The 288,358-nt window shown below is 49.5% G+C and overlaps 3 protein-coding genes across 10 annotated transcripts; 1 reads left to right on the top strand and 2 right to left on the bottom strand.

Moving 5' to 3' along the window:
- Positions 1–1,114: 1,114 nt before the first annotated feature.
- Positions 1,115–23,438, bottom strand: KLRG2 (killer cell lectin like receptor G2). The gene is made up of 6 exons (XM_064290363.1): positions 23,363–23,438; positions 19,573–20,304; positions 14,852–14,953; positions 14,351–14,496; positions 1,547–1,650; positions 1,115–1,232 (listed from the first exon to the last, which is right to left on the bottom strand). The coding sequence occupies exons 1-6, from the start codon at positions 23,436–23,438 to the stop codon at positions 1,115–1,117; spliced, it is 1,278 nt and encodes a 425-aa protein (XP_064146433.1).
- Positions 23,439–47,197: 23,759 nt separating this feature from the next.
- CLEC2L (C-type lectin domain family 2 member L) lies at positions 47,198–68,281 on the top strand. Its single transcript, XM_064290362.1, has 6 exons — positions 47,198–47,450; positions 47,692–47,985; positions 58,948–59,022; positions 64,055–64,221; positions 65,275–65,375; positions 68,103–68,281. The coding sequence occupies exons 1-6, from the start codon at positions 47,198–47,200 to the stop codon at positions 68,212–68,214; spliced, it is 1,002 nt and encodes a 333-aa protein (XP_064146432.1). The 3' UTR covers positions 68,215–68,281.
- A 19,904-nt stretch (positions 68,282–88,185) lies between these two features.
- On the bottom strand, positions 88,186–282,878 carry HIPK2 (homeodomain interacting protein kinase 2). Of its 8 annotated transcripts, none has more exons than XM_064289659.1 (17): positions 282,774–282,853; positions 246,516–246,648; positions 245,606–245,739; positions 208,922–210,005; positions 138,744–138,867; positions 138,338–138,457; positions 136,175–136,261; positions 134,658–134,842; positions 131,604–131,766; positions 128,515–128,722; positions 126,647–126,768; positions 121,367–121,509; positions 117,864–118,043; positions 113,963–114,244; positions 103,595–103,842; positions 100,836–100,996; positions 88,186–99,299 (listed from the first exon to the last, which is right to left on the bottom strand). In XM_064289659.1, the coding sequence occupies exons 3-17, from the start codon at positions 245,652–245,654 to the stop codon at positions 98,832–98,834; spliced, it is 3,624 nt and encodes a 1,207-aa protein (XP_064145729.1). In that variant the 5' UTR covers positions 245,655–245,739; positions 246,516–246,648; positions 282,774–282,853; the 3' UTR covers positions 88,186–98,831. The 8 variants fall into 8 exon arrangements, with proteins under 8 accessions (XP_064145729.1, XP_064145730.1, XP_064145731.1 ...); XM_064289660.1 differs by lacking the exon at positions 282,774–282,853 and adding an exon at positions 249,109–272,144; XM_064289661.1 differs by lacking the exon at positions 282,774–282,853 and having other exon boundaries at positions 121,367–121,506; positions 246,516–272,144.
- Positions 282,879–288,358: the final 5,480 nt, after the last annotated feature.

Here is a 288,358-nt window from a genome sequence, read left to right as displayed (position 1 = left end):
TGCTGGAACCGAGAGAGCATGGCCTTTGGAGGCACAGCACGGGCTTTAACTCTAGACATTCCACTTTCTAGCTGAATGATTTTGAGTGGTATTGAAAAGGCCAGGTGAGAGATTTGTGCACACTTGTTCCCTACAGACATACATGCAGTTTCTCAAGGCACAGACACGGGACACACGAAACAGCACACCCAGCTTCCTGCCCACGGGCAGTGGTGGAGGCTGAGACACCCACCTCTTTACATGGGGCCAGAAGTCCCCATCACCCTGTGTAGTGGTGGGCACTGTCTCATCACAGACCCTGCACCCCTTTCCCCAGATCCCTACGCAGTTCGGCACAAGCTGCTGGTCCAGGTGCACAGCCAACGTTCAGCCGGGAGAAAACAGGAAAGGCGCGTTTGTGCCTGAGCACTAAGTCTGCAGGTGTGGGCTCCTGTTGTTTGCTGGGGTCTCTGCAGGCCCTCTGGGCCCACTCTGTCAGTCTTTACTGTGAAGGCCCTTCCCTGAGCCAACCTGCAAGGCCCCTTCGGGCTGGTTGTCCCCACAGCTGTGGGGAGAGCACTGCCTGGAACCCTCTACGTTTCTCACTCAGGCCCTCGCGTCACGGTGACCTCGCCTAGCAAGCTGTGATGTCTCCTCCGGTACCCGCCTCAGGTGCCATGCTCTGGGCCTGGTCCCTTGCAAGCCTCCCTCTGCAGCCCTAGGCCAGCTGTCTGGCAGGAGGGACACCCCCTTTCCTCTGGGCTGGCCACGTCTTTTCTTCTGGGTCTGCGCGTGGGGACTGCTGGAAATGCGGTCACCGCAATGTTGTCCTCATCTCACCATCCCAGTGCACAGCCAGCAGGCCGCCTGCTCCAGGAAGGGGCGTGCGTACCGAGCAGGCGTGGGGTGCGGGGGACAGCCGCTTTGCGGACGGAGAGGCCGAGGCTCAGGAACACAACCAGCCACCCCTACGCCGCTGAGCAAACCGGCTCTGGGGGCTGGGGACCACAGCCTCCATCCTGCACCTGTGGCCTTCTCATTGGAAGTCCAGCTCCCGCCGCGCCCACCCTGCTGCCCGGCTCCCACGCGGCCTCTCCGGGGCCACGGTGCCCAGGGCCAGGGTGAGCCCTCTGAGTCACTGGGGCGCCCGGGCACAGATCCACGGCCGGGGGGCGGTGCAGTCCAAAGCCACCAGCCTGCCTTCCTCCAGGCCACCGCAGCTCAGTTCTGGGTGGTCGTCGTCTTCAGGGAGCCTGGGGGGAGGGGGGAGGAGGGGCGGGGAGGGCAGAGAAAGGGTTTTGAGGAGAAGAGAGGGTGGAAGGTGGGGGGGAGGGGCATGGTGCGAACCCTGCTGGGGACCCAGGGTGAGAGGACCCACTAGCATAGCATGGCTGTGAGGTCCCCCAGTGCCAGAGGGGGTCGGCACAAAGGCCACACACGGAGGCCAGGGCAGGCTCCTGGGACTCAGAGCAGCAGAGGGGGAAGGACCGCGCCGCCCATGCCTGCTGTTACACTCAGTGCCCACAGTTGGACAGAGCCCCCCACCCCCAGACCCGCGGTCACTCACAGCTGCAGCGGCAGGGGTGTGCCATCGGTCCAGTACCAGCCCTGGGGACCACGCAGGGCCCCCACCCAGGAGCGCGGGGCCACGTGGTGGTTGCTCAGGAAGCCCTGAGGGGAGAAGCCATCAGTGCTCATGGGTAGGCCCACCTGGATGCCCCCACCCAGCCACGCCGACCCGGGTCTCCCATCCCGGTTGCTCCTGCTGTCCCGTTTGCCATTGCAGGAAAGTGGACCAGGTCAACTTGGCTGGTCTCCAAGCCCCAGTCACTGTGCCATGGGCTGGGACGCAGAAATGAGAATGTGCCCCTCTTTGGGCCCAAGGAGGGGCAGAGTGGACACCAGGGAACCAGGGAGTTGAGAGGTGGGAACCAGGTGCAAAGCGGGGGCACAGTGGCGTCACTAGGGTTGGTGTCATCCAGTGCAGTAACTCCTGGTGTCACCCTCTCCCCCACCCACTGACCTCAGACCATACAGAACCTGGCCAGTCCCCGGGCACAGCAGCCTCCAGGTGCTCCCGCCGCTAAGGGCGCTAGCAGGTGTGCAGCCTGCCAGCTGCCCCAACCTCTGGCACCCATCAGCCACCTCTGCCTGTACCAGCACCTGGCCCAGCTGTGCCACGGCGCCCGCACCCCACCCGGCCCCCCAGTGACTCCGCATCAGTGCCCTACAGCTCGCGCTCCACAGAAGTTTTACATGCAGTCATTTTGGTGTCACCTCTTCTGACAGCGACACCCAGTGCAGCCGCATCCCATGCCTCCCTAGTGATGCCACGGCTGGGGCACAGCCTGCTCAGCACGGCTGGCTGCAGAGGTCATCAGGAAAGACGAGTGTGAAGGGTGCCATCTGGGAGAAGGGCTGCAGCACATTAAATGAGAAAGCATAATCAAAGCTGTAGTGATTATAATAACGAAAAGAGGGTCACTATGAGTCGGAATCGACTCGACGGCACCAGGATCAATGCATACGTGTATGGACACGCCAGGAACAAAAAAATAAAAGACACTGCTTTAAAAAATGTGAAACACACTGGAAACATTTTGTTTATATATTCCAAGTCCCAGCGGGGACCCACGCAGTGGGAGTGGGGATGCTGGACGTGGCCACAGTCTCTCTGGAATGGACTTTGGTGATTTGTAACAAGGGCAAAAACACCACTCCCACTGCTTCAATGGGTGACTCCACTTTGGGAATAAATCCAGGAACACAAAGAAGAGAAAATGAACTTATCCAAAGATACACAGTGCCCAAATGGTCGAAAATCAACTCCAAAACAAAGACGAGCGGTAAGGGGGCAGGCAAACTAGACTACTGGAAACGGCACTAGCAGAACGGAATGAATGAGAATGATGACGTTGTGGAAATGTGACCAATATCACTGAATAATTTGTGTAGAAATTATTAAATGGGAACCTAATTTACTGTGTAGACTTTCACCTTAACAAAATGTTATAAAAAAATCTAAATGAGTTTAATAAAAAGTTTACCACCTCAAAAAAAAGACGGCACAATGCTATCTGTAAAGAATCAGTAGATGGAAGCAACCAAGGTGCCCATCAATGAATGAATGGATAAATAAGGGTATATTCACACGATGGAATACTACACATCGGTAAAGAACAGTGAGGAATCTGTAAAACGTTTCATGGAATCTGGGAGGCATTATGCTGAGTGAAATCAGTCAGTTGCAAAAGGACAAATATTGTATAAGACCACTATTATAAGAACTCGAGAAATAGTTTAAACGGAGAAGAAAATATTCTTTGATGGTTACAAGAGGGGAAGGATGGAGGGTGGGAGAGGAGTATTCACTAATTAGATAGTAGATAAGAACTACTTTAGGTAACTGGAAAGAGAACACACAATACAGGCGAGGTCAGCACAACTGGACTAAACCAAAAGCAAAGAAGTTTCCTGAATAAACTGAATGCTTCGAAGGCCACTGTAGCAGGGGCTGGGGTTTGGGGACCATGGTTTCAGGGGACATCTAAGTCAATTGGCATAATAAAATCTATTAAGAAAACATTCTGCATCCCACTTGGAGAGTGGCGTCTGGGGTCTTAAATGTTAGCAAGCAGACACCTAAGATGCATCAATTGGTCTCAACCCACCTGGATCAAAGGAGAATGAAGAACACCAAGTACACAAGGTAATTACAAGCCCAAGAGACAGAAAGGGCTGCATAAACCAGAGACAACATCAGCCTGAGACCAGAAGAACTAGATGGTGCCTGGCTACAACTGGTGACTGCCCTGACAGGGAACACAACAGAGAACCCCTGAGGGAGCAGAGGAGCAGTGGGATGCAGACCCCAAATTCTCATAAAAAGACCAGACTTAATGGTCTGACTGAGACTGGAAGGACCCCAGTGGTCATGGCCCCCAGACCTTCTGTTGGCCCAGGACGGGAACCATTCCCAAAGCCAACTCTTCAGACATGGATTGGACTGGACAATGGGTTGGAGAAGGATGCTGGTGAGGAGTGAGCTTCTTGGATCAGGTGGACACTTGAGACTATGTTGGCATCTCCTGCCTGGAGGGGAGATGAGAGGGCAGAGGGGGTTAGAAGCTGGGTGGAATAGACACAAAAATAGTAGAGGGAAGGAGCGGGCTGTCTCATTAGGGGGAGAGCAATTGGGAGTGTGTAGCAAGGTACATAAAAGTTTTTGTGTGAGAGACTGACTTGATTTGTAAACTTTCACTTAAAGCACAATAAAAATTAAAAAAAAAAATCAGTAGAAACCCCTCAGATGCTTAGCAATCAGGAAGTAACTAGGTAAATTATGGGATGTCAGCATGATGGAAAACTACGGTGATATTAAAAATGACAAGCATGTGAAAAATGTGGTTACACAGGACCATGTCAACAGGAAATCGTGCCAGGTGAAAACAGGAGCAGCCTGCACGAGGATGGGCTGCTGCTCACAACCCGTTAAAAACCCATTGCCACTGAGTGGATTCTGACTCTTAGCAACCCTATAGGACGGAGTAGGACTGCCCCATAGTTTCCAATGCTGGAATCCTTATGGAAGCAGACCGCCACATTCTTCTCCACGGAGCAGCTGGTGAGTTTGAACCGTTGACGTTTCTGTTAGTAGCCACTGTGCCACCACGGCTCCTGGTGGGGCTTCATTTAGCCTCACAGTGACCCCAAGAGGATGGCCAGCTGTTCATCCTGGCCTCTAAACCCACCCAACTCTACCACTCCATTCCCTTTTCCTTGCAGTTCGGATTCTACCCATCTGTTCTCATGTTAGCAAAAATGATGGGGTGGGGAAGCTTCGTCCCGAGGGTCATAAACAACTCCCAGGAAGTGCAGACCTCTGAGTAACTGATGGCACCAGGCCTGCTCTGGGTGATGGCCGAGATGGGCCTCCATGGCCCCAACAGCCCCCACCAGCGTGATCCTAAGCAGAACTTCCTTCACATCGGGTAGTTTATGCCTTAAAATAAGGCAACTTATTTTCTTTGCCTTTATACATTTGTTTCAACATTAAAATGTTTCAGATTACTTAGTTTTCCTAATTCTCTGACTTAAATTACTCACATTCTAATCCTTCCAGATATCAAGCTGTTTTACCTTCAGTGTGCACGCTGAATGTAGCTCCTCCCCTCCTCCACCCAAACAAAAGCTGCAGCTGTCACTGAAGCCCTGAGGAGCACGTCCTGTCCTCTGCCCCACAGTCCTAAAGGGGGAAGACAAGGAACACTGGAACTTGCTCCTGTTTTCCACCTTGGAGCAAAGGTGACTCTTGGGGAAGTGTATCCCGTGGCTGGGGATACGCCCTGCACCTCTGGCAGCGCTAGCTCGTGGAGCGGGGCCCTCCTCATCTCCTGCCTGTCCTCCCACAGCCCAGAACTCAGGAGGCACCCAGAGCCCCACAGGGTCATCGTCCACACTGGAACTACCTGTGAGCCAAGCCTCAGCTTCGGTAGTTCTGCAGGGAAGGAGTGTGCGTGGACTCTGCGGTACTTTTCCTGCATATTCACCTGTATTTCAACGAGCGATCCTGTATGCTTGGCTTAAAAAACAAATTCTTCATCTCCAGCTAGGTTTGCAGTTTGGATAGTTAAATCCATCTGCCCCATTAAAGCAGCCCCTGTGTAATGCGAATGGTTAACGTGCTTGGCTGCTAACCCAGAAGCGCCTCAGAAGACAGGCCTGGTGGTCTATTTCTGAAAAAATCAGCCACTGAAAACCCCGTGGGTCACAGTTCTGCTCCGACATACACGGGGTCACCATGAGTTGGAGTCGAACCTTTTGAGGGAGGCTCGCTGCTGAGCTAAGGTCAAGCGCCATCCTGGGTTGGAGCTGTATGACTGGGGGCGGGGGGGTGGCAGTGCAGGGTGGCAGCGCAGGGCTTTTCCTGGTGGCACATGCTGGGTCTTTCCGTCCAGGCTCTGGGATAGTTCCCTGCACAGCCTGGTCCCACAGAGACTCAGGGCCTGGGCAGAAACCATCATACACTGATCTCGTGCCCTCGTGAGCTGCCATCCCCTAACCAGAGCATATTTTTTTTGTAGAACGTTCAGCAAATACAGAAAAAGTCAAAGAAAATAAAACCGCCCATAATCTTGCCGCCCAGCACTAGTCACAATGAAACTATTGAAATATTTCCTTTCATTTTTTTTTTTTTTCTGTGCACATATATTTACCATATTGAGGTCATAAACTATTTTTTCCATTTACATTGTATCTTTTTCCTTGCCCCATGCGTTTGGTCTAGCACCTGGTGTGGCATATAACAGGCACTCAAGAAGAATAAATGAAAAGTTTAAAAATGTAGATACACTTTGATCCTTGGTTTCTCCTTTGAGATATTTATCCTGAGGAAATAAAAAAAAAGATGCATAAAAATATAAGCATAAGGGGTTTTATCACAGCATTATCTATGGCAGTGGCAAAACAAAGCAGGAAGCAACGGAATATCTATGAATACCGTCACTGCTGCTGCTGCTACTGTCCTTAGCCGTGACAGAGTTTTCTGTGTCAAAAATGCTAAGCCGTTTCTGTACATATTTTATTTAACAACCCTGTGAAGTGTGTTCTGTTGCACCTGCTTTAGAGATGAGGAAACAATTAATTAGGGAAATATACGTAACCACAGCTCCAATTAGTAAGCACAGTGTGCTAGGCACCGTGATAAAGGCTTTGAACGCCTTACTTCATTTCATTTTTTCAGAAATCATTGAGACCTGTAACTTCATTACAGACGTATTAACTCAGGCACCATGCCTGAGGCCACATGGCTGGCAGGTGGCAGAGCCAGGACTCCAGTAAGTCCAGCGGGACTCTCCCAGCCCACCTCACCACCAAGGAAGCCAAGCTTCAGTAGGATTTTAAGTTCAAGTACAGTTTAAGTAGGATACTTAATGATCTGGGGGACCTCATCGCGTTTGCTGAGGGGGAAAAATAAAACAGGTTATAAACCGCACATCTGTTTTTGTTTTAAGGAAAAAGTTAAATAGATGTGCCTAGGAAAGAGACTAGAAGCAAGCACTCCAAAAGTCTATGTTAGTGACTATCACTAGGTAGCACATAATGAAGACAATTTATTTTCTTTACAATGTTTTGTTTTCCAAACTTTTTGTAATGAACACATGACTTAGCAACAAGAAAAAATACATAGTACTAAGAAATACTGGTGTGTGTGTGTGCGTGTGCTGTGTGCTGTGTGCGTGTGCTGTGTGTGTGTGATGTGTGAGTGGGAATGCAGTGTGTGTGAAGTGTGCATGTGTGGGGGTGTGTGGTGTGGTGTGGTATGGATGAGTGTGGTATGCCTGTATGGTGTATGTGGGATTGTGTGTGTATATATGTGGTGTGGTATGTATGTGTGGGGTGTGTGGCGTGTGTGTGGTGTGGTGTGGTGTGTGATGTGTATGTGTGGTGTGTGTGTGACATGGTGTGTATGAGTGTGGTATCTATGGTGTATATGGGCTGTTGTGTGTTGCCAGTGTGATGTGCACATGTGGGGTGCGTGGGGTGTATGGTGTGTGTGTGGCATGTGTATGTGTGCTGTGGTGTGTATAAGTGTGGTGTGTAGGTATGGTGTGTGTGGGTGTGGGCTGTGGGGTGGAGTAGGTATGCCTCCCCACTGACAAGCTCACTCCTGCTCTCTTTCCTGCGGGCTCTCAGGAGGCCTTCTCTTTGCCGCTCTAGGGCAGGAACATGTCTGGTGCCCAGTTCCTGGGCGTTCTGTTCCTCCTCTCACTCTCAACGTCTGTCTGTCCCCAGCACGGTGGCATGCACAGAGAGGTGAGTTGAGGTCTCAGGCAGGGTGTGATGGTGAGAGTGGGCAAGAGGCAGGGCAGGAATCTGAACAGAGAGGATTGGGCCACCGGGCCATAGATTGTGTCTGAGCAGGTTCTGCCACCTCAGAGCCGGCATTTCTTGATCCCTGGCCCCAGGACCAAGCCTGGATCCCCGATCCTTCTGTAATGTGTGACAGGCATGTCCAGGGAACTTTCCCAGATTAGAGAGAAACAGTCCTCCACCACTGCATGGGACCGAAAAACTTAGATTTCAGGACTGGACAGGGACAGCACAGAAGGGAAAACTGGCTAATTCTCATGCATGGACAAATCTGAAGGAAAATATTAACAAGTCAAATCCAGAAGTGTTTGGAGGGAAAAATCATGGCTATGTAAGGTTTATGCCCAGAATGAAAAGAAAAGAAAAAAAAAAACAACGTAATTCCCACACTAAGAAATTAAAGGAAGAAACAAAAAGATATCATCTCAATGGATACAAAAAAAGCACTCAATGAAATTAACCCCATTCCTGTTTCAAACTCTTAACAAAGTACGAATAGAAGAGAATACCCTTCAGTGATGAAAAGAGAAAACAAAAAGTAAGAGTGGGAGGAGACCACAGCAGATGAGAAATGTCAACAAAGGATGACTGACTGAAAGTCTATAAAAGAAGCACTTACACCTTTTCCTTCCCCAAGGCCCACTCACCTCCCTGATGCAGCCAGGTCACTAGCAGAACTCTTTGGAGAGGAACCAGAGGAGATTTGGGATCCTGAATACCAGGTTCAACTGAGGGAGAGGGTACTACACTAAAAAGGGAGGGATTAAATGCTACATGCCTACAGGTGTCTGTCAGTTTGTCGTACTGTGCGGGCTTGTGTGTTGCTGTGATGCTGGAAGTTATGCCACTGGTATTCAGATACCAGCAGGGTCACCCATGGAGGAAAGGTTTCAGCTGAGCTTCCAGACTAGGAAGAAGGACCCGGCAGTCTATTTCTGAAAAGCATTAGCCAGTGAAAACCTTATGAATAGCTGACGTAGTGCTGGAAGATGAGCCCCCCAGCTTGGAAGGCACTCAAAAGACAACTGGGGAAGAGCTGCCTCCTCAACGTAGAGTCGGCCTTAATGATGTGGATGGAGTAAAGCTTTCGGGACCTTCATTTGCTGATGTGGTACGACTCAAAATGAGAAGAAACAGCTGCAAACATCTGTTAATAATCGGAATATGGAATGTACGAAGTATGAATCTAGGAAAACTGGAAATCGTCATGGAACGCATAAACATCCATATCCTAGGCATTAGTGAGCTGAAATGGACTGGTATTGGCCATTTTGAATCGGACAATCATATAGTCTACTATGCTGGGAATGACAGCTTGAAGAAGAATGGTGTTGCATTCATCATCAGAGAGAACGTTTCAAGATCTATCCTGAAGAACAACGCTGTCAGTGATAAGATAATATCCATATGCCTACAAGGAAGACCAGTTAATACGACTATCATTCAAATTTACACACCAATCACTAGGGCCAAAGATGAAGAAATAGAAGAATTTTTATCAGCTGCTGCCGTCTGAAATTGACTGAACATGCAATCAAGATGCATTGATAATTACTGGCGATTGGAATGCAAAAGTTGGAAATGAAGAAGGATCAGTAGTTGGAAAATATGGCCTTGGTGACAGAAACAATGCTGGAGATCAAATGATAGAATTTTGCAAGACCAACGACTTCTTCATTGCAAATACCTTCTTTCACCAACATAAACGGAGACTATACACATGGACCTCGCCGGATGGAACACACAGAAATCAAATTGACTACATCTGTGGAAAGAGATGATAGAAAAGCTCAATATCATCAGTCAGAACAAGGCCAGGGGCCGACTGTGGAACAGACCATCAATTGCTCATATGCAAGTTCAAGATGAAACTGAAGAAAATCAGAGCAAGTCCACGAGAGCCAAAATATGACCTTGAGTATATCTCACCTGAATTTAGAGACCATCTGAAGAATAGATTTGACGCATTGAAAACTAGTGACCCAAGACCAGACGAGCTGTGGAATGACATCAAGGACATCATCCATGAAGAAAGCAAGAGGTCATTGAAAAGACAGGAAAGACAGAAAAGACCAAGATGGATGTCAGAGAAGACTCTGAAACTTGCTCTCGAATGTCGAGCAGCTAAAGCAAAAGGAAGAATTGATGAAGTAGAAGAATTGAACAGAAGATTTCAAAGGGTGTCTCGAGAAGACAAAGTATTATAATGACACGTGCAAAGAGCTGGATGTAGATGGAAAAGGGAAGAACATGCTCAGCGTTTCTCAAGCTGAAAGAACTATTGAAAAAATTCAAGCCTCAAGTTGCAACAGTGAAGGATTCCATGGGGAAAATATTAAACGATGCAGGAAGCATCAAAAGAAGATGGAAGGAATACACAGAGTCATTATACCAAAAAGAATTAGTTGATGTTCAACCATTTCAAGAGCTGGCATATGATCAGGAACCGATGGTACTGAAGGAAGAAGTCCAAGCTGCTCTGAAGGCATTGGCTAAAAACAAGGCTTCAGGAATTGATGGAATATCAATTGAGATGTTCCAACAAATGGATGCAGCGCTGGAGGTGCTCACTCATCTATGCCAAGAAATATGGAAGACAGCTTCCTGGCCAACTGACTGGAAGAGATCCATATTTATGCCTATTCCCAAGAGAGGCGATCCAACCGAATGTGGAAATTATAGAACAATATCATTAATATCACATGCAAGCAAAATTTTGCTGAAGATCATTCAAAAACGGCTGCAGCAGTATATCGACAGGGAACTGCCAGAAATTCAGACCGGTTTCAGAAGAGAATGTGGACCCAGGGATATCATTGCTGATGTCAGATGGATCTTGGCTGAAAGCGGAGAATACCAAAAGGATGTTTACCTGTGTTTTACTGACTATGCAAAGGCATTCGACTGTGTGGATCATAACAAATTATGGATAACATTGCGAAGAATGGGAATTCCAGAACACTTAATTGTGCTCATGAGGAACCTTTACATAGATCAAGAGGCAGTTGTTTGGACAGAACAAGGGGATACTGAGCAGTTTAAAATCAGGAAAGGTGTGCATCAGGGTTGTATTCTTTCACCATACCTATTCAATCTGTGTGCTGAGCCAATAATATGAGAAGCTGGACTATATGAAGAAGAACAGGGCATCAGGATTGGAGGGAGACTCATTAACAACCTGCATTATGCAGATGACACAACAATCCTTGCTGACAGTGAAGAGGACTTGAAGCACTTACTAATGAAGATCAAAGACCACAGCCTTCAGTATGGATTACACCTCAACATAAAGAAAACAAAAATCCTCACAACTGGACCAATGGGCAACATTATGATAAACGGAGAAAAGATTGAAGTTGTCAAGGATTTCATTTTACTTGGAGCCACAGTCAACAGCCACGGAAGCAGCAGTCAAGAAATCAAACGATGTGTTGCATTGGGTAAATCTGCTGCAAAGGACCTCTTTAAAGTGTTGAAGAGCAAAGATGTCACCTTGAAGACTAAGGTGCACCTGACCCAAGCCATGGTATTTTCAATTGCATCATATGCATGTGAAAGCTGGACAATGAATAAGGAAGACCGGAGAAGAATTGATGCCTTTGAATTGTGGTGTTGGTGAAGAATATTGAATATACTATGGACTGCCAAAGGAATGAATGAATCTGTCCTGGAAGAAGTACAGCCAGAATGCTCCTTAGAAGCAAGAATGGAGAGACTGCATCTTACATTCTTTGGACATGTTGTCAGGAGGGATCAGTCCCTAGAGAAGGACATCATGCTTGGCAGAGTACAGGGTCAGCGGAAAAGAGGAAGACCCTCAATGAGGTGGATTGACACAGTGGCTGCAACAATGAGCTCAAGCATAACAACGATTGTAAGGATGGCTCAGGACCGGGCAGTGTTTTGTTCTGTTGTGCACAGGGTTGCTATGAGTCAGAACTAACTCGACGGCACCTAACAAAACAACAACAGCCTACAGGTGAAACCTCCTGTCCTCTTTCCCTTTTGCTCCTACGATATGAGTTTAGCATTCACTAAGAAAAGAGATGCCATTACAGAATGGTTTCATAAAAAATTCTATAGTAGAATCCCGGTTAAAAGGGAGAAAATGCAGAACAGAATTGAAAATTCTCATGGAATCCAGACTTTCTGGAGCCATGGAGGCTGGATGAACCCCAGAAACTATTTCCCCAAGATAATCTTTAAGCCTTAAACCAAAAATATCCCCTGAACAATATTTTAACTTAACTAGTAAAGAATGTCTACTTTGAGCATTGTGGTCTCTTAAGATCTCTGTACATGGGATCAAACTGACAACAGCAACCCAAAAGATTAGACAGGAACCTTAGAGGCCAATGAGTTTATATTAATAGAGGAGGAACAACTTGGAAAAGGAAGGTGAGAATGATGGCACAACTCAAAGAATGTAATCAATGTCACTGAATTGTACATGTAGAAATTGTTGAATTGGTGTATGTTCTACTGCGTATATTCTCAACAGCAACATCAACAAAAAAATTAATTAATGAAAAGAAAATGCCTGAGCCCCTGTCTGATCTCCCTATAGCAGTCTATAGCAAAGTCTGCCTCTGAAAAAGCTCAAATATATCCACTCATTCCAACGCACCACCCCGACATAAAGCTTCCAATCTGCTATTTAGTGCCTTAGTCTTAAATACGACTGCTAAGATCATCAGAAATTTAAGGAAAAAAACAATGACCAGAAAAAAAGGTACTCACAGAAAACATACTGCAGAGAGCAGAAGAAAATGTCAAAAGCACAATATGTAATATCCATAGTGGGATATGGGAAGATATTACATCCAGGAAACAGGAACGGGACACAATAAAAAAAGAACATCTAAAGAACTAAAAATAAAAGAGTTCTTAAAATTAAAAATACAGCAGCATAAATAAAAATGAAGGAAAAAAACCCCACAAACTCATATTATTGTTAAATTTCAGAACACTGAGAACAAAGGAGAAGACCCTGAAATTTTCCAGAGAAGAAAAAAAAATAAGAGTCACATACAAGGGATTGAGAATCAGACTTCTCAATGGCAAGACTAAAAGCTAGAAGATAACGGAGCAAAACCTGTGCAATTTTGGGGGGAAACCTTTCCAACCTAGAATTTTATACCCAACCAAGCTATCATGCAAATGAGAGAGCAGAATAAAAGCATCTTCAGTCATGAAAGTTTTCAAGAAATTTGCTTCTCATGGACTTTTTCTCAGGAAGTTTACAGAGGATGTGATCCATCAAGAAAACCAGGAAAAAGAAATACACTGGGTCCCACATAGGAAAGAGGCAAAAGGCATACCTAGGATGCAGGTGAGCAGGAATTCCACACAGTAACTGTGCAGCAGACCTAGGGAGCATCCAGTCCTCCCTGGCCTTTTGTCATGGATTGAATTTTTTCCCCAAGAAATGTGTGTATCAATTCGGCTGGGCCATGATTCCTAGTATTGTGTGATTGTCCGCCATGTTGTCATCTGATGTGATTTCCCTATGTGTCGTAAATACTGCCTCTATGATGTTAACGGGTGGAGCGGGGGAGTTGTGTTGATGAGGCAGGACTCAATTTCCGGGACTGGATCATTTCTTGAGCCAGTTTCTTTTTGGATATAAAAGACAGAAGCGAGCAGAGAGACAGGGGGCTCTCATACCACCAAGAAAGCAGTGCTGGGCCTAGAGCGTGTCCTTTGGACCCAGGGTTCCTGTGCGGAGGAGCTCCTAGTCCAGGGGAAGATTGAAGAGAAAGACTTTCCTCCAGAGCCCACAGAGAGAGAAAGCCTTCCCCTGGAGCTGACGCCCTAAATTTGGACTTTTAGCCTACTTTACTGTGAGGAAATAAATTTCTCTTTGTTGAAACCATCCACTTGTGGTATTTCCGTTACAGTGGCACTAGATAACTAAGACACCTTTGTTCAGTTTTTTTGAAAAGCCCACACTTTCTTGCCCACCAGTGTCTTAGCATATACTATTCCATCTTACCGGGATACTCTTCCCTGCCTAGTTCATTCCCACTTACCTTTCAGATTTCAACTTAAACATCACTTCCCAAGGAAAGCGTTCCCTGCCTTTCAGCCATGTCTTCTTGTCACAGATGCTTACAGCATCCCTGACCTTCAGGCCACATCCCCCTGTCATAGACTCTATGGCATCCAATCTTCAGGCCTCGTTCTCCTGTCATATATGCTCACAGCACCGCACACCTTCCCTTCATAGCCACATCAGCACAGACTGGCCCCTAAGCCCACTGTTCACTGCTCCAGCCTTTCCAGCCCCCGACTTCTTGTAATGAAAGTCAGTCGAAGACATGGAGAACTCACTTCTGTGCCCCTGCACGTTGCTACCTTGGACACGTCACTATTTCTCCATGCCTTGGGGAATTCTCTGACGTATTGCTGACTAGATCTTCAAGGTGTCTTTGGGTGCTAGCAATCTGTCATCTGTAGTGACCCCCACAGGCCTCCACTGGTCCCCTGCCCTTCTCACCTGGGTGTGGCTCAGCAGTGGGAGGGTGGCGTGGTGGGCTGAGCAGAAAGCCTGGCTGGCCTCCCAGGCCTGAGCATCTGCAGAGAGATAGAAGCACTGCTCCTCCACCCACATCCAGCCCTGGGGGCACCGCCGGCAGCCGGCCCCTGCAAGCAAGAGACATAGTGAACCACTTATAGCCACTAAAAAACAAACCCAGGATGCCTTGATGGGGGCAAGTCTGGAGGGATGGAGCTGGCTAGGAAAGGGGCCGGGCCCGGGAAGGTGACACAGTCCGTGTACAAAGTTCCCCGGGGCAGGAGGCTGAGACCCATTGCTCATCAGGCACAGGCTGGCCTAGTGGGAGCAAGGAGCTCTTTTCTCTTGGCATAAAAGCACTCCTTGCTCGACAAGCATCTCCCTGGGGAGATGCCTCCTTCTAATTCTCCAAGGTGAGGTAAGAGCCAGAAACAGCCCTGATAGGGAGGCAAGGGCGAGGGGACTTAGAAGAGGGCACCATACCTGCTCTTGCAGCCAGGGCCACCATGGTGACCGTGGACACCGCCAAGAGAAAGGCCATGATGGCCAGGGCCCAGCGCAGGGACTTCATGTACATGGGCAGTCCTGGGGAAGAGAGAGAGGCAGGTCAGGAGACCACCCACCGCAGCTGCCTCAAAACCACACCGACGTCACACCAGGCCATGTGCCCACCTCAGAACCCTGCCCACCTCAGAGCCATGCTGCTGTCATGCTGGCCATCACTCCTACCTCAGTACTGCCCCCTAGTGCAAGAAACCACAATAAACCATTGGGTTCAGGTTAGGATTTCACATTTGGGAGGAAGATGGAGATGCTCTGCTTCTTAAATAATTACCAAACCCATACACATTGCTGTTGAGTCCTATTCCCACTTCTAGCGAACCAACAGGCCAGAGTACAACTGCTCTATAGGGTTTCCAAGGAGCAGCTGATGGATTCGAACTGCCGACCTTTTGGTTAGCAGCAGAGCTCTTAACCACTGTCACCAGGACTCCTCTTAAATGATTAAAAAAAAAAAAAAAATTAGAAGGCATAACATTTCTAAGGGACTTCACCCCACCATGAGAATAGTAATAATATGGCAAGTATGATGTCTATCTCCTTCCTACTCAGCGTCTGCCCCTCTGCCCCGCCCTCCAGCTTCCACCCAATTTTCTTTTCAATCCACAAGTTATCTCTGATACTACACCCTCTGAAGTCAACACCTTCTGGGGTCTATACCCTCTGAGGACTATACCCCCTGCTTACTTTCTCACACTTTCATTTTCTACATTGTGACTACCCTTTGGTACTAGATTGAATAGTGTTCCCCCCACAAAAAAAATTCATGTTGTAATTTTATTTGGAAATGTACATTTGCATATGTAATTAGTTATACCAGAGCAGGGTGGGCCCTAATCCAGTGCGACGAGTGTCCTTATAAAAGACACAGAGAGATGGAAGACGGCCATGTGCAGACAGGCAGAGACTGGAGTGACACAGGAATGCCTGGGACCACCAGAAGCTGGAAGACACCAGGAGGGATCTTCCCCTAGAGGCCCCAGAGGGAGCACGACCCTGCTGGCACCTGGATTTTGGCCTTTTAGCCTCCGGGCTGTGAGAGAATGAATTTGTGTTGTTTTAAGCAACCAACTTTGTGGTACTCTGTCATGGCACCGTGGGAAATGAATACACCTTCCTATCCTGCCAACAAAACACCATCTACCTCAGCTGTCGATGGACAGCTCTCTCCAAACAAGGGAAGGAAAAGAGAAAGCCACACACCACCATACTCACAATGGCTTCCTCCCTCAGAAGGGGATGTGAAGGAGCTGGGCAGCACGTGACCACGAGGGCAAGTCATGGAGCCTGTGCCTTAGTTTGCCCCTTTGTGCCTTGAGGTCACCAGCACCTAACCATACCCGACCCTAGGTGTTAAGGTCACCATGAGCAGAAACCATGTAGCACATTTCCTCATTCAAGCAGCTTCCTGTGGACCAAGCCTCAGCCACACTCTGGGAAAACCACATATCCCAGAAAGCAAAACCAAAGCTCCAAGGCTATGCACCCACCTTGCAGCATTTCCTCTCTGGTATCTCTCCCTGTCTACCTTCTTCACATCCCACGGTGACCAGCCTCAACTCCAGAACACAATTTCTATGTGGCTTATTGTTGTTGTTAGGTGCATAGTCTGTTCTGACTCATAGCGACCCTACACACAACAGAATGAAACACTGCCCAGTCCTGTGCCATCCTCACAATCGGTGCTATGTCTGAGCCCATTGTAGCAGCCACTGTGTCATTCCATCTTGCTGAGGGTCTTCCTATTTTTGATGACCCTCTACTTTACCAAGCATGATGTCCTTGTCCAGGGACTGGTCCCTCCTGATAACGTGTCCAAAGTACATGAGCATCCTTGCTTCCAAGGAGCATTCTGCCTGTACGTCTTTCAAGACAGATTTGTTTGTTCTTCTGGCAGTCCACGGTATATTCAGTATTCTTCGCCAACACCGTAATTCGAAGGCGTCAATTCATCTTCGGTCTTCGGTATTCATTGTCCAGCTTTCCCAGCATTTCCCAGGCAGTTGAAAACATCATGGTTTGGGTTCTACTCACCTTAGTCCTCAAAGTGACATCTTTGATTTTTAATGCTCTGTAGAGGCTTTGGCAGCAGCTTTGCCCAATGCAATGTGTCCTTTGATTTCTTGACTGCTGCTTCCATGGGTGTTGATTGTAGATTCAAGTAAAATGAAATCCTTGACAACTTCAATCTTTTCTCTGTTTACCATGATGTTGTTTATACGTCCAGTTGTAAGGATTTTTGTTTTCTTTTTTGTTGAGGAGTAATCCATACTGAACGCTGTAGTCTTTGATCTTCATCAGTAAGTGCTTCAAGTCCTTTTCACTTTCGGCAAGCAAGGCTGTGTCATCTGCATATTGCAGGTTGTTAATGAGTCTTCCTTCAGTCCTGACATCGCATTCTTCTTCATATCATCCAGCTTCTCGGATTATTTGCTCAGCATACAGATTGAATAAGTATGGTGAAAGGATGCAACCCTGACGCACACCTCTCCTGATTTTAATCCACGCAGTATCCCCTTGTTCTGTCCGAACAACTGCCTCTTGATCTATGTACAGGTTCCTCATAAGCACAATTAAGTGTTCTGGAATTCCCATTCTTTGCAATGTTATCCATAATTTGTTAAGATCCACACAGTCTTTGTGTAGTCTACATGGTTACACTCCCTCATCACCCAACCTACCCTTTCAAATCAGTTTCTTTATAGACTCTGATTAAAAGCTACAGACCCATTGTGGTAGGCAGAATAGAGTCCCACCAAAAATGTCTCCACCCTAATTCCTGGGACCTGGGACTATGTTGGGTTACATGGCAAAGGGGGATTAAAGTTGCAGATGCAATTAAGAGTGCTTATCAGGGTCCCCATGAGTCAGAATCGACTCGATAGCAGTGGGTTTGGTTTTTTTGTTTTCGATCAGCTAACTACACCTCACATACTCTGGACGTATTATCAGGAGGGCCCAGTCCCTGGAGAAGGACATCATGCTTGGTAAAGTAGAGGGTCGGTGAAAAAGAGGAAGGCCCTCAATGAGATGGACTGACACAGTGGCTGCAACAATGGGCTCAAGCATAACAGTGATTGTGAGGATGGCCCAGGACCGGGCAGTGTTTTGTTCTCTTGTACGTAGGGTCACTATGATAACCTTGAAATGGGGTGATTATCTGGGTTATCTGGTGGGCCCAGTGTCATCACAAGAGTCATTATAAGTGAAAGATGGAGACAAAAGAGAGAAGTCAGAGAGATGGTGGCGTGAGAAGGACTCAGCTCAACCTTGCTGGCTTTGAAGATGGAGGAAGGGGGCTGGCCATGAGCCCAGGAATGCAGTGCCTTCTAGAAGCTGGATAAGGCAAGGAAATGGAATCTCCCCATGAACTTCCAGAAAGGAACATAGCCCTTTTTAACCGAGTCAAACCCCTTCCAAACTTCCGACCCACATAATTGTTTAAGACAATAAATTCGTCATTTTCAGCTACAAACACTTACATGAAATTTGTTACAACAGTGACAGCAAACTAACATACCCATCACGCAGAGAAACATGCCCACGCCAAGCTCTGCCAAAGCCCCCCAGTGACCAGAGTCCCTGACCCCACCATGTCTAAGAACCCCTCTGCACAGTGGCCCCTGGGACTTGCTTCTGCCCTGCTGGCCTGTCCCGCCTTTCCATGGGCTGAACTGTTGGCAGTTTGCCAGTTGGGCAGGACTCTTGGCCTTCCTGTCTCTGTCCCTGCCAGCTCTCCACCTAGAAGAGGCCCAGCACCCCCAACTCCTACTCACCCTTCACACTCAGCTCCGGGAAGCTTTCCCATGCCCCCAAGTTCACTGACCACTCCCTCTCAGTTCCTTGTCCCGGATTGTTTATATCTTTTGTCGGCTCTTTCTTCCTTCCATTCAACTCACTCCACTCACCCTTCCCTTCCGGCCCCCCAAAAAGAAAACCCACACACCCCCCAAGCGTAGTCCTCACTCAATATCTGCTAAAGGATGAGTGTTTGGGGCCAGATGCTCCACAAGAGAGTGGAGAGAAAGGGGAGCCTGAATCCACTGGAATTAAGTGATCAGCTACAAGCCGAAAGGTTGGCTGTTTAAGCCACCCACAGGCATCTCAGAGGAAAGGCCTGGCAATCTGCTTCCAAAAGGTCACAGCCTTGAAAATCCCGTGGAGCAGCTCTACTCTGCACATATGGGGCTGCCATGAATCGGAAGGGACTCCAGGGCCAGTGGTTTCGGCCTGCGGCTGAGGGCAGAGGGCAGCCGGGCTCCTAGGCTCTGCCACCTCCGCCACGTGAGAAAATCTTTACCTCTCCTTTCTGCCCTCTCTGTCTCTTCTTCTCAAAGACGCTGTGGCCACTAAGCGGGCTGTGGGTGGGAGGTTTTATTCTTCTCCTGCAAACTCTTGGAATTACTTAGCTCAAAAAAAAAAAATACTCGGTGTTAACTAATTCCTCAGCCCCGGAGGCCTGGCATGGTGGGGACTGATGTCTGGATCCCGGCCTCGTACGGAGTGGGGACTCTTCCGGGTCCCAGCCCCGAAACCAGGAGGCGTGGGGATGGCCGCCGGGTCCCGGCCCCGTACCAGGACGAGTGGGGACGGAGGTCTGGGTCCCGGTTCCGTGCGGGGCGGGCGGGCGGGCGCCCTCTTACCCATGAGCTCGATGGCGCGCGGCAGCCTCGTCCCCTTGGCGTGGGGCAGCAGCGCGGCGCCCTCCTTCCCGTCCAGGCCCAGCTCGCGGCAGCGGCAGTAGCCCGGGGGCGACTCCGGGGATCCCTCGGCGGGGCCTGCGAGCTCCCCGGCCCAGGGGGCGGCAAGGGGGCTCTGGGTGGCGCTCGGGGACGGCAGTGGGGACTCGGGGACCGGCACGGTGAGGAAGCGCGTGGGCGGCACGGGCGAGGGGGCCCGGCCGCCCGCCGCGCCCACGGGCTCCACGCGCACGTTCACCTGCAGGTCCATGGGCGCCCAGGCCCCGGGCTCGGGCCCCGGCGTGTCGCCGTCGCGGGGCGGCTCGGCGACGGGGCTCGGCGGCTCGGGGCCCCCGGGGTGGTGGAAGGCGCCGTAGCCCATGCCCAGCGACCGCGGGCGCGCGGGCCGCCTCCTCTCATCCCCGGCGGGGCCCGGGCTGCGCGGGGGGCTGTCCGGTCGCCGCGCTTCCTCCGCGGGGCCCGGCTCCGGCTCCGGCCCCGGCTCCCGGCTGCCCAGCGGCTCCATCGGCAGCTCGGGCCCGGCCCGCTCTGCACCCGAGGCAGCCCCGACCCGCTCCATCCGCGCGCCCAGCGGCGGGCACACCTGGGCCAGGTGGGGAGCAGCCGCACCTCCCGCGCTGGGATTAGTCTGGCGGGCGCGGAAGCGGCCAAGCCACGCCCGTCCCTGGCGGGCCACTGTGATTGGCAGTCGTTGGAACAGAACTAGGGGGTCCTGCGTGGTTTGGAATCAGGAAAGGTGTGCGTCAAGGTTCTGTCCTTTCGCTCTACCTATTCAGTCTGTATGCTGAGCAAATAATCCGAGAAGCTGAACTATAGGAAGAAAACATGGCGTCAGGACTGGAGGAAGGCTCATTAAAAACCTGCAGCATGCAGAGGACACAATCTTGCTTCCGGAAAGGGAAGAGGACTTGATGAAGGTCAAAAGCCACAGCCTTCAGTATGGACAGTGTGTCTGACCCAAGACCTCAACATAAAGAAAACAAAACCCCTCACAACTGAACCAATAAGCCACATCATGATAAATGGAGGAAACATGGAAGTTGTCAAGAATTTCATTTTACTTGGATCCACAATCAACGCCCCTGGAAGCTGCAGTTAAGAAATCAAAAGACGCGTTGCATTGTGCAAATCTGCTGCAAAAGTGTTATAGTGTTAAAAAGAAAAGCTGTCGCTTAGAGGGCCGAGGCGTGTCTGACCCAAGCCATGGTGTTTTCAATTGTCTCATATACATGGGAAAGCAGGACAATGAATAAGGAAGAAAAAAGACAAATTGATGCCTTTGAATTATGGTCTTGGCAAAGAATATTGAATGTATCATGGACTACCAGAAGAATGAATAAGTCTGTCTTGGAAGAAGTATAGCCAGAAGTTCCTTAGAAGGGAGGATGGCGAGACTTTGTCTCACCTACTTTGGACATGTTATCAGAAGAAGGACATCATGCTTGGTAAAGTAGAGGGTCAGGGAAAAAGAGGAAGACCCTCAAAGAGATGAACTGACCCAATGGCTGCAACAGTGGGCTCAAGCATAATAATGATTTTGAGGGTGGCACAGGACCGGGCAGTGTTTCATTCTCCTGTAGGGGGTCGCAATGAGTCAGAATGGACTCGATGGCACCTAACAATAACAACAAGCCTGTTGGCCCCCCCACTTCATCTGGTACCAGGAACCATGAGGAGCTGAAGGGCAGGCCAAGCTGGGGTGACCAAGGGCCCCTGCTCTCAGGAAAGAGGCAGAGTGGGAGCAGAGACATTTGGGGGGACCCAGAGCCCAGCCTCGCTCTTCCTCCTCTGTGTCCTCTGATCCCACCCATCTTCCCCTACAGTCCTCTTTTATTTAGTCTGCCTCCTGTATTTTTATTTGCTAAACAGGACAATGCTCTGTACGACAACCACTCTGTTGGTTTTGAGAGTTAGAGTCAGGCTATGCAATTCGCCACGCCTTTTGGGCCTCAGAATATCTAAAGGGGATGGGGCAGCCTGTGGAAAAGTTGGGGAGCTGGTGGTCCCAACAATGTAGTGGGGCAGGGGCATCACATCAGAGAGGACTCCCCCACCCCTGGCAGAAGCCCCAGGGATGGGCAGACTCTGGAGGCCTGACTCCTACTAGCCTAACTCATTAAAGGTAAAGTGTAGGGTTCCTAGCCTTGGCCAGTGATCTGAATACCCTTTAAAAAACACAGATTCCTGGGTAGACTCCACCTGCTCAGAACAAACAAACAAACTTGCCATTAAGTAGATCCTGACTCATGGTGACCCCATGTGTGTCAGAGTAGAACTGTGCTCCATAGCGTTTTCAACGCTGATTTTTCAGTAGTTCTCCAGGCCTTTCTTCAGAGATGCCTCTGGCTGGACTCCAGAGTGTTAACTATTTGCCTCACCCAGGGACTCAGCTCCACCCAGCCCTACTGAATCTCCCAGGGGGAGGGAGGGAGCCTCCTGTGTTTTTAACAAGTGCCCCCAGGGTTTTCCCAGGGTAGGGCTGGCAGATAAATACAGGATGCTCAGTTAAATCTGAATTTCAGATAAACAGCAATCTTTTTTTTTTTTTTTTTTTTAGTGTAAGTATATCCCAAATGTTGCATGGGACATATTTATACTAAAAAGAATCATTCAGTTGTTTATGCGTAATTCAAATTTAACCTGCCTCTTTATCTTTATTTGTTAAATCTGGCAACTCTATCCAGGGACCTCTGCTGGGGTGGTCTTAGAAAGAGCTTTTGGAAAGACCATGGACTTGCCCCCCTCAAACACTCCTAGGGGAGGGAGGAGAGTGGGGAGGAGAAAGTAACGTGAGAGGAAGGTGAAGTTACTGGAAGCGATGCTCCGTGGAGACAAGGAATTGAGAAAGTCCAGCGGAAGGAAACACGCTATATGAAAACGTTTTATGTTTAATCGCTTCAAAAAACCAGACTCTATATTTTACCTGGGGATCTACAGAACGCATGACGAAGCACAGAAGGGTATGGGATGAGACGCAAGTCCATAGCAGGGGATTGCTCTGTGGTTGTGTGTGTGTAAAGGTGAGAGGGGCGCCTAGGAGACTTTAGCCTTACGGGTGTGTCTGCAAAGTGGATCGCCAGGCCTTTCTTCCTAGTCCGTCTTAGTCTGGAAGCGCTGCTCAGGCCTGTTCAGCACCATGCAGGGCTTCACTGACAGATGGGTTGGGGCTATACACGAGGTGCACTGTGGGGGAACAACCCGGGTCTCTTGCATGGATGGTGAGAATTCTACCACTGGAGAATGGCTGCTCCCATCATTGAGGGTTAGTGGACCTTGGATCCTACTTCCTCCTTGATCTGACATTTGCCCCCGTCCCAACCAGCATTCCCTAACAAGAGCATTGTTAGTAGGTCACTGAGAAGTGCCGATGACAGTCTAAGCCTGGGTGGAGGACTGCTGAGATTCCCTCTAAGCCAGTTCCAGGTCACCAGTGCCTTCCAGGAAGTGGCCCTGCACCATGGAGTTGATTGAGCATGGGAGGTCTGGCCTGGCTGAATGGATGGAAGTACTGCTTAAACCTAACCACGGCTGACTGCTGCCGGAAAGGACAACGTGTTCTCCCCAGGCTCCTGGCTGCTGTCATTCCCTGTGGCATCCTAGGTCCTTGCGGGTGAGGGGAGGAGGGGGTTTCCGCACAGCCAGCTCCCTGGCACGGTCTGCTCGGCTCACACTCCACCTGCCCAGAGCCTGGATGATCCCACCCAGTGGGCACCCACCCCCCTGGGCCCCTCACCTTGCACTGTCTTCACCGCTCCAGCACGACCTGAGGTCACCTTGCTCACATATTTGTTCTGCCCTCTAGAAATCATTGCTGTATCCCCAGAACAGGGTTGACATGCCTATGCTGTGCTTGGCGAATGTCACCCCCAATGGCTTAATGAATATTAATTAAATAGATAATGCCCAACAAGGCCTTGTGCCGGTGGTTTGTCTACTTCGTCTTATTTACCATTTTCCCCAAATTTTTATTTGACAACTTTTAAGCCTTAAGACAAGGCTCCACTGCTATTCAGGTTTTTCAAAAGTAGTCTGCCAGTCCTTTCTTCCTAGTCTATCTTAGTCTGGAAGCTCCACTGAAACCTGTCCACTTGGGTGACCCTGCTGGTATTTGAAATACCAGTGGCATAGCTTCCAGCATCACAGCAACACGCAAGCCATCATAGTACAACAAACTGACAACTACAACTGGACCAATAAGCAACATGATGATAAACAGAGAAAAGACTGAAATTGTCAAGGATTTCGTTTTACTTGGATCCACCATCAGGGCCCATTAGGAGCAGCAGTCAAGAAATTAAATGATGTATTGCATCGGGCAAATTTGCTGCTAAAGACCTCTTTAAAATGTTGAAAAACAAAGATGTCACTGGGAGAACTAAGGTGCATCTGAACACAAGCCATGGTATTTTCAATGGCCTTATATGCATGCAAAAGATGGACAATAAATGAGAAAGACGGAAGAAGAATTAGTGCCTTTGAATTATGGTGTTGGCGAAGAATACTGAATATACCATGGACTGCCAGAAGAACAAACAAGTCTGTCTTTGAAGAAGTACAGCCAGAGTGCTCTTGGAAGCGAGGATAGAGAGACTTCATCTCACATACTTTGGACATGTTGTCAGGAGGGATCAGTCCCTGAGAAGGACATCATGCTTGGTAAAGTAGAGGGTCAGTGAAAAAGAGGAAGACCCTCAAGGAGATGGATCAACACAGTGGCTGCAACAATGGGCTCCAGCATAACAACGACTGTGAGGATGGCGCAGGACCAGGCAGTGTTTCGTTCTGTTGTACATAGGGTCGCTATGAGTCCTAACTGGCTTGATGGCGCCTAACAACAACAAGCATTAAGAAAAATGGAAAGAATGAACAATGAATGCTTGAATACCTTCCATCTAGTTCAGTAGTTAACGTTTCACTGTTTTGGCTTTTTCTGTCCCTCCATCTCCACGCAAATGTCCATTTTGTTGTTGAATCATTTGAGAGCGAGCTGCCAATGTCATGAACTCCACCCTAAAGCACTTCATTCCTCAGAAGACATGTGTTCTCTTACGGAAGTACAATACCATTACCACAGCCAAGAAAGTAAAAATAACTCTGTATTCAATGATGCGTTAGTTTCTTAGGGCTGTAGTAACGAAGTACCAGAACATGGATGGCTTGAAACAACAGAGATTTCTTGTCTCACCGTCTGGAGGCTAGAAGTCTAAATCTGGGTGTCGGCCATGTTGATTCCCTGTGAGGGCTCTGAGGAAGGACCTGTAGGGTGCCTCTGTCTTAGCTGCTGATGACGGCAGAGAGCAGTGGCTTCTAAGAGTACCACTCCGGTCTCTGCCTGTTGTCACCTGGCTGTGTCCCTGCTGAGTGAGTCTCTTCTTCTCTTTTATAAAGACATCAGTCAGATGGGATTAGAACCCACCCTACTCCAGTATGACCTCCGGTTAACCTAACTCATACAATCTGCAAAACCTTATTTCCAGACAAGGTCACATTCACAGGTACCAGGGTACTTCAACTTATCTCTTTGGGGAACACAATTCAACCCATAACAGGTAATATTATAAGACCGTATTTAAATTTTCCCAATTTTTCAAACTAGGATCCAATCAACAGTTTGCATTCAGGTGTTACATTCATTTTGTGTTTGTAACAACTGGGAGAGGAGGGTGCTCAGACCCCTGCCCCACAGGTGAGGAGGGTGCTCAGATCCCTGCCCCACAGGTGAGGAGGACGCTCAGACCCCTGCTGTACAATTGAGAACTCAGTGGTTCAGAGAGGGGAAGGGCTTGCCCAGGGTCACCCGACTCCTAAGTGGGAAGCCGAGAAGCCATCATATGTCTCTGACCCCTAAGGCTTCTCTCCCCTTCACTGCATCCTGCTCCCCCGAGTCCCCTGGGTCTCTGCAGGTTCACGCCTGGCCTCTGGCTGGTCTGGTCCCCGGGAGTCCTGGGCTGGGGCTGAAGTGGAGGTGTTGGCCCAGTTACTGAGCAGACCAGCCTAGCTTTGAAGTTCTCCATTCTGACCAGCGGCACCACACAGCCCTAACCTTATCTTCTGTTACTCGGGCAGTGGCCATCGGCTGGGCGTGACGAGGTAGTCCTGTTCCTCCCTCATTCCATGGAGCACCCACGGCTGTTGGCTGTGTAGAGGAGAGACCCCGTGGAGGGGCGGTCAGGTGTGAAGGTCAGGCTGCAGCAGGGGTGGAGAAAGCATTGCTCCTGGACGCACCGGGCTCACCTGTGAACAGTGAGAAAGAGTCTCGCCCCACAGGAAAATAGGTCGTGAGTCATCAGCTGCTTTCTGCGTGTCCAAACAGAGACTGGCTGTGCTCCAGACTATGGGAGCTCCACTCCCAGAATCCTTTACCGTAGGATGCAGCGCATGCGGGATTGTCAGTTACTACTGGGCGAGAGAGATTATTGTAGTGTAGGACCGGCCACATTTCATTCTGTTGTACGTAAGGTCCTCCATGAGTTGGAGCTGACTTGACAACACCTAACAACAACAACAACAATATTGTGTATGTGACTAGACAACCTGACTCACTGGAATGTTGGGGAGGCCCACTTTTTTCATGGGTAAATGCCTGAGCTGATCTCTCTGTGTCTGAGGCTCAACACTTGGGAAGACCTGAAGAGGGGCAGGGAAAGGACTGCGGGGGGAAGTGGAGTGGAGCTGGACAAGAGGGTGTCTTAATCTCCTAGGCTGCTGTAACACAAATACCACAAGTGGGTGGCCTTAAAGAACGGAAATTTATTTTCTCACAGTTCTGAGGCTAAAAGTCCAAAGGAGGGTCTCAGCTGTGTCAGTTCCTTTTGTAGGTCTGTCTCCTAGTTTCTGGTGAGCTCTGGTAATCTTGACGTTCCCTGGCATTTGTCTTCCCTTGTGTGTGTCTCTGTGTCTGTTCTGCTCTTTTTATGACTCAGAAGTGATTAGGCTTAGGACCCACGCTACTCTGGGATGGCCTTATTAACATAACAAAAGAAAACCTTATTTCCAAACAGAGTCACTCCCACAGGTACAAGAGCCAGGAATTCAACACATGTTTTTTGGGGGGACACAGTTCAGTTTATAACATGCCCCAACCCTGGCTTGTCATCCTGGCTCTGAGTCCCATCAGAGCTCTGGCCTTTGAGCCCAGGCACTCAGTCTCCAGAGTCCCCCCTGGATTCCAAGGGACAACCTCCACCTGTTGGAGCTGGGCCAGGTCTCTCCTCTGCCCACCAGCAGCTGTGGGTGCCCCATGGAATGAGACAGACAGCAGGTAGCCCTTCCAAGAGCTGGCTTGGCTGCAGGGGGCAAAAGGACGCTAACCATCTTTCCCCAACAAGACTTGGCCTTGAGTCCAGGCGGCCTCCGCCCCACAACGCTTTCCCACGTGCCCAGACATTCCCAAAGTTGTGGAGTCAAAAGTCTTAGGTTAGAACGGGTAGTACACTGCGTCGCCACTAGAGGGCGACGCTGGTAAAGGCAGAGCAGACGCGTAGGGAAGCCGCCGGCAAGGCCAGGAGCGAGCCGGATCCTCGGGCTGGTGAGACCGCCTCCCGGGGTGGGCAGGGGGCGCGGCATTGCATCCCGGGCCCCAGCCTGTCACCCAGGCGCCCCTGGCTGTGCGCAGATGCGAGGTGGCCCTTCGCCATGGGTTTGTGAACCTGTTTTGCCCTCAGATGCTGCTTGTAGATGAAACACTGTCTCAGCACAAGACCCGCTCTGTATAGTCACCGCTTGAAGTACTACTACTGCTGCTGCTACTACTGCTACTGCTATTACTACTACTGCTGCTGCTACTACTGCTACTGATATTACTACTACTGCTGCTGCTACGATTACTGCTACTGATATTACTACTACTCCTCCTGCTACTACTGCTACTGATATTACTACTACTGCTGCTGCTACTACTGCTACTGATATTACTACTACTACTGCTGCTACTATTACTGCTGCTGCTACTACTACTGTTACTGCTGCTACTTCTATTACTGTGCTGCTACTACTGCTACTGATATTACTACTACTGCTCCTGCTGCTATTACTGCTGCTGCTGCTGCTGCTGCTACTGCTACTGTTACTGTTACTGCTGCTGCTACTACTGCTACTGATATTACTACTGCTACCGCTGCTACTATTACTGTGGCTCCTACTGCTGCTATTACTGCTACTGCTGCTACTTCTATTATTGCTACTGCTGTTACTACTACTGATATTACTGCTGCTACTGCTGCTGCTGTTACTCCTGCTGTTACTGCTTCTGCTGCTTCAACTATAAGTGCTGCTATTACTACTACTGCTACTGATATTACCTCTACTGCTGCTACTGTTATTGCTGCTGCTGCTACTACTACTGCTAGTGCTGCTGCTATTACTACTACTACTGCTTCTGCTGCCACTATCGCTACTGCCGCCGCTACTGCTACTACTGCTGCTGCTGCTACTATTAGTGCTACTGCTGCTACTTCCACTATTACTGCTATTACTGTTGCTATTACTATTATTGCTCCTACTGCTGCTGCTGCTACTATTATTATTGCTGCTACTGCTGCTACTACTACTATTACTGCTACCGCTATTACTGTTACTGCTGCTACTGCTGCCACTATTACTGCTGCTGCTGCTACTAGTACTATTACTGCTACTACTACTGTTATTGCTGCTACTGCTATTACCATAAGTGCCACTACTACTATTACTGCTGTTACTAGTAGCACTACTACTACTACTATTACTGCTACTACTATAAGTGCTACTACTACTATTACTGCTGCTACTAGTAGGACTACTGCTACTACTAGCAGTACTATTACTGCTGTTACTGCTACTACTATGTATAAAGATTGATATCCTAGACATTAGTGAGCCGTAATGGACTGGTATTGGCCATTTTGAATCAGACAACTATGACAGGAATGACAAATTGAAGAGGAATGGCATCACATTCATCGTCAAAAAGAACATTTCAAGATCTATCCTGAAGCACAAGGCTGTCAGTGACAGGATAATGACCTGCAAGGGAGACCAGTTAATATGACTATTTTTCAAATTTATGCACCAACCTCTAATACCAAAGATGAGGAAATTGAAGATTTTTACCAACTTCTGCAGTCTGAAATTTATCAAACATGCAATCAAGATGCATTGTTAATTACTGATGATTGGAATGCGAATGTTGCAAACAAGGAAGAATCAGTATTACATAGAAATGATACTGGAGATGGCGTGATAGATAGATGTTGCAAGACCCACAACCTATTCGTTGCAAATACCTGTTTTCAACAACATAAATGGTGACTGCACTCGTGAGCCTCGCCAGATGGAATACACAGGAAATCAAATTGACTACACCTGTGGAAAGAGATGATGGAAAGCCTCAGTGTCATCAGTCAGAACAAGGCCCGGGGCTGACTGTGGAACAGACCATCAATTGCTCATATGCAAGTTCAAGTTGAAGCTGAAGAAAATTAGAACAAGTCCGTGAGAGCAAAACTGCAACCTTGAGTATATCCCACCTGAATTTAGAGACCATCTCCAGAATAGATGTGATGCATTGAACACTAATGACCAAAGAACCAGGTGAGTTGTGGAGTGACATCGAGGACATCATACAGGAAGAAAACAAGAGGTCATTAAAAAGACAGGGAAGAAAGAAAAGACCAAAATGGATGTCAGAAGAGACTCTGAAACTTGCTCTTAAATGCAGAATAGCTAAAGCAAAAAGAAGAAATGATGAAGTAAAAGAGCTGAATAGAAGATTTCAAAGGGCGGCTTGAAAAAACAAAGCAAAGTATTATAATGAAATGTGTAAAGATCTGGAGTTAGAAAACCAAGCTGAAAGAACTGAAGGAAAAATTTAAGCCTTGAGTTGCAATATTGAAGGACTCTACAGGGAAAATATGAACTCAGAAAGCATCAAAAGACGATGGAAGGAATACACAGAGTCACTATACCAAAAAGAATTGGTCAATGTTCAACCATTTCAGAAGAAGCATACGATCAGGAACCATGGTACAAAGGAAGAAGTCCAAGCTGCATTGAAGACATTGGCAAAAACCAAGGCTCCAGGAATTGACGGAATACCAGTTGAGATGTTTCAACAAACAGATGCAGCACTGGAAGTCCTCACTTGTCTATGCCAAGAAATTTGAAAGACAGCTACCTGGCCAACTGACTGAAAGAGTTTCATATCTGTGCCCATTCCAAAGAAAGGTGATCCAACAGAGTGCAGAAATTATCAAACAGTATCATTAACATCACACACAAGTAACATTTTGCTGAAGATCATTCAAAAGCAGTTGCAGCAGTACATCAACAGAGAACTGCCAGAAATTCAAGCCAGATTCAGAAGAGGACGAGGAGCCAGGGATATCGTTGCTGATGTCAGACCTTGGGTGAAAGCAGAGAATACCAGAAGGATGTTTACCTGTGTTTTATTGGCGATGCAAAGGCATTCGACTGTGTGGATCATAACAAACTATGGATAACACTGCGAAGAATGAGAATTCCGGAACACTTAATTGTGCTCATGAGGAACCTGTACATAGATCAGGAGGCAGTTGTTCACACAGAACAAGGGGATACTGCGTGGTTTAAAATCAGGAAAGGTGTGCATCAGGGTTCTGTCCTTTCACCATATTTATTCAATCTGTACGCTGAGCAAATAATCTGAGGAACTGGACTATATGAAGAAGAATGGAGCATCAGAATTGGAGGAAGAGTCATTAACAACCTGTGTTATGCAGATGACACAACCTTGCTTGCTGAAAGTGAAGAGGACCTGAAGCACTTATTGATGAAGATCAAAGACCACAGCCTTCAGTATGGATTACACCTCAGTGGAAAGAAAACAAAAATCCTCACAACTGGACCAATAAACAACATCATGATAAACAGAAAAAAGATTGAAATTGTCAAGGATTTCATTTTACTTGGATCCACAAACAATGCCCGTGGAAGCAGCAGTCAGGTAATCGAATGTCTCATTGCATTAGGTAAATCTGCTGCAAAGGACCTCTTTAAAGTGTTGAAAAGCAAAGATAATCACTTTAAAGACTAAGGTGTGCTTCACTCCAAGCCATGGTGTTCCCAATTGCCTCATAGGCACCTGCAAGCTGGGCAGTCAACAAGGAAGACCAAAGAAGAATTGATGCCCTTGAATTATGGTGTTGGTAAAGAATAGTGACTATACCATGGACGGCCAGAAGAATGAACAAATCTGTCTCGGAAGAAGTACAGCCGGAATGGTCCTTAGAAGCAAGGATGGCGGGACCTCCTCTCACGTAATTTGGACGTGTTATCAGGAGGGACCAGTCCCTGGAGAAGGACATCATGCTTGGTCAAGTAGACAGCAAAAAATAGGAAGACCCTCAACAAGATGGATTGCCACAGTGGCCGAAACAATGGGCTCAAGCATAGCAACGATTGTGAGGATGGTGCAGGACTCGGCAGCGTTTCGTTCTGTTGTGTATAGGGCCACTCTAAGTAAGAACCTACTCGATGGCGCCTAACAACATAGCAACAACACTGCTGCTGCTATTACTACTACTACTATTACTGCTGCTACTGTTGGTGCTCCTGCTACTGCCACCTCTTCTAGTACTAGCATTGGTACTGCTATTACTACTGCTACTACTGCTATTATTGCTGCTACTGCTGCTAAGACTGCTGTTGTTACTACTGCTAGTACTGCTACTGCTACTACTGGTAGTATTATCACTGGTGCCCATACCCAAAACCAAACCCATTGCTGTCGAGTTGATTCTGACTCATACTGCTACTATACTGTTACTACTACTGCTACCAGCTCTGCGTGTGTCTGGGAGCTTGTGGAATCGCTTCACAGATGTGCGTCACTGTTTGGTGGCACAGCACCAACATCAAACAGTTTGCAAGGTCCCTGGGTGGTGCAGACGGTTTGTGCTCAGCCACTAGCTGAAAGGTTGGCAGTTCGAACTCACCAGTGGCACTGCAGGAAAAAGATCTGGGGATCTGCTTCCGTAAAGATTACAACCAAGGAGACCCTCTGGGGCAGTTCTGCTCTGTCCCATGGGTCTCCTAAGTCACAATCAACAACAAACACACAATCGACAACATCAAACAGTTTGGGTGTCCTAGAGTCCGTTAAGGAGCCCTGGTGGCACAGTGGTTAAAGCAATTGACTGCTAACTGAAAGGTTGGTGGTTTGAAAACAAAAGTGGCTCCGTGGGAGAAAGATGTGGCAGTCTGCTTCCGTGGAGATTTACAGCCTTGGAAACCCTATGGTGCCACTACGAGTTGGAATCGACTCGACGGCAGCGGGTTTCAGTGGTTTTGAGCCCATTACCAAAAAACCAAACCCATTGCTGTCAAGTTGATGCCAACTCATAGCGACCCTATAGGACAGAGTAGAACTGCCTCATACGGTTTCTGAGGAGCGGCTGGAGGATTTGAACTGCTGACCTTTTGGCTAGCAGCCAAATGCTTAACCACTGCACCACCAGGGCTCCACTTTGAGCCCATAAGGGAGAATAAATGCCCTTTGTGAGCCAATTTTCTGCCACCAATTAGACCTCATAGTTGGGCTCGCGGTGCCATCTGTCCCCTGTGTGTTCACCAACAGGGGATGAATGAGGGATGGGGTGGCTTCCGGAGAATCTTTGTCCAGTAGTCCGAAAGCCGAACCTGGGGAAACAGGATGCTGAACAGCTTCATTTTTACCCCAGTCAAAAGGAGAATATTTTTAGTGCTATAAGAAACAATGTTTGCACTTACAGCTTCGAATATCTGCTTACTTTTGAGGAGAGGTCACGCTGCTCTCTAGCCGCTTGATCGTGAATGTCTGGGTGTGTCTGAAAAGCAGCTGCTGGAGGCAGCGTTCTCATCTTTCGTCTCTCACATTTATTCACTGTGTGTATTGTATGACTTTCCTGTGACTTCCGTAACAAAATGCCACAAACAGAATGGGTTGTAATAACAGAAATTTATTCTCTCAGAGTTCTGGAGGCTGGGAGTCAGAAATCAGGGCATCAGCCACGCCACGGTGTCTCTGAAGGCTCTAGGGGAAGACCCTTCCTTGCCTCCTCCAGCTTCCGGTAGCCCCAGGCGTTCTGGGGTGCACAGCTGCGTCTCTGCTTCTGTCCCCTCTGCTATGAGGACTCTCCTCCGATAGGCTGCAGCAGTACATCAACAGGGAACTGCCAGAAAGTCAAGCCAGATCCAGAAGGAGATGTGGAGCCAGGGATATCATTGCTGAAGTCAGATGGATCCTGGCTGAAAGCAAAGAATACCTGTGTTTTATTGACTATGCAAAGGCATTCGACTGTGTGGATCCTAACAAATTATGGATAACATTGCAGAGAATGGGAATTCCGGAATACTTCATTGTGCTCATGAGGAAGCTGTGCATAGACCAAGAAGCAGTCGTTCGGACAGAGCAAGGGGATACTGCAAGGTTTAAAGTCAGGAAAGATGTGTGTCAGGGTTGTATCCTTTCACTATACTTATTCAATCTGTATTCTGAGCAAATAATCCTAGAAGCTGGACTACATGAAGAAGAACGGGTCATCTGGATTGGAGGAAGACTTATTAACAACCTGCCTTATGCAGATGACACAACCTTCCTTGCTGAAAGTGAAGAGGACTTGAAGCACTTACTAATGAAGATCGAAGACCACAGCCTTCGGTATGGATTATACCTCAACATAAAGAAAACAAAAATCCTCACAACTGGACCTATAAGCCACATCATGAAAAACGGAGACAATATTGAAGGTGTCAAGGATTTCATTTTACTTGTGTCCACAATCGATGCCCATGAAGCAGCAAAAAAGGACCTCTTTAAAGTGCTGAAAAGCAAAGATGTCACCTTGAAGACTAAGGTGCACCTGACCCAAGCCAGGATGTTTTCAATCACCATATGCATGTGAAAGGTGGACAATGAACAAGGAAGACCTAAGAAAAACTGATGCCTTTAAATTATGGTGTTGGTGAAGAATATTGAATATACCATGGACTGCCAGAACCATGAACAAATCTGTCTTGAAAAAAGTACAGCCAGAATGCTCCTTAGAAGCAAGCATGGCAAGACTTTGCCTCACATACTTGGATATGTTACCAGAAGGGACCAGTCCCTGGAGAAGGGCATCATGCCTGGTAAAGTAGAGGGTCAGTGAAAAAGAGGAAGACCCTCAACAAGATGGATTGACACAGTGGCTGCAACAATGGGCTCAAACGTAACAATGTTTGTGAAGATGGCTCAGGACTGGGCGGTGTTTCGTTCTTTTGTACGTAGGGTCAGTATGAGTCGGAACCACCTGGACAGCACCTAACTACAACAACAACAACTACTCCAGTATGACTTCATGTTAACTGAGAACATCTTCAAACACCCTATTTCCAACCAAGGTCACTTTCACAGGTGGGGGTGGCTGGGAAGTTAACATATCTTTTCAGAGGACATGATTCAATTCATAACGTATGTTCATAGGCATTATTATATTTCAACCCCAAACAACCCCATGAGGTAGATGGGGAAACTGAGGCTCACGGTGACATGTGGTAAATGAATAGCCTAACTAGGGGTGAAATTAGTTTGTGTCCTTCTGTGAAGCATTTACTGAGACTTCTTGTGTGCCGGGCCTTGTGTCAGATTTAGGGACTTTGACTCTAAATAAAACGCTAGCTCCCTGACTTCCTTCAGGTGGGAGTCACTCTGTTAGAGACTTTATGGTCCTGACCATCAGCCTAAAATAGCGCCCCCCACCCCCACCCCCAGTCACCACTGTCTCCTGACTTGCCTCCTCACAGCCAGCATGTCCACCTGGTGTGTTTCCTGCCTCTTTCCCTCTGTCTTCTACTATGTTGTTGTTGGGTGCCGTTGAGTTGATTCCGGTGCACAGGGACCCCATATGACAGAGTAGAACTGCCCCATAGTGTTTCCTAGGTTATGGGAGCAGATGCCAGGTCTTCCTCCTGCAGAGCAGCTGGTGGGTTTGAACTGCCGACCTTTCACTTAGCAGCTGGGAGTTTAATCACTGCACCACCAGGGCTCCTTGTCTTCCACTGTAGTATAAGTATTTGTGGGGTCAATGAAGATGCCTGGAGTTCTCCAACCTGGCCCCTTCTTCTGTGCTCCCGGGGTCTCTCCCTCAATCTCTCTCTGGGCAGGGCAGCCCTGGAGCTTCTGCTTTCCCAGAAGGGCTGCCAGCCATGACAAGCTGCTGTTCAGGACCTCAGCTATGCTCTTCCTTGGGGCCTCTGGTGCCCAGAGGCCATCTCTCTGCCTGCTGTCTACTCACTCTGCCCCATGGTAGCAGACTCCAGGCGTCCAGGCCGGGTGAGGGGAGAGTCCACAGCACCTGTTTGGAAGCTGTCTGGCCTTCAGAAGAGATACTTCCAGAGATCTTCTTGAATCTTCAAATGTTCAAGTATGGCGGTGGCTCTGAAGATGGTTTCGGCCCTTCCAACCTGGGGGTGGGGAGTGTTACTGACACCTAGTGGTAGAGACTGAGGATGCGGCTGAACATCCTACAGCGCGCAGGGAGGCCCTCACAGTGAAGAATTACCCAGCCCAGAACGTCCATACTGGGGAATATGGGAATGTTTATTTGGCTCCTGAATTGCTCCTTAAAAGATTTCAGACTCGGATTCCTGTGCCCATTCTTATACCGCAAGGTTAAGTGTCTACTGATGTTTTATTTCTTACCTTATGATGAAATTTCAAAAAAGAAACCAGTGCTGCCCCTCTAGAGCGTCCCTGAGCGCTGAGTAGGGAAGTACGGGGAGATGCCACTGGCTGCGCCTTGAGCCTCCAGCCTCCTCGACCGCATTGTCTCTGAGAACCACGCTGACTCCAGGTGGCGGGCCTTCAGCCTTTCACAAAATGAAAACGCTCACAAAATGTGCACAAACACCCAGAGTTTCCTGTATTGTATGGTATTCGTTTAAGAAGAGGTTTATATACCATACCAGTTGCCCTTGCGTCAACTCCAATTCATGGCAACCCCATGTGTATCAGAGTAGGCCTGTGCTCCACAGGGTTTTCAGCTGATTTTTCAGAAGTATATTGCCAGGCCTTTCTTCTGAGGCACTGCTGGGTGGGCTTGAACGTCCAACCTTCCCCTTGGCATCCAAGTATGTCTGGATAGATTGAAGGATAGGTGAAACATTGACCCCAGCTTATTGTCTAGCATTTTGGGCAGCAGACATTGTGTGAAAACAGGTGCTGATGGGCAAACGCCTCTTGGGGGCGCTGTTCTCCCTTCAAAACAACACCAACAAACTGGCTAGTCTGAGCGTTTCCGGACTTGCCTCTCACTGGTCAAGAATGCACAGGTAAGGCACGTAGTTTTCCACACGAGCAAACTTTATTGAAGAGGCTTGCAAGCGGAGATGAGGAGGGCCTAGAGCAATGCATACCCTCATCTCACAGAACAAAAGACAGGCCTGAGTTTTTATAAGTTCTTGGGCGGGGAAAAAATTCATGTTTATTTATAGACATAGGTGTGGATATGTTAACTAAGGTGCACATGCAGCAGCTTTCCAACATGGCTCCTGTCCCGGAGGCCTCTGGGATTCGTAGCAGGACTTATTATGGGGTGTCTCGCCTGCGCAGTCTCACATTCCCTGGGTTCGATTCCCCGGCTGGGGCTGTAGCCTCTCAATGCGCCTGGTGGAAGGTCACACAGCGGTCACAGTGGATGTTCTGCGCATGTCCCTGGGCCTGGTTTTCTCCAGCTGCTTCTGAAAGGCAACTTTAAAGAAGTTTGCTGGCTAGTTTTAGATACCCTGCCCCATTGTTCTGGGGAATGGCTTTGTTTCTGTGCCCTGGCCCATTTCTTGTTATTTTGTTTGCAGATTTGGGGGCCCTTGTGTTCCTTGTCTTATTAAGTTTCTAGGTTCCACACTCAACCCCCTATTACCTCCCTGATAGTATAGGCTATTTCTTTTTTACTGGTTTCTCCTGTGACCACACCAGTCTCTTCGCTATTTCTCAAACAGGCACCCTCCAATCTCAGGGCCTTTGTTCCCTATCTTATGAGGGCTTCTGCATCAGCAAAACAGGGTCCATGCTGGTGTGTGACCACCTGGTGTGTTCAGCCTGTGACTAACCCTCATGCTGCCACCCAAATGCTTCCCACTTTCATACCAGTGGGATCAGGGATTCCTGACCCAGAGTTTCTGCCGTGCAGATTGCCTGCCCTAATTAGGACACAGGAGCCCTGGTGGCATAATGATTAAGAGCTTGGCTGCTGACCGAAAGTTTTGTGGTTCGAATCCACCCAGTGGTGCCACAGGAGAAAACTGTCGATCAGCTCCTGTAAAGATTACCGCCTAGAAAACCCTCTGGGGGCAGTTCTACTCTGTCACACGGGGTCGATATGAGTCAAAAATCAACTCTATGGCACCCAACAAAAACAAAGAGGACCTTTCTGACGAGACTAGCCCAAAGGCAAAAAGCGTACACCTGAGCACACTTTATATTTCGCCGTGAATAATTAATCTTAGGAATTATTTTTGCCTCTCTGGCCTGCAGAACACTCACTCCCTCACACACAATATTCATCTCCAGCTCAAGGTGAATCATTGCAGGGAGCTTTTGACCCAGTAATTTCACTTCTAGAAATATTCCCCACAAAAACATTGCCACGAGGGTACAAAAACATATCTGCTATGGTGTCCGTGGGCGTTTTGTTTGTACTAGTAAAAAAATAGAAGCAACTTAAATGTCCATCATAGGAGAATAGTGAAGTAATAATAGTTACGGGACCTCTATGCCCTGGAATTCTCTGTTACGGTAAAAAAGAACGCACTGGAGCTGTAGGAAGTGACGTAGAAAATGAGCTGCAGGGTGCACTAAATAATTCCACTTTTGTAAAAAAAAAAAATCACAAATGTTTATTTTACATATATTAAAAAGTGCTTAGAAACATATTGCTGTTGTCGTTGTTGTTAGGTGCCATCGAGTAGGTTCAGACCCATAGCGACCCCGTGTACCACAGAACGAAACACTGCCCAGTCCTGCACCATCCTCACAATCGTTGCTTGCTCGAGCCCATTGTTGCGGCCACTGTGTCAATCCGTCTCCTTGAGGGTCTTCCTCTTTTTTGCTGACCCTCCACTTTAGCAAGCATGATGTCCTTCTCCAGGCATTTCTATACAGTATATAAAAACCTGAAGAAATGTGTTTCTCTCCAAGAATAGGATTTTGGGTGACTTATTTTTCTGTTTGCTTTTTTTTTTTTAATTTAGATATTGTCTGCATGAAAACAGCCTATGTATTACTTTTGTAATAAGAAAATCTGTGCTGTTTTGGAAAACTAAGGACAAAATTAGGCTTGTTTGGTTTTTTCCCCGGCCAATGTCAGCTGGGTTTCCCGTTGCCTGCAGGCTCCTGTTACTCCCCAAGGACAGAGTTAATGCGGGAGGTGGCTGTTTTTGGCAAGATTATTACTGCAGGCGCCATTCTCATCCAAAAGGCAATCTTTTGGCCGGAACCAGCTTCTCTTGACTGCAGATTTTGGATCTGTAGGGGGTGCTCCATCACAAAGGGGCTCCTCAGGGCCCTTGCCTGTGTGATGAATGAGACTGGGTGATCTCTCCCTCACGAACTTCCAAAGAGAAAGAGAGCCGACCACGAGGAGACCCGGCCTCTGCCTTGGTGAGCTCCGGGTCATGAAGCTCCAAGGGCTGGGACTAGGTGCGCTGTTCACCTCTGTACCTAGCACAGCGCCTGGTGCGTAGTTGGTGCTCAGTAATTGTTGAATGAATTTGTCAGATGAAGAAGGAGTCCTTGAACCCTGTCAGTGTGATTTTCATGTGTCTTGGGGAAAAGGAGCTTATTACTTTTCTAGGGCTGCCACCGAGCCCTGGTGGCACAGTTGGTATGGGCTTGGCTGCTAAGCAAAAGGTCGGCAGTTTGGATCCACCAGCCACTTCTTGGAAACCCTATGAGGCAGTTCTACTCTGTTCCCTAGGATCACTGTAAGTTAGAATTGACTCAAAGGCAACACGGTTTTGGTGTTGGTTTTTTTTTTTTTGGTTAGGGTTGCCATTACAAAATTACCACAAACTGGGTGGCTTAAAACAGCAGAAATTTGTTCTCTCACAGTTCTGAAGGCCAGAAGTCCAAACTCACCGTGTGGTGTCTGCAGGCTTGGTTCCTTCTGGAGGCTCTGAGGGGAATCTGTTCCATGCCCGTCTCCTAATGAGCCTCCTTCCATCCCACAGCCCCAGTTTCACTCCGGAGTTAAACACTTAACTGTTTCCGTGTGTCCTTCCAGAAATCTCCTGGTGACGGCTGGCGAGCCTTGGCTTGTAGATGCGTCAGTCCAATCCCTGCCTTTGTCTCCACATGGTGTTCTCTGAGTGTGTGTCTGTGTCTCTTTCCCTCTTGTTATAAGGAGCAGCTGAGATTGGCCCACCCTACTCAGTGTGACCTCAAGTCAACTTAACTGATACCAACTTCAAAGACCCTATTTCCAAACAAGGTCACATGCCCAGGTACCGGGGATGAGGACTGGAACATATCTTTCTGGGGGACACAAATCAACCCATAACAAGGAGTATCAGTGAAGGTGGCTCACAGTTCCTGGTTTCTGAGTCCTCTGTTGTCTCCTGGGTGCCTTCTAATTTTGTAAAGTTGTGAGCAGCCGGCTCTGCTACGTGAGAAGTACCTCAGGAAGCCTTAACACTCAGTCTCTGGACTCCAAAACAACACAGCAGAGCCCATCTGGCATGTCTTAGTGATTTGCTGGTATTTCCAGGATTACAAGACACAAACGGTGATCACCTCACTTCAATAATGGTAAGTGGTATTAATACAAAAGCAAAATCAAGCATTTCAGGGGCAACTTTGGGACCAGGGTGGCCAAGAGGGGCCTAGGTGGACTTACAACTGCTCTGGGATCCCTCCAAAGACCCCTTGGACCCCAAATCCAAGCCTGCTCAGATGCTAGGCCTCTTTGTGTTTCTGGGAAGGGGAGAAGTCCCACCTGCGACCTCTCAGAGCTAAGCCACAGCCCCCTTTCCCCCTGAAGTCCCCCAGCCTCGCCCCTGTCCAGGGAAGCATGGTGCTAGCTCGGCTCTGCCCCAGCTCCTGCCCTGGGGCCCCAGGACACCTGCCCCTCCATCACAGTCTCTCCCAGCTCACAGACTGCAGGCACCTGGCTGTCTTTCCCACTCTCTGTGGGTAGAAATTCTAATATAGCTGTTCTGAGTGAGTGGCTGATGTTTAACAAACATGCACACACACCCAGTTAAAAAATCAAAAGGATAGAAAACAAAAAACGAGTCTTCCTTCCACCCGATAGCCCCAGTTCCACTTGGCAGAGTTAAACAACATTAACTGTTTCCTGTGTGTCCTTCCAGAAACGTTCATGCCCTGCAATCACCTATCTACCTACCAACTACCTACCTACCTGTCTGTCTATCATCTATCTGTCTATCTATCCATCTATGTTTTGGTAGACACAAATAGACATACACTGTGCACATTCTTCTCCCCCTTGCTTTTTTCTTTGACCTAATTTATCTTGGAGGTTGTTCCAAATCAGCATACACGGATTTACTTATTCTTCATACACAGCTGCATACTATTCCAGTATTTACATGGTAGACAGTTGTTTTTGTTCTTGCCCAGTAGGCTTTCCCCTTTCTTCTCGTAATGTGGCCAGAATTTTCTGTGGAGAATTGTTTCTTTCTCATTTTTCAGTCTTGTGATTTGGGTGAAGCTGATCCTGACCCCAGCTGCAGGGTTGCATCAGTGACCCACACCTTACCACAGTGATCGGCTGGGGGATGGGCATGTGACCCACACCTTACCACAGTGATCGGCTGGGGGATGGGCATGTGACCCAGACCTTACCACAGTGATCGGCTGGGGGATGGGCCTGTGACCCAGACCTTACCACAGTGATCGGCTGGGGGATGGGCCTGTGACCCAGACCTTACCACAGTGATCGGCTGGGGGATGGGCCTGTGACCCAGACCTTACCACAGTGATCGGCTGGGGGATGGGCCTGTGACCCAGACCTTACCACAGTGATCGGCTGGGGGATGGGCCTGTGACCCAGACCTTACCACAGTGATCGGCTGGGGGATGGGCCTGTGACCCAGACCTTACCACAGTGATCGGCTGGGGGATGGGCCTGTGACCCAGACCTTACCACAGTGATCGGCTGGGGGATGGGCCTGTGACCCACACCTTACCACAGTGATCGGCTGGGGGATGGGCCTGTGACCCAGACCTTAACACAGTGATTGGCTGGGGGATGAGCATGTGACCCAGACCTTACCACAGTGATTGGCTGGGGGATGAGCATGTGACCCAGACCTTACCACAGTGATTGGCTGGGGGATGGGCCTGTGACCCAGACCTTACCACAGTGATTGGCTGGGGGATGGGCCTGTGACCCAGACCTTACCACAGTGGCTGGCTTGGGGATGGGCCTGTGACCCAGGTGGTGCCAATGCCAGTCATTGCCAGGACTTTATCTGTAGTAAGGAGAGAGAAGCTCTCTTTTTTCGACTGGACTTGCACCTGGGAAAATGGAGGGCTAGAGCCCTGGCAGCTAATATTGCCTTATGTGGAGCCTGAGAACGAAGCCAAGGTGGAGAAGAACAGGGCCACACCGTGGAGAGAAACCATGCTTGTCTTGATGACATGGCTTACAGGTCTGGTTTAGGTCCTCCGGGAGCCCTCCCTCTCTGCCCTGCGCTTTCAGAGGGAGGCTGTGCCCCAGAGGAGAGGAGGAGAGGCATTGCTTCAGCAGGGGGTGCAGCCCCTTCCACAGAGAGGAACCCAGGGAGGAAGGACCTTGGAGACCTGATGCTCCAAGCAGAGCAGTGAGTCATGCGGCAATACTCACACTTGGCAACAAGAATTGAATTGCTAACCACCAAGAATAAACTCTGTGAAGGAGAATATGCCAAAATACAACCAGATCATCAAACATGCTCTTGTCCCGATACTTGGTTTTTCTTCTCTTTGTCTTTGTTTCACAATTTTTCTCTTTATTAACTTATGGACAGTGAAGTGATTTAACTTATGTATGTTCTTTATGGATATTTTATTATTTGTATGTTTTTTACGATGCTGGAAGTCTGCAACCAATATTCAAATACCAGCAGGGTCACCCATAGTGGACAGGTTTCAGCGGAGCTTCTAGACTATTTTTTTTTTTTTCTAGACTAAGACAGACTAGGAAGGAAGGCCTGGTAATCGACTTCTGAAAATTGGCCAGTGAAAAACCTATGAAGCACAACAGAATATTGTTCGATAGAGTGCTGGAAGAAGAACCCCCTAGGTTGGAAGGCACTCAGAAACACAGTGGCCATAACAATGGACTCAAGCATACCGATGATTGTGAAGATGGTGCACGACCGGGCAATGTTTCATTCTATTATATATGCTGTAGTAAAGTCAGAGTAAGGTCGTCATGAATTGGAGCCAACTCAATGTCAACTAACAACAATATTTGTTATTATAAATCATCTGTTCCTATCCCTCTTCCTCCCAAGAGCTAAACCCTCCCTGGAGGGCCCCCCGGGTGTGTGGAGAAGGCAGATCTAAGGAGATTCTACTCACTCTCATGCGGGTCAGTACTAGGGGGAGGCAACGTGTTACCTCAAGCCCAGGTCAAAGGAATAAGCTGAGAACCCCTTAACTTATATAGAGGTTAAATCTCATCTGCACGGAAATACCTTTCCTGATACCCTCCTAACTCAGCGCTCCTCGTAGCCATAACAACCCACAACTTATAATCATATGGGCGAAGAAGTTACCTTCCATGTGGGAGAAGCAGGCCAGCAATGGGACCCTTGCCTAACTAGGAGATTTGTCTTCGGAGGTCTCATCCAGGAACCATTTTCCCAAGGTCTGTAACATATTGTGATATGGTGAAACCTGTGAGAGCCAGAACTCGATGGGACAGCCGTGTTTATCCAGCTCTCACAAGTTTTCCGCCTTTGACAGGATGCAGTCTTAGCACCTTTCTATCGCTTGTTTTAGTGGAAAATATCTGCGGTTTCCTTCTCTGACAGGTTTCTGTCTTACACAGGTTCTAGCTTTTGTAGGTTTTACTGTAAATGGGGGCCCTTGCCCCGACATCAAATATATCTCTAGAATCCAGGATTGTCAACTGACAGCCCAGGGACTGAATCGATCCTGCAGATGTGTTTTGTTTGGCCTACACAGGGTTTTACTAACAATCTGAATTATTTGCCAGCATTTCAAATAGGGGGCTTTCACTGAACAACTGGGGTTTCCAATGCCTCTTGGGAAATGGGAAGTGCTGGAGCAGAATTCCTGCTTGGCCGGGTCCCTGGGGGCCTGGGTTTGTGACTCCGCACACACCCTAGTCCAGTAAACACCAACGTGAGGGAAGTGCTCAGAGCTCACGGTGAGGCAGCAAAGGTTTCCGACTAACTGTCAGATGGAGGCAGGGTAATTTATTGAAATGAAAGTTTCGATGGTCTCTTAGCCTACTTCTTAACTATGGGCAAGTCACCAGGCTTTGTACCTCCCCACTGGAAGGTTTTGGTGCAGCAAAGAGCAAAGCAGCCTGAAAGAGAACCTGAGATTTACTGAGAGCCTAAGGCTTTCGGGTTCCTAGCCCTTAAGCTCTGATTACTGGGGAGTCCTGATGAAGCGGTGGGAAGGTAGAGGGCCTTGGAGAAGCAGTGAAGTGAGGAGAGGAGGGGACCTCCGTCCCAGGAAGGGTAGAGATGTCTGGGAGTCCTTAAGACCCCCTGTTGCCCACCACCCCTCAGCGACAGCCTCCTGGAGGTGCCAGATGGTGGGGTGGCCAGGAGAGGCAGCAAGTCCTCCCCACCCACGCAAGCTGGAAGCAGGACTATGGGCTTGGGGGACATGCTGACCTGACCAGGCAGCCGGCGTGACAGTGGTCAGCGCTGCCTCATAGGCCTCAGGGATTCTGATAAAACCTTGAAGGATGAGAGGCCCTCAGAACTGACTGAGGTGAAAAGGGATGAAATCCTGACACATGTTATGACGTGGATGAACCTTGAAAATACCATACTGAGTGAAAGAAGTCAGGCACAAAAGCAGGCATATTATATGATTCCATTTATATGAAATGTCCAGAAGAGGTAAGGAGCTCTAGTGGCACAGTGGTTAAGTGCTCGGCTGCTATCTGAAAATTTAGTGGTTCAAACCCACCCAGCAGTTCTGTGGGAGAAAGACCTGGCAAACTTCTCCCACAAAGATTACACCCCAGAAAACCCTAAGGGCCAGTTCTACTCTGTCACATGGGGTCACTATGAGTCAAAATTAACTCAACGGCACTCAACAACAATAACAAAATAGGTAAATCCAGAGAGACAGAAAGTAGAGTAGTGGTTGCCCAGGGGTAGGGGTAGGGGGAAGTAGGAAGTGACCACTAATGGGTATGGGGTTTCTGTCCGGGGTGACAAAAATGTTCTGGAATTAAATAGTGGTGACTGTTGTAAAACACGGCAAATGTACTGAAAGCCAGTGAACTGTACACTTTAAAGTGGCTAAAATGGTGAGTTTTACATGAATTATTAAAAAAAAAAAATGCTTTTAAACTGACTAAGATGGAATTTTCTACCACCCTAGTGGGATGTGACCTGAATTTACTGTTTAGTTGATTTAAAAGAAAATGTCAGCAGAGAGCAACACAGCCTGACCATGAACCTGGGATTTACCGAGAACCTAAGGCTTTCGGGTTCCTAGCCCTTAGGCTCTGATTACTAGGAAGTCCTGATGCAGCGGTGGGAGGGCAGAAGGCCTTGGAGAAGCAGTGAGGTGAGGAGAGGAGGGGACCCCCGCCCCAGGAAGGGTAGAGATGTCTAAGAGTCCTCAAGGCCCCTGCTCCCCACCACCTGTGTGTGGGGGGGCCAGGAGTTGTCCCATCACATCAGTGTATCCCACCTAAGGGAAGACACTGTGTCCATATCCTGGGACACGGCTAGTGGTAAGGACGTGCACAAACACTGCCCAGGACAGAGGGACGATGATGCTGGCCTGGGGGGTGAACCTGTCGCAGACCTGTGCTTCTTAGGCCGAGGTCACCCGCTGCCGTCGAGTGGACTCGGACTCATGCTGCCCACACGTGTGTCACAGTAGAACTGTGCTCCGTAAGGTTTTCAGTGGCCAATTTTCTGGAATTATATCGCCAGGACTTTCTCCTGACATGCCACCAGGTAGACTTGATCCTCCAACCTTCTGGTTACCAGGTGAGCTCATCAACTGCTTGCACCACCCCAGGGACTCCTAAGCTGGGATGGTTCACCCCAATTCTGACCTAGTTCCCTGTTATCCCTTCTTAGTTTGTGACAATGATGTGGGGTCCCCTAGAAGGAATTCAAGGGGACTTGAAAGCAGAGGGTTTGGTACTTGCCGCACCTTGCCAGACAAAGCTGGGTCCCCGAGGTGAGCAGGACAGAGCCCGCCCCTCCCAGCAGTACTGCTGGTTTGGCTCCAGCCACTCCCTGTCCCCAAGAAAGGCTGTCGTAAAGACTCTGCACTCGCTCAGAGCTGGGAGACGGGGGGTGCCCTCAGTTCTGACACATAGTGACTCCACAGAAAAGAGTAGAACTGCCCCGTACGGTTTCCCAGGCTGTAATCTTTATGGAAGTGGACTGCCACATCTTTCTCCTGCAGAGCGGCTGGTGGCTTCCAACTGCTGACCTTTCAATTAGCAGCTGAGCACTTAACCACTGTGCCACCAGGGCTCTTTTATCTCAGTAGTAGCTCCATTATCCTGAAGATGCAGGTAGCCCCTTTTAAAAGTCTCTGACTTAGACTGCCCAAGGGCCACTGGGGCTCCCCCGAATCCCACCCTGACCCAAGGATTTGAGTGCAAGTAGTGATTGAAGACTAAAATCCTCACAGATGGACCAATAAGTAATATCATGATAAAAGGAGAAAAGATTGAGGTTGTCAAGGATTTCATTTTACTTGGATCCACAATCAACGCCCACGGAAGCAGCAGTCAAGATATCAAATACCATATTCCACTGGGGGAATCTGCTGCAAAAGACCTCTTCAAAGTGTTAAAAATCAAAGATGTCACTTTGAGGACTAAGGTGTGCCTGACCCAAGCCATGGTATTTTTGATAGCCTCATATGCACGCAAAAGCTGGACAATGAATAAGGAAAACTGAAGAACTGACACCTTTGAATTGTGGTGTTGGTGATGAATATTAAATATACCATGGACTGCCAAAAAAGTGAACCAATCCGTCTCGGAAGAAGTAAACCAGAATGCTCCTTAGAAGTAAGAATGGTGAGACTTTGTCTCACGTACTTTGGACATGTTATCAGGAGGGATCAGTCCCTGGAGAAGGACATCATGCTTGTTAAAGTAGAGGGTCAGCGGAAAAGTGGAAGACCTTCCGTAAGATGGATTAACACAGTGGCTGCAACAATGGACTCAAACACACCAACGATTGTGAGGACAGGGCAGGACCCTGCAGTGTTTCATTCTTTTGTTCAGTGGGTTGCTTTGAGTCGGAACTGACTGGATGGCACCTAATTACAACAACAGTGATCCCAGGACGTATTGGGAGGAGGTAGAGACAGACAGGGAGACCAATAAAGGGGGTGCGCTACATCCCGTTGATTGAACCTTGGAAGTCTTCTTAGGGTACCTCCTGGCATTCTCATCGCTGCCAGCCCTTTGGTGTCATGTCCTTGTTAAAACCAGCTGCCACTGAGTTGACTCCAACTCCTGGCAACCCCACGTGTGTCAGAGCAGTAGAACTGTGCTCCACAGAGTTTTCAATAGCTGATTTTTCAGAAGTAGGTCATCAGGCCTTTCTTCCAAGGCACCTCTGGGTGGACTTGAACCTCCAACCTTTCCATTAGTAGCAAGCAGGTTAACAGTTTGCACCACCCAGGGACTCCAGATCTCAACCATTTATTGCAAGAGCCTCCTCGCTGACCTCCCTGCCTGGTGCCCAAGTTGATTTCCCTTAAGCAGGTTGTGATCATGACCTGCTCTAATAGCCTTCGTGGGTGTGCTTTAGGTGAAAGTTCACAGCTCAGGTTAATTTCTCATTCAATAATCTATACACATATCGTTTTGTGACATTGGTTGCAATCCCCACAATATGACAGTAAGCTCCCCCTTTCCACCCGGGGTTCCCTGTGTCCATTCGTCCAGTTCTTGTCCCTTCCTGCCTTCTTGTCCTGCTCCTGGACAGGTGTCACCCTTTTGGTCTGGTATATCTGACTGAACTAAGAAGCATGTTCCTTACTGTTATTCTTTGGTTCACAGGCGGGTCTAATCTCTGTCTGACCTCCTCATTGCCCTCGGCTGGGGCTGCAGGGAGGCCCAGGGCAGGGCCACTCAATCCCTGAGTCTTCTTGCCAGGTCTGCCCAAGCTGCTCCGAGAGGTGTCATCAGGGGGTTAGGGGCCTGGACCAGAGTACCAGGTCCTGGCGCCGAGCCCGCGCTCAGCACCTGCCGGGCCGGTGAGGGGCGGTCCCCGCTCCTCCTCCGCGTCCCCGCCCGCCCGCCTCCCGGGCTCCTCCCGCCCGGGGCGGTGCCAAGGCTGCGGCGGCGGCGGCGGGAGCGGCTCCTCCGGCTGCGCGCGGCCTCCCGGGGCGGGCATGGAGCCGGGCCCCGCGCCCCCCGCGCCCCCTGCGCCCCCCGCGCCCCCCGCGCCCCCTGCGCCCCCCGCGGCCCCCGCGGTCCCCGCGCCCCCCGCGGCCCCAGTGCCCCCCGCGCCCCCCGCGCGCCCCGCACGCCCGGCGCCCCGGCCGCGCTCCCCGGCAGAGGCCGAGGCCCGCGGTGTTGAGGGGCTGCTGCGCCGCTCGGGCTCCGGCTACGAGGGCAGCACCAGCTGGAAGGCCGCCCTGGAGGGTAAGCCGGCGCCCCGCCGCCCTCCCAGACCCGGACCCGGGACCCTGGTCCCTCGCCCGGTCATTCCCCGCCCACCGGCCTGGATCCCCGTGGCCCCGGCGGCCCCCGCCTCCCAGACCACGACCCTCGTCCCTTGTCCCCGTCGCCCCGGACTGCGACCTCGTCCCCGCCGCCCCAGACCGCGACCCTGCTACCCTCTTCAGCCCGGGATCCCTTGTCCCTGCCGCTTCCCGCCCCCCAGATCGCGACCCTCATCCTCTGTCTCTGCGTCCCCGGCCCGTGACCGTGGTCCCTGCTGTCCACCCCGGCCCGGGACCCTCGTCCCCGCCGTCCCTCCGCCTCCCGGGCGTGGAACTCTCGTCCCCGCTGACCAACCCGACCCGGGACCCTTCAACCCCGCCATTCCGCAGCCTCCCGGGCCCAGGACTCTTCTGCCCGCTGACCAACCCGGGCCCGGAACCCTCATCCTCGCCATCCGCCCAACTCTCGGGCCTGGAACCCTCGTTCCCGCTGCCCACTCCGGCCCAGGACCCTCGTCCCGGCCATCCTCTTGACTCCGGAATGGCGACTCTCGTTCCCCGACCCCATCCCCACCGCTCTCCCAAGCCCGGGTCCCCTCAATTCCCCTTCTCCCTTTCTTCCCCTCCCTAGCCCGGGACCCTCCTCCCCTAGGTTCCCCACTCACCCTGTCCAGGTCCGGGGAGGAGGGGCTGCTGTTGGGGGGGGGCAGGTCACAGTCACCTTGGCCCATCTGGTAGGGGGGCACGGGTGGGAGGGTGCAGGAACCTGGAGACTGATTTCTGGGCCATCAGATGCCATGGGAGGGGGGCCAGGGTCTGGGGATCACCTAGAAGGACAACCTGACTCACTCTTTGACCTTGGGGGCAAGCTTGGGGCTGGAGAGATGGAGAGGGACCTGGAGCTGTATCAGTCACCAAAGCTGCAGGACCCAGAGAGGCAGGTACCCTGAGGGAGGGTCTGTGGTGTTGATGGGCCCTGTGGGAACTGGAGAGGAAGAAGCCACATGGGCTCTTCCAGCAAGGTCACGGTCCCACCTACCCTTCCAGTCACACTGGCCCGGGGATGACCCTGGCTGGCCAAGGAGCAGTCACAAAGTGGAAACTACTTTGGTCACGTCCCTGAGTTTCTGTAGGAGGCTGGTGTTGGCCCCCGGGGAGGTGTGCTGTGGGGGGCAGTGAGAGATGCTGGCCTTGGAAGGAGGGGAAGCAAGTTCTCGAATGTGGCTCAGGTGCCCCTTGTACCCGAGTCCAGGGGCCGAGGACTTCCGCAGCGTTACCAGAGGGGCCTGGAGCCTGGATAACCCAGCCTGGGGAGGGGGTGTCAGGAAGAAGGCTTCCCAGGGAAGGCGAGCTCTTAGGAGGTGTGGAGAGGACCTGGCTGACGGAGCAACGTGTTCTTTGACCTTGGAGCCACCATGTCCCTTGTGGGGAACTGACCCTAGAGTACTTTGATGGGGTGGGGTGAGGGGAGATGAGTCTGGGGGCGAGAGGCGGATCAAGAAGGCCACCTAGACCTTGCCAAAGAGTTTGGACTTTGTTCTGAAGGCGCTTCGAGGGCTTTTAAACCTGGGGTGAGAGGTGGGTTTGCCCAGCAGTATGGTCCAGAGAGAGTCTCCAGGTGGCCAAATGGTAAATGATCGACTAGTAACTGTAAGGTTGGTGGTTCGAATCCACCCAGAGGTGCTTCAGGAGAAAGTCCTGGGAATCTACTTCCGAGAGGTCAGAGCCTTGAAAACCCTACGGAGCAGCTCTACTCGGCACACACGGGTTCGCCATGAGTCAGAACCGACTCCACAGCAACTCGTTCGGTTCGGTTCGGTGTGGTGTGGCATGGAGTGGCCAGACCCAGGCCGGGGCAATGTCCAGGGAGGGGCGTGCCAGCGCTGGCATGAAGGCAAGTTGTGAGGCCGCCGAGGACAGGGAGATAGAGACAGTGATGGGACCCAGCCAGCAGCTTGGCCCGAGGCAGGTGGGCCGGGGGTGTGCCTGTGCAGACACGGAGGGGAAGCTGGCCGCCTGGAGGAGACTTGGAACCGAGGGGCAAGGATGCTGAGGGGCAAGGGCGTGAGGAGGAGCTCTGGGCCGAGCAAGCCGGGTGGAGTGACAGTGGAGCAGCCCCTGCTCTGACATGGTCTCCAGCCTCATTGTTGGGTTTGCCCTGTGACTTCCCTCCTACCAGGTATCTCTTGACGCGGCTCGCCACTCTTGCTGCCTTTGTTCTTTGTTCATTGGTTGGCCTTTGTTCTGAAGGGCTGTTGGCCTGGCAGTGGTTAGGGTACAGAAAAAAGAAGGCTACCCTGGGGTGCATGGCTTCTATTTGAGCGCCCGCTGCTGGCTGGTTCCCATCCTGGCTCTGGCCCCTTGCCCTCCTGCGCCCAGTGTGGTGGGCTGAGGACAAGCTCTCGGGGCCCTGGATCTTCCAGCCCCCACGCTTAGTGCCTGTCTGTGGCCCCGCCTGGTCTCACCTGTACTGTCCTTGCTCTGGGCTCATGTCATCTCTGGCCCCCTCACCTCACTCCCTGGCCTTCTTATCAGAGGCTCCACCTTGAGAGCCTGTGGTCCTTGGGGGTGCAGCATCTGGGGCCCAGTGACTTCTTTCCACAGGTGTTTTAGGACCTGGGGTCTGAGGCCCTGGTCCTGCCTTCCGCCAGTTCCTTGTGTGCCTCCTGCAGTTCCCCTCCATCTCCTGTGGGGGGCCCAAGGGAAGCTGGGAACCAGGGCTGGTCCCCTCAGCTAGCTGCTGTTGCCCGGAGCTGGCCTTTGCTCTTGCCCCTCATGTTCTTCCGTTCTTTCCTTCCTCAAACAAATGTTTCTCGAGTGCCGACACGCCAGACCCACGTTTGGTGTGGGGACGCCTTGCCTTCCCAGAGCTCACAGGGCACCTGAGACAGCTCGGACACAGCCACAGCGTGTGGAGTCAGGCCAGCCCAGCCGGGTCCCCCATGGCCTCAGGCTAGCGGGGTGCCCTTTTTACAGCCTCGGCTTCCCTGCCTTTAGGTCCGGGAGTGACTCCTGCCTCTCAGGGCTGTGGCTGCTGTGACTTCTCAGTGCCCTGGTGGGGATGCAGGTGACCAACTGCCCCACGAAGTCCTTTGACTCCCGGTCTGTCTACCTTGAGCCCACCCCTGCCCCAAACTGCTTCTTGTTGTTGGCTGCTGCTGGCTGACTCATGGCGACCCTGTGTCCAGCTGGAAGAAATGCTGGCTGGTCCTGCGCCATCCCCAAGACTGGTTGCGGATCAGACCGTTGTGGTCCGTAGAGTTTTCACTGGCAGATCTTCGTAAGTAGATCCCTAGGTCTTTCTTCCTAGTCCTGGTGATCTACTTGTGAAAATCAGCATCACAGCCACACACAAGCGTCCATGGGCAGATAGCTCGTGGCTACATGTGAGGTGCATTGACTGGAACTCAAACCCGGGTCTCCCACATGGAAGGCGAGGATTCTGCCACTGAACCACCAAGGGCCCCTAATTAGTCCCATAATTGGCCCAGTCCATAGGCCTGAGGAACACTGTTGATGGGGGTGGCCTGTCAGTTCTGGGGACCTGGGGGTTGCAGGGCCTGCTTAGCCAAGCACCTCTCTTGAGAGATGCCCTGCTTGTCCAAGCTGAGGAGCACATGCAGAGGCCGAAGCACCATTATTCCTACACACCAAACATTTATTGAGCACCTACAGTGTGCCTGAACAATCGTTACCTCCTTTAACCCTTACATCTGCCCTCACAGGGGGTTGGTGAGTGTTATACCCATTTTATAGATGAGGAAACTGAGATGCAGAGAGGCTGAGCATCTCGCCCGAGGATGCCTCTTGGTTGCTAACATATGAAGCCCTTTTGTAGGATTTGTCACAAGGGTCCTCTGATGCAAAAGCTCGTACCCTCACCTGTGCCGACCAAGGACGACTGGCTTGGGAAGGGTCACTGGAGATCATCAAATGGTGCTTCAGACATTCATAGCAACTTCCCCTCCCCTTGATCCTCGGACACCCTGCCACCTTCAGGGTAGACTTTCTCCCTCCTCATGATTAAGGGAATTGGAGAGCTTCTTAAATCATAAAGCCGTGACCAGAGCCCAAGTCTTTAACAATTTATAAATAGAAAGCCAGACAGAAGTTCTTGATCAGTTCTTCTCTCTCTGTAGATATTAACCTGCCCTGCCACCTCCAGCCTCAGGTAAAAGCTGGAAAAGGTGACCCAGAGCTCCTGCCTGGGTTCTGGACAGCCTGGGGGTGACTCAGGTTGAGCTATTTCTGGCCTGGGGGTGAGTGTGCATAGCCCAGGCTATAGAGTTTCAGTGAACACTGATTCTGAATTTTTAATGTTGAAAGTTTCTTGATTAGGTATAAACCCACAACTTCCCGAACAAAACCACGCACACACATTTAGCAAAGCCTCTTATACACTTGAAAATTACCAAACTCCCCATTTGATAGTTTTTAATAGTTGGGATTCTGCTCGCCAGGCTGCGTGCCTGACGATTTAGAAACGTCAGCTGTGAGCCTTTTGGGGATACGAGGATGTTGGGAGATTTGTCTGGGCTTGGGAGTCAGATTTAGTTGTTCCTTCTAATGTTAGCTGAAGCCATACATGTATATAAACATAAAAATTTCACATCTAAACTCCCTCTAATAGGGACCACTGCAAAGTAGGAATGCTTGGTGGGTTGGATGTTGGGTTGGATTTTGGATTGGATGTTGGGTTGGATGTGGGGTTGGATTTCGGGTTGGATGTTGGGTTGGATGTGGGTTGGATGTTGGTTTGGATGTTGGGTTGGATGTGGGTTGGATGTTGGTCTGGATGTTGGGTTGGATGATCTAGCCCAGTGGTCTCCTCTTTGAGCACTGGCAGTGAGCAGCGAGTGGGGACCCTCTACCCCTGCCTGTCTCCTCAGTCCACACTGCATCATAGACAGCAGTTATGCCCATGAAACAATGGAGAGGCTCCTTTGCTCTGGCGATGTTGAAGACAAATGGACAGTTGCCCCTCGCCCTAGAGAGCAGGTGCATGCCTACATGGACTTTCCACGTGCTTAGCTGGATTTAGGGCTGAGCAAGGACATTTGTCATTCAGGGTGGCCAAGTTTCCCTCATACTTTTTAAGGACCAGTGAGGGGTTTTTAACTTTCTAGGCAATAACTCTTCAATTATTATAGGGAATCCAGAGGTGAGTGAAGGCCAGTCCTTACCCTAAAAGAGCAAGCCTCTGGGTCAGTAATTATCATGATGTTGGCAAGTAGCTAACATTTGCGGAGTGTGTCCCATACCAGGCATTGTCTTATACATTGAGTCCTCTTCAAATTCTAAGAGGCAGTGGATTTGTGTCCCCCCAAAGATGTATTCAAGTCCTAACCCCTGGTACCTGCGAACCCGACCTCATTTGGAAATAACATCTTTGTGATGTGATTAGTTAGCCTGAGGTCACACTGGAGTAGGGTGGGACCTAATCCGAAATGACTGGTGTCCTTGTAAGAAGAGAAGAGACAGAGACAGACAAACACGGGGGAAGATGGAGACAGAGATTGGAGTGATGCTGCTATGAGCCAAGGATTGCCAGGAACCACCAGAAGCTGGAAGAGACAAGGAAGTCTCTTCTCCTAGAGAGAGAGCGTGGCCCTGTCCACCCCCTGAATTTGGGCTTCAGGCTTCCATGGCTGTGAGACAATAGGTTTCTGTTGTTTTCAGCCATGCAGTTTGTGATAATTTGTTTCAGCAGCCCCAGGAAGTGAATCCAGCAGGTACTAGTATTACCTCATTTGGAAGAAAATGAAGCAGACTGCAGCTGGGAAGTGGCAGAGCCGAGATTTGAACTCCGGGGAAGTGGTTTCAGATTCCATGCTCCTGTCCCCAGTGTACACAGGTCAGAGTGGCAGTGTTCCAGAAGATGGTTGACAGACGAGTGAAGAAGGGGTAGAGGGACAGATGTGGCGCTGGCCACAGACAGTCGTCCTGCAGCTCCGGAGTCAGCCTTCGGTGCAGTTGGCCCTGAGGACAGCAGAGCGGGACAGAACAGCCCAGCCCTGAGGACAGGCAGGAGCCTCTGCTCTTACCATCGGGCCGCTCCACTGCTGGGTCCAACCCATTGCCTGCAGAGACCTTGCTCTTAGACCTTGCTCTTAGAAAGAATGCCAAATTGTGTTGAGTTTCCAGCAAAGATGGCAGACTGGCCATATGGATTTATTCCCTTTGCTTTCTGAGCCCCATAAATACAACAGTAAAGGGCTTTTTAAGAGGCCACAAGGACAGAAAGAACAGAAGAGAAGACAATAGCAACAAAATTTTGGGAGCTAGGAAGAATGGGTGAGTGGTAACCGCCTTTGCCAACCTGAGAAAGTTCAGAGAGCAGAGAAGTAGACAGAGTCACTCAGCAGGACCTCAAAGACACAGGACAGGCGGCATCAGTTATCATGGGCAGGGAGTGAAGACAGGGCCCAAAACAGGAGGACTGGTTGACATTTTATTTCAGATCCCCTTCCCCATTCCATAGGGCCCTGCAAGGAACCTACGGTTAAGTCTCTTAAGAAAAAGGGCCTCTAGACACCTTTGAGACTGACAGCATTAAAGTCAACATTTACACGTCAAATACTGAGGACAGCTCCCCGCCCCCCCCCCCCCCCCAGTCCTCTTCCCCCAGCTCCTTTCCTTCCCCTCCAGGAGGGAGAGTGGTAGATCCTTTTCCAGGGACTCTGATCCGCCCAAGAGGACAGAGCTAAGAAGATTAACATTTGGGACCCGAAGGATCAGTCCAGCCAGGTCACTCTACCATGAACCGCACAGTTAGTTAAGTCCTATCCATGGGCTCAGAGGCTCCAGTGAACTCTTTAATCCCTCACCTTAATCATGAACAAATGCCTAAGGGTCACCAGACATCTGAGGAAAGCCTCAGACATGGAAGCTAGAGTCCAAAACAAATGAACAGAATAAAGGAACTTGGAGAAAATAGAGACTATACAGGGAGGAAAAAACTGTCCACGCTTTGCCCCCTAAAATGCCCTGTGAGTAATATCTTCAGACAGATAAAAGGGGATATTTCCTCATTAAAAAAACAATTGGATGGGATGCTTTAAAACGGGGGTATTCAGAGAACAAAACAAAAACAATAAAAATCCTTCAAAATTAAAAATACAATAGCAGAAGTGAAAAACTTGGAGAAGGTTAGGAAAATAAAGTTGGGAAAATCTTCCAGAAGATAGAACAAAAAGGCAAAGAGATAGTGAATTAAAAAACAGAGAGAATTGGAGGAACAATTCAAGAGGTCCAACATTTGAAGAATGTGCTCTCTAGAGAAGGACAGAGAAAATGGAAAAGAAGAAATCACCAATGATATAATTAAAGAAAAATCCCCTGGAACTGAAGGACATGGATTTACAAATTGAAAGGGCCTATTGATTGCTTAATATAATGAGTGAAAATAAACCCAAACCAAGGTATGGCATCACACTGGGTGAAAAGGAAAACATTCAAGAAGCTTCTAGAGAGAAAAAAAAAATAAAGCGGTCTATGTTAAAAGGATCATACATGAGGATGGCTTTAGACTTTTCAAAAATAAATAAACAAACAAACACTAGGAACTAGAAGAGAATAGAGTTATGCCTTAATGATTCTGAAGGTGAATTATGTCCAATCATGTCCAATTAGGAAACTCTGGTGGCATAGTGGTTAAGTGCCACAGCTGCTAACCAAAAGGTCAACAGTTTGAATCTACCAGGTGCTCACTGGAAACCCCTTGAGGCAGTTCTACTCTGTCGTATAGGGTTGCTTTGAGTTGGAATCAACTCGATGGCAACAGGTATGTCCAATTATGTCCAGGTCTCCAAGTCACACAACTCCAGGGCACACCTCTCACATTGTATTCTTTCTGCTCCAGGAGGTGCCGCTTGCCACAGCATACAATGTGAAACTCTGCCCGCTGGAGCTGTGCAGTGCAGTGGTTTTGCTATACTCTTCCTCAGGCAGCCCATGGAGGATGTGCTGCAGCAGGTCAAGGGAGTAAACCAAGAGAGAGGCAGATATGGGCTAGAAAGAACCGTAGAAAGGCAGAGCAGATCCTCGGGCTGATGGGCAGGGAGGCAACCAGTTCCAACTGGAGCAGGTCAGACGTGTCCAGGGACACCTCTTCAAAGTGAAATAGAATTCCTGATTTAGTCTTATCACCTTGAAGGAGTTTTAGGGTTGCAGTTATGATTGGCACATAGAAGACTGGACAACTAAACAAGACCATGATTAACTACAGGCGAGGAGAAGTCGTATAGGAAAGAAGCATTTACAATATGAAGCGTGGTTCGGTGAGGAGTATCGTTTACGTCGTCATAGAACATAGCACTGAATTACTGCTCTAAGCCACATGGCGCTGTACCTATGTTGGAAGGGCAGGAGGTGGGTCAGTAATTGGGGAAGGATGGAATGTAGAGAGATGGAAATTGCCATACGTGTGGTGAGTCGGCAAATGATACACAAAGTGGAAAAGTCAAGAAGTATTGACACACACATGGCATTTAGAGATTTGGAGATTATCCTTGATGAAGGCACAGTGGCAGAAGAGCTCTGCTGCTAACCTTTAACCAAAAGGTCGTCAGCTTAAATCCACCAGCCACTTCACGGGAGAAAGATGTGGCTGTCTGCTTCCGTAAAGATTTCAGCCTTGGAAACCCTTTGAGGCAGTTCTACTGTGTCCTGTAGAGTTGCTGTGAGTTGCAATTGACTGGATGGTAGCGGGTTTGATTTTTTTTATTTATCCTTGGTGAAAGGAGCGAGGGTGGTACAGTGGTTAAGCACTCGGCTACTAACTGAAAAGTTGGTGATTTGAACCCGCCAGCCATTCCACAGGAGAAAGATGTGGCAGCCTGCTTCCATAAAGATTACAGCCTTGGAAACCCTACGGGGCAGCTCTACTCTGTCCTATAGGTTGACTATGAGTCGGAATTGATGGGTTATCCTTGATGAAAAAGAATAAGCTTTCTTTTCCCAATCCTTTGCAGATGGATATTTTTGTAAAATACAACACCAATAAATTACTAGAACTATGATCATACACTTGGATGTCACAGCAATGTTGATTTACTGTAGAAGTTTCTAGATACTGCCTCCCGATTTCTGTACTTATCTCGTCACGGGCCAGTAGCAAAGAATCTACGGATCAGTGCTGGTCTGTGGGTGCATTGCTGTTAGCTGTGCTCAGACAAAACTTTGATATTGAAAAAAAAAAAAAAAAAGGAAGACTTAAAAATAATAAAAGGGGATCCTAGGTAGTATGAGTTAATTTGTGTCCCCCCAAAAGATATGTTGAAGTCCTAATCCCTGGTACCTGTGAACATGACTTTGTCTGCAAAAAGAGTCTTTGAAGGTGTTAAGTCGTCATGAATTCGGGCTGGGCCCTAATTCAATATGACTGGTGCCCTTATAAGGAGAGATGAGACACAGAGGGAAGATGGCCATGTGAAGATGGAGGCAGAGATCAGAGATATGCTGCTACAAGCCAAGGAATGCTTGGGGCCACCAGAAGTCAGAAGAGACAAGAAATGACCCTCCACTAGAGCCTTCAGAGAAATGGCCCTACTGACACCCTAATTTCAGACTTCTGACCTCCAGAATTGTGAAATAATAAATTTCTCTTTTTTAAGCCACTCCATTTGTGGTACTTTGTTGTGAGAGCCCCAGGGTACGGACATGCTGGGAGTCAGGAACGATTTCTGGGAAAGGATGGATGGCGTGTGAGGTGGACAGGATTTCAAGAGGTGGTGGTGGAGGAGAAGGACGTTGGGAGTAAAGACCCAGCCACACAGACTGTGAGGGCTGGATAATTCTTCAAGGAGCCTGTTGGCTGAACCCTGGGGAGTGAGTAGAGACCAGCAGGAGATTAAAAGTTGCAGACCTCAGAAAGCCACAGAGGGAGGTGATGCATGGCTTGGTGGACATTGGGTAGCCATGGAGGGGGGGTTCCAAGCAGAGGAATCACAGACTCAATACTGTGCTCTACGACATTGTTGTCGGCCCCGACTCGTGGCGACCCCATGCACGACATAACAAAATGCTGCCCAGTCCTGAGCCATACCCATGATCGGTTGCAGATGGGACTGTTGTGCTCCACAGGGTTTTCACTCACTGATTTTTGGAAGTAGATCACTAGGCATTTCTTCCTAGTCTCTCATAGCGTAGGTGCTCCACTGGAACCCGTTCAGCACCATAGCAACTCTCAAGCCTCCACGGACAGATGGGTGGTAGCCAGAATCGAACCTGGTTCTCCTGATTTCGTATAGTCTCAGACTTTTACATGCATCAGAGCCACCAAGAGAGCTTGTTAAAAATCAGATTGTTGGGCTGCGTCATTTGGTCTGGGGTGCGCAGACCGTTTGCATTTCTAACGGGTTCCTGGGTGATGCTGCTGCTATGGACCACCTTGAGAGCCACTGGCCTAGCACCTGGCCCGGCTGTGTGGAATGATCTGGAACAGACAGAGGGAGAAGAGAAAACCAGGAGGCTTTCACAAGTGTCTAGGCATAGGTACCCAGATGGTTGCAATGGGAAGGAGAGAAATTCCTGACGTCGATAACACAAGACTTAACAACGGTGGGGTTTAGGGGAGGGAAGGAGATAGGATAATAATTTATTAAGCGTTTACTTATGGTGTTCTCAGAGCCCTGGTGTGCAGCGGTTAAGAGTTCGACTGCTAACCAAAAAGTCGGCAGTTTGAATCCACCAGCCACTCCTTGGAAACCCTATGGGACAGTTCTACTCTATCCTAATAGGGTTGCTATGAGTCGGAATGACTCGACAGCAGTGAGCTTGGTTTTTGGTTGTGGTGTTCTCAGTCAAGTTCAGACAGCAGTAGAATAAGAATCCCAGAGAAGAAAAAAAACATTTGTATTTAGCACATTATTTGAAGGTAAACAAGTACTCTGAAAGCCTTTGAAAGGCTCCTAAATTAGACAAATATTGCCCATATTGTTTCATTCCTACGATTAATTCTATGGTGAATTCCATTTCATGGGAGTTAAGGTAAACATTGGCCCAGGCTCCAGAGCTCCAGGGATTAGCAAAAGTATATTGGGGAGTTTGAAGAAAAGAAAAGCAAGCTCCCTGTTCTGCTGGGACACGTTGGAGCTTGAGGAAGGTGTCTCTCTGGGATCCAGAAGGCCTTCGTCTAGACTGCTCCCGGGTAGGGTCAGGCCTCCCTGAGTGGGGCTGAGGAGAGGGTGTAACTGAGCATGGAGAAGCTGTGGATGTGGGGGTGAGGGTCACACACACCTCTTCACAGGGCCTGGGGGATGGGGATGGAGAAGGACGGGGAGGATGTGAACTAATAATGGGCCTCACCCTCCCTCAACTGGAGCTCCTCTCCTGAGATACAAAAGAAGGAAGAAAAGAACCTGGACATCTCCACAATGAGGGCCTGGGCTGGCTGAGGGTTGGTGTGGGGGTGGGGGTTGGTGGGGTGGGTTGGCATTGGGGGTGGCTGGCACTGAAGACCTTTCTCTTCTCCTCAGACACTACCACGCGTCTCCTCCTGGGGTCCATTGCAGTGCTGCTGTTCGCCATCCTGGTGGTGATGAGCATCTTGGGTGAGCCTGGGTGTCAGGTTATTTGGGCAGCCCACTGCCTGAGCGCCTCTCAGAAGGCTTGATGATGGAGAAGGAAGGGTCCAGATGTTCTAGGAATTCCGTGGGGGACAGAGTAAATAGAAAACGTAGTGTTGGGCCCAGGTGCGATTTTACCCCAGAAATAATACATGCACATGAGCTAGACAAACCATGCAGGTAAATGTAGGTGAAGTGGAGGGTGTCTCCTATGCACCATTGCAGAGATGCTGCAAGCACTCAGAAAGGGTGGACTGGGCAGGCAGTGCTTATTGGAGGGATGACTTGGGGATAAGAGCCTTTAAAGATCCCATTTATTCATTCAACAAGTTTTTTTTTTTTTCCTAGTGAAAATGTATACAACAAAACACACCAATTCAACAATTTCTAAATGTACAATTCAATGACATTGGTTACATTCTTCAAATTGTGCCACCTTTCTTGGTATGCTTTTCCAAATTATTTCACCATCATTAACACGAACTCACTGCTCCTGAAGCTTCCCATCTAACCTTTCAAGTTGCTGTTCTCAATTTAATTGCATATAGATAATTCTTTAAAGAACACAATGCTCAAGGCAGACCTTCTTTTCTAATTAAGCTAAACTACCATTTGGTTTAAAAATGCCCTAGTGCCGCAGTGGTTAAGAGCTTGGCTGCTAACCAAAAGGTTGGCAGTTAGAATCCACCAGTCGCTCCTTGGAAACCCTGTGGGGAAGTTCTACTCTGTCCTATAGGGTCACTACAATGGCTATGGGTTCAGAGGACAGTTTTGGTTTAAGATATAAAGATTTCCCCAGGAAAATAGGTTTTGGGGGGGTGGCCACCCAGGCTTAATGACTCCAGAATGTCTAGATTCTATGAGAATTTGAAATTCTATTCCACATATCCCCCCTTTTGATCAACAAGTATGTTTTGAGCCCAGCTGCTTGTTGGGCCCTGGGCTAAGTGCTAGGGATAAAGAGATGAATGTGACATCGTCTCCCCTGTCAAGGGTAAGTGCAGTCATCAAGATATTACTACCTGGGGGCTCCCTAGAAGGAGAGCACTGTGCTGAACCCTGAAGGATGAAGAGGAGTCCCAGAGACAAGGAGGTAGAAGCAACAGTGCACTCCAATGGGGGAGACATGAGAGACATGGAGTGGTGTGTGGGACTGAAAGGGTAGAACCATAAAAAAGGAGAAAACTACACTTAAGGATAGGGGGATACTGTGTCTGTGTCTTCCCACATCAACTCTAAATCTCCTCTCTCACCAACTGCAAACACGACTCTTACTCTAACCACCCAGACCTACATCAGCTCTCAAAGGCTAGAGGGTACAGTCCTCCAGAAGCCTAGTCTGCCCAAAACTTAAGACACCAGCTGTGAGATTGGGGGTTCCCAGAGCCCTGTCACTTCTGACCTACTTGCTACAAATTCGAGGCTCGCCACTACTCTCTCGGTTTAAATGATCCACTAGAATGACTCACAGACTTACGATTACAGTTTTATTATAACAAAAAGAATATAAATGAAGAGCTGCATAGAGTGAGGTCCGGGAGGGTCTCCAACGAAGGGCTATGTAACCCTGGTATATCGACATCTTTCACCTACCAGGAAGCTCACCTGAGCCTCAGTGTCCAGAGTTTTTCTTGGAGTTTCATGGAGGCATGATTAGTTGACTCATTGCCCAAGTGATTGAACTTAATCTCCAGCCTCCTTTCCCTCTCCAGAGTTGGTCTGATATCATCACACAGTGGGTCTTTCTGGCCTGGCCAGCCCCCATCCAACATGAGTCACCTCATTAGCATAAACCCACAAGTGTGATCTGAAGCCCTCCATGAATAACAAAGACTCCAGTCACTGGGGAAGGTCTGAAGGTTCAGAGTTTACCTCCCGGGAAGGAGGGACAAAGACCAAATTCTTTGGGTAAAGTCAACTGTACACCCCACAGGGTGCTATATGAACAACAGTAGCTACAGGGCCACTCTTAATGGACTCCATTCAAAGTATGTCGTGGGTCCTAAGGTTTTGCCAGAGATTTCAGTACTTCTGTCTTTTATCTCTGAGAGTGCCAAAAGACCAGAGGTGAGCAACTCAAAATGGGAAAAAGCCCTCTGCCACTGTTAGTCCCACCAGATCCTCACCTGTCAGCGAGGCATGATAAGCAGGTGGTTTGTGAGTGTGTAGAAAATGTTCTGGCGACCACTGGAGCCAGCTTGGAGTCACTAAGAATAACTGCTATAAATTAAATCAGTTTCTTTTTATCCTGTTGTTAGGTTGGGAGGCCAGGCACTGCCATGGACATAGCATATTGTGATTTCAATGAAGTACAGAGTCCCTTAGAAGGGCCTTGTAGAAAATTAGCTGAGGTGTAGCCACACCACAGTCAATACTCCCCAATGGGTTTGCAGCTTCCTGAGCAGATATAGCCCAGCAAGTGTCAATGGATTAACTGGGACCAGCATGGCTCTAGACCTCCAAGGACACGGTGCCATAGGCTGTGCTCATGGCTCTGTCCTTGTGAAAATGGTGTGGTAGGGGTATCTGACTTCCTCTAACTTCAAGAGGGGGAGATTCACCATCAGCATCAGCCCAAGGCTGACTCCTATGAATGACAAAGACTCCTCTCTCCAAGCTTTTTACAAATCCTGACACCAGCGGTCCCTCCCACGGCACTCTCTACTCCTCTGCTGGGTTCAATAATTCGTTGAAAAGGCCACATAAAACTCACAGGAAATACAATTAAGGGTTTATTAGGGAAGTTGTTACAACAACGACAACAATTATGGAAGTAACAATTACAGTTCAGGAACAAGCAGGACTTAAAATAGAGTTTTTCAATCAGGACAGCTTTTTCTTAGCCATGCTGAGTTCTCCTGGCCCTTGGCCCCTCAGCCTTTCAGGCCTCTTGGGCCCTTTGGCCCAGCCTCTGCCCTGCTCGGGCAAGTGTTAGAAAGGTCTTTAGCTCTACCTATAAGTGCCCAAAGGCATTCCACTCTACCAGTAAGGCTTGACCCGAAGGCTCTCAGCTCTTTCATTCCATAGGTCAGTGAGCCTAGCTCCTGCCAAGTGCCCAGAGATACTACACTCTATGAGCAAGCCTCCCGCCCAAAGGTGCTTAGCTCTCTTGCTCCGTGGGATGGAAAGCCCACTGCACCATCTTCTGCTGGTCTCCTGGTTCTGCTGCCTCTGTTGCTGCTGTTTCTCTGCTGCTGCTTTTTCCTGTCTCTCGCTGTCTCCTGGGTCCAGGAGGTTCCCAGTGTGCAGACTCAAGGTCCAAAGGACATACTCTGCTCCTGTCTCTTCTTCTTTTATCTCTGAGAGTGCCAAAAGACCAGAGGTGAGCAACCCAAAATGGGAAACTGTTAGAAAGGTGGTAGTCAGGTCATCCCTTCTCTGCTCATTTCTCTCTCCTTTTATCTCTTGCAAGATAAAAGATGTGACTCATGCAAGGGTATGACCTAAGCAAGGTGGTGACTTGTGTAAGGGTGGTGAGGTGGTGACTGAGGTAAGGGTGGTAACTTGAGTCATACCATCTAGTAAGGCAGTGACTCAAGATACATCCTACCCTAATCCTGCCACATTAACATAATGGACAATTCAGTCCCCAATGGGACCATAATCACAGGCATAGAGGCTAGGATTTACAACACATCACAAAATAGAGGATAATTATATCAGATCACAAGATGGAGGACAATTACATCAGACCACAAAATGGAGAATGACTATATAATTATGTAATTGCCAAACCACTGAAAATCATGGCCCAGCAAAGTTGACACATAACCTTAACTATCATAGGTTCCATACACCTAATTTGCGTAGTAGCACCCAGTCATTGCCTGGGAGTCACAAAGACTGTGGCTAGAAGGGCCATATTAAGTAATTCACCACACCGCAGCACTAATCTACATTTTAATTGAGCACTTGTATGAAAACAAATGAAAAGTACGCTGATGAAATTTGTAGTTGACACAGTCCAAAGAGGGATGCTTAGTAAGACAGATAGAAAAAATCAAAATGAAAATTTATCTTTAAAAATGCAAATGATGAGCCAAACGGAATGAGATAAATGTGGACGAAACAAAGGAAAGCTTCTGCATTTGGAGGTAAAATTGCACCTGTTCTGGGTTGGGGAGCCCTGGCTTGGAAGCAGAGGATAGGAGAACACCCTAAGAGTGTGGCTTCATACCTTGGACAAGAGGCCCTTTGCAGGTCTGTTGGAAGCTCTGGAACTCCTTCCCAGAAGAGTGCACACACCCACAGACTCACAGACACACAGACTTTTGTCATGGAGGCGTCTGCACACTGGTAAAGCCCATAGCAAGTGCTCCCTGTTGCTGATGGCCACCTCAGACGGACTCCAGTGCCATGTGGCCATGGGATCACTTGCAGCAAACTGGGCAGAATGGAAAAGGGTCAGGAAATCCAACCCTGCAGGGAATAGTGGGAGAGCTGGAGAAGGGAGGCTGCTGGCCACCTTCAAGCAGGAGGTGGCCAAAGATGGACCAGGTCTTGGACCAGCAGGTCTAGACCACAGGAGGGGGCAGGTTGGGACCCAGAATTCAAAAAGAACTTTCCAGAAGGTCAGTGGTAGAATGGGCTGCCTTGTTAGCTAATGAGGGCATGATTAATGAGAGTGGCCCCTCAAAGCTTACAGATGGACTGCAGAGAGAGGACCTGAGGCTTCCAAGGTCTCTTTCAGATCTGAGTTTCTGGGGTTCTGTGCCTTGGGGAATTGGGAGAATAGGGAGATTTTAATCTGTCATTTCCTCTCGAGGTGCCACTGACTTAGTACCATCTGTTTGGTGACACACCTACTGGCCTCCCAAATCGCCCCCTCCCACACTCTTCCCCAGTGGTTGCCAGGCACTGGGCAACGCAGTTGCCTTTCCGAGATGCTCCTTCGAGAAGACCCTTCAGACGTGGATGGTTGGAGGAGGCCTGTGGAGGGCGGTGGGCGGTGTGGAGGGCGGGTGCCGACTGTGGGGTGGCGGGCAGAGGCTGGGTGCTGAGCCCCTACCTCCCTCAGCTTCCAAGGGCTGCATCAAGTGTGAGGCGCCCTGCCCTGAGGACTGGCTACTCTATGGGCGGAAATGCTACTTCTTCTCCGAGGAGCCAAGAGACTGGAACACAGGCCGCCAGTCCTGCCATACCCACGAGGCTGTGCTGGCTGTGATCCAGAGCCAGAAGGAGCTGGTGAGTGCATGGGGGGCAGGGGTCACCCTGGGGCCCCATTGCCACTCCAAGGGAAAGCCATGGTTCCAGGGCCACCTGGAGCCCAGGCAGCTGGCTCCTGTGCCCACGTCCATTGTCAAGGCTGCTCACATCAATCCAAGGCCCTGCAACAAGCTCAGATTCCTGTTGTAAAATGTAAGAATTATAATCATTTGTCAAATGTAAAAACATTCTCCCACTTTCTACTAGTCCACATCAAGAGGTGCTTTTTTGCTCAATTTAACATACAGAAATGAGAACAGACCAAACTGATTGCTGTTCAGTCACTCTGACTCATGGCACCCCCATGTGGGTCAGAGCAGAGCTGTACTCCACAGGGTTTTCAGTGGCTGATTTTTCAGAAGTAGATCTCCAGGTCTTTCTTCCGAAGCTCCTCTGGGTGGACTCGAACCTCCAACCTTTCAGTAATCCGCCAAGCACCTGCAGAAGCACTATGAATAAGTCTGTGAGCCACTGTGGACTTTGAGGCTTACAGTGGTAGCCCTTCAGACTCACAGACAATCTAGACATCACTTCTGTTTGTCTGCTACACGGTGTGATCTCCTGAGCACACACATTCATATGAAGAGAAAGCCCTGGAAATCTGTAGGTGGAAGGACAGCCAAATTTGAAGTCTGTCCCTGGCACTCCATCAAACAGGCAGATCGGGACTACTGAGCTCAGGAGCACACTCTGCTCCAAGCAGCCTGGCCCAGTGGGTATGGTGTGAGGGGTCATTGAGCCACTCTGAGCCCAAGGTCCGGCCATGTGGCCACAGGGGGTTCTGGAACCCCAGTGTCTCACTTCTGGGGCACAGTGGGAATTGGTGTGGTGTGAAGGGTCGTGGAGCCACTTTGAGCCCAACCTCTGGCCATGTGGCCACAGTGCCTCACTTCCGGGGTACAGTGGGACCTGACCCGCTGTTAGTCTGTCCCTCTCAGGAGACAGGAGCCTCTCCTGAGCTGAGGTTCCCCCAGGACGTGATTGGCGAGGAGGCTGCGTCTGACCCTGAGTTTTCCCTCCTTCCTCATGCAGGAATTCATGTTCAAGTTCACACGGAGGGAGCCCTGGATTGGCCTGCGCCGAGTGGGGGATGAATTCCACTGGGTCAATGGGGACCCATTTGACCCTGACACGTGAGCTGAGGCTTTTCCTCTGCCACAGAGCTTGGCTGGGGATGGCTGAGCACCCGACCCCTCCCCAGAGGGAGACACGAATCTTTGGGTTCATCATGTGTGACTGAGACCCATAGTGACCTCAGGATGGCTTCTCTGTCTCCCACCCAAGTCCAGCCTGTGGGGTGGCCCTGGCCAACATGTTCAGGGACCAGGCCCCTTCTGTCCTGTCACATTCTTGTCCCTTGTCTACAGGGTCCAGGGTGGTCACATTCACACCCATTCAGCAGGCAGCAGCCTGGGACGTCCCCGTCCCTCAAGCAGGACCCAGCCATGTGGCCACATGGGCTGCAGGGAGGCAGAAGAGGGTGCCTCTGCTCTGGGAGCCATGTGACACCCAGATGCAGTCCCTACAGCAGAAAGGGTCTGAATCCCAGGCCCCCACGAGCTTTCTCACCACCTTTTCCTGGAGAAGACACCCCCAAGGGGCAGGACAGATGTGGTGGTGTGTGTGGTAGTTGGTGTGTTTTCGTGGCCTGAGAAGTATGGACGTGAGCCTGTGCTGGTGCGGGTGGTGGTGGATGGGTGACGGCCCTTTCTGGTGTGTGGGGGTAAGGGGGTGATAGCGTGTGTGGGGGTGAGGGGGTGATAGCGTGTGTGGGGGTATGGGTGTGATAGTGTGTGAGGAGGTGATAGTGTGTGTGGAGGTAATAGTGTGTGTGGAGGTGATAGCGTGTGTGGAGGTGATACCACGTGTGGAGGTGATACCATGTGAGAGGGTGAGGGGGTGATAGCGTGTGTGGGGGTGATCAGTTGATAGTGTGTGTGGAGGTGATAGTGTGTGTGAAAGTGACAGCCTGTGTGGGGGTGATAGCGTGTGTGGAGGTGATAGCATGTGTGGAGGTGATAGCGTGTGTGGAGGTGATAGCACGTGTGGAGGTGATACCATGTGAGGGGGTGATAGAGTGTGTGGGGGTGATCAGTTGATAGTATGTGTGGAGGGGATAGCATGTGTGAAAGTGACAGCCTGTGTGGAGGTGACAGCTGTGTGGAGGTTGTTAACATGTGGAGGTGATAGCATGTGTGGAGGTGATACCACATGTGGGGGTGATAGCACATGAGAGAGTGAGGGGGTGATAGCTTGTGTGGGGTGATCAGTTGATAGTATGTGCGGAGGTGCTAGCGTGTGTGAAAGTGACAGCCTGTGTGGAGGTGATAGCGTGTGTGGGGGTGATAGCTGTGTGGAGGTTGATAATGTGTGAAGGTGATAGCATGTGTGGTGATAGCATGTGTGGAGGTGATAGCTGTGTGGAGGTGATAGCTGTGTGGAGATTGATAACGTGTGAAGATGATAGCATGTGTGGAGGTGATAGCATGTGTGGAGGTGATACCATGTGAGGGGGTGAGGGGGTGATAGCATGTGGTGGGGGTGATCAGTTGATAGTGTGTGTGGAGGTGATAGCATGTGTGGCGGTGATAGCATGTGTGGAGGTGATACCATGTGAGGGGGTGAGGGGGTGATAGCGTGTGTGGAGGTGATAGCGTGTGTGAAAGTGACAGCCTGTGTGGAGGTGTTAGCTGTGTGGAGGTGATAGCGTGTGTGGGGGTGAGGAGTTGATAGTATGTGTGGAGGTGATAGCCTGTGTGGAGGTGATAGCTGTGTGGAGGTGATAGCCTGTGTGGAGGTGATAGCTGTGTGGAGCAGTCTAGGCACAAGTTGAGGCAGGGAGGTGCAGACAGAAACAGAAACCGACTTCCGGCCTGCAGTATGGTGGGGGAACAGGGCCCAAGCGCCTGGAGGAGGAGCACAGCTGCCACCCTCCCTGATGAGGATATGAGTGTCTCTAAGGCAGGGGCTAAAGGGTAGCTAAAGTGGGAGAGCACCGAGACCCCAGACCCCAGCCGCAGCAGAGGAGGGATGGCGCCCTCTGGCCTGGGCAGCCCGTGGGCACCCTTCCTGCCTCCTCCTGCTTCCCTTGGGTCTCCTGTGTCTCCTGCGCTTTGGGTTTGCACCTCTGTCCTCCCCTCCCTCCCCTGTTTGTCCTTCCGTTCCTGCACCCCATCCGTTCTCAGAGTCTCTCCCCTCCCGCCCCAGGCTGGCGCCCACGGGAGGGCCGTGGGGACCCCTTCGCACACTCTGTCGCCCTGTCGGGGTCACATGCGGTCATCTGGCCCTGGCCGGGAACCGGGTTTTGCATAAGTGGGCTCTCAGTGCAGCGGGAACCCGCTAGGGCAGGAGAGGGGTGATTTCAGACAGGAACACAAACCGACAGATGGTCGGAGAATGACTCACTGATGGCTGCCCCACCCCGTGCTGTGAAGCGCCAGGTTACTCGGGCCGTCCTGACCCAACAGGGTGACTGAGTCCGGCGGTCTCCACCCAGCACGTGCTGCGCCTGGGACACTGTGCCCTGCCAGCGACCGTCCATGTGCCGGCGGGCGGCAGACAGATGGACAGACGGGTGGCACAGGCTCCCAGGGTGCTGGCAGGGGGTGTGGGGGTGGCGGGAGGAGACGCAGGGTTGTGCTCTGACGAGGGTTCCAGGGCCCGGGGGGTGCACTGACCCTGGAAGGAGGTAGGGGGTTCGGGGAGCATCCTGGACACCCCTGTGGGGTGGGAGTGATGGCGCAGAGTGGGGTCCCCAGGTGGGCGGCGATGCCAGAACGTCGAGACGGGACGGGCCATGAGGGTGAGCCGACCCCAGGTACGCGGGAGCTGAGTGCCCGGTCTCTTCCTTCCGGCCGCAGATTCCCGGTCTCCGGCCCGGGGGAGTGCGTGTTTGTGGAGCCCACCCGGCTGGTGTCGACGGAGTGTCTGATGACGCGGCCCTGGGTGTGCAGTAAGATGGCCTACACGTGAGGGGTCCACCAGGCGCCCCACCGCTGGCCGGCACCAGGCCTCGCTCCAGGACTGCTCCAGGCTCCACGCGGAGGCCCAGCTGGGCTGCGGTGGGTGGCCCCCGCCGGCCCCTCTTCCAGGCCCTGGTTCCTGGTTCCTTCTGCCCCCAGGCAGGTCCTGGGGGGCACAGCAGCCACATCCCATTGGCTAAGTAGCATAGGAGGCACCCGGGCCCCTACACAGGTGCACACACATGTGCACACATGCATACATGCACACACGCGCACACACCCTGGCGAGCTCAGCATCCACCCTCAGCTGCCGGCCCTGGAGAGTCCCTTCCTCACCATGGTCCTGATGCTTCGGAGGGACAGAGGCTAGACAGAGGGCATTACCGGCAATGCTGATAGGCCCACCCTTCCCTGTCCTGTGATGTCCCCTCACCTTGGCCAGCCCAGCCCAAGGCCGTGGCGATGACCACCCCCGGCACCCCCGGCTGCCTGCCCTGGGGTCTCAGCAGGCCCCGCTGTGTCTGTGGTGCTGTTGTACTGATTCTGACGGAATAAAGACATCACCGTCCAGAGTCTGCTGGCCTTTGTCCAGGGTCCTGGCTGGGGGTGGGTGGTGGGCAGGGAGGGACTGACTTTGGGCTCAGTCTGTGGGGCACCCCAAAGATGCACTTACCTTGTATGGTGGGGGTGGTGTGAAGGGAGCGGGGCAAACACATTTATCACTACTGAGTTCCCTCAGCTGTCCGAGGGGCCCTCCACTCTCTTCAACTGTGCGATCCAGGGCTTCAGACCAGTTCATTCCGGTCCACACCCCTGTGGAGAATTTGTATTCCACCCCAGATATACTGAATCAGAATCTACATTTTAATAAGATCCCCAGTGATTCTTACATCTGGTAAATTTCGAGAACCACTAGTGGTTCTTAGAATTGGTCCCTAACCAGCAGCATTAGCACTGTCTGGGAACTTGTTAGAACACAGGCCACTGGCAGGCGCTATCAGTTATGGCCGGTCCTCCCCCTGAGGAGCACAGGAAACAGCCTAGAAGGCACTAGAACATTCTGGGGAGGCCCCAGGTGAGAATGGGGTAGGATGAGTGGGGATGGGAGGTGGAAAGCCTCAGAGAAGAGGGGGTATCCCAGTGCCTTGGCTGTCCGAGGAGGAGGGGGCTGGCAGTGCCTGGGTTTTGTGGGGGCTCCCAGTGCTGTCACCCACCATCAACATCCCACAGCAGTGGCCGCGGGGCCTCAGCTCCTTGAGGTGGCTGCCTTGGTCTGCACTGGGTTCTGGCCCAGTTCAGAAAATAGCTCTGGAACCAGGCCCTGCCTGCCCTACTTTTACCCTTGGCTTTCAGGCACAGCTGCCAACCCGGGTTTGTCACCTTTCACCTGCTTTCCAGGTACTTAGTAAATGTGGGCTGTTTGTGGTTTCAGGTTTCGTCTTTATTGGGCAGCAGTGGGAGCAGCGAAGTGGCCGAGGGGATTCAGGGCAGTGGGGTGGGAGGCCCACTGAGTCATGGCCCCTGGGGACCTGTGCCGAGTGGTGGCTGCTGCTGCTTGGAGAAGGGGGCCTCTCTCCTCTCAGTCACTACAGGCCCAGGGTCCTCACCTACATTTCCCTCAAAGACCTCAGCGAAGCTCTTCCTACTCTGCAGACTGGGCAGGTGACACTGTCACAGGTGAGGAAACTACACCGGCCAGGGCCCAAGGCTGTGCGAAGGAGAGCCAGCCGGGCAGCCGGGTCTCCTCCCACCCTGAGGGCCTGTGGGAGGATCGCGCAGGAGGGTGGAAAGGGGAAGGGAGGAATGTGAGGGTACAGGGAGTAGTCTTCCCAAAGAAACCAAACCTGCTGCTGTCGAGTTGACTCTGACAGTGACCCCATCTGTGACAGGGTAGAATTGCTCCATTGGGTTTTCTTGGCTGTTATCTTTTTTTTTTTTTAAAGCAAAAAGAAAGTTTTATTTGGCATATATTCAAAAAGACAAAAGTTGAGAAGCGGACAAGCACGTTGCCAGAGCTATGTCTGCCCGAGTCCAAGGAAATATTACAGGGTAAGCAGGAATGGGAAATGGACAAGCATGCTGCCACAGCCATGTCTGTCCGAGTCCACGGATTGGCTGTTATCTTTATGGAAGAAGGTCACCAGGCCTTTCTTCCGAGGTACCTCTGGGTGGGTTTGAACTGCCAACCTTTCAGTTAGTAGTCCAGTGCTTAGCTGTTTGAGCAACCCAGAGACCTCATCTTATTCAGTTGCCCAGAGCCCACTGCTGGAAGTTTCCAGGGCACACTGGCAAACAGGCTGTCCCAGCCTGGGCTGTGTCCTGCACCATGAAACAATTTTAGATCCTTTTTTTTTTATAGAGAGAAGCAGGGGCCTTGCGCCTGGGCTCTGAATGTTTTAAGTTTTCTTATCAAGGGAAGAAACTCAAAAGAAAAACAAAGCAAAACGCAGACACACCAACCTCAGCAATGTTGAGTGTCTTCCCAAGGCCATAACAGCCAAGCCTCTCCATGTGGGGGACCCGGGCTCTGTCTGCTGGACCCCACTCCAAGCCCCCTCACCCTCCTGGGCAGGTTTTTCCTTTCTGAGGCGGCTCCCCTGGAGTTGAGGCATGTTTAGCTCAGAAGCCTCACACTGACCCATGTGTGCTTGGCATGGTCACTGAGGCACTGGGGTGGTACTAGAGGTCCTTGGTGGGGACGGAGAGCATCTCCAGACCTCAGACCTGAGCTCCCGTGTGGTGCTGAGTCTGTGCCGCCTTCTCACAGCGACTGTCCATCCACCACCTGGTTAGAAGCCTCCAGATCACAGGGGCTGTGTGCCATTGGTCTCTGTAGTCACTTAGCAGAGGCTCAGGCAATGGAGTCTGGTAGTAAGAGTGCGCACTAGCGCCACCTCTTGGTGCTGTGACAAGGAGGAGAGAACAGCTTTCTGGCTTTTACTCAGCAACAATGAAATATATCTATTTTTTCCCCTCAATTTTATGTTTGTTTTCAGTTCTATTACCTTCAGCTCTTTAATTATTTCCTCCTTTATACTTTCTTTGGGTTTAATTTGATGTTCTTTTTGTACCAATTGGAGATGATTACCTAACCCAATTTTTTCAGCCTTTCTCTTTGCTAATAAATGTACTTAAAGCTACAAATTTTCCTCTGAATAGAGTTTGTAGCTGCAGTTCACAAGTTTTGATATAGTGCACTCGTTATCATTAAAAAAATGCTTTCATTGTGATTTTATGTTTTTAATGTATTATATTTTTTGTTGTTGTTCAGAATATACCCAGCAGAACATATACCAATTCAACAGTTTCTCCATGTACAAATTAGTGACATTGTTGACATTCTTCGAGTTGTGCAACCATTCCCACCTTCCCTTTCTGAATTGTTCCTCCCCCATTAACAGAAACTCACAGCCCCCTAAGTTTCCTATCTAATCTTTTGAGTTGCTGTTGTCAGTTTGATCCCATATAGATCTTAAAAGCACAATGCTCAAGGCTGACATTCTTTACTAGTTAAGCTAAAGTATTATTTGGTTTTAAGAAGACTTCAGGGGATGTTTTTGGTTTAAGATTTAAAGCTTACCTCAGGGCAATAGTTTTGGAGGTTTGTCTAACCTCTATGGCTCCAGAAAGTCTGGATTCCATGAGAATTTGAAATTCTGTCCTGCATTTTTCCCAGCAATGAACTCGTTAGCCGCCTTTCCCTTGGGTATAGATGAACAGTCACACGGGGAGGGGGTCGGGGGGGTTGGGGGGGTGGGAGGGTGGGTGCAGCCTGAACCGAGAGTGAGTGTCCCAGGGGACTGGCGTGGGTGAGGCAATGCTGTCCTAGACTCCAAAACATTCTTATCTCCTACACGAAGCCTCGTGATGTGGAGACAGCTGCAAGTGGACACAGGACCAGGGAGCATCTCCCTCAGGGACTGGGTTTAGCTCTGGAAGGTTCCATGTTCTTGGGGACAGTCATGCTAACATCGTTGTGGTGTTCTGTCAGAGATGACCTGGTTTCAGAAATGCCCATTGTCTGCTGAGCAGAGGTGGGGTAGCAGCCCATTCCTCTTCTTGGTCCGAAGCCAGCTTCAAACTGTGCACAAAATGGGATCCCCGTTGGGGGCACCAAGAAAACCTCTTCCACACTCCTCCTCCAAGACCCTCCTCATGGCCAAGGCAGCCTGAAGTGGACACACCCTAGATGAGGCTCTGAGAGCCGCCTGAGTTGGGTCTGCTCCTACCAAAAGCTGTGGTCTGAGCCTCAGCCTTCACATCTGTAAAGTAGAAGTAATGCCTGCCTGGCCTACCTCACAGGGTTTTGAGAATCCTAGATGTCAGAATTTCAGGGGTTGGAAATGATCTAGTTCCTTCTCAAATTCAATGTCACATGGCTAGGGGCAGAGTAGCACTAGAATTCGGCTCCACCAGTCCCCGTTGGTACTCTATGGCTACGTGTATCATGCTTTGTCTGTGTGTCTCTCAAATAGGCAGAAGTGGGAGCCCCCTGAGACCAAGGAGCCAGTCTCAAATACCTTTGTATCTCTAACACATACAGAAGGTGCTCAATAAATGTGTGTTGAACTAACTTGACCTTGACTTCTAGTCCAAGTGCTCCTCGCGATATCCTCTCTGTCTTTGGTCTTGGCAACCTGTACTTCCTGCTCGGCTGCCCGCCAAGCGCGAACATCCACTCACAGATGAACAAGCTGCTTGGCCATGTCCGTCACGGTCCTGTAGTCCGGTGCACAGAATTCTTCTGAGCAGATCCATGCACCAAACCAAAACCAAACCCATTGCCCTGGAGCTGATTTTGACTCATTGCGACCTTATAGGACAGAGTAGAACTGCCTCTTAAGGTTTCCCCGGAGCCGCTGGTGGATTTGAACTACCAATCCATACCCATCTAAGATAAAATTGGACTAACTATAAAATTAACATTAGTTAAGAGTGTACTCCTCAAAAAGTTACGCATAGAAAAAATAACCAAACCTGTTGCCGTGGAGTCGATTCCGATTCATAGCGACCCTGTAGGACAAAGTAGAACTGCTCCATAGGGTTTCCAAGGAGCGGCAGGTGGATTCGAACTGCCAACCTGTTTGTTAGCAGCTGAGCTCTTAACTACTGTGCCACCTGGGCTCCAGAATTATCATATGACCACAAAATCCCACTCCTAGTTATATGCCCGAGAGCTGAAAGCAGGGACGCAAACAGATACGGGTACACCAATGTTCACTGCAGCACTGTTCACAATAGCCCAACGGTAGAAACAATCTAAATGTCCATCAATAGACGAACAGATACACAAAATGTGGTTTGTACATACAATGGACTGTTACTCAGCCTTAAGGAGAAATGAAGTTGTGATACATGCTACCACATGGCTGAACCTTGACAACATTACATTGAGGGCAGTTTAAGTCAGACACAAAAGGACAAGTACTGTCTGATGGATCCCATCTGTGTGAAATACCTACAATAGGCAAATCCATCGAGACAAAAGTAGAAGTTACCAGGAGGAAGGGGCCCTGGTGGCAAAATAGTTAAGTGCTTGGCCATTAAGTGAAAGGTTGGTGGTTTGAGTCCACCCAGTGGCTTCACAGGAGGAAGACCTGGTAACCTGCTCCCGTAAAGATTACAGCCTTGGAAACTCTATGGGACGGTTCTACTGTGTCACATGGGATCACTAGCCATCGAGACTGACTCAACAGCATCCAACAATAGGTATACGAAGGAGGAGGAAATACGGAGTCATTGCTTAGGGGGCACGGAGTTTCTGTTAAGGGTGACAGAAAAATTTGGTAACAGATAGTGACGATGGTTGCATAAATATGGTGAAAGTACTTAATGTCATTGAATTGTACAAATAAAAATGTTGAAATGGCAAATTTTTTTTAAAATAATTTTTATTGTGCTTTAAGTGAAAGTTTACAAATCAAGTCAGTCTCTCACACAAAAACTTATATACACCTTGCTACATACTCCCAGTTACTCTTCACCTAATGAGACAGCCCGCTCCCTCCCTCCACTCTCTCTTTTCATGTCCATTTCGCCAGCTTCTAACCCCCTCTACCTTCTCACCTCCCCTCCAGGCAGGAGATGCCAACATAGTCTCAAGTGTCCACCTGATCCAAGAAGCTCACTCCTCACCAGCATCCCTCTCCAACCCATTGTCCAGTCCAATCCATGTCTGAAGAGTTGGTTTTGGGAATGGTTCCCGTCCTGGGCCAACAGAAGGTCTGGGGGCCATGACCACTGGGGTCCTTCCAGTCTCAGTCAGACCATTAAGTCTGGTCTTTTTATGAGAATTTGGGGTCTGCATCCCACTGCTCTCCTGTTCCCTCAGGGGTTCTCTGTTGTGTTCCCTGTCAGGGCAGTCATCAGTTTTAGCAGGGCACCATCTAGTTCTTCTGGTCTCAGGCTGATGTAGTCTCTGGTTTATGTGGCCCTTTCTGTCTCTTGGGCTCATAATTACCTTGTGTCCTTGGTGTTCTTGATTCTCCTTTGATCCAGGTGGGTTGAGACCAATTGATGCATCTTAGATGGCCGCTACCTACCTTTTAAGACCCCAGACGCCACTCTTCCAAGTGGGATGCAGAATGTTTTGTTAATAGATTTTATTATGCCAATTGACTTAGATGTCCCCTGAAACCATGGTCCCCAAACCCCTGCCCCTGCTACGCTGGCCTTCAAAGCATTCAGTTTATTCAGGAAAGTTCTTTGTTTTGGTTTAGTCCAATTGTGCTGAACTCCCTTGTATTGTGTGTTGTCTTCCCCTTCACCTAAAGTAGTTCTTATCTACTATCTAATTAGTGAATACCCCTCTCCCACCCTCCCTCCCTCCCCCCTCTCATAACCACAAAAGAATGTTCTCTTCTCAGTTTAAACTATTTCTCGAGTTCTTATAATAGTGGTCTTATACAATATTTGTCCTTTTGCAACTGACTAATTTCACTCAGCATAATGCCTTCCAGTTTCCTCCATGTTATGAAATGTTTCACAGATTCGTCACTGTTCTTTATCGATGCGTAGTATTCCATTGTGTGAATGTACCATAATTTATTTAACCATTCATCTATTGATGGACACCTTGGTTGCTTCCATCTTTTTGCAATTGTAACCAGTGCTGCAATAAACATGGGTGTGCGCATATCTGTTTGTGTAAAGGCTCTTATTTCTCTAGGGTATATTCCAACGAGTGGGATTGCTGGATCATATGGTAGTTCTATTTCTAGCTTTTTAAGGAAACACCAGATTGATTTCCAAAGTGGTTGTACCATTTTACATTCCCACCAGCAGTGTAGAAGTGTTCCAATCTCTCCACAGCCTCTCCAACATTTATTATTTTGTGTTTTTTGGATTGATGCCAGCCATGTTGGAGTGAGATGGAATCTCATTGTAGTTTTGATTTGCATTTCTCTAATGGCTAATGATAGTGAACATTTCCTCATGTATCTGTTAGCTACCTGAATGTCTTCTTTAGTGAAGTGTCTGTTCATATCTTCTGCCCATTTTTTAATTGGGTTATTTGTCTTTTTGTAGTTGAGTTTTTGCAGTATCATGTAGATTTTAGAGATCAGGCGTTGATCAGAAATGTCATAGCTAAAAACTTTTTCCCAGTCTGTAGGTAGTCTTTTTACTCTTTTGGTGAAGCCTCTGGATGAGCGTAGGTGTTGGATTTTTAGGAGCTCCCAGTTATTTAGTTTTTCTTCTGCATTCTTAATAATGTTTTATATACTGTTTATGCCATGTATTAGGGCTCCTAACGTTGTCCCTATTTTTTCTTCCATGATCTTTATTGTTTTAGATTTTATATTTAGGTCTTTGATCCATTTTGAGCTCGTTTTTGTGCATAGAGTGACGTATGGGTCTTGTTTCTTTTTTTTCCAGGAGCATATCCAGTTATGCCAGCACCATTTTTTAAAAAGACTGTCTTTTCCCTGTTTAACTGTTTTGGGGCCTTTGTCAAATATCAACTGCTCATATGTGGATGGATTTATGTCTGGATTCTCAATTTTGTTCCATTGGTCTATGTATCTGTTGTTGTACCAGTACCAGGGTGTTTTGACTACTGTGGCGGTATAATAGGTTCTAAAATCAGGTAGAGTAAGGCCTCCCACTTTGTTCTTCTTTTCAGTAATGCTTTACTTCTCCAGGGCCTCTTTCCCTTCCATATGAAGTTGGTGATTTGTTTCTCCATCTCATTAAAGAATGTCATCGGATTTGGATCAGAATTGCATTAAATCTATAGATTGCTTTTGGTAGAATAGACATTTTTATAATGTTAAGTCTTCCTATCCATGAGCAAGGTATGTTTTTCCACTTACCTAGGTCTCTTGTGGCTTCTTGCAGAAGTGTGTTGTAGTTTTCTTTGTATAAGTCTTTTACTTCTGTGGTAAGATGTATTCCTAAGTATTTTATCTTCTTGGAGGTTACTGTAAATGGTATTGATTTGATGATTTCCTCTTCGACGTTCTTTTTGTTGGTGTAGAAGAATTCAACTGATTTTTGTATGTTTACCTTGTATCCTGATAATCTGCTGAACTCTTCTATTAGTTTCAGTAGTTTTCTTGAGGATTCCTTAGGGTTTTCTGTGTATAAGATCATATTGTCTGCAAATAGAGATACTTTTACTTCTTCCTTGACAATCTGGATGCCCTTTATTTCTTTGTCTAACATAATTGCTCTGGCTAGGACCTGCAGCACAATGTTGAATAGGAGCGGTGATAAAGGGCATCCTTGTCTGGTTTCCGTACTCATGGGAAAGGCTTTCAGGCTCTCTTCATTTAGGATGATACTGGCTGTTGGCTTTGTATAAATACCCTTTATTATGTTGAGGAATTTTCCTTCTATTCCTATTTTGCTGAGAGTTTTTATCATGAATGGGTGTTGAACTTTGTCAAATGCCTTTTCTGCATCAATTGATAAAATCATGTGATTCTTGTATTTGTTTTATTTATGTGATGGATTACATTAATTGTTTTTCTAATGTTGAACCATCCCTGCATACCTGGTATGAATCCCACTTGGTCATGGTGAATTATTTTTTTGATATGTTGTTGAATTCTATCGGCTAGAATTTTGTTGAAGATTTTTGCATCTAAGTTCATGAGGGATATAGGTCTGTAATTTTCTTCTGTTGTGGTGTCTTTACCTGGTTTTGGTATCAGGGATACGCTGGCTTCATAGAATGAGTTTGGGAGTATTCCATCCTTTTCTATGCTCTGAAATACTGTTAGTAGTAGTGGTGTTAACTCTTCTCCGAAAGTTTGTTAGAACTCTGCAGTGAAGCCATCCGGGCCAGGGCTTTTGCTGGGAGTTTTTTTTAAAATTTTTTTTATTACCTTTCTAATCTCTTCTTTTGTGATGGGTCTATTGAGTTGTTCTACCTCTGTTTGTGTTAGTTTAGGTCGGTAGTGTGTTTCTAGGAAATCATCCATTTCTTCTAGGTTTTCAAATTTGTTAGAGTACAATTTTTCTTAGTAATCTGATATGATTCTTTTAATTTCAGTTGGGTCTGTTGTAATATCACCCATCTCATTTCTTATTTGAGTTATTTGCTTCCTCTCCTGTTTTTCTCTTTTCCGTTTGGCCAATGGTTTATCAATTTCGTTGATTTTTTCAGAGAACCAGCTTTTGGTCTTGTTCTTTCAATTGTTTTTCTGTTTTCTGTTTCATTTAGTTCTGCTCTAATTTTTATTATTTGTTTTCTTCTGGTGCCTGTGGGTTTCTTTTGTTGCTCTCTTTCTATTTGTTCAAGTTGTAGGGATAATTCTTTAATTTTGGCCCTCTCTTCTTTTTGGATGTGTGCATTTATTGATACAAATGGGCCTCTGAGCACCACTTTTGCTGTGTCCCAAAAGTTCTGACAGGATATGTTTTCATTCTCATTGGATTCTATGAATTTCTTTATTCCATCCTAAATGTCTTCTATAATCCAGTCTTTTTTGAGCAGGGTATTGTTCAGTTTCCAAGTGTTTGATTTCTTTTCCCTGTTTTTCCTGTTATTAATTTCCGCTTTTATGGCCTTATGGTCAGAGAAGATGCTTCGTAATATTTCGGTGTTTTGGATTCTGCTAAGGCTTGCTTTATGACCTAATATGTGGCCTATTCTAGAGAATGTTCCATGTGCACTAGAAAAGAAAGTATGCTTGGTTGCTGTTGGGTGGAGTGTTCTGTATATGTCTGTGAGGTCAAGTTGGTTGATTGTGGCATTTAGATCTTCCGTGTCTTTATTGAGCTGCTTTCTGGATGTCCTGTCCTTCACCGAAAGTGGTGTGTTGAAGTCTACTATTATTGTGGAGCTGTCTATCTTGCTTTTCAATGCCGATAGAGTTTGTTTTATGTATCTTGCAGCCCTGTCATTGGGTGCATAAATATTTAATATGGTTATATCTTCTTGGTGTATTGTCCCTTTAATCATTATATAGTGTCCTTCCTTATTCTTTATGATGGATTTAACTTTAAAGTCTATTTTGTCAGAAATTAATATTGCTACTTCTGCTCTTTTTTGATTGTTGTTTGCTTGATATATTTTTTCCATCCTTTGAGTTTTAGTTTGTGTCTCTAAGTCTAAGGTGTGTCTCTTGTAGGCAGCATATAGACAGATTGTGTTTTTTTTTTTAATCCATTCTGCCACTTTCTGTCTCTTTATTGGTGCATTTAGTCCATTTGCATTCAGCATAATTATGAATTTAGTGCTATCATTTTGATGTCTTTTTTTGTGTGTCGTTGACAGTTTCTTTTTCCCACTGAATTTTATGTGCCGAGTAGATTATATATTGTCTTTTGCTCGTATTCGTTGTTGTTGATTTTGTTTCTGCTGAGTCTCTGTTTTTTTCTTGTATTTTATTTTGATGAGTAGGATAGTTTGCCTCCTTTGTGGTTACCTTATTATTTACCCCTATTTTTCTAAATTTAAACCTAACTTTTATTTCTTCATATCGTTGTATCTTCCTCTCCATATGGAAGACCTATGATTACATTTCTTAGTTCCTCTTTATTGTTTTAATGTTGTCTTCTTGTATATAATAACATTGCTGTTATGCTGTTTTGAGCTTTTTTTTTTATAATCTTGCTTTGTTTTTTTGATTTCTCTGTCTGGGTTGACTTCTGATTGCTCTGCCCAGTGTTCTAGTCTTGGGTTGATGCCTGATATTACTGATTTTCTAACCAAAGAATTCCCTTTAGTATTTCTTGTAGTTTTGGTTTGGTTTTTACAAACTCCCTAGACTTCTGTTTATCTGGAAATGTCCTAATTTCACCTTCATTTTTAAGAGACAGTTTTGCTGGATATATGATTCTTGGCTGGCAATTTTTTTCCTTCAATTTTTTAAATATGTCATCCCATTGCCTTCTTGCCTGCATGGTTTCTGCCAAGTAGTCTGAGCTTACTCTTACTGACTCTCCTATGTAGGCAACTTTTTGGTTATCCCTAGCTGCTCTTAAAATTCTCTCTTTATCTTTGGTTTTGGCAAGTTTGATTATAATATGTTTTGGTGACTTTCTTTTAACATCTACCTTATGTGGAGTTCGGTGAGTATCTTGGATAGATATCTTCTCATCTTTCACAATATCAGGGAAGTTTTCTGCCAACAATTCTCCAACAATTCTCTCTGTATTTTCTGTAATCCCTCCCTGTTCTGGTACTCCAATCACTTGTAGGTTATTTCTCTTGATAGAGTCCCACATGATTCTTAAGATGTCTTCATTTTTTAAAATTCTTTTATCTGATTTTACTTCAAATATGCTAGTGCCAAATGATTTATCTTCGAGTTCAGAAATTCTGGCTTCTACTTGCTCAATTCTGCTCCTCTGACTTTTTATTGAGTTGTCTACTTCTCTAATTTTATTGTTAATCTTCTGAATTTCTGATTGCTGTCTGTCTATGGATTTTTCCAGCTTATTAAATTTTTCATTATGTTCCTGAATAATCTTTCTAATTTCTTCAGTAGCTTTATCTGTGTGTTCCTTGGCTTATTCTGTGTATTGCCTCATTTCCTTCCTGATGTCTTGAAGGGTTCTGTATATTAAACTTCTGTATTCTGCATCTGGTAATTCCAGGAATGCACTTTCATCTAGAAGAACCCTGGATTCTTTGTTTTGAGAGCCTGTTGAGGTGATCATGGTCTGTTTCTTTATGTGATTTGATATTGACTGTTGTCTCTGAGCCATCTATAAGTTATTGTATTAGTTTATGCTTGCTTACGGTGTCGTAGCTTCTTGCTTTGTTTTGTTTTGATATGCCTAGGTGGGTTGTTTGAGTGAGCTAGCTTGATTATTTTCGCCTTTGGAGCTCTGAAGTCTTGTCCCCAGATGGCTAGTGCTGTTATCAGGTATATCAGTCTAGGAGTCCATTCACTTTTCTGGTATGAATTCAGCTCAGGTATCCAGGTAGCTGATCATCAAGTGTGTGGTACAGGCTCTGTCCTACAGTCTTAGAGGGGGAGGGGTGATTGGTGTATGTACTGGTATCTGATTGCAGCAGGGGGTCACACTCTGAACAAGGCAAGGGGCTAAGAACCAACCCCAGAGTGTCCCTGAGGGAAGCATGTCTCTGTTCTCTAGAGCGTGTAGGTGGGTGGGTTCTGCAGACAGATCATGGGCACCCAAAGTTTTTGGTTGTAAGGACTGGGCGGTACCAGTTATCCTTGGACTCTTGTTGCAGGTGGCTGGGTGACCTGAGTGGAGCTACCAGTCCTTAGGTCCCTGACGTGGGTAGGTGAGGACCCTGTTTAATAGGCAAAGCAATGTCAAATGTCAAACACCCACCTCTCCACTGCACAGCTGAAATGGTTGGAGTCTGCCAATTAGGGCCTATTCTTCTGAAATAGGCCCACACAGGTCCATGCAGAAGGGAAAGGTGCTCAAAGTCCACGTACTGTTTATGCCTGGACAGGAGCCGCTTCTGTCCTGAGCTTCCCCAGTTAGTGGGGCTGGCAAATTATGTTTCCCCGCAAATGCAATTTTTTTTCCTTCTCCAAGGCCAGGAGGATGGCTGTAGGTGCTCACCAGGGTCTATCTCAGGCCCCGGGATTCAGCCGCTGAAGCCGGCTTGGGGATGGGGGGGTATGGTAATATATACGGAAGTACTTAGCTTTTGCCGAGAGCACCATTCTCCTCAGGTTCCGGAGGTGTGAGCGGGCTGTGTGGCTGGCTGGTTCTCCCTGAGGAAACTGAGGCCAAACGCTAGGACCAGCCTGCCACTACCGCCGCTCCGAGAATGGTGCCTGAGGGCTCCCCGCGATTCAGGTCCAGTAACTCCTCTCCACTTCTGAACGGCCTCTTCCTCCCCCTGCCCCTTGGTTCGTTGTCTGAGCTTGCCTTTGATGCTCAGGCTCCCAGCTTGTCACAAATATACTCGTTTCACTTGTTTTTTCGGGTCTTTTTTGTAAAGAGGGCTTGCGGAAAGCATCTGTCTATTCCACCATCTTGGCTCTGCCTCTGAGTATATTGAAATGGTAAATGTTTTGACATAAATATATTTACTACTATTAAAAAAAAAAGAAGTGTCCACCCAGAGTGCTTAGCACAGTGCTCAGTAAAAAGATATTATTATTATCTCATTTAACTATCATGTAAGCCAAGTCCGGTACTAGCCAGAGTTTGCACAGCATGGGGAATGTAACTAATACCACCAAATTGTACACCTACAGTGGTTCAGAAAAGCCAAACCGGTTGCCGTTGGGTCAATTCCAACTCATAGTGACCCTATAAGAACTGCCCCGTAGGGTTTCCAAGCAGCAGCTAGCGGATTCAAACTGCTAATCTTTTGATTGGAAGCCCTGGTGGTGTAGTGGTTAAGAGCTCAGCTGATAACCAAAAGGTCAGCAGTTGAAATCCACCAGCTGCTCCTTGGAAACCCCAGGGGGCAGTTCTACTCTGTCCTATACGGCCTCTATGGGTCGGAATTGACTCAACGGCAACGTGTAATGGCACCTTTTGTTTAGCAGCCAAATGCTTAACCACTGTGCCACCAGGGCTCTTTTAAAATGGTTACAATGGCAAATTTTGTGTTATATGTTTTACCAAGTGCAAAACTATTTAGATCTTTTTGTGTCCTCGTTTCTAAGATGGGTTTTTTACAACACAATTCTTATAGTTTATCTTGTCACAGTGGGAACAAAGATCTCTCAACACCTCTATGTCCAAACCAGAACCGAAGCCCTTCTGAAGCCTCCACTCAACTCTGTATACAAATGACCTGTCCACCCCGCCTTCCACCTCTCCACTCAGCAGTCAGTGGATCAGGGATTGCAACTGTGACCCACTAGAAGTCCCTGGCTTACAGCGGTTCTGAAACTGTACAGCCAGGTGTTATGAAAGCCCAATTCTAGAGTGGGAAAGCTCCTGGTTCCCCTGAATTTCCTCTCTGGGAGGGAGTCCTTCGCCCGCAGTTCTCTGTGGCCCTTGGCGGCCTCTGGGAGGCCCTGCCTTGTTCAGTATCCTCCTTGGCCACACCAGAAGTGGCTGGTGGGGAACTTGCCCTCTTGGGGGACTGCAGGGTTTTAGCAGTCTACTCCTTACTAACCGCCTGTACACCACCCATCTGTCAGTTTGTCGTACTGTGGTGGCTTGCATGTTGCTGTGATGGTGGAATTTCAAATGCCAACAGGGTCACCCGTGGTGGATAGGTTTCAGTGAAGCTTCCAGACTGAGGTGAGGAAGAAAGGCCTGGTGATCTGCTTCTGACAATGAGCCGCTGAAAACCCTGTGGAGGAGCACAGTTCTAATCGGACACACACGGGGTCACCATGAGTCAGAGTCGGCTTGACAGCAGCTGGTTTATAATAAAGTAGAAAAGAATCAGACTCTCACAAAAACACCCCTGATTGTTTGGAGCAGGCTTACGGAGTGCCCTCCACCAATCAGTTCCAGAGACCTGAGAAGCGGAGCTCTGCGATGGGGAGCAGCTTCCTCTGAAGCCAAAGCCCTAAGGGAAAGTCACAGCTCGCCGTGAAGAGAGGGCATGGTTTGTTCTTTTTCTAGAGGCTTCCAGGCTTGGTTGGTATGTTAGTGTCCTGGGACTGCCATGACAAAATACCACAATTATGACCTTGAGTACATCTCACCTGAATTTAGAGGCCATCTCAAGGATAGATTTGACACGTTGAACACTAAAGACCGACGACCAGACGAGTTGTGGAATAACGTTAAGGACATCATACGTGAAGAAAGCAAGAGGCCATTGAAAAGACAGGAGAGAAAGGAAAGACCCAGATAGATGACAGAGGAGACTCTGAAACTTGGTCTCGAATGTCGAGCAGCTAAAGCAAAAGAAAATGAAAAGTGGTGGCTTCTAAGAACAGAAATGTGTTGTCTCACAGTCTGGAGGCTAGGAGTCTATGTGCCAGCCAGGCCATCCTCCTTCTGAGGTCTCCAGGGGAAGATCCTTCTCTCCCGGTTTCTGGTAACCCAGGCGTTCCTTCGCCTGTAGGTGCATCTTCACATGGCTGTCCCACTTCTGTCTCTGTGTCTCTTCTCTTTTATAAGGACACTGTACAGATGGGATTGGGACCCACTCTACTGTGGTGCAGTGGTCAAGTGCTCAGCTGCTAACCAAATGGTCGGCGGTTGGAGAAAGATGCGGCCGTCTGCTTCTGTAAAGATTACAGCCTTAGAAACCCTATGGGGCAGTTCAACTCTGCAGGGTTGCTATGAGTCAGAATCAGGGCTTCAAACTGATTTGAAACAGTTCCGTCATGGCTGATGGAAACAAGGGCAGCGTACGCATTGCGTAGCAACCAAATCTCTTGCCCTTCGAATTTTGACCCTAGTAAGAAACAGGCAGCAGTGCCCCACTCAAAGATGGTAGCCGACCACTCAGGCTCCTGAAACATTCAGCGTGAAAATTTTAGGAGCCTGATGTGGGAGATTGGATTATTGGCAGGATTGTGGAGAGTGACACATATTCAAAGCAGTGTGGTCGGTGAGGCATCTCTGCCTGTTTCCTACTCAGGTCAAAATACGAAGGCAAGAGATTTGGCTGCTATGCAACATGTATGCTGCCCTTGTTTCTGTCAGCCTGTGACTGAACTGTTTGGAACGGGCTTGAAGAGCTCTGATCAGAATCGACTCAATGGCAACAGGTTTTTTTTTTTCTACTCCAGCATAACTTCATGTTAACTGATTACATCTTCAAAGACCGTATTTCCAAACAAGTTCACGTTCACAGGTTCCTGGTGTTAGGACTTCAGCACGTATTTTGGGGGGACACAATTCAATCTATGACAGTTGGGGATGAGTACTTGTTGTAGAAGAGTCTAGAATAATCCTTCTTGTACATCATTGGTTCATGCCAATGACTTAACATTTTTATTACCCCTTCACTGACTATGGAGCCCTGGTGGTGTTTAAGAGCTTGGCTGCTAACCAAAAGGTTGACAGTTTGGATCCACCAGTGCTCCTTGGAAACCCTATGGAGCAGTTCTACTCTGTCCTATAGGGTTGCTATGAGTCGGAATCGACTCGTCAGAAATGAGTTTGGCTGTTGAATATGCTTGAGGGAAAATATCGACAGCGTAAGTTTGTCTTTTTTTAGAGTCAAATACCTTTCCAGAGACACTGATGGTGAGACCCTCACACATAGACCGACAGCATCCCCAGTGACACACTTGTCGCCTGGTACATAGAATCTGCTTCCATCTCCTCTTCTAGAAGCTGCTGTCCCTGGTGGTGCCCTTCTAATAAAATGTCTGGTAGTAGAGTTCCAAAGTCTGCCAAAATCTTTTGCATGGATTTTGATATCATTTGAATTTTGGCCGAGTTTGACCCAAGTTCAAGTCCTGGCCCCATTTAGGGTTTTGTTGGTATTACTTGAATTTTGGGAGACAGGGAATTTGGGAGAGTGGGAAAGTGGGTAGATTGGGGAACGAAGGTGGGCTGAGTCATTTGGTCTCTCACTCAGATAGTTATTGATCCCCCCTCTCCCTTCTGTGCCTGTCATGGAAATGGGTATCCTAGAAACAGAGATGAGAGATAATCTCTTACCTGCAAGGATTTTATGGTTCCCTGAGGAAGGATTTTTTTTTATACTCAGGAGACTGGGAGCCCAGACCAGGGGCGCCCACCTCTGTCTGGAGCTGTAGAGAGGGCTTCCTGAGCAGGAACGATGAGTGAGAGGCGACGCTCCACCTGGAGCGCAGGCCCTCTCCTGAGGGGGCTGAGGGGAGAGGTGGTGACAAAGATGAAGAGAAGATTGGGCGGGTGGGGGAGGAGGTGTTAGGAGGGAGGCCCACCTGGCTCCCTCTGGTGGTCAGGACCGGCCACAGCAGAAGCTGATGAGCACAGAGGCTGGCCTGGTGGGGGCCTCTGGGCGCCGGGTCAGGGTCTTCCTAGCAGCCACCCCTTGGGTGTGCATGCACAGAGGGTGGATGGTGAATGTGGAGAAGGCAGTGGCAGGGGGCGTGGAGGGCAGGCGAGCAGGTGGGAGCAGTGAGAGCTGTGCAGTTCAGACTGGCTGAGAAGCTCGTGAAGCCAGAAGACCAGGAAAAGAGGCCGGGGGTCCGGGTCTGAGGACGCCGGCGGTGAAGGCTGGGGGTCCAGGCCCGAGGACCCCGGCAGTGGAGCCCGGGCAGTGTGGACAGAGGACAGAGTGAAGCAGGTGTGGAGACCAGGCCCGGTGGGGGGAACAGCTAGGTCCCTGGCGATGAGATCAGTGTGCGACGAGGCCACCGGACACTGAAGTCTGAGAGTCCTGGGTGGGAGGAAGCCCGCGCCCCACACCCGGGTCGGTGAGGAAGGTTGGGGCTCTGAGGATAGAGCGCAGCTTCAGGGGACGCTCAGGGGTCAAAATGGCCGAGGAGCGGCGGCGGGAGCCAGGGGACACCGAGCCCTGCCCAGCTGCCCAGGAATTGGGATTAGATGACTTCTAGGCCCCTCTACACTGTTACACACACTGGACTCTGCAAATTCTAAATACGGGGACCTGGGTGGGGGTGTGTGTGGACGCTACAAAACGCGACCAATTACTATCAGTCCATTCCGACTCATGACAACTCCATGTGTGTCAGAGTAGAACTGTGCTCCATAAGGTTTTTTCTTTTTTTTAATTTTGGTGAGAATACACCCATCGAAATATGCTCCTGTATATATGAGTCGGAATTGACTCGACGGCAGTGGCTTGGCTGGCATAACAGCTTGTACACAAATTGTTCAGTGACATCAGTTGCCTTCTTCACATGATGAACATTCTCCTTATTTCTGCTCTAGTTGTTTGGCTGCCATTGAGACTCACTGCCCCCCTAGCTTCTCATCTATGCTTTGCTTAGATGTCACTGTTGCCCCTTTGGTCTCATATAATATTTTTAAAAATTATTATTGTGTTAGAATTTTTTTTAACTGTGCTTTAGGTGAAGGTTTACAGAACAAATTAGTTTCTCATTGAAAAATTAATACACGTACTGTTTTGTGACATCGGTTGCCAACATGGCAACGTGTCAACACTCTTCCCTTCTCGACCTTGGGTTCCCCATTTCCATTCGTCCAGCTTTCCTGTCCCCTCCTGCCTTCTTGTCCTTGCCCCCTGGGCTGGTGTGCCTATTTATTCTTGTACACATGGTTGAGCTACATGTATTATTGTTTCATGGGCCTGCCTAATCTTTGACTGAAGGGTGAACCTCAGGAGTGACTTCAGTACTGAGTTAAAAGGGTATCCAGGGGCCATACCCTTGGAGTTTCTCTAGTCTCTGTCAGACCAAGGCTTTTCAGCAAAGCTCTTTTTAAAAAAAAAAAAAAAAAAAAGATGACTTCAGGGGATAGCTGTGTTTCAAGGTTTGAAGAGTATCCCAGGGCAATAGTCTCGGGGTGTTCCTTCAGTCTCAATGGGTCCAGTAAGTCTGGATTCTTTGGGAATTTGAAGTTCTGTCCCACGTTTTTTCCCTGTCAAGATCCATCTATCGTGTCCCTGCTGGAAACTTTCGGTAATGGTAGCCCTCAGGACCATCCAGTTCTTCTGGTCTCATGACAAAGGGGGCAGTTGCTCATGGTGGCAATTAATCACACACTCCATCTCCTCCTCCAGTTTCTGACTCTCCTTCCTCTGTCACTCCAGGCAAACAGAGACCAATCGTTTGTGATGTGGATGGCCGCTAGCAAGATTTTAAGACTCTAGGAACTACTCAACAAAGGAGGAGGTAGAACAGAAGCACTAAATGGGTGATTGGGTTAATTAACTGGGATGTCCTAGGAAACCATGACCCACCCTAAACCAAGGATCCAAATCCCATGAGGTGTTTGGTTGTACATAAGCGGCCTCAGCAACTACTCTTTTTTTCTTTTTTTTGTCCTTGTAAATACATCTATCACATAGCTTTTTCCAATTCAACTTTTTACAGGTTCTGCAGACATTTTTAGAGGTATTAAATAATTTTCTGAAGGGTTAACTGATTCCCAAAAGATAACCCATGTCACAATAATCCCTGGAGTCGTATAAGTGGTCTGGTTGCAGGATAAACAGGGGCCAGGCTGAGTGTGCAGTGATTTCAAACAGTTTAATGTAATTCCAAGACAAAGTGTGATTACACATCTACACATATACAATATGCATATGTGAGTTTACAAATTTTAATAAACTCGTTTCACCTCAGAGACCGAAAAAATGATCAAAAAGAAACTGTGAGTAACAAGCTATAACATAGTTCACCACAACGGGACCGCCCTCTCTCACCCTACAGTTAGTAATATTACAGTGAAAATAACTATATTCTTCTATAATTTTTTTCTGTTAAAATCATCTCATAAATTTACAATGCTATTATTAGTTTCCAAGACTAATATAAATTCACTCCATTTTTCTACAACGAAAATGATTATTAATTTAGAAGCACACGACGTCATGATGAAAAACACAAGCATTTTAGTAGCAAGAACTTGATCAGTTAAGAATTAGTTTTCTTGTAAAACATTCTAAAGCCAAGTAAAATATCCATTCTTATAACATACCTATAATGAGACTAAGGGAGAGCTTACGTATAGGTCTACAACACATTGGTTTGTCTTTAAAAAAAAAAAAAGTAGACATTTATAAATAAAAAAGAGGGACAATTCACATAGGAAAAGAGGTACACGAGAAAATACTGTTGCACGCAATAATTTTCACAAAGATTAACGTGGATTAACACTTTTTATTACAGAAACCGCACAGTGAAGGAACACAACAGACCAGGGCTTGCTGTCATGGGGTCATTGAGCTGAGATGACGTGGCGGAGTGAGAGCTGGGTGAGATGGCCTCGGGGAGGGAGCCCTGTTCCTGGGACCCGTGATTGAGGGTCAGCAGATCCCTTCCTCCCTGTCCTTATTCTGGGGAGTGAGGCTTTCTGTCCAGAATGTCCTGAATTCACGGGCAGTTGGAAGGTACACATTCCTACGGATCTGTCCTGTCTCCAGCCTCATGGGTATACCATTTTTGGAAACATGATATAATATCAGAGGCTGCAACTCAGTGCATGTGGTCAAAGCAAACGGGATGGAAAAACCCAGTCCCTCTGCTTGTTGACCTTCTCATCCATCCACGCCCTCAACTGCTGGGGACCCAGAGATTGCAGTGGCACCCTTGGGACCACCCGCCTGGGCAGGTGAGATGGAATGGCCAGGCCGGTGCCATGCAGTGACCCCACGTAGGAAGATGCAGCCTGTGATACGTTCCAGCATGGCGATTCTCCCAGTGCTGGCTCTGTCTCCTAGAACGTCCCTCTTCCTCCTCATCCATAAAGCTATCCTTTTCCTATCAGTAATTTGGCTTGATATATATATATACACAAACATATATATCAACATCTATATCTATACAGTGATTCTACTCAACTAGAAACCCCGCTGCCCCCAGGCCTGACTTCCTTGTCTACTTCATTTGGTTAAAAAACACACACGCAGAGGATGAGGGGACGCTCTGGGGGCCAGAAATGATTGTGCCCTGGAAAATCTGCAGAAGAAAGCTTCAATGGGCAGCCGCACGGAAGTGAAGGAGGCGAAGGGTGGGAAAAATCATTGACCCTGGAGGCAGAGCGAACAGTAGGATTTGCCTTTGAAGGGCTGGTGGGTGGGGGGGAGGATATGTTACCATTCAGAAGTCACAGAAAGCTACAAAGGACGGGCATGGTCAAGTCACTTCATTTCCCAAGTTCTTCCTTATAACCTGAGCCAAACTATTAAAATAGTAATAATAAAAGTAATACGAAGTCCACTGACCCTTCAACCAAGTAGGTGAATGTCTGAGGCAAGACCATCCCTCTCAAGGCCAATGGGTCCTCTCCCAGGCTTTGGAGAGCTTCCCGGGGGTCCTGTGTGCCTGGGCATGGGGCTGCTGTGACGGCAGGGTGGGATGGCGGTGGCCACGGGGCCCATGACCCAACATTAGGTCAGTGGCTGGGGCCCCTGGGAGGGGAGGCAGCATCAGGAGAGGCTCATTCAGAGACCGCTTGAAAGAAAGCTGAGAGGGCCATGGTGCAGCCCTTTCTCAGATACAGCACATTCACTTCTGAAATTTAAAAAAGGAGCCAATTTCTCTGCCTCGAGTTTGTAAAGATAGGGTTAAGCCCAAAAGATGACGATATAAAATTCATTTGGTTCATTAATGCCAAGGAAAAACAAACTGAGGATAGCAGGAAGAGAGTTAGGAGGGGTGAGATGAAAAATACTTCACAATAACGTTTCTCACACAAAACCGTCATGAGAACATCCTGTTGGTGCAGGTCACGGGACAAAGAAAATGCATGAAAAAAAAAAAGTTCCCTGGTCCCAAGAGTTTTCAGTTTTAAAGGTCTTATCTGCTAAAAGGGATGTACACAGAAAACCCAACCCAAACTCTCATGGAAACCAGCGTTTTCCAGTCTGATCCTGTCTGGCAACGGGGCCCATTTTTGTCTCTGAAGATGTGACAAACGTGACCTCCACTGGGCTGGTCTCGAGTGGAAGGTCCTGGGCAGCCCTGACCCTCCCTTCTCCTGCTCAGTAGCATTTACGACCTCAGGAAGGAATCTCAGGTTCCCTCCCACCCACCCAACCAGGTTCCAAATCGAAGCTTGGTGACGAACACGAAGTAAACCCACCCCTTTACACTGATTTTGCTCTAAAGGAGAAAAGAAATCGAGAACAGCAGATCTATGGAAAACCCTGCCAAGCATTTGTCAAAATACTGCTAGGAGCCCAGAAATAGCAGCTGCATCTTCAGGGCCTCCTGGATCCCAGTGTCTTCTATTGCCTGGAGAATGGATGTCAGCGGATCTATGAATAACTTAAATATTCAAAGTCAAGACGGAAACAATGGGCCGGGGACCTGTTCTCTCTAGGCTTCCGGAAGGAGGGGTGCACAGACCAGCGGTAACAGAGCTTCACGTCTGGGTCGGCTTGGGGTGCCCCTTTCCATCCGGTCCCCAGTTGCTTTTGCATCCTTCAGGTTCCCGTGGACCACTAATACGGAGGGATGGTGCACGTGCTGGGCTACGCAACGGTAGGGTTAGGACGTGGCCTCCGACGGAAGAGGTTTGAAGATGTCAGTTACAAACAGAAATTTAAAAAAGTACCAGCTTAAATGTAAACTATAAAACACTCTAGAAACTAGAAAACGTAGCCAGAAAGATGCTTCAGCGTCTGCGGTTAATGACTGAGGGTACTCATTCAGAATGTGACTCTTCTGAGGTCTTAGAAGGCTAACAGCATTTTACAGTAGCTAAAAACATACGTGCTTCACATGTGCATCTATCTAAACACCACGTGTGACTACCACACAGAGCATAATCTATTCCTTGGTTTACGTCTTCTGTAAAGAGAAGCTGTTTTCAGAATTCACTTAAGCAACAATGGCCAGGGTGTGCGTTCATCATTATTTTCAGCCCACATACAGTTCCTAGTCTTTTAAATCCCAAGATCAAGTTGGCTACATTTTTTAAAAAAGGCTAAAACCAGGATGAATGCCCACATTTGAGGTAATTATTGCCATCAGATCACAGTTTGTGTAAGATAATGTATCTAAAACCTTCCTTAAAAACATCTGTAGGTGTTCTGTTAGAATTCCAGAATACCTATTGAAACCAACCAAGATCTCAAATTCTGATTAGCTGGGTTTGCTTCCCATGGAGTTAAGGTTCTAGAAGATTCTAGAATGTGTGTAAACTACCTAAGAATTTAGGCAAACAAGCCTGGAGCCAGTCAAAGATTTTTTAAAAGAAAAAAGAAAACAAAAAACCCACTCAAAACAACTGAGGAGATGTTTCATAGCAAAGGATAATAGTTTTTTAATTAAAAATCTAGTCCCAGAGCATTTCTAAATTTTTGCCACCTTTCAACCAAATCAAAATGTATCTATATTACCTTTAATCTCAATCCAGGGCAAGGGAGACACCTTCCTTATATCCTGAAAGTTGGCTAGTTTTTCTTAGTTCATATGATTGTAACTTTCCATTTCTTTGAAAGAATACTTTGCTCCTGATTTTTAAAGTTATCCTCTCTTTCTCCTTCTGTTCCCCCCGCCTTTTTTTTTACACAAAGGAAAAAAAAAGAAAAGTTCCTGGACACCAGACCCACACTGGAATTTCCAAGTTTGCTGTGAACCCCTCATCTGGTTCTACCCAGAGCTGACGAGCGGATCTTTGATGAGATCTGAGTTAGTTGTCGTGACATTTATCAGTGCAGTAAAAAATAGCATTTTGAAAAAAATATATACCTTTAGTATTGCCTTTCTAGAATTAACTATAAGCAAGGAAAAATTATTTTTTTTAAAAAAGAAAAGACATTTTCTTTTTCTCTCTCCCAAGAGTCTGTTGTAGCAGCACTGCTAAAGCTAGTCCGTACACCAGAAAGAATCTCAAATGAACTCAACTGTGACTTAAAAGAAACTCTCCCAAGATTTTCTCTACCAGTCAAACAAGCTCGGCCCCTTCTGCCTACAGCGAATTCGAGACTCCCTCTCTGCTGAGCTTCAGTGTGGGACGTTCCTTAAAGGCCTTTCTTTGCACAAACTCACAGGAGGCCATGGAGGCTGCTGGTTGGGATCGCGGGTTATCTGGGGCTAAGGCCCCAGCCTGGGGCCACTTACCAGCCTTGTGACCCTGGGCAGGTTACTTGAGCTCTCAAGCCAGTTGCCTCATTGGTGAGAAGACTAATATTGCTGACCCCACAGGGCTGTTGTGAAGAAATCAAACAAGGTAAGGGGCTGAAGCTCTTAGCACAGTGTTTGGCACGCAGTAAATGGGAATACCATTAAATGGTTCAGTGAAGGAGGAGGCCACTCATTGCCGTTAATTACAAAGCAAAACAAAGGCCTGATTAACAAAAAATTTATTAGAAACTCAGGGATTCCGGGCCACTATTGTAGTAACTTTCTAACACATGCCACTTTCTCAGAGGTGAGCTTCTTTGTGAGTGGGTGGGGGAGGCAGCATTATCACTCACCCTGGGGGGGCTGTGAGGACTACTGGAGGCCACATACATGACGGGCTTGGCTCACGGCCCACCATATCGAAGCCTTCAGTAAATGCTGGCTACTACTGGCTTGTACGGAGTCCACGGGGGGTGCAAACGGTTAACACGCTCAGCTATTCACCGAAAGGTTGGTGGTTTCTGTCTACCCAAGGGCCTAGGAAGAAAGGCCTGGTGATTTTACTTCTGAAAAATCAACCACTGAAAACCCTATGGAGCACAGTTCTACTCTGACACACATGGGGTCACCATGAGTCGGAATCGACTCAAAAGCGACTGGTTAAAAAAAAAAAAAAAAAAGATAACATAACGTTCTAATGTGAGGTCTGAGATTAGAGGCTCCCAAAGACTCGGTGGGGAGGGTTTGTACGGGTGACCAGGTAGCTCCCCTGTGGAATTGGGGCTCTGTGAAATCATGTCCTGCAAAAGTCACTTTCGTCAACTCTCAGCAAGTCTGAGGGAGGAGCTGGCTTTGTGGTCTTGAACTTCTAGGCGCGAGAAGCCTCTGGGGGGTTGGATAACTGTGCCCAAAGCCTTTAAGATGGTTTCTTTTGTGTTGAAAGACCACTTCCCCCAGCTCCGATTCCCAGGTAGCCTGACAGATTTTATAGACTCAAGAGTCCTAAGGCATCCAAGTGGAAATACTGCTATCTGGAGCTCCCGGTGTGCTCAGCCCCCACACAGCCAGGTGCCTGGTGGAAGGCCTGCTCCATGCCGCCCGCGGTGATGTGAGATGAACAAGGCCCAGGTGCTTCTGTGGCGTCTCCAGCGTCCTGATGGTAGCAGCATGTGCTGATTCCACTCCTCTTAGAAGGAGAGTGCAGTTTTGAAATTAATGCAATTAAAACAAAACAAAACAAAACCCTAGTCAGGACTGAAAAGAAAGAGAACGACACAAGGAATTCCATTGCTCACGATGTCATTATTGCCCAGAAAGAAGAGAAGGAAAGCCATTTTGTCCTTAGGTGGAGGTGTCTCTGAGAAGGTTTCTTTGGCTAAAAAAAGGAACAGGTTTACTTTCCTTTTCAATTTGGTGAGGACAGCTCTGGCCTGCTCAGTGTTAAGGCTTCCCCATCGGAAGGAAGTCAGAAGTGAGACACGCCAGAAAGACAAGACACAGACAAGGAACGAGGCAGAGGCCCCGGGCTGGAATGTCAGGTGGCAACGTCACGCGGGCTGGGCTGGGAAGGATTTTTGCCTTTCTGAGGAATTGTCTCACCTAGTGATTTTCCTCTTTCTGTTTTCTGTCACAGCAACTACCTCACAGGTCAGCAAGAGCAACGGTCACCCATCCTGCCCGCCTCAGCGCCCAGCAGAGACACCCAGGACGAAAGCTGGGCTGGGGTCGCGGAGGCATCACGTTTTATCAACCATGAACCATCCGAAAGACTTCCTGAAGCCTCCTCATTACCTTCCTCCAGTTTCCAAGAAAGTCTGCTCCACTCACTCACACACACTCACACAACCAAAACCCTCCACCACAAGCTTGTTCAAAAATGAGCGTTTGCAATTCCAAAGGTCTACTCAAGGGAAATAGCCCTGTCGGCAGTTATGCTAATACCACCATCCCTTTCTCATACCCAACAATCTGTTATTTGGTTAGGTCTTCCAGGGGGGAGAGGAGGAAACCCAGGGGGCTCCCACAGCTGCCATCAGGCTAGAAATGCAAGCACAGTCCACCCTGCTGACAGCAATGTGGCCCGGCCCTTCTCTCCCCTCCCAATCAGATCCACCGTGCTCCATGTCAGTGTTGACTGGCATCATGCCTCAGCCTCACCCACCCCTTGGCCTGCTCGCCCTCCCCTTGGAAACAGGCACCACATCGTGAAGGAGGCAGGAAGCCCAAAGAGTCAGATGGTTAGCAGAAACCCGCCACTCAGCCACAAGTGACCCTGTAGGATGCAAGCAAGACAACTCTTGACCTGTCCTTTAAATCTTAACTCACTCGTCATTGTATTTCTTCACTAAAGGGGGATGGGGCCAATTAAAGGGCAGACGGCCCCCAGGTTATTCCTAAGGACTTCCTGGCGTTTCCCCACGGTGACCTGGTCGGGGGACAGGCAGCTTTTGCACCCTGCCTGCCAGTGACTTGGGGTTAGGGTCTGAGTGGGAGTCATCGGTATGTGCTCACTCATAGGGGGCTGGCCTCCCTGCTGGGGTCCTCTCTTGGGGCCTTCAATCCACGGCTCTGTGGCGGGGCGGGGGGAGCTGGAGAGGTCAGGTGAGGGTAGGGAGGGTGTAGGGACGCCTGCAGACACTGCGGGGCTGGCCTCAGACTGATGCCTTGCTTCTTCCAGGGAACGCGGCCATTTAAACCCTCTTCGTTTGGGCCCGGGCTTGGGGGCTTTGCTGAGGAGCCTGGTTGAAGCCAGCAGGGATGGCTGTTGCAGCCCTGCAGTGCCTTCACAGCCAACGACCCCATGGGGGACATGGCCACCATGTGTGGAAGGCTGCGGGACTTTGTCCAGAGGTTTCTCTGCCCTCCTACCTACCCACTCATATTTGGCCCACTGGCTTGTCCCTGGAATTGCGTGCTGGGAGGATGCAGGGGGGAGGGGACTGGAGATGAGGGTAGTGCAGTGACTGAGACCACCATGGGGAACGACCACTTGCCCATCACCCTGACACCATCACCCCCAGCGGCTTTTGGAAGGATAACTGTCTTTGCATTGAAGGATATAAGCCACATTCCTGGTGCTCGGATGGGAAACAAGGCGGCGTTTTGGAGGGGGCTGCATCAGCCCTGGGCAGAGGGGCTGCTTCTGCTTGATGGGTGAAGTATCAAAGGTGGGGAGGCCAAGGCTCCCATCAGCAGGTTCAGAACTACAGGAGAGCTCAGAGACGCGGGAACCCACACCCAAGGATCCAACAAGCAGGGATTCAACATTCTTCAAGCCCATGCCTCCTCAGGTCTCATCCCAGGCCACTGGGACACCAACCCACGCATCTTCAGGTCTCGTCCCAGGCCACTGGGACACCAACCCATGCATCCTCAGGTCTTGTCCCAGGCCATTGGGACACCAAACCAGTGCCTCCTTAGGTCTTGTCCCAAGCCACTGGGAATCCAACCCACGCCTCCTCAGATCTCGTCCCAGGCCGCTGGGACTCCAGAGAAATACAACGCTGATGGTGACAATGTCACCAAGTGCCAGATTTGGCCTGTACAGAGAGAAAGGCCTGGATTCTTCCTCAGACCTGTGTTCTGTGGTGGCTTCACCTGATGGCTCTTTGTGGAAAACAGATGACAGAAGCAATCTTCCTAATTCCTGCGTCTTTCATCTCACAAAATCTGACATCTGGTGTCCCTCCAGCCTACTCATTTACTCACAGATATAATAAATTTAAAGATTAAAGAGAAAACACAAAGACACTTGGAACTAATGTGCGTTTAAAACCCCAGCTAAAATATCAACGTGATGATAACGATAATCATTATAATGGCAACAACAAAAATAATTAGTACAATGATATCTCTACAGCAGCAGGGAACTTTCATTCTTGACCTGGAAGAAGGAGAGAAGATGCCAAATGAAGGAATCAGCAGACAAAAGCATTTTCTTTAGAATGGAAGGCTTTCTTGTCCTTTCCCCTAAAAGATCAGATCTAGAAAGGGCCGGAACTGGCTGTGCAAGGGGTCCAGGAAGCCACTCAATAAGGCAAACTGAGGTTCAGCCACAGCCAACATTAGATGCTTTTGTAACTTGGCATGAGAAGGTCTGATGGGATATCGCTGCCATCCGGCTGCCAGAAAGTACCAGTGACAGAGGGATTTTCCAAGCTGGTGTGGTAGGGGAGGCTCTGGCTCACGTGTCCTCTGAAGGCTTGCCCCGCTCCCTTCCCCGACTGACTATTTTCTTACTGTCTCAGACACTGGCACTTCCCACCTCCAGACAAAGACATATTGATCGAGGCACCAAGAGGACAGTATCCTGCTGGTTGCAAACCTCTCCTGACTCCATCTAGGCAGGGGGGTCATGATGCCCTCCAGCCTGAGGCCTGGGCTAAGTCTCTCCAGTTTGGGGACCCCTTTTTTTGTAAGATAAATAAGAATTCGCAGTTGGGTGGGGGGGTTTCCAGAGTTATTTCACAGCTAAGAGCTAAGGTAATGGCTTCTGAGTGGAATGATGCTGGGATCACTAAACACTCCTTTCACAGTAGGCTGCTAAGGGAGGCTGTGGGCCGGGAGGAAAGGGAGGCAGGACAAGGTCGGGCTGCTGAATTTGAGTTATGGGCATCAGGGCCAGCCATGGACTCGGACTCAAGAATCAGACAACTGGAACCCCTGTCAAGCCCCATCTGTGGATGGAAAGATTCTCCCTACGTTCACATGAAGAGTAATTTGTTATAAATTATGAATAGAGAGAACCTTCCCCACCCCTGGCCCCCAGCAGTGTTCAAAGCCTGAGAAAACGTCCAGAACATATCAAAGGTGGAAGAGGGCAGAGGGCAAACTTCTTTGGAAACATAACTGTCCGTGGGAGTGTTTTCGCAGGTGTGGCATGAGACTCCCTGGAGACCCTCACAAGGGTCCCTCTACAGGCCCCTCAAAAACCAAAATAAATCCGTGTCTCGGGTGATCATGGGTGATGTAGGAGGCGATGGTCTGTCTGCGGAGGAAAGGTGTGGCAAAGCGGCAAGGGCAGAAGACCACCTACGGATCCACCCAAGGCTGGGAATGGGGTGACATCTGAGAACAAATAGCTTCTGGTGGGGAGAGTGGGGGCCATGGCCTGGGGTCCTGTGACATGCACCCGGGCTCCCCTTCCATGGTAGGGGGGCTGGGAGGTTGGGGAAGGAAGCAGGATGTGGCCAATGTTACTACCAGAGATGTGACCTTTGGTTCCACTCCACCGAGCTGGGACAGAGAGGGGCGAGGGTGCAGGATGTGGAGTCTCTTGTTCCCTGTTCCTCAAGTAGAGCTCCATCAAGCCATGCCTATCAGATCCACCTGTTCTCCCTCTCAAGCTATACAGACTCCCTCCGCCCAGCCCGGCCGCACACAACACCCCTCTGTGAGCAGACAGCCTGAGGACATGAATATGAAACTGAAAACAATGACAAAAGGAAAGGCCAGAGTAGAACGTTCCAACGGTGGAAGAGTGGGCTTTCATCCGGCTAGCCTTGGCTGGCTGCTGAGAGTACCCGTGGAGGTGAACCTTTGACGCGGCTGCCCTTCGTAAGGCACTAGGAGGGGAGATGTAAAACCAGGACTGGGAGGGCTGTGATGGTGGCGGTGCCGGGACACACAGGGACACTCGCACGCACACACACGTACACGCTCACGCTCACACGCCAGGGCCACCACGCTGGTCACACGCCTGTGTTAAATCACTTATTTTTGTGCAATCACATTGAAGAGTAGTCTATTGGTATCATTGGAGTTGAACACAAAGTTGAAAATGAGGATGCAGAGTGCTACATTCTACTCAGGGGTCGGCGACGACCGCTAGCCCTACGCTACGCAACTAGGGGTTGAGTCAAAGAGAACAGAAATCCTCAGAAAACAAACTCAACTTTGCCACACACATGATTAATGACGTTTTAGGAATCACATTGCTTAGGGATTTGTCCAGAGTGCTCTGGAAGAGGAGAAGTCCCCCCTCCAGGGCTCTCTACCAGCCCGGCCACCTCCCAGAACCAGGCATCCTCTCCTCCCGCCTCTTGGCCTTGCCAACCCCAGACCAACCCCCAAACATCAGCCTCCTCAGACCTCAGTCTGGCATTCTGGAGGAGTGGGGGCTGACTCTTCAGAGTTCTGGAAAAATCCCTAATTCTTACGTTTAATTCATTAAAAAAATCTATTGGATTTCCGTATCAGGCGTCCCTGGCAGCAAATTCTTAAATATCACTTGCTGCCATAAGAAAATAATCTTTGAGAAGTTCATAGATAAAGTTCTTCAAATACTGGGGCCCCTGCTTCCGGAATCTTCCGTGGTGCTCCTCTTCTCTATTCCAGTTGGATGCAGAATGGGCTCGAGAGCTGTGTTTTCTCTTACTGACGTTTTCTTTTTTTTTCCTTTTTTAAAATAAAAAGCATAGATTTCTCCCCTCCTGAATCCCTTCCTTTCAAAACATTCTCTTCTCTGCTCCAGGCGTCCCACCTCCTAGTTCAAGTTTCATCCATCCCACCCGCCCTCCCCTGCCCCATTCGCATTGTCTGTGTGAGGCAGGGTCTTCAGTATAAAAAGCCCGCCCCTCCGCCATCCGTCCCCCACTCCCCCCAGTGTTTATAGATAAGGGTACTGGTTGACCTTGGCGGGGCTCAGCGGGTATCCAGTGTAGACGGTGGAGGCCGGCGAGGCGCTGATGTAGGTCTGGTGGGCGAACTGGGCAGGGTACTGACTTGGATGGAGGGTGGGCGAGGGCAGCACCCGCGGGCCCATGCTAACGGGCACCTGGTGGACGATGCTGGCTGGGTAGGCGGTGTGCTGCACAGGGTGGCGCGCCGAGCCCTGGGAGGCCACCAGGTGGGCCACGGTGCCGGTGGAGCCCAGGGCCGCGGGTGCGGTGTAGGTGTACAGGTGAGGCTGGGCTGGGAGGTGGGCGGCAGCCGCAGCGGCCAGGTGGGGGTGAACCGCGCCATGGCTGGGGCTGTTGTGTGGGAAGGAGTAGGGGGCCTGGGCCATCGTGGGGGCGATGTAGGCTTGCTGCCGGCGGTGGTTCCCCGCACGGTCCGCGGTGATGTGCTGCTGGGCCTGAAGGAGCCAGAGAGAGGGGGGTCAGGGGCAGGATGGCAGGGGGAAGAGGGAGGGAGGTCCAGGGGACCACGGGGTGGGGGGAAGGGAGAGGAAAAGAGAGGTTGAGCCAGAGAGATGGGGAGGTTAGGGGCCGGAAGAGGGAAGGGAGGAGCTGGTGGGGGAAAGGAGGAGCTGGGGGGGCTGGGGGAGGGGAAGGAGGGGGGAGAGGAGAAGAAGGGAGGGAAAGGAGGGGGGAGGGGTTGGGAAGGGGGGGTGGGAGAAGCAGGGAGGAGGGGGCGGGGAGGGCAGAATTCGGAGGAATGCGGGAAGGCTTGGCCCGTGCGTGCACAGAAAGTGGAAACTAGGCTGGGCCGAGAGAGTAGCACACTGCCTGTCATCCTCAGCTGGGACAACACCTGATCCCGGCAGCTGCCACGCTAACAGACTGGATTTTCCCCAAGGATGCAGGAAGCTCAAGGCATCAAGGCCCCTTCCTTGAGTGCCGGCTACTCTCTCACTCACAGGGAAACCTGTTCTTTAACATCACAGACTCAGACCAGGGCAGATTATCCAACAGGCGAGTTAAGCACAGTGTTTAATCTGCTTACCAGATCATCTGTAGTGAACAATTTCACATTTTTTTTCACCACATCAAAGATTCTGCTTCTAAGTATGTCTGGCACCTGTCTCTCCCAACCCCACAGCACCTTTTTACAGAATCAAAGCCTCTGTTCAAATTTATAATCCCTGACAAGGGGGGGAAGACTCAGTCAGCAAGGTAAGCATGGGTTTACTTGTGTTTACCTCCTAATCTGTAGTGAACAATGTCAATGTGGTGAAAAACAGCTGACACTGCTCACTACAGATCAGTAAGTAGCACAAGAAAGCCCGTGCTTATTGGGGAATCCACCTGACTCAGGCCCTTGGCTGCGTGAACTCTGATCAGCACAAATGACACCTCCCACTCACACCAAGAAGCCTCCATGGACAACCTGAAGGGCAGGCTCCAGAGCACAAATTCCACATTCATCTTAACATAGCTCGCTCGAAACAGGACCTGAGTCCCCTCTGACCTTTCATGTGCGGCCCTGCTTGGCTCTTAGCCTCTGAAACATGCTCCGCCCACCTTCCCTTGAGTCCTAGAATGAGTCTTCTCCTTTACTGGGGTCTCAGGGGTGAGGCCTCCCTTGTTATGATGCATCAGTAAACCTGTCTTTTTCAGACTACAGGCCTCTCCGTGTCCCGGACTGGGACAAACTGCTCCATGATGGGCTGAAAACAGCATCCCACCCCATACATGGGCAGCCCTATTTTTAAGCTCTGGCATCATAGCACTGACGCTTGCCAACATCAGATGGGTCACTTTGCTTTGGTCCCGCTCTCTGTGAACCAGTGATACCGACTCCCCATGGGGAAGGAGCTGCCGAGGTCAACCTGGCTGCTTCCTGCTGCCCTCTGGGAGCTGGGTGAGGGTCCGGCATGGTGACCTCTCTGGGTGGTTGGACAAGTCCAAGGCCTCGAGCCTGGCCAGGTGGGGGCCACCGGGGGGCTTACCTGACTGAGATTCAGAGGCTGTTGCTGCTGGAAGTGCGGCCCTGGCCGCTGCTGCCGGTAGGCAATGGCTCCAGACGAGCTCCCTGAAGAGTGACCGCTGGTGGAGGTCATGTTGCTAGAGGACTTGGACTTGTAGAAGGATGAGTGGTGGCCAGTGCTGACTGTTGGGAGAAGAACAGGCCACTGGTTAGCTATGGCGCCTTGCTGCCCAGAAGATGCTGCCCCGGGAGAGGAGATGGTGGGCTTACAGAATGAACACACCTTGAGGCCAGCCGATCACGGGCCAGCCACCTCCCCAGGAGCCCAGCTGTGATGGTGCCTCACTCTGCTCCACACTAGTGACTAGGCTCTGAGTGTATCTTGGACTGTGAGGGTGGCTGGGCCCCGAGGATGGGGTGGAGCAAAGGAAGGCTGGGGTGGAACAAAGGAAGGCTGGGCCCCCAAGGATGGGGTGGAGCAAAAGAAAATGGCAAAGGACAGGGGAAGCAGTGTGAGCCACAGCCTGAGACCAGGCCTGAGAGACCCTCCTGGGAGGGGTACTGCTGCCATCTGGGACACGGGTGGAGCACTGTTCCCTCCATGAGTGCTCATGAGGTCAGTGTTTGCAATGTGAGTAAGATACCTTCACTCCCTTGGCTTTCGATGGAGGACAAGTTTGTTCTGCAACTTACCTCTTCTGCACCCCTTGCTGGACTTCAGAATTATGACCTGGTGACACTGAAAAACTAACGGGGGTGCACCAGAAAGAAGAAGGAATGTTCTCTATACCTCTTTAGGGTCTCAACAGAGACTCACAGATGCATAGTGATACATAAAGCAGGACGTGGACACCAAGCCTCAGAAAACAAGAACGCGGTACGTCCCAGAAGTACAGAGAACTAGGACAAAACTAACAGGGTAAAGAAGTTTACATTAACCAAATCATCCCTGTCTGCTTCTGCGTCGAGCCATCTGTGGATGCCAACTCCCCACATGGCGGGATTGGGGCTCCACAGGACAGGGTGCAGAGAAGGGCACCATGCAGGGGCAGGTGTGGCTGCAGGCAGGGTGCTATTGCTTGCCTGCCTCTCGGCTCTCTAGAATCGGATTGGTTCTCTCCAGAAGCAATGTCAAGCTCAGATGAATGAACATCAACAAGAAAAAATCTACAGTCAATGTGAAAAAAGGCCACCCGCTGTTCCCTAAGCAGACCCCCAACTCTAGGACTTTGAGGAAGGTGCCCAATGAAGAGGGGGGTAGGAGAAGAGGCACAGGAAGTGTGTACAGCTGATAGAGAGCTGGCCGGGACATGCCAGGATGTCAGAAGACAAGTCTCTCAGCACGTTAAGGGCTTCCCAAGCATTGGCTGTGTTCAGTTGTCCTTACTACTGAACCTCCTCCCTGGCTAAAGCGGATGCTCATGGAACAGGTGTCCGCTCCAAGTGGGGACAATCACACTCTGTCTGCTGGGAACGGGACTCTGGGAGCTGGGGTTCTGGCTCAAGGCCCACAGGTTAAGGCAGTGGGCATCGAGCAGGCGCCTGCACCGGGTGGTTCTGTTCCTGCTTGGGACTCAGTTGTTGAACCCCGGGCCCCCCCACCCCCACATCCTGCTCCCTTCCAGGAACTTCTTTGTCTCAGGCCAATGGAAAGTTCATCTTGTTGCCTTCCAAAGGAACCCAATGCATGCAAGAGACCTAGGAAGGCTCCGTGAGAAGTTCTAAAGGACCCTCCCCGACCCCAAACCACAGGAGGATTAGGGTGTGAGAACAGACGGACAAGCAGCCTTCCTCATGCCTGGAGCTGTCAAGGGAGGGCGTGGGCTCCCTGATACGCTGCGAGCTCCTGCTAGGGCGGCTGCAGCTGGCCCAGGCCAGCTGGGCGCTGAGGTTGAGGGAGGCTCTTTTCCCGATTTTTCCAAGTCTGGGGTGATTTTGCGCTAAGGGCATAGATTAGTTTTGAAAAAGGCCGATAGGGTGGGCAGGCATCGGAATGCGGCCTTCCCTGCTCTGGTCTGTTACTAGGAGGTCGGCAAGCCGCCTGCCCAGGCAGGGGAGAATAAACGTCTCTTTAAGAAGACAGTGGCACCGCCTGCTTTAGAACCACCAGCCTTACTGGCAATAACTTTTTGCAATTTTTTTTCTTAAATCTGAACATTCCTCAGAGTTTCTCAGCCATCTGGGTATTTTTTTTTTCTTTTATTCCAGATATAACGCAGTCCTTGCAGAAATGAGGAGCTCTGGTGGTGCAGGGGTTAAGCTGACTCTGAGAGGTCAACGGCCTTGAAAACCCGGTGGGGCAGCTCTGCTCTGCCTACAGGGTTGCTATGAGTCAGAACTGACTTGACAGCAAAGGCTTTTTTTGTGTGGTCCAAAGGTTAACACGCTTGGCTGCTAACTGGAAGGTTGGAAGTTTGAGTCCACCCAGAGGCACCGTGGAAAAAAGCCCTGGCAATCTACTTCTGAAAAATCAAACACCGAAAACCCTGTGGAGCACGGTTCTACTCGAACACACGAGTTGGAGTCTATAGGATGGCGACTGGTTTTCATTCATCAGCTTCAGGAGATAAAGCGCCATTGTAAAGGTGGTGAAGTACCACAAATTACAGATAAAATGCTGCTCATGGGATGTGCTGTTGAGCAGGACCCCAGCCTGGCTGCCTGGACGAAATGGGGCAGGACCCGCTGCAATACCCAGCACCTGTATCTCATGGCCCCTACAGCCCCGTGTCTGCAGCAGGGCACAGAACCTAGCCCGGAAGAGGCCTGCCCGCCCGTTACCTGGCACGAGGCTGTCACACTCCACCAGCACCTCGCTGGCCTGGGTCTTCAGGGGTGGCACGATGATGGTCCGGGGGTTCCCGGGGCAGTGGACGTCCAGGCCACCCTTGCTGTCGAAGGTGTGGGTGCTGCTGTGGCCAGCCCGCTGCTGCCCAGAGTAGGGGCTGTTGTTGCTGGAGGAGTCGGAGTAGGGGGAGTCGTGGACCGTGACACAGCTGATGACGTTCTTTCTCTGCTTGGAGACGGTGCTGGAAGGACAGGGGAGCAGAGGGTGGTGAGGGGCGCTCAGGGGGAGGCCTGCCAGCCCCCCCACAGCCTGCCTGTGCCCTGGGAAGGCGCTGCCTGTTCTCCCGCCACCGCATGGGGAGGAACAGGGCCTGCAGACGTGGGGAGCTGGTCAACGGCCACCGCCCTGCTGGGAGTGGGCAGGTGGGAAGCTCAGGGTGGGTGGAGGCAGAGCCCCGGAGGAGGCGGCGCCTGGAGCAGAGCCCGCAGTGACCCAGGCGCCACCAGAACGGGTATCCAGTAAATGGAGGAGCCCAGCAAGCGGCAGGGAGCCCGAGACAAGGTGTGGGAGGGCAGCCCCGCCAGGGAGGAAGCACTGTGGGCTCAGGTGGGGCCTGTGACATGCAGAGAGGTATGCAAGAAGGCATGGGATTTCTAAGGGGGCTCAGGACACAGCCTGTAGGGGTGGTGGGCTCTGAGAAGGGAGGGGAGCCCTGGGGAGGGAAGCAGATACCCAAGGGAGAGGCGGTACGAGGGGGGAGGCGGGTCCCGAATGAGGTGGGTCCCGAGGGGGTAGGCGGGTTCCGAGGGAGGAGGGTCCTGAGTGGGGAGGCGGGTTCTGAAGGAGATGAGTTTTGAGGGGGGAGGGGGTCCCCATGGGGGAGGCAGGTCCTGAGGAGGGAGGCGGGTTCTAAAGGAGGTGGGTTCTGAGGAGGGAAGCGAGTCCTGAGGAGGGAGGTGGGTCCTGAGGGTGGAGGCGGGTCCTGAGGAGGGAGGCGGGCTCTGAAGGAGGTGGGTTCCGAGGAGGGAAGCGAGTCCTGAGGAGGGAGGTGGGTCCTGAGGGGGGTGGCGGGTCTCGAGGGGGGAGCTGGGTCCTGAGGGGGGAGGCGGGTTCTGAAGGAGGTGGGCCTCAAGGGGGGAGGTGGGCCCCGAGGGAGGAGGCGGGTCCTGAGGAGGGAGCTGCGTCCTGAGGGGGGAGGCGGGTCCTGAAGGAGGTGGGTCCTGAGGGGGGAAGCGGGTCCTGAAGGAGGTGGGTCTCGAGGAGGGAGGTGAGTTCAGAGGGGGGAAGCGGGTTCTGAGGAGGGAGGTGGGTCCTGAAGGAGGCGGGTTCTGAGGGAGGCGGGTCTCCAGGGGGGAGGCGGGTCCCGAGGAGGGAGGCGGGTTGTGAAGGAGGTGGGTCTCCAGGGGGGAGGCGGGTACCGAGGGGGGAGGCGGGTTCTGAAGGAGGAGGGTCCTGAGGAGAGAGGAAGGCTCTGAAGTAGGCAGGTTCCGAGGGGGGAGGCGGGTTCTGACGAGGAAGGAGGGTTCGGAGGAGAGAGGCGAGGTATGAGGAAAGAGGCGCGGCCTGAGGAGGGAGGCGGGTTCTGAGGTGGGGGGAGGATACTGAGGAAGGAAGCAAGGTCTGAGGAGGGAGGCGGGTTCTGAGGGAGGAAGCAAGGTCTGAGGGAGGCGGGTTCTGAGGAGGGGGAGGATACTGAGAAAGGAAGCAAGGTCTGAGGAGGGAGGTGGGTTCTGAGGGAGGAGGGTTCCGAGGGGGGAGGATACTGAGGAAGGAAGCAAGGTCTGAGGAGGGGGGAGGGTTCTGAGGAAGGACGCAAGGTCTGAGGGAGGCGGGTTCTGAGGAGGGGGAGGATACTGAGAAACTAAGCAAGGTCTGAGGAGGGAGGAGGATACTGAGGAAGGAAGCAAGGTCTGAGGAGGGAGGCGGGTTCTGAGGGAGGAAGCAAGGTCTGAGGAGGGAGGCGGGTCCTGAGGGAGGAAGCAAGGTCTGAAGGAGGCGGGTTCTGAGGAGGGAGGAGGATACTGAGGAAGGAAGGAAGGTCTGAGGAGGGAGGTGCAGTCTGAGGACAAAGGCGGTGCGGCACACCCTCAGGCTGAGGGAGTTATGGGCGATGGGTCGAGCCCTCCGCCATCTCTGCGGGGTCCCTGGGTGACTGGGGGCAGCCGCGCACCCCTGAGCTGGCCCTGGCTTGGGCATCGGTCAGGGCCAGGTGGGCGGCTGCCATGCATGGGGTGACGCTCTGGCTCGCGGCCTCCGTCCTGTACCTGACACTTAGCATGGGGATGGGGAGCAGGCCAGCACGCCCTCCCTGGGACACCCCTGGTAGTGGGGTGATTCTGGGAGCCCGTTCTGCCCGTCTCCAAGTCCAGCGAGGCTGGAGGGAGGATGAAGATGGGATTCACTGCTGTGTGAGGTTTTAAAAATGGACTTTATTCATGTATTTTTGTATATTGATCGTTTATTTTTAAGAGAGATTGACTACCTAGGGCAGATGGTCCGTTTCCGCTTGATAAAATAAGAAGGTATTTATAAAGCGCCTATGGAGGCACAGCCCTGTGGGGGCCTCTTGCCCAAGGTCACGCAGCAGTCACAGGCCCTTGAAGGGGCAAGCCCCAGAACTCCGCAGTCAGGTAGAAGGGCAGCGTCCCACTGAGCAGAGTCACTGACCTGCTAAAGGCTGGCCATTGCCTGGTGACTGAGGGGGCTGGGGAGGGCATCCCACAGGAGGCCCCCTGACGCCACCCCCAATATCTTGTCCGGGTTCCATGTGGCAGGTCACATCTGGGCTGGGTACTCCCTTAGGGGCTGCACACGAGGTCCCTCTGGCTGAGGGTGATATACTTCACCTCTTGGGGATTTGCCTCCTCTTTGAGAAAGTGTGGATGATGATAGGACCCACATCATAGGGCTTTTCTGATGATTGAGTGAAGCCTCCACTCAACATGAGTAAGGTTTTTCTAATAACCCAGAACTATGAGATACACTACTTCATGAACCATGAGCTTCTGGTTCCTAAGAACCTCCTTCTGACAAAAATCTCATCCCAGCTGAATGCTTGGCCTTGCTGACCTATGGGAATTCACGGCCACTCCTGGATGGAAGCCCCCAGGCACGGAGCCTTCCTAAGAGGGGTGAACAACCTGTGTGTGCCCGCATCCTGTTATCCACCAAGGAGTGTGGGCTAAGACCTCTCTTAATTCTTAAGAAGTCCCTACACCTAATGAGCAAAGATGGCCAACACAGTTTAGTATTGATTTTCCTACTTTTTTGGATTTACACAGGACAGGTTTGGAACAGTGAATTCATCTGACAGCTCTTTGAATCTCTTCTATTGTTAGACGTCTCTGTGCTCCACCTGAGTTGACTCTGATTAGAGAACAAATGGGACATGTTCAGTGAGTCACTCTGAGGTTCCCACTGATCATTTCAGAGGCTCACATGTATTGATACTACTGGGAGTCACTCCATATTGTGGATAATTTTTATTGACAGCTCATCAATCCCACTACAAGTTGGCTCGTTGAAATGAGTGTGTGACACAGTAGACTGAGAAATGTTTGCTGAAATGGCCTCGGCAGAACCTCGCTTCTGGGTGCAGAATAAAGCCACCAGGGTTGACGCAGGCATTGTGTCATCATAATGTTTTCCATCATTTTCAAGTGACAGAAATAAGGAGCAAAGAAATCAGCCCCCATGGAAGGAACCACTGCCTGAGGCTCAGAAAACCAAACCAGCTGCCTTTGAGTCAGTTCTGACTCTTGGGGATCCCGTGTGCTCACCAAATATAGGTGCCCCTGATCGGATACACACCAACTACTGTTCAAAGGGCTTTAGATCTGTTATCGCCTCTATCCTCACAGCAAGAGTATGCGACAGAGAATGTTACTGCTGTCATTTCAAAGACGTGGAGAGTGTAAGTAACTTACTTGCCCAAGGTCACACACCTAGTGAGGGCAGAGTCAGGGTTGGAACTGAGACGCTGCACTCTCTCTTACCTCCCCAGAGGCACCTGCAAGCACTGAAGGTGCAAACTAACAGAAACTCTTTGTCCTGCTTCCTCTAGGGCATATTTGGTGACACTCATTCATTCATGTGTGCGTGTATATATACACACACACATATACACACACACACACACCACCATTAGGTGATTTTTGGACTACTTTCTAGAGAATCACAAACAGGTGCCTTGAAGAAACGCTGAGTCGGCACCCCAGCCTCGACCCATGAAGTCACAACAGAAGATTTACCTTCTCCTTCCACCTCCTTCTGTGACTTGATCCTCTCTCCCTAAACCAGCCCACGAGTTTAATAAGCTGTCCTAACCTCAGTAAGCCCACTCCCTGAGCAGTGCTCTGCCCTGCAGCATCCAAACCTCACGTGCACTGTTCTCCGGCTGTCGGAGGAACCCTGGCAGAGGCAGCAAGGGACTCAGGAGGTGGTAACGCATCAGTGGTGGCTCTGTAATGTGCTGGCGTGTCCCCAGGCTTCTGGGGACACTGAGTGGTGCTCTTCTCCCTCTAGACGTGGCCCTAGAAAATGCAGCTCCTTAGCCATCCTCCTCAGCTACCAGGGTGTTCTGAACAAAGGCCTGTGTTACGGACTGAATTGTGTCCCCCAAAATAGGTGTTTTAAATCCTAACCCCTATAGTGGTTATAATCCCATTTGGGAATGGGTTTCCTTTGTTATGCCAGTGAGGCCACATTAGTGTAGGCTGTCTCAAGTCAATCTTTTTTTGATGTATAAGAAATTAAACAAGCAAGCAAGCAGAGACAGGAGAAGATAGGCGCCTTGCCACAGGAAGATCACCAAGGAGCCAAGGAATAGCAGCTGAAGAGACAAGGACCTTCTCCCAGAGTGGACAGAGAGGGAAAGTCTTCCCTTAGAGCTGGCACCTTGATTTTGGACTTGTAACCTCCCAACTGTGAGAAAATAAATTTGTTTGTTAAAGTCACCCAGTTGTGGTACTTCTGTTATAGCAGCGCTAGATAGCTAAGACAGCCTGCAAAGACGCAGTGGAGTGGGCTGAACAAAACAGCCTTCCATGTCCTGACATGATTCCTCTGACTGAATCTCCTTCAAGCAAGGGGAGTGAGCTGCTACTGAAGAACTGAGAAACTGTCCCTTCAAATGACACCATGTGTCTGGCTCGGGTCCTCTGTTCCTTCACTCATGCTTTAATCAGATGACTCCACAAGGACAGCCGGGATGTTCTATGTTGGCTGGCAGTACCTTATTAACCAAGAGCAGGAGAGAAAAGAGCTACCTGGTTGTTGGTGGCAATGGAAACTAACTCCACTGATGTTCACGTGCAACAATGAACGAGTGTGTGGGTCTTTTCCCTCTGCTGAGTGGATGCACATTTTCTAGGCCAAAGTCTTCTAAGCGGCAGTTAATCAGTGTTCTGACTGTGGCCTATCTACCATAATTTCTCTAGATTTTCAATTTAGTGTAAAGAAGGAAGACATTTTTGGGGTCAAATGTTTTAAACATTTCTAAGACTGCCCCAAGCAATTGTTTTTATATCTAAACTAACCCAAACCTGAAAACCAAACTCGTTGCTGTCGAGTCAGTTCTGACTCACAGCAACCCTACCGGAAGGAGTAGAACTGCCCCATAAGGTTTCCGAGGCTATAATCTTTCCAAAAGCAGACTGCCATATCTTGTGCGGAGTGGTTGCAGGGTTCGGATCCCCAACCTTTTGGTAGCAGCTGAGCACTTAACCGCTGTCCCACCAGGGCTCCATATTTAAATTACTGACATTTATGAATCAGTTTTCTTAGTTTACATTTTGGTGACACTGGCTGTGGTACTATCTTTGAGCAGCTGCTGACCCATGCAGAATGAAATTCAGAAGGTAGCAGTGCCCTGATGACCCAAGTAAAACAACCCCCAAAAAACCTGTCTACAGTAGTCCCCCCTTAGCAGGAGATACATTCTAAGACCCCCGGTGGATGCCTGAAACTGTATAGTACCAGACGCTATATATACTATGTTTTGTTCTATACATACACACCTAGGATAAAGTTAAATTTATAAATTAGGCACAATAAGAGATTAACAATAACTAATAAAAAAATAGAACAATTTTAACAATATACTGCAATAAAAGTCATGTGAATGTGGTCCCTGGGGTGGATGGGGCAGGAAGGCGTGAGAGTTCATCACACTACTCATTTAACATTTTCAGACCGTGGTTGACCGTGGGTAACTAAAACCTCAGAAAGGGAAACCGTGGATCAGGCGGACTAGTGTACTAGAAATATCCAAATAATTGAAGGAATAAGTATATGAATGAATAACTGAGACTGGACAAAATCATTTCTAGCTGAAATGAAATCAGCTGAAATGAGCCACTTTGGTTACATACTTTAAAAATTACCCTTCTGCCCGAAGGTTCTAAAATACGGGATGGCAACCTCTAAAAGATCGTTTCCACACAAGGCAGGTTGGCAGAGGGTCTGAACAATCAGACACGCAGCTGTCTAGTTTGTCCAAGCAGATCTCACGTGAGAGGAGAGGGCTTGTTCAGCACATGTGGCCAGTTCAATGCTCCTCAAATCAAAATCTCTTAGACATATTTATATCAGACCAATCGTACTACTTAATTCTGAGGGTCCCAGAAAGGTATCTGTTTGCTGTAACAAAAGTATTGTTTGTTTTCTGTCTTTAGGCCAATTCTCTAGCCATGGCCAGAGTCACCTTAGATGAGGGAATTCGTCGTCTTTCAGGCAGCTTACAGGGCTAGCTCTGGGAGCTAAAATGTTAGAACTGGAGGTAAGTGGCAAATAGAAGATGAGGCCAGGAACACAGAAGATCAGAATCAAAATGCTCACAGCACAGGAAGAGAAATCAGTTTGGGTCAAGGTGGGCAGATTCTCCAGTGTTCAGCTGGAATACAGAAGGTCTAGAGAAGCTCTCCAGCCAGAGAGCCCAAGTGGTGCCCTTCTGTGGCTGTACTTCAGGGGGTACATCCTGGTTTTCCAGGCCAGATGTAGCCACCCCACTTTCCCTCCCAATATAGCTGACCACACCATCTAAGGGAAGCCCTCCACATCTCCCCTTTCCATTTGCAATCCCTTTCTTCCTTGCCTCTTGCTCTCTCTTTGATAAGCACCCCACTGTGCTGCTGACCCCACTGGCCCACCTTTGAGGCTCTGCCCCTCAATCTCCTCGCTTGAACTCACAATCTCTCCTCCCCTGCTGTTTGTCCACAGCTGCCCAGATCTTTGGCCTTAGAAGTTCCCTCTACCCTACTGTTTCCTCAGGCTATTTCCTCCTTGAATCTTCACAGAACTTTGCTCCTTTTTCTGGAGCTGATATTCTGCTTTGTGTTATAAAGATTTGTGTGTCTTATTTTGCTTATTAGCCTGCAAACCTCCCGAGGACAGGGACTGTCTACCTTATTTACGTAACACCTGCAGTTCCTAGCATCCTCCCTTACCCTGGTGGGGCCAAAAAAATCTTTGCTGTGTTAAATTTTATGATAACTCTGATTTCTAAGAACGAGCCGTTGTATTTTCCCCTTTCTCCCCATTCCGCAGCGTGGTCAGGATACTGTGATCACGATTGCACAGTGATTTCTCTGTAAATAAAACAGCTTCTGGTTTGCTTCATCCAACCCAGACTCAAGTACACTTTCCTGCCTTACGGGTGCCTAAAACTTTAAGGAAATGGTCATTTGATCTCTCCAGAAAACATTACCAGGATATCTCATTTTGGGAGCTCCTGTTACACCTGTGGACAGTGGAACCCTCCATGATTCCTCTGAATCTGCGGCGTCCTCCTTGGGCTTCATGTCTCTGGTAAATTTTCATCACCCTGGTCTGGCAGGTTCACTACCACCAGATGTCGTGGAATTGACTCTGACCCGTGGCGGTCCCGTGTGTGTCAGAGTAGAACTGTGCTTCACAGGGTCTTTAGTGGCTGATTTTTTGGAAGTAGGTTGCCAGGCCTTTCTTCTGAGATGCCTCTGTGTGGACTTGAACTGCCAACCTTTCAGTTAGCAGTTGAGCGTGTTCACCTTTTACACCAGCTGCCCTCCACGCTTCTCGCGTAAGGAAGTGATGGCTCCCACCATCAGTATGTGTGGCTGCTCCTCACTTGGGCATCTGCTTAGCTTCTCTGCACTACATGTCTCAGAGTCATGACACCCCAGTCCTTCCAGGCTGCCAAAACATCAGTGCATCTGTTCCTTCCTCGGGCAGTCCTCTGGCTGCTGGGGGGACTGGTGCCTCACCCTGTTCCTCAGACACACAATGAACTCTCCCTGAGCACACAGGTCAAGCCCCTACATCCGCTCAAATCTCATCCTTCAAAAACAATATTCAATCTAGTTGATAGTAGGGGTTTTAAATGACTTTTGCTGTTTTACAGTTGTGGCAAAGGGTTATGGGGAAACGGTTGGGCCCACACATCACTCTGGCTGTGCCCCTGGCCTTGAGCAGCCTTCCCATCCCCTGCTGCATCATAAAGGTGGGAGGGGCACCCCTGCAGGACTGGCCATCACAAGAATGGCTTCACCCATACATGGGTATATTCTGTTATGATTTCAAGGATGGGGATTTACTGCTAATCAGTTGGATCTGTGATTACTAATCAGTAACACTGCATTAGTAATGACATCAGTGACCTGGGCGACACCGCAGATGGTAAGTGTGCACACACAATCATGGATATGTGGGGGAGCAGTGCTGGGCTCAGAGGACCTGCTTCCCACTCTCCCAGGGCTCAGCTCCCCCACACAGGACCAGGCATGATGGGGTCGTGAGATCTCAGTATCTACAGGGCCCATGGTATGTGGGGGGCAGGATGCCAGGGGACTGCCGGTTCTGGGGGCAGGACCCGGGGGCTCATCCGAGTGTAACTGCGTTTCGCAGCAGTCTGGCTGGGACGCAGAACAGACTCCACTGCCGGGTATCCTAGCCGTGCAAACACTCTTCCCCTTTCCTCGGGAGGCAGGAAAGGTGCAAAACGAATTGACTACTTTGGAGCAAACAGTGGTGCTCTCTCGGTGAAGGGCCAGCCAACTGGCAGTTTGAGAGGCTGGGCAGAGGAACAGAACTGGACAATTACTTCAAGTTCCGAGGGAACCACAGCACTATCAGAGGAACATTTGGACCCACTGGGAATATCGGGACCCAGCCTGAGGCAGGAAGCTTTAAACCTATGGGGGGTGAAACACACTAGCCCTGTGTGCTTGGTTTTCACGGTCTCAGGTCCCGACTCTAGAGCCTCTATCACCATTTTTTAAAACCAACGCGACTGGAAATTATTTCAGTATTGAACAACCATGGAAATATCTGTTTGACATTCCTTTGAAGTAACATGGGAGCCCAGTGGTTAAACCGACTGACTAACCAAAAGGCAAGCAGTTCAAAACCACAAGCGGCTCAGCAGGAAAAAGATGTGGCAACGTGCTTCCGTAGAGATTTATAGCCTTGGAAACCCTATGGGGTCGCTATGAGTTGGAATTGACTTGATGGCAGTGGGTTTCTTGGGTTTGAAGGAACTTTAGGATTTTAGGACATGGGGAAACCAGAGTTAGGGGTCAGGAGATGGGGTCACTACGATTGATGATGGAAAATGGCCAAGACCCATGGATAGCTAATGCGGGAGCCTGCCTCACACACGGTCCGCGCCATGAGTAGCTAACGCGGGAGCCCACACCGCCTACAACGCGCACCGTCCGCGCCATGAGTAGCTAACGCGGGAGCCCACACCGTCTACAACGCGCACCGTCCGCGCCATGAGTAGCTAATGCAGAGCCCGCAGCGCCTACAACGCGCACCGTCCGCGCCATGGGTAGCTAACGCGGGAGCCCGCAGCGCCTACAACGCGCACCATCCGCGCCATGGGTAGCTAACGTGGGAGCCCACACCATCTACAACGCGCACCGTCCGCGCCATGGGTAGCTAACGCGGGAGCCCACACCGTCTACAACGCGCACCGTCCGCGCCATGGGTAGCTAACGCGGGAGCCCACACCGTCTACAACGCGCACCGTCCGCGCCATGAGTAGCTAATACAGAGCCCGCAGCGCCTACAACGCGCACCGTCCGCGCCATGAGTAGCTAACGCGGGAGCCCGCAGCGCCTACAACGCGCACCGTCCGCGCCATGGGTAGCTAACGCGGGAGCCCGCAGCGCCTACAACGCGCACCGTCCGCGCCATGAGTAGCTAACGCGGGAGCCCGCAGCGCCTACAACTCGCACTGTCCGCGCCATGAGTAGCTAACGCGGGAGCCTGCACTGCCTATAACGCGCACCGTCCGCGCCATGAGTAGCTAACGCGGGAGCCCGCATCGCCTACAATGTGCACCGTCCGCCCTCCCCTCCAAGCGGGAGCTCAGCGGGCCTCACCTGGTGGGGGCGTGCTTCTGTTCCTCCTCCTCATCTGTGTCGCTGCTGATGGTGATGACGCTGACAGTGGGGCTGGGGGTATCAGGGATGACAATCGTCTGCCGCTGCCGCTCCCTGGTGCTGCTGGAGGCCACGTCGCCCCACCCGCAGGTGACGGAGGAGCTGCAGGCCGGGCTGCCGTGCACCATGGCGCAGCGCGGGGGTGTGTTCTCCTTGACGCGCTTGGACCGCTGCGGGGAGCCGACCACCTGAGAGGAGGACACCTCGCAGGTGGACATGTTCCTGGAACGGCAAAGGCACAGACACTCAGAAGGAGCCTACCCCACAGCTCCATCCCAGGACCGGGCCAACCAGAGACACCAGCGGTAATGTCAGAGGGCGGGTAAGTCAGACACAGGGATGACTGGAGATGTGGCTGCTCAGACAGGGACACGGCCTCCCTGCTTGGCTTGCTCCAGGTGCCTGTTCCCCGTGGGACAAGGGAGCCCCAGGGCTTGGAGGAGAGGGAGGGCTATGTCCAAGGGCAGGGTGGGTTATGTAGGGGTAAAGGTGGTTGTTGTTGTGGTTGGCTGCTGCTGAAGCAGCCCCGACTCGTGGCAACCCCATTCACTCTGGAACAAAACGCTGCCCAGGCCTGTGCCATCCCCATGGTCAATTGCAGATCAGACCTTTGTGACCCAGAGTGTTTTTACTGGCTGATTTTCAGAAGCAGACCACCAGGCCTTTCTTCCTAGTCTATCTTAATCTGCAAGCTCTGCTGAAACACATCATAGCCACACACAGTCCTCTACTGACAGATGGGTGGCGACGATGCATGAGGTACATTGGCTGCGAACTGAACCCAGGTCTCCCTCACGGGAGCTAAGAATTCTACCACCGAGCCATCCGGGGGCAGACGTAACAACTAGTATTTCCGCTGTGTCTGCCCCACACAGCCACTGTTCTCAGAGCCCAGGCCCTACTTCCTAGCTCTGCCTGGTCACGACTTAGAGCATAGACAGCCACACACACCCCCAAACGTACTTACCTCTTGTTTTGGGGGGTGAGGGGAGAAGTGGTTATTTGCCACATAAAGGTCTGGTCTCCTTGCTAATTGCTGGCTGCCATTTATTAAATCAAAACACTCTTACCATTTTTGGGTCTAAAGGATCTAAATTTGGTTACCTAAGAAGTTCAGCTTTCTTCCTTCCTCATCTGGGAAAGGGACACAGTCGCTGATGTGCTGGTGTGTGTGTGTGTGTGTGTGTGTGTGATTAAAACACGAGGTTTTTCTGGACATGGACATCTGAGCCTTAGGGGGGCTCACCGGTCTGCCTGAACAGCAATGAAAAACCGGGAAAAGGCATGCCTAAGAGGCCTTGATTGTGAACGGCTGGAAATTCCTTTTTTAAACTGGTCATCATCTCTGGTAACTTTGTTGTTGCTGTTAGGTGCCGTCGAGTCGGTTCTGACTCATAGCGACCCTATGCACAACAGAACGAAACACTGCCCGGTACTGCACCATCCTTACAATCGTTGTTATGCTTGAGCCCACTGTTGCAGCCACTGTGTCAACCCACCTCGATGAGGGTCTTCCTCTTTTCCGCTGACCCTGTACTCTGCCAAGCATGATGCCCTTCTCCAGAGACTGATCCCTCCTGACAACGCGTCCAAAGTATGTAAGACGCAGTCTCGCCATCCTTGCTTCTAAGGAGCATTCTGGTTGTACTTCTTCCAAGACAGACTTGTTCGTTCTTCTGGCAGTCCGTAGTATATTCAATATTCTTCGCCAACACCACAATTCGAAGGCGTCAGTTCTTCTTCCGTCTTCCTTATTCATTGTCCAGCTTTCTCTTGTACACAATGTGATTGAAAATACCATGGCTTGGGTCAGGCGCACCTTAGTCTTCAAGGTGACATCTTTGCTCTTCAACACTTTGAAGAGGTCCTTTGCAGCAGATTTGCCCAATGCAGTGCATCGTTTGATTTCCTGACTGCTGCTTCCATGGCTGTTGATTGTGGATCCAAGTAAAATGAAATCCTTGACAACTTCCATCTTTTCTCCATTTATCATGATGTAAATTTAGGGGAAAAAAAAACACCTTCTCTCCCCATGCAACTCTTGATGACCCTGGTAGTATCTACACAGTGAGAGGCCAAAGCCAACGTACAGTGAGACTCAGACTACTATGCCCTTAGAGGTTCTAGCACCTTCTACCTATAGGGATGGCAGTAAGGTGAAAAGAATGAAAGAAAGGTGGATTTCTTTAATTTTGTATCTAACGGTGTCAGCTACGTAGCTGGTTCTTTTTTGGGGGGCTGGTAATTAAGTTTCACCGATAAGATCGGACCATCGTGTGTACTGAATATAAACCCATATACTTGCTACTGTGGAAACCCTGGTGGCGTAATGGTTAAGTGTGACGGCTGCTAATCAAAGGGTCGGCAGTTCGAATCCACGAGGCGCTCCTTGGAACCTCTGTGGGGCAGTTCTGCTCTGTCCTGTAGGGTCGCTGTGAGTCAGAATCGACTCGACAGCACTGGGTTGGGTTGGGTTGGGTACTTGCTATTGTTATATATGGTACAACTTTGAGATTATGCTTCCACGACTGCAGCCATTAGAGCATCTCCACTTGGTACTCACATGCCTGGAATGTACCGCCCACCAGGGAGAGCCTTCTGGTCTTTCACAGTGTTTGGCCTCAGGTGCTGGTCTTAAAAACAGGCTCATACACAACTCTCGCTATAATTATCTTGATCTTGAAATGTGCTGCCAGTGGGCCTTCATAAACCAGCTGGGTAGCAAGTAGAAAGCAGGACTTGATAAGCAGACTGGAAGCGTGAGGGTCCTGGCGTCTTGACTCAGCTGAGAAGACTCACAAGGATGCTCATGAGCTCAGCCTTGAGCTTGAATCAGAGTCTGTGTGACTACATCCCGCACCTTGACAGCACACGGCACCAAGATGGCGGCCTCTGTCACCACCAACCTAATGACGACATGGGCAGTCATCACAGGGAGCCAGACAGAGCACCGTGGAGGGCTCCAGTGGTCTGTGACGAACTTGCCTGAATTGTCAGAAATAGTCACAGGAGGGATCTAGAAGAAGGACTACTTAACTTGAGAGGAGTCAGCTCTTGGATTGATTTTTGAATGAGACTGACAAAATCAGGCCTGATTCCTGGTGCCTTGCTCTAGAAGGGCGGAGAATGCCAAAACGCTCCATTTCACAGGCTGGGCTTCTCTTGGCCATTAAGGTCCTCCAGTTCAGCCCTGAGGAGAGCGGTGTGGGAGAGATTCCACAGGCATACCATCTTGACCATGACTTTGTTTTTGGTTTGGAGCCCATTCCACTTTTAAAGTCAGGTTTATTGTGGTTGGCTGCTGTCAAGTTGATTCCAACTCACAGTGACCCTACAGGACGGAGTAGAACTGCCCCATAGGGTTTTCTAAGCTGTAATCTTTATGGGAGCAGATATGAGAGCAGATCTTTCTCCCATGGAGCTGCTGGGTGGGTTTCAACTTTTGGTAAAGCAGTCTTGTGCTTAACCATTGTACCACCAGGGCTCCTTAAGAGTCTGGTTTATTGAGACATAATTTGTTGTTGTTATTAGGTGCCTTCAAGTTGGTTCCGACTCATAGCGACCCTAGGTACAACAGAATGAAACACTGCCTGGTCCTGCCCCATCCTCACAATTGTTAGTATGCTCGAGTCCATCGTTGTAGCCACTGTGTATTTTGAGCACCTTTTTTTTTTTCTAACCTAGGGGGGCTCATCTTCCAGTACTGTAGCAGACAGTATTCTGTTGTGATGCATAGGGTTTTCACTGGCTAGTTTTCAGAAGCAGATTGCCAGGCCTTTTTTCTTAGTCCCCCTAAGAGTTGCTTTTCCGGTTCTCGCTGCCCAGTCATTCCCCCACCTACCTTGCCGATGACTGGTGCTGCTTACTCTTCCTGGAGGAGGTGGTGCTGGTGGGCTGCTGGCGCATCACGTGGGCTACACCCACGTTCACGGGCTGGGCGGCTGGAAGTGTCACGTGACCTGTCAGCAGTGCAGGCTGCTGCATGATGGGATTGTAATGGCTGCCATGGGCATGTGTGTTCCTAAAAGGGAGACAGGGAAAAGAGGGGCCTTATTTGTTTTAAACAAGTTTAGCTCCTTTATAAGATAAACCTTCCCCCTCAATTAAAAGCTGACTGAAAACCTACAATGTTGGCAGTTGGCTATCTCTCTGCCCTCCAGGTGGCAGAGGTAATAAGGGATGAACCTGGCCAGGTGGGTCAGTCAGGTGAGTCTCCCAGATGTATTGGAGGTAAGTGCTGTTCTGAAGGCGGGGGTGGAGGGGGGGTAAAACTGGCTGACACTTGAGGAGAACTCTTCAATAGGCAGGGCCTGTCAGTCAGTGAGCAAGGTACGCATGGGCTTGCTTACTAACCTGTACTGCGCAATTTCACATGGGTTTCCTGTGAAAAACAGGTGAAATTGTGCACCACAGATTAGTAAGTAAGCCTGTGTGTACCTTGCTTATTGTGTAATCCATCCCCGAGTGGGAAGAAGGCCAAAGGGGGCAGGCTCAGAGTTCTTAAGTTCTGAGGGGAGGTGATAACTATTCTCTACAATTTCTAAAGTCCCCAAGCAAGTGACTATGCTGAACAATGACAGGTGTTTTATTTTAGAGTTTACAAGGTGCCTTCAACGGGTTATTTCATTCCACTCTGTGAGGTAGGCAGGGGATCTTAGCAGTACCATTTTATAAATGAGGAAATTGTAGTTGGTGTGGAAAAACAAATTCTGGAGCCCTAGAGCCTCCATTTTTGGGGTTTGGAAGTGTTAACTTTCCTCTGGATTCCCTCAGCAGCCAGTAATAAGCTCAGGCCTGCAACAGAGCAGCTGATCAATTAATTACACTCTCGCTGAATGAACAATTAACTGAAGGTTGACTAAGCATGTATGGCGTTTAGTATTAAGTCAAAACTAGTAACAGTCAGATACATGTTGATATAAATGCTGGCAGCCCTCATCCTAAAAATGGGTTATGTTTCAAAAGTTTTCATTACCTGGGTTGTCTAGAGCTTAGAAGCTTGTTTGCCTACCTACAGAAATATTATTAAACGTGGTGATTAATTTACCAACTTAAAAGCCCATTTTACACATAGTGAAATTAAAAGCTAGTGGAGGCTTCGTTTGAATTTTGAAAAATTAGAAAATCCTGTCTTCGCAAATTGGAAAAATCGGAGAGAAAGAACTCGATGGGCACTATGGTGGAGATTTGGATGGAGTCTCTGGGACACGTGGGTGGACTCTAGAACCTTCCGGGATGCTGGTGTCTTTATTTCGCCCTTGCTGTTTCTTCTACAGACAGAGGGCGCTCTTGTTCCTCTGCTACAGGTCTGGCTCTGGTTCTACTCTTGTTATCAGCCATGACTATGGCTGTCCTTTGGGCCACATGTGAAATGGACAGAGACTGCGAATAAAATGTGTTGGCTTTTGATGTTTCCTGTGGTAGCTAGGCAAGAGATGTAAAGACATGAAGTGGAGGGAGGGGGTTAGAAATACATAGGAGCAATGAGTGCTCCTGAAATTACATGAGCTGCTGGAAGACAAGAAGCAAGGAGGAGGGTGTGGAGCTCCAGGAGCAAAGGGTGGCAACACAGCACGGTCAGAGGGCTTTCCACCCAGCTGCTGCTTCTCTGGAGCCCAGCGAAGCCCGCATGACATGAAAGGGGCCAGAAAAGACACTGGGGTGGTCCCTGTCAAATATGGTGAGTGCTTTGTATTTTATCTCAACTTCAGCCCCCCAACAATCTTCTGAGGTGGGCACCATGCCTGGGATGTGCAGAGCCAGAGGTGGACCCCATGTGACCTGGTTCGAAGGTGCCCCCAACACCTGGGGGTAGGCGTAGGGGTACTGTTATCAGGAAGTGAGGAGGGCTGGGGGAGAGCACCTGTAGGCTGCTTTCCTTTCTACTCTTACTGTTAGTGGCTGTGGAGTCAGCCCGACTCAGGCGACCCCACACGCAAGGGAATAAAACACTGCCTGGCCCTGCGCCTTCACCATGATCGGCTGTGGATCAGGCTGTTGAGCTCCACAGGGTTCTCCTTGGTTGATTTTCAGAAGCAGATCGCCAGGCCTTTCTTCCTAGTCTGTCTTAGTCTGGAAGCTCTGCTGAAACCTGTTCAGCATCACAGCAACACGCCTCCACTGACACATGGGTAGTGGCATGATGCGAACTGGCGGGGAATCGAACCCAGGTCTCCCGCATGGAAGGCAGGAATTCTACCACTGAGCCACCACTGCTCCTTTCTTTTTACTAGTCAGAATAAAGCCTGGGGAATGGAGAAGGTGGTCGAGGCTTCCACCTGCTCTCTTTCACCTTGTCCCGTGAGTTCTTTATTCACAGAAGCTGTGGGGTGCCTGGGGTGGCAGGAGACTCAGAGGGTGGTGTGGACTGACCTGCCAGATGTCCGGGTTGAGGCACAGCTCTGCAAGGCCATGGGGAGTTGGGGACCCCCTGGAGGGTGCCATTTGGCTCTGCATTGGTGAAGGGGGCATGGTGGTGGGCTGGGGAGGGTGGCAGGTACACGGCACAGGGAAAGGTGGCCATAAAAACAATAGAGCAGCTTGTCTGGGAGGAAGCTGGTGGATGGGCAGGCGGGGTTCTGGAAGCTGCGGCGGTCAGCTGGGTGTCGGGGACCTGGGGAGTTACCTCTCATCTCCAAGGCAAGACTGTTCACTGGAGGGGCGCACTCAACAAGCATGCTTTCCACTCCAAACAAATTCTCTCTGTAAATCCCTCCCCAAGGCCAGACCCCACCACAGTGCGTCCCGTCTCAAGGTGCCTCCAGAATGCTTCCTGTTTGGCTGAGTCCCCGGGGACTCTCGTCTGCATCCTTCCACTGGTGACAAGTCTTTGTTTGCTGAGAGTGGAATTTAACTCTGAGAAACAACCAGATTTCGTGGAGCTACTCCAGGGACTTGTACAGGGGCTCAAACGACGCAGCTGAATTTTGGGTCCAAAATGGCATTTGGCCACAGAGTCATGAGGCTGAGTTCCTTGTGTCCTGGTGCATTTATTTAAAAATAACCTCTCATTACCCCATAGTCATCTGCTACATTATATTCTTTTTTTTTAAGTCTGAAACTTTTTAAAATTGTGCTGAATATATGTGTAAGAAAACATTTGCTGTTTCAGCTTTGCATGTACAACTCAGTGACATCGATCATGTCCATCTTGTCTGACCATCGCCATTATTCATTTCCAGATTCTTTTATCACCCGTATCACCCTTAACATAATATATATATTTTTTAATTTGGAAAGCTCTCTGCAAACCAGGTAACTCAGGTCCAGGCCAGCTCAGGTATCCTCGGAATCTGGGGTGCACATGCCTGCCCACCCACTTGCCCCGGAAGGGTGTCTGCTTACCTCCAGTCGGCCAACTGCTGGGTGCCTGCCATGGTCTCGGGAATCACGGTCGCGTGCTGCACGGACGTGTGGGTGGCCACGCCCGTGAGCTGCTGCCACGCGGGGGGGAGCAGGATCTGCTGGGTCCCACTGGGCCAGGCCTGCTGTAGGACAGAGGACACAGCCTGCTGTCACGAAGATAACTAACCAGCACGAGGCAAGTGCTTATCATGTGCCTCCAGAAGGAACCAATGTTGCCGACCCCTGGATTTCAGACTCCCAGGCTCCAGAACTGGGAGAGAATCAACGTCTGTTGTGTTAAGCCACCTGGTTTGTGGTGCTTTGTCACACAGGCTTAGGGAACCGATGCACTACCATCCTTCCATCTTTGTCTACTGCGGGGGCAATTGATTACTAATTGATTACTTTTGTGTGGCCTTTCTAGCCATGGTCTTTTAACTCCCACCCAGGTGATTGGGTGGGATTGTGTGATAGGATGATCCAAGGGGATTGGTCAGTTTTACCTTACAAGAGAGCCAACTCCAGAGCAGAGAAGAGAAGCCCACCACCACCACCAAGGAAGGAGAGACCAGCAGGAGGCGGCATGGTGGACTTCCCAGCTCACGGAGCGAGAAAACTGAGTGCCTTTGGGCAGAGATAGAGGGCCAGAGAGGCCTGCCTGTGAGTACGGCTGGGGAGGGGCTCTCCTGAAGGACAAACTGTATCCTGAGTGTTCCTGAGCCTGTATAGTAACTGTTACTTCCTTAATAAACCATATAATCTTGAGTATGGTCTGTGAGTTGTGTATGGCCACTGCAATGAATTATCGAACCCAGGAGAGAAGTAGAGAGCGCTGTGTGAGGGATGGCTGGTGTCAGAATTAGTAAAGATGGTGGAGAGGGGAGGCTTGTCTGCCCTCTGCCTCACAGGAATCAGTCTTGGGCTGTTGATCTTGGTTCTTGTTCCCCCTGGTGGGGCTGCAGGAGGTCAGACACCTCCCCCATGCTGTTTTTACACCTACTCACTGATGGTTCCTGTTGGTGGCCACGTTGTCAGCTCTCGCCTGGGGCTGGGGAAGACAGAGGTCTCAGCCCCTTTTAGGTGACACCAAAACTGTCCAACTTATATTTGTAAGCCAACCCATCCGCATCACTCCCAGGTCATAGAAACAAGAGACGTGATTACAGCTCCCTCTCTAGGCACAGGCCCTCCGGCTGCACCAGAGACACAGCCTGCTGCTGGGAGGGGCAGCGGGAAGGCAAAGAAGATGAACATGAGGAGTGGATTCAAGACTTTATCAAGTGTTCACAAACAAAATCCTTGAAAAGATTTTTTAAGTATTTGGATAAAAAGCAGGATGGATATATTTAAAGCAGATAATAGTAGATGGAACAGCCCTACCTGATACCTAGAAGTTTACGCCTTCATTTGAAGGGATCTGCTTAAATGCTCAATTACTGCGTTTTTTAAATAGCCATCATACTAGTCCTATTAGTTAACTTATTTTTGTCCATTGAAAGGACCATTTAAGCTATCTAGGGGAGAGCCCCATCTTAACCAGCTAACACACCGGCACAGATTCAGTGACAAGCGGAGAGAAAAAAACGTGACCAATAAACAGTAAGACCCAGCACGACCCTGGGTAGGCAGGGCGCTCTTCACTTCATGTATCTCGGCTGTCTGTGCGCGTCAGGACACGTAGGTCTACCCTGTCCTTTTCACTGGCTACACCGCGTTCCACTTTATGCATACATCGGTTTATTTCACGAGTCCCCTACTGATGAGCATTCAAATGGCTGCTGGTAGGTCCCCATTAGGAAAACTGCAGCAATTAAAATCCTCATACGTGTATCTTGTTGTTGCCTTTCTCAGTTACAGCTTTAGGTTGAATCCGCTTGGAGATTTATAACACTATAGGGACTCTTTTCCGGTACGCACAAGGCAGAGCTCTCCCTGCTATGTAAGACCAAGAGAAATGGATCCAGAAATGCTGAGCCTACTGGTTTCCACCTAGCTGAGCAGGGAAGAATGTCCGTTTAGCCAATAAACCAGTTGCCCATTCGGACTCATGGTGCCCCCATGCATTTCAGCGTGGCACGGTGCCCCACAGGGCTTTTAATGGCTGAGTTTTGGGAAATCAATCACCAGGCCTTGCTTCCAAAGCACCTCTCGGTAGACTCGAACCTCCAAACTTTCAGTTAGCAGCTGAGCACTTAATTGTCTGCACCACCCAGGGACTCCATTTTAGTTAATAACTCCCCCCCAAAAAAACCCAAACCCCTGTTGCTGTGGAGTCAATTCTGACTCATAGCAACCCTATGGGACAGAGGAGAACGGCCACATAGGGTTTTCAAGGCTGTGAACTTTACGGAAGCAGACTGCCACATCTTTCTCCCATGGAGCTGCTCGTGAGTTCGAACCACTGAACTTCTGGTTAGCAGCTGAGTGCTTAACCACTGCACCACAAGGGCGCTGTTAGCTAATAAGAGATGCTAACTATTATTTCTTTCAGCTAGTTCTTTGCCTGCTAGTGTTAAATGTGCAAACACAAAAAAGGGTCCATAATTATCCTCTAGAGAGTCTGTGTGAATTCTAAAGACTTTGGCCAGGATTTTTGCCCCTCAGATAAAATATGGACTAACAAGCTTCTTTACCCTGGGAGTGAGCTGTTGTCCTTTCTCTTGGTTGGTCTCGGCATTTTCTCAACTCCCCGCTACCAGGCTGTGCAAACACAAGGAAGCTATGAGGATCCAGTGAGAGAGGAAGGCATAGAAAACCTGCTTCCAATACAGACGGTTCTCTTTATAAACTTTCAAGAGGACAAACATTGTGCCTGCCAATAGAGGGTGTGAGGGGTCACTTGCACACTGTCCTGTTTGGACTTAAGAACAAAGGGACAAAGATTGGTGGCTACTAATCTTAAGCAAGCTGACCCAGAGGACAGAGGACGAGGTGATGCTATCTAACAGAATGCCTGAGACTGGTGTTGCCTTGGTACCTGCCTTAGTCTCCTGGGGCCGCCACAGCAGAAACACCACACGTGGGTGGCCTTGAAGAACAGAAATTTATTTTCTCACAGGTGTCGGCTGTGTCTATTCCTTCTGTAAGCCCCTCTCTTAGTTTCTGGTATCCGCCAGTGATCCTTGACATCTGTGCCTTGGCACCCGCCCCTGCTGCATGTCTCTGTCTGTTCTGGTCTTTTTATAACTCAGAAGTGAATAGATTTAGGATCCAACCTACCCTGGTATGACCTCCTGAACATAATAACAAAAGAAAAATCCTATTTCCAAACAGGATCACACCCACAGGTACCAGGGCCAGGAATTCAACACATATTCTTGGGGACACAATTCAATCCATAAGAATACCAAAATCAGATAAGGACTCTACAGGAAAAGACTATCAAAAGCCATTTCTCACTTCTATACACAGATGCAAAAATACTAGCTGCAGTATTTACAAACTGAGTCTAGTACTAAAAAACATCTACACACATCAAACCCAATATGACCAAATAAGGTTTATCTCAGAAACGCAAGCACAATTTGACACTAGGTAATCTATCAATGTAACTGGCCACATTAACAGATGAAGAGACAAAAACACAGGAGTATTCTCCAACAGATGCAGAAAAACATTTGATAAAATTCAATATTCATACAGTAAACTCAGCAGACTTGGTAAAGCGTCTCTATGAATGCTACAGTAAACACAGGACCGAAAAGAAGAGTCAACGGCTAGAAGCATTTCCTTTAAAGTCTAGGTAAAAGCTAAAACCACCCCCCCCGCCCCCCAAAAAAAACCATTGCCGTTGAGTCAATTCCACCTCATAGTTCTGCTCTGTCCTATAGGACAGAGCAGAACTGCCCCATAGGGTTTCCAAGGAGCGCCTGGTGGATTTGAGCTGCCAACTTTTGGTTAGCAGTCGTAGCACTTAACCACTATGCCATCGAGAATAAACAAGGAAATTTTGAAGAACGATATGAACACAGAGCTTTCCCTACCAGATACCAAGTCGTACCTTAAACTTGTACTAATGAAGACAACGGGCCATTAGAGAAGCCAATGGAAAAGAAGCGAACCCAAAACAGACCTACGCAATTGGACTTTATGAAAAACAAACAAAAAACCAAAAAACAAACAAAAAAACCCCATGAACTTCTATTCAACAAGAGTGTCTATAAATAAAGTGTCTTTGGGAACACCTTGGCAAAAGCCTTTGGGAACCTACTTTATTTAAAAATAAAGGTGGTTCTAAACTAACGACATTTAGACCAACCATCTTTGACCCTCACAATAGCAACGATCACACAAAGGCAGAATCCAAAAAACCAAACCTGTTGCCATCAAGTCGATTCCAACCCATAGCGACCCTACAGGACAAAGCAGAGCTGCCCCACAGAGTTTCCAAGGAGCACCTGGTAGGTTTGAACTGCTCACCTTTTGGTTAGCAGATGTAGCTCTTAACCACCACGCCACCAGAGTTTCCAAACGCAGGATATCAGGTGGTGAAAACATAGGGGCTGGAGTCAGACTTCTTGAGTTTGTGGCCTGGTTCTGTCTGTAATAGTTGTGTGACTTTGCGCAAGCCATTGTACCTCGGTTTCCCCTTGGTCAAATGCAGACAAATACCTTGCCGGGTGGTTGTGGGGATTCAGTCAACTAACAACCATAAAGTGTGCCACATACGGGATGATGTATTTGTTATTAGAATTCAAGTGTCATGCACGATTTATTATTATTATTGTGACTGTGATCTTAACATTTACAGACACGTTACAAGTGCCACCCTACTTTCACCTCTGTCATCTCAATCTACCGTCAGCACCTACGTGGATAGGAAGGAAGGTCCCAGCTTCGGCCTTGGTGAGCCTGTCTCTTCAGCTGAAAAATTAGGAGATAATTGCTAAGGCTCCTTTTGGCTATAAAAAAATCTTTTCTGCTTTACAAAAAAAGAATTTGAAGCAAAGACACGTTAACTGACTTGCCTTAGGTGGCAGAAAGTTACTAGTGGATTTAGGATTAAAACCTAGGTCTCCCAGATGAATGTGCATTATAAAGACACCACGATAGTAACAATTTCCCCTGACTCTCCTTGTGTCTAAACTTCTTAGAATAGTAAGCTGGGTACTTCGGAAGGTAATTCACCTGGGGACCATTTAGAACATTACTGACACATTCCAATGACTCAAAGCACCTAATTCATTACCAGGGAGGAAGCTAGAGGAGAAACGTCCCTTTTGTGAAGAGCATTAACATGGGTAACGGTGATACCAGTAATAATAAAGGGGGAAGAATTACCTGGGCAAGCAGACCCGGCTGGATCTGAAGAGGCTGAGCTCCTGGGGCTTGCGTGACGATGGGCACAGCGTTCTCCATTCGCACTGAGTAGCCGGCATGCTTTGAGGGAGAGGCCTGCAACCCTACGAGCAGTGGGCAAGGACGAGAGGGTGCAGGTAAGTGATCGGATACAGCTGGACCAAGAAAACCTTCCAGTAGGCTGTGCCATCTCTCAACGCCCCCTTGGTGTCAGTCCCTCCACTCGACCAGTAGGTACTTCCAGGTCCTTTGGAAGTTTCCCCTTAGTTTCAAACATAAATTAAAAATAATACTAGTAACTAACCTTGAGATGAATGTTTTTAAGGGTTAGAAGGTCAAATTAGGGCATCTGAAAAGGCAGCAGTGGGGGCAACTTACGATGACAAGTTACAAGGGGAAAACAACATCTATTCTTGTATATGTCAACATTGAGGTCAGGGGCGAGGGGGCAGAGAATGGATGAAACTATCTGGACTTGTCTTGACTTTGAAACTGAGCAACCACAGACATGAGTGCACCATGGGGTTTGCAAACATACACTCGTGATGACTAACTTTATGTGTCAACTTGGCTATGGTGCCCAGTTGTTTAGCCAAAACACCAGTCTAGTTGCTGCTATGGAGTAGTTACATGTGATTAAATCAGTTGACCTTGGGTAGAGCAGATGACCTTCCATAATGTGGGCGGGCCTCCATTAATCAGCTGAAGGCCTTCAGAGCAAAACAGGAGTTTCCCTAGGGAGTGCTCTGCCTCGAGATGATAAGTGGACATTTTGGGCGCACTCTCATCTCACTCTTCCTGTCTTCCTACAGATTTTGGACTTGCCAGGCCTCCAGAACATTCTGGAGACTTCTAGGTAAATTATAACTGAGCACACGGGTGTTTGGAGTCTACAGGAGAGGAGTGCTGGGCAGGTGGCCAAGAGTCATTAGGGGTATGGGCTCTGCAAGGTTATTTTTGTGACAGGTTTATATTCTTCAAGGGAGTAGGGCTACGTTAGCTGTCAGAGATTGACCCTTTTCACAGATAATCCACACTGAGAAAGCCTCCACGTGAAGACACTCAGGAGCTGACATCAGCATAAAATGGGAGAAAAACAATGGGCAAAGGCTGAAGCCAGGGTATCACGCCCAGGGGCAATCTCAAAGTTTGGGGGGTGTGATTCACCTGGCCTCATCTGGCACCCCCTTGAACTTGCCCGCTCTAACGCGCCCTCACTATGCCTCTGTGTTATGGATTGAACTGGGTCCCCCCAACATATGCTTTTTTTGGTAAATTCTAATCTCTGTCTCTGTGGTTATAACCCATTTGGGAATGGGTTGTCTCCGTTATGCTAATGAGACATAATTAGTGTCGGCTGTATCCTGAGTCAGTTTCTTTAGAGATATAAAAGAGATTAAGCTAGAAGCAGAGACGGGGGAGGGGAGATGCCAAACCATGTGAAGATCACCCAGAAGCAGAAGCTCAGAAGAGACAAGGACCTTCCTTCAGAGCCGACACCCTGAATTTGGACTTCTACCCTCCCACACTGCAAGAAAATTAATTTCTGCTTGTTAAAGCCACCCGCTTATGGTATTTCTGTTACAGCAGCACTAGATAACTAAGACAGCCCATTTACAGATTGTCCACCAGCGACAAAATCCCTGGCCAGTGGTCAGGATAACAAGCATCCACTCGGGGCTGAAGCACGAGTGCCATTGTTTCTGGGCTGGCCGGAGCCCTCAGGTTCTGTGACACCAACGCTCTCACCGGAGGAAAGAGCCAGGCTTCTCCACAGGGAAGTCAGGGCGGCCGAACGCTGTGGGGCTGGGGCCCTAGAGGTTGTCCTAGCTGCGCCTGCTCATCATTACCTTGGAAGCCGGGGGGACACACGATGAGAGCTTGCTGGAAGGGGTCAGGCCGGGCACAAATCTGGGCTGTTCCAGTCTGCAAGGGCATGGTACGCTGGGCCACTGCAGCCATGGACGCCGCGGAGGGCTGGTAGAGTGCAGATTGGTAGTTTAGTATGGAGACTTCGGGATTGGCTAAGGAAAGAGTGGCACTGGTGGAGGTGGGAGCCTGAAGGAATGACGGGAATTAAACAAAAATAAACACAAAAAAAAAAAAAAATGAGGGAGGTGGTGTGTTGGGAGACACGAGTCTAAATCAAATAAACGAACTCAAAGAGGAACAAACAAACAAATCGACAAACAAAAACCAAGAGCCAAGAAGTAAAAAGAGAGGGGAATGGAAATACAATACAAAAGGCTCAGGAAAAAACAGGCGCCTGCAGCCCCACAGACACGGAATCAACCCTGGGGCTGGGGCGTCCGGTGGTCTGGTCAAACACTGGTCTCGTGTCGCTGTGAAGATATCTATACGTGACTAACGTGTACAACCTGTTGACTTTAAGTAAAGCAGATGACCCTCTATGATGTGGGTGAGCCTCATCCAATTAGTTGAGGGCCTCAAGAGCAAAAACCAACATTTCCAGGAGAAGAAATTCGGCTTCAAGACTGTGACACAGAAACCCTGGCTGAGTTTCCAGCCTGCCGTCCACCCTGTGGATTTTGGACTTGCCAATCCCCACAATTCTGTGAGCCAATTACTTAAAATAAATCTCTCCCTGCCAACTCTCTTTCTATATATAGATCTACCTGCCTATCTGGAGCCTTGGTGGTGCAGTGGTTAAGAGCTGAGCTGCTAACCAAAAGGTTGGCAGTTCGAATCTACCAGCAGCTCCTTGGAAACCCTAGGGGGCAGCTCTACCCTGTCCTGTAGGGTCTCTATGAGTTGGAATCGGCTAGATGGAAATGGGTTTAGTTTGGTTTTTCGCTGTCTCTCTCTCTGTCTACATTGATACCTGACTCCTGTTGGTGCTGGGTCTCTGGAGAACCTGGCAAACCCAGATGGTGTCTGTGCTGTGGAAAGCAGGCTCTCCTTATTTGATGATGGCTGCCAGCCCCTGCTGTGGGAGGCCCCTCAGTCCTGAAGTCTTTGAGACACTCTTGGGAACGGATGTGACGGCTTTCACATCAAGGGCAGTATGGAGGGGCATGTGCTGGTGTGGTCAGGGACCCCAGTTCTCCAGCCTCGCAGGGCAACACCCACTGCAAGGACGGTCGGGTGGGGAGACTTGACTGGACCCAATGTCTGTGTCTGAGGTCTATGCCCATCTGACATCCCCTAAATGCTTTTCACGTTGGATGGGGCAGGCAGATGGCAGATGGTGGTGGCAGTTTGGGGCTGTGGCAGCTGAAATCGGGTGTCCCACAAGGTAGATGGGAAAAAGCTCGCCTCTTTAAGGAGGTGACAAGGTACAGAAGCACTCTGACACATGTCCGGCTGTGGGTGCCTCAGGGCTGGGCTGGGGGACGGATAGAAATGCCTCTCTCTTGGGACTGCAAGCTTTAGAGAGCCTAAGGAGAGTGCTGAGAACATGAACCGCCCCCAGGGAGCAGCAGACTCCAGGGGCCTCTCCTAGAATGTCGGCCGAAGGAGCCATGACAGGCCAGGAGTGAAGCCAGGCCTGAGCAACCCAACTGCTGATGAAAGGCCTAGAAAATGTGGGGGGTAGGGGGCACTGGAAAGCAGGGGCCAGAGACTTCATTACAGCGAGCCTGTCCAAACAGAGTGGCTGGCTGGCAAAGGGTTGTGCTCCAGGTTTACAGCATATGTACCTCTCTGAAGTAGTGGGTCTGAGTATGTGTGTTTGTAGGAAAATGTGTACGTATGTGTATCTGAGTGTGTACCTATGTGTATGTGAATGCGTAGTTTGTATGTATGTGTGTACATGTGAACGTGTATGTGATATTTGTATGCACGGGTATATATACAACAGGAGCCCTGGTGGCACAGTGGTTAAGCACTTAGCTGCCAACCAAAAGGTTGGAGGTTGGAACCCACCAGTGGCTCCATGGGAGAAAGACGTGGCAGTCTGCTTCCATAAAGATTACAGCCTTGGAGACCCTATGGGGCAGTCCTACTCTGTGCTATAGGGTTGATATGAGTCAGAATAGACTCGGCGGAAATGATTTGTTTTTTTTGTGTGTATGTGAGTGTGTGTGTGAATGCATATGTGAGCATGTGTAGTATGTTGCATATATGAGTGTGTAAGAGTGTGTACGTGTGTGAGTGTATGTGAGTGTGTGTGGTGTACGTGTGTTTGGAGGATACCCAGGAGTATCCTGTAACCTTACAAAAAGTGTTGTCATTACAGATTGATATTAAGAGAAGGAAAGGTCTAGGACACTGGCTTGGGAACCACTAAGACTGAAGACAGGAGTAAAAGCTTAAGTGTCTCGGACACTGGAGGCACCTGCCTGAGGCTCAGTGGTTATCCATCCATTAAGTACTTCCTGATGTCACCCATGTTCCGAGCAGCGTGTTAGGTGCTGAACCCCATGGGAAGAAGATCCTAGTCCCCGGCCCCTTTTGGTTCCAGCTCCTGGCTCCCGGCTGTGGGCTATGAACCTACTGGTTGTCCCTCTGACTTGGAGAAGAGATGGTTTATCTGTCCTGAAAGGAGGCCTTGAGGACCCAGCAGTGTTGGGATGAGGGAAAGGGCCTGACCAAGGGCTCTGCTCTCCAGAGTCCTTTCCAGCTCTAGAATTCTCCGATGAGAAGATGTCAGACATGAAAGGGTAATGGCATCTCCTTTACCTGATCCCCATACTGGGCCAGAGGAAAGCAGGAAAGAGGTACCAACTCAGAATCACTGCCTTAGCGAGTCCTTTCTGGGGCTTGCAATGGGGCCAACAGTCAAGGCTGAGCGCCTCTGTCCCTGAGAGGAAATTCCCTTGGAAGCAAACACTTCCTTACCGGTGGAGTATGACACTGGAGGAGCCCTGCCTCCTGACTAGGTCTGCTGGGGGACAGAACCCCCGCCTCACACTGTGTAACCGCCTGCCCCTCCCTGTCCTCAGGCACTCGCTCCCTGGCCCTTCTGATCCCCACTCACCTGGTTATGGACAGTGTTCAGCTGGTTGTTAAAGGTCATGGTCAGGTTGGTGGACGTGCTGGGGGCCACGTGTGTGATGAAAGGGGTTTTGCTCTGGTTCACCGTGTCGTACATATTCACCCGACGCTTGCAAATTTCCATGTTCTGGAAACAGGATTTGACGCTGTTTGTGCAGAAGGCAGAGGGAGACAAAGGCATAGGGAAAGGGGAAGGTAAGGTGGGGTAAAGAGGAGAAAACAGAGAGGGAAGGAGAGAACAGTTAAGACAACTGGGGAATTAACTTCACGTCTAACCTCCTGGGATTTCTGCACAAAGTTTGTGTGTTTGCAGCGGTCGACATCATTGGGACGAGCTGTCCCTGTTGTCCCCCCCACCCCTTCCCCCCATCCTGGATGGTAGAGGTCCCACATCTAACACAGCTATTCTCACTGCCCTTTCCTCCATCACTGACCTACTGACAACCCCATGGCTCACTGTCCACTCTCCACATGGTTTCTGATCCACAGACAGAGTGTAAGTTCTCTGATTGGGAACCTTCGACTTACACATAAAACAGCAACTTCCAGCCTGCCTTCCCCGCTACCCGCCAGTACCATCTAAGGGACAACCCGGAAACTCTCCCACCCGGGATCAGGGCCACGGGGCCGCTCTTCCTCCCCACTGGAATTGTGCATGTAGTGCAAACACTAATGATCATCACAATCAATAATGAAGGTCCCTGGGTGGCGCGAATGGTTTGTACTTGGCCGTTAATCAAAAGCTTGGTGGTCAAACCCACCTAGTGGCACCTGGCGACGGGAAACCCCTAGGTGCAGTGCTGTTCCATAACACATGGGGCCTCCTAAGTCACAAGCCAACAACAAAAGCAAAATCAACATCACAATTAATAACGGCTAAGGCTTTTTTTTTAAGGCTAACATCCAGCGAGCCCTAAGGTATCTGCAAGCCTACAACCACCACAAGAGGGAGATACTATTTTGGTCCTTATTTTCCCATTAAGGAGGAAGCTCATTGTCACTGGGCACCGTGTAGTCGGTTCTGACTCATGACCCCATGTGACGGAGTAGAACTGCCCCATAGGGCTTCCTAGGCTGTAATCTTTATGGGGTCAGATCCCCAGGCCTTTCTCCTGAGGACCTGCTGGGTGAGTTCAAGCCACCGACCTTTCAGTTAGCAGCTGAGCGCTTAAGCACTGCACCACCAGGGCTCCTTTAAGGAGGAAGCTCAGAGAGGATAATCTGCCAAGGCCAAGAGCTAATACCCGGCAATCTTCCCATCTACAGACACATCTTCTTTGATCTCTTTCCTCCTTCCTTTTTCTTTTTTAATTCTTGCCCAGATACCCGAAATAAAAATTCTCTCCCTCTGTTTCTACCCCCACTGCACTTATGAATCAAAACAAAACCCTAGCTAGAAGAGTAAAGCATACAAGCGATGCTGACCCAGCCCTGAGGAACAGGAAAGCCCCACAAGTCAGCGCAACCAAACGTTCACACACACGTGGAAACCATCACAAACGGCCCTTCAGAGTCCATACACTGTTTCTCCTGCAGTTCTCTGTCTTCTTCTAATCAAACGTACTTCTCCTCAAATGCAAATAATCAAATAATCAAACCCCATTGGATTTTCAATTTAAAATGTCTATCTTAATTACGGAAACCCTGGTGGCATAGTGGTTAAGTGCTACGGCTGCTAACCAAAGGGTCAGCAGTTCGAATTTGCCAGGTGCTCCTTGGAAACACTGTGGGGCAGTTCTACTCTGTCCTATAGGGTTGCTATGAGTTGGAATCGACTCGACGGCACTGGGTTTGGTTTTTTTTTTTCGGTTTATCTTAATTATAAATAATGTGATACCGTATTCTTACGCAAATAACGCGCACTATACATTTATTTTTGCCAACTGCCTCTGATTTTTGTAAGCACACCATGCCATTTTTTTTTTTACATGTTGCTGCAAAAAAAATTTGGCATAGTACTGTTATGAAAATACCTGGGAGGGAGAGCATGGTTGGCAAAAAATGGGTAACACCCATGTTATTTGCGTAAAAATGCATAACTGAATATAGATAAAATAATAGTTTTCTACTATTTTGGGATCACAAATGTATACTATTTCCACATACCACAAGTATGCTATATTTTGGGCCAAACAAACCGACCCTAACTGTACCTTGTGTTTTTCCTGATACCAGCCTAGTTGTTTGGGTTTTTAGCTGTTGTGGAGTTGGACCCCGACTCATGGGGGTCCCGTGCATGACAGGAGGAAACATTACTGAGCCCTTCGCCATCCCTATGATTGACTACAGATTGATCTGTTGTGATCTATAGGGTTTTCACTGGTTGATTTTCAGAAATAGAGTGCCAGGCCTTTCTTCCATGTCTGCCTTAGTCTGGAAGCTCTGCTGAAATCTGCTCAGCATCGTAGCAACACACAAGCCTCCACTGACAGACGGCTACACATGAGGTGCACTGGCCAAGAAGTGAACCAAGCTCTCCCACGTGGAAGGTGAGATTCTACCACTAAACCACATGGCCTCAGACTGCAAGCGCCCACAGGTAGGCCCGACATGCTGGCTTACCGCTGTGCACCGTACCTGGCAGCACGCGGTGTGCTGAGTGAATGAATGAACAAGCCCAAATCCAAACTGACTGAGTCTGCCTCAGAATGGTGCTGGGAACAACATCTGGCATGGAACATGGCTTTGCTTTGTGTTCACTGATGTATTGGGCACCTCCCTTCACGAATACCCAGAATCCGGCTCATCCAGCCTGCGCTCCCCTCGTCCCTCCTTCTGTGTATAAAGCAGGGTTGGCAAGCCGTGGCCCAGGGTCCAAATAAAGCAAGCCCGCTACCTGCTTTTATAAATAAAATTTTATTGGAACGCAGCCTCCCTCTTTTGTTTACGTATTGTCTACGGCTGCTTTCAGCTACAGCCACAGAGTTGAGTCTTTGTGGCAGAGACCGTATGGCTGCAAGGCCTAAAATATTTACTGTCTGGGCCTTTTAGAACCAGTGTGCCACTCCCTGGAAGAAAGCGCCAAGTAGATACCTACTGTGTACTATGGGGGAAGTCGAGGAGATGAGTCATGGTGACAAATGGGTGGTTCAGGGTCTCGATCGGTGTGACCCTCTTGTCAGCGTCTATGGTCAGCATCTTCTTTAACAGGTCAATGAACTCCCGCCGGTCGGCCTTCTCCACCAACATGTCGCTCCCTTCCAAGTCTGTCGTCATGTTCACCTGGGAACAAGTAGGGACAGGTTACTCAGAGCCCCCGGGCCTCCCCTCCCCTTGTTCTCTGCCCTGCAACCTCATCCCCGTCTCTCAGTCACCCCATCCCCACTCCCACAAGGCTGTGGGGCCCTGCCTCAGGCACTACCCACGTGGGATTACTGTCCACACGATGTGGCTTTTCTCTCTTTGGGAACAGCAGTGGGGGTCGGGGGGGAGGGGGAGGGCTCTGCCAGACCTGCAAATCCACAGAGACAACAGGGCGCAAACAGTTAAGGTGAAATGTAGCTCTCAGCACACCTCATTAAAAATCCCCACAGTCCAGCAGAGGATAATAAAATGCAAAAAGGCCTATTAACCTCTGAGGGGAATGTGAGGGCCTCAATGCCCTTCCCTGTCTCTCCTGTTATCCCTTCCAGGGCTCCCAGATTATTTCAGTTCTGGTTCACCGGGCCACCTACACCCAAGGCAGGCAGACAGGAGCTTTCTTCCAGGACAGGTCTATTCTGGGAGAGCCTTCCAAAGGCTGGTTTTGTGGTGTTTTCTCTGTTTTCCAAGACATGCTCTGGAAGCCAATTTCAGTTTTCGCAGACAATCCAAGCTTCTGACCAACTGACGAGCACGCCGCTCAGGATCACAATTTGGTTACTTACCCACAGCAAGAGAGGCACTAGGTGTTGACTGGTCTGCGGCTTTATTTCTCCTTGCTTTAAAGAAAACCCACTTTGACTTGCTGTGGTTTTAGACTACTTTTTGCACTAAAATAAGCCAGAATTCTAGAATTTTCTCTGGGACACAAAGGTGAGAGCCTGGGATCCCTGCCAGTGATGTGAGAGAGACTGGGTCACATGAAGCTCATTAAACTCAAGTGTACTAATAGGCTTGAATTCTTCTCATGAAAATATGAGTGAGACCAGCCAGTACTTTTTAAAAATTGGAAGCAATAAACTGAAGCTATTTTTTTTTAGTTGTGGTGAAAATACACACACCCAAACATAGGCAATCCAACAATTTCTACATGTAAAATTCAGTGACATTGATTATATTCTTTATATTGCACAACTGTTCTCACTATCCTTTGCCGAGATATTTCACCACTGTTAACGTAAGCTGAATGTCCCTTAACTGGAGCTGTTTTTAAGGAGCTGGTGTAAGGTTTTAAAAACATTTCACAAACTCAATGGTAACCTACTGAGGCCAGCACATCAGAGTTTAAGGCTGAGGTCAACCACCGTGACTGAGCAATGAGGGTTTCTGCCCACCATCCTGAACTACACCCACAAAGGCATTGCTGCACTTGGTGTTTAACAGGCTCTCCTTGTGTTCACCCCTGGAGCTTACCTGGGCCATGTCATCCAGACAGTTGAAAATGTACTTCCTTGCTTCTTTCGACTTGATCCCCGTCTCTGCTTCGTGGTCGTCTGGTGCCTGGTGAGGAGAGGCAGAGGCTGATGGGTAACGCAGGTGTCTCCTGGTCACCGAGACGAGAACCCTAGAGTTTCTAACAGAGGGTGTTTCTCACCATTCAGAGGACTCTTCACTTCCTCTTAGTAGTCTGCACACTTGTTACTTCCCCACTCATCCACCCTGTTCCTGCAAACACCTGCGGGGTACCTGCCCTGAGTCGGGTACTGAGGGTTCTCAGATGTGTAAGACACACCACCTCCCTGATGACCCTACAGCTTTCCCTAAGTGTAAGGGGTCAGGTGTGTGGAGACGTAGAAGCCCATTTCCACGTTTTTCATTTTTAATTTAATGCTATTTAACAAACCCTTATACACACAGCTCTTCCGTGTGCCAGGTGCTAACGCACTAACTCATCTAATACTCTGAACGACCAAGGGAGGTAGAAACGATTATTGCTAGTTGCCGTCCAGTCGGCTCTGACTCATGGCGACCCCAAATAAACAGAACGAAACGTTGCCCAATCCCGTGCCATCTTCACGATCATTGGTATGCTGGAGTCCAATGTTGCGGGCACTATATGGGACAATATTCTGTTGTGATCCACAGGGTTTTCACCAGCTAATTTTTGGAAGCGGATGGCCAGGCTTTTCTTCCTAGTCTGTCTTAGTCTGGAAGCTCTGCTGAAACCTGTCCACCATGGAGCACCCTGTTGGTATTTGAAATACCAGTGTCATAGCTTCTAGCATCACAGCAACATGCGAGCCACCACAGTGGGACAGAGTGATAGACAGGTGGTGGGGGATGGTTACTATGCCCATTTCATAGCTGGGGAAACAGGAACAGAAAGCTTAGAACTCGCCAAGGTCACATGGCCAGGAAGCGGCAGAGCTGGGACCTGAGCCCAGGCAGTGCTGCCTCTCCCCCTGGGCTGGGACATGGACACAAAGCAGCCCCACCCCCATCTTCAGCCTTGGTGTGGAAGCTCTGTGCCAACCTCTGCGGACATCTGGACTCATCTGGGTCAGAGGTGATGAGTCCTCAAATCTCACATGAGGACGGTACACCTGGAGCTGCTTGGGCTCAGACTCAGATCCTGCAACAGCCAGTCTGAGGCCCCTCACATGGGCGTAAACCCTGCCACCTGCCCTCCACCCCCCGGGCTCTTCACTGGACCTGACCTTGCATGGCACCCGCACAGATGCCCAGTGCCAGCCCTCGACCGACAGCCCGCGAGTGCCCGCTTAGCTCCCAGATTCCTTCCTAATCTGCGACTGGTGGTCACACAGTATCTTTCAACCACATTAGAATCTGGCTGTGCTTTCCATAAAAAACACGCACGGCCCTCCTGCAGAAAAAGAAACACCTGAAGAGCGTAAACCATGCTTAAGACTCTCATTACTTTCTCCTTCCCAGCAAAAGATGTTCATTCTCACTGCCAGGCACAGATCAAAGAGAAAGCATACCGCGTTCTGTCACAGTAATACCACTGGGAGCTTACGGCGTGCGGCAGTGTGCCACGCCGCCTGCAGCCTGGGCCACGCCACACCTGCCCGGGGTCCACTTTGCTGGCATAGCTCTAGCTGCTGGTTTTGCGTGAGGGCACCCCCACTTCTCTACTCGCCAAACCCTCCTCATCCTCCAGGCCAGCTCCCACTTCCCCTGGGCCCTCTGACACAGGCAGCGTTGACACTCTCCTTGAGGTTCCTCTTTCCTTCCACAGATAGGGCAGTGGCTATCACAGTGGGCAGGAGCTGGTGGCAGGGGTCCCCCTTTGGTCCAGGAGCCCCGTGAAGGCAGGGTGCGCTCTGCCTCTCCCCTCAGCACACAGTCATGTACTCTCAGGGCTCACTGGACAGGGTCCTGCCAGCTTGGCAATAATTGCTTCAGACTCCAGCTTCTCACATGTAACCGGGCAAGGAAGGAGGGGCTCCTGAGCCTTCCGGTTCATGCACCCCACGTATGAGCAGTGGGGCCCCCCTCTGCTGGCCGAGTCAGAGTGGGACCAAGGGTCAGACCCGTGGTGTCAAAAGCTGCCCAGTAACCACACTGCCCCCGCCCCATGTTCTGGCAGCTGAGGACGGAGGGGCGTGCGCCTACCTTCAGCCTCCACAAAGGGTACGGCGAGTCGGTGTCACGGTTGAAAAACCGAGTTGTCTTTGTTCCTGCACTTAATAAATATTCAGCTGGCAAACCTTGCGTTTGTGAAATATACCGGATCTGTGGGGAAAGAGGAGAATGAGGTCAAGCTGACGCCTGGCCCTGCCATATGGCACACGGTGGCTCTGAGAAAAATGAAAAGGACATTTTGCAGGGAGAAAGGAAGAAAAGGGGAACAGCAAGAAGAAGAGAGAAAGGACAGCAAGATTAGGGGCAGCAAGGCTGGGAGACGACACGGCACCCACAGTGCGTCCCTGGCCCTTGTTAACGAGAAAGCACGGAGATGGGACGTTTCTCAGAGGAAGAATGCAGTCTTGCTGAGTGTCCCTGAGTTCATGGCACCCACCTGGTCATACTCTGAAGCGCCTGGATACAGCGGCCAGCCCAGGAACAGCTCCGCAATGACACAGCCCAGGGACCACATGTCGATTGCTTCACAAAATGGTAAACCGAGGATGATCTCAGGGGCCCTGGAAGACAGCGGGAGGGAGAGAGCTTCAGTGGTTTGAAATCCAGGCAGCTCTTTCTGCACGACCCACGAGCTCGACAGCAAATCCTATCGAGCCTTCTCTAGGAGCAGTGCCATGCTGCAAGGACCCGGCTGTTCTTTGCCTCGATTCTCCTTCCCAGCAGAGAACCTGGCCAGATGGAGTGCTGAGACAAGGGGGCAGGTCTGTGGCTTTAGAGCGAAGCCCAGTTAAGTGGCCCCTACTGGGACCAGGAGCCCCACGTGGTGCAAACAGCTAATGTGCTTAGCTACTAACTGAAAAGTTAGAGGTTCAAGTCCACTCAAAGGCCCCTGAGAAGAAAGGCCTGGTGACCTGCTCCTGAGAACCCAGCTCCTGAGAACCCTGTGGAGCACAGTTCACTCTGACACACGGGGCTCCAGGGCAACTGATCCCTTTCTTGGGAATCTGCATCACATCTTTCCAAGGAAACGCCACAGTTTTGCTCAATAGCTTCTAAAAAATTCATCTCCCGGAAAGATCTATAACACTGCACCTAGAGAACCATGTTCGCAAACGCATGTCAGGGTATCAACCAGAATTCCGCAACCAACGCCCCGGACGGCCCGTCCCTGGCTGCCCTTCACGTGAGAAGCAAGGCTCCACCCTAGAGAGGCTGAAAGAAGTCACCTAATGTCAGCAAGGAAATCGCCCTCGTGGCCAGGGAGCAAACCAGAGAGACTTCAGAGTCCGCCCTCTTTGCTAAGAATCTGTCACGACCGGGGACAGGGATGTTCTGCGGAAAACCAGGCTCGGTGAGGTCTAACTTTGCCAGCGTTTGAGATCATGAGCATAGATAGCTTACGCTTTAAAAAAACTGTGGCTCAAGACACTTTGCTGGTCATGAAATGCATGAGCTCGATGTTTGCTTTCTTCTAGCAACACCCCACGTGACGAAGCCATGCTGAAGAGGCCACTGTCGCAGCCTCCAGCAGCAGGCAGGAGGCAGAGGGGCTGGGGAAACCTGGAAAGACTCTCTCAATCTAGGTGATCTAGGTTATCCTTCATCTATCTAGCACCTGAGCGGGGAGGGACATGATCAAAATGCCACCACGGGGCTCAGATCTTCGAGCTGAATTTGTCTCCACTTAAAAAGCCCCCCTTACCTTTTAAAATTTGCTATGTCTTTTTTTTTCTATGTAGTAATATAAAAAACAAGACAAACAATAAACAAAGCATCTTGCTACAAAGCCTTTGTAAAAATGAGCTGACCCACTTCCTTAGGGCTGGGGCTTTGGCACTTGGCCCCTGGGGGCTTCTGGAGTGGCACCTAGAACTTTGCTCAAGTCCAAGGCTAAGTCTTCAGGCTTGGGGAAAGGGAGATGCTACTCAGGTTGGGAGAGTGAGAGCTGCTCACTGAGAGTTTGGAGGTTGGAGTCCCTCCAGAGGCGCCTTGGAAGAAAGGCCTGGTGATCTACTTTAAAAAAAAATCAGCCATTTAGAACTAGGAGGCGCAGTTCTACCCTGACACACATGGGGATGCCACGAGTCAGAGCCAACTTGGCAGCAATGTTTTTTTTTTATAAATCATATAAGCACCCAGAGAGGAAACATACAGCAAACACAAGCCTACAAGCTCACTCTAGCATCTCCCATTTTAACAAGCAAAACAGAGCAAAGGACAAGTAAACCTCAAACTCAAAAACCAGAACCAAACCTTGATCCCTCCTCCCCCTGTGGCTGCCACCTGGCTTCCCTGCTCGCCTTGAAAGCCCACTCTCTCTGGAGCATGACCTCCTCCTGTGCGTTCCACTTCTTCCCTCACGCTATCCCCCAACCTGGTCCCTGGACAGCGGGGACCCCACACCCCATCGCCAGCTTCTCAGCTTGGGGACCCTAGAGCAGTGTTCCTTTCACCCGTGACCACCCCTCCTGCTCTGGAATGCGAGTTCTTGGCTTTCACGCCTCCCCACTCTCCAGGTATCTGTGCTGTCCTGTGGTTGTGGCTTGTCTGTTTTATTTGCTGCCGCATCCTCCTCTGTCCAACCCTTGGCACCATCCCAGGCTCCCTTCTCTTCTCTCCCTCCATCCATGCCACAGGGTATCTTGTCTACTCCCCTAGATTAAGTTCCAGGCCTCAGTTCATAGTTCTCTCTCCATTTTGGCCCTCTGCTCTGCCTCCAGCTTTACCTTCCGACGGCCTGACATCTCCACTTGGACATCTCACAATCATCTCGGATGTGGTATGGGTAGGGGGGCTTCTCTGTCCCCTCTCCTCTAACTACACCCCAGTCCTCCTCTTTTCACTCAATGATGCCAGCACCCTAGCTGCTCAAGGTCAGAGATCTGGGCATGATCTTTAGTTCCTCACTCTTTACCTTCATCGCCACCATCCAATCCATCCATCATCTATCCATCGCCCCTCCACCCATCATCCATCCATCCCTCCCTCCCTCCATCTAACATCCAATCCATTCAATCCATCCATCACTCTCCTCACCATCCAATCCACCCATCCCTCCCTCCCTCCCTCCATCCATCCACCATCCAATCCAATCATCCATCCATCCCTCTCTCTACCCCTCCAGCCATCCATCCATCCACCATCCAATCCCTCTGTTCCTCCAATCAGCCCCTTCGCCATCCAATCCATCCAGTCCATCCCTCCAGCTCTAAAGCATCACTCAAATTAGCCCCTGGCTCCCCCTGCATGCCCTTGGCTCTGGTTCCAGCCACCCTCTCTCTCTGGCACTCCTGCTTCACCTTCCCACTTCATTATCTTCATCCAGTCCCCTGTGTACACAGTAACCAAGGAACAGATTCCACCCCCGCCCCCCACCATGAACTCTAAATCCCTCCATGGCCCCTGGAATGGCCACCTCAGGCTGCCTGCCTCTCCAGCGCCAGTTCAATACCCTCCTCTAGGTCAGTAAGACCCAGTCCTGGAGGTTTCCTTCAAATTTCTAGAGCACCCTAAATTCTTTCTGGACCAAGAGTCTTTATAATGGGCTGTTGCTTCTGCCTGAGGTGCTCCCTGGCTCTCAAATGGCTGCAGCCCCCACCCCCCTCCAATCTCACTCAGCTGTCCTGGTCTCCGCTGGCTTCAGGACACGAGTGCATCCCAGACACCCCTGCCAGTGTGCTACCCACTCCCAGAGAGGGGCACCATCTGCTCCCAGCCCACAGCGCCTGGTGTTCAGGGGTCACGTGCTCAATCAATCAATGTTTGGTGACTGAATAAAGCTTTATCGGTATAACAAAGTGCTACTATGTGCGATTCAAATGAAAAGGTCATAGCGCAGACAGAAAAGGGAAGGTGGGAAAGTTTTTCCAAAGGAACAGAGGTCTGGGGATGAGGAGGTAGGGTGGAGCCCATGGGACAGCAGGCTCCCTGGGCAGGAACCTCGGTGGTGGAAGCCCAGGGGTGGCCAGCTCGCTTACCTGTGTAGGGCACCTGTCAGGGCACCTGAGCAGGGCTGAGGGTAGAGGACACCCATCTGTGGGGGCTCAGAGTCACAGCAAAAGAGTCCAGCAGATGGGGAGGGGCAACACAGGGCTCGCAGGGTCAGGATTTCAGGGCTGAAAATGTCCTGGAGACGGGGTGCAAACCTCTCCTTTTCAGCCCACGGTCCTCAGATTTTGGGGTCTGTCTCTTCCCTCCATCTTGAAGCTGTTACCCCACTCGCTCCCATCGCTACTCAGCATCCAGTCCTTCCACCCAGGCGTTACCTGCAATGCCTACTGGTCTCCTGCCCTCCGTTCCAACCCTTTCCCGCCCCTCCCCACCCTTCTGCACACATGATACACCAATCCTACTTCCAGTATAGCCTGCCCTCCCGCCTTCTTCACCCTGTCAGAGGCTGTCCACGTTTTCTGTGCTGGCTACACTAGGTGATGAAGACACAAACACAAATAAAACCTTACACCAGATTCGCCCGGTAGATACTAGCTGAGCCCCAGTATCTGCCGTACCCTGCATCTCCAATAAACCTGCTGAGGGACAGGGCTGGAGCCTCCTGTTCCATGATGCCCCGTGAACGTTTACAACACCCAGATCAGGAACCCTCGGGTGAGCATGGTGCTTCCCTAACCATCTTCACCACCCAGGGAAGAGTGACAAGACTGTCCCCATCCCAGGCTGCTTGGAGCCTCTAACAGTCCTCTGGCTTCAGCCTCCCATACTCATGTCCAGCATGTGGCTGGGCCAGGGAGCAGGTCTGGGAGGGCAGTGACGTGGGCCTGAGGAAGCACCCTGGATAGAGGTCAGGTGGGCAGAGCCGCCAGCTCAGAGCATGTGTGCAGCCCAACAGCCTAGGACCAGGTCATGGGCGGTCCTTCCTCACACCGACCTCCCTGACAATTGTGAGACCAGCGTCGGTGGCCCACTTGTTCACACACTCAGATAAAAGCGGGGTGAGGCTCAGCAGCCGCTCCCCACCTGCGAACCAGATCTGCAACCCACATCAGAGACATGGGAAGAGCCGGGCACTCCTGGAAAAATGCGACTCCATTTTTCTGAGTTTTTATTTCACCATCTATAAAATGTGATTATGAATCTCTTTTTTCCTTGTTTCTACAGCAGCTTATGAAGATAAATTACAGTTGGCAGGACTGTAAAGCAGCTTGAGCTCCTTGGAAGCAAGACACTCTATGAGTCCATGTATTTTATAATCACGGATATTATAAGGTGTACTAAGATTGGACGGCAGCAAAAGAGGCTGTTCCCACAAATATATGTAGATTGAAAGTCACCCCAGCATGGTTGGGGCAGAAGCAATCAGAATGTAAAATTGCATTTCAGACGGGTTGTTAAATCTTGTGTTTCTACCGCAAAAACAAGGAGACTCAGAAATGCTGACATGCGCTCTGGGAGGCTGTAGAAGCTGGTGGCTGAAATGGGGGACGGAGGTCACCTCAGTACTGCAGAGGACCACAGACTATGGCAGAAAGCAGGCGGGCAGGGAAGGGGCTCTTTCAGAGAGATTGAAACCAAGCCCGGGGACCAACGGAGAAACCAGGAGGAGGGTGACAGCTCAGAGGGAATGGACCCTCTGACTTTGGCAAGCCTGCCAGCAGGGCAAGGAGAAGCCACCCTAGAAGACAAATTCATACCACGCCTGGGGACCCAAGGGGAGATTCAAAAATGACAGAGGACAAGCTAACCCTGCTCAGCCTGTGACTGACCTTTGAACAAGGCACAGCTTCCTCAGCGAACAGGAGCTAGGAGAGACGTAGTCTGCCTTTGATGGAGGTGCTGGGGATGGGCAGGGAAGAAGGAAGGGACCGGGGGGCGGGGGGCGGTGGGGGTAGTCCAGGGGCAGAGCAGGGTGGACACTGACTGGAGTCACTCACTGTGGGCCTACACTGACCCCGAGCGGTGAGCAGACTGTCCTGGAACTGCCCAACTGGAGGCCGTGGGCCCAAAGACCTTTGGGAGGCGTTGGTGGTTCAGTGGTAGGACCTTCACATTCCACGTGGGAGACCTGGGTCCAATCCCAGCTAACGCGCCTCCACGTGCAGCCACCAGCCGTCTGTCAGTGGAGTGTCCAGGTTATGATGGACTAGGAACAAAGGCCTGGTGATCTACTTCTGAGAATCGGCCAACAAAAACTCTGTGGATCACAACAGTCTAATCCGCAACTGATCGGGGGGTTGGTACAGGACTGGGCAGCACTTTGTTCTGTTGTGCGTGCGGCTGCCATGAGTCAGGGGCCGACTCGACAGCAGCTAACAAGATTTTTGCATGCACATTGCAAGAGTATTTTTGCCCCTCGATAAGCCCGAGAAGACACTGGGGTAGAGAGAGCTGCCGCAAAGCACAAAGCTTTGGCCTGAAAAGAGCATCGAGGAGAGGGGCCCCTCTCATTCCTTCGGCTGGCTGCAGCTCGGCGTGACACAGACAGCAAAGTCGCAGCACGGGTGTTCCAGGCATTCTACCTAAGCGGACGCCGTAATGCCACGTGCTGGTACAGACCACCTCAGGTCCTTCACTGGTGAGTCAGCCGTAACGTAGTGTCTGTGGTCCTCACCGACTCACGTGGAGGCTGACAGTCAACATCTCCTCCAGATTTTGACATCACTCTCACACTACATCTGGACGCCTCCTCAAGGAAGCTGGTGCCTTGGCTCTGCTGGTCATTTCCAGCATGATGTCCAACACTGCACATCACAGGACAGTCAGCGGCTGCTCTCACCTGTACCGGCAGTGACCGTCTGGGCTTTGTATTGGACTTTCCTGGTCTGCACCACTAATACCTGTCCATCTATCCATCCATCATCCACCCATCCATGCACCCATCCATCCACTCACCCACCCATCCAGCCATCATCTATTCATCTACGCACCTACCCACTCACCTACTTAACCCACCCAGGCTGATCTACGGCCCCCAGCCCTGCTCCAACTCTGCAAAGTGCCAGCACCAAATCGAACTTTCTTGCTAACATCCAAAAAGAAAAGAGTGGATCTGGAACTTTCACCGAACACAATCTCCAGAGATTTCTAATGATGTTGGTCGAAATTGGAAACCATTTTCAGATGTCCAGAAGCAAATTCTAACAATAGCCTCTAGATTCCTTGTCACATTCTTGTGTACGGTTGCATAAAACAGAGTGAAGAAAGCACAGCCAGCGAGGTGGATCTGCCTGAATGATGTTGACCTGGCTTGTAGAAGATGGAGAGAGAAAGAGAGGAAGTGAGGGAGTTAAGGGAGAGAGAAAGAGAAATATCCAGAGAGAGAGAGGAAGGGAGAGAGGTTGATTCAAAGAGAGAATGGAATTGAGAGAGAAGAAGAGAAGGAAGAGAAGGCGAGGAAAGGAAAGAAAACTATGGATTATAAATCTCTGAGAAACGGTCTAGAAAGAACTAGCGTGGACCCTGTGGCGGGTCATCTCACAGGTGCTCACAGTGCCATATCCCTTCACCCTCTTGACATGGCTGTGCCTGCTCTGATCCCATCCTCCACCTGGATGGTCCTGTATCCCCCAATCTCTGTGGCCTTTTTGTGAAGCCAAGGACGGCTGCAGGAAGCCTGGTGCTGCTTCCCAACGCCCTACAACTCTCAGTCTGGTCAGGCTTTGCGCTGGCGGCCGGGACACTGCACAGCGAGTACCTCTGCGTCTCTGCATGCTGCAGCTCTTTTCACGAGCACCCGGCTCCAGGTCCCTTTAAGCTTTTTTTTCATCTCTATTTTTTTAATTGGGGAAGATAATGCACACAGAGAGAAATGCACAAAGCCAAAGCGTAGAGCCCAGTGGCGTCTCAGAAAGCAAAGGTCTGTGCACCACTGACCAGGTGAAGACAGAGGACAGGTCAGTCCCACAGAAGCCCCGAAGCAGGTACAGGGGTGGGCACGTGCCATCGGCACCCAGGGTGTGGGGAGTGCTGTTGGCAAGACCCAGCCTCTGCCCGGCTCTCACCACCCTGCCCTGATGCAGGCTCTGGGTCGGGGCCCCGGGAGCTCAGCTCCACCTGAGGGGGTCCAATCAAAGGCTGGGGAGGGCAGCAACACAGCTAGCTGAGGCGGGGAAGGGACAAAAGCCTCCTCCATTCCTTCCCGTTCCTTCTGTTGATTGTTTCTGTCCACTTTGTTTTGGTCTACTGACTGAGGGCTGGAACAGTGCAGCTAAAGCTTCCTGGGAATCCTGCTGATCCTGGAAGGCTGGACCACGTCCCACTGCTCCTGCTGTTGCCTTCAGTGTTCCCAGCTGCCCCTCTCTTCTCTGCACTGGGAGGGGACCTGGAATTTCACTGTGAGTTGGAACTGACTTGACGGGACACAACACGGCTAGGCTAGCATCTTCGTTTTATCCCATGTGGTGATGGGCTACCCAACAGCAGAGGGGGGATGAGACGTCCCTGGCGACAAGGCTGGCTGCCTTCACATAGCCAGTAAACTCAAGGTGCACCCTCTCCCCAGATCAACGTGAATGGGGAAGGTAAAAGTACCTCCTGATGAGTAACGTTACCGATTTCAGCGTAAAACCTTTCACTGGTTTAACGTTCAGTGTCGACTGCCCAGGACAGGGGCTCATGTTTGTGGGTGACTGAAGGAGCCACAGGGGCTGTCAAGTCTCGGTGCTTTCCTTCCTGGGTTCCCAACTCTGAGGACAGTGAGCGTGATGATGATGACAAGGACTGTCCTCGGTATCCTCCTTTCCTTACAAGCCCCTCCAGTCACCTAGCTTGTGGGCCGATGGCCTGGGATGAGAGAGGCAGGGACGGAAGACAGAAACCTGCCCCTCCTTTGAAGGGGAGAGATGTGTGGTATCCCCACCTGGAGATACTCCAATCCAAAGGGCAGATGCCAGAAACTGAGATACAAGGAGTTTGCTGAGTCTGGACACCAAACGCACAGCAACTGGTAATGACCCCAACTCAATGGCACCCCCAGGTGTGTCAGAGTAGAACTGCACTTTGAAGGGTGATTTTTTGGAAGATTATCAGGCCTCTCTTCTCAGGTGCCTCTGAGTAGACTGGAACCTCCAACATTTTGGTCAGCAGCCAAGTATGTTAACCAGGGATTCCAAAGGCATGTCAGGCCACAGTGGGGGGCGTTCCCACTGCAGCTCAGAGATGGGTTATCATCGGAGGGCCCCCGAAAGAAGGGCAGGAACCCCCTAATGTGCCACCTTGGCAGGCTTTCAAGTCAAGTCACAGCCGCCTGGCCCAGGAAGCAGGCTCTGACTCGGTAAGTGCAGGTGTGTCAGGTTTCATGTGGGCAGGTGGCAGGGAGAACAGGTACCAGGTGGCCGGCTGGCCTTGCTCTCGGGGCATGCACACGCTGGCCTGGCCAGGGACAGAGCAGCAGAGGAGGCCCTCGGCACTCTCACCACTTCTGCAGGAGACACGGCAGGATGGGCCTGGCCACCACCTGCCTGCTCGGGGCACACCCATGAGAACCTGCCTGCAGCTGAGATCAGGGGCTTCTAGCAGGAAGCGGGAAAAGGAGAGTCCTGCCAAACAGAAAGGACATCAACCCCAAGTTCCCAGCCAACGGCGATTTACTGAGGGGCACCTTCCTACACTCACCTTTTCCCAAAGGAGCTGGAAAGCATTCTCAAGTTTGCTTTCTTGTTTTCTCTGGGTCCCAGAGGAAAATCTAAGCTGGCTCTTTACGGCCACGCTGTGGGGAGCTGACGTGCAGCTGGACCGGGACCTGAAGACCTTCTGAACCCATCTGAGCATCCCCCTCCCCATGGGGCCACAGGGCCAGCCCTGACCCTTTGAGAATCCACCGCACTCTGAGGACTGCATGGAGGTTTGTTTCTGTGGGGGGGTACGGAGGCCCAGATGAGGACACTGCCACCCCACTTTCCTGAAAACAGAGTCTCCTTGTAATGCCGGCGCTGGGACTCCATGGACACTGTTGGAATGGAGCATGTTCAGCAAACAGACCAAAGTGTCCACTGTGTTTTCCTGAGTACTGAACACTGCTCTAGACAAAAGAGCAACCCGGGGCCCAGGGCTGCCACACGCCACAGCTGGATTCAAGAGGCGGGTGTGAAGGGAAGGGGGAGGAGGGGTCTTGGAGGACCAGACAGGACACAGAGTGAGGGGCAGTGAGGCTGGCCCCTCCAGGCCTCTGTCACTGTCCTGTGGGCAGCATTTCTCCTGGCTTTCAGCTCAAATCCCACTCTTCTGGAAGCTTCCCTGACAGAGATCTCTTTCCCTGTCTGGCACCCTGGCAACGTCAGCTGCATCATCTCACCACAGCTCAGCTCGTCCTCACGCCCTGCGCTGGGACTTAGTGGTTTAATGACAGTAATCTACTCATCAGCTTCTCAGCTGACTGGGAGCATCTCGAGGGCACAGACTGTGCGCTCCTCACCGCCGTACACCTCACAGATGGCTGTCGCCACCATCAGGAACTGGAGAGGCTCTGTGAGCTTTTACTCCCTACTGCCAAGTGTGATCCCAAGCACCGTCAATGCTTGGTGCACAGATGTTTACTGAACTGACATGAATGGCTGACTATATGAGGAAGAGGTAAAAACAGGGACTTCTTTCTTTTTATCTACCTACGACCTACCTATCTTCTATCATCCATCCACCTACACACCCTCTCTCTATCATCTATCTATCTACCTACCTACCTATCTTCTATCATTCACCTATCTTCTATCATCTATCCATCTATCTATCCACCCACCTACCTATTGTCTCTGGGTGGTACAAACAGTTTGCACCCGACTAACCTAGAGGCTGGAGATTCGAACCCACCCACTGGCTTTCCAGAAGAAAGGCCTGGCAATCTTCTTCCATAAAGATTATAGCCCAGAAAATCCCATGAAGTAGTTCTACTCTGTAACACATGGGGTTGCCATGATCACAATCAATTCAATGGCAATAGGTTTTTTTGCTTTGTTTTCATCCATCCACCCATCCAACCATCCATCCTTCCATCTATCAAGTTAGTTTTAAGGAAAGAGAAGGGGTAGGGAGAAGGCAAGCTCTTCCTAGGCAATGGGGATTTCAATGGTTAATGACAGAGGCTTGACCTAGGGAGTTTGTAGCATTAGAAGATATACAAGCTGAGGAGTGGCTAATGAAAAAGGGAAACTGTGTATCTGTCTGGAGATGAAGAAAAAAGTAACAGGTGGAGAGAGACAGAAGAGAGAGGCACTTAAAAAAATCCAACTAAAAAACACAAGCAAGTAAGCGGATGTTTGGAAGAATGGCGTTAGCACTGGTGTGAAGAGCCCGAGAACACAGGTTTTGTGGGATGGCTGGTGGTACTAAGGGGTGCTTGTCAGGCTTGGTGGTGGCAAGTCAGCCATCTGTTGGCCCTGGCGTGTCTGTGTCTGAGGTTCCCCAGGCTTCCCCGTGGGAGGAACAAGAACAGGCTGGTGGCCGTTCTGCACCGGCGGGTGTGAATCAGAACTGACCCACTCAGCGGGCTAACCAAGCCCAGCCCCGGGATCTGAAAGGCTCTCACAGGCTGTCCCATTCCTTTTCACTCAGCCTCAAAAAGAGTTTGCTTTTTGAAAAACACAACAGCCCCAAGGACCCCAAAGATTCAATCTGGATTCAACTCTGAGGTGAGCTGAAGCAGTTTGGCCTACTTGTTAGGGCCTTCCTTCCTCCCCCGAAAGTTACCAGCAACTGTGAGGGGGCGCAGTTCAGCCCAGAAAGTGGATCGGGGGGTCCCTCGTGTGGCGAGATGAAGGCAAGGCCACAACCCCCAACCTTGTTATTCCTTTCCCTGGGGTGGCAGCAATGCCCTGACCATGATCACGGTGCCCGCTCACTCCTTCTTGCTGTTAGGTGCCGTCGACTCAGCTCCAACTCACAGCAACCCTACGTACAGCAGAACCAAACGCTGCTTGGGCCTGGACCATCTTCATGAGTGTTGATACGTTTGAACCCCTTGTCGCAGCCACAGTGTCAGTCCATCTCGTTGAGGGTTGTCATGGATTGAATTGTGTCCCCTCAAAATATCTGTCAACTTGGCTAGGTCATGATCCCCTTGTACGATTGTATGATTGTCTAGCATTTTATCTTCTGGTGTGATTTCTCTTTGTGTTGTAAATCCTATCAATATGATGTAATAAGATGGGCTAGCAGCAATTACACTGATGAGGTCTACAAGATTAGGTAGTGTCTTGAGCCAATCTCTTTGAGATATGAAAGAGAGAAGCGAGCAGAGAGACATGGGAACCTCATACCACTAAGAAAGCAGTGCCAGGAGCAGAGCGTTCTTGGGCTGAGATGCTCCCAGACCAAGGGAAGACTGATGACAAGGACCTTCCTCCAGAGCTGACAGAGAGAGAAAGCCTTCCCCGGAGCTGGCGTCCTTTATTTGACTTGCAGCCTCCTAGACAGTGAGGGAATAAATTTCTGTTAAAGCCGTCCACTTGTGGTTTCTCCGTTATAGCAGCACTAGATGCCTAAGACAAGTGTCTTCCTCTTTTTCACTCACCCTCTACCTTACCAAGCATGATGTCCTTCTCCAGGGACTGGTCCCTCCTGATAACACATCCAAAGTACGTGAGATAAAGTCTCGCTATCCTTGCTTCTAATAAGCATTCTGGCTGTACTTCCTCCAAGAAAGATTTGTTGGTCCTTCTGGCAGTCATTGGTTTATTCATTTTTCACCAACACCATAATTCAATCAGAGCAGGGTCATGTTAGCCAGGCGTTAAGAATTAAGTGTAATTATACAGCTGCTTCTTAATGTCTGGCTAACACGACCCTACTTTGCAAGCCAGAGCTTAGATTCCAGCATCTGCCCCCGACCCTTCCCACCGAGAACTGCCTCTCGCCACTTCTCCGTTGCCGTCATCCTGATCACCACTCTCAGGCCCGTCTTGCCTGGCTGGGGGACAGCAGAGCCCTCAAGTTGACTGCAAGTCACGGCCACCCCATGTGACAGAGCAGAACCGCTCCATAGGATTTTCTTGGCTATAATCTAAATGGCAGCAGATCACCAGGCCTTTCTTCCACGGTGCCGCCAGGTGGGTTTGAACAGTCAAGCTTTAGGTTACTAGTCAACTGCAAACTGTTTGTACCATCCAGGGGCGCTGCGGGCTTTTTTCTTTCTCTGTATTGTGTTCAACAGGGACAAACATTTGTGTGGCCTCTGCACCTCCCATTAATCCTGGGATGAAGTAATTAGCAATCAGATGTTTCTATGGGAAGCTGCGAAGCACAGAGGGGAAACGCAAAACCAAAAAAGGAGAACAAAAACACGAAAAGCTGGCATCCGAAGGTCTTATTCTGAAACACCATGGGGAAAGGCAGGACTGTACTTCCTCGGAGCTTCTCAGGGGAAGTTCAGAGAAAGGTCAGGAGGAGAACAATGTGGGCCTTGGATCTCACAGCCTCTCACCTCGAAAGGTCACTCCCTGCTGCCGCAGTCTCTCTCAGGTCTGTAATTACTGCCGCCCGACTGCCACCAAGCCTCATGAATTATACATTCCATTTCCATTTACCAAGAGAACTTGGTGGCCGGGCGCTGGGACACCACCCTGTGTTGGGGGTGGGTGGCTGCCTCCCCAGGTGCACTGGTAAATGTTCCAGGCCCTGTGAGGGCGGTCGTGTGGAGGCCACTGACCTTTGATTCCCAGCCTGGGGGCTGTTTACTGAACTAAGAAGCCCCAACTCTCAGCAGGCTTTCCTGGGGGAATCAATCAGGGGTTCTTCCCTGCCCCTCGACATCTCTTTTCAGGGGAGTCTGGTGGAAATGAGCATTAGCGGTGGTCTGGAGGGGGGCAAACATGAGGCGCAGCCTGAGGGGGTGTGTGGTGTACATTGTGTGAATATGTGTGTATGTGTGGTGGTGACGGCACATGTGATATGAGTTTGTGTGTGTGGTAGACGTGGTGTGTGTGGGGTGTATGTGGTACACGTGGGGTGTGTGTGTGTGCGTGGTACACGTGTGTGTGTGGGGTATATGTGGGGTGTGTATATGTGTGGGGTATATGTGGGGTGTGTGTGAGGGGTATATGTGGGGTGTGTGTATGTGGTGTGAATGTGTATGTGTCATAGTGATGGTGTATGTGCCGTGGATGTGTGTGTGGTACACGTGGTATGTGTGGGGTGTATGTGGTGTGAATGTGTGTGTGGTACACGTGTGGGGGGGTATATGTGGGGTGTGTGTATGTGTGGGGTGTGTGTATGTGTGGGGTGTATGTGCTGTGAATGTGTATGTGTGGTACACGTGTGTATGTGGGGGGTATATGTGGGGTGTGTGTATGTGCTGTGAATGTGTGTGTGTGACACGTGTGTGTGGGGAGTATATGTGGGGTGGTGATGGTGTATGTGCTGTGAATGTGTGTGTGGTACATGTGTGTGGGGGTGTGTGTGGGGTGTATGTGTGGGGTGTATGTGCTGTGAATGTGTATGTGTGTGGTACACGTGTGTGTGGGGGGGTGTATGTGGTGTGAATGTGTGTGTGTGGTACGTGTGTGTGGGGTGTATGTATGTGGTGTGAATGTGTCGTAGTGATGGTGTATGTGCTGTGGATGTGTGTGTGTGGTACACGTGTGTGTGTGGGGGGTATATGTGGGGTGTGTGTATGTGTGGGGTGTACGTGCTGTGAATGTGTGTGTGTGGTACACGTGTGTGTGGGGGGTATACGCGGGGTGTGTGTATGTGTGGTGGTGATGGTGTATGTGCTGTGAATGTGTGTGTGTGGTACGTGTGTGTGTGGGGTGTATGTGGTGTGAATGTGTGTGTGGTACACGTGGTGTGTGTGGGGTGTATGTATGTGGTATGAATGTGTATGTTGTAGTGATGGTGTATGTGCTGTGGATGTGTATGTGTGTGGTACACGTGGTGTGTGTGTGGGGTATACGTGGGGTGTGTGTATGTGTACCTGTGGTGGTGATGGTGTATGTGCTGTGAATATGTGTGTGTGGTACACGTGTGTGTGTGGGGGTATATGTGGGGTGTGTGTACGTGTGGGGTGTATGTGCTGTGGATGTGTGTGGTACACGTGTGTGGGGTGTATGTGGTGTGAATGTGTGTGTGTGGTACACGTGGTGTGTGTGGGGTGTATGTATGGTACACGTGGTGTGTGTGTGGGGTATATGTAGGGTGTGTGTACGTGTGGTGGTGATGGTGAACGTAATGCGAATGTGTGTGTATAACCCCCACCAGTATCCACTCAGACCGGTTGTTTGAGTTGCGGGGTGTTGAGGAGGGGTACGAGAACGATACCGTGGCAGGAACTGGAGTAACCCTGCTCCTCCCTAATTGCCAACTCTGATTAACTGATTAAGGAAGCTCTGGTGGTTATTTGTCTTCCCAAGTGCTATTAATGTATCAAATTGGGCTCCATGTTCAGGATGCCACTTCTTAGGGAGTTCCTCTCAAACGTTTAAAAATCATTATGCTTAGCAGAGAAATGTCATCTCAGGCAACTAAGTGAATGAGAACAAGGGCCATCCCAGGAAGCAGACAGAGATAATCAATTGTTGGAAAAATTTCCTCAAAAAGGAGATGGAAAGCCTGAATCTATCACTCTAAGAGATGGTAGGACTTTAAAATTAATTAAAAAATTTTTTTTAAGATTATGTGATGGTTAAGGTCAACTTGACTAGGCTATGGTACCCAATTGGCTAAATACTAACCTAGATGTTGCTATGAAGTTATTTTGTAGATGTGACTGACAGTTATAGTCGTTGACTTTAAGGAGGTTACCCTTGATAATGTGGGTGAAGTCCTTAACAGCAAAAACGGAGGTTTCCAGGAAAAGAAGGAATTATGCCTCAAGACTGTAACACAGAGATCCAGCCTGAGTTTCCAGTCAGCTGGCCTGCACTATGGATTGGACTGGGGACTTGCCGGCCCCTACAATTGTGTGTGCCAATTCTGTTAAACGAATGAAAGAAATTGTGAGTGTGGGTGTATGTATACACACACATACACTGGTTCTGTCTCTGGAGAACCCTGACTGATACAGGTATATTCAGGAAAAAATGAGCTGTACAAAGTAGGATATTTAATTTCTGAGGTTGATATCGAGAACACAGTAGGAAATGGGATGAATATTGGGTATGAATCACTACGACATAAACATTATTCCCCCAAGTGTTTTCTTTCATGTTTTGAAAAAGCCCCTTTCAGTGTTGGACCATTTGTTTGAGAAGGATTTACTGAGGGTCCGCTGTAGGCAAAGCTGTGATAGTTAGCCTCCAAGATGGCCCCCAACTCGACGTCCTGGTGTGGTCCCCTCCTACACTGTGTACCCAACAGGATATTGCAAAAAATGATGATGTGTGACTTCCAAGATTAGGTTGTAAAAAGACACCGTGGCTTCTGCTTTGCTCTCTCATTCTGGGTAAGGCCAGCCGCCATGTTATGACGAGACTCAAGTATCTCATGGAGAGGTTTAATGGCAAGAATTGAGGCCTTCTGCCCATAGCCAGCACTGACTGCCAGCCATGAGTGTGAGCCCCCTTGGAACAGAACCCCCAGTCCCAGTCCAGTCCTCTGAGGGCTACAGCCCCAGCTAGGCTCCTGATGGTAACACCATGAGAGGACTCGAGCCAGGCCTGCCCAGCCAAGCTGCTCCCAAATCCCTGGCCTGTAGAAACTGAAAAAATACAGGTTTATCGTAGCTTTAGGCCATTAAGCTGCGGGGCTAAGTCGTTATGTGGCATTTGATAACTAATGCCCACGTGTGGGCACAGCTCTCAGGCAGCAGGGGTCATGTAGAAGCAGCACAAGCCCCACTCTTTTGATTGGCCTCAGCTGGCCGGCTGCCTGGTGTCCAGCACTGCCAGGTGCTACCTGGTCTCTGCCGTCACACACTTCCTTAAAGGTGGGTGGCATAATGAGGAGGCCTGAGGAGGACTTTTAAGTAGCGAAAGGCTGGATGGACTGAAGGGCTGCAAACTGCTATCCCATGGGACGACCCAGCACAGAGGCGTGAACTACGTCGTCAGCTGGTTAGTGTCCTAGTGCTGCCAGGACAAAGCACCACAGACAGGGTGGCTCATAAGAACGGGATAGAGATGTATTGTTTCACAGTTCTGGAGGCTGGTAGATTGAATTCAGGGTATCAGCCGGTCCATGGTCTCTCTGAAAGTTCTAGGGAAAGACCCTTTCTTGTCTCTCTCAGCTTCTGGTAGCCCCAGGTGTTCCTTGGCATAACTCCATAGTCATAGGGCCGGCTGTCCACTGTCTGTCTGTCTCTTCTATCAAGGACTCCATTCAGACGGGACTAGGACTCACCCCACTGGTATGACCTCATGTTAACTGATACCATCTTCAAAGACCCTATTTCCAAACAAGGTCATGTTCACAGGCACCAGCTCAGCGCATCTCTCGGGAAAGGGGGAGATCCAATTCAACCCATCACAGCCTACAGAGCACTTTACACTGTTTTAGTTAGTTATCCACGTTTGGAAATCAGGGCATTTCTCTTACCACTTTGGGTTTCCAGCTTCTCTTGAAAAGCGTGAGCTGAGCAGGGCTACCTCCTGCAGGTGGCGCCACCAAAGCTGTCCCTCCCCTCCAGCTCACGAACTTTGTGAGCCTGGCCCTGCAGGCATCCAAGGGGACGACCCCTTGGAGAGACCAGAGCAGGGAGACACCTCTGCGTTTAGCTCTCTGTTAGGGTTCTTCAGAGGAACAAAAACGGCTCAGTCAACAGCTACCCCAGAAACACAGGCATCCTAGAATTTATAAGAAAAGTAAAACAATTATCCCACTGTAATGAACTGAAGCGTGTCCGCTCAAAATATGTGTTTAAATCCTAACCCCTTATACGTTTGGATATAATCTCATCTGGGAATAGGATTTTCTTTGTTGTGTTAATGAGACCATATCGGTGTAAGGTGTGTTTTAAACCAACCACCTCTGAGATATAAAAAGAGAGCAGATTAGCACAGAGAAGCAAACACAAACAGGGGTGAAGATACACGAAGACACACGTCACATGAAGACACCAAGGCACCGAGGAACAGAAGCTGAGAAGAGATAAAGACCTTCCTCCCAGAGACAGAGCCTTCTCCTAGAGCTGGCGCCCTGAATTCTGACTTCTAGCATCCTAAATATAGGGTCGCTATGAGTCGGAATCAACTTGACGGCACTGGGTTTGGTTTTTTTGGTTTAGTGTCCTAAACTGTGTGAAAAAAAAAATTGTTTGTTGAAGCTATCCACTTGTGGTACTTCCGTTATACCAGCACTGGATAACCAGGAAGGGGCCCCGGTGGCACAGTGGTTAAGTACTCAACTGCTAACTGAAAGGTCGGCGGTTCAAATCCACCAGCTACTCCTTGTGAGAAAGGCCTGTTGATCTGCTCCCGTAAAGATGACAGTCTAGAAAACTCTATGGGGGCAGTTGTGCTCCATCACACGGGGTTGCTATGAGTTGGAATCAACTGGAAGACAAACGGTAGATAACTAAGACATCGCTTTACATTAAACAGGACTTTTAACAGGCTAGGCCCCAGGTTAAGTCTATGTCACGTTGGTTTGTGAAGTTCTTCGTTATCTAAGGCCTGGCCGAGAGGAAGTGGCACGCCGGGGTCTCGCTCTGCTGACCTGGCTTTCTGCTCTGACAGTAACTCACAGTAAGAGGAGCAGGGGAGGCTTAGCACTGTCACCCAGGGACATCTGCCAGGTCCTTCCCTCCTGCGACACAGAATTGTAGCTGCTTTTTGGGCCTGCTCCCAACGCTTCATTTGAAACAGGGATCATAGTCAGTTTTCAGAGTGGCTTACTCTGGAATTAACTAGCCCGTCACTGGGTAACTGATTCTCAAACAATTCAAAGTCCTTTGCAAATTTTTGGAAGAGGAGTGGAACGTTAACCCCATGACGCTCTTAAAAATACCCTTCCTAAACGGGCAGTAACGGGGCCGGGCAGTGTGGGGCCGTGGGGAGGGCTCTGTGCTTGCTCGGTGCAGCTCAGAGTGCTTTTACATAAGGGGTAGGGGGAGGCACCACCACAGCCCCTGGAGCGTCATAAGATTATCGAGTAATTACGTAGTAAACTCAATCACCAGTATTTACTGAGCTTTTAGGGGGAGGTGGTGGTTCAGGGGTAGAATTCTTGCCTTCCACGCTGAAGACCCAGGTTCGATCACGGCCAGTTCACCTCATACGCAGCCACCACCTGTCTGTCAGTGGAGGTGTGCACGCTGCTACGAGGTTGAACAGGTTTCGGTGGCGCTTCCACACTAAGATGAACTAGGAAGAAAGGCCTGGCAATCTACATCTAAAAATCAGTCTATGAAAACCCTATGGATCATGGCAGAATGGTGTTCGGTACAGTGCTGGAAGACGAGCCCATCTGGTGTGGACTTGAGGCCTCACTGGGCTGTCCCCACGGAGGGTGGGCAACGGTCAGCGGGAGCATAAACTCGGGCCAAAAGGACCCAGCGCAACGTGCATTCCCGTAAGTCCAGCAAAATGCTGATTTTGTGGAGAGCTTGAAAGTCTTGCTCATCTTGAGATTCCTCATAATATGAAATCTCAAACTACTCCCTGGATGCCTGCCCAATACTTATTTTGGTAATAGTTTAAGTCAAGAGAAAAGCCTATTAATAAGCTAAATAGAAGCTCTGAGTGGGAGGCTGAAGAGGGGGATTTCTAGATCCTTGCCAACACCATAATTCTATGAGTCTACGAATGCCATCCTTCTGATCACAGGCAATTACATATTCACAGGCTACAAAGAGTACCAAACCCAAACCCATTGCCATCAAGTTGATTCCAACTCATAGCGACCCTACAGGACAGAGCAGAACTGCCCCATAGGGTTTCCAAGGAGCGCATGGTAGATTCGAGCTGCCGACCTTTTGGTTAGCAGCCGTGCTCTTGACGACTACGCCACCAGGGTTTCCAAAGAGACGAGAATCCACAGAAGGGCTGTGACATACGACTGGGGAAGAAGTTGCTTGGACAAGAAAGTGTGCCCAGGTATCACGGTCCCAAGTGTCACCAGGTCCCAAGTGTGGCACTGAGGTGCCCCTGAGCAAGTTACCAAATTCTAAGCACCCACGAGTTCAAAGTCAATGTCAATGATGAGGCTGGGCTGGATTATGGGAGTGACCACGGCCATGAGTGACGCAAGCTCAGGAAAGAGTGGAGGGACGTATAGGGAAGGCAAACAAACAAATCAAGACCAAACGAAGCAAATTACGATAAATATGCAGATACCAACCGTCCCTCTCACTGGGATATCAGCTGCAGGGCAAAGACGTTTAACCGACTGGTTGCTGCTGAGTCGACTCGGACTCATGGTGCCCCCACATGTGTCAAAGCAGACTTGTGCTCTGTGGAGTTTCCACTGGGTGATTTTTCAGAAGTAGGTCTCCACGCCTTTCTTTTGAGGTGCCTCTGGGTAGATTGGACCCCCCAATCTTTCAGTTAGCACCAGAGCACACTGACCACTTGCACCATACAGGGACTCTACAAAGAAGCTTAGTGGAGGGATAACTAGAGGCGGGGGGATTATCCAATAAGCAAGGTAAGCATCATGCTTACTTTGCTTACCATTTGATGAATGATGAGTTTCATTCATCAAAGATGTGGTGAAACCCATGTGAAACTGAAATTGCTCACTACAGATTAGCAAGTAAACACAAGTGAACCAGTGCTTACCTTACTTACTGGGTCACCCAGCCCTGTTAGGGATTGTAAATTTGAAAAGAGGCTTTGATTCTGTAGGAAGGTGCTGTGGGGCTGGGAGAGAGAAAGATGCCAGCCATACCTAGAAGCAGGATCTTTGATATGGTGAAAAAATGTGGAATTTTTCACTACAGACAATCTGGTAAGCAAGGTAAGCACTGTGTTTACCATGCCTATTGGATAATTCACCCCGATGGGAGGTATAATAGGCTTTCTGCCCGAGGTCCTACAGGTGGCAGGAGACGAGGAGCAGGGCCTGGAGGACAAGCTGCCTCCCTCCACAGAAGCTCCTTGTCCCATGTGGGGTCATCGTTCCTTCTGTTTAAAATGGGCTCGGTCCCTTTGTGTTATCTCCCTTCCCCTTCTCTCGCTCTCTTGTCCCTGCTAACCCTCTCCTCTGCATGGGCTGCTCAACTGCCAAGTCTAGGCCCCAGTCTGCTTCCAAACTCATTCAAGAGTCCCATTCAACATATGTGACTAGATTTGGATTTTAGAAACGCAGCTATTACCATGACGACTTTAAAGAAAGCATGCTTTCCTGACAGGCACCTAGGGACTGCCTGGAGCTGGGAAGGCTCGGAGGCCAGGGGCAGGAGGCAAGGCCACGCGGAGGAATGGCACTGGCACGTCTTTCCTAGACCTCCTTCCTTCAAGAGGCACCACCTTTTCCCCAGTTCTCATCCTCATCCTCCTCTCTCTTTAATAACTGACTCTGTTGACCCCCAACTCACTCTCAACATCCCCTTGTTGTTGAGTCAGCTCCGACGGGTGGAGACTCCACCTACAACAGAACAAAACATCGCCCAGTCCTGTTGCATCTTCACCATCGTCAGCACGCTCGAGTCCATTGTGGCCGCTGCTAAGTATTTTGAGTGCCTTCCAACCTAGGGGACTTATCTTCCAGTACTGTATCAGCTAATATTCTGTTGTGAACCACAGGGTTTTCATTGGCTGATTTTTAGAAGGAGATCTCCAGGCCTTCCTTCCTAGTCTGTCTCAGTCTGGAAGCTCTGCTGAAACGTGTCCACCACGGGTGGCCCTGCTGGCATTTAAAATACCGGTGGCATAGCTTCCAGCATCACAGCAACATGCAAGCCACCACAGTATGACAGACTGACAGACATGACCTGTACCGAGGCCCTTCCCACCCTGTGTCCCTGTCTTGGTTGCCTCCTCTATTCAGTTCCCTCAGCCCTCCTCCTACTCCGTCATCATACCAGGATGCAGCTCATCTTCCCTTGGCTTAGAAATAGAGCTCTTAGACTAGGCCTAGACACAACTCCGGAATACATGGCTGCATGCTAAAAGCAACGCCTGTACTTGACCGTCCTTATTCAGAATTTGAATACTGAGATACAGAGTCAATTGCTCCATGGTTCAAAAATCACCTTTGGACGGGTTCTTTGGCCAGGAAGACTTTTTATCAAATACAAACAGCCGGCTTGCTGGTAATACACACTCCGTGGGCTGGGCCTCCCGCTTTCAGCAGCTCTTTATCTGGCTGCAGCTGGACTGACCTCTCCTGGGTGCTGCTCTGGGGGTAGGGAGAAGGCATCCATGGGAAAATGGAAAAGCCTGTTGGGATTCAGCTGAGAACGTGGCGGACACCCCATAAAAGTAAAAACAATCAATTTTCCGACTTAGATTCTCAAGACACCCTCAAGCAGAATTCGCCCAGCTTCCGCTGAATTTAAGAAGCCCTGGTGGTGAAATGGTTAAGAGCTACAGCTGCTATCCAAGAGGTCAGCAGTTCAAATCTACCAGGTGCTGCTTGGAAACCCTATGGGGCAGTTCTGAATCGACTTGAGGGCAACGGGTTTGGTTTTTTTGGTTTGGTGGTATAGTGGTTAATAGCTCAGCTGCTAACAAAAGGTTGGCAGTTCGAACCCACCAGCCGCTCCTTGGAAACCCTATGGGGCAGTTCTATAGGGTTGCTATGAGTCAGAATCGCCTCAACGGCAACTGGTTTGGTCTGGTTTTTATTTTTCTACAAGGAGAACCTGGGTGGTGCAATTAGTTAAGTATTTGACTACTAACTAAAAGGTTGATGATCCAAACTCATCCAGATGTGCCTCGGAAGACAGCCATGGCGATCTGCTTCCGTACAGATCACAGCCTTGTAAACCCGTGGGGCAGTTCTACCCGGTCCTACAGGGTCACTGTGAGCGGGAATCGACTCGACAGTCACGGACGTGAGGGTGAGCTGAACTGGCCTATGGTGTCCCCCACACCATGATTCAGACTTCATTCAAATCCTCCCTTTAAAAAAAAAAAGAGCGCAAACAATAGAATTAAAATCATTGTTTGCTTTCCACCCACACAGCGTGGGGACAGGCTGACTGAGGTCATCGTGCTCAGCCCCTCGTTGGGGCTGCCAGTGCTACCTGGCCACAGGGCTTTGCCATACTCATGAGTCGGACCTTGAACCTGTAATCACTTGTTCTCAACAGCCCAGGTGTTTCCAAATCCGAGTTCAGTGGTTGGGCTCAATAGTTCCTTGCAGTCCTTTTGGCTGTGCTGGGAAAGGGGTGGGTGGGGGAGCCGCCCTTGCAAAGGGCTAGCCTGGCTGGGTACAGGACAAGGAAAGAATTACTCCAAGAAAACAGAAGATATCTAAGCTTCCTGGGCAGATCCAGTGACAGAAGCATGCCTGGGCTATAGACCTCAGCAGGAAATAGGAAGTGGTGTGCGAACCAGCAAAGGAGCAACTCAGAAGGGTGGCCGGCTCTGAAAAGTCCACAGATCGAGACACGGCAGAACTTTCCCTGGGTCTGTGTGTCCTCGTTCCGGAAGTGCAGCCCCCACAGACACTCTGGAGAATTCCAGTGTGGTGCAGGTCCATGTAGGTGTACTGACACCATGTATGTGTCTGTGTGGGCGGGGAGGGCCCCACTGATTTCAAGCAACCAAATGGTTTAACCTTTGGCACACACAATTCCTGATCATTGAACAATCAGCTCCAGCTCGCTCCTGGATAACACCCACAAGGACCTCGTTCATGTGCTTCCAAATTTCTGAGAATTCTGAAACCACGGATGAAGAATTCTCTTTCCGAATTTCTTTCTTATTCTTTTTGGTGCCAAAACCCTGGAAACAAACCACTAATATTTTTAATTTGGGGAAAAAATTTTTTTTTATGAGAAAGCTCTGAAATTTGGGTGACAATAATATACTTCTAAAACTCATTCACGTTTCCTTTACAGAAGCGGGAGCCCTAATGGTACAGTGGTTAAGAGCTCAGCTGCTAACCAAAATGTCAGCAGTTGGAATTCACCAGCTGCCCCTTGGAAACCCTAGGGGCGCAATGACTTGGAACTGACCCGATGGTAATGGGTTTTGGTTTTTACAGAGAACGGAAGAAACCATGGTGGTCAGCCCTAGGCCCAACCGAAGAGTCTCTTCTACAGAGTGCCCACAGTTGTTTCTGCCAGCCAGAAGCCCCTGGCAGAGCCGAAGTTGGCCCCGAGCGTTGCCGGGTGTGTCCCCCAGAGGAAAGCAGAGTCCACCTCCAATGTGGTGTCTCCAACAGGGCAGCCCTCTAAACACCCAAGACAGTTGTCAGAAATCCTGAGGTTTTCTCCTTTCTCCTCCAAGGTACACAAACACTCCCAGATTCTTCAACCCCCAAACCATCAAACCAAACTGCCCCCCATGACACAGTGAACACAAAGGGTCAAACGTGACCCATCAGGATGCCACAGGCCCACGACTTCCCTTGTTCTGGACCCTAGAGCTCTCTGTCCTAAGGCTGTGCTACCCTCTGACAAGGACCTCGCATCCTTGATTACTGTCTCCCCAAGGCTTGTTTTCCCAAGTATTTTAATGTGTTTTCCAATTGATTCAGGCTTCTTCTATTCATTGGGATTTTTTAAGCCATGCCACATCAGGTAAGCCTGCTGCTGTCAAGCTGACTCTGGCTCATGGGGACCCACGTGTGTCAGAGCAGAACTGTTCCCTACAGGGTCATCAGGCTGATATTTCAGGAGCAGATCACCAGGCCTTTCCTCCGAGGCACCTGTGAGTGGACTCCAACCTTTTGGTTAGCGGCTGAGTGCAATTATTCTGCCTCTTTGGGCCTTTGCTTTCATAAAAGGGTCAAGAACAGTACTTATAAGCTTTTTTTTTTTAAGTCTTAGTTTAAAATGGGTGAGGCTGCCACACTGTTCTTAAACCTGCAACTTGGCCACCACGAGCTCAGGCCCTTTGAGACTCTGGAAACGCCTGGCAAGTCCTCCACAAGAGGCCGGCCGCCACTACAGTAACACAGAGCCCAAGGCTCCAATGTGATGAGCTCTGAAAACATGAAGCTGAGTGACGTCAGTCAGTCACAAAGGGACAAGTACCGTGTGATCCCACTTAGGGAAGTATCTAGAATAGGGAAGCGTACAGAGACCAAAGTTTATTAATGGGTACCAGTGGGGAGGGGAAGAAAGATGTGGCAGTCTGCTTCCACAAAGGTTACAGCCTTAGAAACCCTATGAGGCAGTTCTACTCTGACCTACAGGGTCGCTATATGTCTGAATCGACTCGGGATTGGGGGCGGGGGATGGAGGGAAAAGGGGGACTCGCCAAGCTTCTGTTCAGGGTGAGGGGAAAATCTGGAAAAATGGATAACGTTAATAGTTGAAAACATGGTAAATACATTTAATGTCACGGAATTGTACACAAAAAGAATGCTGAAAGGCATTTGATTTGTTACATATATATTTATCACAATAAAAAGAACAAAAAACACGAGGCTCACTGGCCCAAGTAAGATCCTCTGGCTCTTCTTAGAAGCCAAAGGTCATGAGGTAAAATGTCAGCTTCATGTTCAGGCAAACACCACCCTCTCCCTCGAAATCTCAACTAGACGGGTTTGTCCCAGTAGGTTAATGACTTTCTGGGAGTGTGTAAGGGCCTCATAGAGGAAGCGGTCACTCAGGACGCCACCAGTGGACGCAGTCCCTTGTTAAATGGCACCACAACACCAGGAGACTCCTTATTTTTGGCAACATGACACACAATTACTGACTGATCCCTTCTATTCCTCCTTAAAGTGCAATACAACAAAAACATGGTAGAAAACGCACTACAGCGATTCTGTAACAATATAAAAACACTAGAAATCTTTTGAAATACCCATACTCCTACTCTAGCACCATGGCTTTTCATTTAAATCTTTACGTGTTGTGGTTGTTAGGTGCCATGGAGTCGGTTCCGACTCATAGTAACCCTATGTACAACAGAACAAAACACTACTTGTCCCAAGGGGCAGATGCATATGGTGATGATGTTGTTCTTGTTAGGTGCTGTCAAGTTGGTTCCGACTCACGGCGACCCCGTGTACAACAGAAGGAAACACTGCCCGGTCCTGCGCCACCCTCACAATCCTTATGCTTGAGCCCATTGTTGTAGCCACTGCGTCAAACTATTTTGTTGAGGGTCTTCCTCTTTTCTGCTGACCCTCTACTTTACCAAGCATGATGTCCTTCTCCAGGGACTGGTCCCTCCTAATAACATGTCCAAAGTATGTGAGACAAAGTCTCACCATCCTTGCCTCTAAGGAGCATTCTGGCCGCACTTCTTCCAAGATGGATTTGTTTGTCCTTTTGGCGGTCCATGGTATAGTCAATATTCTTCGCCAACACAATTCAAAGGCGTCAACTCTTCTTCGGTCTTCCTTATTCATTGCATATGATACACACCAATTAAAATCAACAATGTCTGATACAACAATAGTCAGACAACCTTAATACTAAGCAGGTTAAGTCCAGTTAATGTTAAATGTTGTGGAAAACAGACACGGTTTACCTTTTACTCAGCCAGCACCTTGGTGAGACATCTCACACCTGAAGCAGTGATAAATATGTGAAGACAGACTCAAAAGAAACAGACAAAGGAAGTCAATTCCGTTAAGAGTTTCATGTCATTAATTTTGTGACAACAAATTACACACACTATTCAAATTTCCTGGAACTGCCTGGTTAATGTTAGGGTCGCCCATTAAATTGGACACTCGCTGTTGGATCTAGCCAAGACGAAACCCAGCTTTGAATCCACGTGTTGTTAAAAATGGTCAAGTCAAAAAGGGCTGACGTCTGCTGTTTCATTCCCCTAAATTTAACTGTTTACACAATTGGCTTTTGTGTATATGCCTTTCAAATGTCAGAATATTTAGAAGATAATTAAATGACCATGGAAGTGTGCAAATGGCAGGCTCGCTCTGGTCCGTGCCTATCCACATGTGGAAGGAACTTACAGAGAGGCCAATGAATTTTCTCGTCAGAAACAACAAAACCTGTGAGGACCTCAAATCCCTCCTTTGGGCTAATCCCTCTAGCTAACAACTACATTCTAGAAAACCAGGGCTTACCATTCTGAGTAGTTAGCGATCTTTCCTGAAGAATCGCAGAAGCCCCCTCCCACCCAGGAGACTGCTTTCCATTCATGCGGCCAGGAAGGATGAACAGAAGTGGGGGCTCTGCTTCTGAGGGGCTGGTGATCTGGCAGGGGAGATAAACCCTAAGACAGGGGTCGCTACACTGTGATTACGCATGACTGACCAGTACCAGCTGCTGCTGAGTGGACTCTGACTCATGGCGACCCCATATGTGTCATTGTAGAACTGTGCTCCATAGAGTTTTCAACGGTTGATTTCGCAGAAGTAGATTGACAGGCTTTTCTTCTGAGGCACCTCTAGGAGTACTCAAACCTCCATCCTTCCGACTGGCAGCCGACTGTGTTAACCATTTGCACCACCCAGGGCCACCTGGCATAACTGAGGACCTAGGTAACATCAGCAAGCCCATTTTTATTTTGTTAATGGGGGAAAGAAGACCTTGAACGTTTATCTTCTTAAATGCAGCCTTTTAAAGGCTCATTTGTGAATGAGAAAACCACATTGTAGTGGGTTCTCTGAAAATTATCTTTTGAGTATACTTACAGGGATGAAATCTGGGGACTAGAGAGAGAGGAACGTGAGACCATGTAATCGCAGTGGAAAATTCCGGGGTCTCACCAAATTGTTTCATTTGTAAAAATAAATATTCAACTAATGAAGTAAAAAGTACTAAGGCCTAGAATAATCAAATAGATTGTATCTCACAAAAAACTTCAATAATGCTAAGTTACATCACTTACAATGGAAAAAAGATGGAACACCATGATTGTATTAGTACCGCTCTGAGGGATACTGGATGCAGTATAAAGAGCTATTGATGCCACTCACATGGCAATGAAGTCACCACGAGGCCAGGCACAGGGCACCGGGGCTGGGCATCGCGCTGGAATAGTTACGCTTTATTCACTCCTTATGCAGCCCGTCACTTCAGCTTTTTATTTATCGAGACACAAAGACACAGTAAAATGTGGCATGATGAACAGAAACAACAACAAAACCCAAACCCATTGCTGTTGAGTTGGTCCTGACCCTCACAGCGACCCTATGGGAAAGAGCAGAAGCCCTTGGGGCATCTAAGGCTGTCATCTTTACGGAAGCAGACCACCACATCTTTCTCCCGTGGAACAGCTGGTGGGTTTGAATTGCTGACTTTTCGGTTAGCAGCCGAGTGCTTAACCACTGCACCACCAGGAATCACAATGAACAGGTTAAATTTATTTTCCACCAGATCTACCAAGAGATTTGGTTTAAATTACTCTCAAAGGACTTTCGGACATTTGACAAGTGAGAAATGACACAGTAAAAGCTAAAGGTTTCCAACTCTGAGGACGGGTTTGAGGGGCCGGCCTGAGAAGGCTCAGTAGTCATGGAGAAGGTTGTCCTCCTACATCCACCCCCAAGACACCTTTCACCACACAGCTGGTGGAGGGACACGGATGTTCCCACCCGGCTTGCCGTGTGATAAATATGGACAATTATGGACAATTCCTGTCAGCGGCTGCAGCAAAGAAAGAGGGTCTGGCTGTCAGGTCTGCATTCCCAGGATCCAAAACAAATGTTTTCAGCCAAGTTTAAATGTCTTCTCCTTCTGATTACAACTTAAAAATAACACATTTACAACCCACAAATGCAAACAATGATCCCAAAGAGTAAGTTGCTACAGAAAGGGCAGGAAGATATTTTTTATAACAGTTGTAATCAAAGCAGTGCAACTGGAATTCGGGGGATAGAAACTGGCATGTCAAACAATACCAGGAGATTATAAAGGTAAAAGTTAGAACAATTAAAAGAAATGGCAACTATATATTAAAAAAAAAAACCCAAAAAACCAAACCCATTGCTGGGGAGTCTATTCTCTTAACTACGCAATTGCTCTGCTCTATCCTTCTGCCAGTCTCTATAAACACTGCTGAACGGAGATCAGAAAATCCAAGCCACTTAAGGGCTATTCACATGGTCTTTGTGCCAAAAAAAAAAAAAAAACCCTGTTGCCGTTGACTCGATTCAAACTCATAGCCGTTGCTGTTAGTTGGAATTGACTCAACGGAAATAAGCTTGGTTTTTTTGTGTGTCAAAAATGGATTCGACGTTCTGATAGTACCTTGGGTTGAGAGTCAAGCTTTAATGAAGAGACTTCAATGCAGTTACCAGGAAATGGGCACTACCAAAACCTAGGTGTTGATTTGCTAGAGGGCAGATGGACAGCACAAAGAATTTTTAATCACTCCCATTTGTGCGCTATTTCTTGTTCTGGTTTAAAAAGGCATGTATGAATTTTAACATACTATACTGTTCTGGATTTTTATCAGATGATTTTTATTAATTTCTTGTACATTATGGCTATAGCTCATTCATCCATTCAGTGTTTATCTACTGGCTACAATGCTGGGCACTGTTTCAGATTTTACAGGTAACATAGCAAACAGAGACCCCTCCCATCAAACGTCCCTGCCTCCATGGAGCTTACATTCTACCTTATAACACTGGAAAATGAATATAATTGATTACTGACTTGCTGTATGCCACTGAGTTGACTGCAACACATAAAGACCCTACAGGATACAGCAGAACTGCCCCATTGGGTTTCCTAGGATGTAGTCTAATGGGAGCAGACCACCAGGTCTTTTCTCCTGTGGAGCAGCTGCGAGCACTTAACCATTGCACCACCAGCGCTCCTTAAAACTAGTTAGTGATTTGAAAATCAACGTTACATGTATTTAAGTCGAAGTGAAGTTGTAATTGATCTCTGACATGGAAAACCAGTGAGGTTTATTACGAACTGGAGAAGTCCTAAACATATCAATCAACCATTAACTACTGTAAAAAGGTTGGCTCAAGTCCTGACTCTGGGACATGAAAACATCAACAAGTAATAAAAGTAACATTTTTACTAATTCTGGTGATTGACCAAGATCACTGAACCAGACTCACAATCGATCTAGTCGTTGTGGGCTACCTCAACTTTAACTCCTATCATATTCATAAGGAATTTATGTTTTACTAGTCTCAGTCATAGTATGATTTAATATTTTATTCAGTATCCTCCTCGCAAAAAATAATGCAAGGTGGAACAAAGCCCATGAGGCAAAATTTACCACCTGCAACAATTAAAACAAATATCTTAATAGCTATAAATTTGAATGGAATGGTTAAGTCCCAGTGGTTGGAATGGCAGTGATTAGAAAAGTAGTCGTCAGAATTTTTTTTACAAGATGGAGTGAGAAAAAAAAAAAAGAAGACAGACACTAAATTATATTTGAAACCTACAGGGTACCCCAAGGAGCCCTGGTAGTGTAATGGTTAAGCACTCAGCTGCTAACCAAAAGGTGGGCAGTTCAACCCGCCCAGTGGCTCCTCAGGAGAAAGACCTGGCAATCTGCTTCCAGAAAGATTACAGCCTGGGCAGCCCTGTGGGACAGTTCTACTCTGTCACACAGGGTCACCGTGACTCGGAATACCCGACGGCACCCAACAACAATGACACGGCGTCCCCAATCTGCTCTGGGATGCATGCCCAGGTGACAAGTGAGCAAACGGAATGGAGATGTGGAAGACAGAAAGAGGATGCGTTTGGAACAGGCTGCAGACGCCTGTGGGCTGGCGGCTAGTTAGACAGGCGTGCAAGCTTCTGACCTTGGAACGGATGTCATCTCATTCTCGTTCATGTTCTGTCAGCTCCCTCTCTCTCCTCACAGAGGCAGCCAGGCTATCTGGGAAAAATAAGTCAGCCACAGCACCTCTGAACGCGTTGGCGAACTCCTCCAGCCTCTTCTCTGAGCGGCGGCCCCAGTACCTTCTGCTTCTCATAAGACTACAGGGAGGATGGTGAAGGCTGGGGAAGCCCCTGGTGGCCACATCTGTCACCCGGCATCGTGAAGGCTCCCGGGGCCGGGCTGTCCCCAGGCCTGTACGTCCGCTTCCTGTGGGTCTTCCTTCCTCTACTACCTGCAGTGTGAGGAGGTACCTCCAGGAAGTTGGCCAAGCCGCTTTGGAAGCTTGTTGACTTTCACCTTGGAGACCTTCAGTATGAACTGCAGCAGAGCTAAGACAGTGCATAAAACAATGCCAGTAACCACAATGGTACCAGAACTCACATTTGCGTGATGCTGTACGTAGGAATGAGTCTTTCCCTACATTATCCCGCCTTATCCTCAGAGCTGATGAAGTTCTCTTACCAGCTCAGGGAGGTCAGATCTCATGCAACTAATGCAGAGTGGCACCACCTGTCTGTCTGTGTATCGTATTGTGGTGGCTTGTATGTTGCTGTGATGCTGGAAGCTAAGCCACTGGTATTTGAAATACCAGTAGGGTCACCTACGGTGGACGGGTTTCGCCAGAGCTTCCAGACTATGACAGACTGGTGATCTACTTCTGAAAATTAGCCAATGAAAACCCTATGGATCACAACAGAATGTTGTTATATACATACGAGGTCGCCGAAGGTCGCTCCAAGAAGGAGCCAACTTGATGGCAATTTACAGCCATAATGCTAAGTGACGGTGCATTTTGTTTTGAAACTTTTTTTTTTTTTTTTGGCTTTAACAAAGAAAAATTTATTCTCTTGCAGTCTAGGAGGCTAGAAGTCCAAATTCAGGGTACCAGCTTGGAAGACTTTCTTTCTCTGTAGGCCCTGAGGGAGGGTCCTTGTTATCAATCCTCCCCTGGTCTAGGAGCTTCTCAGTGCAGGGACCCTGGGTCCAAAGGAAGCACTCCTCTCCTGATTCTTCATTCTTGGTGTATGAGGTCCCTTTCCTCTCTGCTCAATTCTCTTTTTTTTTTTTTTTAATAACTTTTATTAAGCTTCAAGTGAACGTTTACAAATCCAATCAGTCTCTCCCATATAAGTTTACATACATCTCACTCCTTACTCCCACTTGCTCTCCCCCTCCTGAGTCAGCCCTTTCAGTCTCTCCTTTCTTGACAATTTTGCCGGCTTCCCTCTCTCTCTATCCTCCCATCCCCTCTCCAGACAAGAGTTGCCAACACAATCTCAAGTGTCCACCTGATATAATTAGCTCACTCTTCATCAGCGTCACTCTCCCACCCGCTGACCAGTCCCTTTCATGTCTGATGAGTTGTCTTCGGGGATGGTTCCTGTCCTGTGCCAACAGAAGGTCTGGGGACCATGGCCGCCAGGATTCCTCTAGTCTCAGTCAGACCATTAAGTTTGGTCTTTTTATGAGAATTTGGGGTCTGTATCCCACTGATCTCCTGCTCCCTCAGGGGTTCTCTGCTGTGCTCCCTGTCAGGGCAGTCATCGATTGTGGCCGGGCACCAACTAGTTCTTCTGGTCTCAGGATGATGTAGGTCTCTGGTTCATGTGGCCCCTTCTGTCTCTTGGGCTCTTAGTTGTCGTGTGGCCTTGGTGTTCTTCATTTTCCTTTGCTCCAGGTGGGTTGAGACCAATTGATGCATCTTAGATGGCCGCTTGTTAGCATTTAAGACCCCAGACGCCACATTTCAAAGTGGGATGCAGAATGATTTCATAATAGAATTATTTTGCCAGTTGACTTAGAAGTCCCCGCAAACCATGTTCCCCAGACCCCCGCGCTTGCTCCGCTGACCTTTGAAGCATTCATTTTAACCCGGAAACTTCTTTGCTTTTGGTCCAGTCCAATTGAGCTGACCTTCCATGTATTGAGTGTTGTCTTTCCCTTCACCTAAAGCAGTTCTTATCTACTGATTAATCAATAAAAAAACCCTCTCCCTCCCTCCCTCCCTCCCCTCCTCGTAACCACAAAAGTATGTGTTCTTCTCAGGTTTACTATTTCTCAAGATCTTATAATAGTGGTCTTATACAATATTTGTCCTTTTGCCTCTGACTCATTTCGCTCAGCATAATGCCTTCCAGGTTCCTCCATGTTATGAAATGTTTCAGAGATTCGTCACTGTTCTTTATCGATGCGTAGTATTCCATTGTGTGAATATACCACAATTTATTTACCCATTCATCCGTTGATGGACACCTTGGTTGCTTCCAACTTTTTGCTATTGTAAACAGAGCTGCAATAAACATGGGTGTGCATATATCTGTTTGTATGAAGGCTCTTGTATCTCTGGGGTATATTCCCAGGAGTGGGATTTCTGGGTTGTATGGTAGTTCTATTTCTAACTGTTTAAGATAACGCCAGATAGACTTCTAAAGTGGTTGTACCATTTTACATTCCCACCAGCAGTGTATGAGAGTTCCAATCTCTCCGCAGCCTCTCCAACATTTATTATTTTGTGTTTTTTGGATTAATGCCAGCCTTGCTGGTGTGAGATGGAATCTCATCGTAGTTTTAATTTGCATTTCTCTAATGGCTAATGATCGAGAGCATTTTCTCATGTATTTGTTGGCTGCCTGAATATCTTCTTTAGTGAAATGTGTGTTCATATCCTTTGCCCACTTCTTGATTGGGCTGTTTGTCTTTTTGTGGTTGAGTTTTGACAGAACTATGTAGATTTTAGAGATCAGGTGCTGGTCGGAGATGTCATAGCTGAAAATTCTTTCCCAATCTGTAGGTGGTCTTTTTACTCTTTTGGAGAAGTCTTTAGATGAGCATAGGTGTTTGATTTTTAGGAGCTCCCAGTTATCGGGTTTCTCTTCATCATCTTTGGTAATGTTTTGTATTCTGTTTATACCTTGTATTAGGGCTCCTAGGGTTGTCCCAATTTTTTCTTCCATGATCTTTATCATTTTAGTCTTTATGTTTAGGTCTTTGATCCACTTGGAGTTAGTTTTTGTGCATGGTGTGAGGTATGGGTCCTGTTTCATTTTTTTGCAAATGGATATCCAGTTATGCCAGCACCATTTGTTAAAAAGGCTATCTTTTCCCCAATTAATTGACACTGGTCCTTTGTCAAATATCAGCTGCTCATACGTGGATGGATCTATGTCTGGGTTCTCAATTCTGTTCCATTGGTCTATGTGCCTGTTGTTGTACCAGTACCAGGCTGTTTTGACTACTGTGGCTGTATAATAGGTTCTGAAGTCAGGTAAAGTGAGGCCTCCCACTTTCTTCTTCTTTTTCAGTAATGCTTTACTTATCCGGGGCTTCTTTCCCTTCCATATGAAATTGGTGATTTGTTTCTCTATCCCCTTAAAACATGACATTGGAATTTGGATCAGAATTGCGTTAAATGTATAGATGGCTTTTGGTAGAACAGACATTTTTACTATGTTAAGTCTTCCTATCCATGAGCAAGGTATGTTTTTCCACTTAAGTATGTCCTTTTGAATTTCTTGTAGTAGAGCTTTGTAGTTTTCTTTGTATAGGTCTTTTACATCCTTGGTAAGATTTATTCCTAAGTATCTTATCTTCTTGGGGGCTACTGTGAATGGTATTGATTTGGTTATTTCCTCTTCGGTGTTCTTTTTGTTGATGTAGAGTAATCCAAGTGATTTTTGTATGTTTATTTTATAACCTGAGACTCTGCCAAACTCTTCTATTAGTTTCAGTAGTTTTCTGGAGGATTCCTTAGGGTTTTCTGTGTATACAATCATGTCATCTGCAAATAGTGATAACTTTACTTCTTCCTTGCCAATCCGGATACCTTTTATTTCTTTGTCTAGCCTAATTGCCCTGGCTAGGACTTCCAGCACGATGTTGAATAAGAGCGGTGATAAAGGGCATCCTTGTCTGGTTCCCGTTCTCAAGGGAAATGCTTTCAGGTTCTCTCCATTTAGAGTGATATTGGCTGTTGGCTTTGCATAGATGCCCTTTATTATGTTGAGGAATTTTCCTTCAATTCCTATTTTGGTGAGAGTTTTTATCATAAATGGGTGTTGGACTTTGTCAAATGCCTTTTCTGCATCAATTGATAAGATCATGTGGTTTTTGTCTTTTGTTTTATTTATGTGATGGATTACATTAATGGTTTTTCTGATATTAAACCAGCCTTGCATACCTGGTATAAATCCCACTTGATCAGGGTGAATTATTTTTTTGATGTCTTGTTGGATTCTATTGGCTAGAATTTTGTCGAGGATTTTTGCATCTATGTTCATGAGGGATATAGGTCTATAATTTTCTTTTTTTGTAATGTCTTTACCTGGTTTTGGTATCAGGGAGATGGTGGCTTCATAGAATGAGTTGGGTAGTATTCCGTCATTTTCTATGCTTTGGAATACCTTCAGAAGTAGTGGTGTTAACTCTTCTCTGAAAGTTTGGTAGAACTCTGCAGTGAAGCCATCCGGGCCAGGGCTTTTTTTTGTTGGGAGTTTTTTGATTACCATTTCAATCTCTTTTTTTTGTTATGGGTCTATTTAGTTGTTCTACTTCTGAATGTGTTAGTTTAGGTAGGTAGTGTTTTTCCAGGAATTCATCCATTTCTTCTAGGTTTGCAAATTTGTTAGAATACAATTTTTCATAATAATCTGAAATGATTCTTTTAATTTCATTTGGTTCTGTTGTGATGTGGTCCTTCTCGTTTCTTATTCGGGTTATTTGTTTCCTTTCCTGTATTTCTTTTGTCAGTCTAGCCAATGGTTTATCAATTTTGTTAATTTTTTCAAAGAACCAGCTTTTGGCTTTGTTAATTCTTTCAATTGTTTTTCTGTTCTCTAATTCATTTAGTTCAGCTCTAATTTTTATTATTTGTTTTATTCTGGTGCCTGATGGATTCTTTTGTTGCTCACTTTCTATTTGTTCAAGTTGTAGGGACAGTTCTCTGATTTTGGCTCTTTCTTCTTTTTGTATGTGTGCATTTATCGATATAAATTGGCCTCTGAGCACTGCTTTTGCTGTGTCCCAGAGGTTTTGATAGGAAGTATTTTCATTCTCGTTGCTTTCTATGAATTTCCTTATTCCCTCCTTGATGTCTTCTATAACCTAGTCTTTTTTCAGGAGGGTATTGTTCAGTTTCCAAGTATTTGATTTCTTTTCCCTAGTTTTTCTGTTATTGATCTCTAGTTTTATTGCCTTGTGGTATGAGAAGATGCTTTGTAATATTTCGATGTTTTGGACTCTGCAAAGGTTTGTTTTATGACCTAATATGTGGTCTATTCTAGAGAATGTTCCATGTGCGCTAGAAAAAAAAGTATATTTTGCAGCAGTTGGGTGGAGAGTTCTATATAAGTCAATGAGGTCAAGTTGGTTGATTGTTGTAATTAGATCTTCCGTGTCTCTATTGAGCTTCTTACTGGATGTCCTGTCCTTCTCCGAAAGTGGTGTGTTGAAGTCTCCTACTATAATTGTGGAGGTATCTATCTCACTTTTCAATTCTGTTAAAATTTGATTTATGTATCTTGCAGCCCTGTCATTGGGTGCATAAATATTTAATATGGTTATGTCTTCCTGATCAATTGTCCCTTTTATCATTATATAGTGTCCTTCTTTATCCTTTGTGGTGGATTTAAGTCTAAAGTCTATTTTGTTAGAAATTAATATTGCTACTCCTCTTCTTTTTTGCTTATTGTTTGCTTGATATACTTTTTTCCATCCTTTGAGTTTTAGTTTGTTTGTGTCTGTAAGTCTAAGGTGTGTATCTTGTAGGCAGCATATAGATGGATCGTGTTTCTTTATCCAGTCTGTGACTGTCTCTTTATTGGTGCACTTAGTCCATTTACATTCAGGGTAATTATAGATAAATAAGTTTTTAGTGCTGTCATTTTGATGCCTTTTTATGTGTGTTGTTGACAATTTCATTTTTCCACATACTTTTTTGTGCTGAGGCATTTTTCTTAGTAAATTGTGAGATCCTCATTTTCATAGTGTTTGACTTTATGTTAGTTGAGTCGTTATGTTTTTCTTGGCTTTTATCTTGAGTTATAGAGTTGTTATACCTTTTTGTGGTTACCTTATTATTTACCCCTATTTTTCTAAGTAAAAACCTAACTTGTATTGTTCTATATCGCCTTGTATCACTCTCCATATGGCAGTTCAATGCCTCCTGTATTTAGTCCCTCTTTTTGATTATTGTGATCTTTTACCTATTGACTTCCGTGATTCCCTGTTATGTGTATTTTTTTTTTTAATTAATCTTAATTTGTTTGTTTTTGTGATTTCCCTATTTGAGTTGATATCAGGACGTTCTGTTTTGTGACCTTGTGTTGTGCTGATATCTGATATTATTGGTTCTCTGACCAAACAATATCCTTTAGTATTTCTTGTAGCTTTGGTTTGGTTTTTGCAAATTCTCTAAACTTGTGTTTGTCTGTAAATATCTTAATTTCGCCTTCATATTTCAGAGAGAGTTTTGCTGGATATATGATCCTTGGCTGGCAGTTTTTCTCCTTCAGTGCTCTGTATATGTCGTCCCATTCCCTTCTTGCCTGCATGGTTTCTGCTGAGTAGTCTGAACTTATTCTTATTGATTCTCCCTTGAAGGAAACCTTTCTTTTCTCCCTGGCTGCTTTTAAAATTTTCTGTTTATTTTTGGTTTTGGTGAGTTTGATGATAATATGTCTTGGTGTTTTTCTTTTTGGATCAATCTTAAATGGGGTTCGATGAGCATCTTGGATAGATATCCTTTCATCTTTCATGATGTCAGGGAAGTTTTGTGTCAGGAGTTCTTCAACTATTTTGTCTGTGTTTTCTGTCCCCCCTCCCTGTTCTGGGACTCCAATCATCCGCAGGTTATCCTTCTTGATAGAGTCCCACATAATTCTTAGGGTTTCTTCATTTTTTTTTAATTCTCTTATCTGATTTTTTTTCAGCTATGTTGGTGTTGATTCCCTGGTCCTCCAGATGTCCCAGTCTGCATTCTAATTGCTCGAGTCTGCTCCTCTGACTTCCTATTGCGTTTTCTAATTCTGTAATTTTATTGTTAATCTTTTGGATTTCTACATGCTGTCTCTCTATGGATTCTTGCAACTTATTAATTTTTCCACTATGTTCTTGAATAATCTTTTTGAGTTCTTCAACAGTTTTATCGGTGTGTTCCTTGGCTTTTTCTGCAGTTATCCTAATTTCATTTGTGATATCTTTAAGCATTCTGTAAATTAGTTTTTTATATTCTGTATCTGATAATTCCAGGATTGTATCTTCATTTGGGAAAGATTTTGATTCTTTTGTTTGGGGGGTTGGAGAAGCTGTCATGGTCTGCTTCTTTAAGTGGTTTGATATGGATTGTTGTCTCCGAGCCATCACTGGGAAACTAGTTTTTCCAGAAAATCCGCTAAAAAAAAAAATGCAGTCAGACCCCTATCAGAGTTCTCCCTCTGGCTCAGGCTATTCGGATGTTAATGAAGCCGCCTGGGGAGGGTGGGGGAGGGAACAGAGAGATAGGAGAGTAGCACCTCAGAATATAGCCAGAGTTGCTTGTCTTGCTTGGAATGACTATTATATCTGAGATTCCCGCGGGGCGCGTCGCCTATGTGTGCTGGCTGTGTGGAGATTGCCCCCGGGGGGTCTGGCCCGCTGGAGTCACGGTCAGATCCTCCGCTTCCAGCCCCACGCCCAGCGTCAAGGCTCCCCTGCTGGGACGGTGCACTCTCGACTCCAAAATCAGTTGCTGCCTCCCGGGGACTTCTCGTCCCTCCAGCCGCGTGGCCGTGCTGCCCCCGCAAACCAGGTGGGCCCCCTCCCGGGGTTAGTTCAGGTGGGTGGAACAGCTCTCTGTGCTTGTGCCGTGACCGAGTGTCCTGGCTGGGACGCTGATCTCCCCGCTCCAATACCAGTCGCTGCCTCCCGGGGACTTCTCCTATTGGCTGCCTCCCACGCCGCCCGCGCGACCCGGCTGGGCCCCTTCCCGGGGTTAGTTCAGGGGGGTGGAGCAGCTCTCCGTGTTTATGCCGTACCTGCGTCCAGTTCAAATCCCGGCGAGACGGTTCCCTGGCTGGGACGCTGCTCTTCCTGCTCCAAAACCAGTCGCTGCCTCCCGGGGACTTCTCCTACCGGCTGCGTCCCACGCTGCCCGCGGAACCAGCTGGTCCCCCTCCCAGGGTTAGTTCAAGGGGGCGGAACAGCTCTCTGTGCTTGTGCTGTACCTGACTGGTACGCTGGCTCCAGGCTCTGGAAACAATCGCTGCTTCCCTGTATTAGTTCGTTCTCCGTCTCTAAATCTGTGTTTGTTGTTCAGGGTTCGTAGATTGTTATGTATGTGATCGATTCACTTGTTTTTCCGTGTCTTTGTTGTAAGAGGGATCCGAGGTAGCGTCTGCCTAGTCCGCCATCTTGGCTCTGCCCCCTGTTTTGAAACTTTTAATCCTCTCCATTACCCCATGGGTGGATAGAGGACGAATTAAGGCACAGAAATGGGAATGGGGAGAGCTACACAGCAAAGACTAAACCCTGATTCCAGGCAGAATGTTCTCGTCTAGCCCTGAGCATCAAACCTGACCTGGACCAGACACTGGCCACTTTCCACTACAGGAAGAAAAATGCACTCAGTAATCATATTAATCAATTAGTCTTCTGTTTTCAACTTCAATCCCTGGAGCTAATTAATTACTTTGTTAAGTAGGAGATTCTCTCTTGATTTAGGTCTTTAATGAATATTACAAAATCAAACCTGATTTGTATTTCCAAGATGTTTGCGTTTTATAGCCTTGTTAGGGCTTAGGGTCAAGATGAGAAACAGCTGCCAGGAACGAGCTTGGACTTGTGGCCCAGCCAGCCCTCCATCCCACCCACCCCGCTCTCCTCCTGGCCATGGCCTGAGCTGTCCAGTAAGTCCAGATGCTTTAGCTTCTGCCTCCACCGTCTTACAGCGGACACTGGGACCAACGCTCCCATCGTGACTACATTTACGGTGTGTCTCATTTTAGTCTGGGTTTCCTGGGTGGTACAAATGGTTAAGCGCTTGACTACAAGCTGAAAGGTTGGTGGTTCGAACTCATCCAGAGATGCCTCGGAAGACAGGCCTGGCTATCTGCTTCTGAAAGGTCACGGTCTTGAAAACCCTGTGGAGTAGTTCTACTCTGCTCACATGGAGTCGCCATGAGTTGGTATCGACTCGACGGCAACTAACGACAGTGTTAGTTTCATCGTACCCAAACAACCGATGGCGGGGTCTCATCACTTTAACTGAGGATGCTGGTGCACTGGACGGACAGATGCCTGCTTTTACCGTCAGCAGCCTGATGTGCGCTGACTAATTTCCGGAACAAGGTATGGTATGTTTTCTCCTACAACACATCCTACTCAGAAACTGTCATTACCAACCATGTAAAAGGGACCAGCTATGTTCAAAATACCACGCTAGCCACGAGAGTGCAGAGAGACGCAGACACAGGCCTGCTCAAGCACACACGTGTGCACACAAGCAGCAGGAAACACCACGTGGGCAATGGTGGCCGAGGGCAGGGGCGAGGGCTGGGTCTAGATGCACTGCCATATTCCAGTGCTCTGGCCCTTGCACCGGCCGCTCCAGTCAAGTGGTGCTCAGTGCTCCTTTAGGTCCCTGGCAGTGCAAGTGGTGGCTGCTAACCGAAAGGTTGGTGGTTTGAAGCCACCCAGAGGCACCGAGCGAGAAGGGCCCGGTGATCTGCTTCCATAAAGATTACAGCCAAGAAAACCCCATGGAGTGGTTTTACTCTGTAGCACACAGGTCGTCGTGACTCAGAGCCAACCTGACAGCAATGGGTACGATTTTGGCTTTTCAGTGATTCCTTCCGCCAGCAGAGCACATGGCTGGCGGGTGAGGGGCTGGGAGAGAAACGAGGGTGCAGACACAAGCTCTGGCCTCCAGGAGCCTGACATTCATTGTGGAGAAAGAAGTGACCTGAGAACAGCTACAGAGCTGATATCAGCAAGAACAAAACAACCTGCCGTGAGTTAAGTACATTTGTGCAGAGACCACCGAGGATTACGGGGGTGGCTGGCTAGGTGGGGCTGACTTGGAGTTTCTGGGAGGGAGCTTTGAGGTGGACCCCAAGTTAGTGATGTGAGCTGGGAGAAGGGCAAGGTTTTCACGTCCAGGGGACCATGTGTGCTGAGCTGAGGAGCAGATAAAATGCAAAACCCTGCACTTTCTTCAATGAGAGATGGCTGTGACATCCTCCCAGGGGGTTTCCCTACACCTAGTCCCATATCGCCCTTCCCACACCTCATCTCTGATCAGGTCAGTCCCTGATCAATAGAGAACTAAGTTCAAACTGTCACTTTACAGTATGGTCCTAACAGAGTCCCTTGAGTGGAACTCACCCTGTTCTATTCCTCACGAGCCGAGCTCAGCAAGCTTTCCGTAAAGAGACAGAGAGTGGACGTTTCCAGCTCTGCGGGCAGACGGCTGAAACTACACCAGTCTGCCACTGGGGCACGAAAGCAGCCGTGACCCTCTCCGTCAAGTCAGCTCCGATCCGTGGCACCCCCACGCGTGTCAGAGTAGAACTGGACTCCAAGGGGCTTTTGATGGCTGATTTTTCAGGAGATCACCAGGTCTTTCCTCTGTGGCACCTCCAGGTGAACACGAGCATGTATCTGACCTTTGGGTGAGCAGTGAGCATATTACCCCATTACAGCACCCAGGGACTCCCAGGTAGATTGCTGTTGTGATTAGCTGCAAGGAGTCGACTGCGACTCATGGCAACCTTGTTCTACAACAAAATGTAGCCTGGTCCCTGCGTCGTCCTCGCAATCGCCAGCACGTTCAAGTAGATGACACAGACAAGCAAACAAAAAATCAGTTGCCATTGAGCTGATTCTGACTCTCAGCGACCCTGTGTGTTTCAGGGTAGAACTGCCTGGTAGGGTTTTCATGGCTATGACTTTTTGGGAGCTGATCACCAGGCCTGTCTTCTGAAGCACCTCTGGGTGGGTTCAAACCATGGACCTTCTGGTTAGTAGCCAAGTGCTTAGCTGTGTACGCCACCCAGAGCATCCTTCGAGTAGATTAAACCAAAAACCAAACCTGTTGCTGTCGAGTTGATTCCAACTCATGGTGACCCTATAGGACTGAGTAGAACTGCCCCATCAGGTTCCCAAGGAGCAGCTGGTGGATTCGAATTGCTGACCTTTGGTGAGTAGTTGTAGCTCCTAACCACTGCGTCACCAGGGCTCCTCGAGTAGATTAGGGTAGTTTAAATAGGGCTATGGAATCCTATTAGGAACACCATATATTTGGAACGACCCATCTTTAACCAACCTATCAACTACCTTCATGGGGGAAAGACAAATGTGGTATGATTCCACTCCGATGACGCTTCTAGAACAGGCAACGCGTAGAGACCAGAGTTCATCAGTCGTTACCAGGGCCGGGGCGGGGGGTGGGTAGGGAATGACTGCTTAAGGGCCACTGAGTTTCCAAATTTAGAAATGGATAGCAGAGACGGTTTCATGACACAGTGGACATAATCAATGTCGCTAAACTGTACCCACAAACATGGCTGAAATGACAAGTGTTTTGTGATATATATTTTACCACATTAAAAAAAAAACTACTTTCATGGAGAACTGCTACTTATAAATGTGCTACACATGGAGGAAGAAAATTCCAGAGCCTTTAAGACCTTCTAGGAGCATTAAAAATTCCTTGCCATTTCATTATTTGTCATTCAACAAACGTTAATATTTCTCTTTGTAGTCCTACTGAAGCTTGAAATTAACACGGCTTTGTGTTTATTTCTTCGTTTCTGTGTCCCTGTCGGCTCATTTCAGGAAGGCAGTTTGTTAGCTGGCTGCTGCAGAGCTGAATAAAAACACTAGAAACCCAAACACCAAGTAGGAAAAGGCTCGGCGCAGAAACGCATTTGTGTACGAACTTCTCAGAAGCAGAACATGTAGCTCAAAAAGAGCATTTAACATCCGGGTGCCTTTATGGAGAGCCACTCTGACAAGACATGCGTCTTCCCCTAGCCCAAAGCCAGAGCGCCTGGGAGGCAAAGCTTTCTGCCGATTTATGCAGGGTCCTGAGTCCAGGGTAAGAAGGCCGGGAAGCCAGGGTGAAGGCAGGGATTCCTAATCTCTATTTTTTATTTCTAGTTTAAGTTTCTTAAGGATGACCACCCTCCTTTCCCCTAAAACAGTCATGTAACAGAATTTAGCATAAATTTAGCATTTTCATATCACTGGGGACCCAAGAAGGAGCTCTGGTGGTGCAAGGGTTAAGCACTCGGCTGCTAACCAAAAGACCAGTGGTTCGAACCCACCAGCTGCTCCACGGGAGAAAGGTGCGGCAGTCTGCTTCTGTAAAGATTACAGCCTTGGAAACCCTATGAGGCAGTTCTGCTCTGTCCTATAGGGTCGATCTGAGTTGGAAATGACTTGATGGCAAGGTTTTTTTATTTTTTGGTTGGACGATCCAGGTACCTGGGAGTGGTGTCCCCATCCCATCACCATCTGTGTTGTGTTCCAGCCCAAGGATCTGCCACAGATAGTTCTGAATTTAAATCCCAACCTGGCTTGGGGCCATTCGAGGAGGGTCTCACAGCCTGAAAGCACTTCTTGGGAGCACTAACCAAAGGGGGCAAACTCTGCCTTCCTGTGTCATAGAGACCCTACAGGACAGAAGAGAACTGTCCCATAGTGTTTCCAAGGAGCGGCTGGTGGATTTGAACTGCCGACCTTTTGGTGAGCAGTCACACACTTAACCACTACGCCACCAGGGCTCCAAACTCTGCCTTAGGTGCCCAGTATTAAACTGATATTGCTCACGTGAATTCCTTCCTCCCAAGGTGCCTCAGGTTTTGGGTTTTTTTTTTTTTTATTGTGGTGAAAATATACACACCAAAGCATACGCCAACACAACAACTTCCACCTTTATAATCTGTTATGGGTTGAACTGTGTCCTCCAAAAATATGTGTGTCAACTTGGCTAGGCCATGATTCCCAGTATTGTGTGACCATCTACCATTTTGTCATTTGATGTCATTTTCCTGTGTGCTGTAAATCCTATCTCTACGTTAATGAGATGGTATTAGTAACAGTTGTGTTAATGAGACAGGACTCAATCTACAGAATTAGCTTGTGTCTTACATCAATCTCTTTTGAGATATAAAAGAGAGAAATGAGCAGAGAGACATGGGGACCTCATACCACCAAGAAACAAGAGCCAAGAGAACACCTCGTCTCTTGGACCTGGGGTCCCTGCTCCTCGACTTGGAATATTATGACAGGACCTTCATCCAGAGCCAACAGGGAGAGAAAGCTTTCCCCTGGAGCTGATGCCTTGAATTCGGACTTCTAGCCTATTAGACTGTGAAAGAATAAACTTCTGTTTGTTAAAGCCACCTACTTGTGGTATTTCTGTTACAGCAGCACTAGGTAACTAAGACACAATTTGATGACACTGACTACATCTTCATGTTCTGCCATCCTTCTCGTTATCCTTTTCCAAAATATTCCACCATCCTTAACATAAACTCAGCGCTCAACAAACAAAAACTCCCCTTCCCCCGCACTCCCAACCCTCATAATGGTTAACAATTCCTGGTTTCTATATATTTGCTGGAAACCGTGGTGGCGTAGCGGTTAAGAGCTATGGCTGCCAACCGAAAGGTCAGCAGCTCGTCCACCAGGCACTCCCTGGAAACTCTATGGGGCAGTTCTACTCTGTCCCATAGGGTCACTATAGGGTTGCTATGAGTCGGAATCGACTCGATGGCAACGGAGGTATATTTGCTTATTTCACGTAAGTGAGATCACACAGCACTTGTCTTTTCCTGACTGACTGATTTCACTCAGCACGTTTTCAAGGCTCAACCACGTTGTGGCATGCATCAGGATTTCATTTCTCTTTATGGCTGAGTAGTACTCCAGTGTGTGTATGTACTACATCTTGTTTATCCATTCACATTGATGGACGATTCGGTTGTTTCTACCTTCTGGCTGCTGTGAAAAATGCTGCCATGAACATTTGTATACAGGTTTGGTGCTTTGCGCTTAGAGGGGACAGTGTTTTACAAGGGATTTTGTGAAGCAAGAGATGTTTTGAAAACTCCTGGCCTTGGTGGACATGAGTACTGAACGTCCCCGGAGAGAACCATCAGGAATTGGATCCAGAACCACCTTGAGGAAATGCCTCCAACGTGGGCAATCATTTGTTACCTTCATGTTAAGATTGGCTAAGAGTCTTCAGATGAGAGACCCTTAAGTGTGTGGTATGTGTTTGTTTAAATGTGTTTCTTGACTTTCTCAACCAGGGCACCAAGGCGCCAGCCTATCTCATCTTTCTGCTGGTGGCCTCCCCTTAGGGAACCTGGAACTGTGATGAACACGGCTCTGATGACAAGTCGACTGTGGTTTGTGTGTTATGGCAAGCAGGCTCCCACAGAGAGCTGTCACTGTTGGTCAGACATCAGCCCCCGGATGGGAGCCCACAGCACCGTGACATTCCACAGCGCCCCACGCCGGCTCCTGTCTGTAGATTTCCTACGAAGACTATCACCTGCTGTATCCATCCCTCTTCAGAGCAGACGCTGACCCTCTGTATGACAGAGCGCTGAGTCACTACAGGTCGAAGCCTCCTCTCAGTCTCTATTTCTGGGAGACTTCACACTTTGGGGGAGCAGAGAACACACCTTCCCCAATATAAACGTGAAGCAGGGCCCATTAGACACAGCCCTTAGTTGAAGTCTGGACGTCTTAATTGGGTCAATGTTTTAATGCACACTGCATGACCACTTGAAAACTTGGAACATTTTCTCTGTCCTTAGCTTTTAATCCATTTCTCCCTTTGCTGGTTTTGAGAGTGGAAGAGACCACCACCCCAGTGAGGCTGGTAGGCAGCATGCAGGAGAAGCCATCTTGCTGTGCTGGCCCTTCTGAGCTGTCTTTACTAGCTGGTTTTGAAATTTTGTGTGCCTTGTCAGAGCACCAGGCACCCCAATATGTAAGTATCAACAACAGTTTGCCATCAAGTTGACTCTTGACTTACGGCACCCTCATGCGTGTCAGAGTAGAACTGTGCTCTACAGGGTTTTCCATGGCTGATTTTTTGGAAGTAGATTGCCAGGGCTTTCTCCCAAGGTGCCTCTGGGTGGACTGAAACCTCCAACCTTTCAGTTAGCAGCCGAGCGCGTTAACTGTTTGCACCACCCGGGTGTTTATTAAACGTCGCTGTCATCCTCCTGTCTCCTACTTTGTGTCAGGAGGCAGGGGGTGCTACAGTGTCTTCTTGTTAGATTTCTAATCGGAACAGTGAAAATGTTTTCAGTATGGTGTTCAAACAGTTCCGTTTCAGTCATTTGGAAAATTTATACACTTGGGATATCTTCACTGTCCAATACAGTACAGCTCCTGAAAATATTTCTAAAAACACTTGCATTCATCCAAGTACTAAAACACAGTACCCAGCGCACAGCAGGCACCCAGTGTTTGCTGCAAATCAAATATATGAGTCAGGTGATGATCCAGCTAAAAATACAAGCAACTTGTCTGTGCATAAGGAAGGCAGGTCTTTCTTGGAGGAATTAGTTCTAAACCAAGGAAGAATCTGGAATTGAAAAACCAGCACCATGACCAGTTGCCGTAAAGTCGACCCTGACTCTCAGCGACTCCGTGTGTGTCAGGGTAGAAGTGTGCTCCATAGGGTTTTCAATGGCTGAGTTTTCAGACTGTGAAGATTACAGCCTCAGAAACCCTATGGGGTGGTTCTACTGTGCCCTGTAGGATCGCTGTGAATCGGAATCGACTCAACGGCAGTGGGTTTGGTTTTGTTTTTTTTTTATTTTTTCAGAAGCAGACTGCCAGGCCTTTCTTCCAAGGGATCTCGGGGTGGACCTGAACCTCCAACCTTTCGGTTAGCCACCCAGCATGTTAACTGTTTGTACCACCCAGGAATCGAGAGAGCAGGCACATAACCAAGCATACAACCCAGACAACCCAGTGCCGTTGAGTCGATTCCGACTCATAGCGACCCGATAGGACAGAGTAGAACTGTCCCACAGAGTTTCCAAGGAATGCCTGGCGGATTCGAACTGCTGACTCTTTGGTGGGCAGCTGTAGCACTTAACCACTATGCCACCAGGGTTTCCTAACCAAGCATGGTTAAGTCTAAATGGCCTGTGCCTCTGAGCACTTTAGGCTTCTCAGGTTTCTCGTTTCACCTGGCTGAAACAGGACGGAAACAGGCTATTTAATTTCGATTAAGCAGAAACTCACTGCCTAGTCCCGAATTGTGCAATACATTTACGAGTCGCATCTGTCCCTCTCCAGTTCTCCCACATCAGGCATGCCCCGTTCTCCCAGGGCAAACCAGGACTCACACACCGGGAGACCCAGTCCCACAGCAAGAGTGATGGAACACTGCCCACCTGCCAGGACCGCCCACCACAAACATGGCCTGGGCTGACTCTGACACACCCAGCAGCACACAGTCAGAGCTCAGCCAGATGGCCTCTCCTGGGGCAGGATGAGAGGTGAAGGGTACTTCTCTGGCTTGATCCAGTCCCACCATCGGGCTCTAGGACCCCTGGGAACTCCATTCTGGACTCCTTGGGTCTCCAGGATGCCTTGTCACTGGCCAGGGCTCCGTGGTTTGGGCCAGCCTGCCATACCTGGTAGCCAGGTTATTCCTGTAAGCCCAGTGGTCCAATGGCCAGACAAAGACAGAGACAGAAACTACACTGTGGGGGGCAGGGGAGGTGGTGTTACATTGGTACAGGGGAGGGGGCAGGCATTGGAGGAGCAGAGGAAGGTGGAAGAGGAGGGCTGGGGGGCATGGTTGGAGCAGAAAGAGGGGGGAGGCCCTGCCATCAACCCCAGGAATCCCTGATGGGCAGGCAGGTGGCTACTGCTGCCTAAGGGTCACTCTGTCACTGGTAAAACCAAGCTCGTTGTCACTGAGTTGATCCCAACTCAGAGCGATCCTACAGGATAGCATAGAACTCCCCCATAGTGTTTCCTAGGCTGTAATCTCTAAGGCAGCAGGCTGCCACATCTTTCTCCTTCGGAACCACTGTTGGGTTCAAACCATTGACCTTTTGGTTAGCAACTGGGCACTAAACTACTGCACCACCAGGGCTCCTTCCAAGATTCTTAAAACAACCTAAAATTAATTAACTAAGGAGGTTTTGTTCTAGTATGTAGGCTTTCTGTTTAGTATCTTTTTCTTGATATTGGGGTTTTCAATGGCTAGTTTTCAGAGGAACCCTGGTGGTGCAGTAGTTAAGAGCTCAGTTGCTAACCAAAAGGCTGGCAGTTCGAATCCACCAGCTGCTCCTTGGAAACCCTATGGGGCAGTTCTACTCTGTCCTATAAGGTCGCTATGAGTTGGAATTGACTTGACGGCAATGGGTTTGGTTTTTTGGTTTTGGTTTTTCAGAAGTAGATCGCCAAGCCTCTCTTCTGAGGCATCTCTGGTGGACTCAAACCTTCAACCTTTCAGTTAGCAGCTGAACACTTAACCCTGTGCCACCAGGACTCCTTCCTAATGGTCACGCTGGACATTAAATAAACAAAGAACTGTCGCAGGAGAAATATCCCGTTAAGACTGCTGAAACGACAGCATTTATCTGCCTCAGCCAACACTGAATATAAAGATGCCCAGGTTCGCCCCACTTCACATGTCTGCTGAGGGTCTGCAGCATTTCTCCTGGCTGGTGGCACCCAAATATGTCCCTGCCTCAGGCGGTGTGGCCCGCCATTTTGTCAAGAAAACAAAACGCCTGTCTATAGCTCCACACTTGGACTTCACTCAGAGACACCATCTCCGTGAAAACCTAATGAAAAAGTAATAAAAGTGAAGTATGGTTTATTAATATTCATTCGGCCCCACTGAGAGCCGCCATATGCGCTCCATCATTAGAGGGGGAGGCTGCCTGAGTCGGGAGCTGGTCATCAAAGTGACCGTCCCGGTGGGCAGCTTCAGGACAGAGTGAGGGCCTAAATATAACCGTGCACCACGGAGGGATCCTGAGCCGCCCTTCATCACTGAGTAGCTGGGCAGCCCGGGGGAACTCGCTTCACCATCTCCAGGGGACACTGCCACTACCGAGCAGGGCTGATAATGTCAAAGCAATTACCTGCCCGCATGTCACAAACAACACGGAAACAAACTTCTGTGCTCACAATGCAGAAAGTAGCTTACGTGAGCCTGAGGACATCACAAAGTTTTTCAAGCAATGGTGAAGAAAAAATTGAAGATGATTTACATGACAAACTTCGTTAAAATCAGTACAAGAAAATAACACGTTTTGGGGAGGATGCGGGGGAACTGGAATCCTTGTCTACTGCTGGTGGGAATGTAAAATGCTGTAGCCACTGTGGAAAACGGTTTGGTGGTTTCTCTAAAAGTTAAACACAGAATTACCATACAAAAAAACAAAACAAAACAAAAAAACTAAATCCATTGTCCTCGGGTTGATTCCAACTCATAGTGACCGTACAGGGCAGAGTAGAACTGCCTCCCAGGGTTTCCAAGGAGTGGCTGGTAGAGTCAAACCACCAACCTTTTGGTTAGCAGCTGAGCTCTTAACCACTGTGGCACCAGGCCTCCAGAATTACCATATGATCCAGAAATTCCACTCCTAGGTATAAACCCAGAAGACTTGAAAGCAGGGACTCAGACACATGTACACCAGCGTTCACTGTAGCATCATTCACAAGCCAAGAGGTGGAAACAACCCAAGTATCCATCGACAGATGAATGGATCAACAAAATGTGGTCTATCCATACAATGGAATATTATCCAGCCAGAAAGAAACATGAAGTTCTGATACATACTACCACATGGGTCAGCCATGGAAACATCATCTTGAGTGAAATAAGTCTGACTCCAGAGGACAAATATATGATCTCACTTACATGAAACACCTAGAATAAGCAAGTGTATACACAACACAGTAGATCAGCGGTTACCAGGGGAAGGGGGTGTGATTCCTGAATGGGCACAGAGTTTCTGTACCGAATGATGAAAAAATTTTGGAAATGGATAGTGGTGATGGGTATGCAACATGGTGAATATAACTAATGCCACTGAATTGTACACTTAATGGTTGAAACGGCACATTTCAGTTGGATATATTTTACCACAGTAAGATTAAAAAAACAAAAGAAAACAAAAACAACTTTCAGAAGTAGAAAGAACATACACTCAAGAGAAAAATTTCCAGAAGGGAGGTTTACAAATAGTCACAAAATACACCCTGCAAAAGATGTTTTGGACAAGCTACCCCAAATGATGGGGCAAGTATGAGTGGGGAATAAAATGGCCCTGAAAACAGAGTTTAGTGAAACTTTATCCCACTCAACGCCTCTGAACTTTGGCCACTGAGGTTTCTGTCCGCTCTTCCTTATGGGATTCTCCTCGAGGGAAGGGCACTTATGAGGCACCACAGCACAGTGTCTTGCTTATAACCCACCCACTGCCGTCGAGTCAATTCCGACTCATAGCGACCCTAGAGGACAGAGTAAACCTGCCCCATAGAGTTTCCAAGGAGCACCTGGTGGATTTGAACTGCCAACCTCTTGGTTAGCAGCTGTAGCACTTAACCACTATGCCTTATAACAGATGTTCAATTTATTCCTAAAAGAATGGAGAAAGAGAGTAGCAACCAATCAGGATTCTGGGAGTAGTAGAAACCCTGGCGGCGTAGAGGTTAAGAGCCACTACATCTACTAACCAAAAGGTTGGCAGTTTGAATCCACCAGGGGCTCCTTGGAAACCCTTTGTGTCAGTTCTGCTCTGTCCTATGGGGTCGCTATAAGTCGTAATCAACTTGATGGCAACAGGTTTTAGACATGCCATGGATGTTCAAGACTTGGCCCTGGCCGGAAGGGTGAAGCGTGTCGCAGACCAGCAGCAGAAGGCCAAGGCAAGGGGAAGTGAGGCGCTGATACAATGTCAATGTGGAGCTTTGGCTGGTTTTGTTGACGGTGTGGCGGGGGGGTGGGGATGCAAATATGTAAACACGTATGTAGTAATACACAAATGTCTTTCTTATTGAAGGCCTGCAAAATAAATATCATTATCTATGAGGCAGTCCAGGGTGGGGGAGGGGAGGTGCAGTCTTCTCCGAGTAAGGAAGATAAACCGAAAAACCAAACGAGTGCCGCTGATTCCGGCTCATGGCGCCCCCACTCGTGTTAGAGCAGAACTGCGCTTCCCAAGGTTTTCAACGGCTGTGACCTTTTGGAAGTAGATCACCCGGCCTTTCTTCCAAGGCACTTCTGGGTGGATTCAAACCTCTAACCTTTCGGTCAGTAGCTGGGCACCTAACATTTGTGCCACCCAGCAACTCCTAGCATAAGGAAGATAGTTGATGAAAGACCAGAACGAAATAAAATTGACACACTTGGCACTTTCTCTAGATGACAGCACAAGGAAACAGACAAAAATGTAAAGAAGGGGGCGAAGAGGCAAGAAGAAGAGTCCAACGACCGGCTGATAGGAATCCGTGCATCTCCCTGGAGTCAACATTCTACAGGTGACATGTCTTCACAGCATCTCCCTCTTCAGAGAGGTTCAAGTCTGTGCGTTTCCACAGGCCAGCAAGGGGGGTGTGTGTGCGTGCGTGCGTGTGCGCGCGCGCTGTTTCATCCTCCCACTGTCATAAGGTGGCGTTATTATCCCCGTGTACAGGTCAGAAAGCTGAGGGCAGGAGGTTAAGTAACTGCCCAAGAACACGGACAGTCAGCTACAGGACGGGAATTTTATCTCAGGCTGGCCAACTGCAAACCCACACATATACTTTGGGGATGCTAACATCTCATAAACAAAACCTTCTCTTCCAGAAAAAGATTAGTCGTACTAGTAAGCTGGAGAAAGAGATTCGGCCCACAGGGGCAGCTGTCTTCTCTCTGGGAAGTTCCTGGCTTCACCTGTTGTGCAGATAAACACCTGCTCATCAGAGTGACATTCACCTTCGCCCCTAACACAGGTGTGACCCGTGCCTCAGAGAGAGAGCTACGAGAAAGCTGTTCTTTTTTCTCCTCTAGTCAAGAAAGAAACAAATCACTTACCTTTGTGTTTCAGCCTAGGGCCAGAAAGTATAAACCACCTTCAATAATTTGCTTTTGTAAGGATTTTTTTTAACCAACTCCTATATACAGCTCTCAAAAGGCCTCATGTGCTCGCTGGCCTTTCTAACAATCCTAGGGCCCGTGGACAAACAGACCTAAAAGGGCCTAGTCCCAAGTCCCTAGGAGAATCTCATCCCATCCCAAATTCTCAGCCTGAAAAAGCTCCTTTAAACATTTCTAAATGATGAAAAATAAAATTCCTGAAATGGTTTTCATGACTGCCGACCTCTGCAGCTCAGAAGTCTTGTTGTTGGTGCTGTGGCTGTTGTCAGCAGCTGTCAAGCCGGCCCTGACTCACAGTGACCCCATGCACAGTGGGATGAAATGCTGCTGGACCCTGCACCACCCCCATGGTTGGTTGTAGATTGGGCCATTATGACCCATACAGTTTTCACCAGCTGATTTTCGGAAGATCACCAGGCCTTTCTTCCTGGTCTGTCTGAGTCTAGAAGCTCTGCTGAAATCTGTTCAGCATCACAGCAACCTGCAAGCCTTCAGTGACAGATGGCTGGTGGCTGCACTGAGTTATACTGGCTGGGAATCAAACCCTGGTCTCCAGCATGGAAGAAGAGAATTCTACCCCTGAGCCACCACTGCCCCCATGAAAGGCTTAGGGGGTTTATACCACCGCTCTCCGTTAACACGTCTTGTGGACTCTCTCATCCTCAAAACACCCACCAAGCACAGAGAAAAGGCTCATCAGCAGGACAGACACTGTCCAGCTGGTGGTGTACAACTAAGCCTAAAAACCAAACCCGTTGCCTGCTGAATTGCACAGGACTCCTACAGGACACGGTGGAACTGCCCCATAGGGTTTCCAAGGCTTGTGACCTTTATGGAAGCAAACTGCCACATCTTTCTCCCACAGAGTGGCTGGTGGGTTCGAACTGCAATTAGCAGCCGAGCACTTAACCTCTGTGCCACCAGGGCTCCTGCCCAGGACACAATTATACAGCAAATGTTTAAGCCAAGAGTTGAATGGTTTAAGCATGGATACAAAACTAGTGGGCACACCAGCCCAAAAGCAAAGACGAGCAGGCAGGAAGGGAGAGGAAAACCAGACAAACGGAAACAGAAGCTGGGGTAGAAGAGAGTGTTGACATGTCGCGGGGTTGGCGGCCAATGTCACCAAACAATTTGTGTTAACTGTTTAACGATAAACTAACTTGCTCTGTAAACTTGCACCTAAATTACAATTAAAAAAAAAATTATGAAGACTTATTAAAAAAAACCATATGGAGCACAGTTCTACTCTGACACACGTGGGGGTGCCACCAGTCAGGGCTGACTCAAAGGCAGCTGGCCACTTTCCCCAAAGAGCACGTCAGCTGACGGGGACAGCGCCAGGAGGGGGGGTCAGAGCCGGGCTGGGGGGTCGGAGCCGGGAGGACGGGGTCAGAGCTTGGCTGGGGGGTCGGAGCCAGGAGGAGGGGGTCAGAGCCAGGAGGGTGGGTCAGAGCTTGGCTGGGGGGTCGGAGCCAGGAGGATGGGGTCAGAGCTTGGCTGGGGGGTCGGAGCCAGGAGGAGGGGGTCAGAGCTTGGCTGGGGGGTCGGAGCCAGGAGGAGGGGGTCAGAGCCAGGAGGGGGGGTCAGAGCTTGGCTGGGGGGTCGGAGCCGGGAGGAGGGGGTCAGAGCCAGGAGGGTGGGTCAGAGCTTGGCTGGGGGGTCGGAGCCGGGAGGACGGGGTCAGAGCTTGGCTGGGGGGTCGGAGCCGGGAGGAGGGGGTTAGAGCTTGGCTGGGGGGTCGGAGCCGGGAGGACGGGGTCAGAGCTTGGCTGGGGGGTCGGAGCCGGGAGGAGGGGGTCAGAGCTTGGCTGGGGGGTCGGAGCCGGGAGTAGGGAGTCAGAGCTTGGCTGGGGGGTCGGAGCCGGGAGTAGGGAGTCAGAGCTTGGCTGGGGGGTCGGAGCCGGGAGGAGGGGGTCAGAGCTTGGCTGGGGAGTCGGAGCCAGGAGGAGGGGGTCAGAGCTTGGCTGGGGGGTCGGAGCCGGGAGTAGGGAGTCAGAGCTTGGCTGGGGGGTCGGAGCCGGGAGGAGGGGGTCAGAGCTTGGCTTGGGGGTCGGAGCTTGGCTGGGGGGTCGGAGCCGGGAGGAGGGGGTCAGAGCCGGGGGGGGGATCAGAGCTTGGCTGGGGGGTCGGAGCCGGGAGTAGGGAGTCAGAGCTTGGCTGGGGGGTCGGAGCCGGGAGGAGGGGGTCAGAGCTTGGCTGGGGGGTCGGAGCCGGGAGTAGGGAGTCAGAGCTTGGCTGGGGGGTCAGAGCCAGGCTGGGGGGGTCAGAGCTTGGCTGGGGGGTCGGAGCCGGGAGTAGGGGGTCAGAGCTTGGCTGGGGGGTCAGAGCCGGGAGTAGGGAGTCAGAGCTTGGCTGGGGGGTCGGAGCCAGGAGGAGGGGGTCAGAGCTTGGCTGGGGGGTCGGAGCCTGGCTGGGGGGGGTCAGAGCCAGGCTGGGGGGGTCGGAGCCAGGCTGGGGGGGTCGGAGCCAGGCTGGGGGTCGGAGCCAGGCTGGGGGGTCGAAGCCTGGCTGGGGGGTCGGAGCCAGGCTGGGGGGTCGGAGCCGGGAGGAGGGGGTCAGAGCCAGGAGGGGGGGTCGGAGCCAGGAGTATGGGGTCAGAGCTTGGCTGGAGGGTCGGAGCCGGGAGGAGGGGGTCAGAGCTTGGCTGGGGGGTCGGAGCCGGGAGTAGGGAGTCAGAGCTTGGCTGGGGGGTCGGAGCCGGGAGTAGGGAGTCAGAGCTTGGCTGGGGGGTCGGAGCCGGGAGGAGGGGGTCAGAGCTTGGCTGGGGAGTCGGAGCCGGGAGGAGGGGGTCAGAGCTTGGCTGGGGGGTCGGAGCCGGGAGTAGGGAGTCAGAGCTTGGCTGGGGGGTCGGAGCCGGGAGGAGGGGGTCAGAGCTTGGCTGGGGGGTCGGAGCTTGGCTGGGGGGTCGGAGCCGGGAGGAGGGGGTCAGAGCCGGGGGGGGGATCAGAGCTTGGCTGGGGGGTCGGAGCCGGGAGTAGGGAGTCAGAGCTTGGCTGGGGGGTCGGAGCCGGGAGGAGGGGGTCAGAGCTTGGCTGGGGGGTCGGAGCCGGGAGTAGGGAGTCAGAGCTTGGCTGGGGGGTCAGAGCCAGGCTGGGGGGGTCAGAGCTTGGCTGGGGGGTCGGAGCCGGGAGTAGGGGGTCAGAGCTTGGCTGGGGGGTCGGAGCCGGGAGTAGGGAGTCAGAGCTTGGCTGGGGGGTCGGAGCCAGGAGGAGGGGGTCAGAGCTTGGCTGGGGGGTCGGAGCCTGGCTGGGGGGGGTCAGAGCCAGGCTGGGGGGGTCGGAGCCAGGCTGGGGGTCGGAGCCAGGCTGGGGGGTCGAAGCCTGGCTGGGGGGTCGGAGCCAGGCTGGGGGGTCGGAGCTTGGCTGGGGGGTCGGAGCCGGGAGTAGGGGGTCAGAGCTTGGCTGGGGGGTCGGAGCCGGGAGTAGGGAGTCAGAGCTTGGCTGGGGGGTCGGAGCCGGGAGGAGGGGGTCAGAGCTTGGCTGGGGGGTCGGAGCCTGGCTGGGGGGGGTCAGAGCCAGGCTGGGGGGGTCGGAGCCAGGCTGGGGGGGTCGGAGCCAGGCTGGGGGTCGGAGCCAGGCTGGGGGGTCGAAGCCTGGCTGGGGGGTCGGAGTCTGGCTGGGGGGTCGGAGCCTGGCTGGGGGGGATCGGAGCCTGGCTGGGGGGGATCGCAGCCTGGCTGGGGGGTCGGAGCCTGGCTGGGGGGTCGGAGCCTGGCTGGGGGGTCGGAGCCTGGCTGGGGGGGATCGGAGCCAGGCTGGGGGGTCGGAGCCTGGCTGGGGGGTCGGAGCCAGGCTGGGGGGTCGGAGCCTGGCTGGGGGGTCGGAGCCTGGCTCGGGGGTCGGAGCCAGGCTGGGGGGTCGGAGCCAGGCTGGGGGTCGGAGCCAGGCTGGGGGTCGGAGCCTGGCTGGGTCCCCAGCACTAGGCATGAGGGAGTCTTCCCCCCATGCTGCTGCTGTACCTTTGAACTTGAAAACCACAGGGAAGGATGACATCTCTGTTCGTTATCACAGCCACCTGCACCTCTTATTTACACCGTGAAGGGGCAGGCCTCGCCACACCCCCACTGGACAGGGAGGGGCACAGCAAACAGGCAACGAACAATGCAAATCCCACCACGTCCACAGGACCAGCACACAACAGGACAGCAAACAACACGGAGTGTGCTGGAGGACAGGTCACCTCTGGGTACCCGGAGAAGGGAGGGCAGTCGTGGGTGGCTTTGGCTAAAATGTGTTCCCAGGATGCCTCGGCCATCCAGAGGGGCTGGAGGCCAAGCACTCTGTGCCTATCAGTGTTCCAGAGTCCAGCCCTTGCGTGTCTTGGCCATGACCGTGTGTTCCTGCCTGTGAGCTGGGGCAGGTGTGTGCAGCTTTGCTGCCTGCAGACCGACTGTGACCAGCATGTTGGGCTCTGGAAACACTCAAAGACCTGAGTCAATATCCACCCAGAGGCTGGTCACATACAGACTGTTGCGTTCACTTCAAATAAGAGCACGCAGGACTCGCCAAGTGGCCATTTCCTGTAGTACATACGTCCTGGACTCTCTGAGATCTGCAACTTCTGCCCACATCAGCCCATAAGTGATCTTCCTTCTCCTCAGTTAGCTCCCCACGTCAAACTTTCTCCAGAGAACCCCCTCTTCATTCCAGAAGGGAGTCTGGCCCGTTTCTTTAGCACATTCACACCCCCAAACACTCTGTCCGAGCGGGATGTGCCCATCAGAGATACTACTGTCTGAAGAGGCTTTGGACGCTCCCCAGAGACAGGGTGGCCCTCTGTCTTTGGTGCCCGCTTCAGTGTCTAAGGTCAGGCACATAGAAGGTGTTCCATAGCACTCACTGAGAGAGGCTTAGAAAGCAAAGCAGTAAGATGACGATAAAGGTCTTCCTGTACAAACCAGGACATGCAACAGAAACCTAAAATCTATCTTCAGCATTACAGTTTCTGTCAGCGCCGACAGAAACCTAATTTGGATCTGTGTGGTACCCAGTGGAGAGTCACACACGAACGCACTTCTAGCAGGGGCTTCTGGGATGTTCTCTCGACTATGCTCCCTGTGTCTAAGTCTGGGCATGCTTGGAGACATCCTGTCTACCGCTGACGTGTCCACCTGGGCCAGCTTGTGAGAACGTGGGGGAACACAACAGGTAGAAGAAGAAAAAGGAAAAGCCAGGTGGAGAGAGGACAGGGGGCTGGCAGGTCACGGCTGTCGACTCTGACTCATGGCGACCTTATGCACGACGGAATGAAGCCCCGCCTGGTCCTGCATCACTTTTACAATAGTTGGTGTACGCCATAGTTTCGGCCATCGCGTCAATTCATCTCACTGAGGGGTCCCTTGTTTTCCCCCAACCTCTACTCTACCAAACAGGATGACCTTGTTAGAGACCGGTCTTTCCTGATGACGTGTTCAAAGTAAGCGAGCTGAAGTCGAAGGTCAGAAATAATCCTACGGCCGACGCCTGAGGGGCTCTGTGGAGGTCAACACGTGTGTTACGATTAATGTGCCTGACCAGGTCGCCCCTGTGGCACAGGGCATCACCTCTCGGAGCATAGCTGAGAAAGTGCTGTCAGAGGGTAAGAAACTTGTCCGAGTGCCCGTGTCCACATCGCTTCCCTAGACTGAGCCACGAGCCACACCACTGGCCCTCATGGAAAACTGGGGGCTGGACTCGGCCTGGCTGCCCCCAGGGTCCAAGCCCCAAGAAGAGTATGCTCTATCTGAAAGTCAAATGAGCGAACGGACAGCTAACAGGCAGCCCACACCCAGTGCCAGCTGCTAAGAGGAGGAACCTCCTGGTAGCAAACTGGGTCCTGGGCTTCCCCAGAGATGACTGGGCTGGGTTGGGGTCTGGTAGAGCGAAGCGGGGGCGTCCTAGTGAGGGCAGGCAGTGGGGCACACGGGGGTTCCTGGGAGGATGCTGGTGTGCCCATTAGCTGTGGGTGCCAGGCTGGGGATGTGGATGTGGGAGCTGAGTGGGTGCCAGAGAGACACAGAGTCCAGGAACGAGAGTCTCCTGAGAACAGTAAGGAAAGACTTTAACACTCCTCAGAGCTGTGCCAGCTAGGGGACCTGTGGGTGTGGGGGTTGTGTGTGCTGGTGGGGGCAGAGGGGCGGGCAGGGTGTGGGGGAAGTGTATGCTGGGGGGGCAGAGAGGTAGGCAGGGAGTGGGGGGCATGGAGGGGGTACAGTGCTGTGCTGTGGGGGGGCCGGAGATCTGATGGGGGCAGGGGGGCCTGGGGAACCAGGCGGGTATGGGAGCACGAAAAAGCGGAGGGCTGGAGGGACATGGGGGACAGGGAGGAGTGGGGGCTGGAGCGGCATGGTGGACAGGAAGGAGTAGGGGGTTGGAGGGACGTGGGGACAGGGAGGAGGAGTGAGGGATGGAGGGGTGTGGGGGGCATACAGGGCAGTGTGCAGTGAGCTCCTATCTACAAAGGACCTACAAAGGACCTGTGACTGGGGAATGTCAGAGAAACCCCTGCGTCTTCAGCCAGCTGCTCTGAGCTGCAGGAAGGTCGCCATTACACAACATTTACAGGCTACTGACCCTCTTGTTTCTTCCATGGAAATGAGTTAAAAGCTCTTGCTACTGGGGAGAGGAGGAAGGAGACTGGCTCTGTGCCCAGCATGTGGCCTGGGCCACAGCCTCGTCACCCTGGATCACTACCACCCTGGATCACTGCAGGGTCAAGCCCTCAGAAGCCCCCTACTCAGCATTGGACAGGACCAGCCCCCACACCCAGGATGGCAGGCAAGCCCCTCCCACCAGGTGAGCCACAGACTTTCTGCACCACTAGCTGCTTCTCTGTCATACATACGAAAATCCCCTCATACGGGAGCCTTAAGGAGGCCTGGTGGCGCAGTGGTTAAAGTGCTTGGCTGCTCACAAAAAAAAAAAAAAAAAGGTGGCAGTTTGAGCTCACCAGCTGCTCTGAGGGAGAAAGATGAGGCAGCCTGTAAGGATTACAGCCTTGGGAACCCTATGGGGCAGTTCTGTCCTCTCCTCTAGGGTTGCTGTGACTCGGAATCGGCTAGATGGCAGTTGGTTTTTGGTTTGTTTTATGGGACTCCAGCTACGGGGGAAACCCCCCCACCCAGGATGACCGAGCTCACACACATGGGTGTGCAAACCAGGGCCATGACAACACCGACCTTGAGGGGAAGGCCCTAGACACAGGGGCTGAGAGAATCGATGCCACCGATACTGAGCCTTCTCTGTGCTTCGGACGTCCTGGCATTTCAGGGCTAACCGTTCCCACCTGTTTCTAGCGGTCACTGTCCTTGGCTTTCAGAGGACACGTCCATGACCCGCACGTGAAGCAGCATGCAGATAAAGAAAAGGCATGATAATATTGCTTCCATCCCCACCGTGGCCTACTCCCCAGACTTGTTTTCACTGTTCTAGAAATGACTGTCCCCTCCGGCCATCCTGTTACGGGATAAACAAAGTGACCCTTCCACCCAAACACGGTGCAGCAAAACAAACACCGGAAGAAAAATTAGGCAAGGCAACGCTTGAGGGTTTAATAGTAACAATTTGCTCAGAGGCCCTTAGGGTGAGTGTATATTTAAAATGTTCAGTTTTAAGCTACTAAAAAAAAAAACAAAAAAAAAACCTCACAGACACACAGTTCTATGAGTTTTAACCCCTGGACAGATCCGCGTTGCCCCCATCACGGTCCGGATAAGGAGCAGCCCCATCACCCCAAAACTCTTGGAGGCGCGGCTCAGGGTGAACAGGGGTTCAGAGAGAGAACATCACCGACTCATTTGGCACCAGGTCTATTTATACTCTGGGGGTTCACAATTGGTGCATTTTATTTGCCAGTAGATGTTCTAATGTACAAAAAGGAGAGGACCAGAAGTCCCTCACTGGGGGTCAGTGGATGACAGAGACGTGGCACCAACAGTCTGTCCCTGAAGTTCTGACCAGGGAGCTTGATTTTACGGTCAACGTCTGTATAAATAAAGCTGTGACCAGAGACGGCACTTCTCGTCACCGACTCAGGGCTGGAAGGGGGCTCCAAGCACGAGGATGCTGGGGGCCAGCTAAGCCACCTGCTGACACTAAACACGCACACACACCATAAACGCACACACATACACACATGCGCACACACGCATATATACCACAGCCACTACACAAACACTCACAGCACCAACATAGCCCACACGCCACACACACACCACACCCACCACACCTGCACATATACACACATCACACACATACACCCACACAACACATATACACACTATACATACACACACACACCTGCACATAAACACACACACATACATACACACACACCACACATACATACACGCACCTGCACATACACACACATCACACATACACCCACACAACACATATACACACTATATATACACACACACCACGCCTGCACATAAACACACACACATACATACATACACACCCACACACACACAGATATACGCGCGCGCACACACACACACACACACACACACACACACACACACACACCTGGCTGTGTGGCTAAGCACAGACCGCAGCCCTCCACGTCTTTACTTCAGGCACCAGCACCAGTGCCCTAGGGGATGGCAATGAAGCCTGTGCCCCCGAGTCCTGCATGGGCACCTGCCTTCCCATGCCGCCATGTCCACACAGTTTGCTCCTCTCCCCCTCCCCACTCAGGGTCAGAGGTCACCCCCCTCTGATGCTAACCCCTCTACTGCTGCGCTGGGCACAGCCCTTCTGACCCAGAGCAGCCCACCACACACCACACATGTCCACACTCAGGCACTCCTTCATGTGGCACCTGCTGAATGCACAGCACAGGGCTGGCCACTGGGGTCCGTGGAACAGAGAGAAATGCTCTGACCCTGTGGGTGGTGAGGGGGCCAGATGCCAGGCAAATAAAACCAGGTGCCACAGGAGAGGCCAGTGAGCAAGGAGGGAGCCAGGGAACCCACGAGGGTCGGCAACAAGACAGTGGCTCGGTGCTGAGGTGAGCTACAAGCCCCATCTCACTTAGTCCTCACAGCAGCCTGATGAACTGCTGCTATTTCTCCCTTTTAAGAAGGAAAAAAAAAAAAAAACGAGCCTCAGAGAGGTTTAGGAACTTGCCTAAAGTCACACAGCGATCAAGTGGCAGACAGAATTCAAACCCAGGTCTGTCTGCCACAGACAGTCATGATGATAAAAATCATGACTGTGATGATAACAGCAGTAATGGTAGTAAAAAATTAATTATAGCAGCTAACATTTATTGAGAGCTCCTGGGTGGCAGGAACAGTTAAGGTGCTGGGCTGTGAACCGAAAGGTTGGAGGTCTGAATCCACCCAGAGATGCCTTGGAGGAAGGGCCTGATGACCCACTTCTGAAAAACTGGCCACTGAAAACCCTAATGAGCACGGTTCTGCCCTGACACATGTGGGGTCACCATGAGTCAGTGTCAACTCCACGGCAGCGGGTTAACAGCTATGGAGTGCTTGCCTGTGCCAGGCGCATGGTGAACACCTTAGGACTGGCTTTATTTTCTCCAGGAAAGCCTGGCCCATTTGGATCTCAGGTATGAAGATAAAGTTAACAGGAAGGTATCTCACATGTCCACAGAAAAGCTGTGAAGAGGCTGCACAGCCCTGCGGACAACCTGTCTCCTCATGGGTACACACCGGCTGCTGTGCTCTGCCCCTGCTTGAGGCTGAGAAGTCGTTTCTAACTTTCTGACAAGGTGCAACGGGACCTGACAGGTGCTGGCTGATTTCAGGGATGGATCTGCTAGGAGCTGAGTCAGCTGTCTTCAGGTTCACGCTGAAATCTCACAGTTGGAAAGACAAGGTGGGAATGGACATTTCTGGCGAGATACATATATTCCCCAGGAGACTGGCATAGGGGCCCCTCTGATGCAGGTCCAGCGGTGCTGCAGAGCGGTGCAGGGAGAACATGAAGGTACTTGTGTGAAACAAGAAACCGGGCAGGCGTGGGCTCTGGTATGTGGTGGTGAGCACGGAGCTAGAAAGCACAGGGAGCCTCTGAGACCATCTGCTCATTCACCAATCAGCCCGTCACACTCACCCCTTTAGCCAACACACCTCGCTGAATGCACCATAGATGCAGTCCACCCTCCTCCATGTGTCTGACAGACTCAGCACATAGCACCTGCCCTCCTGGGGAGCCAAGTGCAGAGCCCAGCCTCAACCCACCCCCAGCTGGCAGGCTCGCCAGCTCAAAAGAGGAGAGGAATGGAGGCAAAATTCATTATCGGTTCTTTTAAAGTCAGATCCTCGACTCCCCAAACCCAGAGCTTAGAACCCTGAGCCTATCATTCTTAAATTTTCTAGCACAGGCGGCATCGTCCCTAGGAGACACGGCACAGGTCGCTGGCGGGGGATGGGGGCTGATGGCCAGTGAACACTGGGGCTCACATTCTGGGGCCCTCTGGCTGCACACATTCCCTCTGACCTCTGCCACGGCTATGGGGGTTAGCCTTGTGACCCCCACTGCCTTGCTCCACTGAGCCTTTTCTGCACCTGCTCAGACCACTGAGCCCTGCCCTCAAGTCCAGCCCAATGAACAGGAGAGCTGACCTCCTTGAGGGTGACCCTCCACCAGGGGGGACCAGGCCCCAGCCTCCTGCCCAGGATTCGGGGGGCCTCTAGATGCTTCTTGGTGGTGGACTGGAGCCCCTGCTATACACAGCACCCCCCCAATAGTGGGGGTATCACTCTCCCTGCACCCCCATCCTGCGTCCTGGGACCCTCTCCCAGACAGATCACCTGCTCCCAGCCCTTGTCCTGGGCGCTGCTCTTGGGGAAACTCAAACTAACACAATGTCCCCCAAACCTGCCCAGGAACAAGGGCCACATTCAGCACCCCCAGTGCCCTGACACTCCAGCAGTCCTACTCTGGGTTTGCTCCCTTTCATCTTGTCCTTAGGGTCCTGCTCAGCCAGCAGGCAATGTGGTGCAGAGAGAAGGGACCCCAGCCTGTCCTGCACAGCTCAAAGGGCTGTGCCCCAGAGCTCACTCCTGCTTCCTGGACAGCCCAGTGGGGGAAGGGTGGGCCCGATCTGCCTAGGCTGGGAGGCAGACACCTACTGCCACGGGGAGGGTGAAGGTCAAGGGAACAGGAGGGACAAGTATCCACTCACGGGGGAGGGCACCCAGGGATCCCACGTACGAGGGCTTAGGAGCCAGGACGCGGTGACCCACATTCTCCTTCTCAGCCTAAGGAGAGATGTCCATGTGGACGGACCCAGGACGCCACGTTCCGTTACTGGTTTGAGGCAGACACGGCAGGTCGAGGGCCAGGCCTCCACCCGGTTGCTGAAAGCTCAGGCAGAGGCACAGGGCCTGGCACACCCTAGGATTCCAGAAACCACCGCTGGGTGTAGCTGAAGATAGAGCACCACACCAGCTGGGGCCACAGGAGGCACTCAGGAGCTCCTTAGCCAGTGTGCGGCATCTACCGTGAATCCCCCAAAGGCCCATGTGTGCCTCCTTACTCGCTCCAAACGTCCCCTCCTTACAGCCCACACCACCTCTCCAATGGCTATGTGCCAGCTAGTTTTGGACCTCACCGCCACAGCCACTGTGGTCTACGGGTTTGGCTGTAAGTGATCTGACAACTGGGGCGGTGGTAGGCTACCACCATCCCACAAGAAGCCAGTGGCTCTACACCAGGTCCGTGATTCTCTTTGCTAACCATGACAGAAGGAGCCCCAGTGGCACAGTGGTTGAACGCCCGGCTGCTAACCGGAAGGTCAGCAGTTGGAACCTATCAGCTGCTTTGCAGGAGAAAGATGTGGCAGTCTGCTCCCGTAAAGATTACAGCCTTGGAAACCCTATGGGGCAGTTCTACTCTGTCCTGTAGGGTTGCTATGCATCAGAATCCCCTCAACGGCAATGGGCTTAACCGTGACATGGTCCAGGGTACAGTGGGGTGATTGACTTCTGCGTCCGAGCCATCTAGAAGGACAGCTCTCCAAACCCGGGAATCAGCTGCAGGGTCTGGCAGAATGCAGGCTGCCTCCCCTCACCCCAAGAGGCTGCCCCTTAGGTCTGCTTTATAGCCCAGGAGTCACCACTTTCACCAAGCTCCCGGGGATCCTGTCGGTCCAGGAGGCCCCTTGGGCCACACGGTGAAAATCACTGGTCTACACTGTGAGGTTTGGGGACACACAGTTGGCAGCTTGGCAGAAACCTTGGCCAAGTTTCCTGGGCCTCAGCGCTGCTTCTACCCCTGGCCCTCAGTCTCCAGGGCGTCGGACTGGCTCAGGCCTGTGGAGGCACACGCACGTCAGTGGTATTGAATCTGCATGACCCTGTGTGTGCATGCATGTGGCTCCGTGTCTGTGTGTCCCTCTCCGGTGGGTACTGAGGCATGTGCAGAGCTGAGCACTCACTCCTGTTACCCAGGTGCTCTCAAGTATACCTGTGCCTGACGCTTTTACACTGGTGCTCACGCTGTGTTCTCTGGGTGCCCGGGCACAAATGCTCAAACACGGACAGGGCTTCCCGCCTCAATGGCTGTATGATGTTGCTGTCGGGCGCTGTCAAGTCAATTCCGACTCGTAGTGACCCCAGGTGACAGAACAGAACTGCCCCATAGGGCTGTAATCTTTCCGGGAGCAGATCTCCAGGTCTTTCTCCTGTGGAGCCACTGAGCGGCCTTGAATAGCCGACCTTTTGGTTAGCGGCTGAGTACTTAACTGTTGCGCCACCAAGGCTCCTTAACGATTGCATACCAAAGACCATTTTAATTTCACATTATTTCACCTCACAGTTCAAGGTCCTAGAGACAAGCTTGAGGGACAATGAAAGCCAGCCAGCAGCTCACATAACACATCGATCACTTCTCTGCATGAGAGAAGCTGCGAACCTACAAGCTTGCACACATTTCTAACGGTCTCCCCAGACTGAAGCGTTCAGTTAATATTACCCAGTGTGAACTGGCCCCTTTACTGTTGTCTCTATGAGCAGTGAGATACAAACTGATTTACAAAGTTAGAGCCTGCACGGCACCTGCTTTCTGAGCCCCGTACTCTATTATATCTAACTTGCTGGCACCTGGACTCTCCCTAACTTGTGGGCACTTTGGCTCTTTATAATCGGCACAAGCAGGTACTTTTTGAAAAGACTCTCAGGTTTTGGCTTTGCGAAGCTGAGCCTTTTTGGCAGCGACTTCTATTTCCAGTCTAGAGGATGGCACTTTGAAGTATGCCCTGTTCCCTGTTGCTGATATAGAGGTTATAGAATTCCTAGTTTGAGGCCAAGGTCAACGTGCAGGAGAGAACACCGTCTCCGGCCACAGAGAGCCACTGGTGCAGCCAGCTGTCTGGTGAGCCCAGCACTGGTCACGTGGGCTCCAGATGCGGGCGTGTGATGGCTCAGTGTCGACACTCCGTGAGGAATGAGTCAGTGAGCGGGGACAGGCCAGGACTGGAGTTGAGGCCTCTTCACTGGACAGGAGACGTGGGATTTAAAGAGACCAGGGCCTCAGAATTGTGCCTTGCAGAGAGCAAAGTCACCAAACAAAACAGCAAACCAAGCTGGTTCCCTCTAAGTCAGTTCTGCGGCCAGAGGCCCAGACCCATGGAAAGCACGCGAGGAAACGCCCCCATTCAGCCTCAAGTCTCTTCCCCGGGTCCTGAATCGCTATGACCTCTCCTAGCTTCTGGGTCTCCCTGCCCCTGCCAGTCTGCTTTTTTTGCAGTGCAGTTGATTTACACCGTCATTAACTTAATTAAATTAGTCCTCTGTGCGAGAGTTTACAAAGGATCCCAACACTGGCATCTGGAGTCAATCCAAGCCCCTGAGACCCACATTCAAAACTCACTCCCCTCATCATTCTTTTCCAGCCCAGGCTCTCATCCCTTCACAGTGTTGCTGTCGTTGTCCTCATCTTCCCTTACTCATTCCCATCTCCACAGCCCTAGGCCCCCCTGTACCCCATGTCTCCTGTAAGACATACCTCAAAATTCCTCCGTATGGCTCTTCTTCTCTAACCAGCTAACCAGTTGCTGGTGAGTTGATTTCAACTCCTGGCGACCCCATGTGTGTCAAGAGTAGAACTGTGCCCCACAGGATTTTGGTTGATTTTTCAGAAGGAGATCACCAGGCCTTTCTTCTGAGGCACGCTTGAGTGGACCTGAACCTCCAATCTTTCAGTTAGCAGCTAAGTGCATTACACGTTTCCACCACCCAGGGACTCCCAAGAATGGTCTTAAGTGCCTCATATGAAATCTAAACACAAAACCCACTGCTGTCGATTCAATTCCAGCTCAAAGCCACCCCATAGGACAGAGTGGAACTGCCCCATAGGGTTTCCAAGGAGTGATTCTGGCTGCTGGATTGGAATTGCCAACCCTTTGGTTAGCAACTGTAGCTCTTAACCACTGTGCCACCAGGGCTCCCAAATTAAGTCCGGACAAGAGTATTCTGAATCACTCGGAAGAGCAGCAAAACCCTGCACATTTAATTGCTGATGGCCCTTTGCCTGAACAACATGTCTTTTTCCTTTTTTCTGTGAGCAGAGTTTAACACTTGACCTTGTGTTTTAGTTTTCTGGTCATGCTGACAGACGAAATACCCTAGCACCAATTTACTGCTTGCTCTGAAAATCTGATTAAAAAAAAAAAAAGAACTGGCATTAATGTGGAATGAAGCAAAGAAGTGGCCAGGACTTCAAAGGTGAGGTAATACAGTAATGGGATTACCTGTAACTCTGCCTTGGGTGTGAGTATGGAAAAGTAACACCTGGAGGAAGTCCATTCTCCCTGGAAGGGTCTTCCTCTAGGAATGGTCTGAGACCCTGCACCTGTCCCCTCTGTCCCTGAGGGGTACCTGAGGTGGGCACTTCCCTGCTCAGATCTGGTCCTTAACTAACTCTCCAGGTGACCCCGGGGCACAGCAAAGCCTGAGAGCCACTGCAGATGACAGTGTAACTATGCAAGGGCCTTCCAGTTGAAGGGGAGACCCACGCATCAGACTTCAACAAGCCTTAAAGAAAAAAAAAAAAAAAGCAGCCTTTGTTTACAGAAAAAACAAACAAGACTGGCCTCACAGGATCCCAACAGCAATAAACCCTCACCCAGGCCACGAAAAGGCCCAATACCCGGGAGAACTTCCCCTCCCTGCCACATGGCCTACTTGCCCAGGCCCCCAGCATCTCTACAGAATGCTATTCCGTGTCACTAGCCAGGAGGATGGTGGGATAAGCCATAACACGCCATGGACAAGACATGTGCCCAGCCAAGATGATGACCCCATGAACGTCAGAGTAGAACTGTGCTCCGTGGGGTTTCCAATGGCTGAGTCACTGCAAATAGATTGCCAGGCCTTTCTTCCGAGGTGCCTCTGGATAGGCTTGAACCTCCACCTTCTCAGTCAGCAGCTGAGCACATTAGCTGTCTGTACCACCCAGGGACTCCTAGGTCCAGGGAAGCGTGGTGGGAAACAGAGCCAGTAGGCCCTCGGTGTCTGACAGCCCTGCCGGAGGCCAGTCCCACATGGATGATGCCTCCCCCACGTAGCTCCAGCGACACCTTCTCACGGTAAGGCTGAAGCCTCTTCCTGCTCCCCCAGGGGCCTCGACAAGGGACAGCGGAAGGGCTTGCTTGCCCTCCTGAGGGCAAGCAGCCAAGAAAACCAGGCTGAAAGCTGTGGCCTGACCTTGGCCACCGCACATAGCTAGGACTGAAGGAGACTGGAAGCCCAAGACTGCCCTCAGAAACGCTATTGCCATGCATGGGAGCAAATGCTTCTAGGGCCCCCAAGGTGGAGACATGGGGACGGATGGACACCAGGCTGGCTGTGCCCTTGAGACTGGGGCTGGGCGTCAGGGTGCCTGGAGGACTGGAGACATTAGCTTTTCTGGACAGAGTGGCCATGGAGGGGAAGAGGCTACCCTGCTCTGAATTGTAGGCCGCAGCCACCTACCGGCCAAAGACGGGTGACATCACAGCCAAAGGGGCCCTCAGAGGGAGTTGGGGGCTTCTTGTGAAGTGAGAGACAGAGAAGGGCATGAATGGGCCCTTGGGCTGTCAGAAAACAAGCCTGAACACCCACCCAAGGCTTTCCAGAAGGCTCCATCTTGTCAGCAGAGGTTGGTAAGGAGAAGGCCACAACCAGTCATCGTAAGGCCCAGGTCCTCTTCCCAGCTCCCCTGACAGACATCTGCTGCCTGGGGCCCCAATTCTGGGACCTTACCCCCCGGCACCAGGGCAGGTGAACCCACTGGTGGGTCTGTCAGGGAAGGGGCAGGGTGCGTCATGTGGGCTCCAGAAGGTGAGGATGCCGAAGAGCTAAAGAATCCTAAATTAAACCTGCTGACTCAACTCATTAAATCTCGCCCTAAGCTTATACTGCCTTTTAAATAAACCAAAGAAAAGAAAAAAAAAACCAAACCCGTTGCTGTTGAGTCGATTCCAACTCACAGCAACCCTATAGGACAGAGTACAACTGCCCCACAGGGCTCCCAAGGCTGTAATCTTTACAGAAGCAGGCTGCCACATCTTCCTCCTGTGGAGCAGCTGGTGGCTTTGAACCACCAACCTTTCAGTTAGCAGCCCAGTGCTTACCCACCCAGTGCTTACCCACTGCGCTACCAGGGCTCCTGCCTGAGTCCCTATGCTCCATTTTTAGTGAATGGTAATAGAAGCACTCTGTTCCCATAAAATGATCCAGGAGAAGGGGAACAGGAGACCCATAGCACCTCACTCGGGACAGGACCCACGTGCTAAATGTGCAAAGCTAAATCTAAAATGACAGTGGCAGCTTCTGGTGACCTGGGAGCTAGCCACGACCCCGAGGGACCCTCAGACAGACAGCTGCTCCACGTGGCTGAACAAAGCTTGTGTCACAGAAGGGCCATCGCTGGCCTCACTGGCTGCTCATCTGGTGGTCACCCAGACTCGGGACTCTTCTCTAGCCCCCTCCCGCTGGGATACAGGCGGATCAAGTCCCCTGCCTCGGGGGCTGCCTCCCTTCCTTCCCAGAGCAGCCAGGATGACCAGCACCTGCTCCAGGGCCCGCTGAGCAGCCCCTTAAGGCAGCAGGAACAGGCATGGCTGCAAAGGCAGGAAGGGAGCGAGTGGGGGGAAACTGAGGCAGCAGTAGGCCACCCCGAGCCTGGCAGCCAGGTAGGGACCTCCTAGATGGGGGTGTGTGAGCCTTTGAATTTAGTGAGGAGGGCCCCTAGAGATGTCAGACTAAAGAGCGGGCATCACTCAGGAATCACCTCCCCAGGAAAGGAGCGAGGAGGGAGAAACCACACAGGTGGAAGGACGGAAGCAGACTAGGTGGGGGATGTGGGGATCCAAGTCGTGTGGCCACAGAGCCCCCAGGGAGGAGGGTGGAGGCTGTCTGCTGAGCCCTCTCCCAGGCTAAAGGGTGGGGAGCCCTGCTGAGAGACTCAGAGGGTGAGGAGGTCACAGCAGTCTGGGGTGGGGGGGTGGGGGTGGGGTGCCTGGCTGGGGGCCAAGCAAGAAACAAGAGAAGCAAGTGGAGGGATCTGCGAGGTCAGCCGCAGACTGGCCACAGGCAGTGTGTCCACGTGGCGCTCGCTCAGTGCCCAGCAGGCCCTGTAGCCCAGGGCTGTGTGGAAATGGCCCATCCGCAACGGGGGCTGGTCTCATGGAAGGGCTGGGGGCCCAGTGAGCACTAGGATTGTGGCTTTATTGCCCATGTGCTGACCTCTTAAGCAGGGGGGAGCTTCCATTTCTCACCCACCTCCGTTTCTAGTCGACTGTCCAATGTTACCTCCACCACCCCCAGGTCTCCCCACAAACCATGGGGGGCCTGAGGAGCTGTGCGTCCAGCAGAGTGCCGTGGTTGCTTCACTGCCTTCCACCACCCACCAACCTACGAGGTGTGCAGTGGGGCTCTCCCTAGGTTACGGGTCCGGAAATGCAAGCTCAGAGAAGCTACGCGTTTTGCCCTCGTCACACAGCTGGTAAGGGAGGGACTCAGGTTCAAGCGCAGGACTCTGTGGCTCCAGAGCTGGGTCAGCACATGTGAGGCCCCCAAAGGCGGGGTTGGGGGGCCCGCTTCTGTCCTGTCGTGGCTGCATCCCTGCACCTAGCACTGGTGTGGCACACATCAGGAGCAAAATAAACATTTATTGAATGAATGAATACTTTACATGTCCTTACAATGGTGCTACAATTCTTCCAACACCCTGACTCAAATTCAAAGTGATCACCCACAGAGTAAGCCAGTGGCTGCCTGGGCCAAAGTTTCTCCCTTCTTCCGTCCATCTTTCACACGATGTCAACTACTCTTCACAAAACACCACATTGTGTAAAAGCCTCCAGTGCACGCTCAGCTGTCAAGGGTGCGTTTCCACCTCCTTAGCCTGGTATTTAAGACCTCTCGTAATCTGCTCCCTACCGGCACTTCCAACCACATCTCCCACTGCTCACAAGTCCTTTGCTCTGGAAGGTGGTGTTTTCCTCATGTCTGGCCCTGACTTCAGTCATGCAGGCCCGTCTCTCCTCTAGTACCTGGACCCTGTCCCCCTGCCCCATGAAGATCTGCCCCCCTGACAGCACTCAGCCATTCCTGCCAGCTCCAAATGTCTACACCAAGCCTCTCACTAGGCTCCATTCTCATCCGGCTCCTAAATGTCACTTCCATGCACACATGTCCTAGTCCCCCGACTACATTAAAATCACCTGAGGAGGCGACTGTAGGCACGCACCTTCATCTCACCCGTGGTGACCACCATGGCACATTCATGGTGAATGCCCTCAGCGGTCAGCCTCTCCTAGCTGTCTCAGTGTGGATGGCCTTACCTGTAATATCTAGACTGCAGGTAGGTGGAGCACACCGCCTTGGACACGTGACTGGCGGAGCCAAAGTCGATGACCTTGACCCTGTAGGGCTGTCTGGATGGATCCACCAGCATGATGTTCTCTGGTTTGAGGTCTGCATGGATGAGACCCAGGCTCTTCAGCTTCATCAGGGCCGTGGCAACCTGCTGGAGCACGGGGCGAATGTACTTGAGGGGCAAGGGGCTGAACTTGTTCTGCTTGAGAAAGTCATAGAGGTTCTGCTCCAGCATCTCGAAGACCAGGCATGTGTGGTTCTTGTGCTGGAAGCACTCGTAGGCCCGCACAAAGTTGTAGTCATCCGCGCTTTCGGTGCTCAGGCGGGCCAGGATGCTCACTTCGATCTGGCCCTGCCGGGCATATGACGGGTGGTTCTTCAGGATCTTGATGGCCACAATCTCGTTGGTACCCCGCTTCCAGCACTTGACCACTTGCCCAAATGTCCCTCGGCCCAGAAACTCGAGGACCTCGTAGGTGTTGGTCATGGAGCACAGCACCTCATGCTGGACCAGCTGGTAATCGCCCTCGCTGTTGGAGCCGCTGTTTTTGGAGGTGGCAGTTGACGTCGTGGCAGTGGCTACAGTGGCCCCGCTGGCATTGTTCTGAATCATGGGTGGGTGCTCTTCGATGATCTGCACGCTGCTCGTGTTCTCAATCTCCTCGCTCTTACGCTTGAGCCCACATTTTTGGTAGGTATCGAGAAGGCTCACAGTGCTTCGACGCATTAGGTTGTGTGGTCCCCCGAGAACCTGCCCAGTGACAGAAGTGCTACTTGCTGATGTTACGACGACGTGCCCGGTGCTGCCTGGGAAGATGACGGTCTGCTCGTAAGGTAGGCTTGGGTTTGGGACGGGCAAGGAGGTGCTGACGGTTGCGGTAGCTGGCTGTGATGGTGGTACGTTCTTGCTCTGGCCGTAGACTTTGCTGTGAGAGCCGTACCCAGTCATGTCCCAGTTGGAGCTAGGCTCGACTTTCAGTTTCTTCACACTACAGAAGGCACTTGATTGAAGGGTGGGAGGGGAGAAAACTTGCACACGTGAGGCCATACCTACAAGAAAAGCAAAGGGAAACATCAGCACCCGCAGAGTCACCAACGTGGGCGTCACTCCCCAGAGCCACTTCAGCTCTGCTCAGCAGCCTGGCCATAGAGAATATTCTCCTCCCACTTAAAAACAGGTTTGGGAGAGTGAATCTACTTCACGCAGAAGCACGCGTGGTCGGCCCGCCCATAGGACCACACGGCTCCAGTATCCACCCACTACCACCAGGAAAGAGGCGACTCGAAGAGGAGAGCCAGGAATACGGCTGAGATTCAGAGACAGAGTATCAGGGCTTAGCTCATCATTGACTTTTTTTTTTTTTTTAATAGACTTTACTTTTTAGAGCAGCTTGAGGTTTACAGAGAAACCGTGCAGAAAGGACAGAGTTCCCATATATTCCCTTTCCTCCTGAGACACAGTTTCTTCCAGCGTTAACATTGTGCATTCCTGTGGTAATTTGTTACAGCTGATGAACACTGATACACTGTTGCTAACCAAAGCCCACAGTTCACATCAAGGTTGACTCTCGGAGTTGTACAGTTCTACGGGTTTTAAAGAAGGTGTGGTGGCATGTGTCCCCCATTAAGAGTATCACACAGAATAGCTTTATTGCCCTTAAAATGCCTTGTGCTCCACCTATTCATCCCTCCCCCGCCCCAAACCCCTGACAACCACTGATATCTATAGTTTTGCTTTCCCCAAAATCTCAAATAGTTGAAATCAATCAGTATATAGCCTTTTCAGACCGGCTTCTCTCACTTAGCAATACGCATTTAAGGTTCCTCCATGTCTTTTCGTAGCTTGATAGCTCCTTCTTTGTATGGCTGAACGGTACTCCATTGTACGGAGGTACCACAGTTTGTTTATACATTCCCCGACTGAAGGACATCTTGGGTGCTCACCATTTACTTTTTGATGACTATTAGTTTATGACAGAGACTGATTCTTCCTCAGTTCTCACTGTGTTGCACCCTAGTATAACTGAAGACGCCATTAGATGGCCCAGCTAACTGCTCTGTTCTTAGTCACCGCACAAGGTCAGCTCAGCCGAGTCACGGACCATGCCTGTCAGTCTCACTTGTTTGAGGAAAACTGTTGCTATCAAACCCAGTCACACAGCTGCTCAAAACCCGCTGGCTTCTGGATGGACCATAACTACTCATCCACAATTTTTGGCGGCCTCAGAAATCTAGAAGGCCATTATTCTGGAATGGTTCTACAACTTACAATTATTGTGATGCTGGAAACAAACAAAAACTCACAGACAATGTATTAAGGAAAAATAATAAGCTGATGAGGAAGGATAAGTCCTTACGGGTCAAAATAGAAACAAGTATTGCCCATCTTCTAAGCCACTGCCAATGAACACCTGGCCATCTACCTCTGAGAAAAGCCAGCCACTGAAAACCCTATGGAGCACAGTTCTACTCTGACACGCACGGGGGGGTGCCATGAGTTGGGATCTACTCAGCGGTGATGGTTTGGATTTTACTGAAGCACAAGGACAGTGGGGTTTCCAGTCAAGCAGAGATGTCACTGCTGGTGTTGAGCCATCTAGTGTCTATCTCTCTGACCTCCCATCACCCTAGCCCACCCTCCTTCAGAGACCACCCGCCTTTTACTGTGCCCAGGAGCCTGAGGTCAGCTGCCATGCTTTCCACCTTTGTTCTATCTCCGTTTCCCAAACGTTTTGCAATCACTCACTCTCCACTCTCCATCCTCTCTTCCTTATCTCCAAACTCTCCAAACTTTTCACCAGTTAAGAGTTCCACTGTTCTCTTGCTTCATTCTTTCTGCTTTCTCTGGAAACCTGCTTCATTTACTACCCTGTCGCTTATAGCTTTCACTTTCTCCTTGTTAACTGGATCTGAGTCCTTAAAAAAAAGAAAACAACCAAACAAGCTACCATCGAGGCGACACTGACTCATGGCAGTTCCGTGTGTGTCAGAGTAGAGCTGGGCTCCACAGGTTTACAGTGGCTGAGTTTTGGGAGGAGGTTGGCAGGGCTTTCTTCTGGGGTGCTTCTGGGTGGCCCCAAACCAGCCACTTTTCAGTTAGCAGTCAAGTACATTAACCATCTGTGCTAACTGGATGGACTTCAAGTCCTCAAACCAAAACCAAACCCTGCTGCCATCGAGTCAGTTCTGATTTAGCGGCCCTACAGTAGGTGCTTAATAAATGTTTGGTGACTGAACCCGGGGCTTAATCATCTCCTTCTGCCTTCACGTGTGTGCGCACACAAACTCCCAACTGGAAGGCAAGGGCAACGGCCGCATTCCCCTCTCTGAGCTTTTCTTCAGTGTTCTCCTTAATCAACCCCTTCTCTCACCCACATATACACACTATAGTGCTGGGTTCCTAAAGGTAAAACAAAAAAAAACCAAACCCGCTGCCACCGAGTCAATTCCGACTCACGGCGACCCGCTGTTGCACAGGTAACTGTTCCACGGGACTCTCTCGGCTGTCATCTTTACAGAAGCAGATCACCAGGTCTTTCTTCCATGGGTTTGAACCACCAACCTTGAGGTTAGCAGCGGACGCAAACCCCTTGTGCCACCCAGGCTTCTTTCTTAGCCCTTTGGTGACCTAATTATTTTCTGCTTTGAATTTTTGTTTACACCATGTATTAACAGAAGCATACTGAATCACTGACTGCGTCCGAATTTTTGGCAGGCAGCATAGATTTTTGTTGTTGTTGCCCCCTCCCACAGGCGTACCCTAAGTGTTCAGTGGTACACATGAAGAACCACGAATTATACCCCAGCGTCCCCACCGGGGTCTATTGGTATGTACGTGTAACAAACATTTTCAAAATTTCTATTTTTCCTACCAAAAATTCAGATGCCACATACGATACCCTGTAAAAACAGTAATTTGTGGTATGTGCCCATTTCTTCGGTTTCAAATAGTCCTAAGGGTTCTTGCTTTGCACCGGTACATACTGTCAGTGGTACAGCAGCTTCCCAATAAAATAAAGGCTGAAAGAGTTCACGGTCACTGCATGTACCGCCAGGCACAAAAGGGTTAAGGGTAAATGACTTCCTACTTGCCTAAACCGCTAGCCTTTCCTCAGCCCCTATCCCCCCCCCGCCCCCGCAGCATCTGGTACTGCCAACCACGGCTTCCTCCTGACGGGCCTCTCTAGGCTGGTGTGAACCTGGAGTGCCTCCTCTCACTATCTGGAGGTACACTGTGTGCTCTGGTGACCCTGCTTCCTCTTCCTCTCTTAACTCGCTGGCATTCCCAGTGCTGTGACACTGCTCTCTCCGGAAGACATCAGCCATTCAGTTTAAGCTGTCATCTCTGTGCAAGCAACTCCCACATGTTTATCACAAGCCAGGCCCTTCCTCATATGCTCCAGTACTCTTATTTCTGCCTCCTGCCACAATACCAAACACTAGCTTCCAAAGGTGGACTCCATCTTTGCCCATGGACCTAGCCATCTCAGCCTCCCTCCTAACGTCCTCAGTTCTGGTCATAAAATATTCCTCTAGTTAACTGGTTCCCAAACCATGGATTTCCCTTTGATTCTCCTTCTTTGCCTCCATGGATAAGAAGGTGCTAAGTCTCATTAATTTCTCCTTCCTTCAAAATAGCTCTTGCATCCACCTCTTTATTTTTGTTTTTACAGCCACTTCCGTACCCAAAGCAGTTACCACTTTCTAACAGGACTAGAGCAAACACAGAAGTCTGGTCTGCCTAAGCACTTTTTCTCTCTCTAATTTGCTTGTATTCAACCATAGATTAATGTTTCTAAAACCTCTCTGAGCATTTCCCCCCTCTATCCAAAAACTTCCAATGACCCCTAGTGTCTAGAAGATAAAGTTGAGGACTCCTTAATACCTTCGCATTTTGAATTCAACTTACCTCATTGGCTTCATCTCCAACTATTCACCTTCTGGAACCCTCGACTATAATGAAGCTGGCTTATTCATTGTTTCTAGAAAGTCTCTTATACTTACCACCTCCACACTCTACTTACCATCCCCCCACCTGGCATGTCTTCACCACTTCTTCAACTTGTCCAAAGGCTATCCCATTCAGATCCTCCCTCTTACCAGATATTTCAACCCATACTGGTCACGCCCAGCTCTCCATTCCTACAGCACTTACTGGATCTACCACGTGGCCATCTATTTGGCCATGAACTGTTTCTGCCTCGTAAGTCTCTTGTATTTTTGAACCGAACTGTCTTTTGTGTTCTTCAACTTTTTACATGTTTAGGTCATATTTCCATAAGTAGCCTATGTTCTGAGAACAGGAGCTACAGGCTGAACTTGCTGCTTTCTTTGTGTTTTCCCCAGTAATAAGCCAGGTTTACGAGATACAGTAGAGCGTAGCGTTGATGGACGCAAGCCCTGAAGCTGGCCAGGCCTCCAGAAGAGCTCAGTTCTCTGGCTCTGGAGCAACCCCAGTCCCGTGTGCATGGCCTCACTCTGGAGATCCGAGAAACATCTGCCAACACTGATTCACCTCAACAAAGGCTGTTTAAAAACCTAGGCAGATGCTAGGCACTCCCGTCCTGGGGTCATGTTCCGTCTGCACTCCGCCTCCAGGGGCGACCCAACACCTGCCCTGAACCCCCCGTACCTGACCCCACGGATAGGCTGGCAGCATCTCTTCTCATTTGGATCCTGAACTTCAGCCCCCACCTGCACAATCTGACTACACTTCTGCGTACACTTTGCCTGACAAGACTGCTCGACCTGCTGACTCAGAACCCAGAACTTCACCTGTTTCTTCCTGCTGCTCTGTGTTCAAGCCAAAATCCCCCTAACTCTATAACCCACTGTCATCGATTTGGACTCATAGCGACCCTATAGGACAGAGTAGAACTGCTCTATAGGGTTTCCAAGGCTGTAATCTTTACGGAAGCTGACTGCCACGTCTTTCTCCTGTGGAGCAGCTGGTGGGTTCAAACTGCTGACCTTTCGGTTAGCAGTAGAGTATTTAACCATTGTGCCACCAGGGCTCCTTCTCTAATGCTGTAACAACCCAGAAAATGGTTATTCTATATTCATCAGTATTAATTAAATATCCATATTGTTTTAGATGTTGTATACAATATAAAAATGACCAATTCCTTGCCTTTCAGTAGCTCAGCCACTAAGAGACAAGGCAAAACAGGCCTTTCCTTCATCTCCTGGTATCTGTCTTGCCCACTCGAGTCCTCAACCCTCACGTACTTGTGGGAGGTTGGGGTGGTGGGAGAAGAACACGCTGAGGGTATATAAAGGAGCTAAGACTCCAGTCTCTAGTTCTCACTGTTCCAAAAAGATCTTGGTGGGAAGGCTGGGGTGTAGGGTGGAATTTTACAGAGGGGAAGACAGTGGCTTATGACCTATTTGTTACTGGGATGACAGCCAAGGGTCATAAATTTGTGGCAATCGTCACTGGCTGCCTCTGGTAACAGATGCCCAGGATCAGAGAGGGGACCTGCGTGGCTGGAGACGCCCTGCCTCTTTGCTGGCCACATGGCGTGGCCACTGCTGCTCCTTTGTAAGGTCAACAGCCCCAATTCCAAGAACTGGACCCAATTCCCAATACGGCCTTATTATCCATATTCTGTAATGGAAGCTGTACTGCTCTGGGAAGCAAAATGCTCAAAGAATATATAGTCAAAGAAAGTCTTTAATAATAATTTAAAAAAAATTAAATCCCTAAAATATCTTTATAAGGAGTAGAACACTGTTCGTTCATGGTTGTGTAGCTTAATCTTAAAATAATCTTATGGCAACAACCAAGCTTATTTCCAAACGTTTCTCCTTGGGGGCATTTTTCTGTGAAAATCTTCTGGATTCATTTGGCTCTCAGTGAATCATACCTGCAACCTGTGCCCACCACTGTATTTATTCAGATTGCTAAAGCTGGGGCGGGGTGCCCTGTGATGAAACCCACATTTTTTGCCCTGAAGGAAGGGCCACAAGTTTCCTTTCTCTTCTTTCTGCGTCGACTCCTATACGCTTCAGGGGCTGCTTCCTCTTATTGCCAGTGTTCTTGTCAGAAACACGGGCTTAATGGGCACTTTCCGTCTGACCCTATGGCGAAATCTCAATTGCTTTTTAAGTCATCTCTGCCCTTCCCTTCTGGCCCTTGTAAGAGAAGGTGGGTTTTGCCCTCCATGACTGGGAGCCGGGGGCAGGGGGCTATCACAGCACAACAGTGAGTGAGGCTGGGTCTGGAGCCCATGGGGAGCAGAGTGAGGGACTCAGGAAACCATGGCAGGATCTGTCTACAATAATCACCCCTGCTCTACAGGGACCTGACTCAGACCTCTCCACAAAGGCCTAGGTAGCCCACCAAGGTAAGCCTGACCAGATGGCCGCATTTCCATTCACTACGAAAGTACAGCAGGTCCCTAGAATCCAGGCTCATGCTTCCTGTTAGCACACTGCCTGGTCTCCTAAGCAGGTCAGCGTCATAATCACTGACCATCACACAGGCCGAGTGGCCTTCTATATCCTTTTTAATGTTCCAGAGGCAAGTTTATGTAGATGTCATGGGGTGATCAGTAGGGAGCATTTTAAAACAACACATTTATTAAAACATATGACAACTTATATCACACACCGCATGCAACATTCTTCACTGCAGATGACAAATGAAAAACAGCATCTATAAAATGGACGTTACAGAATCGTCCCGCAGTGAGCAGAATTAAAGGCCCTTATCTCTAAGGAGTCATTCATCCCTCATCACCAGCACAAAGGCTACAGCCTGTTCCTTCCGGCCTTTGGTTATCCAGGCATTTTGGGTGCTTTCTGATCAGCCTGTACACTAAAGGCAGTGAAGGCCCTGGCCCCGATTTTGGCTACTTTATTCAAATATCATTTGCATTTTTTTTCTTTTTTTTACAAACACGAACATAAGTCTGCATTTTAAAATACAATTTCTTAAAAACATTTGCCTTCTAGCCTTTATTATCGACACCATTTACATCCTCAGGGTTCTCCAAACACCTTGTGATTCTCTAGGTTTTAACATCTTGGGCAGCTGGGAGAGGGACCAGACTCTGGGCTGGCTCTTTTAGGAAGTTTGCATGGGACTGTCTCAAAGTATCCCTGTTGGGTCAGCTCAGTGAATAAGCGCAACCTCCCCCCTTTATTCTCACAGGGCCCTTGTTAGAAAACAGGGAAGTCGAGTGCTAAATTTAGGCTTCTATGATAAAGGGGGAAAAATGAGACCGACTCCAGACATCCAAACCCACGCTATTCTACGTGCCTCTTTGTCTTACTGACTTCATGAGAAATTCATCTTTCTAGAGGAAAGAAGACTTTTTCCACTTAATAAAAAGAAGAGCTAGAAATCTTCCTGTTCCTTCTTGAGGTCTTAAATCACGAGGTTTTTTTTTTTTTTAAATGACATTTGTGAAAGGATTGGCTCGCTTCGTGGATTTTTTCCACTTATTTGCTTAGTTTCTTCATAACTTTATATTTCACAATTAGATGAACTGAAAAATTGCCTCACTTCTGAGTACATTTCCTTTCCATTTCACCACCCCACATTATCTACTGGGAGATCAGACCTGCCGAAACTACACCGATGAGCGAGGGTTCAACTGTAATTAAAAAAAATAATAACAACAAAAAAAAAGCCCTTTAAATTGAATCCAATTTCACTGAACTTACATCCAAGCTCGAGAGAAAGAATTATAAGCATCATCAAAAAACCCATTGCTGTTGAATCGATTCTGACTCATCGCGACCCTGGAGGACAGAGCAGAACTGCCCCATAGGGTTTCCAAGGAGTGGCTGGTGGATTCAAGCTGCTGACCTTTTGGTTGGCAGCCGAGCTTTTAACCACTGGGCCACCCGGGCTCCACATGAGCACAGTAGCAGCAGCACTTTATCAGCATATAAGGTTTAACTTGGGTTTGGCAGATGTGACATGGGTTACCCCTCAGAATCCAGTTACCTTACTGAAGGGAACAGAACCCTGAATGCCTTAGCTTAAGGGGCTCCGACTTCCCCATTTCCTAAAATCCCTTGTACAAATGCTTCCGCTGAATATGCATATTTGATAGAAGCTGCGGATCCCTAGGTGGTACAAAGGGTTAAGTGCTCAATTACTAACCAAAAGTTTGGCAGTTCATACCCACCCAGAGGTACCTTGGAAGACAGGCCTGGTGATCTGCTTCTGAAAGGTCGCAGCCTTGAAAACCCTATGGTGCAGCTCTGCTCCGCACACGTGGGGTCGCCAGGAGTCGGAATCGACTTGATGGCAACTAACAACAGATCTTTTTATTTTTTTTTTTGTAATCAAGAACTCAAAGAAAGGATTAATGCCCCATACTTAACACAATGCTGTCTGCTTATGTATCATGTAGTACACATACAAGCCGTCATAATATTACAGAATATAAAAAGGAATCTCTATTTCAAATGCCAAAAAATATAAATGCTAGAAACATGCCTCTGAATGGACATTTTTAAGCACCTAAAAAAGGGTTAATCTTTATAACCCTTGATAACCCTGCGTAACATTGATAATTTGATGCCTCGGGGAGTTAGAAAGCACTAGAAAAAAATTTTTTCGTTGACATGCTAAATAATATTCAAAAAATTATAATGATAATTATCCTGCTTATCAAGCTTCTATTTCACAAGTGGCGCAAAGATAATTTTAGGGTGGCCCATTTCTAAACGATAAGTTTCTAAAACAGGGTACACTAAATGTCTGTGAGGTTTTCATATTCATTTTCAACCACAGTCTGTCTATTCACTCACTGTGTAATGTTAAATACACAGTATCGCCCACCAGAGCACCGTTCAGGATCAGCCCCAAGCTCTGCAGAATTCTTTTGTCAATAATGACAAAATGCAGCACCGGCGTTTGAAGGAATACATTTCATATAAAATCAATCATTAAATCCGCGGCAAGGGTCTTCCCTATAAAAAAAAGACCAGGGTAGGCACAAAGGGAAACACAAAGACACTGAAGATGCGGTCACTGCCCTAAAGGAGCTTAAAATCTCACGGGGCTGCCAAGTTCAATGCAAATAAAGAGGGCAACTGGAAACTCTAGGCAACAACTGGAAACTCTAGGCAACATAAGCAACTTGCCAAAGTAAACCGGAGGAGTCCAGAGCCTGTGGGCTGTGGTTAGGCAAGGTTTTACAGGGGGGCAAAGATCTGAGGTGGAATGAGAAAGGTGGCGGGTTTTCTGAAAGGCAGAGGGCACTTTTCTGCTGACAGGACATAGGTTAATCAGTCTACCAGGAGAGCAAGGCTCCACGGTCTCTGTCCTCAGGAAGCTTAGATTTTGCTTGGAGACAACTCAGGAGCCTACCCACAGCAGTACTACATGAACAAATACCAAACCCATAAATAAGCACCAACAGACACTGCGTACACCAACAGCCTACTTATCCAGGAGGGCCATCTTCTTATAACTTGCAATTTTCTAGAGGCAATTTCTAAACATGCAAAAAAAAAAAAAAAAAGTTGGGTGAGGCACTACCACTAAAACCCACCACTTCCCTCTATCAGCCCTCACAAGGTCTAACTCATTTGCTACTAAGACCTGATTGACAACAAGCTGGTAGTCGTCTTCGTTGTTAGGTGCCCTCCAGTTGATCTGGGCTCACTCCACCTCATGTGACAAAGAGGAACTGTCCCACATGGTTTTCTAGGCTGTAATCTTTACAGGAGTGGATTGCCGGATCTTTCTCCCACAGAGTTGCTGGGTGGGTTTGAACCGCCAACCTTTTGATTAATAGCCAAGTGCTTAACTGTTGTGCCACCAGGGCTCCTTAACAACAAGCTGTAGGGGACTTCCATGACTGAGTTTATGCTCTGTGTCACACTCCACAACTGGAAGGTAAGGTGCATTTTCCCTGTCTTACAGATGAAAAAATGAGTTTAGGGAGATGACATAATTTGTCCCAGGTCACTTTGCTGGTAGGTTGCAGGGCTGGGATTTGAACCAGGGTCTGACTGATGCCTAAATTTATGAGAAGCCCCAGACAGAGGTACAGCACCGGCCAAAGGAAGACTGAAAGTTGATATGTGAGAGGCGGCGGATCTAAACTACGCGGTACTACCCCTGGTTAAATAATGAACACCCGTAACAACGACCCTGGGTCATCTACCATTTCTGCACCCTCTGTTTATGACGACAGGAAGGCATATTACACAATGAAAAATACCATTCAAAATTGTTAAAATAAAAATAAATTTAGCTCTGTAAAGAGGTAAACTTCACTTATTGGACTCATACTGGCCCAATGGACCAAGCACAGAAGATCCAAGTTAAGGGACCTTGAGCAGGTTACCTAGCCAACAGGAAGGCTGTCCCCTGGAGAGGTAGACTGCCTGCGGAAATAGAAAGGAAGTAGGAGCAATACAGGACTTTGCAGAGAAGAAAAGGCCAGACGCACTGGCAGATGAGATGTGAGGGCGAAGGAGAGAGAGGAATCACACACCTCAGTGGAATCACACACCAGAAGCAGCAGGGCTCCAGGGATGGGTACTGGGAAAACAGAAGTGGTGTTAATGGGTTTGTCTTGTGGGGAAGGGAGAACAGAACCAGTTTTCAACAAGTTGAATTACAAGCACTGACAGGGCATCTAGATGGAAATATCCGGCGTACAAGTCTTCACGCTGAACCTAGGAAGCAAGGAATTGTTCAAATTACTAAAGTTTAAGTGTCAAGAGCCACTGGTCATTGACGATCAATCAGCATCTAGCTCCTATTGGTTGGGTTACATCTTGCCTGAAGATAACCCATTTTGGACCGAGTGGAAATCAATAGGATGGGCTAATCCTGTACAGGGTTAATTGGATGGGGATTAACTAAGAGAGTTGCTTACTGAGAGAGCAGAGTCCAGCTGGAGGAGCTCTACCACGGAGAGATTTCACTTCCGCATCACTGACAACAAAGAAGGAATGTTCTGTAGGTACTCAGAAAAATCCAGGACAGGAGAACGGGTGAGAGGTCACTGAGGGAGATGATGAACTGTGGGCTGTCATCAACACCCAGACGGAAATGGAATCCGTGTAAGGTTGTTTCCCAGGAGAGATGCTGAGCAGATGGCAGATACAATAACCCTTAGGGGCACAGAGAAGTTGTCAAATAGTGTGAGGAGGACAGTATGTACGAGTCACAGAAAAGCCAAGGATTAGATGATGATAAACACAATTAAGGGATTGACTCTGGAGAAGGAAAACAGAGCAAGAGCTACTGGGCCTGGCTGGGAATAGGTCAATAGCCCTCTTTACACACGGAGTCGGGAGGAGAGGAAGAAGGGGCATTCTCCTGGGAAGAGAACCAGATGTGCCATGTTATGCTCCTTGCTGTTCTAAGAAATGTGATTCTCTTAAGAACTTTCAAAATATTTTACGTCACCTTCCTTGAATCTGAAAATTCTGCCACAAGTCATGTTTCTTTAATTAGGAAATCATCCTTTTCCTATCATTTGTAAATTCTCCATATATCTATCTACCTAGTGGCTAACTAATTGTCAAAGCCAGCCCCCTCCATGTTCAAACTTACTTCTCTTTTTGAAAGTTGCTAACATTAGCCGTAACAACTGTCTTAGTCATCTAATGCTGCTGTAACAGAAATACCACAAGTGGATGATTTTAACAAACAGAAGTTTAATTCTCTCACAGTCTGTTAGACTACAAGTCCAAGTTCAGGGTGTCAGCTCCAGGGGAAAGCTTTCTGTCTCAGCTCTGGAGGAAGGTCCTTGTCATCAATCTTCCCTTGGACTAGGAGCTTCTCTGTGCAGGAATCCTAGGTCCAAAGGACATGTTCTGCTCCCAGTACTGCTTTCTTGGTGGTATGAGGTCCCCCTGTCTCTCTGCTTGCTTCTCTTTTTTATATCTCAAGAGAGATTGGCTTAAGACACTATCTAACCTTGTAGATCTCATCAATATAACTCCCATTAATCCATCATAGTGATAGGATTTACAACACATAGGAAAATCTCATCAAATGACTAAATGGTAGACAATCACGCAATACTGGGAATCATGGCCTAACCAAGTTGACACATATTTTTGGGGGACACAACTCAATCCATATCGACAACATTGAGCTTTTCTCAAGTTCACCATCCTATGACCTTCTACACCATATTGCCCTGAGCAAAGTCATAAATCTCTTCGATTGAACCAGGACTTTGTTACAATGTGTGAGTCCAGGCAGTCTGTAAATTGATTATCTACAGGTCATATTACCAAGTGTTCCTAAGCAATCTCAAAATGACCAATTCCATTCAATGCTGGTGACATAAAGAATGGCTGGTAAGACACACATTTCTCTGTATCTATCTCCAGGAATCAGTGAAAGGAAAACAAATTTGTACAAAATGACTCAACAAGTCCTTTCCCAGACAATACTTGGATTAAATAAGAATATTAACCTTCTATGTCATTGAACCATTTGGGTAGAAATTGTTAAGTGGGAATCTAATCTGTTGTGTAAACTTTCACTGAACACACGCACGCACACACACACACACACACACACACTACGTATATATAGATAAAGAATATCAACCTTCTAAAAAAGACTTAAGGAAACCAAAAGCGTTTTACCAAAGCATACTTTTCTTAGGGAAAACAGTTATGGTCTTCCAAAAGAACGCTCTTCATTTTTCCCTCCTTGGCAATAAGACATTTCACTTTTTGCTCTCCCCACATCTTGCTTTAGAGGACCTATGAGTGCCCTGCAATTATTCGAACGTTATATATGGCAACAAGCAAAAGGAAAGTGATTGTCTCAAGGTAAGTTTCTGCATTAAGTTACAGTGCTTCTGGGAAGACCGTGCAGGAACACGCCTCTATGTGTGTGGTGTAGAAAGAACTGGCAGGAGCATGGTGATGAGAACACCAGAATGGGAAAGAGTACGCTTGGTGGTCAGTTCTGGCTCTCAGTGTGGCAAACGTTTCTGACGGAGAACCTGAACGTGTCCCAAAGACACATCAGGTGTGGGCGGGGCCTGGGAGGGTGAGGGTTGGCCATCTCCCTCTTCAGGTTCCATAGGCACCAGTCCTCACCTGCGGGCTACACCGTCCTTTCTGCCCACGCTGTCCCGTTTCTCAGTTCTGCATTTTTCTTTCCAACCGAGGATCTCAAGAAAAAGGCCAACATCCACAAAGTATAAAACAAAACCAGCTGTGCTTCCGATTTCAACCCGGAGTAAGTCCAGTTAAATACACATTTTTCAAAGATCTTGAAGGCTGCTCACTTTGTCCCTGAAACATTCGAAATAAGCACAGTCAATGTTTCAATAGCACTGATGTCCAGGTGGCAGGAGCTCTGGTGGCGCAGTGATTAAAGCACTTGGCTGCTAAAGGAAAGATGGGTGGTTCCAACCTACCAGCTGCTCTGCCGGAGAAAGATGTGGTGGCCTGCTTCCATAAAGAGGACAGCCTTGGAAGCCTCACGGGGCAGCTCTACTCTGTCCCACAGGGTGCATAACAACAACATTCAAAAGTGTTGTCCCCAGGCACTTCCTATACTGCTGACATACCAGCCCCTCCCTCTCTACGGACCAATGTTCAAAACCACTCCCGCCCACCTCAAGGGACAAGGGCTGGAGCAGGTACTGAGTAGGCTAGCCAGGTGTCTAGCAATGATAGGTAAGCCTCCAATTGAAGTTTGCTATCCTACAGAATGCCTCACAAGCCTAAATCAACACTAAAAATCTGGTAGGCATCTTTTCTCTTTTATGCAAAAAGGAATTCGTTCTCTCTAAATTTCTAGTACCATATTGTTGTTGTTGTCAGGCGCTGTCAAGCTGGCTCCGACTCATAGCAACCCTATATGCAACAGGACGAAATACTTCCCGGTCCCGCACCATCCTCACAATCGTTAAGTTTGAGCCCATTGGTGCAGCCACTGTGTCATTCCATCTCGTTGAGGGTCTTCCTCTTTGTTGCTGACCCTCAACTTTACCAAGCATGATGTCCTTCTCCAGGGACTGGTCCCTCCTGATAACATGCCCAAAGTATGTGAGATGAAGTCCTGCCATCTTTGCTTCTGCAGAGCACCCCAGCTGTACTTCTTCCAAGACAGATTTGTTCGTTCTTCTGGCGGTCCGTGGTATATTCAATATTCTTCACCAACATCATAATTCAAAGGTGTCAATTCTTCTTTGGTCTTCCTTATTCGTTGCCCAACTTTCACACGCATATGAGGCAATTGAAAATACCATGACTTGGGTCAGGCGCACCTTAGTCCTCAAAGTGACATCTTTGCTTTTTAACACTGTAAAGAGGTTTTCTTGCAGCAGATTTACCCAATGCAATTTAATTTACCATATTGGTAAAGTAAAATTACATCTTTTCCTTCCCTAACCCTGACCCCTTTCACACCCTGCCTTCACCTGATCTGCCTTTTTGAGCTTGCTCATGTTCTTCATGAGAAACGTTTGACTCGCTGAGAATCAGACCATCCTGGTGTTCTTATACTAAAAATTACACAAATTCTATTACTCTGTAATATAATTCAGGATGCAACTCATTGGAAACACCTGTTTGCACTCAAGCTATGACAAAGTTGTATTTAGAACAATCATGGAGTCCCTGGGTGGTACAAACAGTTATGTGCTCAGCTGTCAACTAAAAGGTTGTAGGTTCCAGTCCACTCAGAGATGCCTTGAAAGAAAGGCCTGGCTATCTTCTCCCGAAAAATCAGCCACTGACAACCCCGTGGAGCACAGTTTCACTCTGACATGCACAAGTCGGTGGTGGTGGTAATGTAACAGTCACGCCGGCAAACAGCAGGCCGCCTTCCAGCCTGGCCTCGGTGATACAGCAACGGAAGCACCCTCAGTCTGATGCCCACATTTTAGTTCCAATTCCTGCCAGGGTGCTAAACACCTCCTCTCTTTATACAAATGTACGTGTTCATCCTGGTCCACGCTGGACTTCGGCGCAACAAAATTTCTAAGGAAAGCACACAAAAGTGTAACCTGTCCTTGCTAGCTACTTCCACTGTTAGGTCACGGGACAGCATCTCCTCAAACCCGCTGTCTTAGTTACCTAGTGTTGCTGTAACAGGAATACCACAAGCGAATGGCTTTAACAAAGAGAAATTTATTCTCTCACAATCTAGAAGGCTATGAGTCCAAATTCAGGGTACCAGCTCCAGGGGAAAGCTTTCTCTTTCTGTTGGCTCTGAAGGAAGGTCCTTGTCATCAATCTTCCCTTGGACTAAGAGTTTCTCCTCACAGGAACCCTGGGTCCAAAGTATGCGCTCTGCTCCCAGTGCTTCTTTCCTGGCGGTGTGAGGTCTCCCACGTCTCTCTGCTCGCTTCTCTCATTTATATCTCAAAAGAGATTGACTTAAGACAAAATCTAATCTTGTAGTTCTCATCAATATAACTGCCACTACTCCATCTTATTAACATCTTAGCAATATTTACAACACATAAGGAAATCACATCAGATGACAAAATGGTAGACAATCACACAATACTGGGAATCATGATGTAGCCAAGTTGACAGATGCTTTGTGGGGACACAATTCAATCCATGACACTCATCCTTTCTAGGCCTCAGCTTCTTATTACTTTAGACAAAAAAACCTGGACAAACAACAGCCATTTGTGGTCTGCTCTTGGGTAACCCTGGTGGCACAGTGGTTAAGAGCTATAGGTGCTAACCAAAAGGTCAGCAGTTTGAATCCAACAGGCACTCGTTGGAAACCCTATGGGGCAGTTCTACCCTGCCCTACAGGTTCCCTATGAGTCGGAATTGACTCGACAGCAATGGGTTAGTTAGTTTCTCAGGGTAACACCTGTTTGCTGCCTCTTGCACCCAGGTTTGTGGGTTTCTTTGGACACTGCCTCCATAGGCTGTTACCTAACTGCTGAGAAAACTTAGTGGGAGATGTTGCACAGATCTAGACACCTGCCATACGAAGAACGTGTAACCCTTTCCCCTTGCAACAGAGGCAGATGCACCTACCAATAGCAAAGGAATACCAAGATTGCCAGAAGCCGCAAGTAACCAGGAGACAGGCATGAACAGTCCCCCATCAAAGCCCTCAGAAGGAATCAACATGGCTGATCCCCTGACTTAGATTTCTAGCCTCCAGAACTGTGAGAAAACAAATTTCTGTTCTTTAATATTCTCTCCCCTGGGTTTTGCTCAAATACAGGAATTCATTTCCGTATAATACTGTACACTTCTGACTAGATTTAAACGGCAACTGCTGCTTACAACGGCAGCTTTGCAGCATCGCCACTCCTTGCTCCCTGGAGAACCTGTCCACTCCTCTCAGCTGCCTAGCTGACATCTGACTATACGCCGTCAGCGCGCGCTTCGGGGAAGGCGGAGGGAGGAAGCGCTGCGTCATCACGTAAAGGGAAGAAGAAAGGACGGGAAGGGATCAAAGGAAGAACACCAGAGGAAGGGGGGAAGGAGGCAGGAATGCTAGGGGAAGAGGAGAAGGAAAAAAGAAATAAAAGATGGAGAAAATGTCAGAGAGAGAAGTGAAACTGTGTTGGGAGTGCACTCAGGATACTAAAGTGAGGTTGTCAAGTGCCTTGAAAGCTATAACCCAAAAACCCGTGGCCGTTGAGTTGATTCAGACTCACAGCGATGCTGTAGGACAGAGCAGAGCTGTCCCGCAGGGTTTCCAAGGCTGTAATCTTTAGGGAAGCAAACTGCCACATATTTCTCCCATGGAGTGGCTGGTGGATTCGAACCTCCGGCCTTTTGGTTAGAAGCCAAGCACTTAACTACTGCGCCACCAGGCACAATAGAAATGCAATGCTGTATTATATTTTTGTGTGTGTGTTAAAATCAGTTTGCATAGGTATCCCTGAAAAAACGAATGTGCAACCAGCAGGCCATTCTAAGCTGCTCAAACCGAAGTGTGTTCCTTGGTCTGTTGTGAAGACATTTTTACACTGTGAGTCGCTGTCATCAGCAGCCCTGGTGCTGTTACTGCCCAACAGCTCCACGGTGCTGGGAGCGGCTGAGTCTGATTACACGGTCTCTGCACTGGCTGTTCCTCCTAAAGCCCAGATGGGACATCAGACAGCGCTCACGTGTCCTGCTTTACCGCAGACGGAGTGGCGTCTGTTGACACAGATGCTTTTCACCTCAGCGAGGGTCTGTACTCCAACAGCTCATCTTAAGAGAGTTTCTGAGTCCCCAACAACAAAGTCAAGGCCAGCTCCGCCACCTGCTAGCTGTGCACATCACCTAATCTCTTTGTGCCTCAGTTTCCTCATCTATAAAATGGGGACAGTAATCGTATCTCATAGGGTCCTTTGAGGATTAAAGCAGTAACACACACATAAAGCACTGAGAACGGTGCCTGGCACAGATTGTTGCTGTTGTTAGCTGCTGTCCAGTCAGCCCCTGACTCATGGCGACCCCACGCACAGAACACTGCCCAGGATCTTGTGATCCATAGGGTTCTCATTGGCTGATTTTCCAAAGTAGATCGCCAGGCCTTTCTTTCAAGTCTGTCTTAGTCTGGAAGCTCCACTGAAACCTGTTAAGCGTCACGGCAACACGCAAGCCTCCTCTGACAGACAGGTGGTGGTCGCGCATGAGATGCGCTGGCCGGGAATTGACCCTGGGTCTCCTGCATGGAAGGTGAGAATTCTACCGCTGAGCCACCAACGCCCCTGGTGTCTGGCACATAATAATCCCTAAATGAAGTTCAGTGAAAAACCAGGAGAATGAGGTCGGCAAGCTCACCAACGCTAACATATAACGTAGCAACACTGTCTATTTGCAATGAAAACTAGCGCTCAGAGTAGTTACTTAGCACACCGCCTGGCACATACAAGGTGTTTGGTAAACTAAGTTTGAACGAACAGACAAAGGAAACAGAAACACAGTGAAACAGGACAGGAGTTCATTTCTTATTTCTCTGCAGAGCAGGAAGGAGTCAGGGAGAATGCAACTTCTGCAGACTCTGAAGAGGAACTTCACTACCTTCAAACAGTCAGGTACAGAGTCTCTATTTTATCTTATTTACCTTTAAAAAAATCATGCATTTCTTTCTATATAACAGCTTAATCAAAAGCACCATCCTTGGCCATAATCAGGACCCAGCTCCTATGAGTAAAATGCTCACGCAGAACTGCTTCTACTGTAAAAACAATCATTGGAACTTTTTTTTTGTCTCTCATACAAAAACTTATATACACCTTGCTATATACTCCTAGTTGCTCTCTCCCTAACGAGACAGCACGCTGCTTCCCTCCACTCTCTATTTTCGTGCCTATTCAGCCAGCTTCTGACCCCCTCTGCCCTCCCACCTCCCCTCCAGACAAAAGCTGCTCATAGAGTCTCATGAGTCTACTTGATCCAAGAAGCTCACTCCTCACCAGTGTCATTTTCTATCCCATAGTCCAGTCCAATCCCTGTCTGAAGAGTTGGCTTTGGGAATGGTCATTGGAACGTTTTTGATTGAGCAGTTTTTCAGTAAAAACATTGAATACTCACTCCTAATACATGTGATGTTTATTGTTTTAATTACGTTCAATTTTACTAATGTAGTATGTTGATGAAGGACATAAAAAATGGGGAATTTAGGGGGAGATAACATATATGCAATCCAATATTTTCTCCTATATCCCGGTAGATTGTCTTGAGCCCTTTGCACTGAAAACCACTGCCCTAACACGGTAACCCAAGGTAAGTAACTTGGAGTTGCTGTCCTTTGCCATGGAGTCCATTCTGACTCAGAGCAACCGCACATCGCATGACCAAGCAGAACGGCCCCATCTGGTTTCAAAGGCTGTAATCTTTACAGGAGCAGATCACCAGGTCTTTGTCCCGTGGAGCCGCCGGGTGGGTTCAAACCACTGACCTTTCGGCTAGCAGCCGAGCACTTAACCGTTGTGCCACCAGGGCTCCTTGACTTGGAGTTCATCATAGTCACATGACTAGCCTTGGCCAATGAAAAGTGAGCGGGAAGTGTCATCCTGGCAGAAGCTTTGCAGGGCCCGTGTGCGATCTGCCAGCGACCCTGCCCTTGTTACAACAGCCGGTGGTGGTCCCGGGCACGGTGCTCCTGTGCCTGAGAACTGAGTGGGGATGAGCCCGCCCAGCCCCAGAAGGACGTGTAGCCTGAGTGTGAAATACGCCTTTGTGGTTTCAAGCCCCTGTGATGTGGGGGTGTTTGCTGCTGCAGACCTCGCCCGCCCTAACTGTCGGCCTTCCCAATGAGTCTGAATTCATGCAGGTCAACGTGAGCATATCCCATGCTCGGCCGGCTCCACCATCGGCACCAGGGCACCCGTTTAAAGCGTGAAGGTGCACACTTTAAACACCCTAGAGAGCTCCATCTCCACCCCCCACTCCTGAGCATCGCTTCTGGGCTTTGTGAGAACGCTTCGTGGAATTAACATGCCAAGTGGCACCTCCAACTGCCGGTGGTTTCAGGTGTGCACACGGGGACCACTGGATCTCGACTTCTCTGCAGGATCACCGCTCACAAGCACCCCTTGTTTGGTTTTGGAAACTTTGAGACATATAACTTCCTGGTGACGAAATGATGGGATGATGCCTACCCAGCTGACCATCAGCAGCTGGCACTGCGGATCTAGGAGTAGGAGTCCTAACGGGAGAGTCGCCTCCCACCTGCGCTGCCGATTCCTCCAGGGAGAGTGGACTTTCCACACAGCCCCACCCCGGCGCATTTCTGGTTTCCATGATGCAATCAATGCATATGTTCTTGGTAAAGAATATTCAAGTTCTGATATCATAAAAGCCATGGGCACTACCCATGCGAGACTCACCCGCCCGGCCAGGCACGTCCTGTACTCTCTTTATCACTGAGGTCAGCAATGGGTTTAAAAATAGCATTGCTCTCATACTCAAGGTACCACTGGTTCATTAATGGCTGAGCAAACACTGTTCTGGGCTCCTCACGTCAGCGGGCTTTGAGGCTGAGATTCCTAGAATGGAGTCATAAGCATCTGCCATTTCCCTAGTTGGGGGTTGTATTGTCCTGAGGCTAATTTATGACTAGAAACTTGTAAATCTTACAAGAAGAAATCCCCCAAAATTACAGAATCAGGATTTAAAATGCCAGCTTATCTTGACTCCAAATTGGTCAGCCTAAAATGTAATTAATGACAGTACCTATAGACTTGAGGAGCCCTGGTGGTGCAGTGGTTAAGCAGTCGACTGCTAACCAAAGGGTCGGCGGTTCGAGCCCACAAGCTGCTCCGCGGGAGAAAGACGTGACAGTCTACTTCTATAAAGATTACAGCCTTGGAAACCCAATGGGGCAGTTCTCCTCTGTCCTATAGGGTCGCTATGAGTTGGAATCAACTCAACGGGTCACCTATCAACCTGGGAACTATGATATGTTGAACATAACAAAATAAGGAGAGACGGCATTACAATGGTAAATGACAGAGGCCTCAGTGAAGTCTGCAAGTCAGTCTGTGATTTTTCACTGTTAAGGGGGAAGAAGGGTATTCAATCCTAGATGCCTGATTCAGTTCTTTAGAGAGGAATCTCTCCAGAGCAGAGAATGTTTTTATACTTCACAGATACCCACAAAAGTACACACTGCCTTCTGCTCAAATTCTGTGCCCAACGAGTGCCTCGTGATCTCTTACTGAGCCGACTCTAGAAGGGCCTTCTGACGAAGAGGAAACGCCCCATGTATGGACACCCAGCCTCTCTGGGGTGCTACGATTCCCTTTCCTTAAAGGGTTCAGGTTTATCAATCAGCCTCTAGTAACATCAGTTGGTGTAAAGCAGGCCTTTAGAGCCTAATAATCTCCTAATAATGACAAGTCAAAGTTCCAACCCTGCTGACCAGCTGTGGGCTTTGAGTGGTGAACATCAGAACTACCTGCAGAGCCCCTACTGTGTTCGAGCTCCACCCCAAGGGCTGGGGGCGGGGGAGGGCTCCAGGCACAGCAAAAACAGGACTGCCTGCCTCTCCAGGGGCCAGTGTGACAAGATGGTGATGTGGGAAAAGCTAGCGGACCACAGGACAGCCATCACCGATAGTGCTGAAGGGTGTGCGGGTCCAGGGAGACGCAGCGACCTCTTTAGCCAGGAGTGCGCTCCCCCCAAGGAAAAGGGGTAGGAACTGGGGCACAGGCCAGAGAGGGTCAGACGTGCACTGGGGTCAGCGGCCAGAGTAGACCTATCTTCACTGAAGATGCATACGCCACCTACCTCCCAGAGGGCCTGGGGTCGTGTGCAGATACAACACAGAGCACAGTGCTGCTGTTGTTAGTGGCTGTTCAGTTGCCCCCAACTCAGGGCAGCCCCGTGTACAATGGAACAAAACACTGCACCATTCCATGATTAGCTGTGGATCGGACTGTTGTGATCCACAGGGTTTTCACTGGTTGATTTTCAGAATTAGGTTGCCAGGCCTTTCTTCCTAGTCTTAGTATGGAAGCTCCAATGAAACCTGCTCAGCATCACAGCAACACGCAAGCCTGCACTCACAGACGGGCGGTGGCTGCGCATGAGGTGCACTGGCTGGGAATTGAACCAGGTTTCCCACGTGGAAGGTGAGGGTTCTGCACTGAACCACCACAGCCCTCCAGAGCCCAGTACAGAAATATGGCGACTTATGTACGTGCAACATAGTCTCACTTTCCTTGCTTTAAGGAGCATTCTGGCGTGCTTCTTCCAAGACAGATTTGTTCGTTCTTTTGGCAGTCCATGGTATATTCAATATTTTTTGCCAACACCATAATTCAAAGGCATCAATGTTTCTTCGGTCTTCCTTATTCATTTATCAGGAGAATCAGTCCCTGGAGGAAGACGTCATGCTTGCTAAAGTGAAGGGTCAGTAAAAAAGAGGAAGGCCCTCAACAAGATGGATAGACACAATGGCTGCAACAATGGGCTCAAGCGTTAACAATTGTGAGCGTGGCGCAGGACTGGGCAGTGTTTCGTTCTGGTGTATGTAGGGTTGCTATGAGTTGGAACCGACTCAACAGCACCAAACAACAACAACAACACAAGATAAAGCAGGACAGAACCCACCTAAAGTGAACACAATGGGGACTGAGGGCGCCTGACAACAGCCAAGATGTGTGTCTGGAGTACCACCTGGAGGGGTCTTCTCACCAGCTCAACTGCATCCCATAGGCACCGAGGGACACAGGGCATGCTGAAGTGGGGAGAAGAGGAGCCTGACTTCGCAACAGAAGTAGACACAGCAGGCTGCCCCCACCTGAGAGGAACACCTGGGAGACATCAGGGACCTGAAGGAAAGGCAGTGTCATGGGAATGTCCCAGAGATGAAGGGACCACGTAGAGGCACTTGCAAGTGATGGGGCAGGAGAGTGGGGAGGAGTCCCCCATCACGTAGACACGTCCCCTGTAGAGTGGACACGGCAGGCCCACGAGACAGGTGTGTGAGGAGGTGTCCCTTGTGGAATGGACAGACGGAGGAATGGCCTGGCATGGGGGCCTTCATGGACTTTGGGTGGCCAGGGGCCCTGGCCTGGTGTCCACGCCACACAGGAGGGAGCCTGGCTGGCACGGTGGGCAGGGCCTGAACAGGCAGCCCTGCGAGGTGCTTCCCCACAGGTACCAACAGGTGGGCAAGGGGTCCTGGAGCCCCTGTGCTCCTGAGAGCGTGCCAGGGGAGAGCTACCCTAAAACACAACCCTGGGCGGGCCCTATGAGCTGTGGTCTGGAGGACACCTTCTGTCCGTCTGTCCATCTGTACGTCTGAGCTGGGACTGCACTGCCAAACAAACGCTAGCTCGACTCAGCCACAGACAGACCTGAAGTCTTGATAAACGCTAAGGCATGGATGCGCCCCGGCAACGTGCTGAGTGAAATAAGCTGGCTACGAAGGGACAACACTGCATGATCCCAGTTACATGAAACACCTGGGACAGGCAAGTGCACAGACACCAAAGTGAGTCGGCGGCCACAGGAGCTGGGAGTGGGGAACTGGTGTTTACCAGGTGCTGAGTTTCTGTTTGGGGAAATGAGACAGTCTGGGAAACAAACAGAGGCAATGGTCATAAAATGTGGCAAATGTAATTAACGTCACCGAATTGTACACTTACGACGGCAAACTTTGTGTTGTACATATTTTACCACAAGGAAGTTTAAAAGCAAACAAACAAGCGATACAACACAAGCTAGCTCAGTGGCTGGTCCCTGGGTCGGGGGTTTATATGGGGGATGAAAACAGCTCAGCCAGCCGGGGGCCTCGGGTCACTCACAGAGTGTCCACATATGAGGACTTGGAATAGGCGGTTTCCTTCTGGAAAAAGTGGCAGCACTCTCCAGCCTCAACCTCCGCGGCAAGGCCCCTCTGCAAAGTTCTCAGTGGCGGGCAGGACCCCGCGGCCGCGCAGTACCCACCCACGGCGCGCCACCTGGGCCCCTGACCAGGTGGCGAAGCCCCTTTGGTCCCTTTGAGCTGCACACAAAATGAAGCCCTTGCTCCATTTCCACTCTGCATGAAGCCACTTTCCTCTTCTCTCTTGGCTCAAACTACCAGCTCCTATAGGATCCCTGCCGAGCCCGGCTGGAACTCCCACCTTGCTAAGTATTTTTCCTCTCCCAGAACTGCTGAATCAGAATAAAAGGGGTGGGGAAGTAGGAGAAGAATCTCTGAGGGGCAAATGGGAAAATAAGAAAAGAGAGACTACTCCTGCTGATTTTTGCTTCCTGGCTTTTATTCCCACAAGGTGCTGAGTGTCACGAGGGGGAGGGAAGTGGGATCAGCAGTCCAGGGGTCCATTTTCCAGACTCGCTCATGCCACAGGGATGCAGTTCTCTCTGGATAAAGCCCCGGCTGGTCACCAGGGTTTCCCGGAGGATACTCTATCGCCGGCTAGTTCAAATCCAGGAACCACTCTGCATTTTGCTCATTTGCCCCTCTTCTTCCAAACCATGGTGGATAATATCAGAAGCCCACCTCTGCCCTGGACTGGAGGAAAACGGGAGTCCCTGGGTGATGCAACCAGCTAACATACTCGGCTGCTACCTGAAAGGTTCGATTCCACCCAGAGGCACCTTGGAAGAAAGGCCTGGTGATCTATTTCTGAAAACTCAGCCACTGAAAACCCTATGGAGCGCAGTTCTACTCTGACACACATGCGGTTACCACGAGTTGGAGTCGACCTGCTGGCAACTGGTAAAGAAAGTAAGCTGACAGACAACCAGGTTGTAGCACCTGGGAAAGTTGGCTGGCCACCTCTGGCTCAGACACACAAGGGCTCCAGGCTCCAGGAGGTGATGAAGAGCTAAGGTGTACCGACTCAGCCACAGGACAGAGAACTGCAGGCTGAAATCTGGGAAACGGTGATCAGAGAAGAGAAAAGCAGAGCTGAGTTACTAAACCAGTAACAAAAATACTAAACAATTCCAAACTGTGGAAATGTGACCAGCCCCAGGCCTAATCCAGGTGCATGTCCGCTTGAAGAGAAAGGATTAGTGCTGGGAGAAGAGGGCGTGATAAAGGGCCACCTCGACTCAAGACCAGCAAAATCTTTACATGTATGGAGGGAGCCCTGGTGGCACGGTGGCTAAGTGCTCAGCTGTTAACCAACAAGTTGGCAGTTCAAACCCATCCTGTGGCTCCCTGGGAGAAAGGTGTGGCAGTTTGCTTCTGTAAAGATTAAAAAAAAAAAAAAAAACAGCCTCGGAAACCCTATGGGGCAGTTCTACCCTGTCCTATAGGGTCACTATGAGTTGGAATCAGCGTGAGGGCAGTGGGTTTGGTTTGGTTTTAAATATATATATAAAAACACGCACACACAAACATATATACATGTGTGTATGTTCTACTCTGTCTTACAGGGTCGCTATGAGTCAGAATCAACTCGACGGCACTGGGTGGGTGGTTTTGTATGCATATATTACATGTATATGTACATGATAAGGAGCCCTGGTGCCACAATGGTTAAGCGCTTGGCTCCTAACTGAAAGGTCGGTGGCTCGAACCCACCAGCTACTCTGCTGGAGAAAGAGTAGCCGTCTGCTTCCATAAAGATTACAGCCTTGGAAACCCCACGGGGCAGTTCTGCTCTGTCCTACAGGGTCTCTATGAGTTGGAATCAACTCGGTGGCAATGGCCTTGGGCTTGGTACATGAGAAGAAAAAGCAAGAGGCAGTGGGAGCCAGCAAACGTGGCACGCAAATGATAGAGCAAAAGTGGGGGCGGGGGTGGTCATAACTGGTGAGTCTGGGTAAAGGGTATACGAGATTTTTTGTACTACTTTTACTTTTGCAACTTCTCTGTAACTTGGAAATTATTTCCAAATAAAACGTTTAAAACATGTCTGAGTGTGAACATTCATTCATTAGCCACTGAAATCTAACAGGCCCCAAATGGAATGTGTCTGCAGTTCGGGGGTGGGAACTAGGTGTTCAGGACATTCCAAAATTCTTAAAACACACCGTGGGCCCTACAGAGCATCAGCCGTGCCCCAAAGCACAGCTCCTCCAGCCCACCACAGGGGGGTCTGCCCATGGCAGGATCCTATCACCCTGCCCAGTAAGGACCCCCTTCACCTGGCCCCCTGGCCTGCTCACGAAGGAGCCGACTGTGACGGCAAGTCCAGGACTGTTTTTCTAATGGCATTATTGAGCTAGAATCCACATACCGTAAAAGTCATTCTTTAAAAACGTGCCATTCAGTGTGGTTTTTACTATATTCAGAGTTGTGTAACCACTGCGACTATCTAATTCCAGAACATTTCCATCACCCCAAAAAGAAATCCCGTACCTATTAGTAGTCACTTCCAATTTCCCCTTCCCCATCTCCTGGCAACCACAATCTACTGTCTGTCCCCACGAGTCTGCCTACTCTGGACATTTCATATAAACGGAATCACACAGCATGTGTTCTTTCAGGCCTGGTTCCTTTCACTCAGCATAATGTTCCTGAGGGTCATCCGTGCGGTAGCATATACCGGGACCTGATGCCTTGTTGCTGTCCAACACTGTCTCCTTGTGTGTTTGTGTGTGTGGCATCGCGCTTATGCACTGATCAGCTGATGGGCATTGGGGCTGTTGCCACTGTTTGGCTATGATCAACAATGCTGCCATAAACGCTCTGTGCCTGTGTTTGTGTGGACATGGACTTTCAGTTCTCTTGGGTATGTGTCTAGGAGTGGAACTGCTGAGCCATGTGGTGACTCTATCTATGTTCGACCATCTGAGGAGCCTCCAGGGTGGCTTCCACAGTGGCCCCGTGAAGTCCCCAAGGTCATGCCAGACAGGGGTCCCAGTCAACGCTTGCAGAAGGCAATCCTCCAGCAGCGGCTGCCCTCTGTGGTTCTGTGACACCCCACCATCCCCAGTCAAGGTGGGAGTCAGGAGTGCTGTGTTGAGGTGGGTGGGGTGGGGCAGCCTGACCTGGCTGCCGCAGCCTGTCAGCCTCGTACTGCCCTGGGGAACACCCGGCACCTGCAGGGTGGGGATGCCGGCACAGCAGAGCCACATGAAGAGGCTCTGTGTGGGTGGCACAGCTGTCGTAGAACAAACAGGCACTCACCCGAACCACCCCTTGCCCCGGCACAGCTGTCTGGTCAAGGCCTCAGAAGAAGCTACTGCCACCAACCAGAGATGGTGCTCCCAAAACGCCTGCAGGAAACTGGCCGAGACGAGACCCAGAGAAGGAGCTGTTGTTGTTGTGTGCCATCAAGTCAATTCTCACTCACAGTGACTCCATGTGATAGAGTAGAACTGCCCCAAAGGGCTTTCTAGACTGTGATCTTTATGGAGCAGATCACCAGGTCTTTTCCCACAGAGCCATTAGGAGAGTTTGAACCACCAAACTTTGGGTTAGCAGCAGAGTGCTTAATTGTTGTACCACTAGGACTCCTTTGGTGAGAGAGAGACAGGACAGAAGAAATCCCAGGCGACATGACAAGGAGGATCAGAGAGGTCCATGGGGCCGCAGACCCGTTGGTCCTGGTATGTTTCCGAGCAGGGGACAAGATGGGACATACAGGACTGGGGCCAAGGAGGCATCCAGGCCCACCCACCGCCGATGGTGGTCAGTGTCAGCAGGGGTCCCCTCCAGGTGCCCTGGCTGCACTAAATCCCTGGGCATAGGTATGATCCCAAAGCTGTACCACACGTCTCAAGGTTAGGATGCTGGGCTGGTGTAGTACAGAGGATTTCTGCAGAGAACACAGGAAGTCCTTCGACGGCTCCCTCAGACCCTTCAGATCTCAGCCCTTTCCCTCTGTGGGCCCACCCTGGGGAGGCTGGTCTTCACCTTGGGGCCAGTGTGCCGAGCCCCCGGGTTCTCCTACCACCCTGAACCCAGCCTCTACTGCCTGGTCCCATTCACCTCCCCTTTGCCTTTCTCACCTCAGGACAACTTTGTTGCGCGGCCTGGCACTATTTTTCTTTTGATATAAATCATATTCCAAAGGCAAACTGGCACCTGTTTAATAAAGAAACCTCGGCCACATATTTATCTTGTGAGAATGGAGACAGGGAGGGCAGTATTATGGGCTGAGCTGCGTCCTCCAAAAGGATCTGAAGTCCCAACCCCGTCCCTGTGTGTGACCCAGCTTGGGGAAATGGGGTCTTTCTTTGAAGACATTATCCGTTAGATTATACGGGAGTAGGCGGGCCCTGATCCTAATACCTTCGGAGTGATGTGTTATAGAAGGGGGGAAGAGACACAGAAACACACAGGGGGCGGGGGGAGACAGGCTCCACGGGAAGATGCATCTACAGGCGGCAAAGAAAGGCCAAGGGCCACAGCTGCCACCAGGAGCCAGGAGAGAGGCCTGGGGCAGTTCCACTAACAGCCTCAGGAGGAATTGACATGGCTGATACCCTGATTTGGACTTCCAGCTCTGGAACTGTGAGACAATACATTTCTGTTCATTAAAGCCACCCGGTTGGTGATATTTTGTTATGGCAGCCCCAGGGTACCATGGCACCAGGTGAGGTGAGATGCTGAAAACAGCTTTCTAAGAGCACAGCCTGTTCACTCCCCGCTGCCCCCCCACCCCCGCCTCCAGGTCATCTACACCCTTGAGCCTCTCCCTCCTTTATTCTTCCCCAATCCCATGGATATTTAGCAATTTAATACGGCTCTGAATTTCTGTAGTTAATTACTTCTCACGTGCATTTATTCTTGCAGCCATCATTCAATAAATATCCAGTACGATCATCACTAATGATTTACTGGTATCTGTAATACGCCTGTTGTTATCATTGTTAGTCGCCGGGGAGTCAATTCCGACTTACAGCAATCACCTGTGACACAGCCAGACTGCCCTATAAGGTTTTCTTGTCTGTGATCTTTACAGAAGCAGATTGTCAGGTCTATCTCTCGTGGAGTTGCTGGGTGGGTCTGAGCCACCAACCTTTTCGTCAGCAGCCAAGCTCTCCACTGCAACATGCTTATTCCCTTTTACAATCACAGATAACTGTGCCCAGCACCTGGCAGGATGAACAAAGTCTGAGAAAATGAAGATATGAAAGCAGGGTGTATCCATCTCGTTGAATCCTCACAACAACCCTATGAGGTTGTTACTCTTAACCCATGTTTTACAGATGAGGAAGCAGACTCAGAGAGAGTCTGCTCAAGGTATAAACCAGTAAAACGACAGAACCGAGATCCATTTTCATTACGAATATAAGTGACGGCATTTAAAACCGATACAGCCTTATTCAAGTGTATGATAGGGTAACAGTCACAGAAAGATGAGTGGAGCGGGAGTGAGAAAACTGGCTTTCACGTCTGGCTCTGTGTTGCCCTTGAGCAAGTCACTTCATATTCCTGGACATAGGCTTCCTCGTCTGTACAGAAGGAAATGTCTCCCAAAGCGTGCTTTGTGTCCTGTGAGGTGTTAACAGCTATTATTGGGGGGTGGGGAGAACCTTGCATTCAAACAGTTTTAAGAATACTGGGTTAAATCAAATTAAGCAGGTTTCTTTATTGCAGGACTTCTCAGAGCCTTGATATACTAATGCCTGCTGTGAATCCACAAGGGGGCCATACAGTATGCTGGGGGACCCAGCTTACTTAGCAAAGGAAAGCTTTTTTTTTTCTCCCTCACACAAAACATCTGATGGGATTAGTGTTTTTTAAGTCTGGATAGGACTTAGAAAAATATTGGACTGGATAATCCCCAAAGACTCTCCTAGGACTGAATAATTTTCAGGTTTATTTCACCCTGGCGGGATGACACACATTCTGGAGGTGGAAAATGGCAGTCGGGAAGTGGAGCTTAGAGTGTTGGGACAGGCAAGAGGGGTTGGTTGTCCAGTGAAGGACCTGGCAGATGTGGAGGTCCTCCCTTCGCTTTAAAAACAAGTAAGAATCATCCAAACACAGCCGGTGGGCTTTGTTCTCGAGAGCAAAATGTCCTGGGCCTTAAAGAGATTTTTAACAGCCTTAATACATTTAAGATTAAAAACAAAAAAAAAAATTAGCAATCGATAATGTCTGTCCACAACCCTTCAAATTCGAGCCTAAGGAAAGACCCGACCTCTGAGGCGGGGGGCACCTGTGGCTTGGCAATGTCACCACACAGTGCAGATGGACCAGCGGAATTCCAAGACCTTCTCCTCTCTACAGGCACCTCTTCCCTGGGGGCAGGAAAGGCCCAAACCACAGACATCCTGGGCGCTCCGGAGGGGCAGGGGACCCGCTGGGCCCTGGAGGGGGCGGGGGGCTGGATTTGAATTGGCAGGAAAGGTGGGCTACCCACACCGGGAGAGGGCTGTCCGTTTCGGCAGAGGAGCAAAGTTCTCAGAATAGAGAGGGATCTCCAGCTCTTCTAAGAAGCTTTGAAGGTTTCCATAAAACTCCTTTCTCTTTAATATAGACCCTGCTTTTCCTTGGGACATTTTTACATATGACTTACAATGCCAGCTCACTCTTGGGAAATCCCTTCCTCATCTTGGCAGGGCACTGTGGGAAAGAGGCCAATGTCCTCAGGGATACCTCTTTGTGGTGCACAGTATCCAGAACCCAGGGTAGGGAGTGTCCTGGTACTTCGGCAGCACAATCTGTACAACTGTCCACCAAGCCTCCACCTGGAAACCACAGAGACTTAGAAATCGCCAAAGCCATCTCCAGACCCTTGCTACTCCCTGCTGCAGGGTTCAGACTGCAGCTCCGGGATCAGAACGGCTCAGGGCTCTGTGCTCAGAAGAGCTCTGGACAAGGCACAAAGGTAGGGCCGAAGACTCAGGACGCTGGGGACTCAGTATCTGGGCAATTAGTTCCAGACATCTCCTAAAAGATGACAGACTGTGGTGAGAAACCTGGGAAGTGGAGGCAACATCAATTGCTTGCCTATTTCAAAACCAGACACAGGATCCAAAATATATAAAGAACGCTTGCATTTCAACAATGTTGTCACTGTTGTTAGGTGCTGTCGAATAGATTCCGTCTCACAGCGACCCTATGCACAACAGAACGAAACACTGCCCAATCCTGTGCCATGCTCACAATTGTTCTGCTTGAGCCCACTGTTGCAGCCACTGTGTCAATCCATCACATTGAGGGTCTTCCGCTTTTTCACTGGCCCACAGCACTGGGTTTTTTCTACTTTACCAAGCCATGACGGCCTTCTCCAGGGACTAAACCCTCCTGACAACTCAACAATAAGTAGACAATAACCCAGTTTTAAAAATGGGCCAAGAATGTGAATAGACATCTCTCCAAAGAAGAAATACAGTGACCAATAAGCACATGAAAAGATGCTCATCACTATTAGTCATCAGGGAAACGCATATTGAAACCACAATGAGATACCGAGAGAAATAAAAACACACGTCCACACAAAAACTGGTACACCACCCTGAGATAATCTTTAAACCTTAAACCAGAAATATCCTCTGAAGTCTTGTTAAAATGAGACAATAGTTTACCAGGGGAGGCAGGAAGGGGAACGACTGCTAACAGGGGTGGGGTTTCTTTTGGGGGTGACGAAAACGTTCTGGAGTCAGGACAGTGGTGACTGATCCACAGCTTTGTGAATACACTAAAAACCACTCAAGAGTAGACTTTAGAAGGGTGAACTTTACGTTATGTGAATTATATCTCAATAAAGCTGTTAAGAAAACAGGCACAATGGTAGATGATTGATAAATGGTGCTGTTGGGTGCCGTCAAGTCGGTTCCGACTCACAGCGACCCTATGCACAACAGAACAAAACACTGCCCGGTCCTGTGCCATCCTCACAATTGTTGTTATGCTTGAACCCACTGTTGCAGCCACTGTGTTGATCCATCACATTGAAGGTCTTCCTCTTTTTCACTGGCCCTCCACTTTACCAAGCATGATGTCATTCTCCAGGGACTGGTCCCTCCTGATAATGTGTAAAAGGTATGTGACATGTAGTCTTGCCATCCTTACTTCTAAGGGGCATTATACTTCTTCCACGACAGGTTTGTTGGTTCTTCTGGCAGTCCATGGTGTATTCAATATTCTTTGCAAACACCATAACTCAAATGCATCAATTCTTCTTCGGTCTTCCTTACTCATTGTTCAGCTTTCACATGGATACGAGCAGATTGAAAACACCATGGTTTGGGTCAGGTGCACCTTAGTCCTCAAAGTGACAGCTTTTTAACACTTTAAAGGGGTCTTCTGCAGCAGATTTGCCCAATGCAATTCATCGTTTGATTTCTTGACTGCTGCTTCCATGGGTGTTGATTGTGGATCCAAGTAAAATGAAATACTTGACCGCTTCAATCTTTCCTCTATCATGATGTAGTATTGTCCCCGTCTTACAGATGAGGAGCCTAAGGACTGGCAAGGTGTAGCTAACTGCCAAGAGTCACACAGCCAGCGTACGATGCCTGAGGGTTTCAATTCGGGTCCCTGACCTCAAAGATCAGGCTGTCACCCCTCCACACTGCTTCTCACCATGATGAGAACCTAACCACAACTGCAGACCTTTTCCCATGGGAAAAGACCACTCTATGGACACAGGGTCACCGATGGACACAAAGTGCTGGTGGTGGAGGTCACACGAAGGGCACCTCGCAAATCCCCTCGTCTCACCGATGAACAAACACAGCTCAAGGTAGCGCGCTGACCTGCCAACCAAAGCCACAGGCTGGTGGGGACAGTCCCTCTCTCATCTTACATGAGAGAGCCAGCGTACCATCCCCATCACTGGTAAGAAACCCGAGGTGGATGGAGTTGACCCAGTGGGGCGTGCAGGTCAACAGGCCCTCACCAACTTTACCCATCCTGGCGGAGGGCCACTCAGACCTGCCACCACTCAGTCTCCTGCAGGGACCCAGAATCTCTTCACACCCAAGTGTGCTGAGAAGGGCCCCACCGGGCATGACTGCTCCAAGGATCCCTGGAAGCTTCTGAGCTATGCCGCAGGGCCAGGGGCTCTGGGTTAGCATTCAAGTCTGAGGATGAAGGCCAGGGAGACTTATAAAAGAAGCTCCCCTCCCCCATTCCAAAGTATCTCGGGGACCACTGCAGATAGGAAGGGACACTGCCACCGAGTGAATTCTCACTAGAACTATGGGGCCCTTGAGGACTCCAAGTGGGGGGCCTAACATAAGTGTCTTTCACGCCTGCTTACTGTCCCCATGGGGGTGTCCTGCCAGATTCTCAGACTTAGAAACAAAACAAAACCACGTACCATCGAGCAGACTCGGACTCACGGCGACCCCAGGGTAGAACTGCACCAGAGAGTTTTCGAGGCTGTGGCCTTTTGGAAACAGATCGCCGGGCCTTTCTTCTGAGGCTCCCCTGGGTGAGTTCGAACTGCCTATCTTTCCATTAGTGGCTGAGCGTTTAACCCTTTGGGACTAACGTCTCAGGCTTATGATGTCTAGAATCAAGCTCAGGAGCCTGTTTTCCATCCGGCGGACCTTCTCCTCCTTCGGTTCCCTGTATCTCATTATCAGCAGCCGGAGGTGAACACCTGACTTACCTTTTCCTCTCCCTGCAGCCCCCACTTCTAGAGTCACTGACAGCTCCTGGCTGTCCCTCTCCTGTTTGCACGCCCGCTGCCACTGTCCCAGGCACGCAACACAGTTATTGTCTGCTGAACCGAAGGGCCAAGCCTACCTGCTACTGGTTACACCCTTCACAGCAAGTAGCAGTCAAGACCATCTAAATGCAGAAAAAAGAGGAGCTGGACGCCCGCGTGTGAGTAGGTCACAGAGGGCATTAAATGGACGAGCAGGGCAGAGGGGCTGTGGCCATTCCGCACGTGCTCAGCTGGGACCAAAGGTGCAGGGAGCCACAGGCCCTGTGGCCTCTGCAAATTGTTCCTGGTTCCAGGTCATCCCCTGAACGCTCCACGTGCCCCTGGCCACCACAGCAACGACATTTACATCCAAATGTTCCAGGCACGTCGAGTCACAGACCCACTGACCACCTCCGCCCCTCGCCTCCCACCCACACAGCTGTCCTGTCAAGGCCGGCTCAGAGGAAGCACCCTTGTCACTCTGGAGCTCCGAGGGAACCCAGCGGGTGCTCTAACATGCTCCTCACGTGATATCTTCCGTCGTTTGTTTAAGCCTGGTCTGCGGAGTTTCTAAGCCCTCGGAGAAGACAGCCTTGGCTTCGGTGGGCTTGTCTGGGCGGGTGGTAAGCTCAGGCCAGTGCTGACACAGCACTGTCTAGAGAGGCATTAGCTATGACAAACACTACTACAGTTGGTGTCCCACAGTTCAAGCTATGACACATGTCACAGATGGACAGCCTCTCTTCTCTCCTAACCTCTTCTCAAACCACAGCTCCTGCCCTCCCAGACCCTGGGACCCCGCGACACACCACTGCCTCCCAGCTGCCACATGGACAGGCGCCTCCCTGTGTGCCGCCCCCTCACTGTTTACAGAGCTCGGTCCGCCAGAGGGGGACAGACACGAGGAGAGGCAGGTTCCATCCCAACATCGGGCATCTCCACCGGACACCCCTCGTCTGTCTCAGGTCCTAGAAAAGCGATCAGAGCTGACGAACCACTTACTTTCTGTGAAACCCAAACGATATCTAAGCAGAGATGGGAAAAGAAGAGATTTTCAAAGCATGCCGGGCACTGAGCCAGAGCCCGAGGTGAGGCAACAAGGCCCGTGTGTCCAGCACTGGCCAGAGTGTTTCCTGCGAGGCCCTTTCCTGACCATGCCAGGCTAGGCTTCCATTTGGACTCTGAACTGTCCTGCTCATCAACCAAAACCAGCCGTGGTCGAGGAGACTCTGACTCATGGTGACCCATGTGTGTCAGAGCAGAACTGTGCTCCAAGGGTTTTCGATGGCTGATTTCTTGGAAGTAGGTCGCCAGGCCTTTCTTCTAAGGCATCTCCGGGTAGACTCAAATCTCCAACCTTTCCGTTAGCAGCTGAACACGCTGACCGTGTGCACCACCAGGGGCTCCAACACACAAACGAGCGTGCACACCCCAAATCAGCACCTCATACCACGTTCCCCTTGGCAGTCATCAATGAAGAGGGTGGGTGGGGGTATCTGAGCTCCAGAAGGTTCTCTGAAGCCTCCCTACAACAATCCAGTGCAGGAATGCAGGAAGGTGCCAAGAGAGGCCCTCTTACCTTCAGAGAGGAGGCCTGGGGGTGGGCGTCCTCGCCACCCTGACACCGGGCCTAGAGACCCCTCAGGAACATCACCACACACAGCCTGAAGGTCGACTTCCCCGCCCTCCCGGAGCACACCCAGCCTCCTACCTCCCTTTCCCCATTCACTAAGCTGCCCCATCTCTGTTGTCGCTGGCTGCCGTCAACTCAGCCCCGACTCGTGGTGACCCCTGCTGGCCGCCGTCAACTCGGCCCCGACTCGTGGTGACCCCTGCTGGCCGCCGTCAACTCGGCCCCGACTCGTGGTGACCCCTGCTGGCCGCCGTCAACTCGGCCCCGACTCGTGGTGACCCCTGCTGGCCGCCGTCAACTCGGCCCCGACTCGTGGTGACCCCTGCTGGCCGCCGTCAACTCGGCCCCGACTCGTGGTGACCCCAGGCACAACAGGATGAGACGCTGCCAGGTCCTGCGCCCTCCCCAGGATCAGCTAAGGATCAGACCGTTGTGATCCATACAGTTTCCCTGGGCCGACTTTTGGAAGTAGATTGCCAGGTCTCTCTACGCTGTCTTTGTCTGGAAGCTTCGCCAATAGCTGTTCAGCATCCTAGCAACACACAAGCCTCTACTGACAGACAGGTGGTGGCTGCACGTGAGGCACACTGGCTGGAGATGGAACCCAAGTCTCCCGTATGGAAGGCGAGAACATCGACCCACCACTGTCCTCTTGCACTATATTTAACAAGATTTAAAAAGCAAAACAAACATACAAAAAGAAAAAACCCTGAGTTTAACAGAAGAGCAAAAGGAAACTGTATTAAGTCGCAGTCACGAAGTACAGTGCTGGAAAGACACCCCACCTCCACCCCACTCCAAATGCTCATTCTACAGGGATGGGAGCCCTGGTGCCATAGTGGTTAAGAGCTCGGGCTGCTAACCAAAAGGTCAGCAGTTTGAATCCACCAGCCGCTCCTTGGTAACCCTATGGGGCAGTTCTACTCTGTCCTATAGGGTTGCTATGAGTCGGAATCGACTCGACGGCAAACAGGTTCTTGGTTTCTCCAGATGAATGTGGCCAACACTGATGAAAAATCTCTCCTGACCCAGGGTCTGTGACACAGTGCTTTTTGCTGCTGCCATCAACAAGCCACCGCCCAGATCATCAACCGTGACCAGAAAGAAGAGAAACTCACCCAGCACAGACACCCAGAAACCCATGTAACACGGCACAGAGTGGACCATCAATCCAGGCTTGAAGCCATTGACATGTGCTAGATGAAAGATCTCGGACAAGCGAATTCACGTCCTTAAGCCTCAGTCCACCCATCTGTAAAACAGGGAGAAAGAAGCCGACCTCCCATTATGCTCAGAAAGGCCTACAGACGGCCGTCGCCGTGATAACGACTTTTGTTGAATGCCAACAATATACTCATGATGCTTTCTAGCAAGTCTGTGGGTAAGGAACCACCGTTACCCCCTTTTTTGGAAGAGGAAACTGGGGTTTTGCGCCTAGAACCAGGTCTGGCCACAAAGCTGTGTTCTTAGCCATTCTGTTCCCTGACACTGGCTCTCAGAGGTAAACCGGTGACGCTGTGGCGTATACAGTAAGAGCTCTGTAATGCTTCTTCCTTCTGTTCCCCCGCCCCCTCTCCTGGCACGGAAAGCTGCATAACTTTGCTGCCTCTGCCCTGTCCTGAAATCTTTACACAAAAGGAAGATCACCAAAAGTCACTTAGAATAAGTACTACCTACCTATCAGGAGAGGCTCTGGGTGGCAAAAACTGCTTGTGACCAGCTACTAACTGAAAGGTTGGTAGTTCAAACCCACCCAGTGGCACCACAGAAAAAAGGCCTGGTGATCTGCTTCCACAAGGGTTACAACAAGAAAGCTCAGCTCTAGTCTAACACACGGGGTCAGAACTGACCTGAGGGCAACAGGTTTAACTGTCAGGACACTATAATTGTCTTATTTGACATCCCGCAAACCCTCTTGCTTTTGCTTCTGACGTGACTGGCAGCTGGTGGTAACGTCACTGACCCCTCTCCCCTTCCCCCGCTGACCTGCCTACGTTTACCTGCTCACTCCCACCCTTGCTCACACACCTGAGACAGTAACACGGACAGTCTGGCCTCCAGCCTCCACACCCGTCGGGCGCTTCGCCTGCGTGAAGCCCCGGGTCCCCAGCAAACGGAGGGTTCTGGCTGTGGTCTCGTGGTTTTAACAGTGAGGCTGTCCCTTGGAGTGGTTAAATAAAGACAGATATTAGCACCGTTTTCCACCCAATTATCCTATTTACAAAAATAGAACTGTCCTCTGTGAGCATCTGAAACAGAGGCCTGGGTTTCTGCAAAAGATGCCAGCCTTTCCAGGCGAGCCCTAACGCCTCAGTCAGCGGGCAGGACGGCAGCACGGAAGACAGCAGAGTCATCTTTAACTGCCCCTTCCTATACGTGTGTGTACACGTGTACGTGCATGTGAGTATGCATGTGTATACTGTGCAAGTATGTGTGTCTATGGGTATGTATATGTGTGTTTATATGTGCATTTGTATACGTACACAAGGAGCCCCGGGGGTGGAACGGTTAAGCACTCAGCTGCTAACTGAAAGGTCAGCAGCTTGAATCCCAGCCACTCCTCTGGAGAAAAGACCTGGCGATCTGCTCCTCTAAAAATTACAGCCTAGGAAACCCTATGGGGCAGTTCTACTCTGTCACACGTGGTTGCTATGACTTGGAATCCACTCGATGGCACACAACAACATATGTATGTGCACATACATATATTGTGTAAACATATGTATGTGTACCTGTGTATATGTGTGTACATGTAACTGAGTGCATATATGCATTTGTATACATGTGTGAGCGTGTACACGTGTGTGTGTGTGTGTAAAGCAGCCACAGGAAGATCGGCTGGCAGACAGGCCGTCCAGCAGCTCCACTGGGTATTTTGGGTCCCTGCCAGGCATCAAACCACACAGTGGAAACGGCTAAGTACTCAGACTTCTGGTTCCGGTGCTGTGGGGGGTGGCTTTCCATGCGTTGTGGGCTGACATTGAGCGTCCAACGAGGACTGTGCGACAAGGAGCTGTGCGACCCTGGTCTCTGTTTGCTGTGGCTCCCGCTCAGGGCTTTCCAGGTAAACACTCACGTGCAGCGCAGAGTTTAATGTTAGGAACATTTAACATTTGGCGTGTACTTCCTCTGGTGAGGATTCCGAGAGTGACCACGTTCCTCTCCGGTGCCCAGAAGCTCAGGGCTGGCGTGAGGACCTGCAGCAGGGTGTCAGGGCCCAGTCGCCTGTCTGTCTGTGGTTCTCTCCCCGCCCGCACCTTTGAACCCTTACATTCATTTGCATGTATCCTGGCCCTGCTCTTGCCTTCTCTCCTGTCTCCCCTTGTTTATTACAGCGTCTGTGCTCACGCTACATCAAGTACATCAAGTTCACAAATCGGAATCTGTGGAACAAGGTGGGTATAAATGACTAATCAAACAGGATTCAATTAAAATAACTCCCCCGGTAAACACAGCCAGATTTAGAGACTGCTATGGAAGCCCTGGTGGCGTAGTGGTTAAGTGCTACGGCTGCTAATCAAAGGGTCAGCAGTTCGAATACGCCAGGCGCTCCTTGGAAACTCTATGGGGCAGTTCTACTCCGTCCTATAGGGTCGCTATGAGTCGGAATTGACTCGACGGTACTGGGTTGTTGGTTGGGTTATGCTAGAGCTAAAAACATCACATATTTGGGGTAAAATATAAAGAAACAAACATTTTGAAGCAGACTTGCCTCACAGCACTCCCTCTGCCCCCTGGCTGAGCCCCGCTTTGGTTCTGACGTCACCCAACCCCCAGCCGCCGATGTGACTCAGTCCTGGCCAGTCTCAGCTGATCACTGACTGCCCAGCTCCAGCCTGTGAGAGGGAGAGGAGAGCAACTGGGGCTTTGGAGAAGGCTTCCTTGAGGATGGTTGGACGGACGGACGGAGGGCTCGATGAATGGATGCATAAACGAATGGATGGACAGATGGACAAACATAGACTTCTGCTGGGCCAACCGTGTGTGCTGATTTTACCCCACCAAGCAGCCCATCTGAGAGACAGGGGGCATGAGGGCTGACGGGGCTGGGGAGGTGGGTGCCATGAGCACTGGAACACGACTCAAAAACACAGACACCTGCACACCTGCATACACACACTTGCATGTGTGCACGTGCATACTCACACACACACGCACACACCTGCATGCACGCACACACCTGCATACACACATGCAAACACACCTGTATACACACACACCTGCATATGCACACATGCACACACCTGCATACATACACACCTGCACATGCGCACACCTGCACATGCACACACCTGCATGCACACACACCTGCATACACACACCTGCACATGCACACACACCTGCATACACACACACACACACACACACACACACACACCTTTTCTTTCACCCGGGCAGTAATGAGGTCCAAACAGCTCGCTGCATCCCCGATGCCAGTAAGCCCCACCTCTCCACTTGAGTCTTCACTCCCCTGCTGTCTGCAGACACCTGCGCCCACGGAGACACCTGAAGCAGGCTGCATCCTCATGCTCTCCTCAAATCTCTGAATTCTTTTGTGTGTGACGGAAGGACAAACATCCCTTTAGATCCCGGTGGCCCAATTTTCTCACCCCACACTCACCGTCCTCCCTCTGCCCTGTCGCGTCCACCTCTCTTCTGAACTACAGGAAAAATCAAAATCTTCATGAAAGCATCCAAAGCTGACCTCCTGGGGCTGGGCCACCGTGCCAGTATCCCAGCAGCACTATCTCCAGGTTTCCTTTGCCTTTGAGACACGTGTCCTCCAAAGTCGACTCCTGCAAAGCAAATCCTCCTTCTCGCTGACCCATCATTTACCAAAGGGTTGATGCTGCTTTCTCCCACGGAAGGGAACAAAAACAACCTACATCTTCGTCTATGGAGCCAGCCGTACTGGCCGTGGGAAATGTGAGGGCTTCTGAGACACCTGAGGCCGAAAGTTCCATAGCTTCCAAGGCCAGCTCAGCGCCTCTGCTGTGGGCTGAACTGGGGACCCAGGCGATGGACACAGCAAACACGAGTACGGATGTGTCCCAGCCCACACCCCACGGGGGGCAGTCCCCCTCTCAGCACGGTGCACGTCTGTCTTCTGTTCCTCTGAAAGGTGACTCTGCAAGGCATGGCTGTGTTTTTTACTGTTACACACAGTGGGCCCCAGACATTGCTGAAAGACCGACATCTAAGAAGGACAGGACTGGAACCGTGGCAGTCCACAAGGAACAAAAGGGGGCAGCCAGGATAGGCGCGCCCCTGGAGTCGGGTTTAAGCTGCATTGTTGTTGTGGGGCCCTGACTCCATGCACAACCCAGCAAAATGCTGCCCCATGATCAGTTGTAGATCAGACTGCTGTGGTCCTTAGCGCTTTCATTGGCTGACTGTTTAGAAGTAGAGGACCAGGCCTTTCTTCCTAGTCTTAGTCTGGAAGCTCTACTGAGACCTGTTCAGCATCGTAGCAACATGCAAGTCTTCATGGACAGATGGGCGGTAGCTGCGCATGAGAGGCACTGGCCTGGGATCAAACCCGGGTCTCATGCACAGAAGGTGAGGATTCTACCTCTGAACCCCCACCATCGAGAGGCAGGTAATAAAAACCAGCTTCCCCAGAAGTTCAGGCCAAGGGGCTGGCCTGCAGCTGAGCCAGAAATCGAGTAAGGACAAGCAAGCACGAAGATGTTCTGCTCGCTGAGACCAGCACCGATTCTACAGGTAAATAACGCCATGGCACGGCCTGAGACAGGGCAAACAAGCAGAAGGTGAACAGTGGTGGGGGGAGACACAGGTGTCGCGAGTGATAACTCAAATTCTGACACAGGGACACACAGAGCAAAGACTTCCTCTCACTCGGCAGGTGTGCTTCCCAGAAAGATCCAAAAGCCTTGTGCATCAGAGCAGCCGGCTTGCTCTTTTTCAGCGTGTGCACAATAGGGAAGGAGTCCCTGGGTGGTGCAAACAATTAACATGCTTAGCTGCCAACCAAAAGGCTGGAGGATCAAGTTCCACCCAGAGGCAGCTGGGAAGAAAGGCCTGGCAGTCTGCTTCTGAAAAATCAGCCACTGTAAACCCTGTGGAGCACAGTTCTACTCTAACACACATGGGGTCACCATGAGTCAGAATCAACTTGACGGCAACTGGTGAATTGGTGTTTCAGTTTACGACAGGGAAACTGACCACTGAAAACGATGCATGCCTATGACCCTCATAATGTCTAGAAATCACTATCATGAAGGCTGAAGCTTGAGATGTGTTTACACATGCGTGTACCCACTGCACACACCAGCACGCACCCAAGCAGCATGCTGACCCAGCACAGGACAGCCACTGAAAAGGTGGCCCTGTCCCTTTAATCAGGCCCATGGTGTGATGGGGAGGCACCCGCCAGGAGCCTTTAAGCAGACTGTTCCATTTAGGGAGACAGCGTTCCTGGAAGTGAAGACTGGCAGCTTTCCTGGACTAAAGGTTGCACCCGGAGCGTGAGGGCACCAGCCCTGCCCGTGGGGCTTTCACCTGCCTCCAAAGCCAGGCGCCACCGAGCCAGGCGCCACGGCAGAGGGGAGGAGGAGGTGCAAGGCCCCCTCTGTGCTCTGCTCCCACTCAGGGCAGAGTTCTGGGTACCACAGACTCCACTGTTCCCCAAGAGACGCCCTGGCCCACTGCCGTCAAGTCGATTCCAACTCATAGTGACCCTACAGGACAGAGCAGAACTGCCCCACAGGGCTTCCAAAGGGCGGCTGGTGGATTTCATCTGCCGACCTGTGGACTAGCTCTAAGCCAAGCTCTTAACTTCTGCGCCACCAGGACTCAGAGAGACACCCTTAGAAGTGATGAAAAAAATGCTGCTAAATCATCAGCCCTAGACAGAAGGGCTAGAAAGAGGGGCCACTGTATGTCAGAGCCTTGCCCTTTATTTCCGGAATCACTTTTAGGACAAGAGCTGTTTTGTCCAGGTCTCCCGTAAGACGCACAAATGGTAGACGCTCAAAAAATGTTGGCATCTAGTTTGGGGTGAAGAACTCATCCAGCTGCAGCAATGGTGGAGAAAAGGGCTTTTTTGTGGAAGCCACGAGGAAAGAGCTAGAACCACATACTTCAGAGACGGTCTCCAGTGACAGACGGGCTGGTGGCTGCCCGTGAGGCGCACTGGCCACGAACTGAACCTGGGTCTCCAGGATGGAAGGTGAGGCTCTACCACTGAGCCATCACCGCCCAGAGGCAGGTAATAAAAACCAGGGTCCCCAGAACCTCAGTCCAAGGTGCCGGCCTACAGCAGAGCTGGAAATCATATCAGGACAGAAATTAGTAGGAAGGGGCCTGTTTAGGGCCAGAAAGCTGGTTCTACCAAGTCAGGTCAGGAAAAAGAAACAACAACATCTATATAGTGTGTTAACCAAATCTACAGCAGCTATTCCTCTCTTACAAAAGTCATTCTAAAAATTAATTTCAAATAACAAAGAATTGGCTTGTAAAACAATTTGCTAAGGACCTACAGGAACACCATCCTTTTTATATACCTTTACCATACCATAAACCAAAACCAGACGAGTTGCTGCCAAGTCGATCCTGACTCACGGCAAGCCCATGCGTGGCAGAGTAGTACTGTATTCCACAGCGTTTTCAACGTTACCTTTCGGAAGTAGATTGCCAGGCCTTTCTTCCAAGGTGTTTCTGGGTGGATTCGAACCACCAGATTGACGAACGTTAGGGGGTAGTGAGTTTATGCTAATGGGGGAGGAACAATGCAGAAAAGCAGGATGAGGATGGCTGCACAACTTGAAGGATGTAGTAAGTGTCTCTGTACGTGCAGAAGCTGTTGAGCTGGCGTTATGTTTTGCTGTGTATATTCTCAACAACAACAAAATAAACCAAGTCTGCGCAAACACACACCGTTCAGACACCTGACCTCAGGGAGGGTGACCTCCCAGTGTAGGGGCTGTCCTGATCAGCGAGGGGTCACCCCACTCCCTTTGCCAAAGGCTGATGTAGGTACTGGCACATGAGATGTGAAGGGAGATTTGCCAGAAGGCTCCTAGTTAATATTTTCTTGCTCTTCAAAAGGGTCCACTACGAACAGATGATCTCTTTTTTCCTGTGGACAAGGGTGAGTTTGGGCGTTATACCTGAAATGGCCGCCATCTTGCCAACACACCAAGGACAGCGGGGCAGAAACATGGACAGAACCTGGTTCTTTATGACCGACCCTAGAGCTGAGCACCGCACAATGTCTTGTTAATGAGACAGTGACTTCCTTTTGTTTAAGCACTCTGAGTTTGGGTTCCGCTCCTTGAAGCTAACAGCATCCTAACCAGTAATCTACTGACAAGCGCTCCACAAAACAACACTTCGTTTTCTACTGTCCGCCTCTCTCCAAAGAGAAACCAAGCTCTCTTGAGCCAACAAGGGGAATCACCCAGCATGTTTTCCCAATTCTTCCTTTCAGTGAGACTGAGCATTCTCACGGCTATCAAACTCTCTCAGGAGAAATCTTAACAGTCATCTAGTCCAGTCATCCATCGTGGGGGACACACAGAAAGGTGCTCATGCAGACCAAGGGAATCACTGGGCTGTCCATTTGTGGAGAGACCTCCACATTGTCATGTGCTGACCTACGATATGATTAAAGCTGCTTCCTGTAGCTTTCATCCATTGGCTCAAGTTGGTCCTGCAGCTATCTTTCTTAATCTATCTGCCCCTCGGATATGGCTTTTATCTCATACAGCTCAATCCTCAATTAATTCCTTTCTGGGAAATGTTTTCTCATGGCAAAGGCATATCCTTTTGAATCCTGTTCTACCTTCTCCATCTCTCAGGCCCAGATACTTTAGGGAAATTAATTTGTTTTGGTCATCCAATGAATGAATGAATGAATCTCTCTCTCTCCCCCCTACGCCGAATCCATACATGCCTAACAAACCTAAGTGTAATGTTGTTGTTGTTAGGTGCCATTGGGTCGGTTCCGACTCATAGTGACCCTATGTACAACAGAACGAACACTGCCCAGTCCTGCACCATATTCACAATCGTTGTTATGTCTGAGCCCACTGTTGTAGCCACTGTGTTAATCCATCTCATTGAGGGTCTTCCTCTTTTTCACTGACCCTCTACTTCACCAAGCATGATGTCCCCCAGGGACTGGTCCCTCCTGATAACAAGTCCAACGTAAGTGAGAAGTCTCGCCATCCTTGCTTCTAAGGAACCTGCTGTAATAGTCATGCTAAAAGTCACATATTTTGAAACAATGTTGGAGCGACATAGAAATCCTGTATTGTCAGTCTCTAAATCCTCCAACAGTGTCCAAAGCTCTCCTGCAAATACATACATGTGATATCTCACCTATTTCTATAACTAATATACCTTTCTTCAAACCTGATTCTAAAGAGAAGTAATAATTTCTTATCAATATTATTTTTCTGACATTAAATTATTTCCCCTTCCCATACAACACATGTATTTCAGCTATGCTCTCTTAAATAATCTTTACAGGCTAGCTTGAGACCCTAATCTTAACCAATACCAGTTCTTTCTTTTGATAAATATATTTTGGGTCCAGATAAGTACCTTTGAAACGTAGCCCTTTATAAACACCTGAGACTTCTGAAATATGTGTGAACTGGTAGATTTCATTCAAAACTCCCTATTCCTAGGTCCATATAATACCTTGTCCGAATTTCTCATCTCTGCCTTATGTATACAACCAAGCAGTCTTCAATACCAACAGAATCTAGGGCCATAAAAAGGAATGAAGGACCAATACATGCTACAACATGGATGAACCTTGAAAAATCACATTAAACCGGACACAAAAGACCACATATTGGATGATGCCATTTATAACAAAATGTCCAGAACAGGCAAATCTATAGACAGAAAGTAGACCAGTGGTTTCCAGGGAGTAGAAATGGCAATGACTAAGAAAGGGCCCAGGGCTTCTTTTGGAGTGTGATAAAAATGTTCTAAAATTAGACATGATGATAGCTGCACAACTCTGTAAATACACTAAAAACCACTAAACTGCACACTTTAAACGGGTGAATCGTGTGAATTACATCTCAATAAAATTGTCAAGAAAATCAGTTGCCTTCATATATGCAAACAACCACCAATTACAAGACAATAACGAAAGACCGTATGTATAAAAAATAAGCTTAACGAGAAACATATAAAGTTTTTATGTAGAAAACTTAAAACTAAAGTACACACAAAAAGAACTGCCTGAAAGATAGCCTGAGCTTAGACAGGTGGACTCAGTCTCCTACAGCCATTAATTCCCCCTAAACAAACAAACAAACAAAAAACCCCAAACCCACTTGCTGTCAAGTCTATTCCAACTCATAGTGACCCTACAGGACAGAGTAGAACTGCCCCAGCAGGGTTTCGAAGGAGTGGCTGGTAGATTTGAACTGTTGACCTTTCGGTTAGCAGCCATAGCTCTTAACCACCGCACTATCGGGGCTCTAATTCCTCCTAAGTAATGCAAAAATTTAATGGGATTCCAATGAAAATACCAACCCATCTTCTTCTGGAATCAGGCACGTTGACATGTAGAAAAACAAACAAGGAGAACAGCCAGGGACACTGACAGGGAAGAGCAGTGAGGGAGAACTAGTCCTTTGAAATAGTAAAAGATAATACAAACCTCAATAACTAAAACACTGTGGTATCCATCGGCACATGGGCAGACCAACCAGCAGAACAGCAGAAATAGAAACGGACCTCAAAACACATAGGAACTTAGTTATACGACAAAGCAGACATCATGGTACTGTGGGGAAAAGATAAACTTTTAAATAAATGGTTTTGGGGCAATTGAGTAAACCAAAACCAAACCAAACCCATTGCCATCAAGTTGATTCCGACTCATAGCAACCCTATAAGACAGAGTAGAACCGCACCATAGAGTCTCCAAGGAGCGCCTGGTGGATTCGAACTGCTTAACTTTTGGTTAGCAGACGTGGCTCTTAATCACTATGCCACCAGGGTTTCCAGCAATTGAGTAGCCATCTGAAAAAATATAAAGTTGGATCCAAACCTCAGAACATACCCTTGTATGAACCCAAATTAACCAAGATGTAAATGGAAAAAACAAAATTCCAAAGGTCGTAAGAGGGACCTGAAATGTCTGAAATAGGGAAAGCCTTTCTGACTCTGACTCAAAACACAGAAGCCACTGAAAAGAAGATAAATTCAATTACATAAACTTAAACATATTTTTGAAGGGCAAAAGATAAGTGAACCAAAATGCACATGATCAACTGGGGAAAAAAATCTGCTACTTATATTACAGACGATATATAAAGAGCTCCTAGAACTAAAGAAAAAGACCAACATAGTGAGAAAATGTATAACATTCAAAATACAATGAACATAAAAAGATATACAAAATGACACTTAAATGGAAGATGCTCAACCTCATTTATAATAAGAGAAATGTAAATTAAAACTACAGTGAAATACCACTTCCCTGGTAACTGTGGTGAAGGGTGAGACAGTACACAATACTGGGGAAGCCAGCCCAGCCTGCAGAAGGCAAGGTCACGGAAGCTCCACAGATACATCCAAATTCCCTGAGGGACCGAATTGCTGGGCTGAGGGCTGTGGCGACCATGGTCTCGGAGAACATCTAGCTCAACTGGCATAACATAGTTTATAAAGAAAATGTTCTACATTCTATTTTGGTAAGTAGCATCTAGAGTCTTAAAAGCCTGTGAGCAGCCATCTAGGATACTCCACTGGTCTCATCCCTTCAGGAGCAAGGGAGAATGAAGAAAACTAAGGATACAAGGAAAAGATTAGTCTAAAGGACTAATGGACCACATCTACCATGGCCTCCACCAGGCTGAGTCCAGTACAACTAGATGGTACCCTGCTACCACCAATGGCTGCTCTGACAGGGATCACAATAGAGAGTTCTTGACAGAGCTGGAAAAATATATAGAACAAAATTCTAACTCAAAAGGAAAGACCAGACTTGCTGGCCGGACAGAGACTGGAGAAACCCTGAGAGTATGGCCCCTGGACACCCTTTCAGCTCAGTAATGAAGTCACTCCTTAGGGTCCCCCTCAGCCAAAGATTGAACAGGCCCATAAAAACAAAACGAGACTAAAAGGGCACACCAGCCCTGGGGCAAGGACCAGAAGGCAGGAGGGGGCAGGAAAGCTGGTAATAGGGAACCCAAGGTCAAGAAGGGATAGAGCTGACACGTTGTGATGTTGTTAACCAATGTCATAAAACAATATGTGTACTGTTTAATGAGAAACTAGTTTGTTCTGTAAACCTTCATCTAAAGTACAATAAAAAAGAAAGAAAGAAAATCCTGTGGAGCACAGTTCTACTCTGACACACACAGGGTCACTACAAGTTGAAATGAAAAAAAGAAAAGAAATACCATTTTTCATCTACCAGCAAAAATCTAAAAGCCTGACAACAGATTCTGTAGGTAACACTCTAGTGAAATAGGCACTTTCACATATTGCTTGTGAGAGCAAAATACGGTGAAAACGGGGGAATTTGTCAATACCTTTTTTTAAGTCACAGATGTAGTTATCCTTGACCCCACACACTCCCCACATCTAGGATTCCACCCCACAGATGCACCTACGTAAGGATGGAATGACATGTATACAAGGATACTCATGACAGATGGTTTGTAACAGCAGAGGAGTGGATACAACCCAAGATCATGCCGTTGTTCCATAAACTACCGTACATCAACCAGATGGAGGACTCTGCGGCCATAAAAAAGACCAAAGATAATCTCCACGTACTAATAATAGTGAGGGCTTCAGGACACATTGTTATGAGAAAAAAGTCAAGAGGTAGAACAACATATATGGTATGTTGCCTCTTATATAAATAAAAGGAGGATAATAACACACACACTCGTGTACACACACACACCACATTCACACTGAAGCTGCAAAATATAAGAATCAGAGGATAATAAAAAAATGTGTGTGTGAGGGAACAGAGTGAAGAGGGCAGGGGCAAGACAAGATGTTACTATGTATTCCCCTCTACCTAGCTTGAATAACATAACAAACTCATTCTCCAGGTTTAACATCTAGATAGTTTGTTTTTTTTTAATTTATTGAGCTTTAAGTGAAAGTTTACAAATCATCAGTCTCTCATACAAAAATTTTATATACACCTTGCTATGTACTCCTAGTTGCTCTCCCCTCAATGAGACGGCACACTCCCCTCCACCCTCTATTTTCGTGTCCATTCAACCAGCTTCTGGCCCCCTCTGCCCTCTCATCTCCCCTCCAGACAGGAGCTACCCACACAGTCTCATGTGTCCACTTGATCCAAAAAGCTCACTCCTCACCAGTATCATTTTCTATCCCATAGTCCAGTCCAATTTCTGTCTAAAGAGTTGGCTTTGGGAATGGTTCCTGTCTTGGGCTAACAGAAGGTCTGGGGACCATGACATCTGGGGTCCTTCTAGTCTCAGTCAGACCAAGAATTTGAGGTCTCCATCCCACTGCTCTCCTGCTCCCTCAGGGGTTCTCTGTTGTGTTCCCTGTCAGGGCAGTCATCTGTTGTAGCCAGGCACCATCAGGTTCTTCTGGACTCAGGATGATGTAGTCTCTGGTTTATGTGGCCCTTTCTGTCTCTTGGGCTCATAATTACCTTGGGTCTTTGGTGTTCTTCATTCTCCTTTGCTCCAGGTGGGTTGAGAACAACTGATGCATCTTAGATGGCCGCCTGATAGTGTTTAAGACTCCAGATGCTACTCTCCAAAGTGGGATGCAGAACATTTTCGTAATAGATTTTATTATGTCAATTGACCTAAATGTCCCCTGAAACCATGGTCCTCAAACCCCTGACCCTGCTACGCTGGCCTTCGAAGCGTTCAGTTTATTCAGGAAACTTCTTTGCTTTTGGTTTAGAACAGCTGTGCTGGCCTCTCCTGTATCATGTGTTGTCTTTCCCTTCACCTAAAATAGTTCTTATCTACTATCTAATTAGTGAGTACCCCTCTCCTTCTCTCCCTCCCCACTCTTGTAACCATCAAAGAATATTTTCTTCTCTGTTTAAAGTACTTCTCAAGTTCTTACAATGGTGGTCTCATACAATATTTGTATTTTTGCAATCAACTAATTTCACTTAGCATAATGCGTTCCAGATTCCTCCACGTTATAAAATGTTTCACAGATTCATCATTGTTCTTTACGGATGTGTAGTATTCCACTGTGTGACTACACCATAATTTATTTACCCATTCATCTGTTGATGGGCACCGTGGTTGTTTCCATCTTTTTGCTACTATAAACAGTGCTGCAGTGAACATGGGTGTGCATATACCTGTTCACATAAACGCTCTTACTTCTCTAAGATATATTCCAAGGAGTGGGATTCCCGGATCGTATGGTAGGTCTATTTCTAGCTTTTTAAGCGAAGCACCATATCGATTTCCAAAGCGGTTGTACCATTTTACATTCCCACCAGCAGGGTAGAAGTGTTCCAGTCTCTCTACAACCTCTCCAATATTTATTATTTTGTGTTTTTTGGATTAATGCCAGCCTTGTTGGAGTGAGATGGAATCTCATTGTAGTTTTGATTTGCATTTCTCTAATGGCTAATGTTTTTTTTTTTTAATGGCTAATGATCGTGAACATTTCCTTATGTATCTGTTAGCTGCCTGAATGTCTTCTTTAGCGAAGTGCCTGTTCACATCCTTTGCCCATTTTTTAATTGGGCTATTTGTCTTTTTGTTGTTGAGTTTTTGCAGGAGCATGTAGATTTTAGAGATCAGACGCTGACTGGAAATGTCATAGCTAGAAACTTTTTGCCGGTCTGTAGATAATCTTTTTACTCTTTTGGTGAAGTCTTTGGATGAGCATAGGTGTTTGATTTTTAGGAGCCCCCAGTTATCTAGTTTCTCTTCTGGTGTTTGTGCATTGTTAGTAATGTTTTGTATACTGTTTATATCATGTATTAGGGCTCTTAGCATTCTCCCTATTTTTTTCTTCCATGATCTTTATTGTTTTAGATTTTATATTTAGGTCTTTGATCCATTTTGAGTTAGTTTTTGTACACGGTGTGAGGTATGGGTCTTGTTTCATTTTTTGCAGATGGACATCCAGTTATGCCAGCACCATTTGTTAAAGGGACTGTCTTTTCCCCATTTAACTGACACTGGGCCTTTGTGAAATATCAGCTGCTCATCTGTGGATGGATTTATGTCCGGATTCTCGGTTCTGTTCCCTTGGTCTATGTGGCTGTTGTTGTATCAACACCTATATAGTTTTGACCTTCCAATCATGCAAATGTCTTATCAATTTCCAAAAAGCTTCATTAAAAGATTTCTTAAACTGAACAGACACTGAAAGATACCAACCTAACCACATGCCAAACTGGTAGCATAGTCACCCCGAGGAAAGATTTATTCCTGGGGACTCTAGAACACGATATTTTAACTAGTCATCTTTAGTGGGATGCACTCGAAGGACAAAAACAAAAATTGCAAAGACGTGTTCAGCTTTCCTCTGTAGCTTTCATGTTTGTAACAGTATACGTATTGGCATTCTGAAACTGTATTCTTTACATGAGCATAACAGGAAGGGTACACAGAGGGTTTTGGTATAAGAGAACTGGGTTACAGAGGCAAAACTGAGGAAACTAACAGTACAAGAATATTAAAAATACCACTGGCTCCATCCTGTCTGGAACAAGGGTGAATGAAGGAAACTAAAGACACGAGAGAAAGTTAAGTCCGAAGAAGTAATGGAGCACAACTACCACAGACTCCCCCAGACTGTGTCCGGCACAACTAGATGGTGCCCGGCTACCACCACCGACTGCTCTGACAGAGATCACAATAGAGGGTCCTGGACAGAGCTGAAGAAAAATGTGGAACAAACTTCTAACTCACAAAAAAGAATCAGACTTACTGGTCTGAGGAGACTAGAGACTCCCCAACAGTATGGCCCTGGGACACCCTTTTGACTCAGTACTGAAGTCACTCCTGAGGTTCACCCTTCAGCCAAAGACGAGACAGGCCCATAAAACAAAATGAGACTAAATGCGCACACCAGCTCAGGGACAAGGACGAGAAGGCACGAGGGAAGAGGAAAGCTGGTAATGACGAACCCAAGGTCAAGAAGGGGAGAGTGTTGACATGTCTTGGGGGTGGCAACCAACATCACAAAACAATATGTGTATTAATTGTTTAATGAGAAACTAATTTGCTCTGTAACCTTCATCTAAAGTACAACTAAAAAATAATAAAATTTTAAAAAAGAATATTAAAACTAAACAATGTCAATTGGACTTTCGAAAATTTGTATTTCCCAGCTCTGCCCACTGAAATACCCTAGAAACAAGTCACCCCTCTAGCAATGACCACCCCAGTGCCCAGTTTATGGTCCCTAACACCACTGTGCAATGCCACTGACTGCAAGTCTGAGGTGGGAAGAGTACCAGAGCCCGGGGTATCCTGTGCAATAAGGAAGCTTTTGAGAGACTGCTGAGGTTCTATCCAAAGGTCAGAGGAGCTCAATGACGGGGAGCTCACTGCCTAAAGATGTAACACCTTGAGCTTCAAAGAGATTAATGATGACAACGCACCAAATCAATAAGAATCCATCAGTATAGAATAAGACAGGAAAAGGCAGGAAAACCAGGGCTTCCAACCAGTTTGTTCCAGTTCAAATCCCTGTTGAGAATTTGCATTTCTAACAAGTTCCCAGGAAGTTATACATAACAATCACCTGGGGATCTCTTTAAAATGTAGATCCTGATTCAGTATATCTGGGGGTGGAACTTGTTAGAAATGTAAATTCTCAGCAGGGGTTCAAACGGAAACTAACTGGTTGGAAGCCCTGAGGCAAACCTCGTCTGTCACCATCTGAAATGGCTGTTAAACACTCCTTACTTTGAGAATTAACAAGTGTAGGGAAAGTATTAGCAAGGATCCTGTCTTTCCAGTAGCAACTATATTTCAGGGTAACCAAATCAAAAAAGGAAAACAAACGCTCGTCGCCATCAGGTCGGTTACGACTCCTAGCAACGACATGTGACATAGTAGAAGTGCCCCATTGGGTTTTCTACGCTGTTATCTTTATGGGAGCAGATCACAAGGTCTCGGGTTCAAACCACCAACCTTTCCAATAGCAACTGAGCGCTTAACCATTGCACCACCAAAACCCAAAACCCATCGCCATCGAGTTGATTCTTACTCATAGTGATCCTACAGGACAGAGTAGAACTGCCCCATAGGATTTCCAAGGCTATGATCTTTACAAAAGCAGACTGCCACACCTTTCTCCCATGCAGAGGCTGGTGGGTTTGAACTGCTGACCTTTTGGTTAGCAGCTGGGTGCTCAGGCTCTTTTTCCAGGGTAACTAAACAGCCCCAGGAGCCCTGGTGGCACAGTGGTTAAGAGATTGGCTGCTAAACAAAAGGCTGGCAGTTCGAATCCACCAGTGCTCCTTGGAAACTCTATGGGGCAGTTCTACTCTGTTCTGTAGGGTTGCTGTGAGTTGGAATCAACTTGTTGGCAAGGGGTTTAGACGGCCCCAACCGATGAGGGAAAGCTCTACTTTCTAGAAGGAATGAAAGAATTAGAAAAACACCATCTCACAAAGCCTAATGAAAGAATGTGTTCAGGTAAGAACTACCACTAAGTGCTAAAACATTAGTTAAGTGTTCGGCATGGTGCCACAGTTACACCATACTTGCCACTTCCTGGTCTCCAGGGTCAATCTCAGCATCACTAACAGAGGGTCACTAGACGTGTCTTTTCAGTAACACAGGCTGGAGTACACAGAACCACCGCTGGTGTATTCATGCCAGAAATGATGAGCCTGAATTCATCAAGCCTTTACTATTTTTTTTTTTTTTTTACTATAGGAAGCACAGGAGACAGAGGAACAAGCTCCACCATGAGGAAGCGACCCCACAAAACTAGACAGTGAGAGGTCATAAGGCAATAATGGCCCATTCCTTCAATACGAGGCCAAGCTAGGTCCAGAGGCTGAAAGGAAGCAGCAATGGGGTGCAATGCTTTGTCCTCAGTTACATACAGATTCCAACCAACAAGCTTCCAAGGGCCTCTGAGGGCCAGTCATGGAAACCTGAGTATGGACAAAGCCGAGAATGAGGTACGTTTCACTGAGATGCAAAGTTGGAAATCGTTGGCGGAAAAAAGCAGATTACGGGCATCGTGCTGAGTGAAGTAAGACAATCACTAAAGGACAAATATTGTATGACCTCACTTATGTAAAAAGAAAAGAAAAGGCAGATGTATAGAGACCAAACTTTATCAGTGGTTACCTGGGGTGGGAGGGGAAGAAGGGGAGCTGAGGATGATGGAAAAACCTCGTTAATTTAGGGCAGGATTGCAATGCAGATTACTGTAATTGTTCAGTACACCTGTAAAAAGTTGAATTGGCAGAAATTGTGTGAGAGATACATTTACAACAATGACCAAAAAAAAAAAAGAGTAGCTACTGAGGCTGCTTACAGACAACCAAATACCTTACAGGATTTGGTTCCTTGGTTTGGAGATTTAGGGTCATGGTTTCATGGGACATCCCAGTTAAATGGACTAATAAAGTAGTGCTTCAGTTCTACCTCCTAGTTCTTGCATAGTGCCTGGGGTCTTAAAGGCTTGCAGGCGGCCATCCAAGGCACAACAATTGGTCTCTATTTGCCTGAAGCAACAGAGAAAGGAGGAGAGTCAGGAATAGGAGGCTAATTGCCTCCATGAACAACTGCCTCCTTTGCCATGAGACCAGAAGAACTGGATGGTGTCCAGCTACCACTACTGAACATTTTGATCATGGATTCAAGAATTCTATAGATTCAAAAGGACGAAAGCACAGAAAAGAATTTTAAATTCTCATGGACTCCAGACTTTCTGGAGACATGGAGGCTGAATGAATCCCTGAAATTATTGCCCTGATAACCTTTAAACCTTAAACCCTGAAGTCTCCTTAAAATCAAACAATAGTTTAGCTTCACTAGTAAAAAATGTCTGCCTTGAGCATTATGCTCTTTTAAGAACTATCTATACTGGATCAAGGAGCCCTGGTGACACAGCGGTTAAGAACTCAGCTGCTAACCAAAAGGTCGGCAGTTCAAACCCACCAGTCGCTCCTTGGAGACTCTATGGAACAGTTCTACTCTGTCCTATAGGGTCATTATGAGTCAGAATTGACTCAACAATAGAGGGTTTGTTTTTGGTTATATGAGATCAAAGTGACAACAGCAAGCGGAAAGATTAGATAGGAAGCCTAGGGGGCAGCGAGTTTATTTTAATGGGGAAGGAACAACTCAGAAAAGGAGGGCGAGGATGGTTGTAAAACTAGAAGAATGTAATCAGTGTTGCTGAACTGTGCACGCAGAAACTGTCGGATTGGTGTATGCTTCACTGTATATGTTCTCAACAAAAACAAAATAAATGAAATCTTTAAAAAAGCAGATTACAAAACAGTAACATATCACTTTGGTAAGAAAAAAAGTCTTTGTACATATTTATGTATAGAAAAGACCTGAGAGGTGTAGCAGCGGGGATTTCTGGACTAGTGGGAATTAAGTCTGTGTGTGTGTGTGTGTGTAGGTGTGTATGTATGTGTGCACGGGTGTGTGTTGGTATATGTGTGTATAAGTGTGTAGGTTTATGTGTGCATCTCTATGCGCATATATGTGTGCGCATGTGTATGTGTGTATGTGTATGCGTGTGTGTATATCTGTGTGTATGCATGTGTGTGCAGGTGTATGTGTGTATATGTGTGTATGCGTGTGTGTATACCTGTGTGTGTGTGCAGGTGTATGTGTGTATGTGTGTGTGCAGGTGTGTGCAGGTGTATGTGTGTATATGTGTGTGTATATCTGTGTGTGTGCGTGTGTGTGCAGGTATATGTGTGTATGTGTGTGTATATCTGTGTGTACGCGTGTGTGCAGGTGTATGTGTATATGTGTGTATGCGTGTGTGTATCTGTGTGTATGCATGTGTGTGCGGGTGTATGTGTGTATATGTGTATGCGTGTGTATATCTGTGTGTGCGCGTGTGTGCAGGTGTATGTGTGTATATGTGTGTATATCTGTGTGTGCGTGTGTGTGCAGGTGTATGTGTGTATGTGTGTATCTGTGTGTATGCGTGTGTGCAGGTGTATGTGTGTATATGTGTGTATGCGTGTGTATATCTGTGTGTGTATGCATGTGTGTGCAGGTGTATGTGTGTATATGTGTATGCGTGTGTGTATATCTGTGTATATCTGTGTGTGCAGGTGTATGTGTGTATATGTGTATGCGCATGTGTATATCTGTGTGTGTGCGTGTGTGTGCAGGTGTATGTGTGCATATGTGTGTGTATATCTGTGTGTGCAGGTGTATGTGTGTATATGTGTGTGTATCTGTGTGTGTATATCTGTGTGTATGCGCGTGTGTGTAGGTGTATGTGTATGTACATATGCGTGTAGGTGTGTGTGTGTGTGTGTAGGTGTGTGGGTGTGTGATTTGCCTGCCTTTACTTTCTTTCTTCTACAACACATAAGTGGTGCTTCTATTTTTTTTTTTTAAGCAGTTAAATAAAGATTTAAATTTCACTGCTTCTAATCTTCGGAAGTAGGCAGTGGCAGAATTCTCGCCTTCCACGAGGGAGATCGGGTTTGATCCCGGCCGAAGCACCTCATCCATGGCCACCACCCATCTGACAGTGGCGGCTTGCGTGTGGCTACGATGCTGAACAGGTTTCAGCGGAGCTTCCAGACTCAGATGGAGTAGAAGAAAGGCCTGGGGATCTACTTCCGAAAATCAGCCAGTGAAAACCCCACAGACCACAAGGGTCTGATCCTCAATGGATTGTTGAGGATGGTGCAGGGCTGGGTGGCATTTTTTTCTGTTGTGCACAGGGTCGTCGAGAGTTGGGCTGACTGGACAGCAGCTAAGGACAATGAGAGCAAAGGTTCTGGGCAGAAAACAGCACGGAGAAAGCACAGACACACTCCTACCCACATGCAGCTTACAGTCTAACGTGGGAGGGAGGCAGTGAAAAACATATGCCCAAAACAACAAACAGAAACCCAAACCTACTGCCATGGAGTCCATTCTGACTGATGGCAACCCCAGGGGTCACAGAGTAGAACTGTTCCACAGTGTTTTCTTGGCTGTAATCTTTATGGAAGCAGACTGCCACTTCTCTCTCTCGTGGAGCAGCTAGAGAGTTCGAACCACAGACCTTTTGGTTAGCAGCTGAGTGCTTAACCACTGTGCCACCAGGGCTCCTTCCCAAATAAAATTTGTTGTTGTTAGAGTCGGTTCCGACTCGTAGTGACCCTATGTACAACAGGATGAAACACTGCCCAGTCCTGTACCATCCTCACAATGAGTCCATGTTTGAGCCCATCGTTGCAGCCTCTGTGTCAATTGAGGGTCTCATTGAGGGTCTTCCTCTTTTTCGATGGTCCTCTACTTAGTATGATGACCTGGCACCTGGAGATTACAAGTGCTATGAAGGAAATGTGTGGGGTGCTAAGAGATCCTAACCACACCCACTGTCATCGAGTCGACTCCAATTCATAGAGACCCTGTTGGACAGGGTAGGACTGCCCCATAGAGTTTCCAAGGCTGTCATCTTTATGGAAGCAGATGGCCACATCTGGTGGGTTCAAACTGCTGACCTTTCGGTTAGCAATCCTGTTTGTAACCACTGCACTACCAGGACTCCTTAGAGGGTATCTAACTTAACCTGAAGGATCAGGGGAGGAAGTGACATCCCATTGAGACTGCTGAGGGAGCGGAATTCTCCAGGCTGACAGGCAGAAGAATATATAAGGCCACGGAAGCAGGAAGGGGCCAGGGGTAGTCACAGCACTGAAAGTGGCCAGACATGGCAAAAAAACCCAAGAAACCCAAACCCATTGCCATCAAGTCAATTCAAATTCATAGCAACCCTATAGGACAGAGTAGAACTGCCCCTTAGGGTTTCCAAGGAGCAGACGGTGGATTTGAACTGCTGACCTTTTGGTTAGCAGCTGAGCTCTTAACCACTGTGGGAGTCCCTGGAGTGTAGACAGTGCTGGAAGCCCTGGAAACCCTGTGTGACCTGAGGTAAGAGGCAGAAGGAGCAGGGAAGAGGGACTAGGCCTGGCACCTCCATTGTTTCCTGAATGAATGAGTGGATGAATTTAAATCTTTATCTAGGTGGTCTGACTTGGTGAATATAAAGACACTTTCGGAAGGAAGTTAATTTAGGGGACCTCCGGTCAATTCTGACTCACGGCACCCCCATTTGTGTCAGAGCTGAACTGTGCTCCACGGGGCTTTCGATGGCTGATTTTTTAGAAGCAGATCACCAGGCCTGTCTCCTGAGGCACCTCTGGGTAGATGCGAACCTCCAACCTTCCACTTAGCAACTGAGCGAGTTAACCGTTTGCACTGCCCAGGTATATACCTAGAACCCCACAAATGTTCATACTCCTTGACCTTGTAATTCCACTTTGGAGAACCTAAGAATTCAGGAAAAACCTGAACGTTACACAGAAGAACGATGAGGAAGAGTTTATTATGGCAAAACCAGAAATAACTTTTGGGGAATGTTTACGCCAACAAACTACTGATATTTCCCTCTGTGACTTCTTCTATGGGTTCTAAGTTTAGAAATTCCCCTCCCTCAAAGGTTTAATAAACATTGACTTCTGTTTCCTTCAAGATTTCTAAAAATAGATTATTTACCTTTATCTACAAAAACGCAGACTCCTTCAGGGCAGGGAGCTGTATCTGGCTTGGTCACTGCCATACGCACAGCACCCAGAACCGTCCCTGGCACGTCGAGTGTGCCAAACACACTTTTGTTGAATTTAACTTCGAAATCACCTAGAATTGCTGTTGCTGTGATGTCGGTGGATGGTACCCACTGAGATCTATCAAACTGTGGATACACAGTCCCACTCCTGTTTGTTTAATCACTACGTGGTGGTGTCTCAACCAGCTAGTGAAAGCTCCAAGCAACAGGCCCCCATCTGGCCTACTTGTGCTGGCCCACTGCAGGTCTGTCCAGTTCCGTGCCAAATCTGAAGCTTCGTGGTTTGTCTGAACACATGACAGAGCAGGCCCCTCCCACACAACGCTTCTCTTCCAGAAAAGCAACCGAAATCCATTTCTCACATTTTAAAATATTTATTCGGATTTTGATTAGAACAAAGAATATCTACATATGGAGAAGAAGTGATATATTTACAAAATTTCACTTAGGAAGGGGTTGGGAGGACTCTCCATTACACAGATTTAGCCTGGGGTCCACCCCAGCTCTGCCACTTCTGAGCTGTCTGGCCCTGGGCAATGCACTCCCCCTTCCTGAGCCTCCGTGCCTCGGTTCAACACCATCACAGCTGTGCCTAACCTGCAGCATTACTACAAAAAAACAAAAATCAAACCCACTGCTGTTGAGTCGATTCCAACACATAGCGACCCTTATGGGACAGAGTAGAACTGCCCCATGGAGTTTCCAAGCAGTGACCGGTGGATCTGAACCGCTGACCTTTTGGTTAACAGCCGTAGCACTTAACCACTACACCACCAGGGTTTCCAGCATTACCATAGTATTCACTAATTAACACATATATAACCTTAGACTGTTAACCAAGAGGTCGGCAGTTCAAATCCGCCAGGTGCTCCTTGGAAACCCTATGGGGCAGTTCTACTCTGTCCTGTAGGGTCGCTATGAGACGGAATCGACTCGACGGCAGTGGGAACCTTAGACTACCACCTGTCTGTCAGTTTGTCAGCTGTGGTGGCTTGTGCTGTGCCACCATACTGCGGTTGCTACGATTCTGGAAACTATACCACCAGTATTTCAAACATCAGCAAGGTCACTGTCCTAGTTATCTTGTGCTGCTCTAAGAGAAATACCGCAAGTGGATGGCTTTAACTGAAATTTCTTCTCTCATCGTCTAGGGGGCTAGAAGTCCAAATTTAGGATGCCAGCTCCAGGGGAAAGCTTTCTCTGCCGGTTCTAGAAGAATGTCCTTGTCATCAATCTTTCCCTGGTCTAGGAAATTCTCAGTGCAGGGACCCTAGGACCAAAGGACACACTCCGCTCCCAGCTCTTCTTTCTTGGTGGTAGGAGGTCCCTCCTCTTTCAGCTCACTTCTCTCTTTTATATCTCAAAAGAGATTGACTCAAGGTACAACCTAATCCTGTAGATTGTGTCCTGCCTATCAACATAGCTGCCTCTAATCCTGCCTCATTAACATCACAGATTAGGATTTACAACATGTAGGATAATTACATCACATCACAAAATGGTGATCCAATTCCAAAAATTAGCTAATGAAAACCCTACGGATCTCAACAGAATATTGGCTGATATGGTGCCGGAAGATGAGCCCCCTAGTTGGGCCAGGTGCTGTCGAGACGATTCTGACTCGTGGCAGACCACTGTGTGTCAAAGAAAATTGTGCTCCATAGGTTTTCGATGGCTGCTTTTTCTAAAATAGGTCACCAGGCCTTTCTTCCGAGGTGCCCCAGGAAGGACTCAACTCTCTAACCTTTCAGTTGGCAGCTGAGCGCATTAACCATTCGCACCACCCAAGGAAGGCACTCGAAACACACAGCAGCCGCAACAATGGAATCAAGCACACCAGTGATCACGAAGACGGCGCGGGACCCGGCAACGCTTCATTCTGCTGTACACAGGGTTGCCACGAGTCAGAGCAGTTCAACGGCAACTAACAACCACCACCTCAGGACAGAGCTGGCAACAGCGAGTGCTCAATAAATATTAACTGCTATTTTTATCATCTTTTCATAATAAATGTTTTCCTATACATGAGACATATTTCTCAGTAAGGTTATTCTTAGATATTTTGTCTGGTCTGCTCAGAGGGGCTCATGGCTTGTCTGCCCCTCATCCGAGCCAGCGGGGGACTAACTGCGTCACACTCCAGACCTCATTAAACCCGTCTGACAAGGAAGAAGCGAGTGGCATGGCACAGCCTGGGGAAAACGGGTTGAGACATTCACTCCACACCACCAGCTCCAGCTTGCTCCCTCCTCCAAGCAGCACCCCAGCCCCTCCTTGGAGTTCATCTCGCCTGTCCATGCTGTAAGTTCCACAGACACTAACTTGGGTGGGCAGGGCTGTCTGAAGTCAGGCTGGAGTCAGGGGACTGGAGTTCAAGTCCTGGCTCTACCAGCTACTGGTCCTAAGACCCTGGAAAAGTGATTTAATATTTCTAAGCCTCAATTTCCTCTTGTGTAAATGGGGGGGGGGGGATGACACACACAGCTCTTAAATGTTAGTAACTAATATATTATCATTGTGTGAATGGTATCTGTCTGTCTCTTCTCGGACCCCAGAGCCATACCAGATGTCCTACAGGCTCGAAGAGCACTGATCAACAGGTCCTGGAACAGAGGGGCCTCGTCTCTCCTGGCACCAGGGCAAGAAGGCTGAAGGCCAGGTTGCATGACGTCCTACGGCTTCAGGAAGTCACCGCCACAGAAGGCAGGAGAGCTGCAAATAACCTCATGGCAGGCCTCTGACCTCATGCCTCCAAAGAAAGCTGCAACCACAGCAATCTCCATGGGATTTAAAATATTTCCTGATTTCATTAGGAGCGCAGCCCTCTGACACAGTGATTCTCAATTAGAGATGCAAATGCGAGCCCCACCGCAAACCTGCTGAATCAGAAACTCCGGGGTCGGCCCAGCAACCTGTGCTTTAACAAGCCCCCCAAGTGACTGACATGGAAAAAGTTTACAACCACTTCTCCAGATCATTCCCTTCCACACGGATTCCTGGAGTTCCACGCGTGCTTCTCCACAGACTCTCATACCTACAGGTGCAATGAGACAAACACACACACACACACACCCATACCCACACAAGACACACAAAGTCAAGAGGACAAAGAAAGACGGACGTGGGGGGCCTGGCCTCTGGGGTAAAGGGGAAAATCCTGAGCAGGTGGAAGCAGAGAGGGAGATGGCAGGCAAGGAAGGGTCGTTGGAGAGGCTGTGGATGCAGACAGCTGAGACAGACAAAATCGGAAAACAGGTCGACCAGCTCCCTGCACTGAGCTACCTTAGCGAGCAACGGGAAATCCGGCCCTTTCATCAAACCTGCTTTACGGAGCAACTGTGTGCAATAAGACTGAGGTCAGGAGCAGAAGAAAGGGGCGCTGAGCACTCAGTGACGTAACCACAGAGATTACTTATATAAACAGGAAACAATTTCAAGCTGCCTTTGTTGTCCAAATGTTTAAAGCAAGAGGTGCCCTAAGCACTGCTCCCAGAACAGGACAGAGGGGCTCCAGCCCTGAACCCCGAGCTTGCCAGGTCCCACCTACACCTCTCCCTATGGGGAGAGGCACCTCCAGAGCAGAGGGCTGAGCCCCTCACAAGCTGAGCCTCCTCCCTTCCAGACCCTACTTTGGGGTCCTGGTGCCCCAGAAGTCCCTGTCCAGACGGTCTCATCCTGTCTCCGGGGCCCCTTCCCAGGTGCCCCCTCCTGATGGTGGCCTCCAGGGCCTGTGGGTGCACAGGGGGCCTAGTGAGGTGGGCAGGAAGCACCCTAAGGTCCAAGGGGGAGGCGGGGGGCAATCATAGCTTAGATACACAACTTAGGGATGGAAGGGGAGTTGGGGTCCATCACGGGGGTGGTCCCCCCAAGTCTGTGCCTTCACCAGCATGGACACTGGTGTGTTCAGGTACTTTTCCAGGTCATTCATCTCGCTAAGATGCTGCCCAGGCAAGCCAAGGGAAGCACACGAGCAGAGGGCATATCTGGGGTCATGTGTCACACCTGGAAGCAGGTGCACTTCACCTTTTGGTCACATCAACAGGAAGAACGACCCTAAAATGCACCTTGAGAAATAAAGTTGTTTTTTTTTTTAAGCCTGCTAAAAAAAAAGTGCTTTTTGAGGTTCTGCGTGAAACCCACGTCGACCGTACTGTTTCTCTCCTGTTGGCACTTTTGTTGTTAATGAGAAGCCCGTAGTGACAAGCTGCAAATGTCTCAGCAACAATGTCCCAATGGGAGAGCCTTACACACTGGGGCTGAGGGCACCCTGGTCTCCCTTAGGGTGGGCTCAGCTGCGCCCTTCCTGGTCTGGGTTCCAACAGCCTCATAGGAGTTCCCTCTAGCATGGCGGCCAGAAGCCCCACTGGGCCACTCGGAGCTCTCCTGACAGACAGGTCTGGGCACACTGCCCCCCACCTTCCCCACGACCTCTCTGGGCGATGCTGGGACCCTAATGAGGAGCTGTGAGGCATGTGCAAGCCCACAAAAAGATGAGATCCTTTAGAAAAGCAGAATATCGCGGTATTGCCCGTACCCACAAGCTCTCCTGATCCAAGACTACTGCTGTGGGGTACGGGGAAAGTGAAAAGAAACACGTTATTTAACAAACCCCTGGGGCAGGCACTCTCCTCCTATGTGACCCCAAGGTGGGTTGCCCTGACTCCAGGTTGCCGGCCCCCAGCCAGCCCGGCTCATCCCCAGACCTCACCATTTCCTCTACACCCAGGCCGGCAGAAGCGACCTTGATCAAGTATCATTCTGGTTATACTGGCCCCTTCTCCGCACCACCGTATGTCTCTTGAACTACGGCCCTTTTAAACCTTTCAACAATGGATCCCAAACGCTCTGCTCTGTATGCTGCTCTATTCTGTGCTTCCCACTGCAGCCAAGCAAACTCACCTTGCAAATGAGTCCATTATGCACTCAGCCTGCTCACCTCATGTGGTCAGGACAGTGCTCAACCAGGATGGGTGCTCAGCCAGGACAGTGCTCAGCCAGGACTGTGCTCGGCTGGCCTGTTATATCCCCTCTACATGGAACACCCATTTATGGGCATCTGAACCCTAAACCTCCTCACCCACATAAATTCATTTCCCTCGACCAGAAACTTAACCCTTTAAGTTGCCTTAAATCCCTCCTGGAGTAAGTCATGGTATGATCAAATGAAAAACTTTATTTTGACCATTTTCTAATGGAAACATTTCTGTAATAGATGAGAGAACCTTCCATCTCAGATAACAGAACACAGAGAACATGGATTCACCTCTCCTTGACAGTGCAGGTCATAACAACACCAGCAATCGCACCATGCTGGCCTGCACAGGTATGGGGTCCTGGCGGAGAGCCAGAAGTGTGTGCACATGCCACATGCACACTCATGCCCCACACTCACACACATATACCCCACACACACTCACACCTCACACACACCCCACACACAATCACACACCACATACACACACACCCCCCCACACACCCCACACACACCCCACACTCACACACTACATGCACACACATACACCCCCACACACACTCACACACCACATGCACACACACCACACACACACACCCCACACTCACACACCACATGCACACACACATACACCCCCACACACACTCACACCTCACACACACCCCACACTCACACACCACATGCACACACATACACCCCACTCACACACACCTCACACACCCCACACACACACACCCCACACGCATACCACATGCACACACACCCCACACCCCACACACACCACATACCCCCCACACACACACCTCACACACCTTCACACATATACCCCCCACATACACCCCACACACACACACCGCACACAAACACCACATGCACACACACACCACACACAAACCCCCACACATTCACACACCACATGCACACACGACACACACACGAACACACACACATACAACCCACACACACGCATGAACACACATACATACAACCCACACACACTCACACACGTGAACACACATACAACCACACACACACGAACACATACACATACAACCCACACTCACGCATGAACACACATACACCCCACACACTCACACGCATGAACAGACATACAACCTACACTCTCACACGCATGAACACAGATACACATACAACCCACACACATGCATGAACACAGATACACATACAACCCACACACATGAACACACATACACATACAACCCACACACATGAACACACATATACATACAACACACATTCACACGCATGAACACACGCTCATACACATACACCCCACACACTCACACGCGTGAACAGACATACAACCTACACTCTCACACGCATGAACACAGATACACATACAACCCACACACATGCATGAACACAGATACACATACAACCCACACACATGAACACACATACACATACAACCCACACACATGAACACACATATACATACAACACACATTCACACGCATGAACACACGCTCATACACATACAACCCACACACGCGCACACACCCCACACCACATGCACACACACACACACTCCACACACATAATATACATCATACACTACATGCACACACACACCACTCAGTCACATTCATACACCACACACCACATATACTCACACCCACACTCACTCACACCCACACCCTCACTCACAGGCACACCACACCTGCACACTCACGCACACACTCACACCCTCACTCACACTCTTGTGCACACTCACACATGCCACACCCACACTCACACCATACCTGCACACACACACTCACACCCACAGGCACACCATACCTGCAGACACACACTCACACCCACACCCACAGGCACACCATACCTGCACACACACACTCACACATGCCACACCCACACTCACAGGCACACCATACCTGCACACACACACACCCAAACCTACACTCACAGGTACACCATACCTGCACACACACACTCACACCCACACCCACACTCACAGGCACGCCATACCTGCACACACACACTCACACCCCACCCTGGACACTCTCCCACAAAAGCCCCTCTCTCCGCATGGGCTCGGCTGAGGGAGGGAAGAGACTGTCCTTGGGAGCCTGGAACAGCCTGCCTCTCTGCCCAATTTCAAGAATTTGCACGCTGGTTTTTGTTAGAGCTCTTGCAAAAATCCATAAATCCTTCATTAGAGGAAAAATCAAATAAAAAAAGAACATACTTCCACCCGCAGCAACCAGCTGGAGTTTTCCCAACCTCCTTCCCATGTGACTTTCACCAGGATCCCAGGCACAAACACCATTAACGTTTGCTTCTTTACTACTGGGAAACTAGAGGGTCTACACACAACTGGCATGATGGGTCGCCTTCCTTAGAACAAGCCCTTGAAAAAAAACAGTTTACACTGTAATTAACTATGCCACAGGTTGACACAGGTTGAATCGATAAGGTGATACCACTATGAAGGAAAACGGTAAAAACTACAGGAACAAACCCGATTTTGTCAGGACGTAATGCGGAACTGTGTGGAACCTCAAGTGCCTTCCCAGGCAGTGTGATGGCAGGCTCTGCAGCGACGATCTTTCTCTCCGGAGGGACAGAGGCCCTGGGGGAAATGCCCTGCCTGCTCTTACATCAGGCTGCCCCCTTTTTGTGACAACGCGGGTTTTATAAACTCGACAGCAGCAGCCCATTGCAGAAGAGCTGGCCAGCCTTAATTGTGCTTCAACACAGTGGCGTTCAGTTAATCAGAGCCTGGAGGGCAAGAGGAGCGAGGTGAGAATGTCTACGACAGATCACCTTCAAAAACACCAACCATTTCTTCAAACGCCGTGTTCAGAAATAAATGGCTGAAAAAACCACACAATTATTTTGCAGTTTTAAGTCTCTGCTGCTTTTTTTTTTTAATTGCAACTACTTTACTAGCTGACTTTCTAACAGCAAAGCTGTCCACGAGAAAATGCTTAAATTGCGATGACGTTGTCCAGGACGTCTTCCGCCTTTTTCACTGGCTTTAGACCAAATGTAGGGATTTTCCTGGAAAGCTGACTTGGGACTACTCTCACAAACCCCTAGTTCACTTGCCTTGCTGCGGGGGGGACAGTTGCCATGGAGTCGATTCTGACTCATGGTGACCCCACACATGGCAGAACAGAACCGTGCTGCAGAGGGTTTTCAGTGGCTGATTTTTCTGGAAGTAGATCACCTGACCTTTCTTCTGAGGTGCCTCTGGGTAGACACAGACCCCCAACCTTTTGGTTAGCAGCCAAGTACTTTACCGTTTGCACCACCTGGTAAAACAGGTATGGTTTTCACTGGCTCAGAATGTGGAAAGTCTGCCCGACTGTCCTTTCTAGACCTGGGTGAGCTGTCACTGCAGGGGATCACCAGGTGCCTCCCTGAGGTCTCTCTACTGCATTCAGGAGCAGCTCCAGCTTTTTACACCTGCGTCTTCTGCGTCCTGCCTGGAGATCTGTAAGAACAATTCGGTATAATTCTGAAGAGCTGGTAGTCCAGGGCTGAAATTCAGAGATCGACAGAGTGGAGCACAAGGTGGCATTGTGGGGTGAGGAGTGGCTGGCCACAGCTCAAGACAAATAAAGACTCGGGGCCACGGCGAATGCCAGCCACATGTGAGTCACCAACCCGGGGCTGCTGTGACCTAGGTGGTTCCTTAGAGATATGAAACGGAACAGTCTGGGCAACAAATATTTATGAAGTGCCTCCCAGGTTTGAGGAGCTCTGCAGCTCCACTGGGGGTACGCAGAGATGAATCAGCTACGCTTCCTGCCCCCCAGGGGTCCACAAGGGCGCAAGAGCCGTGAAGCTGTTTTTCTCGTCCACGCTGCACTAACGAGGCCATTATTTAGGCACTGTTTTCTGCCTTGACCGCCACCGTATTTTCTTAACATGGAGAAACCAGAGCGAGTTAGAGAAGATGTGCCTTTAGGGACACAAAGCAGCTCTACAAGGGGACAGCTCGGGAGAGCCCATTACTGTCCTCGAGTGTAGGAAAGGTTCTGGAGAAAGAAGCCGAGTAAGAGAAAACAGGTTTGAATGATGCAGGTGAGGGTTCAGTCAGGCCTAGGAATTTCTTGACAATCAGGTTAACAGAAAGCCAGAGTAGGTCATGGTGGGCATTTCCAGTGCTGCCTTTTCCTGGAAATGTTTTTTTTAATGGACAGACAATTTCAAGTCACCAACATTCACTTTCTGAAAGCAGAAGAAGAGCAGCACCCTTCCCCAGGCCCCTTATACTCTGGGGCTCCATGGTGCCAGAGCTAAAAGCTGTGGCCTCCTTCTTTGTCCATAAACACCTCCATACTCTGTGACTGTCCTGAATGTCTACCTGGTCTGTATCCCACCAGAAAACTACCTGGAACATGTGGTCTCAGCCAGGCAGCAAAGGCAGGAATTCATTCCCAACAGTCGCCTACGAGGCGAGAGTCCACAGGCAACAAAGCCAATCACAGCAAGTACCTAAGCCAGAAGGTCTGCCAGCGACGTGGGCCAATTAGGAGCGCGTTTGCCTTTACAGGATATAAAAGTTAAGTAATGAAAGAGGGAGACAGGATGGGCTGCAAACTGGAGACGGTAATACCTAAGGAAGAGTCCTAGGAGGTGCAAACGGTTAACATATTCAGCTTCTAACAGAGGCACCTCAGAAGAAAGGCCTGGCATTCCACTTAGGAGAGATCACAGCTCTGCTCTGGCACGTAGGGGATTGCCATGAGCCGGAATTGACTTGATAGCAACTGGTTTTAATATCTAAGGGAATTTCTAAAGAAATTTGTAATGAGTATTTTCTACATTCAGAAGTCCTTTTTTTTTATTCCAAATAAGGAAAATAATTCAAGGGAAAATACGGAAATGGGGTCTTCCCTTTACATCTCAAGAAAACAGAAGCAGGGAAGAATTGAAATCTGCCACTAAGAGAAAAAAAAAAAAAGCCTTCCATCTTGAGTCAGACCCACAGCCCAGTGGGCCCATATTGGGTTCTGACTTTCCCTTTCCACACCCCCAAATCCTGCGAGGACAGGGATCAAGTCTCTTCCACTTCTACAAACCAGAACCTAGCACAGGGCCCGGCCCCGGCAGGCCCTGTGGTACATTTGCTGGATGAATGCACCCTGGTCTGTAAAATGGGGTAACGGCCAGCACCAGCCCCGCAGGTCTGCGAGGAGGACAGGTCAGTCACGTGGACGTGCGTAAGGGTGCAGAACAGCCCACGGCACAGAGAAGCGCCACGAAGTGGGAGCTGTAACTGGCAGAGGAGGGCAGTGGTGGCTGGGGTAGAATTCTCGCCTTCCGTGCTGGAGGCCTGGGTTCGATTCCCGGCCATTGCACCTCACTTGCAGACACCACCCCTCCGTCAGTGGAGGCCTGTGTGTTGCTATGATGCCGAACTGGTTTCAGTGGAGCTTCCAGGCTAAGAGGGACAAGGAAGAAAGGCCTGGAGATCTACTTTTGAAAATCAGTCTTTGAAACCCTCTGAATCACAGTGGTCCGACCCACAACCGGTCGTGAGGACGGTGCAGGACTGGGCAGCATTTCATCCCACGGTGCACGGGGTCACCATGAGTTGGGGGCTGACTCAATGGCAGCTAACAACAACGATCATTAAGAACCTCAAGCATCGCGGCTTCGCTTCGAGGGAAAAATAAAGATCCTTCTATACTGCAGATTCTCAACCTTCCTTCCCCTCCCCACCCCCAACAGGGTGCTGCCATGTGAAATGAAATTATGAGGAGCGTGGGCTTTTCAGAGTCAACTGCTTCCGTGGTTATAGGAGGTCTGCTGGCAATATTCCGAATCTCATCTCTGAAAGCACCCCTAAGATGTGAAGGGTCATCTGGAGGCTATCGGGACGGAATGGCAAATCACGTGTTGGGAAAACAATGTGAAATGCCCCCACAACAGGCCCTCCGCATCATCACACCCTCTGCGCTGTGTGTTCCACACCATCCTCAAAGGGGGTCCCCAAGATCAGTGTCCAGGGGAGGAAGGAAGAGGAAAACAAAGAAACATAAAAAATAACATAGAACATGAGCCGCTCTAACTTGCACGAAGCATCAAACTGTCTTTTGTAGGAAAAATTACATTCAACACATGACGAGCTGGGCCCTGGCTATGGCTGAGCAGGGTCCCCTCTGCAGAGGCCCTGGTGAGCGACCTGTGGGCGCCCCTTTCCCCGTCCTCTACTCTGTTTAGGAACAGTCCTGGACGGGGGGTAAAGGTGACCTTTCGTACTTGGGACCTGCTCCCAGCAGCACGGCTGCAGCGCCTGACGCCGCGCCTTGATGGTCTGCTCCCACACTTTATGAGGGGTATAGGAGAGCACCACCACAGAAGAGAAATTCTTTACTTGAAACCAGCCGAAGCTCAATGGGAATAGAGAATCTGGAAAGGTCACCAAACCCATTGCCACTGAGTCAATTCCAGCTCCCAGCGGCCCTATGGACAGAGTAAAGCTCCCCACAGGGTTTCCAAGGCTGTAAGCTCTACAGAAGGGGACTGCCACATCTTCCTCCTGAGGGACAGCTGGTGGGCTCAAACCACCGACCTTTCAGTTAGCAGCTGAGTGCTTAAACACTGCACCACTAGGGCTCCTCGGAAGGGTCACAGAGGGGGTTAAAGAAGCTTCTTTCTTCTGTGGCTATGGGGGGTTTATTGTCGCTGGTACCCAGACTGGAAAAGGGGTAGCAGGAGACTAATGATTGAAACATTGCTACTATTGGTCTTCTAAACTATCTGTGGGTCATTCTTTCCCTGGAGTCATGGTGCCTGCAGGCTGCCGGGAAGACAGAGGGGTTTAACACGTGCTGGAAACGCCCACCACCGCCAGGCACTCCCAGACACTTCCTCGCCGAGTCCTCCCACAATCCAGTAAGGCTGATAAAAAAGCTCAGAGAAGGTACGGTAACACGCCCGAACTTTCTCCCCCAGCAGGGTATTGCCTGGAGAACAACAGGCGCAAAGCCAGTAAGTAATTAAGCTGGATTCAAACTCAGCCTTCTCTGGTTCAAATATGGGACCGGACCGTGCTGTCCAGAATCAAGGATGAAATGAATCAGCCTGAATCACTACCCCCATGTGGCTAAAGGGAAAACAATGTTTATACTTACTCATTTTAAAAATATAAAACATAAACACAGAAAAGGCTATTTTAGAACACGTGTCATCAAATCCCTTCAGCAGAAAGTGATTCAGAACTCATTTCTCGGTCGGGTGTCGGCGGGTGGCTTCAGGTACGTCTGATGATGGATCCCGGGGCGGTAGTTGTCGGAAGTCTGACAGGGGAACGTTTCTTGACGGAAGCCAGTGTTGATCAGCATCTCATATCTCAGGTAAAACATAATTAGCTCGGAATTTAGGCACGGTTCAGTGGTAGAATTCTCGCCTTCCACGCAGAAGAGCCCGGTTCGATTCCCGGCCAGTGCCCCTCACACAGTCACCACCCATCAGTCAGTGGAGGCCTGTGTGCTCGTTGCTACGATGCTCGACAGGTCTCAGTGGTGCTTTCAGACTAAGACTGACCAGGAAGAAAGGCCTGGCGATTTACTGCTGAAAATCAGCCAGAAAACCCTATGGAGCACAAAGGTCTGATCCCTAACCCATCAGGGAATGGTGCAGGACTGGGCAGCATTTTGCTCTGTGGTCGTGGGAGTCGCCATGCGTCAGGGGCCATTCCAACAGCTATCACAACTACGATTCAGAACCCATGGCTGTACCTAGCCTTTGTATCACATTATGAAAAAAGCCTTGCTGACCAAGCTAATGGAGTAAACACGACTGCAAGGTGCAGGTTTAACTTTCTAAAGAAAATAAACCTTTTTAAAGAAGTTTCGCTGAGTGGGCACCACACCACTTAAAGCGAATATGCTACGTCCTGAAGACTGGTGATGCTCTGCCAGCCACTAATTCATATTATCAAACACACCTGTTTCAAAAAAGGCACGTCTGCCTGAATACCTGGCAGTCTAGAATGTTCCAATAGTGCACCCTGGCCTGTACCCGTATTCTGATCTGGTACAAGCGCACCCCTGAATCCAGCTGCAAAGTCTCACGGGGCATCACGCTTCTGCTAAGTAGGGCCCCATAGTCAAAGCTCCAAGCCCTTCAGAAGACCTCTTCCCAGAGGACACACAGGGACTACCGTGCTTTGACTGGGTGGGGGAAGAATCAGGTTCAAATCCAGGGTGTAGGGCCGAGGAGGGAAAAGGAGGGCAGCTCCTGCCCCTGGGGTCTCCCAGTGAACGCAGGTTCTGGCACTGCAAGCTTTCACTGCAGAGGCCACCTGCCAAGCACGGCCACCCACCCCTTCCTGAGACCCAGGCCCGGGCTTTGGCAGCATGACGCCGGGCTGGTTGAGGAGCGGTGAGGAGGCAGAAAGGGAAGGAATTACAAAGCTGCCCAGGGAAACTCTGGAGAATAAAAGCATGCAAGGGGAGAGCGTCATTAAAAGAGACACAGACAAGGCTGAGGAAGACCCAGGAGGAAGGCAGAGCCAGGGAGGACACAAGAGCAGCCACGGCACAGGTAAAGGAACAGCAGTGAGCTCTTGAGCCCTTTGAGACCCACGTCTATTCTTAAGCCATACACCTTGCACCTACGGCACTTTCTCTAGTATGATGCCCTGGAGGGACCACATAGTAAGCGCAGGGTCTTAGCCGTGGGGGTATGGTCTGCATTCCAGATAGATTTAGAACAAAAGGAACAGAAGAGTGGCTCCATTCCCAAGAGGGCTTTCTACAAAGTTGACAAAATACATCCCAGCCCACCTACTCGGCCCCTCCACAGAGGGAAAGCGGCCCCGTCGCCTCTAGCTCTCAATTCAATGCCTAGTTTCTTCTGCAGTGCTCGCCTGGAGTGGCCAGCAGAGGGAGTCTCAAGGAGGGACTTAATAAAGAGAAAATTGTTTCATTTTAACACTCCAGACAGTGGGAGCTTTGACTGTCGCCCCTTCCCATAGATAGAGATGAACAATGAACGCCGACACGGGTCCCTGAGAATGTTCCCACACCCACCGGCAAGTTCCACTGTGCTTGGTGGAGTGATCAGAAATTTCGTTTTGTTTGGTCCAACAGTTAAATGGACCTTGTGTTCTTCAGAATCAAAGAGGAAAGCTCCTGGAATAACATCTCTCTGTTGCCTTCTAAACAGCCCCTTTGTTTCTAACAGAGCCTGAAAAAAAATATTTATAGTCCATAGGTTATTTACAGCCTTGTTATCCAGAGCCTGGCCGGTAACTTTATTCTACCCAGAAATCTGATTCATTAAGAGTCCTGGAACTAATAACAGATTTTCCTGTAAGATAAGTTTTTTTTTTTTTTTTTAATCAGCTTCTCCTAACAGAGATAAAACTATTAATGGCCACAACTGTTCCCCGGGTTTATGGAAGGATTAAAATCTCCCCTCCCCTTCTCTGTGCCATCCAAACCCTCTGCCCTCTTGTTTGCCATGTCAGGCACAGCCTATCTGAACAAAACCGAAAGAAAGCCAGATGGACTGAAAAGTAGGTGAAGGCTACCATTTCAATGGTTTCACGAGAAAAACATTTTCCCGATAAAATGACCGAATAAAAATCGGGCACACTTCGGTTTAGCATTCATCCCCCTACCACCACACAAAAACACAACCAAGTGTAAAAACTTAGTTGATTCCGGGTTGATCTCGGGTGGAAGCTGGCAGACAGACAGAAGAGAAACGAAAGAGAGAGTAGAGGAGAAAACGTAGAGCCTGGGCCTCGCTCTTTTCTTTCTTCCTGAGGGCAGACGAACCAGGCGAATGCCCCGACGCCGGGAGAAGGTGCACCGCGCAGGTTCGCCCAGGCCGCTCCGAAGCCGGCCTCGCCCCCGTCCCCACTGGGAAATCCAAACTCCACGTCCCTGCACACGCGAATGCGGGCGACTGTCGCCTGGTTCATTGTTCTGCCTGGGCCGGAGAGGGGCTTTTCATCCCCTCCTCACACCACCTGGCCCCAGAAACCCCGACCCCACAGCCCCCCGAAATCAGAGGCTCGCCGAGAAGAAGGGCGCGCGGGGTGGGAGTGGGAGATGGGCAGGGTGGCGGCGAGGACAGCCAAGTCGGAGAGGCCATTCCGGGGGGGGGGGGTTTGCTCTCGGGGGCGGTGGGCGCTGAGCCGCATCACCTTTATTTCTTGCAAATCCCTGAAAGCCCAGGCGGGATCGGGCTTTCCCGGCGCCCCACACACTTCTTTTCTTTCGGCAGGAGCCCACCACGGCCCCTGCCCGCCTTCTCCTCGTCCTGGAAACGCGCCCCCGCTCCGTCCGGGACCCCGGGCCGGGCCGGCTCCGGGCGGGAGGCGTGGGGCCGGGAGCTGGGGGTCGCGGAGCCGGGAGCCGGGGGGCGGGAGGCCGGGGGTCGCGGAGGCTCGGGGCGAGAAGGCGCGGGGCCGGGGGCCGGGTGGCAGAGCTGGGGGCCGGGCCGGGGGTCCAGCGGCGCGGAGCCGGGGGCCGGGCCGGGGGCCGGGGGCCGGGGGGCCGGGGGCCGGGCCGGGGGCGCGGGCCGCGGGAACAAAGCCGGGCCGGCCGGCGCCTTACCTTCGTACACGGGGGCCATCGGGGCCGGGCCGTCCGCGGCTCATGGCAGCGGGGCGGGGACGGCGCAGCGCGGGCTCGGCGCCCCCCGGCTCAGGCGGCTTCTGCCATCTTGCGCCCGGGTCTCCGCTCGCCGCGCCGCCGAGGCCGCCCGCGCCCGCATCCCCGCCGAGCTGCGCGCCGGGCGGGGGCGGCCGGGCCGGGCGAGCCGAGGGGCCGCGGCCCGAGCGCGTCGCGGAGGCGGGTGCCGGGCAGCGGCCAGTCCCGGGCTCAGCGCAGCATGGCTGGGGGGTCCGGAAAGTTGACGGGAGGGGGAGGGGAGCGCAGGCCGCGCGCGGGGGGCGGGGGCCGGGAGGCGGGGCGCGCAATCGAGCGCCGATGGCACCGATGGGGGCGGGCCGGGCGGGGCGGGGCCGGCGGGAGGGGACAGCCCACCGGAGGGGCTATCCGGAGCCCCGGCGGGGACAGGGGGCGGGGGTCGGGATCCAGAGGGACCGAGCGGGAGGGGCCCGGGGAGCCGGGGGCGGGGCCTGGGCCGGCGGGGGCGGGGTCGGGAGGGAGGGGACGGCCCACCCGGAGGGGTGATGGGGTAACCCGGGCGGAGGACGGGGGCAGGTCGAGGGGTTCGGAATCCGGAGGGACCGAGGCGGAGGGGCTGGGGGGCGAGGGCAAGGGTCAGGCGGGGAAGTCGAGGGAGGGCCTTGGGGGAAGAGGGCCAAAGGGAGAGTGTCCGAAGAGGGGGTCTAGGGGACCGAGGCCGGGGAGGAGGGGGGCCCGGAGTGCAGGTCCAGGGGAGGGAAGGCGGCTCCTGCCCGTAAGGTGCGCACACAGTGCAATCCGAAGCAAGGAGGGTCGGAGCAAAGGTAGCCCCCAGAACTTTGTGTGTGTGTGCACGCGCGCGTGTCCGCGTGTACGAGCGTGTGTGCGCGCGCTCGTGTGTGTGCGTGCGTGTGTGTATGTGCGCATGTGTGTGTGCTGGGGCGCGGGGGGTGGGGGGGGAAGACTAGAAAGAGCCCCGGCTGGCACGGTGTCTCGCCCACCCAGCCCCTGAGCTGCGTGCCGAATGAATGAAGGAAGCCGGGGGCGCACGCCGACCTCGGGGAAGGACGAGCAGGTGGGCTTTGGAAAGCTACGTGAGGTCACGGATGCAGAAGCGATTCCTTGCGCGCTGGAGACAGGCTTCCTTGCCGGTGGTCTAATTCCTGCAAGTCGCAGCCATCCGGACCTTCCCCATTTTGTCCACAACGTCCCCAGTGCCCTCCTCCACACCTGGACGGGCTGGTCCTCAGGTGTCGTCCCCGGGCCTCCTCTGTTCTCCGCCTTCTCTGATGAAGCCTTCTGAGGACTCTCTCCAGTCAGGAGCCTCCGGGCCCACTTCTCCAGCCTCCTACTGGGCGTCTGATAGGATGCCCTGCCGGCGCCCCAACTTGGAAAGCCTGAGTCTCCTCGGTTTAAAAACTGGGTCGTGACACATTAATAGATCATGACATAAATTCAGTGGATGGCAACTACCTTTAAAAAATGATATGGAATAGGATAGAAAATATTACAGTTTACTGTCTTTAGTAAGGGCAACCATTGTTTCATAAACCTTTTGTTTCCGTTGTGTATCCTGGACAAGTGTGTATTGTATTTCCTGCTGAATGGGTCGTGGGTCAAAACAAGTTTTAAAGCAATCTTTGTTGGGAGTGTGTGAAATGATGAACTCTAACATTTTACAATTTTCTTAAAAACAGACCCATCATTCCCCCACTCCCTTATCCTTCCCACCCACATACCCCATGGCCCCCACCCCTTCTCCCACACTCACCTGCTTGGGTTAGTGTTCCACCATTCCCACCCCCTTCATCTCAGGGCCACCTTGGACCCTGCCATCTCCCTGGCCTCTGCGCTCAATGGCTACACTTCCTACTGCTTGTCCCAGTCCGATGTCGTTCATGTTTGAGGAATCCTAGACTACCATTACACAAAGGGGTCTCAGAGATCATTGCCCAGTATCACGCACTAGCAAATCCCAGTTAGAGTGAGCACCCAAGTCTCCCGGCTCCCTGATATTCCACTTGGTAGCTGTGCACAGCCAGAATGCTTCTTAGAAACAAGGATAGTGAGACTTCATCTCACATACTTTGGGCATGTTATCAGGAGGGACCAGTCCCTGGAGAAGGCCATCATGCGTGGTAGAGGGTCAGTCAAAAAAAGGAAGTCCCTCAACGAGATGGATTGACACAGTGGCTGCAACGAAGGGTTCAAGTGTACGAAAGATTATGAGGATGGCGTAGGACCAGGTAGTGATTCATTCTGTTGTGCGTGGGGTCACTATGAGTTGGAACCAACCTGACGGCACCTGACAGCAACAACAACAACATAATTCCTATGCACAACAGAAGGAAACACTACCTGGTCCTGTGCTATCCTCACAACAGTTTTTAGATTATAATGAGAATCCTTACACTAACAGTAATGGTCTTCCCTTGCACCTGTTTCTCTCAGGGCCTCTACCCTGTTGTTGTGAGGTGCCATGCAATCGATTTCAACTCACGGCAACCCCATGTGACAGAGTAGAACTGCACCATGCGGTTTTCTAGGCTCTAACCTTTACCACAGTGGTTAAGAGCTCCAGCTGCAAACCAAACGGTTGGCAGTTCGAATTCACCAGCCGCTCCATGGAAACCCTATTGGGCAGTTCTTCTCTATGAGTCGAAATCAACTGGACAGCAATGGGTTTGTTGTTGTTGTTATTTTAGATCTTTACTGAAGCAGATCGCCCAGGTCTTTCACAGAGCTGCTGGGTGGGTTCAAACCAACAACCTTTCACTTAGCAGCTGAGTACTTAAACACTGAGCCACCAGGGCTCATTGGCCTTTAAACCAAAACCAAACCCATTGCCATCAAGTAGATTCCAACTCATTGTGGCCCTGTAGGACAGAGTAGAACCACCCCATAGGGTTTCCAAGAAGTCATCTTTATGGAAGCAGGCTGCCACAGCTTACTCCTGCAGAGTAGCTGGGGGGTTCAAACTGATGACCTTTCAGTTAGCAGCCGAGTGCCTTAACCACTGCATCACCAGGGGTCCCGCCTTAGCCTTCACAGGTGTGTAACTGCCTATTCCCTGTTTTTGTCTTTCTAGCACTGTCCAATAGAACTTTCTGTGATGATGGAAAGGTACCCACTTGTGGCTGTTGAACCCTTGAAATGTGGCTAGTATGACTAAGGAACTGAATTTTCAGTTTTAATTCATTGCAATTTCAATAGCCATGTGCAGCTAGTGGCTACTGTCTTGGGCAGTGTGTTCATGGACTATAAGCTGGCCAAGGGCAGAAACCACATGTTCTCTCTTGGCATTAGCACCTGGCCTGGCACCTGGTAGGTGCTGCACAAATATTTGTGGAGTGCATGATAGTTGCCATTTTTTGCGTGCATGGCAATAAGAATGTGATGGACATTATTTCAGAGCCTCACCGCAGTTCTGAGGGGAGATTGGAGTGGAGAGATGTTTGCATAGCGTGCTGGCACAGAGTAGGGATTCAATAAAAGGTACTTATTTTTATTAGGAAAATCTCCCTTCTTCCCCTAGAACATCTTCCCTAGAACTTTCCAGAACATCTCCTGCCTGTCACACACACTCCTTTGGCTCATGGGATACCCTGCCCAGGATGCTGCCTCTCTTCTTCTGGGTGGGTGCCCTGGTCCCCTGTTCCCGCCACCAGATAGGCAGCTCATTGAGGGACGCTCCATGGTATCGGTGCTTGGACACCCCTCAGCTCCAGGCTTGCACTGATTAGTGCTTAATGATGGGCTCTCACTTAATCCCAGTTGCTACCTAGCAATCTCACTATGGAGGCAGGCTCACTCTCTGCAATGCCTCCTGCGGAAGTTGAATTAAAATGAAGAAAGATGACTGTGTCAACTGAAAACATTTTCAGGGTGGCCTCCTTCCCCTGGGGATGGAACTGCCTGGGGCAAGTGTCTTAGTTCCCTAGTGCTGCTGTAACACAAATACCACACGTGGGTGGCTTTGAAGATCAGACATTTGTTCTCTCACAGTTCTGGGGCTCGAAATTGGAATTTAGGGTGTGGCTCAGGAGAGAGATGCTTCCTCATCTATTTCTAGTACCTGCCTGAACCCTTGTAGATGCCTCTGTGTGTCCATTCTGCTTTTTTTAAAAAAAAATTCAGAAGTGATTAGATTTGGAACCCACCCTACTCAGCTATGACCTAATTAACGTAACAAAGAAAACCCTATTTCTAAACAAGATCATATTTACAGGTATAAAATGACAATTGCCGTCGCGTCAACTCCAACTCACGGTGCCCCCGTGTGGGTCACAGGAGAACTGCGCTCCAGAGGGTTTTCAAAGGCTGGTCTTTCAGAAGCAGATCACCAGGCCTTTCTTCTGAGGGTCCTCTGGGTGGAATCAAACCTCCAACCTTTTGGTTGGCAGCCAAGCACTACCCAGGGACTCCATTTACAGGTACAGGGGCCAGGGTCTTAATAGATATCTTGTGTGGGGGGGGGGAACAATTCAATCCATAGTAGCAAGGAAATGGAGTCCCATGAAAGAGGAACAAGACGAAGCCGTACAGACAAAGCCATCACCTTCTCTCCAGACTGTGATGACTAAAGCTACATTTTTGTGATGCAAAGCTTTAGTAAAAAATAGGCAGTTGAGCTAGTATACTTGGTATCATATAGGTGGGAAAATGTTATTTAAATGACTTTAGATTTTTCTGTCATGAATTGGCAGACTGGGGACACCTGCTTATCTCCCTGCCCTCCAGTGACGCAGTCAAGTGGGAAGGAGGGATAAACCCAGCAGTGGGTGCCATGAAGGGAAGCCTGAGGGTAAAAGAGAAGCTCTGAGAAAGGACCTTGGGGGCGCCGGTATTTGGAGGATGGGAAGAGAAGGCCGTCCCTGCAGGGAAGGAGAGGGCAGGGAGGTGGGAGGACAACCAGGACGGGGGACCCTCACCATCCCAGGGCAAGGGGCATTTGCAACAGGAAGAGCGGTCACACGAGGTAAAATCGGGAAAGCATCCGTTGGATTTAACAACCAGAGTTACACCGGTGACTTTGGGAAGGCTGATTTTGGAGAAAACATAGGGTTCTTAAAGTTGGCGTTACAGAATTCGTGGTGTTTTGATAGGAGATGGGAGTGGGGGAGGGAGGCAGAAGAAGGCACTAGAGAGCATTCCAGGTGGACGGTGAGCCTGTCCAAAGACAAAACCCATTGTCATCAAGCCGCTTCCAACTCATGGCGACCCCATGTGTGTCAGAGTAGAACTGGGCTTCACAGGGTTTTTCAGAGACTGATTTTTCAGAAGTAGATCATCCAGCTTTCTCCTGTGATGCCTCTGAGTGGACTTGAACCTCCAACCTTTTGGTTAGCAGCCTTATTGGCTATGCATCGCGAATGCATCGCCCAGGCACTCTTGGGGAGAGAAAATGAGGTAGGTTCAAGAAGTGATCACGTTTAGCTAGAGTAGAACGCTCCTTAGAAGCAAGGCTGGCAAGACCGCGTCTCACATACTTTGGACATGTCAGGAGAGGCCAGTCCATGGAGAAGGACATCATGCTTGGTAAATTAGAG

The sequence above is a fragment of the Loxodonta africana genome, chromosome 8, assembly GCF_030014295.1.
Source record: "Loxodonta africana isolate mLoxAfr1 chromosome 8, mLoxAfr1.hap2, whole genome shotgun sequence".
Lineage (NCBI taxonomy): Eukaryota > Metazoa > Chordata > Mammalia > Proboscidea > Elephantidae > Loxodonta > Loxodonta africana.
The sequence above is the reverse complement of the archived record's forward strand: the minus strand, read 5'-3'. Positions and strand labels throughout refer to the sequence as shown.

Bases quoted from the DNA above. Each gene is read 5' to 3' on its own strand.
- CLEC2L (XM_064290362.1), top strand. From the start codon at position 47,198: ATGGAGCCGGGCCCCGCGCCCCCCGCGCCCCCTGCGCCCCCCGCGCCC. The intron at 59,023-64,054 runs GTGAGCCTGGGT...TACCTCCCTCAG, and splicing joins GGTGGTGATGAGCATCTTGG to CTTCCAAGGGCTGCATCAAG. The intron at 64,222-65,274 runs GTGAGTGCATGG...TTCCTCATGCAG, and splicing joins TCCAGAGCCAGAAGGAGCTG to GAATTCATGTTCAAGTTCAC.
- HIPK2 (XM_064289659.1), bottom strand. From the start codon at position 245,654: ATGGTCCACTCTGTGCCGTGTTACATGGGTTTCTGGGTGTCTGTGCTG. The intron at 131,767-134,657 runs GTAGGTATCTAC...CTGCACAAACAG, and splicing joins GACTTCCCCCATAGTACACA to CGTCAAATCCTGTTTCCAGA. The intron at 121,510-126,646 runs GTAATTCTTCCC...TCTGTCCTACAG, and splicing joins AGCCGGGTCTGCTTGCCCAG to CAGGCCTGGCCCAGTGGGAC.
- KLRG2 (XM_064290363.1), bottom strand. From the start codon at position 23,438: ATGATTTCTAGAGGGCAGAACAAATATGTGAGCAAGGTGACCTCAGGT. The intron at 20,305-23,362 runs GTGAGGGGCCCA...TGCCAATCACAG, and splicing joins AGCGGTGAAGACAGTGCAAG to TGGCCCGCCAGGGACGGGCG. The intron at 1,233-1,546 runs GTGAGTGACCGC...CCCTCCCCCCAG, and splicing joins ACACCCCTGCCGCTGCAGCT to GCTCCCTGAAGACGACGACC.